The sequence below is a fragment of the Ischnura elegans genome, chromosome 4, assembly GCF_921293095.1.
Source record: "Ischnura elegans chromosome 4, ioIscEleg1.1, whole genome shotgun sequence".
Classification (NCBI taxonomy): domain Eukaryota; kingdom Metazoa; phylum Arthropoda; class Insecta; order Odonata; family Coenagrionidae; genus Ischnura; species Ischnura elegans.
The window spans coordinates 41,529,736-41,741,198 of NC_060249.1; the positions used below are offsets into that span (position 1 = coordinate 41,529,736).

At 36.6% G+C, this 211,463-nt stretch overlaps 3 protein-coding genes across 11 annotated transcripts; 2 read left to right on the top strand and 1 right to left on the bottom strand.

Moving 5' to 3' along the window:
* Window positions 1-24,369: 24,369 nt before the first annotated feature.
* On the top strand, window positions 24,370-59,193 carry LOC124157353 (neprilysin-4-like). Of its 5 annotated transcripts, none has more exons than XM_046532009.1 (16): window positions 24,466-24,886; window positions 25,994-26,068; window positions 26,151-26,332; window positions 30,353-30,605; window positions 30,702-30,877; window positions 33,946-35,232; window positions 36,222-36,421; window positions 36,831-37,010; window positions 37,346-37,578; window positions 38,081-38,303; window positions 39,853-40,044; window positions 40,166-40,328; window positions 44,966-45,175; window positions 48,634-48,740; window positions 58,402-58,592; window positions 59,060-59,193. In XM_046532009.1, the coding sequence occupies exons 2-16, from the start codon at window positions 26,004-26,006 to the stop codon at window positions 59,157-59,159; spliced, it is 3,762 nt and encodes a 1,253-aa protein (XP_046387965.1). In that variant the 5' UTR covers window positions 24,466-24,886; window positions 25,994-26,003; the 3' UTR covers window positions 59,160-59,193. The 5 variants fall into 5 exon arrangements, with proteins under 5 accessions (XP_046387969.1, XP_046387965.1, XP_046387966.1 ...); XM_046532010.1 differs by having other exon boundaries at window positions 24,467-24,886; window positions 30,356-30,605; XM_046532011.1 differs by lacking the exons at window positions 24,466-24,886; window positions 25,994-26,068; window positions 26,151-26,332 and adding an exon at window positions 29,208-30,004 and having other exon boundaries at window positions 30,141-30,605.
* Window positions 59,194-66,156: 6,963 nt separating this feature from the next.
* On the bottom strand, window positions 66,157-101,864 carry LOC124157356 (carotenoid isomerooxygenase-like). 2 transcript variants are annotated; one of them, XM_046532020.1, is made up of 11 exons: window positions 101,717-101,864; window positions 85,209-85,429; window positions 83,189-83,300; window positions 74,834-74,980; window positions 74,591-74,735; window positions 74,346-74,493; window positions 70,818-71,116; window positions 68,988-69,197; window positions 67,946-68,215; window positions 67,761-67,859; window positions 66,157-66,981 (listed from the first exon to the last, which is right to left on the bottom strand). In XM_046532020.1, the coding sequence occupies exons 1-11, from the start codon at window positions 101,740-101,742 to the stop codon at window positions 66,805-66,807; spliced, it is 1,854 nt and encodes a 617-aa protein (XP_046387976.1). In that variant the 5' UTR covers window positions 101,743-101,864; the 3' UTR covers window positions 66,157-66,804. The 2 variants fall into 2 exon arrangements, with proteins under 2 accessions (XP_046387976.1, XP_046387975.1); XM_046532019.1 differs by lacking the exon at window positions 101,717-101,864 and having other exon boundaries at window positions 85,209-86,713.
* LOC124157355 (phospholipid-transporting ATPase ABCA1-like) lies at window positions 79,280-207,068 on the top strand. Of its 4 annotated transcripts, XM_046532015.1 has the most exons (48): window positions 79,280-79,632; window positions 129,974-130,093; window positions 131,226-131,338; window positions 133,700-133,793; window positions 135,270-135,408; window positions 136,409-136,557; window positions 147,412-147,548; window positions 148,001-148,192; window positions 150,158-150,285; window positions 153,303-153,479; window positions 153,980-154,141; window positions 154,285-154,462; window positions 156,677-156,783; window positions 157,803-157,890; window positions 158,397-158,566; window positions 159,138-159,258; window positions 159,667-159,776; window positions 159,938-160,160; window positions 160,375-160,596; window positions 161,005-161,209; window positions 161,934-162,234; window positions 163,920-164,051; window positions 165,017-165,294; window positions 165,744-165,991; window positions 166,801-166,876; window positions 167,221-167,483; window positions 168,326-168,410; window positions 169,550-169,675; window positions 174,408-174,452; window positions 178,899-179,167; window positions 180,559-180,794; window positions 180,905-181,052; window positions 185,378-185,466; window positions 191,697-191,859; window positions 193,034-193,209; window positions 193,531-193,708; window positions 194,772-194,887; window positions 196,257-196,401; window positions 196,549-196,672; window positions 196,777-196,919; window positions 197,024-197,152; window positions 198,119-198,232; window positions 198,396-198,641; window positions 199,237-199,371; window positions 201,624-201,847; window positions 202,220-202,520; window positions 204,989-205,148; window positions 206,230-207,068. In XM_046532015.1, exons 3-48 carry the CDS (start codon window positions 131,273-131,275, stop codon window positions 206,241-206,243), a joined length of 7,332 nt encoding a protein of 2,443 aa, XP_046387971.1. In that variant the 5' UTR covers window positions 79,280-79,632; window positions 129,974-130,093; window positions 131,226-131,272; the 3' UTR covers window positions 206,244-207,068. The 4 variants fall into 4 exon arrangements, with proteins under 4 accessions (XP_046387971.1, XP_046387970.1, XP_046387973.1 ...); XM_046532014.1 differs by lacking the exons at window positions 79,280-79,632; window positions 129,974-130,093 and adding an exon at window positions 130,485-130,643; XM_046532016.1 differs by lacking the exons at window positions 79,280-79,632; window positions 129,974-130,093 and adding an exon at window positions 130,945-131,041.
* Window positions 207,069-211,463: the final 4,395 nt, after the last annotated feature.

A 211,463-nucleotide genomic window follows, 5' to 3' on the forward strand; every position in this document is an offset into this window, starting at 1 on the left:
CTCAATCGATTAGGTCGAAATTAGATATATCGTAACTCGCACGATCGAAAAATGTATCGAACGCAACACAATCGATAGCTACCGACCGTAGCGAGAACCTTGAATTGTAAGTTCTCAATAGGTAAATAACACCATATCATGAATTCTAATTACCATGAAAGACTCACGACCGACAAAGTTTTTGTCGGTTGTGAGTTTTTCATGGTAATTAGAATTCATGATATAGTATTATTTACCCATTGAGAACTTACAAAACTTACTCGGCCACTTAAATAACTCTGCGAAAAATGAGATTCTCATGGCTAATTCACGCACCCCCAGCATCCAGCATTGTTAAGTGGCTCGTACTTACTTGGAAACCTTGAGATGTTAATGAGAGTAAATTCTTATTAATTTTGACACTAAATAAGACATCACATAGCCCACGAGCATTAAAAAGCTTACCCTAAAGCCTGACGAAATAAAATTTTTAAATAAAAATTGCCGATAAAAACAGGATTGCTGACACATCTGCTATTAGTATGATCGAATTCATCAAAATGCAAGCAAAAATTAACGTATAGTTCAGTCTCAGCTACTAAAACTTACCCATATCAGGCGCTAAAGTATTTGAAAAATTATTTGGTATGAGTAAAAGTCCCTAGGTCACTGCAGTAAATGTATCAACCTATTAAAAATATGAAAGTCCTGCCAAATCACCAGCATAAACACTTGTAAAATAAAACGTGGCATCTCTTAGATCACACCTCCGATTTTATACTTACATTGCATGAAGTCACCACCGCAAGAAATTTTAAAGAGGCAGGAAAGAAAAAACCCACAGAAATACAATACATATATTATGTATTTTCTATTGTCAACCACAATAATATTTCCAATTTTCTCTTCTATCCCACATCTAATTTAGCGAAACAATTACTCTTATTCTCTTTCGAATAGAAAATTATTTAAAAGAGGACTGGTCGATACATACAAACTATCGTCAATACTTTCTCCGATGAACGTCCACTATCACTGCACCAACTTGCACAAATCAAATCCACATCCACAAATATGTCACTTCTGCCACAATGTCTGTCTTCTTGGCGACAGGTAACAGTGAAGCAATGGTACCTTCCTCCAATCTGGGCACCTTCAATTCAGCAAGAATTTTCTCCTCGTCTTCTCGTCCAAGGCCACAGATTATTTTCTGATATCACAAGGTGCGATGTGAAGCTCACACACCTAAAATTAATAAATAATAAAATACCATGTAACTTATTAGGTCAAATCATTTCCAATTTTTGGTATTTCTGCATGAGAAATCAAATTACTAGGCTCGTAAATAGAGTAAATATTTTTATGCCTGATATTTTTATTGTTTTAAACTATAGCATAAGATAATTTGAAATGATGAAAGCCGACGTGTAATGCGCCATAGGGCAAGCTAAGAAGCAATACTCGATCCTATAAAATTGGCAGCTTATTCCTAGTTTCACCTTTAACCACACGTTTACCGAATGAATTAATACAAAAATGACAACTAAAATGCAAGAATTTTCAAAAGAATTGCTGCTACAATATTTTGAATCACCATTTTTAGTACTGAATAGTACTATAGTACTTCAGTACTGAATAGTTCGGGATGTTGATGCATCAACATCCCGAAGCCACTTCTAACTTAAAATTACATCCAAATAATTACAGCGAGAAAGAGTACATACCTCACAGTTTTTCGTAGGGGTGAAATGTTTTCTTCTTATCGCCCAAATGCACTTCTTCTTCAACTCAGGATCTTTTGGAAAGCTAAAAACTTGAGCCATGTCCCGGAGTTTCCATTACATCCCGACATTACACACACGGAAGGCATTTTTAACAAAAATATCTCACAAACACGTTTCTGAAGCCCAGAGAATGAAATTAAAGAATAAGGGAAACATCACCATTACCAGACACTCTATTTTTCACAAACTTAACCACAAAAATCCCTGAAATGTGGTGAGACGTGACGTAAACCATGCCATCTCCAACGGCTTCTGCCAGCTTGTGAAGGCATGTGATCATTCTAGGAGGATATGGCACGATGGCACCAGATGGCACCACCCGCGAAAGAAAATAGTCCCAGACCGAATACAGTTTTATCGATGAGATACAATTTTATCGATGCATATGAATTTGCCAGTCCTCTTGCATCTTTTTTCGTCATTAAAGGAAATAAAGAAACAAAACCTTCTAAGTAACTTCCTAAGCGCGATTTTTGTATCTTGATTGTCCACCCTCGTATTTAGGTACGAAAACTTCCTGTGCCGTCTGGGTAATTAAGAATATTTATAAGGAAAAGTGATGGGGAACATGCTTTGTGGGTAGAAACATTGAAAATAATGCTTTTTATGATGCTTTGATTCTTATTAATTAAACATTTGCCATTTAATGCTATTTAAAGAATTTTTAATGTTATCTGACAGTGGTGCCCAACAATTTTGATTAATGTAGTAAGTTAATCACCTCAGCTTGTAAACGTACCTATGTAATTCAGGATGCAGGTTTTCAAATTCTTTCAGTGAAGTCATAAATTTGCACTCCATCATTCATGTCTGGAGCCTGAAACTTTTCATTAACTTCTCCTAAAATTGGGTCCAAATTTTTTTTCGAGTACATATATTATGGACTGCACACAATGGACAGTGCAAACAGACTGACGGTCATTGCCATGAATGTGATTCCACTATGACAGTTACAGTAAATATGGGACAGAGAAATTGAAAGGAACTCATTGGAAGGAACAACCATATCTATTAATAAATCAATATATTGGAATCAACATGAACCCCATCAACTGATGTGGTCTATATTGTGCATAAATTCATCCTCTGATGCTTTGTTTTATGATGGACCAATTGTTGGGCACCACTGATCTGGTGCACACCAGTATGGGGCAACCACTCTGTTAGGGGACCATAGTAAGTGGGGCATGCATTTTTAGGAAAGCACCTCTTTTTTCTGGTGAGGGTTAGGATGTATTTATCAGTAATTGTGCTGAGAATTATAAATTATTTAGGGTTTAAAATTTGATTGCCTCAAATTCTTGGGATTACTGGAATAATTTGTGTAGTTTGCTTAACTTAAATATGCTAAGGAAATACCTTACTGACAAATTGGTTTGATAAAGTGTCTGAATATGACTGAAATTTGTAAATAACAGTCTTGTTCTCTGTCATTTTCTCAGACATTTACCTCTGGTTGTGGTATTTGGAGTGGAAAACTTAATTTTGTAGCTTTTTGAGTATTTATTACCCTGCCCCAAGGGGTATGGATACCATTTCAGGAAAATTGTATTCAAGCATTATGGATTGCTAAAAGACGCAACATTCTTGTTTCTTTTATTGATCCTTGTCTTTCAGTAATCTGGTACTTAGCTGGTAAATAAAGTACAGACATACATATGTATGTATAAAAATCAACCAAATTATAACTTTGCTTCCATCTCTGTATGTGGGCATTGTGCAATTTGCAATGTTCAAGTTACACTAGATATCCAGGGTTTTTCCAAGCAGTGCATTGAAATTTCCTCACCCTTAACTCGAAACCCTTTCATTTTAAATGATGGCTAATCTTCCATCCTCAAAAATGGCTTTTCATACAGCCATTAGCAAAAATGATTTAACATGTCATTTCATTAGTATCCATCCCTCTTAAATATATGCTTTAGAAGACTCTTAATTGGTTAATATCATTTAGATGCTTTCATCATAAAGATATCTGTAGTGGAAGCATATTTAATGGATGTCAGAATTTCTCTGTTTGTTGTCAGTGTAAAAGTTTATTTTTTAAATCATCTCATCTTTCTTCTTTTATTGTTTCAATTACAAATACCTATATTATTGAGATGATGTCTAGTACATGAACCACACTGTTTGGTTTGTGGTGAGTGGTGATATTTATTGCTTCTTCATGGTGTATGTGCCTCTACTGTGGGAAAAAATTGGAAGAAGTTTGAAAGTTTCCTCTGCTACAGCATTATTTTTTTCATACCAAAACTAACAATTTGTTTCATCAGCACTTAGTGTATGAGGAATGGACTTCAAGAAGCTTTAAGTGATTGATAGATCATAAGGCCCCCAACGTGTTGACTAAAAATATTTCTGACAGGGTCTTTTTATGTGGGATCAGAGACAAGTGAATGGGTAGTTTGAGAGTTTATGTTGTGTGTTTAAAATGGTTAAATTCATTTGAAATGCACAAGAAGCTACTTTAATACAAAAGTGACTTTAGAAGCCATGACTTACAAACTTGGTAGCTTGTGCCTAGTCTGTAGAAGTTAAAGATTTCTCTGAACATATCTGAGGAACGTGTTGTATGTTTACCACTAAAGAAAATTATTTTTTTGATGAATTGGTGTTTGGGAAAGATATGGGTTTGCATTTAATGTAAATCCATCAACCAATGAAGCCAAAGTAAATGGTTAAAAAATATGGAATGTATTTTATGTAAATGTATGTGTGTGCCTTTGAAAGTATTTTCTTTTTGTTATTTTTATTTGTATGCCATGAATTAATTTTGCCAAAGAGAAGGCCTAAAAGAAAGCCAAATGAAAATAGAAAAGTATTGTTTTTTAAGTTTGAGATGTACATGTATTTCCTATGTACTATTGCCTGTGATATTTGGGTGACTGTTCTCATGTAGCCTAAATTAAAAAGCTCTATCTGTAGTAAGTTGCCATTTGTTGTGAAATATTTCTAATGCTTACAAAAAATAGAGGACACATGTTAAACTTGATTACCAATGTATTGCTTTAAAAATTCTTATGTTATATAGTGCATATTTACTTGGAATATTATATTATGTGCAAAAGGGGCTGGAGGGTCATATGGACTGCAATGAAAACTAAACTGAAATTTTTTTAATCAGTATCCTCATCTTCATTTGATATTCTACTATCAGCTATTGATTTGTTCATTTCTTAGGCCACTCCTATGATTAAAAAATGGATGCTTTCCAAATTTATGTGCAAAGTGATACTTATCTTTTTTAGGTTAACTCAAACCATATCCTCAATTTTTCATCTAGTGCTAACCTCCTAGTATACACTTTCTGTTTGGCAAAAAAATTTGGCACATGATTTGTTTGTCCATATGGTCTCGTATACTCCTGAGGACATTACTTTTGACCTTCGAACCGTGAACATCTTAGCCTATGCTTCTTTAGCTGTTTTGCTATACTCTTATAACTAATTGGTGATCAAGTATATGATGAGAAATGATTGTGAAAGAATAAAAAGTTTTCTTATTTTTGCAAGTATTTTTGTTCACATTTAACCTTTATTTGTTACTTTGTAGCTGTAAGGCTTTGAATTTTTACACAGCAGAGAGCTGATTGAATTAGGATTCATTATAAGGATATATCATTATATTGATTCATTATAAGGATATATTCATTGTAATGATACTCAAGTGATATTATTTGCAAAGTAACTCATAGTTAATATCAATTTATCAGCAAAAAGTCATAATTCCGAGAGTTAAATGGGTTTTCTGTAGAGTATAATCCTAGTACCATCTCTGATATTATATAGGCACATGTACAAGGGTAAAGGATGGATGAAAAGAATGAAGGTTGCTGTAAGTTCTTGTTACAGTTGACATTATTTCTGTGTGTACCTAGAAAATCTGTTAATTCAGCTGAGAATAGCAGCATGTCATCACATATTTTATAGATGTACTAAATTTGCTCCAATGGTTAAGATAAATAGATTGATACTTTAAATTCTCCTTTTATGCCTAGTTTACATTGTGAAATTGCCTTTGTAATTAAAAATTATTACCGATTATGCATTAATTATGTAAGGCTATGTTAGGAAACATAGAGACACCGAAACATGTGAGAAACCAAAGGCCTTTGAAATACGAGATATGGTCATCTTTGCCAAAATTATGCATTCGGTTCTTATACTTTGATTCTGTATGAATTTAACAATCTAAATCCAAGCATGAGTCATAAAATCTATAGATCTGTTTTACCTGCAAGAAAATCAGGGTGTCAGAATATCGAAATGCCTAGTCATTCTCATTGTGCTAGGTAATACAAATTACCTGCAACCTCAGCCCTTAATCTTAACTTCTAGCTCTACTCTCATCTCAAGAAAAATCTGTAATCGCCCCTGGTATTATAGTTATGCAAGGGCCAATTATGCAGGGAAGAAATTGTGGTTGCCGTACCTTCAGGATAAAATTGACTAGATTTCAGCTATGGTCAAGTGTGCATTTATACGTGGAAAATTAAGTAGTTTGCTTCATGAAATTTTTTTTATTGTTACAGAAGAGATTGGAGATGAATTATACGCATGAGCTCTAAAAATGATTGAATAATGCTTTTGGCGATCACGATTAAAGAAGCATTAGAACCATACGATGTAAAATGAAAATTAGAGAATATGGTCTAGTTAAGGTATTAGTAATTTCTTAAATTAGGGTCTAAAATACGAACTTTCCGTTGGATTTTTTGGCTTTGCTACTGGTTCCTTCTGGATCCTGGTCCAGGTCTATCGATGATTTTTCCACGAAGGAATTTTTGCACCTACAGTGATCTTGCTTGCGAATCGATAAACTTTCCCCGCTGTCTAGCCTGAAGTACGGGTAGTTCATAAAATTAGCATGATGTATCTTAATTTTCCATTTATTCGGCCACAGTTTTCGCGACCGAAGTTATTTTCCTGCACCTTTATCCTTTTTGTGGGCTTCTAAAGCGACCGTTTTATGGCTGCTGTGCCGGAACATTCATATCCTGGAGAGGCGGCCTTTGTATAGTAGCAGTTCCGTACTCCAGTCGTTGTTTTCCAGTTTTCTGATTTTTCCAGTTTAGATGTCTAAAAAGAGAATTTTTTGCATATCTTAATATTTCTCTTCTACAATTAGCAATCAATGATGATTTATTTTTTATCTTAAGTCCAATCTCTGAGAGAGATCCAAAGAAATTGTAAAGTTTCTTAAGGTTTTATTTTCCTGGTCCGCAGGTTTTCGGCCAGAAGAAATTGAATCAGCATGTACAAGATATTAAATAAAATCACTAACCTCTCAGCACTGAAATTCCTGAAATATATTTCGTCTTTATGGTTTTCTCATGTTTTTGGATCATAACCGCTCAGCTCATAAGATAAACCACCAAATGTTGAGAGAGCAAATTGGGTTATACTAAAGCAGTGACTGTGCCTATTCAGAAAGCTTACACTAATGTACACTCTACATTTTCAAATGGCTGGTTCCTTGGTGGTCCCAATTTTTCTATTAAGAAAATGATACATACGCAATAGGGTGGTTTCCTATTTTTGAATTTCCTAAATCGAAAGATTATTACCTTGGAGTACGTATTTCACGCTTTTAGATTTTTAAATGACGATATCTATTTTCCGCGGTTAAATGAGAAATGAAAATTTTCAAGCGCGCGAAAACGCTACGGCTAATTGTAAGTATGAATTCTGGGAGAAGCCCGTTTGACGTCATTCTGGTTCCGGCTGCCGCTGTGTGAACCAATCAATGCCTTTCGTTTTCTTTGATGAAGGAAACTACCCTATTGCGATTGCTACTCTACGCCGCAAATATGGTACTACGGACTTCGGCCGTAGTTATCTGTTCTTTCTTAAAAAACGGTAGTTATCAATAAGACCGCCTAAGTAACATATTCTTGTCCCTGAGAGTTTTTTCCTCTTTTTATCTACTAAATGAAGCTTGTTTTTAATGAATGGCTCAGTGGCGGCTCGTGAGTCAAATGCTGGGGGGGGGGGGGGCGCAGTCCACCGGGGGGTCATAATTTTTTAATATTTTGTGTATTTTAGTGAGTTTTGAAGGCTATCTAGGTATTAAATTTTGTGATACCATATGCTCCGTTTTTTCCAACAAAAATACCTAGTTTTCCTAGTAAAGCTTCATTAATTCATACTAAAGACTCTCGGTCATACGGATCGGCTAAGTCCGGACTCTCGATTGCACTGATCAATGATCTTGAAGAATAAAAATATATTTGCTGCGATATTTTACCAATACAAACTAAAATACGTAAGTTTATGTTTTAGCGCCTACATTTTTCGCGCAGATATGCCCGCAATGCACATCTGTTGTTCGTTTTTGCAATTATAATGCGGCATTTGTCAAATCTATACAATATTTTCATTGATTTAGGTAGCAATGACACTTGTAACTCCTGAGGAGGGAGGGGAGTGTAAATGGCCTCCACTAGGCAAGAAATACTACTAGGATGCGCGCGCTTTGTTATTGCAGATTTAACCTTTGATTGCTGTGCTGTCGTTGCTTCTTGAATACAGTATGATTTCAAATCACTAATTAAACATTTCTCACATATTTTTAACAAAATCTGAAATACTCCACTTACCTGCATTTAGTTATATTGCTTGTCGCAGAAGTCCATCCTTCTTTCCTTTAGTCCAGCAAACTGATTAATTATTACACGTTCGTTGAAATCAGCTCCGGGCAACAATTATTTTCGATTCAACACATGGCAAGGGCACTTAGTCTATCTTTTTTCATCGTGCTTCTAGTAAATGTCTTTATTCGTTTCAATGTTGAAAAACATCTTTCACTTTCTGCTGTTGTCATTTGTATGGGACCGATTATCTGCAGTAGTTTAACTCGTTCTGGGAGAACTTCTTTTAGGTTTTTGTCATAAATAAAATTAAGGAGCCGCAATAAACCGGTTGCCTTTTAAAAATATCTTCTGCTGTATATAACTAGAAGTTCTTGTTTCAGTTCCACTTTGTTTGGTTTAAATAATTTAGCTAAGGTTTCAAGTTCATGCTCTGGAAAACTATAGGTAAATTCTTGAAACAAAATAGGCTGTAATAATTTTGTTACAGACAAATAGTCCAAATTATTAAACCGCTTCTCAATTCCCGTCATTATTACATCGCAAACTTCCTTAGCGACCACATTTCTTCTATCTTCAAATCGAGCACATTTCGAACTCGGCTCGGCCTCTGAAGTCGTATTATGGGTATTTTGGGAGTCCAGTCCTGAAGAGTTTCTAATAGTTTGGATAGCAAACTTAAATTCGTCTACAAAATTCAAGGCCTTTAGGCAATCATTTGTCCTGTGACTAATGACTTTAAAAAAGAAAAGCACTCTCATGACAGCGTGTACTTAATAAACAAGGGGCGACACAAAATAGGCCGACGAAAAATACGACCAAAAAGAACAAGGTGCCTCGACACAAAATTGGGACAATTTTTCCCTATTAAACTACACTTTCAATGAAAACAAAAAGGAGCACTGTTCGAAAATGATGTCTGAACTCATTTCACTCCGTTCTTTCCGAGAGTCTTGCCGTTACTATAAGGACGACTCGAGGGAGATAGAAGCCGTGGTCCACAAAAGCTGATTCAGCTGAGGGACGAATTTAAGGTCAGCAAAGGCATTCAAGCAAACAAAAGATGTCACGGACCATCTCCTCAATTCATATGTGGTAAACATACGAAACACCAACGGGTCGCACTTGGAATAACCGTGTCTCGAAATCATTGCCATGATAAAATAGAAAATAAATTTTATATCGTAAAAGAAGACAACTCTAAGCCACAAATGGGAGCTGTAAGGATCTCCGCACTCATATTAACTCTTCGAAGCCACTTAAATCAGACCCAAGTGGACATTTTCCGTCATACAGCTACCGCTCTGCCGCTGAGGAATTAGGTGAACATGAACTAATAGAACAAGGACGGCTAGAAAAATGATGAACCTGTACACAAAAGGTGCATTGCACGCGGCACTTCTTGACATTCATTGAATGCCTCTATTTAAAGTCACGTTTTACGGGTTAAATCATGTTCAATACTTCACCCTATCACGCACTCACCTATTTCCTAAATTATAAATCAGTGGGGAATGTTACCTGATTTTTTCCAATACTGCAGGTCTTTTGATAAATTTATCTGAAGAATAGGTACCGCATTTCTAATCATCGGGAAGATAAGACTACATTGTAAAGCCCTAAATATTAAAATATTAGTTTCCCCAAGGTTCTTGAAATTCGTAATCATAACAGAACTCTGGCAAATACTCGAGAATAGTTTTCCTGCGTCAATACGGCCTTTAACTGGTTGGATTTTATGTCTTCCGGGATCTGAACACCCACAAACGCAAGTATAATGAGATAATTTATTTTCTGTAGCAATACCTACCAGTAATTAAAAATTAAAATCGTATAACTACACCCAGTACAGTGACCATTCTGATTCCGTACGTCCCTTTTCTGAGGCAGCACCAAGTAGACGCCAGTTTATACGCCCGCCGGCCGGCGCAGCGATGTCAACTCACTCGTCGCTCTGCGCATGTTCGGACGGCGTCCCAAGACTCCCATAAGACACAAGGTTAGACGCGTCATAGCACCAGCAGCCCCCACCACTACCACTCTCCATATAACTGCATGGGGATGGATTGGGACGTTCTGGCCAGCGCCCCACGGCTACAAATACGAACTTTTCGCGCTATTTTTTTCGTGTTTTTCCTGCACTGTCGATGCATGCGATTGAAAAACACTTTGATTAATTAGATGTATAATTATAAATTAATGGTTTCTTTTTCCTTTTTCAAATCTTTGGGAGGGGCGGCGTCCGAGAGTCCTTATGGGCAAGCCGCCACTGGAATGGCCTCAAGCGCGCAGAGATCGGGAGTAGATTGGAGTAACATCATGACAGATACAAGAGGTGAAAGGTTGGGAATCATCCGCTCTCATGCAGTGACCTCTTCAAACGAAGATGCAGTATTTGTTTACATGATACCGTAATTGTTACTACTGTCTTGTACTTTCATTCATACCATAAAAAATTTCCGTCCCCTCATTGATTTTCCCGGCAAATAGCGGAAAGATATCCTTACAATAGAGTAGTTTCTTTCATCAAAGAAAACGAAAGGCATTGATTGCGATTCGTTACCCACCAAATAATTTGTGTATTATAATACACAAATAATTACCAACCAAATAATTTGTGTATTCATAATACACAAATAATTACCAACCAAATAATTTGTGTATTCATAATATACAAATTATTTGGTTTTAGAAATCCCAGTTTAGATGAATGGCAATGGTCAATGTTAACCTCATTTGAAAAAGGCCACATTGGCGCCCATGCGATGCCACTCCACGTGATGATTACTCCTGGAGTACGTATTTCACACTTTTATATTTTTAAATGACGATATCTATTTTTCGCGAATAAATGAAATGTGAAAATTTTCATGCGCGCAACAACGCGACGGCTAAGGATGAATGCTGGAAAAAACCCGTGTGATGTATTTCTGGCTCCCGCTGCCGTCGTGTGAGGTGACCTTGGGGCGTGGCTTTGAGCGCCGCTACGATGCAGGCTGCTAGCAGGTAGCAAAGTACCCAGCTAGCAGGTAGCGTTTGGCTTGAATAAGGATTATTATTACCCTATCAAACGAAGGAAACTTTCCGACCTTAGGCAATTTTAATAGGTGATTATTAAGAGATGTTTTCCTGAGCTCTGTCCCTCATTCATGCATTGGTAATCTCAGACGATGTAAAACTCCTATCTACTCGCATAGAAACTAGGTCCCTGTGACGTCACATGGAGTGGCATCGCATGGGTGCCAATGTGGCCTTTTTCAAATGAGGTTAAAAAATTGACCATTAACATTCGCCTAATCTGGGATTTCTAAAACTAAATAATTTGCATATTATGAATACACTAATGGTGGGTAACGAATCGCAATCAATGTCTTTCGTTTTCTTTGATGAAGGAAACTATCCTATTAACGAAACACGTAGAGATAGTCGAGAAATGCCACATGAAAGTCTTCTCAAATAGTAGGCTTTTTGGTATATGCAAGTTGAATATTTTAGAATAAAATAAATCGTAATGGCAATGGTTTACTATTTAATTAAAACGTAGTTTTTTAACCGAGAAGGAGTTCTAACCAATTTTGTATCTTTTTACGGGAAAAGTGCCGGGATTGCCAAATACTTGACCTATGACCTCTGTATTTTGGCTATTATACCTGTCATGACTCCTACTTATCCAAACTATAGTTTAATTTTTATGTGAAGTCGCAAAAGTCGAATATGAAACCCTGAAACGGAATTATGGAAAAGTTTCAAAGAATTTAATGATTTGGCATTGAAAGAGCCACCCAAAAATTCAATCGAGTGAAGTGACTCCCGAAATCCCGGAACTCAACCCAGTTAAAATAATAACAAAACCGCTCAAAGGTGAAGTGCAGGTGAGTACCTAGTTGTCATTTTTACTCGTTCACTGGTTGTGGTATGTGACTGTCAATTTGTGTAGAGATATTTTCATGTGACTCCAGACCCGTCGCTAGCTGATCTGGCGCCTGGGGAAAACTGGGATCGTGCCCCCCCACCCCATAACAGTGATATATCTGCAATCGGGAGATTTGAAAATAGAATTGAAAACATTTTCATAATAAAGATATTTTATTGATTATGAAGGTAAAGGAGCTCTTTCATTATGTTGAAGAGAGCTGAGAGCGCCACAAAGCGGATAACGTTGTTAGTCAAAATTTCCAAAAATTTTTAGTCGGCGAACACCCCTCATTTGCTGCGCCCAGGGCAAAATGCCCTGGCTGCCCCGCCCTCGCGACGGGCCTGTGTGACTCTATGCCAAAATCGCGAGAAATCTCCATGTTAAATATGTCTGTTAAAGAGGGCTTCTATCGTCAGAATGGTGTGAAGGGATTTTCAACGAACTTACAATTAGTATCTTTTCGTAGGGAAAAATGGGACAGATGTCATTATATTTGTAATTATAAACTCTGTACGGATGATATAATGAATAGCTCATTTCATGCAATTAATAATTTTTAGGATGTTAAATACTTTTATTTTATTTTAATTACCCGAAATCTATCTATCCTGAAAATAAAATTTTGATCTCAGTCACGTACTTAATCATCCATCTGTTTCCATGATTTTACCTCATATGATAGCGAAAATAGTCGAATAAGCCGACAAAAAATCCCAAAATTGTTGGGTAACGCCCAATGTTCGACCTTAACTTACATCACGGAAATAATACTGTTGCACTGCATACATTTTGTCTCATTTATCTTCCATAAGTATGGAAATTTTATCCTCCGAAAAGAATTGTGCTCTCCTAAGACCAATTCCAGACTCAAATCCTTTGGGGGGTCGGGTAATCTATTTCCGAGGGAGACGGAGGATAGTATCCAGTTGTACGCCATTTTCGTTTCGTGGGGTGGGGTTTGTGTGAGAGCAATTACCTCTATAACCTCTCCCTGGATCAACCACTGCTTCCGTAATTTTATATTTCCATTGGCTTCTTCGGAAATATCCAATGGGGAACTTGCATGAATTTTTTTTATTTCACAGGCGGACAGAAAATTATTTTCTGAATACAACAAAGAAAACCGCATGTATATCTGAGTTTTGCTTCGCGAGATATTTAATGATAAATATTACGAATTTTAAAGCGCGGGAAAAACAACCTCACCCCCCAAGCCACTGCCGACGAAGCCTCGATGACGTCAAAGGTGCCTAAACATCACGCGAAGCTATTGTTGTGATTGTTTGTAATAGTTGCCAGCAGTTGTGAGAGCTTCGTTTGTTAGACGTGTTGATTATTTTATATTTAAAGATAAATATCCGACGATAGAGGCTTGGAAGCCCTCATATTTTGCATTATTTATAATATTAATATCTGAGTACGGGCATAAAATATAAAACTGGTGCAGTTAAACCAAAAACTATATAATACCTAAATAACATCGTTGTAGGAGTCTGAGCCACGGCCATTGGAAGGGGGATACGTTAATTGTAAGTTGATGTTATCGACGGTATATCATTCATTTAAGTATGCAATTAGAACGATTTTGATGTTTACTGATGTCAGCTTAGCTTTTATATACAATAACTTCATCCGTTTATTCGTAGGTACTGGAGAATTCGTCGTTTAGGACTGTCTGTGCTTGTATTATGGGGTGAATTCCAGTCAATGCAACTTTTGCTCGCTGATTGGAGACATCTAGGAAGATTTTTGTGCCAAAATAGTGTTATTTTCAACGTGACGTCTCCCGTTAAGCTACTTCTAATAATCACAGTGCCAGTGGTTGTAATGCACAAAGTTTGACAAGGTTGAAAAATATCGGCCAAGAGTTATCAGTGTTCCATCGTGATTGAATTGTAAAAAGTGCTATTACGCTATCGATAAATGTCTAACAGTAGTGTAAAAATTGTCAGTGGCGTGCTAATCTCCGTTGTTCGCCGTAGATATGACATTTCACGATCACGCTATTGAAATAAAAACTGTGTGTGAAGTTTGTTATTCCATTATTTCAACGAATAGTAGTGAGAAATGTCACCTGTGTCACTTGTGTGGGCTAATTTAAGGGTTTAAATCAGTGAATAAATAGTTGTATTCATCATAACGAGTTCTGTTATTGTAAGTTGTATGTGATGAATATAAGAATGCGACAGTGACATCCAGTTTTTGATAAGAGTATTTGCCTATTTCCCTCTATATTTTTATGGTATATGCTAGTATATTGTTTATGGATTTACCTATATTATTGAAATAGGTTGTAGCTTGTGTGTGTGTTGGCAGCGGAACCGACCGCGATCTCACATGTGGATTGTGTGCAGACTGTTTTGCTGTGAATTCGTACCGTAGGACGGATAGGACTACCTTCTCCGCTAATCGGGCGTTGCCAAATTCAACAGCACAGCTTACTCTAATGTCAACAGCACAGCTTACGATCGTTATCCTCCAGTATTACAAGTTTCTTTTACAACTCGATTTGCCGCCAACGTATAGCAATAATTTGTCTTAACAAATTCCATGAGGGTCATGGCATCAATTTTTGGTGTCCTAAAAAAAGGCTGGTGTCCTAACATCCCATGCCACACGCCTTGTAGGCGGCTTGCGGGGTATTATGTAGACGTAGATGAATTTCAGGTGTACTGTTCGAACGAGTGGCAACGTTATCATCCATTTTTCTGATAACTAAAACACACGAAGTGAAACGCTTGTACTTCATCATCCCGATGCCGCGTTATTAATATCCCAAGTAATAATCTAGGCACAATAGCAATAGGAAAACTTGCCCAAGAATAACAGAACAAAATAAAGTGATGATGAGCGGCTAAATACTCCCTCAAAACAAATTTTACACCAAGCGCTCAGCGTATTTCCCTACTCCCTACGGTTGTTTAGGCACCTATGACGTCACGCCTGGCCTCGGCAACGCTCGGGTGTCTTCGCGCAGTGGTCGGCTCAGAGAAATTTTTCTCGATTTTAAATGCAATTTTTTTATTTCTTTTGATGTTGAATGGAGAAACTGAAGGTATTTTTGCGAGCTAATGTATCCATTTGACTTATTCAAAATAGTTTTTAGAGCAATCTACGACCCATGCAAGTTCCTCATTGGCAAAGTTTTGGTAGAGATTTCCGTCTTATTTGTATGTCTTAAATTGCACTATCGTGTTCTTCACTCGTTAAATATTCAAACACCAGCATGCCCTTTGATGTCACTTTGGGAATTCAAATTTTTGACATTATTTCCCTTAAGTACTAATGACAGTTATAAGTTATAAATAAGCCATAAGTTTCCGATTACGAATTTTCACGAATAAGGTATGGATCTTGGAGTACCTCCAGGATACACTCACATATTAGGGAAATTAGATGTGGCTTAATGATAGCTCAGCTTTAGCAGAAGGGGCCTTAAGAGTCCTACATTAGATCAGTCGTCAAACGGATTGATGTGATTGGCCATGTGGGGAGGCTTACGACAGCCGAGGTCTTTTGTGTCCCTAAGGACAGATTGGTTGGCTGGTGAAGGAAGGTTGATAACGGGTTCGAACTGGCGCAGATCCAGACATCAGGTTTGAAGTGGCGGTCACCAACCCTTGTTCTTCTGCTTATTTTATGCGTAAATACTTCTTTAGGGTTTTGGACTTAAAACTTTGCAATTCCACAGAAATATTTCATGTACGAACAAGGTTTCGACCTGGCACGTCATCATCTATATCATACATTAAATATTTTAGTGGAATTACAAATGTTTCTTTACTTTTATTATGCTAAGTAGATTCCATAAAGTCACACCCGAGACAACGACTTATTAACATCATTCGCACTTTATGCTTCCTTTAGATCCTTATATATCTGAGGATTTAACACACTATGCGTAGCATGAAATATTCTTTCTCCAAGGTCGGTCACTTGAGATAGAAAAATCTGGGTTCATCGCTATTTATTATTTAAGGAAGGAACTGTTTACTGTCTCCCAGAGGTCGGCCATTTAAATAAGACAAGCCACCATAACAAGGAGAAGAAAATTCGGTTTCACCACGATCATCTTCAAATACCTTGGAAGCAGAGAGGGGGGCTTCAGACCAGACTATCTTCATACACCCACACTAGTGCGGGTATGTGAAGATAGTCAGTAGCCATTTTAATTTCTCAGAGCCAACCCTACTAAGATGCATTGTGGGGTGACCTATTTTGAAATGCTCTGAGATTTTCCTAAAAGCACCCACCCATACCGATTCAAATTCCGCCTCCCTGCAATAATGATACTTGAAAAAGACTTTTAAGGATTTGCGATGTCTGGCAATGTTACCATAATCTTTAGCTCTCTCCAGCCCTATTCTTTTACATTTCCGTCCCCCAATTAGGAAAATAATGATCGCGGGGTGACGTAGACTATCCCTTTCCCCACCCAAAGACCACTTGGGTGGCATATGGAAGAGTAAGCGAGGGAGCCTTGGCCCCTATCGAAATGTGAAAAATAAAGAAATATTAACGTCCGCCGTCATCATTAGTTTAACTAATCATGTGCGAGTACATGGCTGCGGAATACAAAGACACTTAAGCAGGCATATATTTTATCATTCGTAAATATACATTAACATATAATTCGTCTATAATTCGTAAATGTAAAGCATCTGGGGGCACCTTAGCTTAAAATGAGTTACCTCACCTTACATTCAACTTCGATTTTTTTTACTATTATCGATGCATCATATTAAATTATGGCAAGGGAGCGTGCGCGAGAGAGTTTGAGGAAAACCTAAGGGACGGAATTTTCCATTTGAGTTTGAGTATTATTTATGAAGTGTCCTGACAGGTGCGATCGTCTCTCGTTACTGAAATTACGCTCTAAGTTGGGGACAAACCAATTTGTAGAGTTGCTGACGGTACCCCTCTTGGGGCGAATTTTAAGGAATCCTCCCTCAAAATGGAGATCTATGTAAGCCAGTGGCTCTGACTGAACTGCTTCTAACGCTTTTAAAAACAAATTGCAAGTAGAATGTTTATGCAAGAAATTAAAAAATTCAATTGATAAAATTCTAAATAAATTCCAAAAGAAACTTATTTTCATGTTAAATATTCCGATATATTTTTATTTTAAGGTTGAATCTTTTTGGAAATTATGTGATGCCAATTTTGAATTACCGCAAGTAGGAAAGCGTCTGATTAGTTTTCATAGAAGACACAGAATTTATAGATAAAAGAAAATTAAGGACTATGCTGTTAACTTTTCAGATGTTTTTATTTTATGGAAAAAGCATTGTCTGGCCTCAATGTATTAGCGATACGAAAACCTCCATTAGCCTTCTTGCCAGAAGTGAAACGCCAGCAGCAGCAGAGGACTTCATCGCTTCGCAACTGACTTCTATTATGATCGCTTAGCGTGTCAGTTAAGCGGAAGTAACATTGAACCTGAGCACCCTTTCGAACTTGTTGCTTAAATTTGAGGGAAAATAATCTTCCAGGAAATCCAAGTATTCCTAAAAATCGCTTTGATGGGAGGGAGGAGGACTACATTCGATGTAAATCACGTTAAGAAGGATTTGTGTTACTTGGACTGAGCACACTCGGGGATCTGTTTGCAGTATGAGGTAGCAGAGTGACAAGGGCAAGATTAGGAGAGAGAGAGTCGCAATTTATCAGAGAAGAGAGTAAAAAAGCTCATACGGTCTCGCCGGAGCCCTCTAAGGCTTCTTAGGTAATTGTCTAAGCCGAAGGGTCCTCACGTAATTGCCTACTCTGCCTCCTTGGTAATCTGAAATTGCCGAAACCTGAGATCATCTGCGTCCACGAAATTATCAGCGACGTATCGGGTTACCATCCTCAAATATTCGCCTCTTCCGGGATACGAGCCCCGAACCTCAGACGAAGGAGGGCATTGTATTTACTAGGAGCTCTGTCTGAAACACCGAATTCAGAAACGAGAGGTAATATTTAGGACTAACTTCCCACAAACTAGGATTTCCACCAAGTCCCACGGGATGGGAAGCCACTACAGTTGTCAGCGCACTAATCCAATGCCAAATATAAATGAAAAATCCATTGTGAAATTTTCCTCACTCTGGTGCCCTCGCTTCGTCTGTAATCGGTAGCTCTCAGGCATCGCTTGTTCGTTCGAAACCGTTCAGCGGGAAGGAATCCTTTATTATGAAACAACAGCTCGTTTGAGGGCGCCTTGCCTTTAGGAATCGAGTGGAGGACCCCGAGCGAATGGATAACTCATAGCATCCGCATCGGTGTACGTACTGATCTATGCACGATTTCACGGCGTTTAACTCGGATGACATTCGGAAAAAATAACCTTGGGTAGGCCTCGAATGCTGCGCCAGAGCAAAACAGCTCGTGGGTGCTACTTCCAGCGGGCATGGTATTGTTAAGCAGAATGTGCGAAGGCGGAAGACAGATTTTTATGACTGAGTATGTGCTGCGGAACGATGGCGACATTATTTTTTTTTCCAGAAAAGGCGCTTGAATTACTACTCGGATTACCGTATCGGAGACAAATGTATACACCACGATAGGACTTCTTGTTGTACACTAGCGCGTTGCTAGATTTCCAATAGCCTTGGATCGATAGAAGTAAGTAGCCGTTGCGCTTCTGAACTTTCCACTGGAATTTGAAATATTTGGATCTACTAAAATACCCTTTAGAACCACGCATATTTTAATTAAAATTAGATTAAATTCCATTTCTTTTCTCTGCTATGGTCCAAGTGATGATATATTCTCTCGTTAATAAAGTAGAATATTGAACTTTTTCAAAACGCCGTGAAATCGTTCAGAGATCAGTGCATACACAGATGCGAATGCTATGAGTTATCCAATAATGTTTACCAACACTAATGGCTTCAATTAATACGTTCAAATGTTATAAAATGGGCATGCTTATTTTGGAATTATGGCCTATTTAGTTCGTTTCAAATGCAACTTACATGCACTTTTAACAGATAAAAGATTGTGATAATTTACTAAGTTTGGGTGAATAATCTTCATTAAAATCATCAATTTTCTCTGCGCATTGGCAATTTTTTGCCTCTTGAGTATTCCCTCTCTCTCGAGGGGCTCTGAGGCTGCCGTGTTTGCCCCATTGTGGTTGCGTTCGTAATGGAAGGACTTTGTCTTGGAATAAAAAAATTCGACGAGAATTATTATTTACAAAAAAGGTTACAATACGACTTAATATTGGTCTCAGCTGAATATGTATTTTGGTAATTCAAGGAAATAGCGGCGGAATAGATTGTGGTTCTTCCTTTGCGGAGTGACCTGCTGTGCAAATATTCTTGGGATGAAAAATAATTTGGATTGGCCTGGATCTCCCAAATTGCACCAGGTGCTCTGGAAGTATTTTCTCGTCTTGCGATCAAGCATCATACTTGGGAGACTTAAAAGTCAGTAAATTACGAAGTCACCAGGAACAATCCTCCCCTTGAAAATGAGCAGAAAGTATCCTTTAAAAAGAGAAGCTTCCAATGAGCCATTATAGATTCACACTGCGGTTAGATCAATTTAAATAAGCGAACTAACCGCCGTCCGGTCCATCGGGCTTCAATTCATCATTGCCTGCCTAATCTTCACATTCAATTGAGATGGAGCTATTTATTAGAGGGGAAATTTCTGTGAAAGCATTGCCAAAAATATATGATGCAGTGTCTGGTCTCTGCGGAATGGGAAATAACAAAAAATGACCTGAAAAACATTGAATTTGGGCCTAATTTACTGCTTAGTAAAACAATTATGAAATGATATTGTAATTTTACCCTCTTTATATCACCAGCAACAGATGGTTAAGCTAGTGCCTTAGTAAATATTACACGCAGTCACATTGGTCGCAAACTTTTCGTCACATAACTGTTTCACATTTTTAACTCACAAACCTCGGATTACCTCCTCCCAAAAAATTTTTGATGAAAGGATGGTTTTCCTTTCTTGGATAATATGTAATTATTTAATGATATCTTCTTTCATGGTAAATTTCTGGGTTGATCCCCGAATTAGTGATAAATTCATTGGTTCAAATATTCTAGAAAGTTCTATTTAATAGTTTTAGTCGGAAATTTTTCGCAAAATTTGGATCAATTAGTGTAATTGAAGGAGACAAAAGTTTTCAACTATTGGTTTATTTAAACCTCAGTTTATTTTTAAATATTTCACTTTATTTAATTAAAATAAATTAATCGTCATAAAAGCGGCGTAGTTTATATTAAAGATAAGCAATTTGCATTTTTATTTTGCATTTTCGCATGACGACTGATTTTGTAGTGGGTAAAATGAGAGAGATATATAGACGAAGAAAAATAGCTTTTTCTTCATGAATTAGTTTGAAAATATTTTACAGAAAAATCCATCCCCTTGAGCCTTCGTCAGGAGTCTCATAATGACTCACTCATTCCTTAAGTTTGCAGAAAGGGGACAGTCAGCCATCTGCTAGGCACTGGCGTCTAAATCATTGGGGCAATAGCCTGCCACAAGAGACTCGTCTCGAGTCGTCTTCAATTTAATTCCCTTAATTAAAAAGAATGCATGCTGCTGCTATAACTGAAAAAACGCAACTCTTCTTGCTGTTAAAGCTGATGGCTGTTGCCCTTTAACCCTGACTGGTATCATTGTGGGCAGCGAAATGCGAATTCTCATCCCGCTGTCTTGCCCTCAAAAGCGAGCCCTTCTTCTAGCAAGTAAACATGCATTAGAGTAATAACTAACGGTTGAACTTAGTGATCACACTTGTCTAAATTAACGCGCTGATATACATTTATACATCACTGTATCAAAATACCTCTATGCTTTGATAGAAACCTTTGTTAACACTTATTGAGTATCGATTCAAATAATTGGTAATAAATGAAGCGCAATGGATTAGTCATGTAGGGCAGTACTCCCTTTCACAATACTTCTCATAATTTCTCTGTTAGTGATAACTTTAAATAAAGTAGGATGTCTTTAGCTGTTTTAACTATGGGGTATCAGACATTTTGACTTACGTCCTCGGTGAAGGAAGAAAAGCACCAAAGTCTACATTCACATGTTACTAACATCTCAGATTCCATCATCAACCTTGAGTTACATGCCTTTCTAAAACCTAGTCGCTCACCTTGAAGTATAAATTTCCCAAGAAATGCATGGTATCATCTGATAGATTTATTGAATGCTATTTATTCAAAATTGTGTAGTATGGGGCAACACGAAAATTACCATTTTGTAATCGGAGAAGAGATGAACAACAGTTACGAGTATATCATTGGAATTCATAATTGTTTGGTTTTTTACCGAGGCTGTTTTAATGCGTTGGATTAATAAATTTTATAACCCTTGTTTCTCACATTTTATCCATTTTTCTTTTTGCGAATTACATGGTTAATTATGCGAATTCATACCATAATAGGCTGTGACTAGTCTAAAAAAAATATTACCTACTCTAAGATGAATTGGGCGTTCCTTGAGGATGTAAAATTTTTGTTCAAGTATTTTATATTTTTGTTCGAGTACAATCAGAATTTATCTAGAGTTTGTACTGCCCTGCGCGGCCCTTGAGTTTGGCGCTCCTGGCCCCACAGTACCTCCGTCCAAAGCAGACCCCACTGAACTCTTCAGAGTACGTCCGGGTACCGCACGTTTGCTCCTGCTTAGCTACGCTACTCACAAACAGCATAAGTACGAATTGTTACATTTGATTCCGATGATTCACCCCATGAATTAAAACTGACTCATGTCCCTTTCAAAATCCTGGATATTCATAAGAAAATGAATACTCGCGTAAAAATCAAGCAATCAAGTCATCAATCGAGCTCCTCTATTGCTGGCGTTGTACTCATTAGTGGATAGGGGCGGATTGAGGTTGTAATGTTTGGTGGGGTGAAGTTCATTACTTTCCGCGGCGCCTAGGTGGTATGCAACTACTTTCAGTGATGATACGTCTGTGGTTTAATATACGTAGTCAGGTAGTTTTAGTTATCCATCACTTTTTTATTTTTCGCTAAACTGGAAAAATTAAAACTTACATGAGAGAGTCGCCTTAAAGATTACCATATTTGTAATTTTTCCGAAAATTACGGAGAGGCGATCGTTCCCCTCGCACCCTTTCTTAATCTACATCTGTTAGTGAATGATTATTACCCATTTTAACGACCATTAAATGCCAAAACTGACAATATCTCCGTGAAGGGCTAAACAGGGGCGCAGCCAGGAATTAAGGCTGGGGGGGTTTAGTTGCAACTAATACCGGGGTGTGTGGTGGTAACCCCCAAAATCCCCCCCTCGCTGCGCCACTGGGGCTAAGCATCCACTGAAAAGTTATTTTTTGAAAACATTCATGTTGGTTATACTTATTAAACACAACCGAATGTTAATCCACATTGAACGATTATGTTCCGAAGAACAAGAGCGAGTGCAGTGGCAGATAGCAGCACACCGCGACATCACTTGAGAGTGAGCATTGTCTTCAAACGTGAGATGCCCCGCAGCGGAAGCCAATGGGTCTGGATGATCACGTCGCGTTTTCATCCGGGACTAACGGAGCAATGAGTGCTTTGAATGAGGTTAATCGGAGCCAGAATCTCACCCAATTACTGGCCCTCTCGCGTGAAGAAGATTGGGGACGGGCTCCCCATGTGATCACAAAATAGGGCACATCCCGTAGCGTTCATTATTTGACTCCAAGGTCAATTGACATTATTTTCAGCTATGGGAATTTCAGCGAAGGCATTCCCTTTTCTTCCTTGCAAAAAGAAACCCTCACTTTAGCCGTGTTCCTATAACCTTTAATCTTTCCATTTAGTATCCGTAAAATTCAGCATGAGCGACGAATCAACATAACTTATAGATAATAATTGAACGATCAAGTGGGAAAATATTGTGAAAGAAAGAAACTCAAATGAAAAAAACTATTAAAAAATATTCCTCTTATAAACGATTTCCCTATTTTTTTCCCAATTCATGTATCTATGAAATGAATTATCAGGACTGGCAAATTTAATATTTATGAGTTATAAAAAATATCTTCTTTTCTGTGCAATATTCTATGTTCCCTCTCTATTTTAATAAGGTCTTCTTGTACTAGGAAGACCATAATTTATTTAGTCTACTCTTTATGCTTGTCGTCTCATTTTTCCAAAGTATTTTTTGCCAAATTAGTTACGAACGAAAACAGTAATTTTTCTCACGTGGATTCCTAAAAACGGTATAACTAACATCTTCAGGCTTTATCTCGTGAAATTCTATCTTATGTATAAATTGATACCAACTTTTAAATAATTAACTATCGCATAATACCGTCTGATTCACAGATACATTTACGTCTTACCGGCCATAGTACCAAAATAGATGTGTATTATTACATGCTTGGCTATTCTGTCTCTTCACATCAATTTCTGTACAAATAATGATAACGAACTTTTAACTGTAGCGCGTGGATTCATCTAACGAGAGTCCATTCGTAACAATATTATCAGGGAATCATGGCTTTTAGCACAGCGGGTCATCGCTAATTTCCGAGAACACTAACGAGATTTTGCTGGAGAATGACTTTCAATTTTCCACTCCTATAAAAAAATTCAATTCCGACTATTTCTGATACACCTTATCCTTTTAGAATCTAGTGCATCCAAACTAATCGTCATTATATTGCTGTATAAAAGAGGCAAATTTCAAATCATTCTGTTGAGAATTATGAAATCAATGCAATCAACTTTAGCACCTTATATTTTATTAGTAATGAGATTTGTTTTCGGGAGTGGAAAGCGAGACTAATAATTTATAAGAGTGAAAAGCACGATTCTGAATTGAAATTAGCTTTTCAGTCCTTCGAATAAACAGTTTAATTCTTCATTCACAGATGCCCATGAAACTCAACTCTGCTCGGCACTCGTTTACGCCTCGATGAATCTCGTACGAATCCCGATTTTCACACACGTCGCACTTCCTGTCCCCGAAGTAATTTTCAATGGTCTCCGGTGAGAATCGCGATTCGGATCGCATCTTTTATCTAACTCTTCACAAAATAGAAATGAAATGCCCGACACCTATAATAGCCACCATAAAACTTGTATAGGTATCACTGCCGTCGCAAAAGGGTCGTAGGATTTTTTTTTGCGAGATCGTCGCGTCCGATGACCACTTTGATTGTCGCTCGTTCCGGGGGAGTCGTGCACACGCCGCGCGGGGATACAATGGTGGAAATCACAGGCGATTTTTTTTCCTCCGTGACGCTCGCTGCAGCTCTTGCATCCTTCAGTGTGAGCGATCACCGCAAATGAAGATGAGGCACCGCCGCGCTGACCCGACGCCGCCGCATCCAAGACTCACGCTCCCAGGCCCGCGACCTTTTCGCATTCGGCTGTGAACTGTCGAGGGGAGATCCCGCTCACATCTCCTCGTTAAGATCGTTCCACGGTTGCTATTATTCCTTCGCCCTTCTCCATAGCTGATCCGCGGCGGAGACCGGCGATCCAACCAGTCAAACACACGGTGACGTCACAGGTTCTCTTACGCTCCACTTTCGTGGCTCCTGCTGGGCCCCGCAATGGGAAGTCAAGCACGCTCCTAGAGCCTCTGACTTGGACGCAAAGAGAGTTGCATTCTTCTTCGTGTCCCGGAAAGGTGAGTGTTGTCACGATTTTCGAAATGGAATTGAAAATGTCCGTGTAAGATTGAAATAACAACGAGGTTATCTCACTCGCGGCACCGAGTAAAACAGCGCGGTCACATCAGAATTAACAAACAAGGAAGCCTTTCCTAATCTCATTGGACTACGAACTGTACATATTTAACTCGTTTAAATCTAACGTCTCTAATACACTGGATTCCGGGAGCACCAGGCTCTAGTGGAGGCTAGAATTATTTCAATGGGCATAAAAAACTATCGCAATTATGGGTTCTTGATTCCTCACCTGATCTGTTTTGATTTTGGCGATTGAGTGCTCTTAGCAGCATTGGTCTTCAGTAAATAAAATGATAGATAGATTTTATGGATATTCTTGAGTTCTCTATTCTATACTCAATGTATTTATAAGTTTTTCACCAAAACACTGCTGCCAAACATGGCACACGGTCACCTAATCAGCTAATCGCGCCCCGCTAAAAATTCATGGAAACATTGTTTTTTTTACAAGGATTTGGTCAGAGGTATAAATATAAACGGGTATTAATGACTTCGAGCGTCAATGCATGAAAGAAGAAAAACAATTTCATGCAAAAGAAAAGTTATTAAAATTATTATAATATCTATTTTGACGGCAAAAAGTTAAATTCGGCATACTATCCTGCTATTTCATTATATCCAGATATATAGTGGAGAAACGGTTTGAAATCTTATATGTTGATGTAAATTACTTTATTCAGTTATTTCTCCAATCATTGAAAACTGGTTTACGTGAGTCATCGCGGAGGACTTGGAATTCTTTTGCTAATCTCACATAACAATTACTTCAGATAAATGACATGCCTCAGGACACTATCTGGATTGCAGGCTACATAATTTTGATTATTTTATTCTTAAATTTGAATAATGTTATTATTTTCAACGTTTCAACACTCAATCTTCGTCAAGCCACTGCTCTATTTTTTCTCTTAATGAGATAACGCCAAAGTCATCAAATTTCAAATTTGGAATTACTGTAGAAATATTAATTTCGAATGATTAATTTTAAAAGCATGATTTATTTTAAGGAATTTTATGTTGTATTGCTTTTGTGATCTATATTTCAGAACCAATACAATGATATTGAATAGGCTTGGAGAGCCCGAGAGGTGCCCCTCGTGCAAAGTAACCCTTGAGAATCGGTAATTTTTATTTATTTATTAGCTTTAAATTCATCCGCCCAAGTGCAGTCAAGTGATACCTGTCCATTAAAATTAAATACAGGGAATGCAACATGGCAAACAGGAGGGGAGAAAATGAAAATTGTCTGCCGAAGTCTTTTTGTCAAAGGATCAACCATCATTTAGTTCTTCCATTGCTACTGTTACCTGTGGTGCTGCTCCTTCTTGGTCTTGCCCGTCTCATCGCCAGACCAGAGCATGAAAGTCTTCTTTATAAAAGTTCAGGTGGTTCCATTTTTTTTCATTTTAATTATTTTGCGTAATTTAATCTTGTGAAACTTATATTGTCTGATATTTTGTAAGCATTGGTGTTCTATAGAATTTTAATGGAAGCTCCGAATTTTGGCTCTGTCCGTTTGTATTAGGTATCTAAAACAATCTTCTATCTTATGTGCCCAAAAATCGGTTTATTCTGTCTAAATTTACTCTTGAAATTTTGCAAATTCATATTTTCAATTCGCTATATTATCCTCAAATTAAAAATTGTGTGATATTTAAGAAAAGGATTGCATACATGGAGTTGTAAACACATTTGGAAAACAAATTCCTTAATTATAAAGGTTATATGTAAGCATGTTTAGCATCGGTATTCTCTAACGGCGATTTTGAAATATTTGATGGTGAATTAATAGTAATTCTGTTTTAGTGGAGACATTTTTTAAATATTTGTATGGCTGTAATTTGGGATCAGGAGTATTTTACTCAACGGTTCGTTCTATTTAAGTATTTGATTTAGCGCTAAATTACAGAGCCACTTGTCGCATTTGTTTTCGTGCCAAAGAAGGGCATAACTGTGATTTTTGAGTCACTTCCTAAAACGTGACTGCTAATCGTCATTATCTGTGATTCTGAATTTTAATGCGATCACAGGTATGATTTGCAGTCGGCTAGTGAGTCTCATACGCTGAATCGAAATCTGTGAAATAATTGTCGCGAGCACCCACGTACTACGTCAAAGTATAGTGTGATGTGAGCCGGCGCGAATCGGACCTCTAAACAAAGAAAAAAACAAGCATCAATGGAGAAATCAGTATTAGTTATTAAATTTAATGCTTTTTTTCAATAATCGTCAAATGTTCACACATGTGAATGCCCGTAGTGCTTTAAAAATTTCTGTAAGACTTGAAATAACTGAACTAGGGGAGTTTTCTTGAGCAGCAATTTTGGCGTTAATATAATTGTTATTGTTATTAAGCTGTTCTCATAGGTTGTGGGGAAAATCGGGACTGGATTGAAACGAAAGTTTTGGACAAATATTATTTGAATCCACGAAAAATGATAATAGTGTAAGACAAATAGCTAAACCGGGATCGGGTTGGTGTGGTGGCTGGAGTGTCGGTTTCCCACCCGGCGGGCTTGGGTTCAAATACCGGCAGTGGCTGAGAATTTTCAGAGACTGCCCGATCCCTGCTTGAGTGTTGTGTGGAGGACATTTCAAGCGCAACGCTCCGTCCGTCGGATGGGACGTTAAGCCGTGGTCCCCTTGGCGCCTTTCCTTAAAGGCCGTTTTACACGGTACACGGAATTGCGCAGGTTAGAGCTGCATTAATTTCTAAAATGGCGTGGAATTGCGCGAATGCATGAACGAAATTAGAACAGGGGCTATTTTGTCGTCTCGCATCCACGCATTCTCGCATGTGTTCTAGCAATTCACCGCTTTACACGACGCAATTTTGATTGCGCCTTCAGACGTACGTCAGACTGCGCAATTCTGTGTACCGTGTAAAACGGCCTTTATGGACTGCTGAGCACAGGGCCGCAGCTAGGAATTAAGGCTGGGGGGGTTTAGGTGCAACTAATACCGGGGTGTGTGGGGGTATGGAATATCCACCAGGATAAGCGGTACCGTGTACCGTGTAAAACGGCCTTAAGAGCAGGCTAATGCCGACGCCGGGTTCCTCTCCACCCTTACTTTCATACCTTTCCCTCATGGCGCAAATGACCTCAGCTGTCGGTCGCCTTATCCCAATACCGTACCGTACCGACAAATAACTAAAATATTTTTTTTTCAAGCAAATAATTTTAAAAACCATTGAAGCAATGTTATGATTTTCTTAAAATTTTGGTTTCATTTACCTTTTCTATGCTAAAATTTTGCAACTTGAACGGCCATGATTTGCCCCCTACCCTAGTTTTGATCATATAGTTACGCCCTTTTACTTAATGCGCAATTTCTCCAACAATCCCCTAGAAATTTTGAATTATTTTCTTCATTACTCGTTTTGGAATTGTTTTCATCAACCAAACCGCACGTGTCACTCATTTATCATTTGAACAAGTTCAGTGCACGTTACGTCGAACACACGTCGAACCAAAGAGTGTGATTCGTGTCTTAGGAGTGAGAATCGCGGTATGAGGGAGTAGTAGTTTGAATACAATCATTACTTACTTTCTCACTCCTGTGGCCACTCAATACAAGTGGATATTTAGCCTCGCCAGCAAGTTGTCACCAGACTTCTCTGTCCTCCGCCATGTCAGCCTCTCCCCCAAGTCCTCTACCACTTGATCATTCCATCTTATTGTTAGTCCCGTGGGCGCCTTCTAGTTGACCTCTCCACACTCTTCTTATCATTGCATCTTCCTCCCATCTTATTACATGACTACGCCACCTAATTCCCGTACTCTTATCACAGCCACAATATTTAGTCCGTTTTTCTGTTTTTCAATATTCTTCATACTCCTTCAAATAAATTGGCTCAAATATCCTTCTCAATATTTTATTTTTAAACTTTATTAACTTCTTCTCGGCCTGTTTTTTAGTCTCCACACCTCCGCCCCATAAAAGAGAAATGGCTGTATTACGACTGTGTATAATCTAATTTGGGTGAACCGGAGTTTAAGCCCCTTGTCGCATTGGTGGCGATTTCTAGAACTATTTAGGAAAAATAAAATATATAAATATAATAATATATATATTCAATATAAAATATCTATCCACGTAAGATCGCCCGGGCGGGTTGGGTAGGACGGGTTGCACTAAAAGGAACGGGAAATCGTTTTATCAATGGTTTCGATAATGTTTTTTCGCAATAAATAGTTCCAGAAACCGCCGCCAATGCGACAAGGGGCTTAAACTCCGGTCGCGCCTCTAATTTTTGTATTTCTGAACACAATCATAGTGATTTCAAATTTGCATCACAGGTTGTGATTGCTACTTTTCAGTATTTGTGAACCAATCAAAGTTAGGAATATATCGCTCATCAATTTTTACGTGCGTGCGCCTTGCGTTTTTCATGCTTAATTTCACCGCCATTGGCCAAGTTCAAATGGGAAACTCAATTCCTTCTTGGGTTGTACCCCGATTCTTTGTTCACATTCTGCAAGAATGGAATTTATTTTCTTTACCAGCGATCTATGGGAAGAATTAGTTTTTCATAAATGCTGTGTATTGAGTTTCTGTCTCATTATACATGGTTTTATTGTAACTTCCCATTGCAGTTGAAACTTTTGAAAAAACAGTCAAAGGAATTTACAGTATGTTAATGGTCTTCTTTGGAATGATATTTTTCATGTCACAAATTTTATGTCACATTTGTCATTAAAAAAATTGGCCAGAGTTCTCAGATGCTATGGAGAATCTTGGAAGTTTGAGGAAAGGACATCAATAAACTAACTATATGACAGGACCGAATCAGTATTTTTAGACTTGAATTTATGGAGGAAAATATTCATTATACGGCTGTCCTACATCATCCGCAGAAAAGTGCATGCTTTTGTTGAAAATTTAGACCAATTTAAACCATAAACTTCAAAATAATCTTGTGAAATTTTATTATTCTAGGGAGCACTTTACTAAACCTTTATTATTAGTGAAGCTGTGGGTTTTCCGGATAGAGGACCATTTTCTTCAACTATGCTTCCGGTGCTTTAATGAAAATTCACCCGTCGTCCTGTCAAGTACACAATTTATATTTTCCTCACTCTGTCGCATGTTATTTCCAAACACCATTAATTGATATTTTTGTTTTTCTTTCAACTTATTGCTGAGTCATATCGATGCCTAACTTTATCCTGAAATTTTCCTTAACTTAAGGTCCCTAATAATCGGGAAAAAAGCCTGCTTAGTTAAAAACCGATGAAGTCTGATCTCTTTTTCAATAACTTTTTAGTAGATTGTGATGAAGTAAGTGTGACTTTATAATCTTTGTTGCACAATATGTTTTTTTACCTGTGATAGAATGTGCACATGATTTCCAATGTAAATGTTGCCATTATTGAGTAGAAAAAATTATTTCATTATTTAAGTAGTAGAAGCTCTTAATGGACAGCATAACTTGGAAGAATTTGAAGATAGAGATTTGATCAGTGGCATTAAGACAAGTTTTGTACCACTTCTTGCCAATACTGTGCCTCTAAATGTTTTGCCACTATCTCACCGGAGGAGGAGACGCAGAAGGCAGATAAGGGATGTGATGCATGGATTGCATGACAAGGGAAACATGTCGACATATGATACTATTGAATGGGCTGCTGTGAAACCTCCTTATAAGGATCAAGGGTTTGTTTTCCTGTTTATATTTTCAATTTAATACATTTATTTTGTATGTTATATATATATGTATTTATTTAATTATCCAATATTTATCTTGTTTAGGGAAACAACCACCAATGGACAAGAACAAGGGGATGAAGGAGGTCCTGGAAATTATGAAGATGAGGAAGGAGATACCAGTTTCGAAACATCTTCACAATTATTTAAGGAAGAAAAAAGTGATTGGGAGGACTTCTGGTATGGTAGAAATGATGAAAGAAGCATTAGACAAGCTCAAGGTAATTTTTAAAAATTTCTTTGTCATTACCGACAGATTTCTTTAATTTGTCAATGTTTATCATTCTCAATTTAATTTTCTGTCTTGGAACTTAAATTTTGTTGTTCTTAGTGTATCCATCTACCCATAAATTTGTTCATATATTGAAAGCCATGTTTCAAATAATGGAAGTTATTGTGTGTGGAGACATCATCCATAATTTTACGTCTTAATGGGTTATATTATGAGTAACTCAATTTATACGCTAGGGTCTTGCTGAAGGCTGCATGTCTCATCCGCCATCAATGGTGAACTTGTGGTCCTTTCCCCTCTCCATTTTCTTTAAATTATCATATGTGGAAGTACATATGTATATATAATGTGGGATTGGCATTCCCTTTTAACTCATTTTCTTCACTTGTCCCGATACTGCATATTGCTTTTTCCACTTTTTCTCTTGGATACCTTCTGACATCCTATCGTTCAATCTCACCTCTCACTTTGGTTCTCCTCTTATTTTTTCATCTCATACTGCCTTTCTTTCATATCCACCATCCTTCTTTTCTTCTTTGGATTTTGTATAAATCACATAGATTTTTTCTTTGCGATAATTTTTACTGTCTTTTCTTATGTTGACACACATCCAATATAAGATCAATTTTTCTGATACCATCATCCTCAAGCTTCTGTTCCATATCTTGGCACCATAAACCACTGGCGTTCAAACGTTGTACTTGAAGATTTCACCTTTAATTATGCGGCTCACATGCTAAATTAGCAATCCACTCTATACTTCAATGCTTTCCCACCATAGGTTGTTCTCTGCTATATTTTAGCATCCTATCCTCCTTTACTTTAGAGCCTATGACTTTCTGTCTTTGCCATAAATTGCATACACATACTGTGGCATCCCACCCCCGACTCGCCCGGATACCACAATAGAACCGGGGGGAGACGTCGCACAAAAAATAAAAAAAAATACAAATCCGCGAAGATCCCTCCCGCATGGGACCTACGGGACAAAACTATGCCACTCACTTCTCGTAATTCAAATAAATAAAGAAAATATTCCCCTTCTGTGAAGATGATTGCGGGTGGGGGAGTTCCCGATTCAAACTTATGGGTGACGTTCGGGCGCTGATGCACTCGTCCAACACGCATTTACGGGAAGGAAATCAGACGGGGCGAAAGGAAGGATGAAGGATATTTTCAATGGGGTGACCCGTGGAGGAATCAGAACAAAAACACTCTCTCAAAACACTTTCAATTAAACAAAATATAATTCACACAAATAAGGTTGCATATGACAAAAAAGCAAAAGGAACCCTCTTATACGCTAATGAAATATGAATTGGTGAAAGCCACTTATGAAACATCGATGATAAAAAATAAAAAAAACAATAAAACTTGGTTTCTGGATGAAAATCAATATAGAAAATGATGATAACAAAGTAAAGTTCGGTGGTGAACACGTAAATATGATACAAATTCAATGATTTCTTGACTGGGGAGGTAAATGATAGTCCAATCCCGTCGAATGTAAATTTAGGGTGCGAACGTTAATTGTACTTGTTGACTGATTTCACTTTCACTTATGTAACGGGTGCGTTCCGTGACTGTTTGTCTTAACTTGGCTTGGCAGGAGACACAAGGGGGCTTTGGGGGGGGGATAGCTGCAATCTTACTTTATCGTAGTTCGAGTCTGGACCAGGTTGGATCCAACACTCTCTCGTTCCATTTACTGCACTCCTTTCTCCCTTGTTGGAGGAAGCTGCATCCGGAACGGAGATAATGCGTCCTCTTCAGCTGGTCCTTTGCTCCTTCGGACGGGGGGGGGGATTCTTCTTCCAGATCAGTCTTTCTGAAAATACTTGGGCCCCTTGTCTCCTCCTGCCGTGCGTCGCACTGATTTTGGGCAAAGGCTCCGCCCGACAGTCACTTAGGAATTCTCCTCGTTCTCTTACGCGCACCACCTTTTATCATACCTCAACTAGGGGTGGGGGTAATGCACAATGAAGGGAGGGAGGAGTAATACGCCACTCACTCAGGGAAAACCCGAGCTCCCCTCCTCCCACACACACACACTCACACACAACCATTCAAAAATCGGCGAAAACACATTCATCCCCTCTTACTCATCCACGCCTTCCTCCACGGGCCATGGTTTGGGGGTGGGGTCTTGGGAAAGGTCGTGGAACGAGTGGGTAAACTGGTAGGGAAGAAAATGCGCCGAGTATAAATGCACTGTAATGGGGCTTGAACCATTACAATACATGCATTAGGTCTACAATGGACTAGTGGCACTACTCATTCTTCAGGAGAGACCTGCAGGCAGTCAAAAACTTGGACATCTTCTTCCCTCCTTCATATATCTCCCATAAAAGTAACATGCCAATCTGTGACCAATCGGCAGTCATCTTTCTTCTAGCCAGGCAAGCACTTTATATGCTGACTTAGGGAGGAATAGGATGGAGATTCTTCCGAAAGTGGCCTGATAATTCAAGGAAAGTACCAAGTGACTGGCTAGGAAGCAGTTTGCACTCCAACCTATTAGCTCCCTTTGGATTGGCATTTGTAGCAGGCAACCAAAAACTGAGGTCATTTTCACCATGAGGCAATGAAGGAAGGGTAGAGAGAAATGCAACATTAGAATTAGCCTGCATTTCACGAAAGACACCACAGCAGTTATGGCTTTACTTCTTATCTGACGGATGTGGTGTGGTACTTGAAGTGCCCTCTACTAAGCTCTCATCATAGATCAGGCAGTCTGAAAAATCTCTGCTATCTGCTGGGATTGTAACCTAGACCCAGAGGGTGGGAATCCAAAATACTGACTGAAAAATCTTTCTCTCTCACCCATACCAGGTCAAGTGCAAATTTTGAGCTCAAATGCAGATATCTAGTATTCAGTGCATTACTCTGTTGTGTATGTGAAACATTTGATGAAGTGCTGGCAGTTAGTATATGCTCATTTTAAAGTAATTGCTTCTAAATGAATTAGGTACTCTAATATTTCATTGTATGCACATACATATTTTTTGCCCAGAAATTCACACAACCTTTTATGTATTTTTCATTTAATTTTTCCAGCGCAAATGATGCTTACCCTAATGAATCAAAGTGTGGACCCATGCGAGGACTTCTATGAGTATGCTTGTGGACGGTGGCCTGAAGTGCATCCAATACCTAGGAATCGTGCTGGTAGTGATACATTTGAGATCTTAAGAAGCAACATTGATGCTGTAGTGCGTAGTTTGTTGGAGAACGAAACTGTTGAAGATGAGACTGTTGAAGAGCATGGCAAAGAAGATAATTTGAATGTGAAGAGCAAGTTAAGTGATATAATGTCAGCCCGAGAAGTAACCAGTCATGAGGAATCAGACTCTTCCACTTTCCCTGTAAAGCAACAAAAGAAAACACCACCCTTGCCTCCCTCTGCTCGGCATTTGGAAATGAAACGTAATAATGAGAGAGCCCTTCTTGCAGAGACTACCACGGAGAAGGGCTCAGCAGTTCATAGGACTGAGAAAAATGAAATTATTCTTGATCCTCTGCTAATTTTGTCAGATTTGTACAAAACAGCTACCTCATCTGAAGAAGTCAAAGATATTGTTATTGATGATTTCTTATCAAATGAAGAAGGTGTTGTGAATCTTGAAAAGATAAATCAGACAGTTTTGGAAGAAGAGGATGTCACAATGGTGAATCCCATGAACAAATCAGTGAAAGGAAGGGTCAAGAAATCTACTCACCTGTTAACTGTTGAAGATGTACCTGATCTCCTTGCCCATTCACATGAGAGTCAGCTATCAAATAAAGGTTTTACTCTACCTTCCACCTCAGACCAATCTAGTTCCAGGAAGATGTTGACTCTATCATTAGTGAACTCTTCAGAGAGTGAAATTTCAATGCAGAATGGTGACCTTTCAGAAGTGAAGAACAAGAGTATTGTGAACAGGTCAGTCATGGAGATAAATGACACCTTGAGAGACAAGTTGAAAGTGGGGAATTTGCTTCCGAACAACAGTGGCATGAATAGCATTGAGGTGATATTTCCTCATAAAAATCAGAGTATAGAAGAGCTTAAATTAGAGGCAAAGGATTCTCAGGACTCTGCTTCAGTGTCTTCAATCAAAGGTACTGATAGAATCCGAATAAAATTGAAATCACCTCCATTCACTGTTGTTGATGTTACTCAAAAGATAAATAATTCTAGTAATCATCAAATAACATCTGAAAAATATGAGAAAGAAGAAAAATTTGAAGATGAAAATGTGAGACATGTTGATGAGTCCATTGGTAAAAATAAACAGCCAAGTAGACCAAATGATGCAATAAAGAAAGCACGCCACTTGTATCAATCCTGTATGAATATTGGTGAGTTTTTTGCCTTTTTATGTCTTTAGCATATATTTTCATGAAAATACTTGCCCCTCTTTCAGCCTGATAGTTTTATTAGTGTATGAAATTAGTATTTTTTATACTATGAAGCTTATTTCTTAGGAAAAAGGTAAAGCGAACATGTACTTATCTCAAAAGTGAGCCATTATATTAAGTGTCATCACTGCTGCCTCATTTTAAGGGGAATCCCAACCTTCAGTTGTCCCTTGGCTCTGCATGCCCCTAATGGTTTTCAACTGCTTTTGTTATACACAATTTTTCTTCAAATATTAGTAGGGGTGTAAAATGTTGAAAATGCTTGCACGTGCATCGTTATCTGGATTGTTAAATTAGAATTTCACAGACTTCATGTGAAATTTTCTGGTGTTGATAAGATGTTTTCTGATAGGCCAGTGGCGGATACAGAAAAAACTCAAGGGGGGGGGGGGCAGAGGCACAACATATCTTGAGTTGTCTTAACTTTTATCGTAATAAAATATGATCAAGTCACAGGCTAAGTATATGAAAATTTTATTTAAAGTGATTATAAACATGTAAATGACAATGCCATCTTATGATATAAAAAAGCTACAATTGTGGTTTTGCAATGTTCGGCAATACAGGCGGACCCGCAAGGGGGGGGCGCGCGCCCCCCATCTGTATCCGCCACTGTGATAGGCACACTTGTGTAAAAAAATACCATGAGTGAGTCTTGAGCCCATGTCACTACTCTTAAAGTAAGAGGGAACCTCATCACTTACTGCACTTCTTCTTCAGCTTGAGTGCTCCATGAGATTTGCAGATAAGGAATTTCCATGTAGCAGTCTTGCAGACCCAGACATTTGGTGGGGAGAGCCGTGACACATTTTCTGCATTTCCTCTCCAGTTTCATTTAATATTTGAGTTATTAAAAATCAATTGTGTATATGTATCCCCTTATAGGATTATTGTCTTATAATTTTAATTTCACGTAACATTAATTTCAGATATAATCGAGAAACGATCAGAGAAGCCTTTGGTGAAGCTACTGGAGGAGCTTGGAGGAGGTTGGCCTGAGCAAAATAAAATTTCGAATTCATTTGAGTGGACATCTTTAGCTGCTAAACTTCGCTTGTTCAATAATAACATCCTCATTGCAGAGTGGATTGGACCAGACATTCGGAATTCTTCGGAATATGTGATTCAGGTAAAGTTACCCAATGTTTTTGGTTTGTAGGAATTATTTTTTATCGTGGAGTTATCAATTTCTATTTCATTTACTCATATTTATGATGGGTGCTCATATATTTAAAATATGTATTCTGCTCATTTTACTCTTGAAAAATTGTTGTTGTGATTATTGTATAATTATGTATATTAATTTACTCTAGTTTGAATTTGCTTAAGTCTCCCTCGAGTCTTGTGGAGTTTCAAAAAATTTGATAATTATTAAAGTGTAAATTATCATTGGAATGATTTGCATGAGTAACTCAATTTTTTTATTCAAATATATTTTCTCAATTTCATTTTGTGAGTTTTACCTGCACTTTGAATAACCCCTTCCCCCTTGAATCAAAAATGTGTATGGTCCCAAGAATGACCATGTTGTTGTGTAGTTGGATGAGGCAGGATTGGGGTTACCAACACGTGACTACTTCCTGTCAACATCAAATACAGAAGCTGTGAAAGCCTACCGTCAATTTATTGTTACGTTAGCCCAACTACTTGGATCTACTGCAGAGGATGCTGAGACATTGGCTGAGCAATTAGTCAATTTTGAAATACATCTTGCTTTGGTGAGAAATATTTTTTATATAACATAATTGTTACATCATTAAATATTTTACATGTTCTTATTAATAAGCTTGCAATGAGCTATTATGTCCAAAATAAAACTATAGATATAGATATAAACCACTTTGGAGTGGACTATTCAATCCTTGGGAAAGTTTTTTATGTATTTCGAATTAGCTTTGTTTAAAATAGTTCACTAAGGAGTTTTCTTCATCCTGATACTTAAATGATTCTGTTCTATCAATGGTTTTGCAAATGCAGTCATGGAAGTTATCTAAACTTGATGTGCTATTACCTTAATGTTTCACTTTTTGCATGTCTCTAATATTGGTTGAAGATTACTGCAACGCATGAGGAAAAGAAGAGTTTGAGTGAGCTGTACCATAAGATGACTGTGGATGAACTATGTGAAGCAGTTCCAGGAATCAATTGGAGACAATATTTGGGAACCATATTAGAGTCTACTCATCGAAATTTTGATATGACTACATTAAATTCAACCACTGTGGTGGTGTTTGGCCTGCGTTACTTCAAAGATCTTGTGGGTCTCATTGAAAAGTATCCCCCAAGGTTGGTGAATTATTCTATGAAAGATAATTTGTTCTTTTTTCTGTAAATTTAGGTGATTATTTTATTTTGTTCACTGAAGAGTTTTTTGTTTTGTGCATGCAATGTATTTTATCTACTGACTATTTTTGCCCAACAAAAATACAGTAACTTGTGCATTTTATCCCATGGCTGCTTAGACAGGAAAATATTTCTTGTACATAGATGAAAAAGGTAAAGCTCGCTAACAGCCAACAAGAGTAACATGGGTTTAGGAGTTGGTAGAAAAAGTAGCATTCAGCCTGTAATAGAAGTACCCAAGAAAAAAGTGGAACCAATGCATCCTTAATTATAGTTATTCTAAATTCCTGAATTATGTATTATATATAGCTACACATAAAATGTTTATTTATTCATGAATTTTTTTATTATAGGCTCAATTGTATGCTTTCTCCTCATCAGTTATGCATTTATTGATGTTGGAAAGAGATAGATATTTATCATAAATGATATTTCCTTCAATCAGGACAGTCCAGTCGTACATGTTGTGGAGGTTTGCATCTCATCGAGCGGGAAATCTGGACAAACGGTTTCTGGCTGCCATTGCTCAGTTACGTAGAACATTGACTGGAAGAGAGGAAGAACCACCAAGATGGGAGACTTGTGTTGCACACACGACAGCTGCTCTAGGACATGCAGTTGGGTCCCTATTTGTCAAGCGGTATTTTGATGAGCAGAGTAAGAGTGATGTGAGTGGTTGAGTATCACTCAAAATTCTCTGAGTCCCTAACATGACACTTCCCTAGGCTAATCCCAGAAGTATGGATAATATGGGTTAGAGAATTCACTATAGTTTTGAGGGTAATATTGTATTTTCTGTGAAGAATTCACATTTCTCAAAGTCCTAAAAAGCTATGAGCATGGAAAAAATCCCATGGTTATGAAATTGCCTTGTCTGGTGAACTATTGACTTTAAAATTTGACTTAAAAGTTTTTTAGAGATGTTCATGAAACAAAGGTGACCCATATGCGGAGTTATTTCTGAAGTAATCTTTTGGTTGCTCTTTCACATAGTTTCCCTAGAAGTCATGGGCATAAAAATAATTGCTCCAATACTTCTGTCCATTACTCATTGTAATTCTTAGTGAAGCCTGATTGTATCGCTGGTTTCTAAAAGATGTGATTAGTACAGGTGACAATCACTGATACATTTTGGATTGGACCAGATATTTTGGGTGTGATGATGAGGAAAACATGTCAAACTGGTTAGAATTCCCCAGGAACTGAAAAGGATTAATTGAGAGTTGCATACAATTTTGGAAGATCTTATGTTTGTTGCTTTGAATTTTTCAAAAATCATAGAATTCTCATCTTTGTTGGACTTCAGTGTTCTCTTAATTGTTGCTAGGATTGTGATAGGCTCAATAGTGAAGGAAGAACTAGAAATCGGATTCCCTTGGGCACTCCTTCCTCTTTCATTAGCTAATTTGTGGTGTATATTTCTTGATTGTTCTTTGAATTTGTGATACCATTGAAGTCATTTGGTCAAAGAAGTACTTATAAAAATAGCAACACAATGAAGAAAGAGTCCTTGCAAAATATAAATGTCATAGCAAATGCAATAGTTTTGTCAATGACACTGCTTCAAAGGGCTTGCTTGATATCAAAGACAGTCTTCTAGAGGAATATGATTTTATTAATTATTGAATTCATATTTAAACAGTAGTTATGATGAATATGCAGTACTTCCTATTTGCAGAGTAAAAGGATGCCAATTTGCATTAGAATAGTTTTTAAGTTTGAGATGAATAATGGGAGCAGAAAGTTTGACTAAGCAGTTTTTGACTCATTCAAAATAAAGACACTCAAAATTTGTATTTTTTATACCTATTTTCCTTTGTAAATGCTAAAAGCAGAAGGCCAAATGGGGGAGCAGTTCAGTCAAAAAATACAGTTGTGAGATATGTGACGAAAAGTAAAAACAAATCATTGAAAATGGTAGTGAAACACAAAAAACAACCATTTAAGTTAAGTAATGATATTGCATATCTGAGCAGTTGCCGTATTTCTCGGAATATGGTCCTCCCCCCCTAATTTTGAGGCTTCAGTTTCGGGTAAAGTTAAAAAAGTGTGTTTGAATATTGTCCACCCCTTTACTTTTACCATGGGCATTTTTTTGAAAAAAAGGGGGGACTATATTCAGACATTTACAGTATTTTCAACTTATAAATTTTTTTTAGAATCATGTTTTTTTAGTTGGATTGAAAATTGATATGGTGATTTGATTCTCTATCTTAGACCTTACGGATGACCTCAGAAATTCGATCATCATTTCGTCAGTCTTTGTTGGATCCTGAAGGAGCCACTGCCTCTTGGATGGATGAAGAGACCAGATCATTGGCTGTGGACAAAGCGGATGCAATGTCCCTCCGTGTAGGCTATCCCGATTCAATTCTTGATCCTGATTTGCTTGACCTCAGATATAAAGATGTGAGTTTCACTTAGCAGTTCCATGTCATGCTCTCTAGTAAAAAGTATTTTAGGACATTATTTCTGTGATCTTTGGAAATTAACTTCATTGGAAATCTTTTTCTCTTTATTTCTATTCAAGTTGAAAATAGACCGTGAACAGTACTTTGAAAATACACTGGCCGTTTTGAAATATCTGACATGGAGGGAGCATTCCTTCTTAGGGATGGAAGTAGATAAATCTCAGTGGAGTGCATCTCCAACAGAAGTGAACGCATTCTACAGCCGCAACAAAAATCAAATTCGTAAGTTTATTCATTTTGCTTCAATTCCTTGTCAATAATACTGCTTCTTTGACAGTTCCTTGGAATATAACTCTGAGAAGAAATTTTTCATAAGTAACAGCTGTCAAACACCTGATCAAAATCCCAGCATACAATGACTACTAGTACCTATGCACAATATTATGTAACATCAAGTGGAAGGTCTATTTAACTTGTGCTCATAATCCTGGGAAAATCACTCACTATATCAGGTGCACTTTCCATGTGAAGGTGAAGGATGAAGCCCCTTAATTCCCACATTCGCCTTACCTTATCACTATTCTTTTGCATTAGTGCTATTTTACAGAGGAATAAGATCTGCATACTTTGTATATAATTTTGCAAAGCAAACATCTCAAAACAATTATTGGTGTTCGTTTCAAAAACCACATATCCATGGCTGCATGTTGCTCTAATTTTAGCTACATTTTGACAGATGTGGGATTGTTGGGGATGGTAAGATGTGTCGAATCTCTGTGGGTAAGCAGAAACCTTTCCAGACACCACACAAAAAATTGGCATTATTTGGCTTGTGCTTGAAGCTACATACCCATTATTAATACTAGGGATGGGTCGAATAGTAGATTTCTCGAATTCGAATATCGAATTCGAATATTAAATCATTGCTCGAATATTCGAATACCTCGAATTTCGAATACCTCGAATACTAAACGATGAATGTGAAAATGTTTGACTAGGTCGCCTATGCAGCAGGAAACCCAAGATTTTGGCGAGTAATTGTGATTGCCTTTAAAGGATTCAAACAGGAATTTAGCTGATTAATGGAATATTTTAATTTTATGTAAACAATAGGGTAGTTTCCTTCATTAAAGAAAACGAAAGGTATTGATTGTGATTCGTTACCCACCATTAGTGTATTCATAATATACAAATTATTTCGTTCTAGAAATACCGGTTTAGACTAATGGCAATGTTCAATTTTACCTCATTTGAAAAAGGCCAGATTGGCGCCTATGCGATGCCACTCCACGTGACATCACGGGGACCTAGTTTCTACACGAGAGGATCGGAGTTTTACATCGTCTGAGGTTACCAATGCATGCATGAGGCACAGAGCTCAGGGAAACATGTCTTAATAATCACACAGTCTGTTTGATAAGGTATTAATAATCCTTATTTAAGCCAAGCGCTACCAGCTAGCATGGTACTCGGCTACCTGCTAGCATCCTGCGTCGTAATAGTGCTCAGAGGCCTCGCCCCAAGGTCACCTCACTTGCGGCAGCGGGAACCAGAACGACGTCACGCGGAGTTTTTCCCGGCATTCATACTTACCCGTCGCGTTTTCGCGCGCTTAAAAATTTTCACTTTTAATTTAATCGCGAAAAATAGATATCGTCTTATAAAACTCTAAAATCGTTAAATACGTAGTTCAGGAGTATTAATATTTCGATTTAGGCAATAAAAAATAATAGGAAACCACCCTATTTGAGCATTACGCCTCCGTCGTATTTCTTCTTCTTTCCGGTATTTATTTTCCTGCGCAAAATGCTTAAATAAAGTCAGAAATATGTCGTGTTTGGTCTTATTCTTTTTTAAATTACGCGCACATTACTAATATTTCAATCCAATAAAGGTGTAATAACAATTGCCGAAAGTCATTGTTAGACACCTTTCGGGCTAGTAGATGACTCATGCAGCAGTTGACCTCGAGAAAGGGGGAAATTCGAAGCAGGTAGGTAGAAAAAGGTCAGTGGGTGAGAAAAGGGGGGAGGGCCCCAGATAGCACAAAGTAAGTGAGTTAACCGTTTCTTATGGTTTTCTTACGGAAAAAATTGATAAGCAGCTTATCGTAAGCTAAGGGACTTATATAAGGCAAGGGTAAGACGTTAGGGACGTTTAGGTAAGGATTGCCGTCAAATATCCTCAGGCAATGTAAGTCACTTCTGTTGGAGCGCCAAAGGCGGCTGAACAGCGTACTAAACATGCTACGCGGCTCATCTTGACATGAATTTAAAGGCTATTGGGGAAATTTAGCGAGTTTTTATAAGGGCTGAACAACTGATAACAGATTTTCCCGTAAATAGAAAAAAATTAATAACTGCAAGCAACCGGCTAGTGAAGATATAAAGCATAGTACAAGTACTCTATCGATGCGGCGGAAAGAAAAAAAAAATCACACTAATGTGGATCCGAACGTACGATCTTCGGTACCGAAGCCCTACACGCTAATCACTGCACCACGGCAGTTTTTGAGTGTGGTGTAGTTACTAAGTATATATCCGATTACGTAAAAAAACTTGTTTGGCATGTGCATGAAAAACTGAATTTATTCAAGGTCCATACATTTTAACATTTATGAATTTTAAATTATGGTTTGATAAACCGATGACTACAATACGTATATTAGATGTTCCTTCCGGCATTTTTATATTATTCTACGTTGGTATTCTTGTGAAATTGTGTTTTTCTTACGACCTTCGTTAAGCTATCAGTTCATAAATGTGAATGATTTTCAAATTATGGTGGTATGATGTTATTTCTCCTCATAATATAGAAGCGCCAATAATAAAAACATTGTTTTAATGCATAAAGGCCTTAATTAACACTCTGTAACGATGGGATAATAACAGCATCTACGGAAGTGCTGAAAGTTTGGCATCCATTTTGCCATTACTCTGGATGTTTGTCGCCCTGGCCGTAAGAAACCCATAACAAGCTTACTTGAGAAGCGACTTCCTTATTTCTTCCTTTCACCTTATCTCAATGACTTATAATGTGCTAGCTGGGGCGTGAAACACGTTTTTATTGTTCTCGTAACTCGATATTTTTTGAAGCTAAGGTTTTTGTAATACAATCCCTGCGCGAGCTGGGATCTTTTGTTTGATTTCGGAGAAGAGGAAATCGTCAAGAGTGGGTGAGGCGAATGCTGAATGGAGGGGGATAGCAGATCGTGGGAAATGCGCCAATGTCACTATCCCACGGCACTGAGTTCCTCCCTATGGTAGTTTCATCTCCTGGGGAAGATTCAAAATAAGTGCCTGTCATTATTAGCCACAAAGGACACACGGCAAACACCTCCTCTCATTTTATCAAAAGATGGATGCGGGAAAATGGTCAGTGGGGAGAAAGAGGGAAGGGTGAAACACGATTCTATTATTTTCCGGTAACTTGATATTTTTTTCAAAGCTGAGGTCTTCGTAATACGATCCCTGCACGAGCCGGGACCATTTTTTTGTTTTCGGGGAAGAGGAAATCGTCTGAGGGGGTGGGGCGAACGCTGAATGGATGGGGATAGCGGATCGTGGGAAATGCGCCAATGTTGCTATCCCACGGAACTGAAGTTCTCCTGATAGGGGACACCTGGGATTTTCGGATTTTTTTCATCCGATCAATTTCGGTTCCCCACGTCGAACTTTTCACCGCTCGAACCCGTGAATTTGATGTATTTCGTCAGCTTGCCTAAAACAGCGCTGCATGCACTAGACGACTAGAGTTCTCATTTTTCCGAGTCAACTACCAACGACGTGCGAGCTAGTGATGGGCAAAGTCGATCATTTTAGTGATTCAATCATTTTGACTCGAGTCACATAAGTGATTCAATCAATTGATTCAATCACTATGATCGAAAAGACTCAAATCAAGATTCAATCACTATGATCGAAAAGACTCAAATCAAGATTCAATCACTATGATCGAAAAGACTCAAAGGAGTCATGATTGAAAAGACTCAAAAGGAATCATGATCGAAAAGACTCAAAAGGAATCAAGATCGAAAAGACTCAATCAATGGATGTAATAAATCACTTTGAATAATCGAATAAATACTGCCTCATCTGCGAAGAGCATTGGTAACGCTGATTGCTATCCATATTATCATTTCATATACTATTTTAATTGTGAATTCCTAGATGAGTAAATTAGATTGCAAAAATGAAGGAAGCAGTGTCATGAAAATATTTGGGAAGGCGAAACTGCCACAGTTTCTTAACACTAATAAAATAATTTCTAACTATAGTTGATCAAAATATAACACAAAATACACCACACACTATGCATGAATCTGATCTGCAGGATAATTTTATGAACGGCACAATAAAATATAACCAGCTTTAATTTCTACTTCTTAACGTTCTCCTACAGGAGTCATCTTAATATTTTCCTTTTACGTGTATTGGTGTTATTAATACTGATAACTGCTGGAAAACATTTAAGAAAAAGATTACACAAGTATTCAGTTCTTCATAACATAGTATTTAATTTTATCACAACTATTTCTGCCCTGACGAAAAGAGATTAAGCATCGGTCGTTCCAAATTTTGAATCAAACCGGAAACCGAGATGATTGATATGAAACCGGAAGTCGGAGTGATTGATGATTGATGATCGACTTGTTTAACGAAATGAATCATGAGTCATTTGATTCACCTAGTGATTCAATCTTTTTGATCGAATCGTTCATGATCGACCCATCACTAGTGCGAGCGACAGTGTATGACGCGAAATTCAAAGTATTCGAGGTATTCGAGACGGTACCTTTGGCATAACTATTCGAGATCTCGAATATCGAATACTTTCTATTATTCGAGGTATTCGAGTATTCGCGGATACTATTCGCACATCTCTAATTAATACCCTATATGTATTCTTGTTCCTTCCAGTTTTACCTGCTGGTATTCTCCAGCCCCCTTTCTACCACCGTCATTTCCCTCGGAGTCTTAATTATGGTGGAGTTGGTGTTGTAATTGGACATGAAATGACCCATGGATTTGATATCCGTGGTCGACTCTTTGATAGAAATGGAAATCTCCAAAGATGGTGGCAGCCTCCAGCAATTGATGCTTTTCAGAAGCGAGCAATGTGTTTAGTTGGTGAGTCTGACGAATATAGGGAATAATTCAAAGAAATGATGGGAGGACTAGCGCATGTCATACCTTGTGATAGCCATCTGCAAGTGCACATGATGTACAAAAATTTCACTGGTGAAAAAATGATTTACTGGGAGTTGAACACAGATCCCCCAAATTCATGTCAGGTGCTCTACGACCTATGCTACGAATGTATCTAATTGAGGAGTCTTTTTGGCTTTAGAGGAAATGTTAGTTTATGCTGTCAGACAGTAGGCAGAGTCTGGTAGCAAATACCACCTTTTGCTGTATATCAAATTAACTAAAATTCACAGAAAAAGATGTCTTGGTAGCTTGAATACTATAGCAACACGATTTGCAAATTTGGAGAATCCCTTGTTGATTGTTGTCAAAGAAAATGATGTTTCCTCTGGGAAATTCACAAAAAACTATGCTATGCTATTTAAGGTTTATTGTGAACCTCTATATGATAGGAAATATGTGCAACCTTATTAAATAAAAATGCAATGCCCATGGCTGTTGGCGTGTCTACAGTGACTTAAATGCAGACTTAAAAAATATTTTTTCTTGCAATGGTATAGCTCACAATGCATTTAAGTTCATGCTCATGATTTCTCTTGGCAAATTGAACTACAGAAAATTATCAGGAAAAATGTTTGAATTAAAAAAAATTATATTCATATGTCACTCACTTCATAATCATTAATCTAAGATAATAAATTTCAGTGGGGGCTATCTACATATATCGCTCTCGGAACCCACCCAAAAAATCCTAAACATGCATATGCCCATTTGAAGTGAATTCTATTATTTTATTTAAAATTTAAAAAACCAGATGCAAAATGCAAAATTAAAAAAAAAACCAGAGGAAAATTAATTCTCTCTTTGTGGCCTGACATCCATGACCTGGAGAAAGTGAGGAATGAGGCTGTGAGTGAGTGAGATGTGAGACTGGAAATTGAGAATTGATGTTATTTTCAAGCAGTGGCTTCAAGTTTGTGGTTTGGTTGTTAGTTCTGGTTTTGTGTAGTCACTGTCATCAGGTGAAGTGCTTCATACTGTAGAGGAAATATGACCATGTCATTTTTCACTTAGCTATGAAAATTCTGGAATTATCATCAATTTTTATAGGTTAAATATCGAGATAGGGCGAAGCTGTTAACTCAATGATTCAATGGCACAATAACATGTTAAATACATGTACAAAGAGTTTGATATTGATGAGTCTTAAGGTGAAAGGTGATTGCCCCGTTAAATGATTTTCCTAATTTGAATAATGAGTGTAATGCTATCAACATAAAACCTTTGCTAATATATGACAGTCACTTCATTTTTTTTCTGTCTAGCTTATCTAAATTGACATAAATTGGAAATTGTATGTTTTACATGTTGTAATTAACTGAATATTTGGCAAAAAAAGTCATAACAAAAGAATACTAGCCAAGTTATTAATCTAATGCAACTTTTAAAACCAAGGTTGTAGCTGGTGTAAAGTAATAAATTAAATAATAATGATGACAAAAACACGACCATTGGAGGGTTTTGCCAGCGGCCATTTGGTGGAACTAGGACGACTCATCCACTCAGCGAGAGGAATGGGAGCATGCGAAAGCATGCAGGAGGGTAGGGGCCGTGGTGGGGATGGAGAATTTTCTCTGGGTGTCTTGGAACTCTGCCTTCCTGGCAGTGAGGCACTGGAAAGAATACGAGAGCTTGGGATACCATATATTTTTGTTTGCTGAATCCAAAAACTGTCTTATTTTTACTTGATTGAGTCAGATCTTTTTTAAAATTTGACATATGTCTATTTCTAAACTGTCAAATTATGGGAGAAAATCGAAAGAATAAGGTGCACTATTGAATGAGTACTAATGTGTAAAATACAGCATAATGTGCACGTATCTACTTTTTCATATTATTGCATCTAATCCTTAGTACTTTTATTATTAGATATATCAGTGGAAATTATATTAATGATATTATGCTAATGCAAGGAAAATTATGCTGTTGTAGTAAAACTTCTCATCACTTTTTGGGTGCGGTCTGATATAGGAACTCATGATTTGATGATAAACCAATAAATAAAGGTGATAGAACCATGATTAACAAAGTAAAAAAATACCTGAAATGCGTCATATTTGGACTCATTCTTTTTTATATTTGGTGCACATTCCTATTCTTGAAATCACACGGAGGTAAAACACAGTTTGTGGAAAGTTATTGGTTGTCACTGAAGAACCAAGTACATGTGTGACTCATGTTACCAGCCTGTTTCAAAAATTGGAGACGAGGAAGGCAGGTTGCGTAAAAATAGGATACATAGCTGGCAAGAAGGAGAGGGGCAGAAGCTCTTTGATAGAAACCACTTCCCATTGTTCTCAGGTAACTTGAAACTTTTACTCAACCCGAGTGAAATTTTCTTTAGCTCCCCATTCCACTTCCAGTTTTAATTTTTCACGGGAAAACTACTTCCGTGCTTAAAATGCTAATAAAATATCAAAAATACACTGTGTTTGGTGTCATTTTCTGTTGAGTTTTGTGCATTATACGAATATTTCAATCCAATCAAGATACCCTATCATTTGCCGAAAGTCATGGTTAGACACTTTTGGGCCCAATAGGTGGCTCATGCAGCATGCTGCAGTTGGCCTCGAGAAAGTGGGAGCTTTGAAGAAGGTTGGGTGAAAAAGGTCAGTTGGCGAGAAAGGAGGAGGGGTAAAACGTGTTTCTATTGTTCTTGTGTAACTTGATATTTTATTTCGAATGATTTATGGTCTTCCTAACATGAAACCTGAGTGAGCAATGATCTGGGATGCCAGAGGCTTGTTGGGGGGCTACGGAGGGGAGGGAATCGTTATAAGGGTGGACTGAGGACTGATGGGTGGAGAATAGTGGATTTTGGGTAATGTGGGAGGTAGTTACTATTCTACAGCACTGAACTTTTTCTGGTGGTAGTTCCATCTCTTGGCGAAGATTCACACTATGTGCCCATTGTGTTTAGCCTTAATTATTACCATCAAACTTCATTGGTGAGTGTTCTTGACCAAGAGAAAGTGTATATGATCTCAATTTAACGAGGATGAGGAAAGTTTAGGATAAATGAGGAAAGTTTAGGATAAAGTTAGAAAATTCTATATTGTGCCATTGCATTTTAATAGTTTGTGCCAAGCTGTAATGGTGATGACTTAATTAGTGGAGTAAATACTAAATATGTAACATTTGATTGTTCTCAGCTGAATATAAAAATTATTTAAGGTGCATGATTTAAGCAAACTTTAAATTTCGAATAAGTTAAAGCTGATGCTATGAACTTATATAAAAAAAATAAGAATTATATAAAATTTGGGGTTATGCTCATCCAGACCTCTTTTTATATTAAAACCTGATGTACAACTAAATGGCACTGTTATTCTGCTGAACAAAAATATTTGCAAGGTATTGTTTTTCTTTGTTATTTCCAGATCAATACAGTCGATATTATGTTAATGAAGTGTCCATGCAGATAGATGGAATGAGGACACAGGGTGAAAATATAGCTGATAATGGAGGAATAAAGCAAGCTTTTAAGGTAAGCCTGGTAAAAGTCTCAGGAAACCGTATTTATGTAGTTAGTTTCTCTAATAGTAATAATAGTTTTAGCCTTTTCTTTTTTATTTATTTCTCATATCAAATGATTAATGCTACCTATTTAGTATCAATATGAAAAATTGTTGTTTTTGGACAACTGTCATCTCATAATATGAAGTTGATAATTTTGTATGTCAAGTGATATGATGCAAGTAAATATTTCACTCTTATGCAATCATTTTATTTGATGTAACAAACTAAATGTCATTAATGTGGTGCAGGCAAGTACCCCGATATTATGTGTCTTGCTATGTAGCTCTACAAGGGTTAAGGGGGAGACCACCAGGAAGGGCTTGCCAGCAGTTAGTGGGTTGCCACTTTCGGAGGGACTTAATTCGTGTTAAAGTGTAATATGAAGATGTATGTATTCCTTCAATCTTTAGCATTTGGTATTTATATTTATAAAGCTAATTCCCTCTCTCTGATTTTGTTCTTATCATACCCTGTTAAGATGCTGTTAATGAGTGGCCCTTGAACTAAAGTTCATTACATGTATGTTAATCAGATGGAAAAGAACAATAATGAAATGCACACATGCATCAAATTAGTCATCACATTTAAAAAGACTTATCACATGAATGATTCTTTTGTAATTCAAATGTGTTTTCAATGAATCAAAGACAATCCCTCCATGGGGGATAACTTTTGGGTTGGTAGAGGGTGAGGCCCCTCCCCTGGCTACCTGCTGGAATGGCTTGCTTTAGCTGAAAAGTGTTCAATCCTGTTGGGATGTTTCATTTAATGCCATAATAAGAGAGATAAACTTGGATCCGCATCATGCGTCACAACACGTTTATTAATACGACAGCCATTACACTTGCCTTGAACCGGAAGTACCAAAAAAAAAATTTGACACTCATAAACAAACGATATACAAAAACATACATAAAATAAAACACACCTTGGCGGCAATTTAAATTTACAACACCTCCCCATAAATTGACGCCATGCATAGTCCTTGCATACAGTTTCTATGCTTGACCTTGCCTAATGGCTTAGTCAAAATGTCTGCTGGCATTTCACTAGTGGACAAGTAATGCACATTCACTTCACCTCTTCTGTGACATTGACGTATAAAGTGACCCTTAGCAGATATATGCTTTGTTCTTCCATGAAAAACTGGGTTTTTGCACAACTTCAACGCACTTTGATTATCATTATGCAAATTCACAACCTCGTTTTTCTTGCCTGTGAAGGCTGCAAGTAAACTTTGCAGGCTGAGGGCCTCAGTGCATGACTCTGACAAAGACAGGTATTCTGCCTCAGTCGAACTTAGGGCAACACTCTTCAACTTTCTGCTTTCCCATGAGATCAAACATTTCCCAAGCATGAATGCCTGCCCTCGATACGATAAACCATCACTATCATCAAACACAAAACCAGCATCAACATAGCCATTTAAATTTACATCTGTGGCCTTTTTATACACAAGTCCAATATTCATAGTTCCCTTCAAGTACCTCAGTACCCTTTTTGCTAAACTCCAGTGCACATCCTGATAATTACTATTGTAGCCACTAAGAACACTTACAGCAAATGATATATCAGGCCTGGTGTTACAACTTAAATACAAAAGAGAACCAATTAGCTCTTGGTATGGCACTTTCACTGTTTTGCCTTTAAGTTGGCTAACTTTCAAATTATTATCCATTGGAGTGGTTGAGGGGAAACAATCAGTCATGTGGAAACGCTCCAAAACACTTTCAATGTAACCACTCTGATCTAATACAATTGTCCCCTTACCTAGATCCCTCGTAAGTCTCATTCCCAGGCACTCAGTAGCCTGGCCAAGATCTTTAACTTCAAACTGCTTTTGAAGCTCAAACAAAAGATCATCCTTACATTCATCATTATTGTGAAACACATAGAAGTCATCTACATACAAAGCTATTATTAAATTACAATTGACTGATGATTTAATAAATACACAGCTTTCACCTTCAGTTTGCTCATATCCCAGATTAAGTAACACACCAGTAACTCTCTCATTCCAGCTTCTTGCTGACTGCTTCAAGCCATATATGGCCTTATTTAATTTGCACACTTTCTCAGGGTTATCTGACTCCATTCCCTCTGGCTGGCACATATAAACAGTTTCGTTTAAATTGCCATAAAGGAATGCTGCCTTTACATCAAAGTGACTGATGGTCAAGTCCAGATTAGCAGCTAGGGCAATTAGCATTCTCAGAGTAGACCTGCGGACAACAGGTGCAAAAGTTTCCTGAAAATCCACCCCGTAGGACTGTGAATACCCTTTGGCCACTAACCTGGCACGGAATTGAGTAGAGCCATCTGAGGACTGCTTCCTCTTAAAAACCCACTTGTTCCCCACCACTTTAGCCCCAGCCGGTAAGGTCACCAAGTCCCATACTTTGTTTAACTCAAAGGACTGCATTTCATCATTCATTGCTTTCTTCCAAAATGACCTTTCCGGGCCAGTCAAAGCCTCATCAACTGATATGGGATCCTTACTACTTACAGAACTGCCCAATGCTAAAAGAGAGGTTACAAAGTCAGGGTACTGTTTAGGGGTCCTAATTCTTAATGGGTACCTTCTTTCCCCTTCTACATTTGATTCCCCAACTTCAAAAGATCCATCACCATCTTCTACACTTAGGATATCAGAATGCAATTCCCTACCCAAGACACAATCTTGACCTTCAATCCTTTCATTATTCCCAATTGATTCAACATTATTTTCAGGCAAATTGGGTTCATTACTTGGGAAAAAAGATAAAAAATGGTACACCCCACTTTTCTCAACCTTACTGGGAACACTTTCATCCAACAAATTTTGTCTATCAAAGTTTTCTAAGAAAACAACATTTCTGGCTTTGATCACTTTTGAGGGATTCTTAGCATCAATCAACCTGTAACCCTTTGTTGACTCACAATACCCAACAAAAATTAATCTTTTCCCTTTAGCATCCCACTTACCTCTTTTCTGGTCAGGAACGTGGTCATACGCGGGACACCCAAAAACTCTCAAATGTTTTAGAGATGAAATTTTTCCTCCCCACAACTCTTGTGGTGTCTTACCCTGAATGGCTCTATGTGGTACACGGTTTTTAATGTAGACTGCAGTGTTACAGGCCTCTGCCCAATAACCCTTAGGCAAGCCTGCATCAAACAACATGCATCTAGCCATTTCACATATTGTGCGATTAGCACGTTCTGCTACACCATTCTGTTCAGGGGTATATGGGGTGCTAGTCTGATGCTCTATTCCATGCTGCCTTAAAAAGGATTCAAACTTATGATTTACAAACTCACGACCATTATCAGATCTTATGACCTTTAACTTTCGGTCAGTTCTATTCTCTGCCCAAGTTTTAAACTCACAGAATCTATCAAAAGTTTCAGTTTTGGACTTCAAAAAATAGCAAAACAATTTTCTGGAATGATCATCAACTAGAACAAACATGTACTTAGCCCCACCCACAGATATATCACTCATTGGACCACAGAGATCCATGTGCACTAGATCTAAGACATTATCAGCACGAGTGACTGAACCCTTAGGAAATGGGAATCTGTGGTGCTTACCCAGCAAACAAGGAATACAATCATTACTTAATTTTAAGTCACAACACTCTAATTCCACACCATGCTCCTTCACAATAATATTCAGAGCTGAATCAGAGCTGACATGCCCAAGCCTTCTGTGCCACAAAACCTTTGAAATATCACCAACAGCACATGCAATGTCAACTGGTACAGGCTCTTGGACATCTAACTTAAATATACCCTCTGACAAAGTACCGTAAAAATCAGCTTTACCCTTAATTTTACAGTTTCCTTGGTCATATATTTTGCAGCCATCATGACCAAACACCACTGTAAAACCCTTTTTTGCCAACTGGGAAACAGATATTAAGTTGGTGGCTAATCCAGGCACTAGAGTTACATCTTTGATAGGTTTGATCACTTGGTCAGAGAATTTCACTAGCACATTTCCTTTCCCTGTGCTCACCAGGGTGGAGTCATCAGCACATCGTACACTGTGCCCTTCAACTCCCTGCTTATAATCACGCATTAAAACCTTGTGTGGGGTCATGTGAGCTGATGCACCTGAATCTATAATCCAGTCATCTTTACTGAATGAGGACACACCTAGAGCACATAGTAAGGACGAATCCTTTTTCGCCTCGTTCATGGGACATTCCGACTTGTAATGGCCCATCTGCCAGCACTTAAAACACTTTACCTTCTTTTTATCTGGCCTCTTGTAATTCGACGACTTCGACGTCGATTCCCTTTCCTTCGGCGGCTTACCGGATGAATGCTGGCCCTTCAGGTTCCTGGTGAACAACACGGACTCCTCCTCCGCATTCTCCAACTTTAGATATTCATCCAGGCTGCCATTGAGGAGCTTCTCCTTGATGGTGCTGGTGGTGAAATCCTTATCCGACGTTGTCGCCTCAATCCCCATACGGTATGGCAAACACACTTTCGGTAAACCCCTCAGCATGATTAGTGCAACCAAGCCGTCATCTGCAGGTTTCCCCATACTTGCTAACTTATTTGTTAGCTCCAGGATGGAGGTAACGTACTCCTGAACGTTACCGTTATGCTTCGTTAACCTTGCATCCAGCAAAGCATCCCATAAGTTCATCCACCGCGTCTTTGTCTTTCCCTCGAACAAATCTTCCAAAGACTTCCAAGCTTCATTTGCCGTTGTGGTATTTTGCACGTATGGATAGAGGGATTTATCCACATGAAGGCAAATTAAGGACCAAGCATCAGTGTCCTTTTCCTTCACCGTTGCGTCAGCATCCGTAGTTAGCGGAGTCGTGGCGTAAGTCCACAGCTTCTCTCTCATTAAAATGAGCTGCATGCTGAACTTCCAGTTCATATAATCGTCCTTTTCTTTCAGTTTCTCCACCAAAGTGGCTAAACGTGAACTATTAGTCGCCGCCATAGTCAAACCGAAACACTCGCACCGATTAAAAAAACTGCACCACGAGACAAAACAATATAATTATTTCTAACCGTATCTCTCTACGTTTCAATGTATCCAGGCATTTCGAAACGTTCTGGGCCCATAACCTGTTGGGATGTTTCATTTAATGCCATAATAAGAGAGATAAACTTGGATCCGCATCATGCGTCACAACACGTTTATTAATACGACAGCCATTACACTTGCCTTGAACCGGAAGTACCAAAAAAAAAATTTGACACTCATAAACAAACGATATACAAAAACATACATAAAATAAAACACACCTTGGCGGCAATTTAAATTTACAACAAATCCTTTAAATCTTTTTTAAGCCAAGAAACCAATTTATGCCAGATGGATCCTTCTTTAAGGTATAACATGCCTACAATCATGTTTATACATTTATGTTCTCAATACTTTTGTACTTAATGCTGTTTCTCTTGGAAGAAGTCTGATATGAGTCTCCATGGATGAACTATTTTCATATTGTTTCTTCTCGAATCCTACTCTTGGTTTGCATTAGTTGGATCCCGAGTTAACCTGGATCCGCCCAATGTAACATAAATGTCACACCCTGTATCGCTCCACTGTAATAGCTCTTGCATCGTTCGGGCACGGTATATTGTTGTGTTTTATACCTTATAAGAAAGAGGAAGCTAAGTGCTTCAATTCAAGGTAAGAATTGTCAAGTGAGAGTGAAGACCTATCCTTTGAGTACCCCTGGTACTTATGCGCCTTCCCTAGACACTAAAAATGGATGTTCGCTTTGTGTAAATATTTAATTTTTTCATTAATTATATGCGCTACAGTGACAATTTTTGGTATGTATCAACATAATGATACAAAATTATTAATAATACATGAATATGTTTGGTATTGCTTTCCATTTCTGTAATATACTCTGATAAATGTTACTGTGACATAAATGTCACATTGGGCGGATCCCTATGCAAATCTTCAAAGTTTCGAATTTTATGCTTTAGTTAGAATTTATTCCATTTTCAACGTTTTTTCCTTCGTATTCCCGCCAAAAGATTTATTATTTACCAATAAATCGATAAATTTGCATTTATTAACTTTTATTCCGGTAATTACTTTTGAATTAATTTTTTTAATATTAGGGATATCGATAGCTCAGAGATATTACACTGTGTGAAGCCAAATAGCTTCCGAAAAACGAAGACTTTGACGAAGTACAATATACCTTGAGCCACCAGAAGCAGCAATTGTCACTGATGAGGACATTGCAGATTACCAGGCTGGTGGACTTGTGGAAAATTTAACGGGAAGACAACTTCGGGCAAGAGTGGAGCTTGTTTTGCAGCTTGATAATGATAATACTAATGAATTTCAAGAGAAGTCCGGAAGTATTTCGGTACCAGTTAGATGTAAGGAAAAGGATTCGAAGTCAACGAAGCTTATGTCACTTCTCCAATAGAAAAATGTAAAAAGAGAAGCTGCCAATTTGCGACAAGAAGGTCATTTTGTAAGAAATAGGTTATTCCCCGAAACAAATCTTCCTGAATAGAGGGAAAAATTAGGTGTAGAAATTTTTTAAATAGTTTTTTCGGATGACATTCTTTTTTCTCATGGCAGAATTAGATAATTATACTACTTCTATTGCTTTTTCATCTTCTCGCATCAGTAAAGAGGAGATGAAAATTTTCGCTGGAATTTTACTGTTATGAGGTTGTAACTGGTTTCCATCCAAGCGATGCTCCTGGGAAGATTCTGGGGGTGTTCACAACTCAATAGTTACCGTAGCCTAGCGAAGGAATAGGTTCTTTGTGATGAGTAGATACCTTCACTGTGCAGACAATACGATGCCCGACATAATAGACAAATTGTGGTAGCTTCGCCGTAGATCACTAAATTGAAAGAACGTTTCAGGGGGATTTTTCCCACTGAGAAAACTCTCTTTTGGCAGGGGTATGATTGTGGAGTATTTTGGTATCCATCCTTGCATGTAATTCATTCGGCGGAAGACAATAAGTTTTGGTGGTAATGGTGGAATATTTTCCTTGACTTTTGGATGTAGCTGTTCACAATCTGAAGCTGTTCACAATCTGTTCACGAGCGAAATCTGGTCATTGCATGTCACAATTAGTGATCAGGCGTATAATAGTGCAAACATAACTGACCATACATCGATGCAAAACCAAGTATAGCCGCCGTACTACTTCATTTTCTACAGAGGCAGACAGTGAAATATGTTACGATGCTAATGATCAATTAGTCTCAAAAGATTGCGTCGCCGTGCTGGAGAACATTGCACTTCCGTCAAATGCACTGCATGCGATGCATGTTATATGGACAAATATTGCTTTACTACTTACCACTCAAAATGATACGTATACGCCGGCATTGAACTCTAAAGCAATCTTTAGTTTATATGAAACAAATTGATTCAAATTTAATTCAATTTTATACTGTATTACACCCTTATATGTTGTGAGAATATTTTTCAAACATGTATATTTATTCTATTTATTTTCCAAAACTGGGAAATGCATTTTCAACTGTTTTACTTATTAGCCATGTAAAAATATTATTTAAACGTACTTTCTACAAATCCATTGATTGTGCCAATTCAGGGTTCTGTAATTTCATAACACTACTGCCGAAAACTTTACATAAATTTAAAATAATTTTTCTTGATGTCTATTTGACAAGTTTATAATATAAACATTATAAATTTAAATATACCCCAAACTTGTGAAATAGCATTGAAAAAATCCAAAACACTCCTACACCTTAAAAAATCACAATTTACATCGAAAAATTTATGAATCGCGGGCAATGGAACTCTGAAAACTATTGCTAAATTTTTAAACAATTTACTTTAAATTTAAACAAAAGCTTGAAAATAGTGTACGTAATAATAATATGTTTTTCTAGTGTTTTTTTATCATTTAAATGAACAGTGGAGCTCAAAAGCGAAAAATATTTGCTTTTTCTGGGGAAATATTGCCTTGCACCAAAAGACAACAGATCCGCCCAATGTGACATTTATGTCACAGCCTGTATCTCGGAAACTACACAACCGATCAACGAAATATTTTCAGAATGTAGTAAAAATGAGACCCTTACCATTCCCCTAGAATATGAATTATTAATCTCAAAAAAATTATTTTGGGCGGATCCAGGTTAATGTCATCACATTTATTGTTATTTTTTTGAGGCCCTCAATTATTCCTTATTAAAATAATTTAAAAATTATCAATATTAAGTATCTCTGCATTTTGCACTTTTCCACATGCTTTATGGTAAAAATTTTCCCCTCGCATAATTTTTTCCCCAATGTACTGTTTTTTCATTACAATTCATTCGAATGATTATCAAAATATTTTAACTTCTGCTAATCAACAAGAATATTCACACAAAATTTTAGCTAGAGTCCACTGAGTTGCATTTCTTCTCTACTGGGTAGCATTTCTTCTTCATTATCCTTCTGTGAATGCAGTGCTGGGACATTTGACTCACAAGCTGGGTGATTTTCTTCATGATATGTTTTGCTTCCCCCTTCTGATCCCAATGCTGGACACCTTTTGTATTCAATTCAATGTAATGGTGCTAAGGCATTCCTAAATCACCAGTAACTACCTTATCTTTCACTTCTTGAGTTTGACCTCAATAATTACTGAAGACTGACTCGAGTTATTTCCTAGGTTTTATCATAATGATTTTCTGAGAATGTTTTTTATTGATTACTTTCAACTCTATCTGGGAAGTCCATTGCTAGCTCAATGTTTTTCGTGTAGTTCACCCAAAGAACCTTTCTCCAATCCACTCCAAGGTCAGTTATGTATGAGGAACCATGAAAGGACCCGAGGAATTGCCCTTGTCTTTCGTGGTGAGCAAGAGAATTCCTTCCTTGCGGAACAATATCATATGACATCGTAATGTAGATATTGCAAATCCCATGAAATGAGACTGCCAAATTGTTAAATCTTTAGCTCAGCATAGTTCCATTCATCATTAAAAATATATGAAATGATGTATAATATAAATGGATTTCTACTGTTTAAAATTAGGTGTGACTGCTAAAATTTGTAAACATTTTTATTATTTATAAATATGTTGTCAAATTTGGGAAAATTATTTATTGAATCATCACTTGATTGTAGTGTGTGCCTGAGTGACTGCTTGTATTTTGCAAACAGACCCATCTGCTTAATGGCTTACTTTCATCATGTTATTATTTGTTTAAAATGAATTACTTTCACGTTACTTCATGTTTACTGTTCTTACTGTGACTCTGATCTAGAATTGCCTAAGTGATAGAGAACTAGATTGTTACTTATTCAATATTTGGTTACTCTTTACATTTGATTACTACTGCATAAAATTGTTGTGCAATCATTTGACCGTTGGTAAAAGTTGTGTTGAAGACTTTCTTTGAGAGTTAGTGTTGAACTTGCTGTTCAACATCCGCCAAGGTAAAGGCACGAGGTCCTGCTGAGATAAACATTGTCAATTAAATTATCTATGTACTTTGTTTTACTATTCAGCAAGTGCACTGCTCACAAGTGTGGGAACCTGTTAGGGATTGCTAATTTGGAAACATTCAATATTTTAGATTGAAGTATGCATAACTTTTGATTTGTAATTCGGTATTTAAAATTTGAGAAATTAACTTACCAATACTAATTTTCAGGCTTATGAGGACTGGTTGAAGAGGCATGGTGATGGGCAAACTGATGGAATTGAAGAATCTCTCCCTGGTCTCGATGCTTCACCACGCCAACTCTTTTTTCTTAACTTTGCACAGGTGTGGTGTGGTGCTCTCAGGCCTGAAGCAATGCGCAACAAGCTCAAAACCTCAATACATTCATTAGGAAAATTCAGGTAGTCAAATTTTTTATAGTTTTTCAACAAGTTAATTTATTTTAAGGGATCAATATAGTTTTATTACTATACATTTAATTCAGATACACTCCCAGGAGAAAATACCAAACAATTTGGAAGCTATGTCGCTTAACCTTGCACAAGGGTGTGAATTCTAGCTCGCATATTTTTTAAAATTGAGTAATGGCCTCACTCACCAATTTTAAATTGTCGATTATGATTTTGAAAAATGAAGTACCTATTTGTTTCCATTTCCCGACCTGCTTACTTCTAGCTTGAGATACCTTGTTATGGGTAGAAGTACTTAGTGCAGAAATTTTGCTCTCACCTTGTTCAACATTCCTCATACTTTAGGATGCAATGAATTTCTCTTTTTCTGTTTATTCATCATTTTGTGAAAAAATGATTCTGGTTTATTGTAAACAATGGTTCTAGTCTATCAAGTGAACATCATCTGCTGTTTACAGGGTCATAGGAGCACTATCAAACTCAGAAGACTTTGCATCTGCATTCTCTTGTCCTGAGGGATCACCAATGAATCCCCAAGTAAAATGCTCTGTATGGTGAGCGTTGGATGATTTTAAATAAATGCTAAAATATTCTTTATAATTTTCATGAATTTATGATCCAATCCTTTTTTAGCGAATGCTAATTCGCAAGTTTTCTACAATTTTTACCGAGTGTCTTCTTCATGAAATCAATCTAGTTGTATTGACTGGCTTACTGGAAATATGTTATAGTGGACTTGTGTATAGAAAATATGTTCTGGTATATATAGTTTGTTCAAACCTGGAAGTATGACTACTCATATTAACATGTCATTTCTCTTGGTTTCATCTCAATGGAAATGAGGAAGGGTATTGAAAATTTGGTTGAACATTATCAAAAAATTGTAGGGTTCAATCCTATCAAAAAAATTGTTGAGAATTGGGAGAATCTATGAATAAGAGATTGAATACTAGTTATGTGAGTTGTGTATATAATAGTGGAGAAAATTTTTAAATATAATGTAACATTAAGTAATAACTGGATTTATATTGTAAACCCTCGTGCCGGGGCCATTCGGGGAAAGGGGAATTGGAGGGCAAAAGGGGAGGGCAGAGGTGTAGCGGTGATATCCCATGCACCTCGGGCGAGGGAATGGGGTTTGGGAAAGGGAAGGAGGTGAAAATTTAGTGGTGACGAGACCTGAGATAGGAGCGTTCGGATAAAGAAAGCCGTTCGACTGCGTAGTTCACTCAACATAAATTTAATATGTTTTTAAATATGATCATTTACAAATACAATCAAGTCGATAACAAAAGGAACAATTAACTTCTTTTCCTTGGATTTCAATGAAATATAACGCATAACTCACTAGGCTGCAGCCTCTCAAATACCCACAACAGAAAAATTTAAGTCCTTAACCTAGACCAAAAAAAAATCACGTTACACGTTTTTCACATTCATAACCCATATGAAAACCACAAGAAAAGGGGCCAAAAAAAAAAGAAACAAAAAAGAAAAAGGGGGGGGGGAAATGGAAATATAAAACAACAAAATAAATGTTGCACTGAAGTTCACACTGTAATGGGGGGTAGTACTGTCATCTTCTCTACTTGTGCGAGGGAATTTTATAAACCTTTTTAGTGAATTCTCTTCTTGACTTGGTGGGGTGGGACTTTTCTTCTGTTCTTTGGGGGTGGGGGTCGGGATTTCGTGGCTTTTTCTCTTACAATTTGTTGAATTTTTGGGGCTCTCGATCTGTTGATGGTGGCGATTCCGTTCCGTGGCGTAGGCTGCCCTGCGCCCTCTCTGGCAGGTTCACGGGTGGGAGATGACCTCTTGGCAACAGTAGGGCGATCCTTTCCTTGGTACCAACGAGTCTACCGTACAAACTCCTACTCTTATCTAAAATCCCCTTTCTCTCTCTCAGGATCTGTCCACCAACTTCGTCTCTCATGCCGTCTCCCACACTCCACCTACTCTTAGGAGCGTTTTGCTTACGTGGAAAAGCCAAAAAAAAAGAAGCCCTTTTCTTTAGGTACACCACGTTATATAGTCTTTGAGGGGAGGGATCACCAGGGGGGGGGGGGGGGGTAGGGGAAAAAAAGAAAAAGGAATGATGCACATGGGGATGGACGGTCACTTCACCAAGGACACGGGGGCAGGGGGGGGGGGGGGGGGGAAACCACGTTCTTCTTCTTCTTGACCATCTGTTTGGCGCACTTTAGGAGGGAAGGGGAGAGAATTTCACATTTTTGTGGGGAAGAAAATGGGGAAACATCAAATGGGGACCCAATGATTCATATCACACACTCAAAACCCTCTTACACTCACTCACACATACAGACAAACATATATCTAACCAAAAAAACGGCCTTCCTTTACCGTCGCACTCCCATCTCCCACGTCCAAATGTAATCGGGCAAATGGCACTGGTTACAATATAGATAATTAATGACGATAACTTAGAAAATTTGCTAGCACTTGACAGAAAAATTTTGATTGAATTTGAACAGGGAAAATTAGGATTTGGTACACATTTGAATTTCATGAAAAGATTGACATGGAAACATTTGAGGTTAAATTTCTATCTCCTGTATTAGAGCCAACTGATAAGTTTTATGTTATCCCTATAGGGGATACATGTTGTCCCTATAGGGAAAACATAAACACTATAAATCAGATTATATGTCAATCATTTAATATTCCCTTCTTTGTACTTAATTACATGATGATTTCAGGAAAGTTCATTTTTTATGCTTTCAAAGCCTCAAAATACGTGTCTAGGTGTATGAACTTTGTTCCAAAAGTAATTTCTTTTTTTGTTTTAATGGAAATAATTTATGCATAATCATCACACTTCCATCCTTTCTGTCAAAGGATAATGATGATAGAGGTAATGGCTTTATATATGATTGCTGAGAAAGACCAAGAAACTAGTATCTGGAAAGGCTGAAATCTTAAGCTAATGCGACGGAGGTTCTTGTTTGAAGCACCACTACTAGGGACCGCTAGCTGGCTGAGGTCACTGCCTTAGATCTCCTAGGTCCCCGGCAAGGCTGCTTGGGCATTGGAAGCCTAGTAGCAGAAAGACACCACTTACTTATGAACAGCGGCTGATAGAGAAAGGGCTTCCTTCCACATGAGACAACTGGCAGTGTACATTAGGGCGGATCGCAAAAATCGATTTTTTTCAAATCCACCTGGCCCAATGAAAAAAAGTTGTGGGACCGATCAAAAATAAGGCCTGAAAAATTTGAGACCTGTACGTGAACCCCTGACCCTCGCTCAAATGCAATTTAGGGGGGGAGGGTCGAAATTCAAAAAATATAATATTTTATGGTCATTTCCTATAGATTTTGCCGAGTTACTGCCCTTAAGGGCAAAAATTTCGTGCATTTTGACGTATCTGCCACCGTTTAGCCACAAAATGCCTACTTTGAGTCCGCGTCCGCGAAGAAAATATTCCAACGCCCACGCAGCGTCGCGGATACCAGAGCCGCAGGCCGATCCCTTCCCCTCCACGCTCGCTTCTCCCCCTCCCACGCCTCTAATATAGCTAAATTCATCCCGCGCATGCTGCTAGGAGGTCGTTTATCTTTGATAATATAAATCAGAAGATGGTAGAAGGTAAAGAACGATGCGTAGTGAGACGACTTGTCCCTTATTTGGCGCCTCGTCGGCGTAAAAATAAATCAATGTTACCAACTTTTAGAGAAGTGATGAAATATTTTTAGATCTGCGCACGCAGGAAAGGAGACTACGGTCTATGAAGACGCCTCTCGAGTGGCTATGAAGGTGTGCAAACTATGGTGACGCGCTTCTCTTCCATTATGAATGTGACTAAATGGATTTAGCGGTACCACAGGAAGTAGTAAAACTTACGGAAAATCGTAATTGGCCAAAAGTAGGGTTTTATTGAAGTATAAGACTCAAAAAATTTTAAAGGAACATTTTAAATTATGCGATATTTTTACGTGTAAGTGCATGGAGGAGCATAAGGTTCCCCCAATGAAGAAGTATTTTGAGAGACAAGCTGACGAAAAGAAAGATGATGGCTGCTGGATTGAACCCTGAAGAAACTCGACAAATGAGGAAAAAAGGGAATCGTAGGAGAGTGTTGAGTCATCATCGTCAGTTCTTGTACGGGAAAATAGTATCAAAAAATTTCTTCATCAATTCATCCGAAGAAAATTAAACTGACGAGAAATTAGCCGATTTGTATCTCTACTTTCCTCATGAAATAAACATTAAGGACTATAACCTCAGATTGGAACTTCTTCGGGGAAAATGCGTCGGCCAACTGTGATAGAGGTATATGCAAGAACCAAGCAACCGCAATGATCGTTCCCGCAACTTTAGCTGACGCAAAAGTCATAACTTCGTAAGATACATTCAAGCTAGTGTACCAGAATTACTTACGTCGACAGAAAAATATGCTAATTACTGTGAATAAGAAAAGAGAGGTGTCATCAAAGGGCCTTATTTTATTGGAATGAAAGACTATACTCTTGTCTGACGAAAAAAGGGAAGAGGACTTATCAATACAAGTTTAGAGGGGAATGTGTGGTGTTAGTTGAAGAAACAGGTTCCCACTTTTGGAGGTTTGCCTCCCCCGTCGGAGGATTAGCAAAAGTTACTCTGCGATTATCGATTCCTTTCCGAGTGAAAATTAGATACACAGAATTAAAAAGGATTTGATTATGGTGGTACCAAGCGAATACCGCACAAAAAGGAGGCATCATCCCTTTGCTATAAGCATAATTCCAACATCCCTTGCAGTGTGGGTAGACTCTTCTTGGGATTCCCACCGGGTTAATTTTTCCATAATGGCCAACATTTCAAGCTCCGACTGGGGGCTCATCCTTAGGGATAAATTGTGTTGAACCCCGAAAAGAGTTCACCCTCATCATTCGCCAGGAAAGCATCAAATCGTATTTCATCCCTTACAGTGGTCTATTTGCTATTTGCGCTATGTTGACTTGGATTTGCGACATAAACGTTGGGAGGGTAATCTAGGGACCCAATTTGCGTTTCTACAAGGATGCGTTTGGCGATCAATCCGAGATTTTTTTTAATTGCTGGATTTTAATATCGACGTAAAGTACTACCCACTGATGATATATTGGAGAGAGACTCCGGTTCCTTCGGCTATATCTGAGCTTAGCGCTGTGGAATTTTAAAATCTATTGATGAAAGTTCAAATTTGAATTTAAATATTCCTTTTATTATACATACGGACGAGAGATTCGCGAAAAAATTTACCAAAACTTTGTTGACAGCAGCAAAAGACGAGGAATGACACAGACATAAGAAATACAGACTGGAAAGAAGATAATTGAGTAACTCTTTCGTGATTGTTCCTCACCGGACGATGCTGATACATCAAATAATAGTAAGACTAACGAAGAAAGATGCACTTGGTGTGAATTTTGGTGCATCTGGGGCGTTCGAGGGGGGAGCGGGGAGGGGACGCCGGCGGCCTTCACCCAAAATCCATTTGGTCACAGCTGTCGGACAATACCGGAATAGAAGTGCATAACCTAAGTTCCCAAACCTTCATAGCCACTCGAGAGGCGTCTTCATAGACCGTAGTCTCCTTTCCTGCGTGCGCAGATCTAAAAATATTTCATCACTTCTCTAAAAGTTGGTAACATCGATTTATTTTTACGCCGACGAGGCGCCAAATAAGGGACAAGTCGTCTCACTACGCATCGTTCTTTACCTTCTACCATCTTCTGATTTATATTATCAAAGATAAACGACCTCCTAGCAGCATGCGCGGGATGAATTTAGCTATATTAGAGGCGTGGGAGGGGGAGAAGCGAGCGTGGAGGGGAAGGGATCGGCCTGCGGCTCTGGTATCCGCGACGCTGCGTGGGCGTTGGAATATTTTCTTCGCGGACGCGGACTCAAAGTAGGCATTTTGTGGCTAAACGGTGGCAGATACGTCAAAATGCACGAAATTTTTGCCCTTAAGGGCAGTAACTCGGCAAAATCTATAGGAAATGACCATAAAATATTATATTTTTTGAATTTCGACCCTCCCCCCCTAAATTGCATTTGAGCGAGGGTCAGGGGTTCACGTACAGGTCTCAAATTTTTCAGGCCTTATTTTTGATCGGTCCCACAACTTTTTTTCATTGGGCCAGGTGGATTTGAAAAAAATCGATTTTTGCGATCCGCCCTAGTGTACATTAAGACTCTTCTTAGACTGTGTCACTGTATCGCTCACCATCTAATAAAGGTGGTCCGACTTAACTTGAAATTATTTCGTTGAAGCAAGGTTAGTTACCATCCTCATCCAACCCCTTCAGCTTACTTCTTTTTATATTAGAACAGAAAATGGAAAATAGCTTGGTGATCTCCATGGTGATTTCCTATAAATGGTCTTGGTTTTCACAAGAACAGCAGATTCCTGATTATCCGGCTGCAGTTTATCTGGTTTATGGATTATCTGTGCGTAAGTTCACGCTCCTTTGACCTTTTCCATGATTTTCGATTAAAAATAAAATCCGGTGCTAAAGCACCACTTTATTTGCATTTTAATGCAAGAATACACTGGGCTTAATATATCCATTAGAATCTATAACCGCTGCTGTGCGGTAGCGTGATCACTCACCCTTTGCCTTCACAGAAGTTCCAGGCTCTTTTTTTCCAAGCATCGCAGTGTGTGATAAGATAACAAGCATCCGTTTTTAGCACTCAGTGATCATGGATCAGCGACTCGAAGCAGTTGCATCCGGGGCAACTTGCGCGAGACACGACTACGTGGCGTTGTGCCTGACAGTGTAGTTTCTGGCTTCGCACAGTGGTTTCGAAGCATTTCCACATACCACTTTTCTGAATCCGTGATCTTGCAGCTACGGATACGTGGTTTTGGATGCCAGGTATTACGCAGAGCAGTAGGAATACGAGTACAATCACGTTATCGACGCTAAAAAGATTGAGATCGGGAAAAGAAAGCTTTCATTGATTCCGGAAAGCAATCTAAAATAACGGATAATGTGCGTAAATAATAATCGATTGTTTGATCTACGTAAATTATGAAAATGATGAGAAATTAAAGTGAACATTTGGATTATTCACGTTTCCTGATTAACCGTGTTGCTCCTCCCCATCCTTAGTCGGGATAATCGGGAGTGCGCTGTAGTCATCTTATGGGTTCATAAGCATGAAATGAATATGAATTATCAAAACCATATTATTTCCATTAAAAATTACTCATAGTCCACAGTTATTTATCATTTACTTTTTTCATAATGAATAACTCTACCATGTTGTGCGTGAGGCTATTTCCTTTTCCTTCATATATGTATTTCTATACTTGAATTAAAAAAGGACCTATCAAATTCAACCTACTTGTAGAGAATTGAGTTACACTGAAATATAAGGATAACTATAACATGAAGCACCATTAATCTTGACACAAATTAGGATTGTTTATATTTACTGTATGTAAAAAATTTATTGAAAAATATGCATTTACATAGCACAAAAATAAAAACTTGTCGTGGTATAAACTTAAAAAAATACATGATTAGAGGTAAAAATTCATGCATCAGTGAGAGAAAAAATGAACAGTGAGCAAAAGTGATATTTGTTTGTCTAATGACATAAATTATACATGGAATCAATAATTTAAATTTAGCATCTATTACATAATGATGAAAATGAGCATAGGGTATGACATTCATTGCCCCTGATTAAATTGCAGATATATTATTTCTCTGCTTAACTGAAAAAATGTGCTCAGTTTTGTTGTAACAGAGATTGTTTTTCATTCAAGGTACCCTCATAGAGAATAACAATTTTACATAATGTGGTGGCATTATGATTATTTTTGAAAACAATTGCAATATCAAAATTTGTATATTATGCAGGTATGAGGCAAAATTACCTCACAAAGATTTTCAAGTGATGGCTATTACACATTGTAGCTATCGAGTACATACACGCTGTGATGTAGCTAACTAAGCTTTATGATATTGCCTGTGGAACCACTTATCCATTGGTGTAGCATTTTCATTTTAATTTTCTTTGGTTTCCTGATTTTCTTTTCATTTGTTAATATTTTTTCTTTATAAAATTTTTCATGCAATATGTTATTGAATAACTTTATCGAGCAAACATAGGTCATCATAAACTATAAGTAATGAGTTTTTGATATTTGGTAAAAAAAAATATTTGATTTTTTTATCTTATTGTGGTAGTCAATGATCAGGCTTCATACTAGACCAGGGGCAAACCATCCATGAAGACATTTGGGCACTGGTCCTGGCAGTTCAAATTCTGTTCGACCAAGCTCGGTCATTGTTTTTGCATCCAGCACCAAAAATCCAGCCTTATTTTTTCCTTCTCCTCCCCAAACTAGTGCAGAAAGTAAAACTCCATCATCTTCACTCTGTAAAAGTTTGTAAATGGGAATAGGGATAAAGCATCAGTTCTGAAATTGTTATTTGTTGACTAAGTTTGATTTGAATTCATTATGTAGATTATATTAAATGTGGGAAGGCCATGTTTGATTGGTCTCTATTTAAATTTGTAATAACAGTGAAAATATATCCGGTTATGTTGTATGAGTTGGAATTGGAAAATTTTCCATCATTATTGCATTGGATAGCGTAGCATCTTTTTTTGTGAAAATAGTTTGAAATGGAATGCCATGGGTAGCCATTAATTTTTCATGCTTCATTTGAATTATAGAAAGATCTGGCCAGCCATTGATTATTTTGCTCATCAGAGTGTCAAATTCATCACTTCAAAACTCATTTTGTGGTATTACATCACTACTGAAATGCTGACGGGGAAAAATTGCAGGATGATCACCTAAATGTATAAACCAAAGCCTGATAATCAAGGGACTACTAACTTATTCAGTATTTTAGGATAGTGATAGAAATCAGCATTTTCACAACAATTAGATCAATTTAATTTTAAATTATGCGTTGCTACTGTGGCACTAGTATTGACCACTTTTTAATCGCATCATGACCAGGGTCACTACATTAAATAGGTAGTGTCAATCATCGGTAAGTATTGTAAATTTCTCTACTTATCCTCAACTATATATTATTTATTAGGCTATTATAGAACACTTGTATAATTACAATGATATTTTCTATTATTGATTGAATGAGTTTGTAAATTTAATTTCATGAATTGATAGCCAAATCAACTCACCTGGGCACTTGGATGTGGTATGAATATGGGCTCACTTGGGAAGATATTTTTGATTCCCCATGTTTTTGTCTTGCCACTTTTCACATTAACTTTAATTATCTGAAAATAATTAATTCTCTTATTTCAGGCTGCATATTGATTATTTTCATGTGCAATAAAATGTTGAGTATTCTTGTCAAACTTACAGTTCCAGGGTTGTCAATATTAACATCTGATGAAATAGCATAGAAGTAATTATAATCTTTTCCCAAATTTCTCTCTGTGTTGATCCTCGGTGTTTCACATCCCAAGTCACACAATTGCTCTGGACGAACAGGAATTGGAGAGTCAGCCTTATGAGTTTCACTGAATTCTAATTTGTTGCTTGCATTTTCTTTTACGTTATGTAGGGGTAATTTAAACCTTTGTGGTCTTCCATGGAACATAGAAGCATAATCTGCATTTTGTTGAGCACCCTGAAAGAAACAAAAAATGCTCGTCAGATTTAATATTCAGCCATTCAGTCTTTTTAGTTGAGAATATATATCGGCACCATTATCAAAGAGGATCAATTTTTTATTGCTTCAAAATATCATTTTAATGAATTGCAGCTGCCCTACAGATCTATGGAGGAAAAGAGATGTGCGGAAAAGAAGTAGAAATAGTTTTTTCCTTAAGTTTTACTAACCTGTAGGTCACACATCTATGATATAATTTTTCCTTTTATGGGTCTTTCTGAGGTGGCAGTGATCTTTTTCTAGTTCTCTGCGACTTTAAAATTCATCAGCTTGGGGCCAGTTATTATGTTCTAGGTCAGAAAAAGCAAGGACTATTTTCATCGTACGGCTGATTTCTACTGTAAACCATTAGTCATCATTTGGGAATTTTGGACATGCGATCCTCACTAGAGTATCTTCATGTGTCTGGGAGTTGCAGAAAGGCACTTCTACTGTGGCATTTGCAAAGATATGGCTATAATATACACATAGTTATGGAAAGGTGGAAATGCAAAATTAATCATTATGTATCAGAGCTGATTTGAAAAGTTTCTATCTTCAGGGCATCAAACACCAAACACCCATTGGCATTGCCTAATAAATCACTCTTGCTTGTCACAGCTTTCAGCAAAGAACGCATTTTGTTTTTCTGTGTGACAATAGGTTGAAAAACTTTATCTAGAGTGACCAATAAAATCTAAATGCTGAGGTTGCACATCTGCATGCTTATTGTTCAGAGAATAAAACTCACCTTTAGTGCATCCACATACATGCAGTCCAGCATAGATGGGTCTTGATAGCAGCATATATCAATGATGACATGTGGATATTTTTCTCCATTTTGTTTATTTGTATCTGCATGTGATTCATATGAATTAATTACGTGGAGATAGAAAAAAGAATCTGATGAATAAGTTGCGTACAATTTTCCAGTTTTTCTATCCATGAGGTGAATTAAAGTCTGGAATGAAATTGTAAAGATATTTCAATTGAAACATGACCATACATAAAAGCCAATGGTATCAATATTTTTTGGTGGAGGAATTTGAAAAACCATTATTTATAAGGAGGTAGTTAAATTATTTTTAGTGAGTAATGTGGCATTTTTTCTAGCATATTTTCTGATGTTTTTATACTATAATAAGTTTGAAATGGGTTTATATCTTTGGATTACAACAGTGTACTAGCTTGCCAGAGAGAGAATTTTGACTCTTCCAACCCTGATTGGCAACACTTCTGGGCCATGTTCTTGAAAAGTTAAAATAATATTGATGGGCTGAGAATTTGGAAGTGCGGCTTACTCTGATACTGATCAGCCACTTCTCTGGCAGAATATTATGTTGAACAAGTTATGTTGCCATGACCGCATTGCAGGGTTATAAATTTATCTGTATTCACAATAAGAAAAGCCATTTAATTATTACGGGGGAATTGAATGGTTAAACTTGTGGGGTTGGCATCTGGTAATTAATTGAGTCACAGTTTTTGATTTTATGCTTTATTATTACTTGTGTGGCTAACTTTGGTTTAACCCTTTCACTGCTGTTCAATCTCTGAAAACCTTCTCCTCAGATGCGGTGAAAAGGTTAAAATGAGTTTCGTGGGCCCATGGAGCAGGTACTTCCAGGATGGGCGTGGCACACCCTCCGAAGGGTTGCTAATCCGGGACCCTTTCCTCGATGACCTCACCCTGGTTGGCCCCTCTATTCGACCCTCAGAGTGGGGGGCCTCCCTCCCCAAAAGCGACTGCTCTGACTGCATTTTGAAAATCTATCAATCAATCCGATCATCAAAAAATGATTGTTTGCATCGCACTCCTGCCAATCAAGCAATCAAGTACGTATTTGAACCTTGTTTCTTCGATGAAAAATAACGATTTTGCTAACTTTGCTAAAAACGTGGCTGCGAACCACCGGAAAATGGCCATTTTAGCAAAGTTAACAAAATCGTCATTTTTCATCACAGAAACACGGTTCAATTACGTACTTGATTGCTTGATTGGCAGGAGTGCGATGCAAATAATCATTTTTTGATGATCGGATTGATTGATAGATTTTCAAAATGCAGTTAGAGTGGCCACTTTTGGGGAGGGAGGCCCCTCGCTCGGAGGGGAAAGGGTCCCAGATTAGCGACCCTTCAGAGTGTGCTTCGGCAAAAGTGCTGAGCGCATGACAGATAGGAAGAAAAAGTACGTTCACAACAATGAAAGGGTTAATCATCATATGACTACTGTTTTGGTATGGTTTTTAGAGGAGTCAACTGTCTGCTTACGTCATTGGCACCATAAGAAAGGATAGGGAAATATGGGTGGAGAGAAACCCAGTGTTAGCATTTGCCTGATTTTGACTAAAGGCACCAAAGTGACCTTAATAGGCGTAAAGTCCCATTTGATCCACACAGCACTCAAGTAGCAGTTGGATCAACACTGAAAAACATCTGCCGCAACTGGAACCTGAACCCGGACCCTTTGGGTATGAAGCCAACACAGTAACCACCACACCAACCCGATCCCCAGCTAATGCTTATACATGCTGCTGAGGCTGAGAGAGAAACATCCGTTGAAAAGGGTGGCATTACTCACTGGTTTATCTTGATACCAGCGAAAAGATGATGCCATTGCCTCATTAAGAAGGGTAGTAAGCACTGTCTCTGGAACTGATATTGACAGAGGCTGCTCAACTATTATGAAAAAGTTTTCGGTCACTCCAAATGAGTGCATGTAGCCAGGATGAAGAGGCCATCTGGCTGAAATTCCTCCTACAACCTCAGCTGTGGCAAAGGGATCATACTCCTCAGCCTCATCATCTCCATGGACTTCTGCATTCCCATTTGAAGTGTCACCATGCTTTTCATTTGTTCTGGCGTCCATTGTTTGTGGTTCTGAAATTGCAATAAGGAGAGCATTCAAAATATGTATATATGCGTACTCATAATATATTTAATGTGTTGAACTCCTAGTATAATATAAATGTATAGTTTATAAGAGGGAATATTTAAGAAACTACACCATATTTGAGTTAGGATATGAAAGTACAGGTTTAAATATTTGTGGCAAATGGGATATATACTTGGTGACATATATTTGGGGACAGTCTGTGTTTTTTAAAGTGGCTGTTTGAGGTAAATTTATGCCTGCACATATTTTGTGATTTAAATGCATTACCTACCGCTAAAAATCATAGAAAGGTAGCTGGAGTACCTTGTATGTAGTACATACACTCACACAGTTGAGAGATTCATATCCAAAATTTATCTAATTAATGTCGAGGCTGAAGCAAGGGGTAGGTTCAAACCCTCCCATAATGTTTGGGAGGGAAAGGCTTAGATTTAACCAGTTACAAAATGCATTACCCCTACCTAGCCTGTTCTTCCCTCCCCCAGAAAAGTTTTCCAGCTACAGCCTTTGTTAAGATTTCCATGAAATGTATATTTCGTATATTCGCGGACAATGCCATTTTTTATCAACAGAAAAAAGTATCTATGTACTTTTTTGTAGTCAAGGGTTTGTTGTTTTACTTTGTTGGACTCTTTAAAAATGGTTGAAGAATAAAACTTGAAGTAGATAGTTGATCCTGTTTTTTCTCCGGACTAACTGTCGAAGCTTTCATAGTGGCACGAAGATTTCGTCCACTGGTTACCGAAAATAATATTTTTTATCAGGTTATGGACCCAGCAGGCATAAGTGCGGAGAATTAAACGTGTTGGTTGAAGAATAAAACTTGAAGTAGATAGTTGATCCTGTTTTTTCTCCGGACTAACTGTCGAAGCTTTCATAGTGGCACGAAGATTTCGTCCACTGGTTACCGAAACAAATATTTTTTTTGTCAGTGGTCCCAGATTCAGTTTCAGGGGGAGCAGTGCCTGAGATACCAGAGGAGGCAGCGCCTCGTGTTGCAGTTTTGGAGGATGACGTTGAACAGCCTGTCTTGGTGGTCTACCCCACAGTTACTAATTTAGAGGTACCAGTGACAAACATTGACCCTGGTGAGGTCGCAGGTGAGGTACCAAGCCAGTCCATTCCAAGGAGGTCAAAGCGTGTTAGGAAGCCAACATCTTGTCAAAGCTGCAACTATGCTCATGCAAGTATTGAGTGTACTTCCATTCCAGGGACAGTAACAGAGGCTTTTAATAGTAAAGATTCTGAGTTTTGGAAACAGGCAATGCAAGAAGAAGTAAAAGTTTTGTCAGACCAAGGGACATGGGAAATAGTGCCAAGACCAGAGGGATTAAATATTGTAGGTTCAAAATGGGTGTTTGCTTTGAAACGTAATCATAAAGGGGAAATTATAAAGTTCAAGGCAAGGTTAGTTGCTCAGGGATATGGTCAAATTCATGGAGTTGATTACCATGACACATTTAGTCCTGTTATTCAAAAGAAAAGTCTGAGGCTTCTTATAGCTATTGCTGTTGAGACAGATTTAGAAATGGATCAGTTGGATATTGTAGGGGCATATTTAAACAGTAAATTAGAAGAGGATGTGTACATGGAGATACCAAAATATCTCGGAGAGAATATAACGGTTGATAGAAAGTTTTATGTATGTAAGTTAAACAAGAGTATATAAGGTTTAAAGCAATCAGGTAGAAATTGGTATTTGCATCTAAGCTCAATTTTGTCTGTGTATGGATTAAAACAGTGTTTAAGTGATCCATGTATTTTTAGCATGTCTGACCTTAAAGTAGGGGTTTATGTTGATGATATGTTGCTTGTCGGAACGAAGGACAAGATATCACAGTTTAAGAGTTATCTAGGTAAGCATGTAGGAGTCAAGGATCTTGGTTCAGCCCATAATATTTTGTCCATAAGAATACAGAGACCTGAAAGAAGTGTGGTATATATTGATCAGGAGAATTATATAAAATATATGTTGGAAGAATTCGAGATGCAAGATTGTCATGGGGTGAATACTCCTTTACGAGTAGATTTTCAAGAGAGAGATGTCGAAAACCAAATAAGCAATTATTTGTATCGAAAAGCAATAGGCTGTTTGTTGCATTTGTCTGGAAATACAAGACCAGACATTTCCTATGCAGTGTGTATTTTAAGTCAGTATATGGAGGAGCCATGTCAAACTGATTGGAAAAATGTCAAGCATATGTTTAGATTTTTGTCTAAGACTAGAGGTTATGCTTTATGTTATCAAAAATGTCAAAGTAAAATTAATGCATACTCTGATGCAGACTGGGCAGGCAGTAAAGGTTATTGTAAGTCCATTACAGGATATCATATTTCTTTAGCAGGGGCTCCATTTATCTGGCGAGCAAGGAAGCAAAAATGCATGGCAACCTCATCAACTCATGCAGAGTTTATTGCATTGTATGAGTGTGTAACTGAAATAGTATGGTTATCAGAGTTGTTAATAGAAATTAATCAAGGATGTTTAATGCCTAAACCTTGTGTTCTTTATTGTGATAATGAGAGTTCCATTGCCATTGCCAAAAATGATGTTATAACTGAAGGAAACAAACATTTCTTTGTTAAATACCATTTCATCATGGAACAAGTCAAAGAAAAAATGGTGTATTTTATATATGTACCATCAGACAAGAATACTGCGGATATATTTACTAAAAGACTGCCAGGGACAAGAATCAAAGTGCTATCAAAGATGATAGGACTTAAGGATCTGTACAATAGAATTTAAGATGTTTGAATATTTTATAATTATAATGTCTTGTGTTGTTTGGTACTCATTCAGAGATTGAAGGTGAAATGATTATTGCATTTTCAAAACAGGTATTGTCCGAGGGGGAGTGTTAAGATTTCCATGAAATGTATATTTCGTATATTCGCGGACAATGCCATTTTTTATCAACAGAAAAAAGTATCTATGTACTTTTTTGTAGTCAAGGGTTTGTTGTTTTACTTTGTTGGACTCTTTAAAAATGGTTGAAGAATAAAACTTGAAGTAGATAGTTGATCCTGTTTTTTCTCCGGACTAACTGTCGAAGCTTTCATAGTGGCACGAAGATTTCGTCCACTGGTTACCGAAAATAATATTTTTTATCAGCCTTGACCAATATGTACTATTATAAATTAGTTAACTAGGAAAATAGAAACAAGCAGTAATGCTTATTTGAAGTAAGGTTAAATGGAAATGGTACTTACTCCAGTTTTTTGGTGGAGGAAATTTGAATACTGTATACTTTGGTCCTGTACTTCCAACGACCATTCCAATGTTAAATACTGTGCCATCTTCCATTACATGTGGATGTGATGTATGACTCACTATTCCAACTTTCTGAGCCAAGTTAACCTATTGAAAAATTATTTTGATGAAAATAAAATCGTAAAAAGGAATTTTCATGAGGTCAGCTGTAGTACGCAACTTTAATATTGTGTTATCTACTCACCCTTTCTTTGGTTTCAAGTGTTTTTGGATCTATCTTATGAATCACTGGAGTTTCTGTAAATGTGTAAAAATCGTCCCCAAATGGGTAGATGGAAATCATGGCATTGTCTGATTGGCATTCCCCAGGATTGAACAAAGCTGCTACCCTGAAAGTTAAGCAAAAATTGTTCTGTTAAAGATTGAAATTCTCAACCATATTGCATATTTAGAAATTATTTATCTTAAATATGAATAATATACAGACCGGCTGAAGATGCTCTGACAAGGGTCAGGGACAGCCTTAGTTCCAAATTCTGTGACCACTATTCTTTTGGCTGCCATGTTTTTTCGGAATGTGTTGGACTGAAGAAATCTGCACTGATATGTTACTTTTCCATTATCAATAGCAAACCTGTGGATAAGGGTAATTTTAGTCACAAGCCAGTAAAGATTTAGATTACAGCATCTGACATATATTTCAGATGAATTTAAGATGCAACTGAAGTTGGGAGTTAGAAATTCCTGGATTGTTTTTTTTTCAAATAATTTCATTTTGTCTGCAACTTCATCACTATTAATTACTATACATTCAATTAATTTTTTTCATTATTTTTACTCTTTTGATTATTTGAAATTACCCTTTATGATAAATATGTAGTTTATCGTTTAAATTTAGCACAAGAATCAAGTCGATACTTTAGTTAAATACCTTTAGAAAATAATGTATTTGCATCCAATTTAGCAATATTAGTTTAAATAAGCACAGGAAGGCTGCTGGCATGGTTTTTTTCAAATTTTTGAATCCAGTGTCAAATTTTAATAATCTTCTGTATCAAAATGTGTATTATGCCGTGGTAATTTATTTTTAGTTCAAACTTTTGTTTACCCTCTCATATATTATTGTGATGCTTTTTATGTAAATTCCAGGAAATATGATTTATTACTACTATTTTAGCCTGCTCATGCATAAAATTTTAATGAATTAGTTATTTATTTTATATTTTATTATATTTTAAATTTATTAAATAAGTAATAAAGCTGCAATTTCCAATTTGCTTTGCACAAATACAATCTTTGAAAAATTTTTTTGTTTGATTAAAATCTCTTTTAACTTCATTTATGAATTTAGACTACGTGCTTGAGCCTGGTTATACTGTTGTTGAAACATTTTTTTTTGTGAGGGATTATGTTTCACATATATATCTTTCTATCTAACTAGCATTAACAGACTAACATCACTATTACTATGTGATGAAACATTTGCCTATTGAGCAGTGCTGCAATGGATTGATAATGGATTTTGGTCTCAGTTGATTGGTATGGAGCAGTCGATTGTGGTTGTTGCTTCGTCAGGGAAATCACTATTTTGTGCCTTGGGGATGGGCAATGCCTCACAACGAAACGCACCTACAGTAGAGTATCCCACAGAAAATTGAAAGACAGCGAGCGCATAAGTTTTTTGGCCCATGAGTTGTATCCTTAGCAGTTGGAGAAATAAAAACGTTTTCCATTGCTACATATATTTCAATCTCCTTCTAATTGTTTGTGGGGATGGTGGTTGTCCCCTTCTCTTAATTCACCACTACCCAGAACTGAATTAAATTTTCTTCGCTCTTGCTCAAATTCGAAGAAGTAGATGTTGCATTGCTAGAAAAATAGTGGGTAAGAAAGGATTTAAAAAATCACTATATCTAGTCCCTAAAATATGTTTGTGACTGCATATCGCAGGGAAGAGTATAAAATGCGTAAGTTAGAAGAACATGTGAGACTTCTTTAAACTCTACAGGGTATGATGGTCCAATACTCTACTGTACTTATTATACTGTACAAATTATTTGGTTTTAGAAATCCCAGTTTAGGCGAATGTTAATGGTCAATTTTAACCTCATTTGGAAAAGGCCAGATTGGTGCCTATGCAATGCCACTCCACGTGACATCACAGGGACCTAGGAGTTTTACATCGTCTGAGATTACCAATGCATGTATGAGGCACAGAGCTCAGGGAAAAATCTCTTAATAATCAACTATTAAAACTGGCTAAGGTCGGAAAGTTTCCTTCTTTTGATAAGGTATTAATAATCCTTATTTAAGCCACGCGCTACCTGCTAGCAGCCTGCATCGCAGTGGAGCACATAACCTCACCCTAAAGGTCACCTCACACGGCGACAGTGGGAACCAGAGTGACGTCACACGGGCTTTTCCCAGCATTCATACTTAGCCTTCGCGTGCTTGAAAATTTTCACTTTTCGTTAATAGCGAAAAATAGATATTGTCATTTAAAAATCTAAAAGCACGAAATGCGTACTCTAGGACAGTGGCGCAGTGAGGGGGAGGTTTTGGGGGATAAAACCCCCCCCAGAGCTCAGACAATTTTTTAAGTTTAATCTATTTTATTTATTTAGATTACTATTACTTATAGAATAGTGTAAGGATTAATAAAATATCCCTCAGAATGCCGTAAAACTCAACATTTTTAACCATTTATCTTAATTTTTTTCCGGCGGAGGGCCCTCGCAACTCCAGCTTATCCTGGCAGATATGCCATACCCCCAGACACCCCAGTATTAGTTGCGCCTGAAACCCCCCCTAGTCTTAATTCCTAGCTGCGCCCCTGCCCCAGGAGTAATAATCTTTCGATTTAGGCTATAAAAATAATAGGAAACCACCCTATTGACATCTTGAATCAACATCTTAAAAGAAGCAGTAAGAGCATCGTGAGAATCAACCACTTGAAAGGCTGGATGTCGAAGTATGTAGTTTTGCGGTTATCCATTTTTATTGTGCGATATTCAGCACATATCGAGAGTTTTGAAAACAGCGAAATTCAAACTCACTTTTGAAAAAGGGATTCATTTTTGGCTGAAAAAGTCTCCCAAATCATTCGTAACACCTAAAGTAGTGTACAAATTATCGAAATAAACCATTTTCAGCTGCTGCTGGAAGACATAACATCGATATGGTTGTTTTTTTGCTATCAAAATTGACGTTAAAACAACATTTTCTAAAAAAAATAACGATGTTTTTGATATAAATGTCGACGTTAAAATATTCTTTTTTTGAAGAAGATATGACGAAAGGATTGAATGAGACATACCTATCCATAAAAATGTTAACAACAAAATGAGATCACATAGTATTAGACTATAAAAGAGCCAAACCTAATAGATTATTTTAAAAACTTGAAAAAGTCTTGAGTTTGGCCATCTTATGATATTGTGTTTTTAAAATTATTTGAAATTATTTTAAAATCATTTTTCAATATTACTTTGCTACTTGGGAATCTGTGTCCACAATGCGATATTTCGCGATGTAATCTTTGTTGGGAAATATCTGGTACTTCCCGCCCTGCTTCCCAATGTGTTAAATCCACATAGGTACCTACTCACTGTTCGGAGAATTATTTTCAGTGGAAAATGGTGGATCCGCTGAATTCCAATTTTTGGGTTTAGAAGCCAAAAATCAAACACTAGTCTTTTTTCTATAAATATTTATGGTAGGAGACTGAATCTAAAATCTTGACTGCTAATTAATTCCTTAGAGTGTTAATAAATATTAAGAATCCATTGGACTCATTAAGTACATAACTGAAAATAGGAATTTAAGTACACCGGGACTGGCCACATTGATAACTTTACGGAGTCACCCGCAATGCACAAATTGTACGAAAAATCCACAGAGAAAAAATCTTTCGCCTTGACCGGGATTCGAACTCGTATACCACGATTACGGGTGGCGTGCTTTAGCCAGTTAAGCCACCGTCATTCATCAGTCAAATGTCTCCAGTTAGTCAATTTTCTATAGGGGAGAATGACGTCTCGGTAGCTTTACTGGCTAAAGCACTCGACCGGAAATCGTGGGATCCGGGTTCGAATCCCGGTCAAGGGGAACGATTTTTCTCTGAGGATTTTTCGCACAATTTGAAAATAGGAACATTTATGTAGTACAGCAATTATAATCGAAAGATCACGTCCGTAAGAACTGATTGTGAGTGCCTTACGAAGAAATCCTCGCGTTGAACAAACACCTGAAAGCATGTCTGAATTCACACAAAAAATAATTAGATACAATTTTTTTCTCTGCCGCCGGAAATGAAAACCTTATTTTACTTAAGATCGATAATTTGACCTGCGGACTGATTCATCATTTTGTAAAAACCCTCTATTGTCATTTATGTGTCCAGGGGCGGATCCAGGATTTTTTTCTGGGAGGGGCACAAGCAAGGCCGTATCCAGGATTTTGTTCTGGGTGGGGCACAAGGATACCTCGTAATACAAAACGAATGCAATGATCATGGGACCGTATTAAAAATCTTGCATATTTTTGAGGGTCTGGGGGGGGGCACGTGCCCCTGTGCCCCCCCTCTGGATCCGCCTATGTATGTGTCCAAAATGTGGCTCTTCCCTGACTACCTTTCTTATCAGTAAGAGATAACGTTCAGTGTTAAAATGCCTCTGTATTATTTTGGCGTATCGCGCATAAAAAAGCTACGAATCGAGCTGATTCCAAGTTATTTCCAGTATTTTTAGGGCTAGGTAAGATAAGAGGAGCATTTTGCAATACTTCTCGCGCTCGATTTTTGCGCTGAAGATTGCATTCGTTCTCTGTTGCCACTATCTTGATACAGATAAAAGCGCGAGGGGGGAATAGCGAAGAGTAGGTAGTTCAAGAAAAACTCAAGTGTGCACATCAGATTGCGTGCGGTAGTCAGAGCTGCGATCCGTGTTGACTCGTCATTCTTGAGGACTGGTGAGTGATCGTCATTTCTCGAACGAGTGTGTGTGCTTGCTTCCCATCGTAAGGCTTCCTTTACTCAAAACTCGAGCTTGAGCTGAAGTAAAGAGAGAAATTTACTTGCGGAGTTGGTGAATCGTATGCCCGGAAGATTTTGCGGAGATTTAACCGGCCGTCGATTGGGAGGCCGAAGGACATTATGTGTGTTTCAACCAATTTATGTGGTGGTTATTAGCGATTAAGTGCTTCACTCCAGGAGCTCTGGATATTCACTGGTTGCGGCAGAAATCCTCTTGATCAAGTGGGCGACATACCATTCAGCAAAATTGCTCGGTGAGTACGAAAGCATTTTATTGAGTGATAGAATGGGAGATAATTTCAAGATTTTGAGACAGTATCAAATCTTCGGGGATAATTAGTTATTTCGACTGTGTATAACCGCGTCTCTTACGCTTCACAGTTTACATAACTCATAGAAATTCAATAAAAGCGCATGAATATTGTAGATAACATTTTAAATATCAGTACAGTGATACAGTACGTACAGTGATACAGCATATTTACACAAAATGTGTTGCATCACTGTACAACTATTTGCTAAAGAAATGGAAAAATTGAATCCACTAAAAGGTGGTGACGTAAGAAAAAAGAAAAGACATTAGAAAATTATGACCATTCAATCAAGGACCGGTGGTAATTAAAGATATCCTTCGAAACTTTAGAGAAAATACGTGTGATGGAACACCTTCCGAGAAGTTAACCGTTTACTTAGATAAGAATTCAATTCTTGGAAATCAAAACCCTCAAAAGCTTTACGCTCGTACATTGCCTTACGTACGCCAAGAGTTTTTCAGATATCTTCATCGTCATTCCAAGGGCGTACCCAGGATCAAAACTAGAGGGGGGCAAGCCTTGATCGTTCAAGCTGTAACACAGAAAAGGCTAAGGAAACTAAAATTTCTTGAAAATATGACAGCGCTTTATTAGTTTTCGAAATTGCTTGCTCAAAAATAAAATATTTTTATTTTATTTACATGTTTTATACTCATATAAATTTTCTTGGATTTAAAGAAAATTTGTTCAAAATTGTCGTTTTCAACTACATTTACTTTTGCCTAGAGGAGGGAGGCATCTGCCCCCTTCTGCTGTATATTCTCCATCTGCCCCCCCGCTGGGTACGCCCAAGCGTCATTCAGCAGTTCAGGCCCAACGTAAGTTATCCACCCAATATTGGAAACAATTGGTGCATTCATATTAATTCAGTGAAGTGTAAATTTAAGTTTGTTATTGCTCTCTCAAAATATAATTCTTGGAGGTCAGCTGGCTGTTGAAAATTGAACTTCATCGTTAAAGTTACGATGGTGAATGGTGAAACGATAGCGTCCGCTGTGAAAGTGCCATTCCAAATCAGCTGAAAAAGTAAGCAGTTACATCCTGATGTCTTGGGAATTATTGGTAATCGGCGCAACGCTATCAATCTTTTGAGATCTCAAATGTGTCCAATACGTGAAGAAGAGAAATGCACTAATTTTTATTTGTAGCTAACACCATATTCATTATCCTTGCCCACGACCAAGAAACGGCTAAGAAAGAAAGGGATGACTGATGTCAAGTGACTGCATAAAATTAAGTTCTGTTCCACGCTCGAGAAACATATGTGCTGTAGGTGAATTTCGTTTCCGATATGAGTTATTATAATTTTAATGTGGATTTGATTAAGTCTTTGATCGAAGATGCGTCGGGTAACTCTCGTTAAACGTTAATGCTCCGTAACTCAAGTTGAAAATTATTTTTTTCATTGAAATATACCAGTAGCGGATACGGAAGAAACAAGGGAGGCGGGGGCGCAAGAGATATCTTGAGCTACCTTTACTTTTATCGCAATGAGAAATTATCAAGTCACTTGCAAAATTTAAGAAATTTTTAATTAAGCTGATGATACACATATTAAATACAATGCTATCTCATGGTATAAAGTGGTTACTAATTAATAGTGGTTCTACAATGTTAGACAGTGCGGGCGGCCCTGCAAGGGGGGGGGGCGCACGCCCCCCGTGCCCACCCTAAGTATCCGCGACTTAAAGTAAAGTTATATAAAGATACGCTGTGTTGGGAGTTACAATAGTCTGTTAAAACTGGATGACGATCGATGACAAGTCGTTAACAGGTCGAGGAGAGGACACGGAGGTAACCCGATCAGATGCGCATAAAAAGCTATATGAAGGTGACATTCGATGGAAGAGCAGTCACGGCTCCACTTTTGCCTAAGTATAACACAGACGGAAAGGTATTCAAACCAATAAAATGGATGCCTTTTGTGGATATCGGCTTCGTCTTTCAGCAGAAGAACCTCAATTTCGGTTTAAGGTACTCGATCAATGGTGAATAAAATACAGAGCTGTTTTCTTCGGTTAACGTGAAATATCCTTGGACGTAAGCTATTGTATGAACATCATAGGGTATAATTACGTAACTGGATGAAAAAGAGGACCTCTGGTCCGTAAATATATGGTCGGGAAGTTGACTATCTCTTCTTTTAGTGCAGCACATGGCTGAAGTAGTTGAAGAATTCAAAAGAACACAGAACCTCTGAGTACATGCTCATCAATTATTTTGCTTTTGTAACCCCAATTTAACCTCTTATTACCACAAGGTGACTCTCCTGTGGAAGAAAATTCTCAAATCGACCTTCGCGTCAGCGTATTCACAAACTTAATGTGTCACAAACAACAAAAGGGATTTTTTTCAAACTTCCTGGCGGACATTCCATTGATTTATGACGTGTATCGCCTGCTCGGCACACACGTGGAGACATCCTGCAGGGGCCAGTGCTTTTAAAGTTGTATTTACTTGGATGTTAAGGCTACGTTTGTGAATGAATAAAAATATATCTGTTCCTTGCCTTTTTTTATCGCCACAGCTATCCATGTGGAGTTCCCTCCAGTAAGCTTCCGAGGCCTAAAAATCCTTTATGAATCCGAACTATGGAATTAAAAAAATAAGTATATTGTCGTTAGATTTCAGAATCAGTCGTTTCCTGGTGTTGAATGAGAAACTTTAATGTTGTCACGACGGAAATCCAGCCTCAAAATCAATTGTGCATCAATTTTTAAATACGCGAGCTTTCATCTATTAGAAAGAATTCCGTGATGTGAGTTTATCAGTCTCAATCAATGGCTACAGGTTAACGGTACAAAAATCAATCACATTATTAATTCTGAAATAAAGTTGAAATACATATCCTCAAAAATGGAATTTCGCAGCGTGTATACATTGTTTTCATTCCTGGGAAAGATTAGTTCAAATTACTACATTTGTTCACTATTAATGAAAGCGGCTGAAAAAAATCCTTCAAACCATTCGCTGCTATAAGAAAATATGGCTAATGCCTAACCACTACTATCGACGAATATCAGTATATTATATTGACCTTCTTCTTTTCTCTCAGTTAAGTATCGATATTTTCCCGTAATTTTTCAGGCTTCACTGGATGATTAAAGTAGTTCAATGCTTCTTCGAGTGAACACGCACTCGGGAATGGACTTATCTCGTCGTCCTAAGATCTTTTGCTCCAAAAAGGTTGCAGTAAGAGTAAATCATGAAAATTATGTTAGCATTTTACACCTGTTTATCATTAATGTAGTTGAAAGGGCTTCTTAAATTCAATTATTTTAAGGCTCGTCAATGCTTCAGTCTAGATATGTCTCTGCCGTAAATATTTTAGTAACTTTCAGTAAGTGTTGAATTATTATTCTTGAATGAACGGCCCAAGTATTTATCTGTTGAGGTCCGTTGGCTGGGAGCTGATTAAAGTAATTTGCCGTTGACTCCCTCTAGCTACCAGAATGATTTGCGTTTTTCTTATCAGAGAACTAGGGATGTGACTCACCTGTGAAGCAAGGCAGAGCAGTCGAATAGGTGCTGAAAAGACGTTTCTCCGATATGGTGTAATCCTGGTCCATTCCTCAGTAATGTCCCTTTAATCCAATGAGGTATGACTCCTAAAAAAATACGAACGAAAATTAATTACCTGAAATTTTCCTGACAGGATGTGGTGGGAATTTGAAGTTCTTTTTATTGTTATAACTCCGCTAGTGGTATTGAATTATTGTTCTGAGAGAAAAATATTTCTTTTGCGACTGGAACATACGCGAATAATTAGTTTCAATGTCCGTTTCAGATTTTCCAGGCTACCAAAGCTGAGGATATTTAGTAGAAAGGGAATTTAATATTGCTTGAGAAACATTCATGCTATTAAGTATATTTTTCTGTAAAATTTTATAGATGGGTGATGTGCAAATTTCCGAAGGAATAATGATATTTCAAGTAAGATTTTGCATTGCTCACCTACAGGCAAGGGATTTATCAAATTATTTGCAAATGTTTTTGAGTATGTATGTCTGAAAAAATTCATGATTAGGCTATAATTAAAAATTAAAACAAATCGCATTTTATTGCGAAAGTAATATGAGCATTGAGACTCGTTAGTTATTAATCAGTTAGCTGCCAAAACTTCATAGGACACTGTGATCGCAGAAGAGTTATCCCTGCCGATGGAAACATACGTAATCTTAAAAACCTAATTAAAAAAAACTTCCGAATAGTGTCAATCATTAATTGTACTTGGAGCTATTTAATAAAACATCAATGTAATTCATAAAATAAGTAATGATATAAATATATAATAACTTCGCTGATTATAATTGCATTGGCGCTTCGCGGGCCAAATTTTTAAAAGTATGTATATGCTAAAAACGTTTTACTTTTCTTAGAAAGGGAAAATTAAAATTGTTTTTATATTCTTCTCACAAGCAGGAAAAAATTAAATATATTTCTTTTACAGAGAAAAAGCTATTTTGCATTTATATTTCATACAAGAAATAATCCACCTGCAATTTTAGTATGCCATCATATTCGTTATTGAGACAAAAGTGGCGGCACAAGTCTGTGTGGCCAAAAGTGGTGCCAAGAATGACAAATCGAACGCGAAGTAATGGTGAAGCTTGTACTTCGGAGAAGAAGCTTGAAACATGATGCCACTTTAGAGCTCTAACTGAAGCGTATTATCCTTCCTTCCTCTGCATCATCAGAGAGATCGAAAGCTGGCCAACGAGACCGGACGTCACATTGAGTAAATATATACAAGAGCGTTCGAGGTGGCTGTGTAGTGATCAAAAACTGAGGTTAGCATTGGAACCTCAACATGAATACTATTATGGGGAATCGAAACAGACAGAAATTGAAACACTTATGGATTAATTTCTTTGAAGTCCTTATACTTCTCCGCCTCCTGCAGCGCATAATTCAATGGGAATTAAATCTCCAACCGAAATAAACAACATGAAAAGCAAACCATTGCCCATGAACAAATGATTTGGCTTATCCGGGAGTTGATTTTCTCTTGGAGATTGGAGATTATTGGGGAAAATAAGTTTGCTTTCGTTCACGACTATCCACAAATAAATCTTATTTTACGCATGAACACGAAATTTGCCGACGTAGAGTGCCAGTGAAGGATCACGTAATCTTGTCATTTCAGTATTTATTACATGCTAAGAGGTCGAAAATAGCTCCTTAATATTTTCTCTGAGAGGCTTACTAATCTAGGGTCAAAAAACTTCTTAATGGGGAGGAGGCATCCCAACGTTAAAACGTAGGAACTTAGGGTGAGAATATTTTCCCGGGAGAGAATTTTTTCGCGGAAGTATTTTCACATTGAATTTTAAGCTATCTCAAATTAAATGAGAAGAGAAAAATGATCACCTAATGATACTCTTGTGATAGGAAGCGAGAAAAAAATGTTAATGGATAAAAAAAATAATTAACTTGATCAATGAAAATTGATCGAATTAGATTGACTTGATACAAACTACGGTACTCCAAGGCAAAAGGGTATTGAGCGTGGTCACCTGTGGTTTTGCCCTCCACCGGCTCCGGCACCTCCTGCTCGCACGACCTCAGCCAAATGTCAATGTCACAGTTGGGGTACAGCTCCTCAGCTGCGTCGGCGTTCGCCTTCGGTGGCTTGTATCCTCCCTTGCGCCATCCTGCGTTCTTCGTGGGGTAGTTCGCCTCCTCGGTGGTCCTGGTGAGTGTGACCTCATCTTTACTGGACCTTCCCCGGATGAAACTGTTGAGACGGGAGAGAGATCGGGGCCTCTTTTTACTATGCCCATGCCCCGCTTCGATTGCGGGTCCGCCGGGGTCTCCCTGTGGACTTTCGTCGACTGCGGCGGTGGACAGAGCGCTCCACCCAAACACCTCCGGCGAGGTGGCGCTGTAGCCGCTCTGGACCGCCAAGAGATTGGTCGCCATGGCGGACGAAAAAGCGAATGTTCGTTGCCCAAGAGTGAGTTTCGCACTGCCTGGGGGCGCCTACTCGTCTTACTCGGGAGTCTTCGCCGCTCCCGAGTCTAGTTTTTCTCACAGTTAGCAACCCTACCTTCGTCGACTCCCGTTCCAATCGGCGGAGCGAAGACGTTCGCTTGGTGGATTGCGTGGTGAGGATTTTTTATCTAAGCTACCTTCACTTAAATATAAATGAGATAAGTTGAAAAATTGCCTAATTTTACCCTGGTGACCGGGAGATGTAAACAAAATTTCTATATATTTCATTCAGTTTAATTGACTTGATGAAAATATCACGAAGTATTACGCCTGTGACAACGGAATTGATGCAAATTACAAACTTCTTTAACTGTTGATTAAATTTGGTTGAATAAAATTTCTCATACAAATGCTAGATTAGCCCCGGGTAAGCGATGAGTATACTTTTTAGTTCCAGTGGCTCGTATGAATGCAGAAGTCAATTACTGGGGGGGTATTACACTCTCTTCCAGAATGCCTTCACATTCCACGAAAGGTCTTCTTGGTTGCAAAACCCTTTCTTGACCGCGACCACTAAAACCGTAGCTTTCCGGGAGTGAGCAGGCGACTGCAGGCGAGAATTTCACCTTTTCCCTGGAGAAACGGGAACGCTCCACGCTTATATCTCACTCGATGGCGAGAGATCGTTTTCACCTCTGCGGTCACCGTGAGAACGACCGTGACTTGTTGGTCCACCCACTGCTGGCAGTCCTTGCAGCGAATGCGGGAGAAGGTCCGGGACCGGAGCTGCCTCTTGCCTTGAGAGCCCTCCGGATGTTAGTGACATTGACAGGGTCCCCCCGTCGGCGTTTATATGTGGGAGGAGAGGGGAGAAGGATAGGGAGAGATGAAGAGGACTACGCGTCCACTTTGGCGGGAGCCCTCGTGTCCACCTGTTTGCGTTCGAGACCATGCGCGATTCCTCTCCTCATCCTCCCGCAACATACTCCTCCTCGCCTAGTTTCCTTCCTACCATAATTCCCTCCCTCGTGTTAGGCGATAGAATTTAATCCGATTACACACGTGACCGACCACGGGACGCGACTCATGTGATCCCCTCTGCCCTCGTCCGAAGCGAACTTCCCGCCCGACAGGCACCCCTTCCCTATTCGTCTCAGCCCTCTCTCCAACCACCTCACAGGGCATGCTCACGGTAGAGCAATCGCGCCTAAGCCGCGAGGAAGCCGCACGCGGCATACGGCCCATGCTCCTCTCGCGGACGATAGAATTAGAGCGATTCGTCGCCGACCACGAGGCTCGAGTTCCTCGCAATGCCCGATCGCTTTGATTAAAAGGCAACCATGTCTGTAGCGTGGCCAAGGAATTGACGAGTGAGGGCAGTGCCCCGTACACTCCTTCTGATAGGGTCCCTGAAAACACGGCCACCTTTAATACTTTTACTCTAAATAAGCGTGGAATTAAAATACCGCTATATTTATTTTTCCCTTAATATAAATATTCAAAGGAGGTATTAGGGAAAATCTGCATACATTGATGCATGGAGTAGAGCATCAACTCTTAAATCTCGCGAAAACGATTAGAAATTTCTGTACACAGTGTTATAAATGAATTGCAAGATAAAATGCATTGAAATGCGGGACACAATGATATTAGACAGAATTGAAGGAAAAATTAAAATAAAAATATTTGGCCAAAATATATGCGGCAATCTATGCTTTTAACTATGCCTATTTCGCAGGATAAAAAACATGATCCAAAAATAAGGAATGCATACTAATTTATCTACAACATCAAGCATATTTACACGTTTATCTGATAGTTTGCAACATACCATCCTTGTTGAAAATGTTAGTCATAGAAATCGAGGAAATTCTGGGTTTTAATATTAAAGTGTACTGCAGTGGCGGATATAGATGGGGGGCGCAGGGGGCGCGCCCCCCCCCCCTTGCGGGTCCGCCTGTATTGCCGAACATTGCAAAACCACAATTGTAACTTTTTATATCATAAGATGGCATTGTGTTTTACATGTTTATAATCACTTTAAATAAAATTTTCATATACTTTGCCTGTGACTTGATCATCTTTTATTACGATAAAAGTAAAGACAACTCAAGATATGTTGCGCCCCCCCCTTGAGTTTTTTCTGTATCCGCCCCTGAAGTGTAGTGTAAATGTAATAAAGTGCCTCGTTTTCTTAAATATTTCTGGAAATTCCTTCGAAATGTCCGACATAATTTTAACTGCATGTCATATCCGATATATTAGTCTTCCTATCCGAAAATAAATAACGCATTAGGCTTTCGCGATGTTTGAGACCATACTAAATATGTATTCGTAATTCTACTATCTATTCAATGTTCTAATATTAACTGATCATTCTTGGCTTACGGCTATGATATTAAAATTATTATAATGGTTTGCATTATTATCTCTATATACGTACGTAAACGCTTTATGGTAATAGTTTTAATTTTCAATTTATTTACATGTTTATTACAAGTGGTAACATATTTTAAATTTTTTTATAATTAGTGATATGTTTTTATAGGGCCATTATTTATAGATCAGCCTCCTAGGTTACTGTTGTGCCACTAACTGGTGAGGGAACCGGATTTCCTCACAGAGATTGGAATGCATTAATCATAGATTAAGAATGCAGAAGAAGAGTGGAAAACATACCTCATTCTAACCCCGAAGATGACCAAATCATTAGTCAATCATGCCTGCAATATATATATATATATATATATATATATATATATATATATATATAAATGTTAAAAAACACAGTCACTAAAAATAGACACAAAATAAAAAAAAGGAAACACTCACACGAAAAATAAATATTTTTCGTGTGAGTGTTTCCTTTTTTTTATTTTGTGTCTATTTTTAGTGACTGTGTTTTTTAACATTCGTATTATGTGCTACGTTGCATCGCATTTCTGCAAAACATTGTACATATATATATATATATATATAAATAATTTAAGTTAATGTCAATACACACAGAGACACAAAAAAGAAACACTCACATTGGATAAATAAACTTGAAGCTATCGAAGCACTTCCGGCTTCTTCGTCAGCTGAAGAATGAATGGTGAGGAAAGGAGAGGGTTGGAAAAAGGAAAAAGAGGGGTAAGGGGAGAGGTGTATGGGGAGGGGGGAGTTAGGAATAGGGGTTAGGATGCAACGTTCAAACCCGGGAAACTATTGGCTTGAAAGTGCCAAATGCACGCCAATTCGAGGGTGTGGAGGTTGAGGGCGGAGTCGGTGGGAGGGAGGGAGGCAATAATGGATACTTTGTAGCATTGATTGAAAATGGAATCATGTGAAAGACAATGTGAAAATCGTAATTGTTAATGAACCTCACCAACTACGTGACTACTTTATGCCAATGATATATAAGAGTAGGTACACATTATTACCATTGCTTCTTAGAAAAAATATTGATAAACATCTGGAATATGTAGAGAAAAAAGCTATTGACACAATTATAAAGACTCACAGACACATCTTAAAATGCAAATACATTTTAAGATAAAACGAATCATTACGTCGAAAATTGAGAAAAACAAAATACCTTGTTCAAATTAACATAAAACTCTCTGCAAGATTCGAGTTGCGCGAGGTAACGGATTTAGAATCCAAACGGAAAACAGCCGGGTAGCAAGAGAAAGGAAATAATTTTCTGTTTGACCCCGAATAGGTATATTGCGTGCAGGTATCAAAGTATTGAGACCAAGTAATAACCGTACAAATACTCCACAGCTATTTGGCCATGCCGTTGATTTTTAAAAATTAAAGGCGTTCTTCATATCACTTGCTCTAATCACATATTTTTTTATTTTTAGTTTCTTAAATGATTTTTGAAGCATTCTAATGCCATCCCTTTCCCATCTGGTCGTGGATTATTTTCCCTCTCTTGCAACAATTCCTTTGCAGTTATGATATATTAAAATTTAAATACGTTCGAAAACTTGTCCGAATAAATGTACCGTGAAACCACCTATTTGTGGATCTTGTCCATGTAAATACATAAGAATCTGTTCAGGAAAACATTCAGAAAAATGTACAGAATCTTGTAACATGAACCGTGTTTTTCGCCTTAAAATTAAGGAATAGAACCTTTAGTGAGTATTGTTTCTAACTTTATTCTTTATCCATTAAAATAAAAATATAATTCATTCAAAAATATGGTTCATGTCTAGACAAGAAATTTTTACTTTTTCATTCAGTAGAATTTCTATGAGTTTCTCGAGTACAGTATTTAGTCACAAAGTGATCGTTGAATTGTCACACTATCGGTTTTGTGTATCACGTTTCCATAACTCCCCCGGAACGGTTGCTTACACTGACCGCAGCAGTAAAAATAAGAGAATATTGATGATTCAGGCATATTTCTGTTATCTCTCACTGCGGCTTTTCTCGAGGAAAAAGTAAAAAAAGCATTGGGAAAATGTGGAAATATGGACTCGCAGAGACTCATTGCTCGAAAAACTAAATTCATAGGCCGCGCATTATTGCGGATTTTTATTTTATTGCTTGTAATTTAGGGATCCAAAAACTCATAAGTCCTAGCTAATGATTACGTTTATCATCAATTAATTAAGTATCGAATCTTTTTGATCGCCAAAATAGCTCATGAAACAGGCCTTTACGAAGAGACAGAAGCGGATAGCAACTTTTTAAATTTATTTTTATAATGGTCCTATTTTTCTTCCTGAGTGTAAGTATTATTCACTCAGAGAAGGTGAGCTACCTTTGTTCTCTATTTCACACTCTTAGTCGCACCCTAGCATAGAATGGTAATACTAAAAGTAAAATCAATTAAAACGGTCGCCAAATATCTTTAATGTAATCTAGCGTTTGTGATTTCTTGATTTTACGCAGTTCGAAATTGATTTTTGAAACCTGGTGGGAAACATGGCAGATATTTTTCAGCAATTTTGTATTTCACATGAACTTTAACCAGTATTATGCTGAATAGCATGGGAATTATCTCAACTTTAACCTAGTTGGATGAAATTCGGCGTGTATTTTCCTCTCTTCGGTCCGTTTTATTTCATACCTGCAAAACGAGCTCCTCAAATCTGCTTTCCATCGAAAAGGAAGGCGAAGATACTGTGGGGGAAGACTTTTAGGGCGTAGAATAGGTGAATGAAGCGGAAATTAAGGAATGAGATGACCCTGAAGGCCGAGATGGAGGAGCGGATGTTGGGCAAGCGACGAAGGAGAATTGACTTTAAGGATAGAATCATGAGGTGTTCGACGTAGGCGGATCTAATTATAGTAAGCACGTTTAATATGGAGGGCTGACTGTTGATTTCACATCATATAGATACTTCAGCTTCCATCAAAACTAAATCAAACCCAAAATTAACTTTTAATGTTAATTAATTAATTAAGGAATGATAATTATTTGATTTCATACATAGTATGATAATTGTTGCGATAATAGTAAATTTCATTGCACTAAAAATCTAATGTCCCAGTAAAATCTTTAAAATCTATTTTTTTAGAATCAGCTTTCATCATGTTATCCATTTTCTGTCAATTTAGTCATTGATTTTAAAACGCACAAAATTGAAGTCTGAATGAGTGAGGAGCAGTAGAAAATTACGAACAATTGAAAAGAGGATAAGCAATAGATTCCAGCGAGTAATACATCCTGGCTGCTTATCTCATTGGTCACCCACAACATCCGGTGTACCAAAGGGAAGTGTTCTCGGGCCATATTTATTTAATCTTTTTATTGACGATCTGGCCTCCCTTGTACGTCCCTCTCAAGCCCATACCCTTTTTTTACGCTGACGACTGCAAAATTTTAAGCTATTTAGCAACGTCGCAGACTGCTATGACCTACAGGATGCATTGAACAAGGTATCAGAGTGGTGCAACACATGGAAACTCCGCCTAAACACTAATAAATGAAACATAATTTCCATTTGGCTAAAGAAAAGTCCCCTTATGATTTTAGATACAGTTTAAACTCCATTTTCCTCAGTCGAGTCTTCACCATCAAAGACTTAGGTGTTTTAGTGGATCAAAAATTAAATTACTGTGAGCATATTAACAAAGTTAAAAACAAAGCTATGCCTCTCCCTTAACTCCTCTACCGCTTCTCAGAAATTGCAGACCCGATTGCATTACGCGCATATTTTTCAACTATTGCCGTTCCCGTTATAATGTATTGCTTCCCCATTTGCACCATCTCAGCCCCATCCAATATTTTGGCTCTAAAAAGTTTGACAAAGTTTTTCATTAGTATAGTTAAGTACAGAGTCCCTCATCTTTGTAAAATGCCCGCTGATACTGTTTTGCTTACTCTCTCAATATCTAATGTTTCAAATTGAATTCTCAAATCCTATTTAAAACTAATACATAGCATTCTAAACTCTGCCATAGACTGTCCCGATCTCGTCTCCAATTTAACCTTTAAAGTTCCATGCAGACCTACTCGCACGCATTCGATCCTCCATATGCCCATTCCCAGACTGTCACTGACCAAATGTTCCATCCTCTTCCGCCTCTCTTCCCACATAAATTCTTTTCCAAACCACATTGACCCCTTCAACTAACCACACTTTTACAATCCGCGCTCTTTCCTATCTTAATAGAAACTCTTAAGGTCAATATGATTAGATTCAATGCATTGTTATTTATTTGAATGTATTATGTTTAATTGTGTTTGTACTCTTTATGTTTGTTACATTGTGCCACTGTAAACTGGCAATTATGCTGTATGTGGACAACTCGATAAAATAAAAAAATAATAATAATGCATCATAGGATATTATAACAGGAGAAGAGGGTGATCCCTTGGTGGGAGATAGTGTCTTTATTTTCATAAACCAGAATTAGTAATTAACGAATTATTTGCTATAAAAATAATAATAAAACGAAATGATTTTTACGCAGAAATTCTGCTTCAAAACGTTTTTGTAATTGAGAACTTAATTCATTGAAAATTTTCATTCCATCAATTTTTGTCCTTTCGTTTCTCCAGAGAAGCACAGGAGTTAATCTATTAAGTTTGAGTGGGTTACTTAACTTGTGACGTAAGAAATTATTCCTCAAGTGAAAGATATTATCAGATGCTTCAAAAATTAATTAATCTCTAATTGGGATACACTATTTTGTTCTAAAAGTTTGTCTACATTTTCTTTCTAATTAATTTTCATTTCATATTTGTTTTTACGTCTTATCTTTTCAATATTTATATAGAAGTTCATCAAAAATCACAAGTAGTACGATACACACTGTGAGCAATCATTATTGGTTTCGAAAGTGCTTTTTTGTCCGATGAAAATTACTTGATCTCGTAACTGCCAGATCAGTTAGTTAGCTCAAGATGACTATATCTAGGGTTTCGAATTAAATGGCTGCTGGCGTTATTTTCTCGAGATTTTTGGATGGCTTGCAAAGCTTACTATATGATCTTAAGATATTTGCAACGCATTTTACTACCTTGTTCTTCGCAATATGGTATTGTAAACACGTTCATACATTTCCATCGTAGGCATTCTCAACGATAAACCTTTTTGCTCCTATGATTTACATTGATACGCGATTCATGATCAAGAAATTAAGTTCATTCAGTGTATTTAGCTTTTCGCTTTCCAGTAATTAACCCATTTACGGCCAAATTATTATTTAGATAGAAAAAAATAAGAGAAAATTATTTTGTAATGAAATCAAATAATAGATGTACTTCATGCACTAGATGTACAAATAGTGATCAGAAGAATATGTAATATGAAGGCAGGATGTCAGATTTCAGATTCAGACATTATTGATGTGGATTTATTGAGTAGGCATATTGAAGAGAAAAGATATTTTAAACAGAAATTCACGGAAGGGAATCGTTGATATCAGAATTATTGGGAACTATGTGTTTAAATTCTCAGATCATTCCCTCTACATAGCTTCGTTTTTCTCTTTTTTTCAGAATGTTTATAATGATATGCATATAAAGATGAAATTGATTTTTTGATGATGTTATAGCTATCCTCTGGAATTTTTTCAAATGCATATAATCTGTCGATGCATTAGTGGGGGTTATCAAATGCGACGCAATATTACTTGCACGTATTCAATAACGCTATAATTTCATTTTAAACAACACATAATTTTAAGACTCCGGATCAACCGCATCTTTTTATAAATACCAATAATTGCCATCAATAGCAGAGGTACTCATCCTGCACACCTCTCTCATTTTATTAAAATACTAAGGATAATATTTACGCAACTCGAAAAGGCTGTTTCGTATGCTAGTTCATTTATATAATTCCATCCTTCTACAGACAACGCCCAAAATATGACGTGGCTTCAAACGAAAAGGATTCCAGCATTTATATGGCTTTGGTTATTTTTTCCGCTGGCAATTCAGCCGCAGGATTGCATCATATCGTCAGCTCTTCCAGCTATGGAATTACAAACGGACTGAATTACTGAAGCCGAGAATCTACGCCCATTTCCTGTCCTACGTGACCCGCCCCATGCTGCCCGCCCTGTTGAAGATCTCGTCTTTCGTTCCTATACATTTCACAAAGGTCAGATCACTGTATTTCTCATTGGCCCACCCAACGCTAATCCAATATTTTAAAAAATAACGTGTATGATAGGAAAATAAAGAGCATGTTTGATGAGAGCCGTATAAAATTTTGATGGCACCAATTATCCGTTGATTTATTGTCTGTGTGAGCCCTAAGATCCTGGCAGTGCTTTAGAAATGATGTTATTATATAATTACCATGATTATTTAATGACAATAATAACTCTTTTATCTTATAAATTTTATGCAGCTAGAGACATTATATTTCAAGGATTATAGGAGTCCTGCAAGGTATTTCCACGATTGATTCTCTCTTAGTATATACCGCAGCTGTAGTTGACTTCGTTCCGTTTTGAATATTACAATTCACCTCCATTTTGAAAATAAGTCCATTGTAGTAGCAAAAATAGACTGTAAAGGAAAACTTGAGGCTTTGGTTATAAGACAGATGCTGAAATAATGCCGTAATCTAAATTTCAGGAGCAATTTGCATTCCCTTCCTTAGAGAATCCTACTTGATTCCTTGAGTGAAAATATTAAAATGAAATCGGCCATATAAAGGTAAAACTACGTTTATACTGTGGAATATTTGGCTAGGACGAGGTATTAATCATACTAAAGGATTTAGTTTTTTTATTTTTAAGGTGATTTTTAATTTCCTTCTAGGTGGAAAGGAATCCGGGGATATGTTGAACATCCTATGCTGCAATAATTTTTTCTCAATCATATAAAATTGGACTTGGTCATCATTCCCAGTTTTTAAAGCTGAAAATTTTTACATTTTTTCCCGCTACAAGTTATTAGGGTAATCGTTGGCGGTATTTGGGTAGCTAAGATGGCCCCCAGATGATTTCTGCAATATTTCAACACTATGAACATTTTACCAGGCATGTCACATTTCTTTGTCTCTGCTGATGTCATTTAAAAACACATGGTTTTACTCTCCCGCTTTTAAGAAGTATTTTTCATTCATATTTTCACTAGCATGTATGTCAATTTTCTCAAAATTATTCTCTTATCACAATTTACTCCATATATTTGACATCGAATTTATTTTCTACGTATTTTAAGTTAGTACTCATTCAAAATGAACTAGTATAATTGTGTAGAGAGGAGTGGCAATAATCACATGGCACGCGATAATCGCGCGACGTACTTGAGCTATGAATCAATGAATTAAGCCTCAGGTTCTTGGACAGATAAATAGAACTCGGAGATGTTTTATTTAAGGTCCAGGAAATGGCGTTTCTCTTGGAAATTTACACATTGCAGGTACTTTTTTACCTTGAATATATTAGAATTGTCTGAAATAATGGTTAGAATCGACCAATAATTTTGTGAGCATCTTACGTTAATATATGTTCTACAAAATTAACATAATGAGATTGATGCGATGAGTGTCACGAAAGTTTTCCAATCAGATTCATTCATTTTTTAAGCCAAAAATCTGTGTGGGACTTGAGATTTTGGACTAAATTCTACCCGGAAATTTGAAATTACAGAATTTAGTTAAATTATTTTATAAATCACTTAAGTATGTAACATTCATTTCGTGATAAAATATACCATATAATATTCTAGAAGTAATTATTTTTGGAAAGAGGTGAATTATTTGCTAGCTGCATTCTGTATCTGTATTTGATAACTCTTAGTCACGCATCTATATTCTTGAGTTTTTTGAGCTATCATTTCTTCTATCTGATTATTCAATTGCTGGAGTTTGTGAATTTAGACCGAAAGGCAAGATTAATCGCTCCATACTAGCGCAGCCATTCTGAAAATTTAATGGTAAATACCAGTGAAGATTAGCAACATGAAATCACAATATTTTTGATTCACATTCAAAACCAATTTTTTTAACTCAACTGGAAGGTTGGTTTTGATAGTTTCAGGTAGAGCTCATCCCGTCCAAATTATAGGCGCGTGAATTTTATGACATTCATGTTAGATGGGCCGGTTGCCTTGCCATGACCACTTCGCAGTCCGAATGTTTCCGTTTTGAAATCATCAAAGACTTTTTCGGATTTGAATCCTGGACCAGGAAACCAGTTCCTCAGCGCTATACCCACTAAGCTCCCCCAAAATTTTGAACTTAACAACAAACAGTTTCGTAAGCGGTGGCGTGACTACTCATATACTCAGTGCTGTAGTTGCAAAAAGAAATTTAGGCTGTACTCACCAAAAATTACAACAGCTGAACATGTATTATACATCTGGCCACGAAGGTATTTTAACCGGTACGCTGATTTTAGAAGGTACGCCGTATCGGCCCAACTTCAGCACTGCATATACTCCTCTTTTATCTCGATAACATTTATACCCGTTTCATGTCAATGAGGAAGTAATGAAGCAACCTTTTAATTTCACATGATACTGGAGTCGTATAGTAATGTTAAAACCAGCTATCTGAGACAAAGGCTATTGAACACGAGGTGCAATCAAAACCATAATCATTTCAAGCCTATGACATGATTTATACTCAATGGACCTAAATTTTGCTGACTAAAACAACAGTGGACTGTTCTATCGCGACATTGTTTAGTTAAAGGTGAATAATGGAAGGGGGATTTGATTTTTAAAAACTTCATTATGAGCTTCAGAATGGCGCTGACAGCCTGGAGATATTGCCATGAAAAGTAATCGCCATGAGCATGAATCAGTCTTGCCCTGAAACTATTTTTATGTCGTGTTCACTCCTCACCCAAGCTCCATGAATGCATAACCTTGATTATTGGCAAACGGCAATTGTTATATCCTGTGATCTCATGAGAGAAAATTTACTTTTGTTTTATTTGAGTGACTGGAAACATGCCTTTTTGGGATTTTCACGACAGAAAAGTATTCATTATCCCTTATAAAAAATTGCTCTTATAGCTCTTAAATTGAAATAAAATGCGTTTACAAATCAACCAAAAAACTAGAGTAAAATTATTTTCGTGGAACCGGTAAATTTTTTTAAAAGTTGGTTTGCACTTAAAAAGCAATTTTTTTGTTGAGGTCTTAAAAAAACAAATTTTTATCACTCATTTTTGATGTGTTTACTTCAAAATCTATCCTCTGATGAAAAAGGCCTGACTTCTTAAGTGGAATACCTCGTGAATAATTTGTAGAGTTTCTCCTTTCTGCCGACTTTCAACGAATTACTCGATTTCTATACTCGATAAAAGTATTCATCGCAAAATTCACTTTTATGAGATTCAAATTCTTTTTCAAATTTTTTATTCATTTACTGTACTCCCGGATTTGTAAAAATCCTAAATGACTACAATACCATACCACTACTACCATAAGGAAAAAAATGTTAATATTTTTCCGATATTAACCAACCAAAGTTTGCCATTACACCAACATCGCCAGCGGTGTCCAAATGTCTTTTCCAAAGAAACTTCATGCTCAATCGATTTTTGTAAAGAAAGATTTTACGAAATTTTTAGGAAATTGCATAGAATTGAAATTGAAAAATACTTTGGTTTAAGTAATCCGATTTTTTATTTCATCTTTCATGTACGCTTCACAATACACGCGAGCGTTGCACAGTGGTCCCAATCGCTAATCTAGCGGGACAAAAGTCAGTTTTGCAACTTTTAAAAATAAAGTCGCCGTAGGTGTAGCGATATCCGCAATTAAAAGCTTTATCATGATTGGTAACTTTGACAACGTTTATATAAGTTATAACAATGTTATGCAGCTGCAAAGTCACGCGTTCAAATTGCCTACCATCCGCCTACACCCAGACGGTGGCTGACTCGCTAGCATTAACACGTACCTGCTAGATAGCAATAACGCAAGGAACGACAATTTCTAACGGTATCTTATAGCCATCGGTACAGTTTTTAGAGTAATTTTTCTTCAAATATAATTGCTTTAACATAATAGATTTCAAATGGTTATCTCTCAGTCTTTAAAACCTCGTTTTTTATCGACTTCAATTGTTTAAATTGACTTATAAAAAATATATATCGAGGTAGGATTGCGAAACCTTCAAAGACATGTGGAAACCTCCTTGTAGTTGTAGATATATTTATCACATTTTGCGCCTACTTGCGCTTTTTGACAATAATGCCCTTTTTGTTCTATGAAGTTAACAAACGAGAGCCGTTGAGACGCGGGCCTGGGGGCATTTCCTCGGACGACGCCTGGAATATCGGGATAAATTACGCTAGAGAAGAAATATTTCTAATTTTAACTATAGTAGTTTTGTACGGTATACATTTTTATTAATATTTATGGTATAATTATTACATGGCTTACAATTTTTTACATTTTTATATAGATAGGGAAAATCATGTCGCATTCAGAGCGATTCAAGGTACCGGCGGTAAATCGCATGGAATTGTTATAATTGCTGAGGAAGAAAAGACTATACTTAGATGATTTATTAAATGTGTAGAACGTAAATTAGGATTTGAAAGTTGTAATGAAGATACCTCAAAGGACATGGGGAATATTGTGATGCTATTTTAAAGTAATTTTGATAAAAAGTAAAAACAGTGCTCCAGAAAAAACGACAGATTTTGTTAGATGTGTTCAGTCTCTTTTGAAGGATATATCGAAAGTAGAACCTTGTTTTGCAAGCCAGATTTCATTGCCAAGCTCTGGGAAAAAAGATGCGGCAGCAATTATAAAAGACATAACTGAAAACATACCAAAGAGAGCTACCAACTATAAGAAGGCTTAATTGTCTTCACCTTTGATTCCAATACCATATTCATCATCAGAAGCTTTGTCCTTTTCCATGGAAAAACCCTACTGAGCAAAAGTGCGTAAACATCGGAAGAGAAGCCAACCAGAGACGGTGCAATATTTATCACTCATACAAGATAAATTTGAACTCAAAGTCGTCTTGCTATCCCCCATTAAAAGAACTGACCATTACTGATACTTCGGCCGAGGTCAAATTACTGGCTCTAGTGAATAACACTAATTTGGCTCAGAGAGATGCTGTCGCCGCTTTCCTTCGGTTTGGTAATGAATTCAAACTAATGATGATATAAAAGTGGGGTTAAAATGGGAGTAGTGGGTACAAGCAATATAAGCAAAGATTTGTATCTCGGAAGGAATCAGGTCCAGTGGACGATTCCTATATGTTTTCCATTTCTATGATGCCTCTTCAGCTAAAATCAAATGATAAAAACTACATCTTATGGCAGAATACCAGGACATCTTCGATCAGGTACCCATTAAATTATTTCTGGAAGATGAAAGTTAGGAGATAACTGTGAAAGAAGTGCAAAAGATAGAGGCGCAGATCTCTCCACTGATGCCCTTGGTCATCGAAATAAACGGGAAGAAATTGTTCATAGTATCAGAATTTTGACGTTAAAAGAATCCTGACATTTCATCAGGCATTACTGAAGTAGAGGTGGAATTATTTCAATGGTTTGGAGCAATTCTTAGCGCACTTTCCTGTGGTTTCTCCATAAGTAAAAGTGTATTTGAGAAGTATGCTCAAAAAAAAAGAAAAAATATACATGCGTCATACTCATGGTATTATATGCCTTTCAAGGTATATGAAATCTAATTCATGAGACAAAAGTGAATAATTGCCCCCATTGCATTGCATTAGTTCCCATTGGAATGCTTTCCGAAGAGGCCCAAGAAGCAAGCATATTTATAAATTCAAAGAAAATCACGCGCTAAAATACTCAAGAAAGGACACAATGAGAGATGTTTTTAACCTACTATTAGTCATATCTGATCCTTATGTTTCCAGTATTAGTTCGTTGCACCCAAGGCATTGTTATTCCCTCTCGATGGATGTCAGACAGCTTCTCAGGGAACCAATATTACCTGTACCTAATGAAATGAGTAATGTTAAAGAGATGGAGGTTGTGGAGTCGGTAAATTTCAGAGATGAAGGGAGTTGGGAGAGTAATAATGATGAAGGTGACTAATATTCCGCAGTTCACATTCGGTGAAAAACGATTTTATGTGTATCTCCAGTGTTAAGGAGTATATTTTTAACGTAATTAGTTCATTAAATTAAGAAAATCGCATTACTATAGATTAAAAAAAATGATTTTCTGCATATTTTTCTAAGTGTTGAGTTACACGAAATTATTTTTTAAATAATATTTTAATTTTTTTCATATAAACCACCTTGAAAAGACCTATGATAGTGTTATTTTGTGTTTTTGTCTATAATTTGGCAATTATGAATGTTTTCACGACAAAAGGTTTAAGTTTTTTGGGAAAAATAATTTTGTCCCGCTAGATTCGCAATTGGGACCACTGTGCGTTGTGGGCCCACCCTTGGCTCGGGTCGCTTGGCTATTGCCGACCTGCGGACCTGGGTAGACCGCCCCTGGCTATACACATGGTTTCCACTCAAAATATCACCAATTGATCAAGCAAGCAATTGATCAATACGGAGATAATAATTTGTTGGCAAATCGGGATTTTTTTAATTATTCATGGGGAAAGTTGTCAAATTGAATCTTTGTTTCAACCAATCCCATCTATTTTGTTGCTTTGGCTGCCTACATGAAGATGACAAGAAATTAAGAAATTAAAGGTGGTGATTGAAATGCAACTTTTGAAATGTTCGCTTGATATTGAAGAGGGAAGTCTCATTATTACATATCATCAGATCACACCATCCATTTGCGTATGTAGATAATATCTTGGGGTAGTGAGGACTAGATGAATGTAAGGTTAAATTATTATATGGATCAGGACACAAATTGTATTTTTATTTAAAATGAATGTGAAATTAAAAAAAAATAAGGAGGTACGATAATAGTAGAAGATGGATGGTAAATGAAGATAGCTTCTTCGATAGCTATAAGCGGTGAGCAGGAAACGGCTTAAAGGATAAATATTTTGCTTATTTAGGACGGAGGGGACCCTTGGCTCCCCCATATATTTGTCCCTGGTACTAAAGATACACGACGAATTTAAAGAAAATCTAAGCCGCTAGTTACATGCAGTAGATGCATTATTTTTTACATATTTTATCGCCTCTCGTTGATAGTTCTCAACTGGACGACACGACGACTCGCACGTAAGCCAATGCTGACCTATTGACTTGGGAAAGCGAAAAAACTTCCCTCCGACTTGGCGGGAGACACTTCACCAATTCCCTGACCTCACACCACTCAACGCACTCCGCGTCTTTCCTCTGGGAAGCCGTCAACCCATACGTCTTTGAGAAAAGGAAATGTCCGCCTCACGTGGTTTCTCGCCCTGACGCGAAGCACGTGACATCCTCACGTGGGGTCGGCCGAAAAAATATCCACATATTCATGAATCGAACCCATTTTATTCAGCGACGATTCCATCTATTAAGCCAGGTCCAACCCACCTCGTCATTCTTACGGCTGCGAAACTACCGAAAACTCTCGTGGGACCCCAGGCTATAATTAAACCTCCCTCTTCCTTCCCATGATCCTTCAGAGGAGAGTTCGTCCACGCTCCTCACATTGGGGGAATCGGATTGAACGCGTGTGCTCTCTATATCTGCTCGCGATGTTGAACAAGGAAAGTGTGTAAAGATGGACGACCAGGAAAGACCTTGCTGCTTAAAGTACATACCTTATGATGCTGGTAACAATTCCCATCTGGCAATGCGGAAATGATTTTCAAGCTGCCCACGGGAACTTTTTACAATGGGTTACTCGCGAAGTGCGCACCTACTCCCTACGTTGTTGCCTTACATTCGTCACTTTTTTCTCGCCCCCATCTCGTCATGCCCCTTCCCACCACTTTACCCTGCAGCTCCTGGCGACGGCGGGGTCGGCGGGCCGCGCAGGCGTGAAGGGGAGCCACTCGTGTCGATATACTCGAGTGGAATTGAGGTTCCCACCGTTCCCACCCAAGAGATGACTCCATACGTCGTACCCAGCTTAGCTGGTCACCCACGCTTCGAGTTTCGGAGAGTTTTCCCTGCAATAGCGAGGACGTAACCGTACATAGGAAATACAAAGTCATCCTCGACTCCATATTTCATTGGAATGCTTACGTATTTCACATGTTACTTGGGAGGAGATGTTCTTTTGAATAGAGAATTACAATCGAAATTTTCTTAGTTCAACCATGGTTTCTCCTTTTTTATTAAAACATAAAAAAGAAAATTTATTTTTTTGAAAGTTTTAAGAGATAGGTATGTTTAATGTAGGTTTAAACTAACTAAAATTCGTAATATACATCCGATGCTTATTTAGCTAGCTTTTAATTGCAAGTATTTGTCAAATTTTGATGATAAATTTTCAAAATTATCAATTAATATTTTCAATTTTGCGATTCATCATCAAGCATTTCATAAGCAAAAGCAATAAAATATGAAAAATTTTCAATACCTGAGTGAGTTTAAAAATTCAAACTCGACGTTGAAAAAAGTATAATGTTATTTGCAGGGCTGGGCAAAATACAGGCCGAGGAGTATTTGAAATACAAAATACAAAATACTGCACAAAATGTATTTGAAATGCAAAATACCAAATACCTTGGACTTCGGTATTTGAAATACAAAATACAAAATAGTATTTTACATACTTTTTAGAATACAAAATACACTTGTAAGGAAACTAAGACATCTTTAAAAAAGTTCTAACACATAAATAAACATAAAAATGCTAACATACACATATACATTTGAGATTTTTCAATATAAAAATTATCAAATATTGCTCTCTATGAATGAATTATTCCCCTTGAGGAATACAAGTTTTTCAAAAAGTTTGTCTGACAGAGATCCCCTCACAGGGGAATGGATAAACCCAGCAAGTGAAAATAGTCTTTCCACTGGTGAAGATGAGCATAGGCTTGTATTAAATCTGATGAACATTTTCTTAATATTCGGATAATTTTGTAAACTCGACAGCGATTTGTTCTTGTCATTGAAATAGCTGATCACTTCCAACTCAATGTGGGACTTGCTTTTTCTCACTAGTATTTGATAGCACTAAGAAGTCGTCCTCCTCTCCACCACTTGTTGTGTCTCAGGTATCATCACATATACTAGAAATGTAAGACTCTAAAGAATTTATACATAGATTTTGAATGCACTTTCGTTAACAGTTTGAAATATGGTCAGGAAGCCACCGCAACTTGAAACTAGGATGAAAGCAAGCAGCTAAAATAGCCTCATTCACTAGAGGAGACAAACTGAAAAATAATTCAAATCTATCATGCAAGCTTTTCACCAATGCTGTTACTATTCCAGCTGTATGACGCAAATTATTTTCCATCAAATGTTGCAACCTGATACGCAGATACATCAGTGTGGGTAGTTATTGTCCATAATAACAGGCTTTCTGGCCCTGAAGGTAATCTAAGGCAGTGGCGATTGGCTTCATCATGACGATGAATTCCTCTAAATATTCAATTTCTACTTCTTTGAATGTATTGCTTAAATTGAGTTTCTCAAACAATTTATTCAACCTGTCTTTGTGTTTCATTAATTGACTAATTGAGTCGTACAGTGAATTCCATCTCGTGGGGCAAGGATATAATAACTGATATCCTAATATACCCTGAATGACTTCTGAAGATTTTGGTCGACGTGATGCATTCCATATTGTGGAGCACCTTGCAAGAGCTGGATAATGTATTCTATTGACAGACGAATCCTTTAGAGCATTTTGCAAATCAGTTGTCGCCAGTAAATTTAAGGTGTGACGCGCACACCTCATATGGTGGGGTAGAATTATGCCAGCGTTCCTATAGTCCATTTCTGAACCCTCTCCGTCTTTCTCACAATCTATTGCTCGAGGCTCCATGCAGTGGAAATCTACATTTTCCGCTTCTCCAGCTTCAAAATCATCTGCAGGATATAAATTTTAAAGAGATGAACATTATTACATTTTTGTGCACATATATTATTTATATTTTGATTGGAAACAAATTGAAGACGTAATACATTGTCGTTGTGAGCTAGAGGTACCACATTCCAAGAGTTTAATCTTAAATAACTTTCTAGACAGGATTTTTACATCTGAAGAGCATTTATTCTTCAACACAAAAGAGTCTCAAAATTCAACAGCATCAGGTGGTGATGTCAATTTTTTGATTAACCTTGGTTGAAAATCATATACTTTCCTTGGATTGATTTTTTTCTTGCAGTAGGAGTTTCCGCAATGTCCTAATTAATTTCATTAATTTTGAGAAAATTCATCATTTTGATACTGCATTAGACATTGCGTAGCCCCTAGGCCACGAATAGCTTACCCTAGAGCCTGATGAAATAAAATGTTTTTAATGAAAATTGCTGGTGAAACATACGATCATTAACACATTGCTATTATTACGCTCCAAGTCGTCAAAATGCAAGCAAAATTTTACGTATAGTTCAGCATTAGCCACTAAAACGTACCCATACCAGGCATTAAACAACTTTTGCAAATTATTAGGGATGAGCTAAGTCTCAATGCCACTTCAGTAAATGTTTTAATGCATAGTGTTACAAAGCTACTTCAAAACTATTTTACAAATGTATTTTGTATTTTAGAATAGTAAAATACCAAAAATTTGTATTTGAAATACAAAATACAAGATACATTCAGGCCGTGTATTTGAAAGCACACAAAACACAAACACCAAGCACAAAATACAAATGTATTTCAAATAAGTAGTTTAAAATACTTGTATTTGAAATACTGTTCAGCCCTGGTTATTTGTTACTTCCAATTCGAGTTTCTGGTTGTTAGTGGGTCATTTTAATGTTACAATATCTTTTTCCCCGCCCTTATCTACCATCCAAAATGATGATGTAGGGAAACACATATATCTCACTTATGTATGGTACCATGCACGAAGGGAGGAAGAAGTCTAGCGTGCGTATCCTAAAATATCAGCAATACTCATCTCTTTCGTCTGACGATCAGGGTTGCTAAAATGTTAACACGAGAGCATTTCGATTCAAGCGAGTGTCACTTATTGTTAGCTTCTTCCACTTACGCTACGCATTTTTTTCGCAATACTCTCGTGGCTTTTTCATTACCTTACGGGAAACGGAATTTTATGATTAAGTTTTAGAATAATTAGCCTTGAAGTAAACACAGTCAATGCTTGTGATAAAAATACTAACTCTCTGAATCATTTTTAAGATGATTTCTGTTTTTCCACTACAGTATTATATATATAGCCCCAGAGGAATCGTGCTTATTGAGTGCATCATATCTATCTACTCTTATGCATTCATGATTGTGAATTCAATTTCATTCTACGGAGTAGATTCTCTTTTCCAAACGATATAGTTCTAAGCCAACTTGTCTCATAAAAATTAGTTACCTTGCTGGTTGTAATACAACGTGTTCAAATGAAGAATTCGCGTCAAAAGTATTCATGTAGGTGAAAGTGAACCTTAAGTCACTGCAGACGTTAATTCAAACTTAATGTGACTTGGTGGGAATTAATGGTTTACATTTTTCTCTTAGAATTCATATTATTGTTGTTTGATAATTGTGATGAGAGAGAGTATGCTTCATTGACATTAAAGGGATAATTTGAAATTGTAGCGATAGTTCTTTTCGCCATTTGCATATTTTTTTCCGAAAACACTATTCCAAAAGTCATGCCTACAAGTCAATGATCATCTCATCTCACAGCTCTTTACTTAAATATTTTTCATGCAGAATCAATCAATTACTTTTGAATTGAGAGTGCTAGATTTTGTACTTACAGGAACTTTACATCCATTGTGCCTGCCTACTCTTACTGTTCTAATTATCTCCATCGCGAAACAGGAAGAACCTTTCAATACGCCTTTGAGTAGAGTTTCCGAGGTAATTAGATAATCAAGTGAATTCTCACTTGCCGCCCGGCAGGGCTGTCTACTCCTCCAATTGGACCGATAACAGCAAGTCAGATCGAATTAAAATTCGATTCTTCAGTGCGTACGTGTTTGGGACTGTTTCCTCGATGGCCGCACAGTGCCCCTTTCCCTTTGCTCGAGTTTGACCCTTCAGTAGTCACGTCGGGTCATTCTGCAATTGTCGACTACTGAAATTTCAATTGGCGTTTCAAGGAAGTCATTTTTCATAAATAAACCAATAATATTACCACGGTGGATTCTATGACTCCTTTCCAAATATTTTATGATGATACCATATAAATAATATTTTCTATGATTGAAAGCTTTGTTGGACAACATGTCATTTTTAAACATACTCTGAGGAAGCATTTTTTAACTGAAAAATCCGGCGATAAATTTGGCTATCCAGTTTGAAGCCCACCTGGTTAAAAAATAATTTTACTGCACTGTCGTTTTATTGGCAATTAACCATTGATTATCTTTTGGTGTATTATTACCCAAATACTTCACTCATATCCGGCGGTAAATTTAACTATGCAATTATTAATAACTAACATTGCCCATCCGAAGCTCGGCTTAGTTCAACGATCAGTTAGCTATCTTATGTTTCTTCATTAACTACTGACCTGACTCGTGTCAATGAAAAATATAGACGGCGAATAAAAAATGACGAATTTATGTATAAAATGTAAACGATAATGGCGAAATATTACTGTAGAAGTCATGAAAAACTGCCAATGAAACATATTAATCGTTGACACGTCCTTGACTACCTCTATGTGTAGATTAAATCATCGGGGTTAGTATCATATACCGGGGTATAATCTTAACTTCACACGCTCAAGACTCACATTAGGTTCAAGGGAAGGAGGTCTATCCAGAGCTATTGTGGTCAGTATTCATGTACTTCGACATGTAAGACTACAACCGGATTTAAAGTTCGTTGCCATGCGATCTACAACTGCACGAACATGGCCGTACCCATTGGTTTCATTTATCCCCTTTGTTCCGTGACTCAACTTTCTGCCTTCACACTTAAGGGACTTCCATAATCCTGTTGCCTACCGTGGTTAATCACAGTCATAGAGCTGAAAGTTCCACTAAGTCTACATGACATTGATGCCACTCGAATAAATTTAAAAAAGACATTGAAGAATTCATCGCGCAGGTATTGCAGGTCTAATTGATAGCTCACGTGAATTTAAGGTGTCTGGCGATTTTGAAAATAATCCCTGACGGTAGTGACAGACTATGAGGCATTGGGTCTTGAATTCCTTGTGTTTCTAACCAATACATCCTAGAAATCTTCGGCTGAATCGAAGCAGTTACACGTCGGTAAACGCAATCTTACACCATTAGGCGTTTAATTGATTGTGAAAAATTATGAAAATAAGGCAGAGTGATTCTTCATTTTCGTTGGCCATCCCTCATTGACCGGTGACAATCGGCGAAATGTGAAACCGAGAAAAATCAGGGCAATTATTTCCATGCGAATCAATGTATATTAGGTCCATATAAAAGTTGTGAATATTCTATTTCTAAAATCTCTGACATTCTTACAATAATCGTTTAAAAGGGAAGAAATAGTTTTAGCATTGAAATTTTGGTAATAAATACATTGAAACTATTTCAAAAATAAAAGGCTGTAATACAATGTGTTAACGTACACTATCCATTGAGCAGATGTTGATTTTAAAAAAGAATTCCCGTGTAAAAGGCCTAGGAAAGATATCAATTTCACTGTGATTTCACTGTTGGCACTTTCATTTCACATTCGGAAAATATTAGCAGAAGCCGAAACCAACTCTAACGAAACGTCTAACGAAATCAACACAATTATCTCGTATCTTATTGTCGTATCTCGAAACTGGAAGTAGTCAGTTATTATATTGCAGATAGTAAGTTTCAACTTTGAGCGAGTTAATAATTCCAGAATGTTTGCTCAGGGTGCATTAGGTCTTCGAGTGGGTTGCGTTGTACGCCGCGGTCCAACCAGTAAAATCGTTGCTGTTATGAGTCATCACATGAATGGCGTTTACCCTGCGAGTTCCGTGAATCATAACTTTCAACAGGGAAAATAGCTTTGAGAGAGGTACCTCCGACTCGCGCACATTGCATCAATTTTCCCGCATTCAAATAGATCAAGACGTTGTACCCATCCTCCTCAACTTTTACACGTGACTGCCTTTGACTTCCACGAGTCACGGGTCTTTATCCAGCTCAATACAAAATGCGTTCTGTTTGTAAATACAGTTCAACGTGCACAAGGATGCCTATTTTGATTGACATGACCCTTGAATTACTAAGTGACTCTACTTACATATAAACGACTGTACCCTCTAGCGTAAGCTATTGTGTGTAGATGGTTGCTGGTTGCGTCAATAAGAATGGACGTTGTTATTTTTTACTGCAATGAGATACATTTCACACTGAAAACGGTTGATATATTCGAGTCATGCGGCATGAATTCAGGAAGTCAGTTTATTCTTCTATTCTAATTCTTCCACAGCATGTAAAATTGTGATGGTATGTTAAGAGGTGCTACTTTCATTCATTTTTTTTGTGAAGGAATCCATTGTAAACTAGCGGTGTATGAAAGCAAATGTTATTTACACTTGTGAGGGAAGCATTTCGTGTTAGACGAGGGAAAGTGATGAGGTAGATACCAGGAGAACCCATATCTCATAAATATTTACCCTGTTCACTAGAGTTTTACGCTTGATTCGACGTTATAGTTCTGCCATACAACAAAACTATTGAATAAAGTTCTATTGGGGGTGAGGATTCAGCTGACCCAGCTCTCTTAGCTTTATATCAACCGGATTCATGTTTTTTACTAAATATTTAACCCTCGCAGGAGCGGATTAAGTAGCGGCGGCCGCCTCCGAAATGCGTGGAAAAAATAGAAAAGACAATGCTCATTAAGGTGGCTCTATAGGTAATAAAAGTTTTTATTTTACTAGCTCAACAAGCTCTGTTCAAAGATAATTGGAGAATATCTCAATAGGGTAGTTTCCTTCATCAAATAAACCGAAAGGCATTGATTGCGATGTGTTACCCACAATTACTGTATTCAAAATATACAAATTATTTCGTTATAGAAATACCGGTTTAGACGAATGGCAATGGTCCATTTTTATCCTCATTTGAAAAGGGCCAGACTGGCGCCCATGCGATGCCACTCCACGTGACGTCACAGGGACCTAGTTTCTATAGGAGAAGATAGGAGTTATACATCGTTTGAGATTACCAATGCATGCATGAGGGACAGAGCTCAGGGAAACATCTCTTAATAATCACCTATTAAAATTGCCTAAGGTCGGAAAGTTTCCTTCGTTTGATAGGGTATTAATAATCCTTATTTAAGCCAAGCGCTACCAGCCAGCAAGGTACTCAGCTACCCTCTAGCATCCTGCGTCCTATCAGCGCTCAGAGCCTCGATCAAGGTCACCTCACAAGGCGGGAGGGGGAACCAGAAATGCGTCACACGGAGAGATTTCCTTACCCGTCGCGTTTTCGCGCGCTTGAAAAATTTCACTTTTCATTTAATCGCGAAAAATAGATATGGTCATTTAAAAATCTAAAATCGTGAAATACGTACTCCAGGAGTAATAATCTTCCGATATAGGCAATAAAAAAGTAATAGGAAACCACCCTATTCCACTTGTGGAATCAGACTCATTATCGATAATTGGCATTTCATAGCACCAAGGCTCCGTGAAAATTGGTTAACATCCCCTGCTTCAAAAGTATGACTTTAGTAGTCCCTGTGCACACGTTTGCTGTGGTGGAAGGAATTCTCCATGTTCTGTCCCCTCATATTTTCGACGCATGATTTTGATTTCACCGTTAAAATTTATGATCTCTCTCATCGCTAAGTTTAGAACTGTTGCCCCACAAAATGAATCAACGCGGCAAATACCCGAAGAAAATATGACCATAAAGTAACCGTGGAAGCCAATTTCTACCGATTAACACCACCTCCAGAAACCGTCTGTCGGAGGGGACATACCTATATGTCTGTGCGTGTCTTTCGTCGAGAGTACGCTAATACTGGTGGCGGGCTTTATCCACCTTCCACTTTTAATTTGAATTCGTAGATGGAAATGATTACTTTGGTATTGTGGCCCACGTAATCGACTTAGACCGACAACCTCACCATTTCCGTATTCTAGCATGGAGTTCGGAGCTATCGCGACATTTTAAAACATCTGAAAATTGACAATTGACATTGAATAGGCAAATATCAATCGGAAGATGCTTGTTACATTCCCTTATCTCTTCCATCTTTCAGGTGCTTCCGTCCTGCGATATTGTTCGCGAGATATAGGCTTCTGATATAATTTGATCGATCTGATTTCTATAGTTGACAGTCGATCGAACATATATGAAAACGAGAAATGAGACACATCAAAGTCATTTTCTGTTGAAAAACAAGGGCTAAAAGCCATTCTCTTCCCACTGCAATAGGTTTATGACACCAATTTTGCATATCTACAAACAACATGCCCATTAAGCCATCATGATTTAAAAAATTCAATTCCAGGTATTTTGTGTTGCCTCAAATTGTTTGGTTTGGTATTAATCTCAAAGCAATATTTCAGAAAAATTAAAATCGTAATATCTGTTTTCCAAATCGTTAAGGATTGGTTTCAAGATTAGGTTTCGCTTTGACTGTTAGTCCATTTACTTATTTACAAATTTGTAAAATTATAACCATATTTGCCGAGTAATACTAGTGTTAAACATCAAGCAAGATAAAATATGATAGTTTTCCCATTCCAACGCAAGAATATGGCAGTTTACACGTGACAGCTCTTAATTTAGTGATAATAAGAATCACAAATTTAAAGTAAATATGCGTAACAGACTTAACACGTTTGGTGAAAAAAATATGGAGTATCCCTCCACCATGATGATTCATATCAAGCATGTGTGTTCTGGGAAGAAAATATTGTCAGAGAGGTAATCCCTCAAAGGAACGCACCAATCCCCCACAGCAGGTCGTGTTTATTTTTTGTCGTTTTTTCGTGAATTATTACTTACTTATGCTATCATCATACTAACATTTTTCATATCCATCAGAGTAGGCCATATTTAACATTTTCCTTTGTATGGAATATTAAAATCTTACTTTATTAATTTCTCAGGCGTAACATCTCGTTAACATGGGTCTACTGTACTTGAAAACCTGAAAATTTCATAATGATAACCTACTATTCAAGAGCCCCATCCAAAGTTCCTCGGAAGTTTTATACGCCATGAAACCTCCCGTGAGGGTACCCCTGGTAGGTATAATCCACACATATTGGACCCCACATAAAGTAATTAATAAGTGTACAGTCTTGATATTGATTTATTCGCATTATAGCCTTGAAAGTGTAGGAAGATGATTTATCCTCCCATCTGAAATTATTTCATTTCTTTCTGAGAGGTAACACCCTACTTTCAACTCGTACTTTCTACGCCACCCAAACATCCGTATTCCGTGTACCTTCTTCTCCTATGCCGGGGAGAAATTTAGTGGAGCAGAAAATGATTGCAACGTGACGAGTCGATCGAATGAAGTTGCGACACCGCTCTACAGAGGCACGTACTTGTGGCGACGGTGTTTCATTGAGAGATACCGACGTGGCGGCGGACTCGAAGAAATCGTGAAGATCATCTCATTGATGACCTTAACATGCGTCTGTTTTGTTTGAGGGAGTGCTTCACTTCATAATTATTAGCACTTCAAGCAGGGCCGGCTCAAGGGAAAATACTTACTCGGGCAAACTTCTGTTTATTATCACTCCCTTACCCCCGTTTGATATGGAATACCCCCGAATGAAACAGGGGGTCAGTATGCTTGGTCGCCCCCCTAGCTACGTCGCTTCGGCCGGGGCAGTCGCACGGGTTGCCCGGTCCCTGACTTCAAGGGCCGGGCAACTGGACAAACGGACTGGACAAACGGACTGTACAAACTGGACTGGGCAAACGGACAACGGGCGACTTCATAATTTCCGGTTAGCGTTAATTGTCCTATGATACAGCCGTAAAGTTAACGGAAGGATGTTTTGACGGGTAAGAAATGCATAGTAGTCCAGAATCTAGTCATCCAGTATTTCCAGTAGTATAATCCAGTATATGATCCAGTCTGCCAGGCTAGTGGCCTTAAATGGAAAACATCGCCAACACCTTTTTTAATACTCCGCTAAGTTTTAGGTGGGCACTATAAAACTGGGCCTTAATATTTTGAGACATTAACAATTTTTGTTTAGATTATTGTTTTGTGGATTGGAACCGCAGGGACAATACCGTCGGCGAGAAACATTTGGTATATTTATAATTGAGTTTTTTCAACAATATCAGCTGGTTTAATATGCGATTTGTTGAAATTCGTTGACATTATCTTCTAAGGGAGCTAAATTGTATTCCTCTCACGTGAATTTGTGAAATTTATTTCGAAATTACAATTACCTCCCTTCATGTCACCTTAATCGCAGATACTTGTTCTTCGTGACTCAGGGTTGAATGTGGTCATCTTCATTGAGGAAGAGACTTTATCATTCCACTGTAAGGAATATAGGTCAGGCAAAATAAAAATATTAATAGGTATGCACCAAAAGCAAAGGAATTGAAAACATGGATTCCTAGCATCTTTTCACTCAGAAATCATGTGCTTGTACTCATCGCGACACATTCGGAAGTGAAATCTAAATTCCCATCAGCGCTGCACGATTTTTGGTGCATAGTTGGCGATTTTTGGAGTATTTTCCTCTCATATTCCGATGGACCGGGTCGAGATCGAACCGCTGAGGGGGTTTCGTGGCTGAAATTTGATTCGTGTTTTGGTAATGCATGACGAGGATTAGATGTACAGGTGTAGTTACCGCTTTCTTCTTTTTCAGTAATCAAAAATGTCCTTTTCCTTTACCAGTCTATGTTCTGTGCCCTAGACACTACTCGCTAAGCGCGGCTCACGGACAGTGACAAAGGTGGTAATGATGATATTGATTCAGAGATTCTTTTGTCAAAACTTTATCTAAATTACAGTGTATCCCGTGAGCTTCCTCGATGAAAGTGGAGTGGGGGTGCCAATTCGCACCCAGGAATTGAAATAGAGCTGAGAGTTAAAGGTGAATTAAATTTTTGCTCTTTTATTTTTGGCCCCTCATTTCCGTATAAAGAAATAATTCCTTGTAATCTCTCTTATTTTATCGCTGCTGTTGGGTCCGAAAATATGATGCACTTCCAAAATTATATTTTTCAAACCTTAATTACGCATTCAAACTAAACCTAACTGCAGCCTCCAAGTCAGTAGCTGTACCCAACCTAATCTCTGTAAGAGCTAAAGATTCACCTAGCCTTTGTGTAATTAATTTGCGTTAATTATGCGGTCGATGGCAATCGAACACGGTTGTTTATTATTTTTCAGCATTATCCGCTTTATAATGAAACATTTCGTGTCAGTCACATCGCGTGACGGTTTGGAATATCATGCGATCGCTCGAACCTTGCAGTCGGTATCTATTTTCGGAAATCTTTCCATCCATCTTCAGAGACAACTGCATCAAATGATAATAGGACCTGAATGAGCTACGTAGGTATGAGATGCCTCTCGTCTCTTTTTTGAAAAATATGTCTCTCGGTATCTCGATCGGCAATCAAGCGATTGTTTTCAGTCAAACTTCTAATCAAAACCAATTCTTATGCATTTTGCAGCTGAAACAAAGGTTTCCTGCTAAAATAAATGTAGTATATTCATGTAACTATGTGTAGCAAAGAATCTTAATCCTTGGAAATTATTGAAGCATCCATATGAACCCCATTTTTTGGGATGAAAAAAATTGGGTTGGGAAATAATGAATTGAAATCATTAGTGCGTTAAATAATCCGATCCGGTCGATCGGAGAGCATTCTCAATCTTACGACTCAACGGCATTCTGTACCTACCTCTTCCCCAGATACACTTTATTTCTTTTTCATATACGATAGTTTTATTACTTTCAGATATCATAAATTCCCTTAGCAGATTCATTCTTATTGGTATAAATATTTTCGTTTTTTCCCAAAAAAAAAAAAGGAATATTATGTCGATATTCTTTCACGGGCTATTTTCTCTTCGCCCGCTGTTTCTTACCCTCGTGACACAATCATGTAAAAACCCTTACTCCTATTGCTGTGGAATTCTACACCATTGAATAAGAATAACCTCCCATACTTCATATTTTCATTTCTTGTTGCGCAATGCGAGGATTTTTTTTATTTCCACGGGGAAGATGAGTCAGGGAATCGTGAGTCAACATCATCAAGAGAGAGACTGGGTGGTGTTGGCTAGGCGGTAATGTAAGATGTGTCTAAGCGTTGTTGATTTAGCCTACTCCAGCAAGTTTGTAATAAGATTCATTTAAAAAAATCCATATTTATTGGGATGAAGAAGACAGCAATCAAATGAGGTTTAGAAACACCAACAAGTTGCAACGTTTCGATTAATTCTTCACCGTGAAGAAATTAGGATTCAGACATTGGAATCTTTGGGACTCTTTAGGCAATAAATTTTGCGATTCCTGAAGCCGCAACTTCGTTTCCATTACCTCTATACCCTATCAAGTTCATTTGCAACGCCACAGCAGCCGTGATGACGGAGTTCTCGGAGATTTAAAAAAATAAGAAAACGGAGAACAATGTAGCTGTAACATTGGAAAGAAGGATGTGTTTAGTCAGTGGTGAGGGTGGAGCAGTACATGAATATCACTTACTCAGTGCTTCAACTCGAAGGTGGGTTTGGATAGGTTATGATGCAGCTCGCACATTCTGCGTAGATGGGGCCAGCTCCTTTTCTTAGGTTTCCTTATGGTTTTTTGAGAGAGTTTCAAAGTCTTAACTCAAGATATGAATTCTGAAACTATCCGTCACTAGCCAAGGCTCTATCCTGTAAAACATTATCGGCCGTATTCATAGATTTCCGCTAAAACACGCTAGTAGGGCGACTAAATTAGTCGGCTGCTAAGACCTTTAAGTCGCATGCTAAGAAAAGGTATTCATAGATTCTATTAAGTGAGCTACTATATAGTACCTTACTAACAAAACTATGAATACGGCCGAATGCGTCAGAATTAGAAAATTTGAAAGAGATGGAGATAGATACAGAGGGGCTGGAATGAGTTTGATGGGAAGAGAGCGGAACAATGTTTGTGAATAGGTATATTGCAAGAGGGATGATAGCTTACGTGTGGTTCCTAATGTTTTGAATACAAAAGTTGGAAGGAGATTGTAAAGATAGTAGTGGGAAGCGATGGGGTTCTTGTGAAGACACAATAGCATTTCGACCCAAAAGGCCGAGGAAAGGCGGCACTGGAACAAATGAAATTCATGTGCCCAATCTGGGGTAGGGAGGAGGACGGATCACTCCCGCTCGACCACCTTTTTTCCGTGACATTGGTACTATTTGTTTTAAACTCTCTCTTTGTTCTAAACTAATATATCACCTTGAAAGTCAGAGACACGTATATGACCCTCGTCCAAAATTTACGCATTTGTCAAATTTTCTCTCCTTTGCAACCATTCATAATGATTGATTCAGTTCGCAATTCTGAAATCAGGAGATGCAGCTCGTGGTGTGGGTCACTATCATAACCTACCTAAATTGTCCTCCATTGATTCCCGGCGAATGCTCTAGTTTCTAGTGTGATATCCGCCTGATATTCCCAGTTCCTTTGTACTCCTCCGATGTTGTCTCCCCGACCTGCCGCATTTCTGCCGGCGTAATTTCGAGGAGCGCTCCGAATAGGCAACATTTCACTAGCCGTATTGATTTTATCCATGGGAAGGCCTTCTCTGAAACCCCTCGCGGCTTACGTAAATTTGCGGAATGTCGTGACTCTCGGATTAATCGGAGTTAAGAGCATTTCATCCAACATGGGAATCATCCGCTACCCGTTGGGTATTGTTTCATTTGCTGTGCCTCCAGCTGAAGGTTATGCGCATGAAAAGTCAAGCTGTGAGAATCACGAACTTTGCTTTTTTTTTAATAAAAACACACTAAAAAGACGTGGAAAATTCTGCTGAAGTCATGATTGCACTCAGAGGGGATAGCATGGGTTATTATAAACAGCGCCTCAGAAAATTGCCCTTTCAAATTAAGGCGTCGCTTTTATTTCATGAGAGTTTAGGGGCCTTCTTTGGCGCCCCTCGAAGCGCTCTCCCCTCTTCCTGCTAGAGTCGCCAGGCTGTTGCTTTGGAACACAAACTCATGCTTGGGAGTTGACGTTTGGCTATCACGATCGACATTTCTTTGGGATTTACCGCGCCTCACGCTCGGAGCATAAGTGGACACTAAATGTAAACCGCTTCCTTATGTGTGAGTACATCGTGCATTGCGGTGCAAGTGTGTGCTAGTCTTTTTAGTCGTCTTATTATTATCAGAAAGTGAATTGGAAGTTATCGATGATTCTATCGATTGTCCGGATATTCACAGCAACGTGATCATGGTCAATAACCGACACTTAGCAGTAATTCTTATTTGAGGTAAGTCATGGCGAAAATTTTTAGCAATGCCAGAATAATAATGTTCAGTAATTTCAAGAATTGACGCTTTGAAATGAATTGAAATGCTATCAATAGAGTCTCATGAGTGCGATGTGGTAAGATTATCGTAGCTATGTGGTTTCATCAATAGCGCGAGCGTAAAGTGGTTCTTTAATTGTAAGCATTGTATAGAAAGCTGCAAAGGTAGTTCATATCTTTAAAAAATACCATTAATACCGAGGGGTGGATACATATGGGGGGCGTAGGAGGCGCGCGCCCCATATGTCAGTTTAAATGAAACTTTCTTAAACTTTGCATGCAAGTTGATTATTTTTTATTACGATAAATGCATAGGTAGCTCAAAATATTTTTAAACCCCCCCTTGAGTTTTTTTCTGTATCCGCTACTGCTTATACTACAATAATAGCTATTAAATTTATATTTACAATTGTAGAAAAAGAACTGACGTTTTCGTAGATCGAACTTGTAAAGCGAGTAATAAGACCTCGATTGAAAGCTTATTTTGGCTCTGAGGAGAGGACGCTCCGCACTCATACTCTCACAAATACTGTACTAGTTATATAAGTATTTCAAGTTACATACTCGATCCATTTAAATACCATAGTTCTTAAGTAAAGATATCAAATTTATCAAGTTTTGTTTATCAAGTAATGGGAAGATTGAAAACATCTCCGTATTTCCGATGAAAGAGCTCAATGAACGGAGTGACCGATCATCTCGAACGGAATAATTAGGAAATGTCTCTATGGTAGCTGTTTGAGTTTAAGACACTGGTCTCGCTCATTGCATTTGAAGTAGTCGCGTGCAAGTGATAAGATGTGTTGGTATCATTAAGTATCCTCGTTGATGAGAATGACATTTTGATGACAACGGCGTAATGTTTTTATTTCCAGCGTTATTTTGTAATTTTTTTAGTCTTTGCTGAGATTAAATTTGACATTAATATTATTTGCTACTCGTATTTTATTACATTTTCTCATATAATCTTCTTTACAGAGTCTTTACAGATAATGTCCGTGGCCAAGGAAAAAAATTACTTTTTGGTGCAGTTTTTCTATCCTTGCCTACATGCATTGGAAATCTAGTTTTTGTGTGTTCCAAATATGGACAAAACGGACACCGTCCAAATTCTAAATTAATTGCATAACAAATACAAATATATAATGATGCGCAACACTATTTTCATGCATTCTTTTCTAATGCAGTTTAACTGACTTACTATTGCGTTGAAATAGACCGTATGTAATCATTGAGATTGCTTTTTAAATTGCCTTTGTTTGCATATCAGTGACTTAGGAGATCCCCGAATGAACTGTTATGTTTCAGATAAACCGCCTCTCTCTGCATTCCTCTCGTAGCAGGCCTCTTCATGTCCGCGTTATGTGTTGCATATATACGCTTCTTAGGCGCAATATAATCCCTCGCTTACCCAAAAATAATATATAGCTCGGAAATTTAGAAGCAATTATGTAAGCAATTAAGTGTTTTGGGCGGCAAGTAAACCGCGGGCATCTTAATGGGGTAGTTTCGTTCATCAAAGAAAACGAAAGGCATTGATAGCGATTTTTTACCATCCATCAGTGTATTCATAATATACAAATTATTCGGTTTTAGAAATCCCAGTTTAGACGAATGTTAATAGTCTATCATAACCTCATTTGAAAAAGGCCAGATTTGCGCCAATGCGATGGCATTCCACGTGACGTCATAGGGACCCAGATGCTAGTCGAGTAGTTAGGAGTTTTACATCGTTTGAGATTACCAATGCATGCATGAGGGACAGAGCTCAGGGAAACGTCTCTTAATAATCACCTATTAAAATTGCCTATGGTCGGAAAGTTTCTTTCGTTTGATAGGGTATTAATTATCCTTATTTAAGACAAGCGCTACCTGCTAGCAGGGTACTCTGCTACCTGCTATCAGCCTGCACCGTAGCGGCGCTTATAGCCTCGCACCAAGGTGGTCTCACACGGCGGCAGCCGGAACCAGAATGACGTCACACCGGCTTTTCACAGCATTCATACTTATTTATATTATGCATACATACTTATATAGCGTTTTCGCGTACTTGAAAATGTTCACTTTCCCCTTAATCGTGAAAAATAGATATCGTCATTTAAAAATCTAAAAGCGTAAAATACATACATGCTCCAGGAGTAATAATTTTTCGATTTAGGCAATAAAAAAATAGGAAACCACCCTATTTCAACTTACAATTAGATATTTCGATGCACCTTGCTCGGGATTGTATAGATATTTGATGATGACTGTGACCGCATCCCTTGAATCCTCACTGGGGCAATTTTATAACTTTGAAATTGGCATATACTGGGAGTGCGCAAAATATACTGGATTAGAGGGATTCGAGTACCAAGCGATTGGTGAGGCGATGTATTCAACGAGACGTCCAATGGGTATTTGTCTAGTGATTACGGATGCCTTCAAGTGCGTAACCGCTTCATATCGGGGGCCGTTTGTCCCCTCACCTGTGTATTCAAGCATGCGTCTGGGTACTCGTGTACCTGATTTCCACTATTTTCGGATCACTCCTATCATTCGTCCGTGATTTCGCTGTCCTTGAAAAATATCATTCTCCTTCGCTCCAATCCTAGATTCAACATGGGATGAGAAAACAACCATCTCACGTTTACGTGTGTGGATCTATTTTTCGATTTTTTTATCAGTGGCGGCTTGCCCATAAGGACTCTCGGACGCCGCCCCTCCCAAAGATTTGAAAAAGGAAAAAAAATAAGCAGCCATTCGATTGCAATTATGCATCTTACTAACCAAAGTGTTTTTTTCAATCGGATACATCGAAAATGTAGGAAAACGCTTGTGCCTTATTAGTCTTGGGACGCCGCCCGGGCATGCGCAGAGCGACGTATCTTGTGAGATGACATCGCCGCTACGGCTGGCGGCATTATAATCTGACGTCTACTTGATGCTGCAGTGTTGCAGAATATCATGTTTTGGTTTAAATTTTTTATTATAAATATTTAAATTATATTATTTTAAATTAAACAAATTCAATACCTAGATAGCCTTAAAAACTCACTAAAATACACAAAATATAAAAACATTTTTAACCCCCCCGAGCATTTGACTCACGAGCCGCCACTGTTTTTTATCCCCATAGAGCGGACGCGAAAGATATTTTCCGCAGTACCATTCACTTTATCTATCACCATGACCTTGGATTTGTCGAGGCCGCGAATTGTGCTTACAAAGGACAGGGCGTGCATGAGTATAATCTTATCTAGCTTTATCTTGTGGTCTCATTTACTGACGGCTTCATAATAATCCGTCTATTTCAGGGCCAAGCAAACACGGTCAGATGGCCGTTGGGCAAGCTGTGGCAAGTTGTGGTATGCCCTATTAGAAAACGTGGTGTACAGCGCTTCTATTTTAGTTATTTTGCTATCGATTTGCTATCGAATAAACCAGGTTTTCTTCCTTATCAGGCTTCTAGCCCGATTCTTAGTGCTATTTGAGCCTATTCCGTGGAAGTGATTCATTCGGGCTTGTATTCCTTATTTTTTATTATGCGACCTAATAGTGGTATTATTTCATAGCCCCCGCCGATCACGTTCGTGCCGGTAATGATCCTGTTGCAACGGTACCTTACATCGGCAATTACTGTTCAGTTGGATCACTTCAAGCAGTTTTATTTGTATTTTTCCTTGGATCCTTTCCTACTGCCTGAGACAATGCCAATTAATAAAAAAATTTAATTTTTAGTACGATTGGAGCATCACCGGAAGTGACATAAAAATCAATCGGCTTCCACCGAAACGTTCCATATATTAGGGTTAACTGGCAATCATACCGTTACTTTTTCATCAACTTCCTTTATTTTTCTTGACATTTCGATGGATAGGAGGTAGATAAACATAATCGTCGCATTCAGAGCATCATGTACATTTTCGTTTGCTCACTGACGCAGTCCGAGTTTCAAGTTTGTTTTGGTATGGTGAGGGTAGAGGATACCGCTGATAAAGCCGCTGGCATGTGATTTCACTCACTCAGGTTTGGAAGGCATCTCGCATTTCGAGGATTTTTTTATCTGAGGAGCAGGTGCGGATCCAGGATTTTTTTCTGGGGGGGGGGACAAGGTTCTGACAGGACTTCTCATATTTGAGGTTAAAAATAAAATACAGTAATTACTGAAGAAACTATTCTCTTTTTTATATAAAAGTTATTATTATTAAATTAAATGGCTGAGGTTCCGTAACACACAAATAAAAAGGAACTTAATGATAACCGTATTAAAAATCTTGTCTATTTTTAAAGCGTCTGGGGGGAGGGGCACGTGCCCCCGTGCCTCCTGAATCCGTCTATGCTTAGGAGTGTCTGAAGACTTTTCCCGGGATTTGAACTAAGGACACTTCGGTTCGCAGCCTAGCACCCTACCCACTAGGATACCAAGTTCTTTGCATTTTATTGAAACCCTAATAAATAATTTTGAACGAGATTCTCCCAAAATTTCACCAGCGCACTCTGCGCCATAAAGTCCCCCACGATAAGTTATTAGAGAATAGGTCGAGTATTACATTGGACGATGGGCAGTAATTGCGAACCTGTGGCATGTGTGTCATTTCCCATGTTGCACCGGTGACACGCAAACTCATTTCGAATGGCAAGAATCGACAGAACCCAAAAATTGCGAATTTCAAATTTTTATCTCTCGTAACGGACAATAACTTCAGTAACGTCACGAATTTAATTAAAATGCATATCCACAATGACAGGGGTGCAGCTAGGAATTAAGGCTGGGGGGTTTAGGTGCAACTAATACCAGGGTGTGTGGGGGTTTGGAATACCCACCAGGATAAGCGGTAGGTGCGAGATTAATAAATTGCGGAATTTTAAAGATAAATGGTTCAAAATGGTGAGTTTTATGGCTTTCTGAGGGATATTTTATTGATCCTTGCACTATTCTATTAGTAAAAATCAATCCATTTAAGTAAAATGGGTTAAAGTTAAAAATTTCTATGAGCTCGGGGGGTGGGGGGGGGGGTTTAATCAACACCTTAATCCCCCAAAACCCCCCCTCGCTGCGCCACTGTACAATGACACTTGGTGCTCAAAAACGTTAATACAAACGTACATTTATCCGTCATTTCACCACCACACACGTTTTTGTAGGTAGTACATTTACGTAATGAGTTCTTTCTATGCTTTTCATATTCTATTTGTGTTCGCTCAAATGGTATGAAGTGTGTTTGAGAGTGCATGTTTCATTATATTCATATATCTTCTATATTATTTCTACTGTATAGATACCTTTTTCTTAACTTATACGCAACCAAACTCTACAAATGAGGTACCTAAATGCACAGAATTTATCAGAGAACATGCGACGGCATATCTTACTTCCTAAATATTGCTATAGTTTCCTAATATTGGTTTTTAAATAATAAAAAAAACTGTAAATATTCCTGACGTTAACGGCGCACAAACTGATACATTTGTTTACTTGCAACAATATCTCGCATTCTTTAAATAACTTTTATCAAAATGCGGCTGATTCCACATTCAAGTCTTATGTTGATATGTAAGTATGAGTCATCATGTGCGTTTAATAGAGGATAGTGTAATTACTTCCAATGTTGTGTTTAAAGAGGTCCTCTGACCTCAATTTGTACATGGACATTCCAAAAAAATTTGTAAATAAGACCCTGTTTTTTTTCTACCTTTTAAAATTATAAACACGCCCATCTCTCTGTGGACCTGCATTGAAAAGGGCGGGGGAAGCCCGCTGGGAGCGGGCGCATCACGCTCCTATAAATAAATATCAACATAAAAAAGTTGATTATGCTCTCAAATGTAAAACCTGAAACCATTTCCACATCCGATACACCATCAGAGTTAAGTTAGCGAAGTTTATAAATTTTGGCACGTCGCACAGTGGGCGGAAATCGGAAAAAGCCGGACAAAATTACAAAATGGCTTTTTTTGAGTAATAAACTTGAACCTTCGCAAGTATACTCAAAAATGATTGAAGTTTATTGATATGTACTTCATTTGACATAGATCCTACCCGTTACTGAGATACAGAGGCTCAAACGTGAGCAAATTTCCATAAAAACGCCCGTCTTCAATTTTCTCTGAAAATCTTCCAAAGTAAGTGAATGGTGAAGTTATGGGTGGATTCTTGCCGAATAAAAAACCACATAATCTGTTAGCATGGTGTTTTTTCTTTAATTTTCCGTAATCTTAAAGAATACAGCCCATAAATTCTTACCATGCAGTAACAAAATGGCGGATACTGTTTTTCGACGAATTTTTACATTTAGGTAGAGTTTCAAATAGGTTTTCGGCAAGGTCGCGCAGAGTAACTTATATGAGAGCATTGTTTGAAGATTTATTGAGGTCTTTATGCAGTTTTCTTTGAAATAAATTTGCGTCGCCGGAAATTACATTGATTTTTCGATCGCGCGGCAGGGTTCTTCTCCGCGCGTCGGGAGTTGGATTAGCCGCGCCGCGGTAAGGTTATTGAAGCTGTATGGGTTTTAACGCTCAACATTCACCATTTTTATGTTTTGCTTCAAGACACCGATTCTCAGATGGTCTATGGTGAAGTCAGTGGAGGTTTTTCATGCGATGTACTTGCACGTTTCATCGAAGTTCATTTCGTTATCTTTGGATACGATCGAAGACCATGCTTCTATTAAAAGCGTTCAAACCTCGACAAAGTGAGTTGTTTTCCTGGGACTCATACAAAAAGATCTACCAAAAAGATACCAGCTGAAACCCTAATACCTTCTTCAATCACCGATCCCTGACCCTCAGGATTCTAATTTCGAAAACGGTCGTTTTATGACACCCTGGAGTGGAGCCCTTGGCCGTCTTAACGGAGGTATTTCCATGGGAACGAAAAAATGAACGATTTTTGTGTCGCTTCAAAAATTGGCTCGCTGAATCCATAACATTTCCGGAATATGCTTTGCATTACTTTCTCAATACTTCTACGGGAGTTGGTATTTTTGTAAAAATCTATTTCTTTCAAATTTATTGAATAAATACTATTCCACATTTAGCTTTACGTTACAAAATTCATACTTTATTCATACGTACCGACGGATCAATATTGACATAAATGGCGTGAATAAATTATTCTGCGACAACGTTGCGCTTGATAAAGGAAACTTACCCATGCGGGACTCGAACCCGACACTTCTTTGACAGGCGAGCATTTTACCCCGCCGCCACCCAAGTCGGCAAATTGAACAAATAACGAACTGCAAAAAGCGTCATTAAATCTAATGTTTTACTCTTGAGATGAAGAGAATAATGTTCAAGAAGATGGCTAATAATGCAGTGTTCAGTGACTTAACATTACTAATCATGAACATAGATTACTGATGGCAACTAAATAATAAAAATTTTATGGACGAAAATTATGGATCGCATGACAATCTCATGTTCTGTACCTACAGTAAGCACTAGAAAGTTGTTGAAGCAGATACGATGAAGACAGGGTAGTTTAGGTAGACAATTCCACGGGAACTTCTAAATATTTTAAGACGTGTATCATACCCTCATTTCTACTTTGACTGTGGTGAAGGAAAGTTAAGTTCTCTTGAGTGCGCAGAATTTGTGAAAGTGATTTTAATTTGCTTGTGGAGCGTAGAAATTTCAAACTTCCACTTGCCTGTAAGTACGTTTTTGAACAAATCCCCGAACATCTTTTTCAAAATAGTTATTTTATTTTATTTTAGCTGAAAATTTTCTTAGCATTCCTTTCCTAACTAAAATAAATTAAAATTTAAATTATCAAATGCCACTGTTTAAATTCCAATCGATACGACATATCCAATATGCATTCAGAAAATCATACGTGGCAGTGCAGCGTACACAAACCAACAGAATATTTATCGATATCAGGTGAACGATATTTTTACATCCCCTAAGTTATTCATACCCGTCGCTATTGCACCGCAGATTTAGAACCCCATGATTCAGCTGTCTTTAAGTGTGTTGCAAACTAAAAACTATCGTTTTTCTTAATTTCGAAATGACTATACTTCCCTGTAGGATAATAAATTATACGGGTTTTAAGATTAAGAAAAAATTAGGAAAATAAGGTAAGCAATGTAAGCATTTCTTTTCCGTTGATCATGGTCAGTAGTAAACAGAACTTGATCGTGTAAAATCCAGAGTTGAAATCATTAAGGCCATCCACCTGCCTTTCGATATAGGTAATGTTTTTCTGATTTTTAACTTCTTTTGTCTCTTTTTTTCACCTAAAGCGGATGGGATGACAAAATCGTGTCGACGTCGGCAGTGGATTTTCCCAGATAGTGACATCTGAAATTGTAGAGCCTATATGTGAGAAGTGCCTCCGATGCAATTTAAATTCTTTATCAAAAGTTTAGAGATAAATGTAATTAACCAAGAGAAAGTGGAAACTTCAGTCGTTACCTGTAGCGCCTTTGTTACCTGCTGCTTTTTAATCAAACTAAGAGATACAAGGGAACTCATGACTAGGAATTTATCTGAAGCATCCACTTGTTGCCACATTTGCTTATAATGAGAATGGCCCGAACTTCCATCAAAACCGTACTTTGAGATTAATCTGTAGTTCACCACCCCATTTAAATCTTGAGAGGTGGAAGTGGTGGCTAAGCAGGCTATTGTTCCCAATATGGTGTGGTTCAGTGGTGCTTGAAGGTTTACTTCGCACATGGTCTCAGTTATTTTAATTCCTTCGTTATAAGCTGCCTTTTTTTGCTATCGCTATTCTATCATAACTGGGATACAATTCGTGTCCATGGCTCAGAGCTGTCCTACGAAACGACCGATGTTGACGCTTGGTCAAATCAGAGGCAATCATCAATGACAGTGCCTCTTCCACTGTCATCTCAGGGTGGACCTTTTCACTCGTCCTCCACTTTGAAAGAACTCTCTTAGCCCGAGTAGGGGTCGTAGTTGTTATTTCTACAATTAGGTGAGCTGCTGCAGTGTCTCCCCTCTCTCTCAAACTCACAGATGCCGCGAGAGCAAGCTCAGCAGTAGTAGCAGTAGTTTTTAAAGTTTGAATTTTCTTCTGCGTGATCTAACATTTAGGTGCGACATTTTTTTGGCCGCCCTGGAATGCCTGGCAAATATAATATGAATTTTGTAGCATGAAGCTACAGGGGGAATTTTATTTAGTCAATCAATTTGAGAGGAATAGATTTTTACAAAAATACAATACTCAACCGGCTGTCGTTGAAGTATCGGGAAAGTGATGCATAACAAATTCTGGAAATGTTATAGAGTCAGCGAGCCAACTTTTGTATCGACACAAAAATCATTCATTATATCGCAAACTCTCTACCCATTTCTTAAGGTATGGCCATAGAATGCGTTTTGTCAGGAAGTCATTGAGAAATTTCAGAGCATCAGGGCCTTGTCTTAATTCAGCCTCCGCGATAAATAATGGAGCAAATATTTTTTACCGAGTGAATGATTTTTTTTACCAATTCCAATATTATTTTGTAGATATAAAGTCATGTAATAATGTGAGGTGGCATTTTCTATGGAATGGCGGATGGAGCCTATGTAAAATTTAGAAATAATAAATTTGTCGAACCTATGGTTATCCAATGCCCTAATGCGTACACGGGGAGGAACGCATGGTAAACGAGTAAAGACATGAAAATCTGTATGTCAAAGTAGAACTGAGGGTATGATGCACATTTTAAAAAAGCTAGAAGTTCCAATGGAAATACCTCCGTTAAGACGGCCAAGGGCTCCACTCCAGGGTGTCATAAAACGACCGTTTTCGAAATTAGAATCCTGAGGGTCAGGGATCGGTGATTGAAGAAGGTATTAGGGTTTCAGCTGGTATCTTTTTGGTAGATCTTTTTGTATGAGTCCCAGGAAAACAACTCACTTTGTCGAGGTTTGAACGCTTTTAATAGAAGCATGGTCTTCGATCGTATCCAAAGATAACGAAATGAACTTCGATGAAACGTGCAAGTACATCGCATGAAAAACCTCCACTGACTTCACCATAGACCATCTGAGAATCGGTGTCTTGAAGCAAAACATAAAAATGGTGAATGTTGAGCGTTAAAACCCATACAGCTTCAATAACCTTACCGCGGCGCGGCTAATCCAACTCCCGACGCGCGGAGAAGAACCCTGCCGCGCGATCGAAAAATCAATGTAATTTCCGGCGACGCAAATTTATTTCAAAGAAAACTGCATAAAGACCTCAATAAATCTTCAAACAATGCTCTCATATAAGTTACTCTGCGCGACCTTGCCGAAAACCTATTTGAAACTCTACCTAAATGTAAAAATTCGTCGAAAAACAGTATCCGCCATTTTGTTACTGCATGGTAAGAATTTATGGGCTGTATTCTTTAAGATTACGGAAAATTAAAGAAAAAACACCATGCTAACAGATTATGTGGTTTTTTATTCGGCAAGAATCCACCCATAACTTCACCATTCACTTACTTTGGAAGATTTTCAGAGAAAATTGAAGACGGGCGTTTTTATGGAAATTTGCTCACGTTTGAGCCTCTGTATCTCAGTAACGGGTAGGATCTATGTCAAATGAAGTACATATCAATAAACTTCAATCATTTTTGAGTATACTTGCGAAGGTTCAAGTTTATTACTCAAAAAAAGCCATTTTGTAATTTTGTCCGGCTTTTTCCGAATTCCGCCCACTGTGCGTCGAGCTAAAAACATTCTCTGTCAATGGACCCGGGCTTACTCAGGCTTCCCTTTTGGGTGCAGTCGATGGAGACACTTCGTCACGTTGTTGATGGGTGGGGAGACTATAGCCAACAGGAAGCAAGAGCGAGCGACTCCTAACAATGGGGATCAAGGCCCGATTGATAAATTTCAGCGGGTGGTTCAAGTTGAAGCTCACATTCGGCATGGGTTTCCTCTGCCATAAAGCGAACGTAAACGCCTTGTCATCCTTCCCCTGACGAAAAAAGAGACCTCACCGTCAGTTAACGCCATCGTAATTCGATTGAAAAAATACCATTCCGTGGCAATATCATATGAATAATAGCAAATGGTCTCGTCCATACGATGCATTAAAGCTCTTTTTTTACTAAGATTGTCATGGAAATTTACTCTGAAAAATTACGGGTACCCGTACTGAATTTCATTTTTGAAATTAATCCCGTCGTTTATTGAACTAAGAGGGGAGTTTGTGAGTCCAGTAATATGAATGCAGTTATTTTTACTGGATTTTTTGCTAACGTTTTTTAAATCAGTGATGTAAGAAAAATGACTGACCACAAAAAAAGCGGTAAAACATAACGTAAGCAAAAATACAATCAGCAATGATTGTTGTACCCAACGCCGTATATCCTAACTTTTTTTTTAATACATGACAATCCCAAAGCGTGGGTGAAATTGAAACAAACATTGAATCTGTTTTTCAGTTCTATTATTGAACGGAAGACATGATACCTTAGCAAGAGAAAGATTTAGGAAATAGGGAATTTGGAATGTCATCATTGAATTGAATGTATGAAAATATGACATTTGAAATGTCATAGTGTTATTATCAGGTTCTGAGACTTTGATGTGAACCTACTTTGTCGGCATTTCTGAAATTTCACGAATATTAACCCTTCTGCGCGGAAATATATTTTTTCGAAGACATTCATGGTACGGGGCAAAGAGATTTCAGCCGTTACATACATGGAGAGTTTCATTAGGCCCAAAGTTTGAGGGCCAATCTTTCACAACTCGATAAGTACGCTACGAAAAATAAAATGAAAAAATATGGTGATTTACAAGCTTTGTAAGAATTATTAATAAAAAAATTGGAGTGAGACAAGTTTTCAAGTTCTCTTGGCTAGAGTAACGATAAATTCACTTAGAATTTGATGATTAAAAATATTAATAATTCTAATTCACTCATTGTTATCCAAGTATTGAGGGTTGTGAGCATTCATGCAAAAATGTTTGAAAGTATTATTGTGGTCTTGGTCCTTTCCGTTCAACTCCCTATTTGTGGAAGAGTGACGGCCAACTTCTAAGAATTGAGGCTCGACACGCGGAGTTCCTTCGATTCATCTCATGATCACTAAATTATTCAGAAAACCGTCAAAATTTCATGCCTTCTCCGTACTTTTATTTTGCAGCTGCTCCCTACACATTAGAGTGACCGGAGAATATGCTCGCTAGGGGTGAAATATCGATGAGGCACAAGCTTCTTTCAAATCCCAATAGATATAGATAGACTGCATCCAGCCAATTGGAACTCGAGCGGCTAGATATCCCTACATAAGTGCGTCCCTTCTAGCGTCTCAAGACGCTGTCATGATGAGCATCGTTTCAATATGATCAAAATCATCAACGACTAGTCAGTGAAATTCATTGGTAATTTAATTGATGACCGCCTTTTGTAATCATAATATAAATATATTGTATTAATTGCAATTAAGTGCAATTTTGTAATAATAATATAAAGATATATTATTATGACGGCGTTTGACAGCGCAACTACGGGGATAGTATTCATAGTTTCTACCGTTCTGTCCACCTATGGCTTTATACCACTGGTTTTGAGATAACATCCTGGTGGCGACGTTACACTAGCAAAATTTCCGTTTGTCTGAGTCAGTGGCGCAGCGAGGGAGGGGTTTTGGGGGTTAAACCCCCCCCCCCAGAGCTCAGAGAAATGCTTAAGTTTAATCCGTTTTACTTAATTGGATTGATATTACTTATGAAATAGTGTAATTATGAACAAAATATCCCACAGAAAGCCGTAAAACTCACTATTTTTAACCATTTATCTTAAAATTCCGCAATTATTATTAATCACGCACCTACCGCTTATCCTGGTGAGTATTCCACACCCCAAAACACCCCCGGTATTAGTTGCACCTAAACCCCCCCCCCCCCCCCCCCAGCCTTAATTCCTGGCTGCACCCCTGGTCTGAGTGATTAGAAATTTGTCCCGGCAAACTGAAAGATTGCTTGTCGATTGGTAATCCATGACTTTTTAGAGGAAAGGTGATTTGCTTCTTAGACTGTATCTCTGTCCTATGTGCTATTTAAATTACAAAAGGTATCCTACAGCTTTATCATGTTTGATAAAAAATCGTCTCCACCGGGATACGAACCTCTGGCGTTCTTTATTAAGCGGAGATTTTGGTCTTCCATAGTTTGACCCAAATATATTTAGTTCGGAATCGCTATGAAATCACCAGAAACTGCAGAGGTTTTTCTCGAAATACCACTGCAGGATAACAAATCTCACTTCAGCCATCATATCCTGGTCCCTTTTTGGTTCTGCCCACGTGAGAATGAAAATTTTCATAATCTTAATGTATTTGATGGTAGTGAGTTAACACGGCGTGTAAGTTCTTGGAAGATGTGCGCTGCTTTTTTACCAGTACTGCATATGAACTAAAATATTTAAATTTTTACTGAAACTGTTTGCAGGAAACTGAAGTTTATTTACTTTTCAAGTCTACTTTTTAATTTATTTTTAAACTTTATTATACACGAAATCTATTTTTTGTTTTCTTTCTTTGCAGGTGCTAAGGGGTTCATAAATGAATATTCAAGAGTACTGACTCCAAAGAAACTCTGCTCAGGCCATAATATCCTAGGCGAAAAAATATAATGATTGAAGGCGAGAAATGCAACTACGGATGGTATTGTCATTACATTGGAATTTTTTGTTTAGAGAGATGCGTTTTATATCTTTTATTTTTACGCTTTTGTTCCATATATTTTTTTGGCCCTTTCTGGTGAAGAAATTTAGTTAAATATTTAGTTTCCTCCATTGTATTCACGCCGTCGATGCGTTCGTATGAAAATTTTCACGAGCGCAAAAAATAACAGAGTGCTCTCAATTTCATGCAAAGTACTATTACATTTCTAAAGGTCTGATAAATTTATAAACGCGTTTCTCAAGCTATGAGCCATACTTTAGTCCAATAAAAGATCAATTTCATTCTGCACTTGAAAAAAAGAGCATGACCCCGAAGTTTGAATCGCTTGCCGTGTGTCCATTCGCACCACGACTGTGACGTAATTTGACCTTGGGTAGGTAGATGGAACTACTGTCACATTGCTAAAATGGCAAGTGTCTTCTGCTGTAAGGACAGTAGTCAAGCAGATCGAAATCAGTTTGTGGAGAGGATTTGCGCCTGGGAAGAGTAAATGATTGCATTATTTAACATCGTAAAATGTCGTGTTAGGGTAAGCGTCATCATTCAATGCCCGTGCAATATTAGTTTTAATTAATATATATGTGCCGCGGCGTTCATACTGTGCCTGTCATGTTTACATAAATATTTGCTATTTCATCTGTTGGATATGTAATGTGCGAATTTTCATTTAGTTTAGTTTTTAGTTATAATTTTTTATTTTCACACTCTGAACGGTGCAAAGTCTTTCAAATGTGCAATTTGCGATAGCCACTTCTTTTTGGATCGAGATTCAAATTCAACTTCTCGCACAGATGTTTTCTTAATTTTTGTTGCTCTGTGTTGACATTTGTTTTAGTGACTCGCGCAAGGTTGAGGGAGAAGAAATTATGTGTGGATTACATAACTTGGATGATTACCCATGCTTCCGATGAACCACGAAAATATCATGTTCGTTAAAATAATGTGCTGCTAATTGTGAATGCGTTCGTAACTTCTCAGCAAAGCTATTGATCGTGATTGAAAATGTGTCATGTTTAGTTGTCATTACATCCTCTTCATCATTGGACCCTTGTTTTGTAAACTTTGGCGATAAATCTGACCTTGAATTAATATAGAAATTTGTGCTTCGCAGGTAATGTCACCGGGAAAGAGGAATTCCGGGAAGACTTAAATAGGAAAATGGCATTTCTTTCTCAGCTGCAGCTTCTTTTATGGAAAAATATCATTCTTCGGAAACGGCAAAAGGTAATGATATCGAATGTAGTACTTATGATGACAGTATAATTGTTTACCTGTGACGGCGGTTACATTGAATTTATTCGCATCCCAATCAAGACTTATAAAAGCTGATCCATCATTGATTTGCTGAAGATTTTATTTCTGATCAAAAGCCGCAGTAATATGTACATTATATATTGTCTCCTCCTTTATTTGTATTAGGAGTTATCTCAGTACAATGCAATTATGATGTTTTTAGATTAGTATTCATATTTGCTCAACATTTGAGTTTGAATATTCATGTCAGAACCTCTTGAATGCATGTGTCTTAGTTTTATTTTATGTTAGTGGTTTAACTATTATGTGTGTAATAATTAGGAATGTAATATCATTCCCTGATCTCCTTTCATGGGAGATGCTTTTTAGTATCTGGCCATTTCCATAAACATTTCATTTTGACATAATGAATTCTGTTGCATGGCTAAGATAATGTTAACTTTTTTGAATGGCCTTTTATATGCTGAAAAAGGTTACAATAAGTTTTTAGTTGCACAGAGTTGTCCCATGAGAGGAGATAGGGTTGGAGAACTCTGGAGAATGCTTGTGTCATTCAGGCAATAGCTGTACCCCATTTACAATGAGCACCCTCTCCTACCCCATATAGCATTGTCTCTTGGACATGAATATTCAGGAATACGTCTGAAAAAACACTTTCTTTTGCTGTCTCTGTTGATGTGTTCCAACTCCTTATGTAGAAGTACTCTTTTGTTCATAATACAACTTTGGCTGGCTAGACTGTGGTAGAATTCTGCAAGAGCATCTAAAAGCTATCCCGAAATCACTGCTCTGTCGAGTAGAGTGAGTCTTGACTGATATGGCTTAACTTTGGCAAAATTATCTCTGGTAGCTTGAGCCCGCTTTGCCAAAAGTTTGTTCTGCCTGCATTCTAATTCATGGTCTAATCCTTATAGCTCTTGGATTTTGATTTACTTCTAGGCTTGGGCAAGGGAAAAAATTATACTTTGAAGGTCCTTGCAATCTATGAGACCTGCATTAATTCCTTTTGAAAGACTCCCATGGCCCTCAGCGGATATATGTACACAGTAAGGAAAAAATTGTAGAATGAATTGAGGTTTGAGCTTGCAGAATTCTAGACTACACGGAATGGTAAATTTTTTAGATTGATATTGGATCTCATTGTTGTTTGCTAATTTAAATATGACTTCCACCGTGCAAGAATCCACTGCAAATACATCTCTGAGGCCTCTGGAATATCAAATGTGTGGAATCATACATTTAAATTTTGGAACACAAGAGCTTCCAAACAGAGAGTGTTGCTTTGTTGTCACAGAATAATGTTTTTGTCCAAAATAATTGTCTCGGAGATGTTGATCACTGCTATCACTTACAAATTTCAAGTACCTGGAGAATTAATATATAGTATATAACAAATAATATAGTTAATTTATATAAAAAATGAATTCCTTAGTCTTATTTTAGTAATTTAACATAACTTCCTGGTAGTTATCAGTACTCTCGATTAATTTATTTTTAAATCTAACAAGGCTTAAGCTTCAAAAATAATTTTAGATGATTATGAAGCAGTGGCATATCTTACAGGTACCTCTGCAAGGCATTTTTGAGAAATTAGAGACTATTTTTTAGACCTTTATTGCTTTGTAAGATCAAGTGATGATATTTTTTACTTCAGAGTTGAAGTCTGGGAATAAGATAGGTCGTTGCATAAATATTTCCAAGGTTCACAAGTAATTTGTAATATTTGCTGGTGACTGATGTCATTTAATGCATAACTGCAAAGAGGGATATGGATGGTTAACCATAACATTCCCTAGTGTATATATTATCTCTGTGGCCATAGTGATCTCCTATGTAATTGACAGCTCTGCCTTTGCTTGCAAGAGTCGTTTATGGTGTCAATGAACGTCATGCCTTCTGGAAATATATTGATTTTATGATCATGTTTACTGCCATCGATTGAAAGGTCTTCCAACTCTTCTGCCTTCCCATAGCATGTGTGATTACCATATACTGTATGGGATTAATTAGAATAATATCTGAGGTTAAAAACGGGACTATTTTAAGAATGAAAAATGACAGTAATTGGCTTCCTATAGGGTGGTGTAGCCCCGGTATTGTTTGTCAAATATCAAGATTGTTATCATGGTGCTTAGCAGTCAGCCTTAAAATCTTCTCTTCATCTAAAATCTTTTACAATGTGAGAAAACTCAGGAAAACCATTTTTCAAATTATATAGATATTGGTGTAGCATTTAGGTGAACTGTGGAATATTAATTTTTCTCTCAGTTTTCATATTTTCTTGTGCTTCAGTTTTCATGAGATTGATTTATAATTTTGTTTCATTTTCAGCTGAGATGTTTGGTGGAGATAATATGGCCTCTCTTCTTATTTTCAATATTAATGTGGGTAAGGACTAGGGGACTGAAGCAGTATCGACATGAATGTGAGTAATATAGTGCTCAGAAAATTTCCAGTTAGAAAAACATAAGTTTATTATTCCTCTTAACTCTCTTTAGATTTCACCACCCGATTTCCCCATTTTACTCTCCTGGACAAGGATAATTTCCTAGTATTCAGTCATCCCCCTATATTTCTGTTTTGCACTCAATGGTTTGAATTTTTCTCGACATATTGCTCATTTACCTGATTGGAAAATCACACAGCTTAAAATGGTGTAGACATGAGAGTAACGAATGGCTGCTAATGAATTCTGGCAGTTAAATAATAGAATATGAATGGGCAGACAAGGAATCTTTTATTACTTTGTTTTAATTGTGGAGAAAATAAGTTTTGGACTTTGGAATCATCACCAAAAATGTGATTTGCTGTTCATTTAATGCCAGGTTTATACATGGCAGTTGCGATGCACATCTCAATTTGCTCATTCATAAGTTGAAGTGTTTATCTCTTCCTTGCATTTTAAATGCATTAAATAAAAATGCATTTTATTTACCCCTATCTTTCTCACCATATAAACTGTCCACATCCATCCAGTTGAGGTCACATTTCAACTTCCACTTGTGCTTAAACGATCTGATCTGTGTCAGTGGAACTGTACTGAACCTTTGTGTTTTTTGAGATTAGAATATGAAAGTATCTTTTGACGAGTATTTTTTGTGTGGTTTGGATTTTGACTCCAGTGCCTCTCAGCATTAGGACAGCATCATCTGAAATGGTGATGAGGTGCATCCCACCATGCAATATATTTCTTTGTTTGCTTTGATAATGATGTGTTCTTGGCACGGACTTAGAATAATCTTCTTGGCATCAAAACCAATTATATAGCATAAAATAAAATTTTGTGCAAATTTCCTAGTTATTCCTTCGCTATTATCCTTGAAAATCTATGATAATAACATAAGTATTCTATAAATCAAAACTCATTTATTATTTCAGCAACAGTGTCATAATTTCCTATAATTTGTCCCATTCAGCATGTAGTATGCTCAGCAGTAATTTGGTACATATTTATCACTCATTTTTCACAATATTCCTAGCTTGAATGTCTTTAATCTTTCCATGAGCTGAAAGATTATTTGCTATTCATTATTTGAGAGTTAAAATTTCATAGATGTGGTATTAATGTTGAAATTATTTGGCATTTTGACAATGTGAGTAATTTAATAAAATTTCTTAAATAAAAAATTTTGTAGTGTGTTCAGTTCTAGAATTATACTGGAGCATACATCCCATGTGTTTTTACAATAGCCTTATATTTTTTAGATTAATCTCTGGTGTTTGAAATTTTTTATTTGTAACCAAAATTATGAAGTTAGATTCTGTAAACATTACATATTACCTGTGTACCTAAGTTTTAATTTTTGTGGAAAGCTTAGCTCTCGTCAGTGATGTGTTTTTATATTTTATCCTATTCAAAGTGTCTGCCTATAATAATCAGTGTTAATATTGCATTTTTCAGGTCATTATCAGCAGAAGGCTATGCCTTCTGCAGGAACTTTGCCATTCTTCCAAAGTTTTGTATGTGCTTTTAATAATACTTGTCATCGGTATGAGGTGAATGAGACAACTTCAGGTGTTATCACCTTTGACGATTCCATGTAAGTATATTGATTAAATTTTATTGATAATCGGATGATGATACATTATTTAATAATCTTTTTATTCAGATACATCTGAATTAAAATATTCTGGCAAGTTAGTTACTGGTAGGGAAGGTTGTATGCAGTATTTAAATAATATCTAAGAGGCTGAGTTTTAGTTTTGTGTTGGAGAGAAGAAAACTCTTCAATAACGTAACTTTCTATTTTCACATGCCAGTTATTTTGGGTCCTTTACTATTGGTTTGGTTATAGGTACAATCAATTGAGAATAGTTTTGGGGGCATGGACATCAGATGATTGAGCACCTCAGTGTTTCTTTGACTAATACAAAAACTGTCCCGTGTGAGGCAAATTTTGACTTCTCACACTGGTCATATCTCAACACAATTTTTGCTTTGCTTTCTAGCATTGATTTATTGATTTTGTTTGGAATGAAAAGTGAAGCTAAAGTGAAAGTTCTCATGCTACTAAATTCTTCCTGAAATTTCAGAAATAATTGTTAAAAAGTCTTATTGATCATTAATATCTGAATGGGATTGCTAGATATGTGGGCTAAATTAATCCATCTGTATCATTTACTTTTTTCATTGCCAAGAGGAATTCCTATAAAGTACGGGTTGAAAGTGAAAGACTAATAGTTATTTATGCTTATTGATAATGTGTAGCTGCAACTCAGTGCATCTATCGTATTTTGGTGGTGCGTTTTGGTGGTTGTGTTTTGTATCTGGAAATGTTACTGCTGAATGCTTTGCAATGAAATTCTGAATTCCTATATTTATGATGCTTTCATATAATTTCATTTCTGTATTTTCTACTATTTATGCTATAATCCATTCTATTGGGTAGTTTTGGGGGCAAAAATATAAAAATATTGAGACACTCTGTGGGAAGATAAATGTTTCCATTTAAGAATTGAAAACAATAAATAAGCATTTACTTGGTGAAGTCTTCAGTAATCCAGTTTGATTTGACCTTGGTCATGTTTACTTCTTTTTAGAATTGTGCGCTTGTTGGATGAATTAGAAACTATTGGAAGAGATGAAGTTAAGCAGGAACAGTTGAATGGCATTCAGCATGTTTTTAGTGATGTGAAGGATTTAGCTACTTTAATTAGAAGTACTGTGACTCAGGAGAAGAAAATCAATGGTGAGTATAAATTTTAATTGCTCAATTTTTAATGCGGGTTAGTCCATGCCAACTCAGACTGGAACATATCATTACTCCTCTTAAACTTTTGATGTTTGAGTTCTCATTGTATACTTTCGTGGTCAGTATCAATCTATGAAGAATAAATTCGTAGTAATTAGTATCGATTTTTGTTGTTTGGTTCTGTGAATGATTTCCCAACTTCAAATGTTGATAGTCATTTTTTCCTTATTATTTAAATTATTTATTTTATTCTTTCATTTCCGATTTTGGACTCAATGGAATATTTCTGTTGTTATCTCCTAAAATTCAATTTGATCAGTGATTGAATTGTTTTTTGTTGCTTAAGTTCCAATATTTCCTTTATTTGCATGAAGTTGTTGCTGTGGCTGAAGTAGGTATTGCAGTTCAGGGTTTAAAATCATCGCAGTTGTAAAGATTTTTCAGAGAAATCCAGCTATTCCTGGAGTTCTTTGAGTGCGGCATTTCAAATTTAGCCTCTGTTCAGCACAGAGGATATTAAGCTATGGTCCTCTTGGCATTTTTGTTAGGAGCTGGCAAATATATAATTGTCTTGGGTTTTTCTCTTGGAGCAGTCCTTGAAATACTCATGGTCCTCGAAGGTGAAAATTACTGCAGCTGTTGGTCTCTCCCTCAAAAATTATGTCAGCCAATCCTGTTGATCCACTTTGAGAAGTGACCTAGTATCTATTCTTTCTATCTATGGGTAAATTTTCATCAGAATATAGGGATGCATTTTGAATTATATACATATGTTGAGGAAATACAAGGCTGTAACAAGTTGGGCACTGGTGAGCGTAGGGGTTCAAATCCTCCTGCGAATTATTAGGTAAATTAGATCTCAAGTATATAGGGCCCTCATATTATGTCCTCTGAAGTGTAATATCATTACCATTGGACCTGGGCAAAATATTTTTCTAGCTTTGGCTTTGAATAAGTGAATTTTGAATTTCAAATGGCATGGAATATAAGTAATTTCAATCCTGGAGAACAGCTTTCTTCATGCAATGTATGTGTCTACAATGGAAAATAAGCTTTTCTTTGGAATTTATTTCAGCCAAAATTGAAAATAATTTGGTTTAAGCCCAAAATTTATTATAAAGAAGTGCAGTGAAATCATCATTTAGGTACATACTAATCGAGTCTGTGTTTTTGATCTTGCTAAAAGGATTTGTACAAAGGAGAGGAATGTCCATTTAGCTGTGAGCAGTTCATTACCGTTTGAATTTGTGTTTATTACATATGATGCAAGTAGCCTTCTCAATTCTCTATCATAGCTTAGAGGTGCAAAATAAAAAAAAATATCATTCAGGATAAGGTAAAGCCTTTGCTGCTGAAGCAGGTCTTTTATGTCACAGTGAAAGCACAACTGATAAATAGGTCGTCTGATTGCTGTTCAGCTTAGCTGACTTCTCAGGTTAATTTTTCTCTGGCTGTTGGAATGATGTCAAAGATTGCCTGTTTTTCTGTTCTCATTTATATATATTTCACCTTTTCAAGTAACTAAATAATTGGTATCAATCTATTGCAAAAATGACAGGAGCAGTTGGGACATTCATTGAATGGCAGTGAAAGTAAAATTCATGTAAGATATTGCTTTGAAACTATTTTGATCATATTATATTTACATGTACACTATTAGTCTATTACCGCAGTATTTTCAAGCTAATGGGCCCTGAAAGTTTGAACATTACCAGTAGTAAGCCAGTTTTAGGTAGCCACCAAATGAATTACTGTCGTGAAAAGGAATAGCCTCGAAAAAGTGTTGTAATATTTGAGCAGGTATTATCATTGAAATGATAGAATGAATTTTTGGGAGCCTAGTGCCGTGGCTAAAGATTTATAAAATTGTAGATGAGAAAATTGAAGGCTCTTTTATAAACCCTTGTAAAATTAAATGGCATTAAATTTGAGTCTTTTCCTCATGAGTAAGGAAAGAGAGGCAGTTTGTGGTGTACAGCATAATATTTCTCGCGGAGGACAGTATTTTTAGGCTAAAATTATATTATATACTTTAAGTTTTTTAGGAGAAATTCAGCTTTTAAAGACCAGATTCCTATAAGTTTCCTTGAAAAGTCTTTCTGTGGAAAACATGAAATTTTTGGGAATGAAACTTCTAAAATTGGGTTATCACAATAAAGAAGTAGTAGAAAAAGCTGTTGAGAACATTTGAATGCCTGAGTACCTATTTTGCCGTTTTTAGTTTTATTTTAATAGTTGGTTTGGTGTAGATCTATCGGAAAAGAGCTGTTAATCCTGTTATTTGGGCCCTCTGTAAACACAGTGCTCCACAATAATCCAATGAATGCTGGCCCTTGAGATATTGCCCTCATGTATACCCTTTCTTGTGGTGGGCTTGGCTTCAGGTGTCAGGGTTCGTGTAGTAAAATTCTCTTGCCATCAAAATGTAACTTAAAATAAAGATTTTTTGTATTCATTGTTAGCTCATTTTTTCTCTGGCAATTGGTTGCTCTATTGTGTATCACTGATAAGCTCATTCAAAATTTTTATTTTATTGTTTATCTTGGTAAGAGTTTGAAAAATTAACCTATTCAATCCAGAATATTTTTTTATTTTGCACTTTCAAGAATATGGCTGATAAGGGAAGTTTTTTACCAAAACTTATCTTCCTCTTCCATCTATCGGGTTCTTTCAATGAATTGTTTATCCAGTCTAAGTCAATGATCCCACTCTGATGAACTAGTTATATTCGCATAAACAAGGCTGTATCCAGAAAAAATTATGGAGTTTTATTATTGAGAAGGGACCATTTTTTGGGGGATGAGGGACACTTAATACCCATCCCCCAACATTTTCCGTCAGGTTTGAACCCCCAAACCTGCCTCACTCCCAACTGACTACCCTCCCATGGGCTCATTTTGTGGACGGGCAATTGGCAATATATGCTTTAAAAACTCTCCTGTTCGTATGACTCGCATCTTCCTTACAGTATACATTCAAATTATTACTATTATCGTTAATCTTCTGAAGTAGTATTGGGATGATGAAAAAGAAATTTTACAGGTTAGATTATGTTCTCTTCGTTTATGGATGTAAAGGTCAGGTTACACGATACTTTAACACTTACGAGGTAGTATCTAAATTAATGAACGCGTGAATATAACACGAAAATGCTCCTTGTATCCACCCAACTTATGCGACCGCATGAACAGAAAATAGAAGCAGTTCTAATTTCGTTCATACATTCGCACATGTTCCGTTCCACCAAAATCGTTCTTGCATTCATATATGAACATATACATGAACAATAAGTTTTAATCTACGGAGCAACCTGGCCTAAAGATGCACTTCTCCGTGCTCAATCTTTCGCTTCTGCATTGAAATTGAATGGGAGCTAACAAACGAATGGGACACCTCAAGGTCATCCGAATAGCCGGCACTCGATCGAGTTGATGACCGTGAAATGCTTACAGCTGTGCGGTAATTGATCCGCGGACGTGGGACTGACACGGCCGGTGTATTACGGAAGGCGAAGGACGGGAAACGTTTTATTTTTCATGTTGGTCGGAGAAAACTTGTCGCGACCATCCGTGGAAGCGAAAAAGGGAACAAGGCGCGCGCTCAACCCAGACGTGTTGAAGCCTTCATTGTTCGAATTGAAAGAGGCTCTTTGGAGTCCAAGGCGAAGGACACACGGGCGGGTTTGGCGGTATTTAAGTGGGTTGACTCTGTAAATGCACGCGGTTTACAGATTCAATTTTATCTGAGTCAGATGGACGACTTTTTGTTAATGATTCTTTTTTTAGTAAACTTAGTTATCCTCTACTCTACTTTTATTATTTATTCAACGCTTTTCCCGCCTTCATCAGCTATTTGAATCATGATAATACCGGAAGGCGGACAAATAATAAAAAAATACTATATAGGCAGACAAAGTTTAATCTAAAACGAATGTTACCTTCTTCTACAAAGTGATAGAAGTTAACATTACCGAAGTTGTCAGATGGCTTGTTTACGGTTAATTAATTTGCGATTTCCGACAAAAGGCGTAGGTTTTAAAGTAGGAATAACGATCGCGACTGTTAATCTAAAAAGGGGCGATTTTCAATGTTCGGCGAATTCAGCATTATCAAGTTTATAAGGAATTTCATGATGTTTTGATCGTAAGAATTTCCGAAATATTTGTGAGTTAAACAAAATCAAGTTTTTACGTTGTCGGAATTTACTTTTTAGGTTTGGCCATCAATAATGGGGGTTACTTTGCGATAATTTCTGCAACAACTTCTTAACCACAGTGTAAGTACGTTGGAAAAGCAGTTTTATGTTTTCTTTCACTAAGGGGTAAAATTCTCAATGCAAAAACTCATTTTACGACCATTAGCAGTGGTGTTATTGAAGAAGATTGCAGGATGATTTTGAAAGGATATCTTCTCGGCAATTGGAAAATTCCAGTTCGAATCTTGTTCAAGGGAAATAATTTTTTAAATAGAGAATTTTAGCTTTTTGGGCCATGGGCTGGTTTGGGTGCTGGCAGCATTTGCGCGCGCTTATTGGCCATCACCATGAATAATATCTATAGTTGTAAATTTATGATACTATTTTAAATTTATAAGGCACTCAATCGATGCAGTGGTGGCTGTACGGGTGCCTGAAGACCTGCTTCGTTTCGTTTTCACGTCATGCGACGACGTCACTGTCACTTTTATTTTCAAAGTTGATGCCTTTGAAAGTTTATGGGCGACCACTCCCGAACCACTGATTATGTGGGCGGTATTACATACCACCCAGGGGCGATGACTTCTAGATCACTTAGTGGTTACACTGGGGCTCCGGCGGCGACGTGGTCAAGGGACCCTCAAAGTCACTCATCCTCCTTATAAAAGTGAGAAAGAACATTTGGATGATCATTTTTTGATGACTTATAGAATTAATTTAAATTTATAGTAGCGGTGTTTTAAGTTCTCATTAAGTATGTCTAATCAAGCATAACTGCAATGAATGCTTTCAAATCAGTTTTTCAACAATCATAAAACTTATGGCTCAAAATTTCTTGAGACAAAGATCTATGCAATCTAGACGTTTGTATTTTGAATGCAGAGAACTATCGCCCATAAGACGGTTGGGGGGCATCCATTAATTACTTGAGGTGATTAGAGGGAGGGAGTCAAGCCGATTCTCACCTAATGTCACATGGTGCATTGCGGGTTCCTGGCAAGTATCGCGTGATTCTTTTCCGCAAGAAACTGTGTAAAATTGCGATCTTAGTAATCTTAAATACTAATGTTAACTAGGTAATCTTAAATGAATATAATTAAACAAATTGTTTTTTTTTTCAAAGAAATCCAACGCAATGAAGAATAGATTTACGCTGAAAATACGCATTATGGACAATCTCACGATATCTAACTTATGAAGGACTATAAATCGTCAAAATCGCCTCACACAATTAATGGACGAGACGGTCAGAAAAAAATCAAAATTCGGGAGAGGCCCTGGGACACATTCCCGCCCGCCCGCACTGGCCAGATCACCACCCCATCTCGGAGGGCCCTAACATGTGGTTGAGGGACCTGCTGGTCATAAATCTCGTCCTGAATAGTGTATACATCTGTGCTCCTGTGCGTTTTACCTGCTTAAAAATTCACTTTCAATTTTTAAGGAGAAGCCAATGAAATGCAGAGCCAGAGGAAGTGAAGAACTCAGACGTAACCGTGAAAAATGCTTTGCCGATACCCTCAAAATGATACCAGACCTAACAATCAATTGCCCGGTCAAAATAGACATTGACCCTTGCATAAATTCCCAACAAGCTTTTTTTTTGCATTTTTTGGACAAACGGTCAGTTTTACGATAAAAAGTGTTCATACCAAAATTATATATCAGGAAATTATCTACAAAATGTCATGGTGCTTTGTTCTCAAAGATTTACCATTTCTGAGAAAACGTAATTCGAAAGTTAGCCGGAGCTGTCCTATAATTTTCGGAGAGCGCAACAATGTAGTCATACATATTACGGAGAATACAGCTCCATCTAACTTTCGGATGGCTTTTTCTCAGAAATGGTAAATCTTAGAGAAACAATTAAATGACAATTTTGTAGATAATTTCCTGATTTACAATTTTGGTGGGAACATTTTTATCGTAGAACTAACCGTTTTGCCAAAAAATGCGAAAAACCTATTTTTGTGACCTTTGACCTTGAATAAAAGTTTTTGCACACACGGGATCGATGAGGACTTTTCAGGATTTCATTAGAGTGGCATTCCTAACGTTCCTGTAAATTTTAAGCTTATTGGTTATTTATGCGAGAGTACCCACATTTTTTGGGCTAATTTGACCGGGCAACAATACCGGCCTTACAGTTTTTGGTTCATTTTCAAGATTGTAAAACAATAACCCATCTGCAAAGCAGGTCGAAAAGAGGCGATTTTTGTGTAGTTATACGGATAAATTGTATTTGAATGCAGAAATACATTGGCTAATTCAGTCACCTTTCATCGAGATCATAGAAATTAAAAGGCGTAGAACCCACGCCTCTGCACTCTTTTTTACATCAATTAACTTTAATTTTGCAACTTTCTGAAGAAAATACTTCGAGCAATTTAGAGAATTTTGAGTGACATGTTAAAAAAAATAATTGCGAAAATGTAGGCGTCTTTTTGGGCATTGCTGACTAAGAGGGTGAAAATCCCCCCTCCGGGATTTTTTCCGTGCTTAGGGTATCCGATTTGGGATCAAATGGGGCTAACCTCCCCACAATTACAGCCCGCTAGAGGCCCACCAGGGCCGGCTAGCTCGAAAATACGATTTTCACTTTTTTGAGATATCTCGGTCAAGAAAGTATATTTTTTAAATGCTATTTGCGGCATTTGAAAGCTTATTTGTTGGGGAAAATGTACCATAGTCTTCAAGAATTTTCAGCGGGAAAAGGAGAAATGGCGTCGATTTGAAAATTTCTAACGCTTGTTTTCATAAAATATTTTTGAGAGGGCCACGAAGAATCCAGAATGCGTTTTTTTAATACCTTTCGGCTAGCGTATTTGAAAATTTTTTAGGTGGTGAAACATCGCGAAAAAAAGAATACGAGATTTTGGCCATTTTTTCCTGTTTTTCTCTATGTTCTGACCCTCCAAAGAACCCTTTGCAGACCATTTTACATAAATTTCGTCCTTTTACGAACGCTAACAATCCGGAATCCTTAGGACTCCTCCCTCTCGCTACAGCCTTGGTAGATATATTCCGTGGATCATGATTTGGAATTGGGAGAATGGTAAGGCATGGGCGATTGTTGATCTGAATGTTAACTCAACCAATAAAAAGATGTAAATTCAGGACCAAAATATAAGTATTCACTTTAGGGAAGACGTGGAAAAATCTGCCATTGGGCGAGAGCAGTTTTTATAATCACCTATGCGATTACCCGCAAAATGAATGTATTAAACCTTAGGATTCCGGTAATACCACATACTTTTTTCATTTAAAAAATTTATCGTCTGATTTTGAGACCAAAACATTGGAAGAGCTTATCTTTATCTACCTTTTTTATCTTTGATCGTATTAGTGATCATTCAAGGCCGCATTCCCCCTCTCTTGGAAAAAATAATATTTCAATACAAATTCGTGGAAATTCTATATTTTGGCGGCCGTGTGTAGAATGTTGACCTATCAAGAGTAGGGAAAGGTCTTTTTATTTCATGCTGTGTGGTGGATTACGTCCTCGTTCAATGTTGCCCGCTGCATTTTCCGGCTGTAATGATTGGAATGTCTTTAAGATAGGAGTACGAAGTATGGAAATTTCGAAACTTTCATAGTACTCTTATGGATGTTCTTCCACGATTGACGATATCCTGCTGTCTTTTTTTACGAGCGGCGTTTGCATTGGTTTAATTTAGCATGGGTAAAATGTTTTCTTCATTCTATTTTTTGATGAAATGTGTACCAAGATCTTTTTTGCTGCACAATGGAATACGAAGAGAACTTTAAACGTTCACCTAGTGTTTGTACCTGTCTAAGCGTATGAAGAGGGCATGGTAACCGATACAGAACACTTTTTAGGCATGTAATAAAACGGTGCCAAATGACGATTTTAAGTTTTTACGCATTCAGTAATTTATAAATAATTATTACCAATGAAGTTGACAGAAAATTGACTATTTATTGTCAAGCTAGATTTAATTTATGCGGCTACGCATTTATCAAGTCTCTTTATGTCGGTTCGGTACAATTTCCATAGATGTATAGACCATTTTATCTACGTTTAATGGAGCTGAGAGTTTTCTAACATTTTTGCTAAACGAATCTCGCAAATTAGCCAAGATTATCTATCGACGTGGCAATTTAAGAGTAAGGAAAGGGACGTAGAGTAATCCTTAATGTAAGCGTGATATATCCTTGAAAATATGTGATTCGCGGCATAACTTTGTGTCGGGGAGCATATAAATATAGAAACAAACTAACGGACCTTCAATAAAGGGTAATTCGTCCTCTAAATCGGTACCGATTTAGGTAATGCGCCTCTTTTGATAATGTTGAAAATGATTTTTGAACTTTGAGTCGTTGCGAATTTGTTCCTATACAGTTCTTGGAGAGCTTATAAGCGAATTAGGCATTACAGATTGGTTAAAAGAAGTGATTGGGAAGGGTTATAGTAGAATAGTATTTATTTCAAACGACATATAGTAGATGTGTGACGTTTTTATGATTTTTACAATAATTTTTTCAGCGAGAGATTAAAAAAGCCGCGCCTTGTACGATAACGAATACTACAGATGCATTATGGTGAACTCGCAAAAACACCAAATAAATTTCGTGATGCGTTTCAAATCGTTTTCGAGCCATATATTTAATCATAGCCTATGCCTAGTCAACCGATGATATGGGTGAAACTTTCCCTTGCTCTCGTCTCGTAACGCAGTGAAACCGAGGGATTAAGCTTCAGACGTCGCATAAGGCGTGAAGCGTAAGTTTTCTCTCACCATAGTAGTGCCTTGTGGTTGTGCGTAATTTGACCGATGTCGAATGCCGCCGCGCCTGCAACGCCTGCACGCTACTGTCGGCCACTTACGATGCGAGGCGCTCTGGTGAATAGGGTGGTTTCCTATTATTTTTTATTGCCTAAAACGAAAGATTATTACTTCTGGAGTGCGCATATCACTCTCTTAGATTTTTAAATGTCGATGTCTATTTTTCGCGATTAAATGAAAAGTGAAAATTTTCAAGCGCGCGAAAACGCGACGGCTAATTGTAAATATGAATGCCGGGGAAAGCCCGTGTGACGTAATTCTGGCTCCCGCTGCCGTCATGTGAGGTGATCTTGGGGCGAGGCTTTGAGCGCCGCTACGATGCAGGCTGCTAGCAGGTAGCAAAGTACCCAGCTAGCAGGTAGCATTTGGCTTAAATAAGGATTATTATTACCTTATCAAACGAAGGAAATTTTCCGACCATGGGCAATTTTAATAGGTGATTATTAAGAGATGTTTCCCTGAGCTCTGTCCCTTATGCATGCATTGGTAATCTCAGAAGATGTAAAACTCCTATCTAATTGTATAGAAACTAGGTCCCTGTGGCATCACGTGGAGTGGCATCGCATGGGCGCCAATGTGGCCTTTTTCAAATGAGGTTAACATTGACCATTGCCATTCGTCTAAACTGGGATTTCTAAAACCAAATAATTTGTATATTATGAATACAGTAATGAATGGTAACAAATCGCTATCAATGCCTTTCATTTTCTCTGATGAAGGAAACTACCCCATTAGAGGTTTTAGATTTTTGGCGGTTAGCCTTGTGATCACGAGCGGTGAAAGAGATTTGGGATTCGAAGGAAAGATGGGGACGAAAATTCAATGTAGGCTTTCAAAACCCAATTTATTTGTTTACTTCAGGTGTTGAGTCCTCTTAGAAGGAATTTTTTCTGCTATGAAGAGGTGCCTTCCTTCTCTTCTCTGAAACGTAATATCCATGGCGAATTTGTATCAAAACATTAAATAATGTACAGGTTAATAATAATTATAAAAGGTGCATTTAGTCTAAATGAATTCATCATATTTAATGAAAACTATTATTAATAATTTTACTTGTTAAATAATTTTACCACAATTGATATTTTTTCTGCTGTTAATAATTATTTATTATTCAAAATTAATAAAATATATTACATTTGATTTAGTGCTTAATTCTTTGGAAGCGGGTGCTATGAAAAAATTCTTTCCCAAAATATTTTTTGGGGTTTGAATGCTTTAACTTGTCCAGTTACTGGCTTTGGCCTTGGTCTAAATTGTTTATTCAAGCACATGAGTAGAATTGTGGACTTTTTATAAGTGAATGCTTATGTAGTTTTTCAAATGCATGGCTTAAATTTCCATTTCTTCTTCTAAGTTTCTGATCACTTTTTATGATATACCGTCACCTCAGCTCATCTAATTTTCATCTTTTTGTGTCCATGAGGTATTATTAGGTGGAAGTCTATCTTTCTTGTACTCATTGTTTGTTTTTTGTACTTATCTACTATTCTATTGAGGGGGTACTGTGTATTGGGAGGTATTCTACTTACTGCAGCCTTAACCTATGGGTTTCAGGGTCTCATTATGATTAAAAATTACATTTTAAAAAAAGAAGGCAAAGATAGTTCTGGAGAGTTAACCCTTTTGTGTCAAACGTCAAGAGAAATACACTTAAGTTTTGCGAGGAGAGTGAGTTATCTGTTTAAGGAGGGTAGTTTATATATCAGATTAGGGGAGGTTAGCCATAGGGGATGGGTACTACTGTTGAATTTCACACAAAAAATTATATTTTGCAAGAGTGTGCCTCATTCAATAAAATTTTACTCTTTCTACAACTAATGTATGTATGATTAATTTATTTGCATTGCAGGGAGTCTAAATTTAAGGAATGTTATAAAAGATCCAAAACTACTGAAGATGAAGTTGACGAAGGATCCTCTTAACTTGACTGATAGTGTGGCTGATACTATTATCAATAGTGACGTCTTAATTCAAAACATTTCTTTGGTAAGAACTAGATATTATTTTTATGTTATCTATTTTAAATAATTATTTCCTGGTGAATGTATTTGAACTTAAGTGGCTACTTCTTATATTGTATAAAGATGTGCCTCTATGAAAGAAGTTGGTGATCAGTATATTTTGTTTTTGTTTGCACCACACTGTTTATTTTTGTGTTCAATGCAAATCCTTAATTTTAGTTTTATGATTGGTATGGTGGTGGAAAATCTTATTAGAAACCTGTTATGTTGTCCTTACAATACTGCTAATGACATAATATCACCATTTTTTATTTTTCCATCACCAGTATTGAGTAAATTTGAAAGTGGCACCGTGCACTATAATTTTTTCAATTTGAAAAGAGTGAACATTTTTAAGTTATGAGAATGAATTTTGAAATTAATTAGGTCTTTAAAATTAATTTTTACACCCCAATATATGTTGAATTCTCATTCCAGGAAGATTTGATGTCATCTGAACCAAAAAAATACTTATGTGATCCTAATTATTTAACTTCAGTACTGTCTTCAGTAACTTATAATGATACGGAAAAGGCTTTGATGGAGCTTTGTAATCTAAGTGAAGAGCGACTGAATGGAATTTTAAGAGAAGTTGTGAATGAATTGAACAGTACTACTGTGCTTGATCAGGTAATTTGGGCATATTTATCATATATTATTATAAATGCTTGGTTATGAGCATTAATGCTAGTTAAGGGTAGGGTTGAAGGATAGGTGGTGTTAAGATAGACTATTTGGCATTTGGAGTTTTCATTTTCATGTTTCTGTAATTATTGGAAATAATTTAATATCTCATGCTGCTAGTTTAGTGTGCATTATTTACTAGCTAGTCCCAACTAGCTGGTGCGAGTCATGACCCTTACCGGCCTGTACTCCCAGCATTTATCTTGGCAGTAGATTACCTTTACCTTTGATGAACATATATATGTGTAAAATGTAACATCCATAAAAATGTGAATATTTTGTAATTTGAAAGTAAACATGACAGTGTGGAGTATACTTGTACATATCAATTTCATGGGATGCAAAATGATGTAATTGAAGGACTTCAGTAACTGTAGGCCGATATGGAGACCCTAAAGCAATTAAATGTACCCCACATAACTTACAGATGTTGATTATTTCAAACTTTATATGATGAGAGTTATTTTTGATAGAGCATATTACTTAAAATTAGCTTTTATACCAATTATTTTTTATAAAAATAGCCATTGAAAATAAATATCTTTGAATTCCAAATAGCAATGCTAATTTGAACATTTGGTCTACCGAATTGCAAATGTTACTGATCCCTGATACAGTGTAATGATTCCTTTTTTGTGGTAGCAGTTGAACTGAGACACACAAAAATGATTCTCTTCGATTACTTGTAGTTTATCACAATTTTACTGCAGTGTCCTAATACTCTGTGCTAAGGAACTAAATGTGTTGCAATAATCATCCTATGCAAATCTCTAAAGAATGAGGAGTGATCAAAATTAGCTCTACTTCATGTTTATAGTTAAGGTCTGTGGTGCCTGCATTTAATCATAAAAACAATGTCTAGTGATGTCCTTTTGAGTAAATCCATGGGTATGTGCCTCCAGTTTTGTCCCCTCTGCTGTAGATTTTTCAAGTTTTTGAAACTGTTGGTGCATATATTTGAGCAGTGACACAGGTTTACCCAAAAAACGATGCTAGACATCATGGACTGCAAAATTCTAATCATTTGATGAAAGCATTGGTTTATTAATGTCCTTCTTTCACTGTGGGCTTATTGTCCAACGTGTTAAACCCCCTCCCCCCCAAGACTACATATATTGAACTCACTTCTCTCTTCTCAAAATAATGCATTTAAGAGGTGGTCTGGTGGTAGTTGCTTGGTTGGTTATTGCAGAGGTCCCTGAGCTAGAGAGAACTTTGATGAGCCAGAAAATGACTCTTCCATAATGATAGATTTCCATTTGTCAAGGCATGGGAAATATTAATGGCATGTGCAGCCGATAAAAACTTTCTGGCCTAGGTCTAGGGCTGAGGTAAGGAAGTTATTGAAGGCTGCACCATGGGATAGTTTTTTTGTGATTATTTGGTTAACTGTTTTAATAAATTTTGTTACAGATTGTCGGTTTCATTAATCAATACTGAAGTCATGCATGTGTTTTTTGAATGACGGGCCAGAATACCTTTGTTCAGTGTGAATCAGTTCTGTTAATTTATCAGCATGAAAAAGGTATTTCATCTGTGTTTCTGCTTGAAATTGTCAAATCTATGCATGGATTCTTCTTTGGGTTCATTAATTGGTGAGAAGAGTGCCTATTTAAAGTTACTTACCGAGACAGAAAATAAATTCACTATTTATAGATTATTTATGATCCTGATAGTATTCAATTATCTTGTTTGGGATGACAAGTTATTTTCAATCCATAATTTTATGGAATATAATACAAAATGGGCACCGATTGAAGTTTCTGTCTCAAGGTGCAGGTGGTGCTAATCTGGAGTACTATCCTCAAGAGTGCTTGGGTGTTTTCTTTTGGATTCATCGATTTTCCAATTTAAGATTGGCTCAGGGTTTTAATACCTCTGCATTTCAATTTATTCGTATCCATTGTGTAGATGTCGCAGTTCCTGAAACATAATTTGGGTCGTTCTCTGAACTGGAATGATTGGTATGACATGATAAACTTATCAAGGAGGATAACGCAGCAAATAAATAGTCTTGAAGCCTACCAGGACTATTTAAAGTAAGGCTTTATTTATTGATATTCTAGTATTTAAGAGTAATCATCATAGAATTGTTTACTTTCATTGGTCTAAGAATCAGCTGTATAGTCATGTCCGGTATGTTTTTGATGTTTTGTTGGTCTTGCGCCTTCGTCTTGAAATCACTTATGATGTATACATACTGGGCTGAAACTTTTGGAATGGCTTTGCTTTATTTGTGTATTCCTTGCATGTATCTTGGTGTGGTGGGCTTTTCAATTTTATTTTTTTCTAGATATTATGTTCCAGCCATGAATGATGGGCAAAGAGCAAAACTCTATGACTTATTGTATCTCTGCTGTATTATTAGAAGCCAAAAGAATTTTTTCAATGCTAGCATTTAGAAGTGCAAGTGAGATGTTTTGCCATTAAAGGCTCAGAGAGGAGTAGCCTGTAGTGTATGAATTGTAAGTTTTAATGTAGATTAATCTCAAAATGAATGGATGAATTGTGTATGGCTAATTAAAGGTACAAATAAGGGGTGAATACCTGTCTGCATGCTATGTAATTGAGGAAATCGTTCTATACACAAATAATGGGCTCCCTGATTAATACTAAACACCTGTTTAGTTTCTTTTCACATTTTCATGTATGTATGATTAAATAGTTGTTATCAAGAGCTTTGTTCTCAAAATTTCAATTTTAGATGAATTTTGTGTAATCAATCCATCTTCTTCATTTTCCCCTCGTATTGAATTCATTTATTGATAATTTTTCTTCGTTGTGTTTAAAACGATTTTTGGGGTATAAAGTTAAGGGACAAGCTTCCTTGTGGTTTTCATTCCTTTAAATCATTTTTTGCTTTGAAGGCAATTAGTGGATGCTCTATTGATTTTTTGGATCCTTATCTGCCTGTGAGTGGTCTCGTGGTCTTTGTAGGAAGGTCAAAGTGAAATACTAAGTTTTATGAGGCTGAGGATTGTTGCATTGAATGGGAGGAAATAGAAGAATGAGCACATACCTATTTACATAGAAAAATGAAAGCATAATTGGACATTTTTGAATGGAGCCTCAGGAAAATCTTTGGGCTCAGGCCATTGGTGATAACCTTATTGCTATTATAATCTTAATCCAGTGACTCCTTCATAACTTTCTATTAGAAACTTGACTGCCATGCTATTGGTACTGACTAGGGATTGGCAAATTGATTTCTATTTTAATTATAAATTGATTATGTATCTCACTCCTATTTTCAATTTAAGTAAAGTTGACTTTTTGTTTTGTAAAATTGATTGTAGTAAATGGATTTTCTAATTCAGGCTTACTACAGCATTTGAACTTTGCCGCCTCGCTTTTAATAGCTTGATTTCTCAACGTGAGTTTACATAGGTTGGCTATAGTTTTGATTCTGAAACCTTAGTGTACAGTTGCTGATAATAGTGAGGCTCAAAGACGGATAAAACTTAAAACGCTTCACAGTGAGAGTGAAGAGAAATGTTTGGATTTGAGTGAGAGTTGAATGAGGTGGGCAAAATACTTGTATATAATTTAGACCATGAATGGATGTTCGCAAAAAGTAGGATGAGCATTCTGCCTCTTCAGAATTGTCTACTTATGTGGGATAAATTTAATGTGAGTGGTGTCCTTTGAAGCTGTTGAAAATATCTCAGGAATGAGATATGCAATCTGTTGAAGCATCTTCTTTGACATCTAGGTAATATATGAAATATTACTGTTAATATGGGTTCTTGGGTAAACTTTCTTCCTGATGACCAATTGTGAGATACGAGGGTGGTTTTTTTTCAACCTCTGATGGGTCATGAACAGAAGACAAAGTGATTGATTAAAAATTATGTCATTGCTAAATATTGAGCCCACTTGTGGTGTCCTTTCCTTTCGACATAATCACCTCAGTGATTGAGGAATTGGTCATGCCTGTGGATAAGTTTTACTCCACCTTCTTCAGAAGATGTTGCCGCCAATGACCTTCAGTGAATTCTGCCTTTATCCTGAAGCTCATGGCCCTTTTGAAAACGTTTCCCTTCTAGCCACATCTTCAGTTCAGCATAACGATGGAAGTCACACAGCACTAGGTTGGTATTGCACCGTGGGTGATCGAAAATGTCCCATTGAAATTGCTCAGGGAGCAGTTGGGCTGCATCAGTGCTGAGATGACAGGCATTATCATAGATCAGAACACTTCCAGAAGTCGACATGTCTCTTCTTTTTTTTTTAATGGGAATGGACACAATTTTTCACTCTGAGCAGCTGCTTTAACATTAAAATTCTCTTTATCGACATAAAGGTGAATGCTGAAGCCATTTGGCGAGTTTTCTGGCTGTTGCTACGCAGTGCACACTTGGTGGGAGAATCAATTGAGGCAGTGTAGTTAATGGGATTGCCACTAACCTTAAACTAACAACTTACAGTAAGAAATGACTCGAGCGTTGATTGCTTGCAATTATGTAAGTGCCAAATATTCGGTAGGAATTTGACATGATCTTGTGAGCACCCACGTCAATGCATACGTCTGTGAAGTCTTTGGGCAAAGTCCTCTGGGTTGATAGTCTGTGGAGGGGAGGTATGTCTAAACGGAGGAGTTTAAATAAAAAATAGGAGCTGTTGGTTGTAAAAGTTCACTGAGCCGCTGAAGGTTGATGCTCTCAGTTGGCTTTTAGATGTGACTGAAAATATGGTGCTTAGTGGTGTGTGATATTCTCTCTTTGTATTTGTTTTACTTCATTACTTTTGGAGGAGGAAACCATGCTTAAATGAGACTTCAGTTGCTATAAAATGAATGCTATGTAATTGTCCTTTTGAATTATTTCTGTATTGTGCATCCCTTGCCTGCCCTGAAATCTTGCTTTTTCTCCTTTTACTGTGAATTTTTTGTTTTATCTCTTTCTTCACCTCCAATCTTTTAATAATGTTGTCTTTTAACCAAAAATGTATATTTATAACATTATTTGGCATGCTGTTTTTGTTATTTCTTATGTAACCATATAAACCTTCGGATGGGTTATTCAATTTTTGCAATTATTGGAAAATTGCTTTTCAGTGAGGTGAAGCGTATTGGTGAGGAGTATGACTCCATATTAGCATCAGTACAGGAAAGATCTGACAATAAAACATCTAGTTTTGAAGCAATTTTCCGCTATTTGCAGTTGCATTTGTGTGGAAAAAATTCGACTGATTTTATTGAGCAACTTAAGGCTGGTGGAGGTCAAAGCACTCGGTAAGATTCTAAATTGACTTCTGTTTTTTCTGTATTATGTATTATTAATGACAAGTTATTAGTTATTACAAATTATTATTATTCTTTAACAATTACTCTGTTTTTAATTATATTTATGAATGTGAGGATGAATGAAATTTCATTCAAACTTTTCAGCCTTTTGGTGCACTTGATGCTAATGAAACACTGTGGCTCAAACTCTGGAAATGCAAAGAAATATTGTGTATTTTCCTTTATTTTTTTTTAATTGGAGTGCTTTCAATGTTTGATGTTTATTATATGATTCGGCAGTAAAGACGATATATGTAGAATTTATATCAATTTTAAATTTTTTACTTCTTGTTTTTTATTTCTCTTTTTTAAGCAGCTTTTTTCATTAGTTGCTTATTGTTTTATTTATGTAAATTTTTGAAAAATGGAAAAATTCTCTGGTTCTCTCAAGAAAAACATCATACATATTTAGTCTCCCCTGACTAATCTTTATTTACTGTTCGTTCAAGGTTTGATGAAATTCGTGACCAGTTGAAAGATACTGTTCAACAGGAAGGCTACTTATACATCAATGACTCTACCGCAACTGCTGAGTGCAATGAAATTTTTAAGAAACTGGAATCTGATGTTGTCACTCGGTATCTTTGGAATATTGTGAAACCTTTTGTGAGGTAATAGTATTTGCAAAGTATTTGCATGTAATAGTATTTGCATGACTATTCAAGAGTTCTGATCACTTGATAACTTTTTTAATTTTTGTTTCATTAGTGCTCATGTTTGGATTTTAATCTAATTATTTCATTTATGACTAAAGGGGGAAAATACTTTATGCACCAGCTGTTGAGCCTGTTGACCGTGTTATGAAGATAGTCAATGATACTTTCGCCCCCCTAGCAAATATTATTAGGACTTCAGAAATGTTTCTTGAAAAGTATCTCCCTGCACTTCGCCAAACTGCTGCAGATAATGAGGAATCATTTAGCATCATCAAGGTAAATATCATGTGTGTATTCCGTGTTGAATTTTTTGATAAACACTTCTATTGTTGTGATTGCTGCAATATTCATGGTTTTGAATTTTCATTTCTCATTGAAAAATAATATTTTGCTCACCAAATATTGTCTTCAGCTGATAGATTCCAGTGATTCCCTTTTATATTTTTTCCTTGTTTTCTGAGGTGCCTTACTCTTATACACATATCCTGATTATCATGGTCAGATTATCTAATTTGTAGATTGATCTTAATTGTGTTTTTATTCTTTTTCTATGTATGTTACAATTTTCGTAAAATAGTCTAACCCAAAATAGCTGGGGTTTTTAGTTTTGCAGGAACTTTGTATGATTTTATCAAGCATATCAAATGCATGTCATATGTACACCTATTTTCAATTACTGTGGGGCCACTTGAATTCAGTTTAACAAATTGTCTCATTCCTTCTGTAAAACTATCGTAAATAATTAACTAATGCTGTAATTGTATAATGTGAATGTCATTCTACGGAAAACATAAAAAATTGGAAGCTTGTTTTTTTTCTTGAAAGTCAATTACTGGCTATTATTAGAAGTGACTCTTCTTGATCCATTATTCCGGAATATTAAGTGTTCACCATGAATGAAAACTTGTTACGTATTAACTTCACCAATGTAAGAAATTGTTTAGCATGGTTATCTTGCTTGAATTAAATGATCTGGAATAATTTGAGTTAGTACTGTGTAAATCTTTCAGTCATTCATTTATTACACTTCTGGATGATTTTATGCTCACAGTATTGAGGGTGCTCAAGCAGGGCTAAACTATGTAAAGGAAGACTCATCAAAAGTGCTGTGGCTTGTTCCTTGGTCCTGTGTAATTATGCAAATACCAATTGTTTTTATTGACTGTAATTAATACTCCTGTCTCGGCTATGCAAAATTGTCAACCCCACTCTTTCAATCAGGACTCATCAGTTCATTGCATAATTGTTCTTAATCCATCTTATGAACTTGTACATAATTTCATGAGGACTTACTACATATGTAATTCCATTTTGTACTATGAGTTCTGAGCAACAAGCATGGCATACAAGAGTATTAGGTTGCGTGACTTTCAGGATGTATCATGTATCATAAACACTCAAAGTAAACCATAAATAATCGTGAGTGATTACCGTATTTAACGGCATATAAGACGCACGGGCATATAAGACACTCCCTTATTAAGAAGGCCACACACAAGGAGAAAAAGTTTCAATAGTCTGTGCGACAGTGCGGTACTGCAATTACTTACATTTTTGGTTTCTTTTAATCTCACATTTTGTAAAAACCAAATTAAAAATCGTTGAATGCAATTACCAAACACATTTTTATTGAGGAAAATTAACTAATGGCAAGCTATTTTGAAGATGATATGTAAATTTCAATAATTAATAAAAGAATGAATGGCAAGCAATTTTAGATAATGCAAAATAAAGCAGAAAAAAAAAACTCCGTTTCTTTTAGTTCTCACGTTTCGTAGTTCCAAATAAATAAAGCAGAAACACAGGCGGACAAAGCAAAGCAGAAACAAAAGAGGGCGGAGAGAGAGCGCTACTTGTTTCGTTTACTTGTTAGAAAGCACTACTTGTTTGAAAGGAACGGGTCAGTGTTGGAAGGAAACCATCCCAGTTCTCTCTTTTGAGCTATTTTTGTTGGTAAAAATTTAGTTAAACCTGATAAAATAATTATGGCAGATGTAGAAAAAAGTTACATGTGTCTAGACTTCATTCGGGCTAAAAATAGCATTCAGAATTGAAAGTTAACCTGTGTCCTTCAGGTATAACACACAGGTAAATTTTTTGAGACCAAATTTAGAAAAAAAAGTGCGTCTTATATGCTGTCATACGGTATGTAAATTTTGATACAAAGTTTGTAAGGTCTGTGATGTTTAAACTGTGATGTGAAAGTCGCTTTCATGCTGAATATAATTCACTGTTCAGCTGACCATTTTTCACAAGTATGAAAATTTTGAATCTCATTAAAAAGCTTTCCCTCGGGGTGTTACTTTACCCGGAAACTCTCAAATGCACTCTATCCTTAATCTGCTTGTGTTATACAGATTACATCCTGATAATAGAATTTTACATGTTGAAAAATTTTCATTCTTATATTTATTATATATTCAATGATACAATCTTAGCAAATCTTCTCACTCGCAGCAAGTTTATTCTAAGACCATTTCCCTTTTACAGGAATACCTTGAAAGTAGTGAAGGCAACCTAATGTCGAGTTTGGGCCTAGAGAACTCAACTGCATACGAATATGATCGTTTTGCTAACATTCAAAACTTGGTGAACTGGTAATTATAGATTTTATGTAATGGCATTTTAAAGGACTTGAGTGAATTTTTTATTGCTGTATGTGGTAGGGGTTATATTATAAAAGTGTATACTTTTCTTTCGTAATCATAAATATGCTGAAAAAGTAAGCAGGAGGATTTTCAAGTCAAGTTTCTGGGTTATAGGAATGGTGTAGGGATTTAACATACTTATTTCCAATGTAAAGTTACAAATTTTGTTAACACTTGATACTTGGCTTTACACATCACTTGTATGAAATATAACTCATCTTTTCCTCTCTTCACACTCCACTCCAGTGGGAAATTTTGCTGGGATTAAAAGAAGTTGAAAAGATGAAATGAGTTAAAGAGTATGAATGAGTGAAAAATACCTAGCATAGCTTTATGGACATGCTAAATTTGATCAAATCCAGCTCAACTTACTCTTTCAACCAGTAGATTATTTTGCATAGGCAAGGATAAAACTCACCCCAGGCTACGCCCCAGGTTTGTGAGTAAATGTAAAGTATGAATTTTGTGACTCAGTTTTTAGTTGTATGTATGGTGAACATGATGTAGGCAGAAAAGAGAATATTAACTCTAGTTTTTGGTATGTAGAAAATATTTATTTGCTGTGAGATTATAGAGCAACACATTTCTGTCCAGTCATGGAATTTTTTTAATAGAAAACTACGTGAAACAGTAAAATTTCATGCATCATCAAAGGATAGAAGCTGAGGAAAATACTATGGCTGTCAACTAAGTGGGAAAGTCTGTGAAAAGGGGATTGTTGGCTATGCAGCATCCTTTATTTTGGCTAAGTCAGATTTCTTGGTAAAAAAATTGTGTCCAAGTTGTTGTACAATTATATGGTTAACCTGATTTGACCCCCTATTCATACCTGTGGCCTTATGCATTTGTTTCCTTTTTCTAGTTAAGATATTCAGGATTTATACTTATAGATATTCCACCTAGCAGTCTCTGTAATGTAACTTTTTTGTATTCAATGTATCAAAGATTTCATTAATGCTTATTTTCAGGTACTTAAAAAATAACAATATAACTAACCAGGAGGAAGCATTTGATAATTTAGAGAGTGCTCTTAATGACCTCATCAAATTTTTAGAGGTAAGCTGTTATTGCCATGCATGTTTTTGATGATCTGCGTTTAGAAATGCTTACCCTGTAATATTAAAGTATTATTTTTCAGTTTGCCATTTATAATACATGCCTTGATTTTTATGGAGATCACTTTTTTTATCTTCTTTTATATTTCAATCCACTGCACTTATATAAGAATTGTATAATGTCATTATCAGCATACTTGCTGTGATATTTATCTTTTTCTAATGATTTGAAGTATATTCTTGAATCGGGAGCTCTCCACCAATACATATGTACATGTGTATTTGTATATGTATTTGTGCTCATATTTTTTTCTGGTTTGAATAATATAATCCCCCAAAGAACACATCTAACGTAATTCAATAATTTTACAGTTATGTTTTTGTAATTTTACGCTGGGAAACCCAAAATCTGTTGATGCAAATTTTATTATCCTCTCTATTGTAGTACCTTATAAAAATAGTTGGCTAGGAAAAAATGAACAAACATTTGCCATTTCAATATTTCAGTGCTTTGAATTGGATAAGGTTCAAGGATTTGATACAGAAGGTGAAGCTGTGACTGAAGGCATGAATCTGATTGAATCTAACAGGTTGTGGGCTGTGATAAGTTTCTTAGGAGTTGATGACAAGGACAATACAACCTCAAGTTTACCTCCAAAGGTTACTTACAAAATAAGGTATTAACTTCGTAAATATTAACATATGAAATAATGAAATTAAACTCATTTCAACGTGGAGACAATATTTCATTTTGTTTTTTCTTTAATTTTGGATTTTGTCTGTAATTAGAATAAAATATGCTGTAGCTTTAAAGCATAAGCTCAGAAAGTTTGATCTGTTGTATTTAATTAATTAAATTATTAAGTCATTAAATCTTTTGTACTAACTCATCGCTTTCATGTGAAGGTTGATGTAGGAATAGGTGAGGGTAATGACATCTTACACTATTTTTTACAGTCCTTCCTTTTTTTCTTACACTATTAAGGATTTTTGTTTTATGGCATCAAAAAAATTCACTCTGTTTTGGAATCTGGACTTTTTGATCTATAGCCAAACACATTTCCCACTTGTCTTTTATGCTCCAAATCTGTTCTTTTGTGTAGCAAAAAACCAAGCATGGGAATGATTTTTAGAGCAATTCTACATCGTGGAACTTTTTTTCATAAAAGATGTCAGTGATTTGTGATTGATTTGCCTCAAACTTACTGTTAAATACTTTCTGATCAATGAAGTGTAATTTAATTGCAGGATTGATAGCTCCCGTGTGGATAGTACCAAGCGTGTTGAAGATTCTATCACAAATCCAGGTTCCAGGAGAAGGCCTGCTATTGACTTGAAGTACATTACTTTTGGTTTTGCTTATCTGCAAGTAAGTTTTTCTGCTGATTTTGTGTATGCCTGATCTGTGCTTACTTACCTGTTTCAATTGCAGCTTAGATTTTAATTGTCATATTGCATTGAGATGATTGTTTCTCAGGTCTGTAGAGTCCTCTTATGATACTACTTCTGTTTCCTTCATATCTGGTTTACTGAAAAAAATTTCTAATAGCATTTTTGCTCTCTGCCTTGATCAATGAAATAATGATGGAGTATAGTTCATAATATCTTAAATGGCAGCACTATGATTTGACAAGTGTCAAATTAGTAGTGAAGTCTCCAATTAGTAATACTCCTTTGACAGGGTGCAATAAGTAAGGTTGAGAGGCTGTTTCCTGCCTGGTAATAATTTATTTTGAAGTTTAGCAAACTTTTAAAATTTACATATTTTGTTCACTAGGATATGATTGATGGGGCCATTATATCTGAGCTTGCCGGCAAAGATAGAAAGATTCCTCAACCTGGTATTTTTCTGCAGCAGTTTCCTTATCCCTGTCACATCATCGATCAGTAAGTTTTTTCAGGTTAATTTTTTCTAGCTAGGAGATATGGAATGTGTGTTGTTTAAAGATATTTGATGGTTTATTTATTATATGTATATGTTAAATGTATCTGTGAAATTCAGAGAAGTTTATTTGTATTGTAATTTGATTTTTTATTCATGTCTCCAGATTTGTCCTGGCCATTTCACGAACATTCCCAATGTTCATGACCTTGTCATGGGTGTATACTTGTGCTATGATTGTTAAGTCTATTGTTAGGGAAAAAGAACGGAGATTAAGAGAAACAATGAAAGCGATGGGCCTTCGCTCAAGTGCACTTTGGTTGTCTTGGTTCATTGACAGTTTTGTTTTCATGCTGCTAGTCATTGGATTACTCACTGCCATTTTAACAGTAAGTAAATTAGCCAATTTGGTTTTTTCCTTAATCTTCCCAAAGATCCTGTAAAGTATTGTGATGCTAAGTGTCTATTAAATTATGATAATTTTCTTTTATTATGCGTGATTTTTTTTTGATCTTATAATTTTGAAGTCATATTAGTCTGTTTAGTTTGCATTGAACATTATGGATGCATTCATTAAACTTTACCTTCACTTTTTTATTTCAGAAAGGCAAAGTACTTGAAAACTCAGATCCATCTGTCATATTTGTTTTTATCACCCTGTATGCCATCGCCACCATCACTCAGTGTTTCTTCATGTCAGTATTTTTCTCAAGAGCCAATCTTGCTGCTGCTGCTGGAGGTATCCTATTTTTTGTGACGTACTTACCATATTCTTTCATGGTGCAATGGGAAGAACGCATGCCTACAGAGGCAAAGATTGCGACAGTGAGTATTTATTTGTTTTTTCCAAGATAAAATTTGACCATCTTAAAATTAAATCTTCTTTTTTATTAGTTGAAAAAATCAATTTTTAAATGTTATTGAATTGTAATCTCATGCACAGATCTAGGATTGAACTGGTAAAAATGTTGCAAAAATCTTTTTCATGGAGAAGGGGTTGAAAACTTCGGTGTTAGGTTAAACTTTAAATTATATGTTTTCAAAAACTTAGTTGTTGTTAATTAATTTATAGAATTGTTTCATATATCATTGAGTAAAAAGTAAAATAATGTTCCAGCATTTATACACTCATACACATTTTATGTCAGGTCTTCACGCAAAAAATGTGTATCCATTAGAACTATTTTTGAAAAATTAATTATGTAATAAAATAAATTATTTTTTGCATTTCAGTCACTTTTCTCCAATGTGGCCTTTGGATTTGGATGCTCCTATTTTGCCCATTATGAAGAGATGGGAGTTGGTATCCAATGGAGTAATATATACTCAAGTCCACTTCTTGGAGATCACTATAGTCTAATTGGATGTGCAGGAATGTTTCTTGTGGATACTGTGCTGTATTCTGTGCTCACATGGTATATAGAAACAGTTTTTCCAGGTAAGAGATATGAGTTCCTTCTTTTTAGGCATTTGAGATCACAGTGTGGTCTGCAAAGTTACCAAAAAATCTCAAACTAGAGTTAAAGCTATTCTCTGAAAAATTAATGCCAGTGAAAGAGTGACAGATTAAATTTAGAGATAGAATTGGAGATATTTAAGTTAGATGTAAATATTTAGCTATAATTGGTGCGTTTTCTACAATTACAATGGTTTTGAGTACATAAACCTTAATTCATCCTGGTGCATTACTTTCGACCATTATCATCCATTGCATCATTGGTATAAATAAACTTATCTATTTTAATAGATGAAATGATTTTTAACTTTTTATCCAAAATTTATTCGCACAGAGAGCTTTTTGAACCATTTCTGTTTAGAATCCATGACCTTGTTTATTTAATTCATCGTAAGTTAACTTTTTATTTCCTCCATGGTCTTTTGAGAAATCTGTTCCCAAACTCAGGAAAGTTGATATTTGCCTAAATAAAGGAATGAAAATAATTTTTATTTTAATAATTAATGAATATTTCCATCAAATCATACATATTTAAATGCTAATTTTTCTGAAATTATTATTAGATAAGATGATTGGCTATATGTTTTTACAATTTATGTATTAGTCATATTTTAATGTTATTATTTTAATTTAGAAGTGAGTCCCTGCGTAAAATGTTTAAAGAATGATTCTAGTATTTCATATAATGTTAAAAATTTTCTTATAGGACAATACGGCATTCCAAAGCCTTGGTACTTTCCTTTCATGAGATCATATTGGTGTGGTGGCACTGTGGGACCAATGGAGGATGTTGCTACTGCAACTTTACCTGATAAAATTCAAGAGAGCAAGGACTTCGAGAGGGAGCCTACTCATTTGCAGCTTGGAGTTTCCATTCAAGGCCTAACCAAAATTTATGGACATTCCTCAAATAAGAAAGTTGCTCTCCGTGATCTTAATTTGAATTTTTATCAAGATCAAATAACCTCCTTTTTAGGCCACAATGGAGCTGGAAAGACCACTACTATGTGAGTATTTTTTTAGATCGACCACTTAAAAGTCTGTGTTACACTTAGCTTCAGGGGGCAAAATTTGACATGGCAGTAGCAAATAATAATAATAATAATTTTATTTGTCCAAGAGATACATTGTAGTCCAAGCTGTAAGTATAAAAGGCATGTCAAAATACATAATAAAAAAAAATATATCGATACCAGCAAAAACATATACAATGGTTGGGATGATGGTTTAAATAGTAATTAAAAGTATAAAAACAATGACATAAAAGATAGTCATAAACTAAATTATTGAATATAACCATTCTTTTTTCTTTTTTTTTAATTTGTAATAGGTATTAATACAGCTTTATACACGTATGGCGAGGTCCCTTAAGGCCGTATCACACTAGCGACTGCGGCCGGCGCTGCGGCTGCGACCGCGACTGCGACTGGCCCGTCGACCAATCAGAGCGAGGCAGTCGCAGCCAATCAGAGAGCTCCATTTCAATCTCGCGCGCTGGCGGCAGACGTGTTTGTTTGTTTTGGTTACCGTAGCGAGGGAAGTTCAAGAAGGTTATAAGATAACGCTGAGATAATTTCGGATTTTTAAAGTGAAGATGGAAGCCCAGTATATTGGATATTGCACCCGAGTACACAGGTGAATGAAAATGAAGTACGTTTTAACATATTTTAGGAACATTTTCAACAATTGCTGCTCTCTATCTATTCTTTGGGCTTTCGTAAACAAACAAGCCACAAGCAGAAACGTTCATACGTGCGCATGCGCGATCGTGGCGTCGGCCGCAATGTATGATGGGGTGCAGTAGCAGCCGCAGCCGAAATCGCGGTTGCTGCGGCGGTCGCAAGCGCTAGTGTGATACGGCCTTTAGAAGTTATGGCAAAGCAGGCTCCATAGCTATTCTTTTACTTCCTTTTTCTATGGTTGGAAATTACATTAAGGCATCAGATAAATTCAATTGCATGGAAGGTACTATAACTTCTAACCAATAAGGAGGAACTTAAGAAATACAATTTTATAGCAGGACCCTAATGTAGCTAAGATTTTTTTAGGAAGATAGGTGCTTTTTTATTATATATTTGGCCATGTCTCAAATATGTGGTATGTAGCATAGTAAGATTTAGTTAACAGTCTAAATAATATATTTTAAAAAACTGTGTGAGCGAAGTGTCATGCTATTTGTTGCTTACTATAGTTGTCATGCTACCATTGGTGTCATGGTGCCGGAATGCCGGACATAATAATCAAATAAGACTTTAAATAATTTTGCTGCCTCAAAATTTCGTATGCATACATTTATAAGCAAAACAAAAAAAATTGTAATAGAATGTAAATTATAACTAATACATATTTAAGAAAAAACACAGTAATATTTCACTTCTAAAAAAAGGTAAAGGAAAGTGCATTCCGGCACTGCTAATTTTGCCATGACGTCACTGCATGCTACTTTTTTTTCAAAATTAAATTTTATCCTTATTTGACAGATTCAAGGATCATCTTATAAGGAAAATTGAGATTTGATACAGTGATTGTATTATATTTTGTTATGTTGAAATCACAATTCTTCAAGTGCATACTTATTAGATGATATGTATGTACCAATGATACCTGAATTTCTCAGCATTTGAGCTATAAAGTGAATTTCGACCTCCTTTGATGAATATATTACATATTTTGTTCTCATTTCTCCTTTCAGCTCAATTTTAACAGGCCTTTTTCCTCCTACGTCTGGTACAGCAAAAGTGTATGGACTGGATATTCGCTCCAATATGGACAACATAAGGAAGAGTTTGGGTACCTGCCCACAGCACAATGTCCTATTTGATCAGTAAGTGTTCCTAAATATTATAATTTTTAGCTAATTAAGGGTGGATTGTCATGTAAAATTTTCTTCCCTGACATTACATATTTATGACAAGATGAGAAGTACTGAAGGTACATGTTGCACAGTTGATATGCCATAATAATGCCGAATTAGTTCATAAATTAACTTCTTAAATGGAAATTCATCCACTAGAAATTTTTTTTTCTACAATAGTCTTTCTAAAACCACTCTTTTATCTTTGTCTTTCATCATTGCTCCCTGGCTCTCCGGTATAATTTGCTTCTTCAAAAGTGATGAAAGAAATGACGTGAGAGCATTAACCTATGTTTTTCCTGTTATGAGCTTTTTTTGAAGGGTATGATACTTTGGAGATATGCATTTTTTAGAATTATCTGAATTATGGATTGAGTATTAAAAATGATGAATCTGCCTCATTCTAAAATTCTTTCATCATCTTTGATTGCAGTTCTTATTAATATATACATGTTTATCATTGTCCTACATGACAATATCATTTTTGAAGAAAAACATAAATTTTAATAGCTTTTTCTGTCACTGACCTAAAATTAACGAATGCTTGCTGTAATTTCATTTTTCTCTGCTGAACTGTATTATGCATGAATGCATTATTTTTAGCTTATCATTCATTAGTCTTCTCTCTTTCTGTAGATCCCTTGTACTTGAATTTTTTCTGATGTGTGCTTCTATATTTAATTCCATTAGCCACATTCTAAAGTAGCCTCTGTCAAGAGCTTAATGCCTGATACAGTTGTCATTTATTGAAGAAGATTAGGATGTAATGGAATTGTCCTGTGATAAAAAAATTACATATTTCAAATTCATTATATTACATGACTGTTAATTTGAGCCAAAGGTAATAAAGTGTTTAAGATTTATTTACGTGTTAGAGCTCAACTCTTTTAATGCAAACCTTTAACAATTTTTGTTTTTTATTCATTTGTTTTTAGCCTTACTGTGAAGGAGCATTTATGGTTCTATGCTAGATTGCGGGGTCGCCCTAAGAATGAAATAAATGCCGAGATTGATGAGATGATCCTTGATCTTGGCTTGCCTCAGAAAAGGAATGAATTGGCCAAGAATCTCTCTGGTGGAATGCAACGCAAACTCTCTATTGCAGTAGCCTTTGTGGGAGGTTCAAGGACTGTTGTTTTGGATGAGCCAACTTCTGGTGTCGACCCTTACTCGAGGAGATCAATTTGGGAGTTGCTAATCAAATACAAGAAAGGTAACTCCATGTTTTCATCCAAATTTTTTATTAAGGTAAAATTATTTCATTTTGCATGGTTTAAATGTATATTGCCAATTTCAATAGCATACTTCAATTGAGAGTACATTATTGTTTTTAAACACATCATGTATTTGTGTTTTATTTTGAGAAAAAACCATACCCCTAATATGCAGCATGCAAATTTACTGCATGACTTTCTTCCGATGTATTTCTAACTCCTCCTCTTCAAGAGAATAAAACTAATTATAAGGCTCAATTATTATCTGATTGTGGCTATCTTTCTGAAAGTTTTTAATTACAAGTTTTACAGCAGTGCTAAGAGCAAACCTGCAAATTCTCCAAAAATTCTGATTATAATAGGTAGCAAGAATAATGTGTACGATACATATGTACTATTGCCAACTACGATGAGTGAATTAGCAGTTTTATAATTTTATTTGTTATAGGTCGGACTGTAATCCTCACCACACACTTCATGGATGAAGCTGATTTGTTAGGTGACCGCATTGCTATCATATCTCATGGTAGGCTTAGATGCTGTGGCTCCAGTCTCTTCCTGAAAGCACGGTTTGGCAAGGGATACTACTTAACTGTGGAGAGGAAGGAGTTGGCTCTTCAGACTGCATATCACTGTGATATTGCCAAAGAAGCAACCCCATCACCTGCCCATAAAGATAAGGTTGAGCACAAAGAGGTAATCAAAATATGTTGGAGTCTTGGCTCTTCAGCTTAGTAAATATTTTAGATGTCCAATACTTAGTTGCTACTTTGTTTGGAAATTTGGAATAATAGTCTTAGTTACTCTTTATTTTATGAAATAAGGAGATAAGTCGTTCCTTTGGAAGATAGCAGTACATATGCTAGCCACCTCCAATTGCTATTTAGTGACCTAAAGATGGTGGTTAAAGAGAGTTCAGTTTGGATGAACTTGTTTTTAAAATCTCTTCATGATATTTACACTCTTCAGCCTAAGTAGTATGATAATTATATATGCATGTGTAAGATTTTTTTTACAAAATTTAGAAGAAGAATTTCCAAGTAAATATTTGGCTGCTGCCAATGTATATTTTGGAAATAACTGCTGACTAGCCAATAGCATACCTTTATGAAGTCAATTGCAAGTGTGCAGAATATGTAAAAATTCTACTGAAGAAATATCATTTGCTTTGCCGAAGGTATGGACCCAGTTCCCCCAACGTTTGCACCTTGTGCCCTACTACTCAAGCTACGAGGTGTTCTTCAAATTTTGGGAATGGAAGCTTGAGTCCCAGGCAAGGCAAATGATTCTTCCTCTATAGAATTTCAGCACCTTGATGCCAGTACATATATCGATGGCATTCTTTCCCAATGCCTTTGGAGCATTGATTTGCTGGACATAATGCATATTCTTATGTCTCAGTAGGCATGTGTATTCTTTTCCACTTGGAGTGCTCAAAGCAGTAAATTGGTGGGTCCAAAGAAATAAATGTGAATATATCCATTCATTATTCAATTTTATTGCAGGGGGAAGGTGATGGCCATGAGACTGATGTTGTTTTAGAGGCAGATACCTCACACAATCAACCACCTGTTGTGATAGGTAAAATATTCTTTCACTCTTTGAACTTTGACTGCAGTCTATTTTGAGTTTCTCTACCTTGCTCTTGATGGTGGTGGAACTAGTAAATAACTTCTGGATCCCATATATAGTTACTCATGTACCTCCATTCTGTGACAGCTTAGAATATTTTTATTAAATTACTCATCCTACTGATGAGTTACAGAAGGGCATAGATTTTTTTTGGTTGAGCAGTATCTACCGAGTAATTTTAATTTGGCTTAGTCTACATTTTGGCATGGGATCAAATAATTATTGTTGTGCATTTACAAAGGATTTCCTCCTCTGAATGTGAATTGCAGCATCTTAATTATTGCCTTCCACAGAAACTAAAGGCTGTGAACCTGCAACAACTGAAACAATCACACAATTCATCAGGCAGTCTGTACCAAATGCACAAATATTGGAGGAAGTTGGAAGCGAACTCTTGTATTTACTTCCCTCAAAGCCTCTCGAAGAAATGGAGAATGGGCTCAGTAACAGCAGAATATCTGCAAAAGCCATGGAAAATCTCTTTGATCAGCTGGACTCAGAAATGGCATCTCTAGGAATCAACTCTTATGGTGTATCAGACACAACTTTAGAGGAGGTAGGTTTAGATATGTAGTACATAGAATAGAGATGGCTGATAATTCAAAATTTATCTTCTATTTGTAATTGTAGTCCTGTCCACCAACTTTCAATGTTTCACTGGAGAGTCCCTTTAGCAATAATTATCCTTTGATAGAAATAGGTTATACAGATAAAAAAGAATTAATTAATATAAATACATTTTATGTAGCAGAAGCAAATTGTTTCATCTCATCACCCCTGTATATGTGCAATACATCTTAAATTGTGATGTGCATATGATGGGGTAGAAGAAATTAAGGAGTCAGATTACGGGTGAATTGATGTGAAAGCAAGCTTTCCAGCATTAATTGTATCGGTTTATTTTCTTATGAGAATGAAGACAAACCATGAGCTCAGTAAGGAAGGACAGCTTCATTTCAGTTCACCTTGATTCTGTCTCTGTTTTGCCTCACGTGCCTCGAAAGGCAAACCGAATCATGTAAGGTGTGTTGCTTGTATTCAGGGGCAATAAGGTGAAACAAGTCACTTCTGTATTTTCACAATGTGTAAGATGTCATTTGTTTTGAAAGTATTTAGGGTTATGAGGATTAGTCACTGGGCAACATGCCTCTATATTTTAGTTGAAAATATTTCCAGATTTTCGTGTTTTATTCCTTTTGCCATGGACACCCCTGACCCATTGTTGACTTAAAGATGGGCCTTTTCCCCACTAGACACCATGATGGGATGACAACCAATGTGGCACCCTTCTTTAAATTACTGCATGGTGGACCATTAATCATAGGCTTCAAGGCACCCAGGTGTATGTGGTGTATCTGTGTGAAGGCCTTAATTTTTTTCTGTCCCATTTTATTTTAGATTTTCCTTAAAGTTACTGAGGAAGGTGATAAAGTGGAAGATGGTGGCTTTGAAACCAGTCATGGAATTGATGTGAATCTCTCTGGTGAGTTTACAGTTAAAGTGTAGCTAGGAAAAATGTAATTTTTCATCGCGACTTATATTTATTCAACTCTAGAAATAAAAACAAATGATCGGCTTAAATACAATTATAGAATGCTCATGCAAAATATGCATGCTTCCTCTCTCTTTATTTTATTTCGTGTTAGTAATTATGCTCGTAAATATTTCACTAATGGTGACTCTCAATCAGTGTGAATGGGAATTTGTTTTTTGCAAAATTGGAAATTGTAACCTGATATTCTGTTTTCAGAAAAAAATGCTGGAGGAAGCTCAACTAGGATTAATGAGTAAATCAAGTCTTGCTTGAACGCTAAGTCTCTGTCGTACTTAACCTTAAATGACACATTGTAAATAGTTTGTTTCATTTTTGTTAAATGATGGATGCACAAAAATAATACATAACCATGATCTGCAAATGATCAGTGTGGGAAAACAATACTCTATAAGTTCTATTAATCCAATCATGTAAAATGGATTAAACTTAAAAATTTTTCTGAGTTCTGGGGGGTGCTTTATACCTTCCGAGGAGGGCTCCCCCCTCACTGCGCCACTGCTCTGGGGAATGATAGACATGGGGGAAAAATTACATTGCTTGTATGAAACTTTATTTGGGACAATGAGTTGCGATTGATAAATGCAGGAAAATGATGAATGCGGGAACAATGGATTCAGGTTCCATTTTTACTGATGTATGTGTTTGATTCAAGTAATCATTTGCTCTAGATCCCAGACAATGATGTATATTCCTCAGTACAATTTATACTGCAAGGAATTCTAAGCTCAGAGTCCAGTAGTCCTTGCTCTTGACTGCTTTCCCCTTTTCCTAAATCAGCTCAAGCTAGATATATCAACCAGGATAATGTTTGTGATTTGCTATCATTGACTTGCACATGCTATTCATTTCCAGTTAATCAAAATATCAAGGATTCATTATCTGTGCAACTTATGCATCCCATGATAACAGTTTGAAAAATTGAACAAAATCTTTTTGTGGCAATTGAATAAAATTTTTAAATGTTTAGGATTGTAATTTATTTGTTCTATTCTTCTGGTAATCAATTTTGTTTTTTTTGCGAATGATCTAGTTTTATTATGTATGAAAATATTTCTTTTCCTCCCTAGGTACTGGAATAGCAAAGGATCTCAAGATATCTCGATGGAGAGATCTTTTGGATCTCAGGAAAATGCTGCGTAAATTGTGCACTAAGAACTCTCTGTCATATGAAAATAATTTGATTAGAGAATCAGGTAAGCAGGTATCTGAAAGTGGTTTTTCATTTAAAAAAATTCATTTAGCTGTATTAAATGATTTTGAATGTTAGTGTGTGATAAAAGCACAACAAATTCAAATTGAGCTTTCATAAATCATTCAATATAATTATAGAAAATATGTTTTTAGTAAACTACCGTATTTGCACGAATCTAAGACGAACACGATTCTAAGACCCCCTTTTTTGGAACTCCACTATGGGAAAAAAATTTTCTAGGGGAAAACAATCAATGCGCGAATGTTTGGCTATGTTGCCTATGTCCCAGGAAACGCAGAATTTTTGGCGCGTAATGACAGGAATATTGGTACTTAATCGAGACACTTAGGTCTTATTGTTGATTCGACTAATAGTTTCTTCGGAGGGGCCATGGTCCGAAGACGAATAAAATTAAACTAGTGAAAATGAAACCTGACTTTATTAAACCCACACGGAAAACACTCCGTGGTATGAAGGCAAGCCACCCTGGAAAGTAGGTAACCACTCGTACGAGCTATGCTATCTCGTTCGGCGTACACAGAGCATACTGCAGGGGGTGAAGCATGACCATATGACTGCGCCATGAAATTTTTTGTCCCAAAGATAGGGCAACTTACCCATTCTTCTCTAATTAGCGTAGCGTCAAATGGGCGGATGAATTCGGATTGTTAGTAGGGAGGAACAAAATATCCTGAGAAGATCCCTTCCTCAGTAACTCTGACAAGTGAGACTTACGGTATAACTCGTAAATTGATAACTGATAATAACCTGATATCCTGTTTTCGGAAAAAATGCCGCATTAACTGCCGAGAAGCTCAGCAACGAGGATATCGAGTTTCGCCAAAAACCACCATCGTAGTTTTCCAACTAATTCCTTGCTTAAAAATGCTTAAATAACGTTAGAAATACGTCGTGTTTGGTCTCGTTCTTTTTTGAATTACGAGCACATTGCAAATATTCCAGCCTAATAAAAGAATAATACCAATTACCGAAATTCATTGTTAGACACCTTATGAGCTAATAGGTGATTGGATGCAGCGGTTGACCTCCAGAAACCGGGAACTTTGAAGCAAGTAGGCTGAAAAAGGTCAGTGGGTGAGAAAAGGGGGCGTGAAACGCGTTTCTATTGTTCTCATGTAACTTGATATTTTTTTCGAAGCTAAGGTCTTCGTAATACGATCCCTGCGCTAGCTGGGACCTTTTGTTTGATTTTGGAGAAGAGGAAAGCGTCAGAGGGGGGAGGCGAGAGATGTATGGAGGTGGATAGCGGATCTTGGGAAATGCGCTTATGCTACTACCCCAAGGCTTTTAGCTTCTCCCAATGGTAATTTCATTTCGTGGGGAATATTTAATCTATGTGCCTGTAGTTATTAGCCATAAATGACACATTGTATTTATTTCGTCTCATTTTCGTCAAAAGATTGATGTGGGAAAATTATACGTCGGGACCACGATCTTCAAACAATCAATGCGGAAAAACGACTCTTTTGAGATGCGGGAAAAAATTACATTGTCTATATGGAACCTTATTTGTGACCAGAAACGGCGAACGATGAATGCGGTAAAATGATCAATACGGGTACGATAGATCGGAGTTCCACTGAATAACTTTTCTTTTGAAAGCGGCAGTGTAATAATTTCTTTTCTCTGCCATCGTAATACTCTGAAAGGCACGGAATCACAACTAAATCGATTTCTCTAATCAGAGGCAAATCATGTTGCCATCTTACCGTTGCTCTGAGAAAAATGCGACGACTTTGTAGCAGTTTATCCCACTACGGCATTGAGGCTTTAACGTTACAATTTAGGAAAATTGTAACCAATCACACGAACATTTTGTGAGTTGATCGAGCTTTAACTTGAATGGAGCTGAACCCAGGGTAAAGCAGGCAATCTCGCAGACTCGGCAGAAGTGCACCTGGCGACTGATCGGCACGCGCCGAATCTTTGCCTGCTGCCCAAAAATGGAATTTTTTTTACTTGAACGCAAAATTAAATATGCTAAATTACTGTTAAGCTATTTTTGGCGTTGATTTTTCGTTGTATTACTATCAGGTGGCAACCTCAGGTGTCCATAATTGTTCCGACGTAAATTATGCAACCCGCTTGACAACAAAAATTTTGCATCCGATTCTAAGACGAACCCTCTTTTCCGCAGGAGTTGCGAGGGAAAAAAACCTCGTCTTAGATTCGTGCAAATACGGTATTTTTAATTTCATGACTTCTTATAGATTAAGATAAATACTGAGTAGTTTCTCTTCATGCCATTATTTCACAAAGCCATGAATTTTGCTTCAAAATGATTTAATTTAGAAGCAAGATTAAGCCTGTCTTTTTAAATGGTATATCAGCATTAACTTTATGGAGTAAATGAGGGGCAAGGCAAAATATTGGATTACAAATTCCAAGCTTCATTTCCTCTTTCATTTTGATTAGGCAAGTGTCAGGTCATGTCCTTGTCTGTTTTTCATCTCAGTTCATGTGCTCTTGATCTGGACTAAGCTTCCTTAAGGGGTGGATGTGAGATTTTACTGAGGGAAGCATGCCAGAGACAAACTGGATTGTGTGCTGGAATTTGGATAATCAAGCAGTATAGGGTTGAACGGGGGGAAGAAATTTTGGGGAAGTTTTGATTGCTCAGCTTAGCACATACTCCCCTTCCTCATGGTTGGATCCACCTCTGCCTTTCTTTCTGTATGCCTCTGTTGGTGGAAGGCTGGTGATTGCTGGCAATTTGCTTCTCTGTATGTGTCTAGATAAAACCTGAATAAGCCTCTAATACATGAAAGCATCTAGAGATGCTTAGCATATATCAATTGATAGTCTTTGCTAAGGGTAACTAGGTTGGAGGTTGATTGGGCCAAAGCAATCATATCTTGTCACCTACATTTTCATAAAGTCTGTTGCATAGTTATGCTGTTAAACCTGCACAAAGTGTTAGGGTCTAGGAATTATTTTCCAAGATTTCACTAACTGGATTGTTTGAAAGTGGGTTAGTGGTCTAGAAGTTAAAGAAGAATAAGTTTTGAAGGGGATTTCAATTGAAATGGTGAATTTTTATGAACTTTTACAAATGGGGAAAAATTATGATTTACATTGCTGGATGTCCAACATTGCTAAAATAATAGATTAATTAAAAAATAAGATTCAAATAGTAAAACATACAGATTGATATCCAATTTACTGAACAAGTTTAATGTGTTAATAGTGAAAAGTATGAAAATTTTCCTGCAGAGTGCTTACCATTACCTGTAAGTAGTCATCTTCTTTGTTGATGCTTGGGTCGACTTTACCACAGGGGGGGGGGGGGGGGGGGGAAGAAAATGATCGACCCACAGTTCATGGCATGTTTGGTGTGGGGTAAGGAGGAGCTCCCTTTAGAGGAGTTAGGGGGGAAGTATGGAAAACCCTTAGCAGAAGAATGACCTATAAGGCTGTTCAAAAATTTTTTGGTCCAGATCACCATGTTGAATTCAACTTCAGAATGGCTATGCTGTTTTTTGTCATACAAATTGCTGACTGCTTTCAAGAAATGTACTCAATTGAAATTTTAAACTCACAAATTGTCTCCTAGAAAACAGTCAATTTTTCATTTAAGTCTGCTGAGAAAAGTAAATCTTCAGTGAAAAGTCCATGGCAGTAAATTATGTCGAAATTTTTGGCTCATCATTTGCTCAGACCATACCCAAAAAAGGATTTATGTATTTAATTTTTATGAAGGCAAAGGCAGTATGCTTGGCATTAGACTCTTGGAGAGGAACCCACTATTCAATGTAAATTGAAAAATTTTACAGGGGAATAGTCATATGCTTGTACCAAAATTCAAGTAGGATTCCCCAATTTTAAGAGTTGCTTCAATATGTATTTAAGCTACTGATGGATCTTCCTCTCTTAATTTTGCCCTGAGCAGTAATTTTATTATTTTGGTCATAAACACATTCTCTTTAGGGCATGTACTGCACCTGATGTAATCAGAGCTAGTGTATATCTTAAATCAGGATTAGCCATTAACCATAGTTACAAGACAAGCCTCAGTTTAGGAGTGAATTAACCTATTTTTTCTTATCAGTTGAGATGTAAGATGATTTGAAAATCGTAAAAGAAATTTTCCCCAGCAGAGGAATACATACTCCTGTAGTGGTTTCATAAATACTCTCTCTTTTTATAGTGACACTATAGTTCAGCAGTGTAAACAGATTAGGGTAAAAATATTAATGCTATTTCCATATTTTTTACAATTTTCAAATCACTGTCATTGTGTATCATATTGTACTTGTCATTCACTTCCCTCGACATCTAATGATTTGAGGGTACATGTGACTATCATAATAAACACTACGTATAATTTTTCTATCAGTCAAAAATGAATCAGGTTTCCCTGCTGTTTAACTTGTTTTTTTTTCAAATCAGAAGGAATTTCTAAATTATCTATATTCATAATCTAAAAAGGTGGCTATTTAAATAATTTGATCATATATATGAGTTTATACACACATGAAAACAAATGGCATATGCAAGAGAGGTACTGTTGGTGCTTCCTTTTGATGTGGCCTCAGCAGGGTAACTTCATTCAATTTATTACAGATGTATGTATTATCTATTGACATCTGTTATTAAATTGTATCTAAGTATGGTTTAATGGAAATATGATCTAGGTGATGCCAAATCAGGTATAGCTTTTTAGTAGTTCCAATTTTATTGTAATTTGATTCCCTGTTTTGTTTTGTTTGCAGCTAAAAAGCAAATTGTCATTCAATATAAAGGCAATCATGTAACCTGTGAGTTAAATGGCACAATTTGTGCTTTCTTAAATTATTTTGATTAACCTGCATGATGAAAGCAATCGCAGCTGCTTTAAAATGAGTTTCTGCACCATTCTTTTTTATAGGCTTGTATGTGCTGCACTAATGTTTATTCCTGGCTTCTTCTTTGTTGCATGTGGTGAAGTTATTTAAATGCACCCGAGGTCCTTATTGAGCGTTGAAATGATATTTCCCATGCTTTAAAATGTGTAAATATGTACATTATGAATTAAATCAACCCCATCTATTCAATTGTACAAAAGTAATGTTACAAGGAGCATCTGGCCTAAAAGCTATCTAAACTGAAATAACATAAATGAATTAATTTCCACTTCTCCACTTCTCCTTAGCAAAATATCACAAGAATTTTGGGTGTTCATTGGCTCTGACTGTATCTCCTCTTCCTTGAGTACTATAGGGGAATTTTTTCAATTACCAAATTTTTTATTATAGTGTTGTGAATGTTTGAAATATTAAGTTGAAGGAAAAGTAAATGCTTTAATGGTGAATAATTCAATACTGCTTACAGAAAAAAAGTAAATTGGTGTTGTAATTTCTGAAAATCAATTTTTTTATTGAAATTTATTCTCATCAACCAATTAACCTTTTGTTGTGCATTGCCATCATTTGTCATCATGGTTTGCCTATACATATTTCCATGCACATAATTGGTATTTCTAATCATCATTTATATACTCATTCATTCCATCGCTTGTGGGAAATAATCCTATTCTACCTAGGGTTTAGGAAGTCAATTAATAATAGTTTTTCTGTTTGATTCTGTGCGTATTGCAGCCAAAAAAGGCATTTGTAAAACTTAGGATAGCATTTTGAACCAAAATGAGACTTATTTATTTCTTTTGTTAAGGTTGAATCCTCTCAAATTAAGAGGTTAATCATTGACACTGATTGTTAAATAATTAAAGCTAGATATCACAGAAAATTTTGCTGTAATTGGAAGAAAGGGCCTTTCATTGAATCAATGGTACTTCACATGAATTCAATTGCTCCTCGTGTACGATTAAATATTCTTGAGATTAATATCCCAGCTAAAAGATTAAATACGTTGCATCGTCAACATTTTCTGTTCAGTTGAAAATATTTCATCTCTAATACATTTCTTTCTACTGAATTCTTTTTGGTTTTTTAAGTGTTTTTGTGGTCTCCCAGAATTACAGGACAAAGGAATGAACAAAAAAATTACATGCATATTTTTTTCTAACTGATACTATTATTTGTAAAATAAAATATTGTAGGTATTTTCTTTTAATCCTCCTCTTTGGTGATTCTCATAGGCATATTGATGTAGTCAACTGAGGTCATACTGACAGTTGGTGGAAATGATACAGATGTCAGATAGGTACTTGATAGGCAGTGTGTGGTTTCACAATTTTTGCTCTAGCCTGAAAGGGTTACTGTCCTAATTATCATCCTTGGAATGGCTCACAATTTTAGATTCTCACCTATGAGTAAAAATTGAAAAATTTCTACAATCTCTAGCTTTATTTATTCAATAATCTATGTCAATACTTACCTTCTTATTTTGAGAGTGAGAAAACTTGACGTAAGAAATATAAATAAGTAATTTTGGTGCAAAATACCATCCTAAGTTTTATGAATGGCTGTATTGGCTGCAATACAAAACTCCATGTTTATCTTTGTAATCTCAAATCATATTAATTTAAATCAAATACATGGCAGATTCTGAATTGTGCGAAAGAATAGGTGAAAGTTTTTTGTAGTACATTGCTTTTATTTGACATTATTAGCAGCTATAAAGTTCACTCCATAGTGACAGCCCTGTGTGGAGCTCATTTGCATAAACCACGCTTTATGGCAACTCATTAGAGGGAGTAGTATCTGTCCACCATACTTCATGCATAGTGAGCTATTTCTGTCAGTCCTCTTCATTTTTTAACTGAAAATTTGATATTGTAATTCCCTCCCCAGACTTAATGCTGCCCATCCATTTCTGGGTGGGACTCCTGATCATCAGCCTAGTTATCGCAATTGAACTTTAAATATTAGTTGGAATATATTTTATTTTCATGTTTGCATTTGTGATTTTTTTCTATTTGTATATATATGCTTCTATATTTTCTATAGTGTGACGTTCATTTAGGACCTTTATTTTATTGTAAATACAATCATTTGCATGAGTGTGTATTTATTGGGTGGAAAAATTTATTGATTTTGGGTACATTTACCCATGTGCATAAACGATTGCATTCATGTAATTCATATAAATATGTACAATCAAGGAGGCTGAAATATGAATGGGCACAGCTGAGATCCAGGCCAACTGTTGATGGGACGTACATTACAAGTTGCTCTAGTAAGAAATTTTTTGGCTAACTGGAAAAGTACATAAAAGAAACATGTGGTTAATTTACAGATTTTTACCCATTTACATGGTAAAAGTAAATGCATATCAGAAGGTTTATAATTATGCATATATGAATTGGAAATTATCACATTAAGTGTAGTAAGTACATATATTAAATTTGGCCTTCTGTTATGATATTTTAGTCCTGAAGCAGTAGTGGTAGGCAGGTGTGGGTATCAAGGTATGATTTTAGGGTAACTGTTATCATAGTGGACAGGCATTGGGAAGATTTTAAATTCCTGCTGATTGCTTAATTATGTTTATCTGATGACTTTGGTATCCATGGTAGAAGGCTTATCAACTGAATCTGGTTGTTTCGGGTGAGGTATGATGGAACTTTTCCATCATGAATGAAAGATCCTTTTCCAAGTTCCACCCAAAAAATTTGCTATAAATCTTTTAAGTAATTAATGTGTATGTTGCCATATGGATTATCTGTGATTTGGAGATAGGTAGGTTTAGAAGAATAATGTCAGGATTACTGGCAGAATTCTCAACCTTATTGGTGCAACTTAACAGTTATGGAACAGACGATGTGCAAGTGAATTAAGTTTAATCTTCTGATGTTGTTCCTACTTCAAGAGAATCCTTCTCTAGTTTCTCAAATCATGTCAGTTCATTTTTTCAGCCTTCTTGTATCTCATTGTGTAGGCTCTTTAAATCATCAAAAAATTGATTGTTTCAAATAAATCAAGAGCTGAAGTCCACTAAAAGTCACTTATTCATCATTTTATTTTTTCCTCAACAGTAATTGCGTAGGACTCTGTAGATTCCATATCTATAGTCCATAATCGGAAAACATAAAGTGCTATTTAAAAAATATAAACATGTGCTACTTCATAAAGGTTATAACTAAAACTAATACATATAACATTTAATACCAATATACTTTTAACTCATCAGGGTCATAAACCTGTTCATTAATTTATGAGTGAATCTCATTTACTACCTTACAGTAATTACCTTCCTTCTATAGTTAGCTTCTCTGCCCTCAGCTGATCACGTGTTTGACATTTACATGCTGTGTTTGGTTAGTTGACCAGCTAGTGTGGGCAGTCATCTTTCCATTTGATACAGACATATTTACGTTTTCAAGGTAGCCGTTTAAGAGAATAAAGGCCATGCTCCATGAATGCATGATACACTTCATCATTACTTAAGCAGGGTTTGCATTTTAATTTGTTAGCTTTTTTTATTTAATGTGAGCTAATAATATTAGAGGTGTAGCGTCTAATGTATTTTTGTTATCAAGGTAGGAATTGAGCCATGAGTTTGACTGATCCTATAGGGCATTTACTAATAAAGGATAAGTTAATATGTATAACTTAATAAACTAACATTTGCCTCTTCATCCATTTTAATTAACAAGTACATATACTTTTTTATAAATTATATATTGATTAACTAATGTCATATTATAAATTAGAAATAATAGCTAATATTGTGATGAGTGCATGTTGAACCTTTTTAGGTGAAGATGTCTTAATTATTTGTGGTTTTATAAGGAAAATCTGTAGACTAACATTAGTAACATGAATGTGACTGACTTTAGTGTACTGGTTTTATATATTAATCAAATATTTAATGGTAGGTCCTCAAAATTTGGCTTGGCAATAGGCTGGCAGAAAATGTGAATTACAGTAGTGAGTTAGCAAGTTCATGTCATATTTGCCTTTGTTTTTATTCTTGACTTTTAAAGTTACATTACAAGGAATAAAATCCGAATACTTGTTGAATTTAAATCCTGTGGGCAACTCCTTTCAATAATGTCTTTCTTTGAGCCGAAAAAAGAAGGCTCTTAATTTTTCTCAAAATTATTTGGAGTCGAATACTTTCTTTAACTTTTTCTTGCGGTGAAGCATTGAAAAAATCTGGAATATATGCATTTTTCTCTTGGAATGAAATGGCGGAAAAACTGCACATCCAAGACATTGGTGCAACCTTTGCTAAATATCATCAAATACCAGTTTCACTTTTTGGCCATTATTTTGGCTGATATTGCAATCTTAATAAGAATTAACACTTATAATTTGCAGACCAGGATATACCAACTGCTGAGAATGGTGCTGTGAATTCATTAGCTCTGGATAGTGAAAGTCTGGAGCATAAGGGGAGATTGAGTCTTCATTTGGATGGGAGCAAAGTCCCTGTTGTTTGTTCCAATCTTGGTAATTCAACAAAAACTTTGGAATCAGAAGAATATGAAACATTAAGTTCTAACCGTTTACTCTACCAACAATTTACCGCATTGCTGGCAAAACGTTTTCATCGAACTAAAAGGAATCCAAAAGCACTTTTCTTTGAGGTTAGTTGGCTACTTATTATTCTGTATATTTCCCTTAACTTGCAATAATTATTGTGTGAGACAGTAGAGGAAGATGTGAAATTCATAATCACTTATCTCTGCAATCTGGCTCTTTAATTTAAAGTAGTAGCTGTGCCTAATATCCCCACAGATTAATGATGCACATATGTAATTATGGTGAAAAAATAAGGTTGCCACATTATAGGAGATGTCTTTTTTTTTTGCTATTCAACAATTTATGATTGCCAAGCTGTATGAGGGGTCGGCATATAATTTTCAATGTAGTTACAAAAGTTAGTAGCCTAATTTTATGTTCTACATTACTTTGAGTGTAGCTATCATTTCATAAATTAGTATGATTTGAATGGCAAGAAATGATTGATGATAGTCTCTTTTTTATAACATTTTTTTCTTGGGATTGAAGCCTACTCATTGGCAAAAGCGACATATTTGGTTAGTCTGTTTGTTTTTTTTTTCTTCCAGAATTTATTGGGAGCTGTCTGAATACTTTCTCCAAAACCAGTATTAATAGTATTAATGACAGTGCATTCCCTTGTTTGTCTGTCTTTTGAGTTCAATGTGTGGTGTCAGTTTTTGTCAATTTTAATTTTGGTTTTATTATTGTATTTTGTCATTTGATGAGAAATTGTTTAATTTAGAGTGTATAAGAAACTCTTTCATGGCATATTATTTTTATGGAATTAAAATCTTGCTTGCAATTTATATAAATCTCTACTCATTTACACTTCTATATTATTTTCTATTCTATTCATTTCTATTATTTATATGAACATATATATTTCTATTATTTATATGAACTGTTTTGCATTTTCATATTGTTTCAGAGGAAATGATCATGCTTCCTGGTTAATAAGTTCTTTTTGCCTCTCATGAGGAGTCTATCCAAGTCTTTTAGCCGAGCTTGGAATTTATTGGAATGAGAAAAAAATCCTAATTGGATTCTTCCATTTTCTTATAAAATTTTTGATGGTGAAGCACTCGATTGGTGCTTACAATAACCCATTTAACTGTAATCTATATATTATTTATTACCAGAAAAAGTATTGCAAATTTCTTGTGTTATTCATAATGCTCATTTTATTTTTTTACTCAGAAATTTGACTGAAGAAACTTTGAATACACACTTACTTGCAGTGTAGTTGAAAAATGGATAGAAGTAATAGATGTGTTAAATAGGTATATATGTATTATACATGGACGAACAGTAAATTTTTGTGGTCACAATTCATTCCAATTGAAATCAATGTGAAAATAATTTGTTTATCATATTTGTTTTGTGGTTTTTAGCAAGATAACTCTTAAAATTTTTGGCTGGGAATTTCATTTACAGCACTTATTTCCACTTATAAATTTTTATTCTCTTACAACAGATTGTCCTGCCGGCCATCTTTGTTTGCTTGGCTTTGGTATTTACTGTCCTCCAGCCTGGGCTTCGCCAAGAGCCTCCACTCCCTCTTTCTCCTTGGCTCTATGGTCCACCAAACTACGTATTTTTTTCCAATGTAAATCCATCCATTACAAACTCAACAGCCCAGATATTTGAGGGGGGATTACTTGGAGACACTGGTATGGGCGCCAAGTGTATCATTCATGACAATGGAAAAAGGTAATGAGGCATCTATTGTAAGCATGCACATATGCCTTAGTATTGCCTAAATCCATAATTTTACCTGTTGCTCATTTCACTACATCCCATTGTACTTGCTTTTCCATTAGAGATTCTTCTTGTCGTGGAGGAGCTGATCATTGGTATCCCAAGCCTAAACCAGATCCTGGTAATATAACATCTCCAGATTGTTCCTGTGCAATTGGTAGTCAGCAGTGCCCTGCTGGAGCTGGTGGGCCTCATCCTCCTCAGGCAGAGGTAAAATCAGTTTATTCATCAGAAAGCCTCAAGCGCATCATTCTGCTCCACGAAGCCTGGTGTATAAATGAATATGTATTGCTATTCATGTACCAGAGATTTGAGAGCAAGACCTGCTTGAGACTGGTTAATTTGAGTGCATTTTGTGCTTTCTCACATTTACTATCAATGCATTTCACATAACATTAATTTAATTGATGATACAATTGTCCAATGCTTTTAACTGCTGTGTGTTGCATTCTTGTCACCAGTATTCTATCAGTATCTTTTCTCTATAATTCTGATGCGTTTTATGTCAGCTCCACTATTTTACGAAATGAAAAGGTTTTCAAAGGGTATGATGACAATCTTTTGATGCTGGTTTTATTCATGAAAGTACAGTCTATTTCAACAATATTTGTACCCATAATTGTAATATCATGAGCAAACGCTGATGTGCCTATAGATAAATTTTAACGTTGTCATCAAGTCGATATCTCAACCATGTAAACACATTTTATTATATATATTATTCTAGCTGACCCGGCAAACTTCGTACTGCCTAATAATCAATGAAAAGTTAAGTTACCATTTATAAATTAAGAGCAGCTATTCCCATTTTAATAATTTTTGAATTTTTATAATAAAATAAAATAACTCAATAAACCTACAAAAATAAGTACATATTATAATGGCTCGTTGGAAAGGCATTTTTAAAATTCAGTTTATCTATAAAAGGTAGCCCGGGCACGTGTATGAGGATATTTCGCTATGAAATTACTTATTTTCATATTTTAGCTTAGGAAATTTTAGGCATAGTTTTTTAAAGCCGTTAATAAAGTCAAAATTGATTCATTCATATGTTGGGCTATTTGCGTTTTTAACCGTAAAAAAAGGTTTTTAGGTCCAAATCTGTTGCGTAAACTTTCCCTGTTCTTGGGGCAAGTTCACGCAATGCTAGACCAATACTTGACTGACACTCAAAATCTCGTGAAAATAGCCCCAATGGAGCAGCATTAATAGGTCTTAACTTGTGGCGCACTAGTTATAACTCGGTTCGGAAAAATGCACCGCATTAAGTTGCCCTGGTTTACCCTTCACATTCGGGTTTATTCTCTTGAGCCAAGCGTCTTCTTATATGCAATATCATTTCTTTTGTTATCACGCGCAAGGACAAATAAAGCTGATGGTTTTCAACTCGCCAAAATATCACATATAATTGACCTTGAGAAAAATGTGGGTTTTCTAGATTCAGACCATGAACACTCGCCTTGTGATTAGATAATCGTCATTGTGAATGCATTGCAGATTGGAAATTTAATTTGCATGAACTCAAAGGGCATATATCAGTTGGAATCATGGAAATCCTCGGAATTAACTTCCTCTGCTTTGAATTTTTTTCCTTAGAGAATAGTTGCGTGAATTACATTGATTATCAGTTTTATTTAAGCACTCACATATAATAATAATAATAATAATATTTATTATACGGACAAATGTCCTTTTACAAAAAATTACCATAGAAATTGTTACATTGAAATAAAATACAAATGAAAGTAAAGTTACACATTTTGGCGAACAAATTTTTTGAATGCATTTTGGGATAAATGAAAAATATCTGATGAGTTACAATGTTTGTTAAAATCCCACATTATCTGAAAAACTGGTAGGTGAAACATGTAATTGGTTCTCAAATGCGGAATATGAAAAAGGAAGTGACATCTGGAGTGAACTGATGGAACCCTTAGGTTAATTAATGATAAAAGATAAGAACACTTAATGTGATTATTAAGCAATGAGTGTAAAAATATTAGTCCTATTTGTTTTCTACGTGCAGAAAGGGTGTGGATATTGAGTACTTTCAAAATATTGTCATATTCACCACTTTCCCTTACCATTCCGGCCTTAAAGGCCACAAATCTAAGAAATTTATTTTGAACCTTCTCTAGGCCTAACTCATATTTATGATAGAATGGAAACCAAATCATAGAGCAATATTCCAGAATCGGTCTAACTAGGGTGATGTATAGGAGTCTAACACAAGCCATATTATTAGTCTCTGGAATTGCGAAAAATGAAGCCGAGAGTTTTGTAAGCTTTTGTAATTGTAACTTCAATGTGGCTGTTAAAAGTTAAATCAGGGTCAAATATTACTCCCAGGTCAAGTTTCTGATTCACTCTAACAAGGTCTTGTCCAGACATAGAGTAATCGACAAGAACCGGAATCTTAGATTTACAAAAGGTTAGTACATTACATTTACTAATATTTAAATGCAAGGCATTCATTTTACACCATTCGGAAATATTTGTCAGACATCTTTGAAGTACAAGAGCATCTGCATAAGAGTCTATAGTGTGAAACAACTTTATGTCATCAGCATACATAAGATAATTAACAGGTTTAATTACAATTCCAATATCATTAATAAAAATTAGAAATAGAATTGGTCCTAAATGTGACCCCTGGGGGACACCAGATACAGCTTTGATACACAACACAATACACAATAGTAATTATACTGCAATGAGGATATATCAACAATTTGCTCGATTCGTTGACTGGAACATGATCATAAACGATAGTCAAGCTTGGAGATTTATTTACACACACGGTCATGATGTGTTTGTTGAGAACTCAACTCAAGCTGGCCTTAGCTAAAAATAAATTATTATAATATTACCTATTTTGATATTTTTAATAGGTTTTATAACTACTTATATGTGTTTAATTTTGTTATGAAGCTCAGTCATAAATCAAATGATAAAAACAAATCATCTAGTTCTGACTGACTTGACAGCTTTTGCAGTGTTACCAACTACTAAAAAAATACCATTAAGATTAGTCTATAGTGTGAAGAGTCTATAGTGTGAAACAACTTTATGTCATCAGCATACATAAGATAATTAACAGGTTTAATTACAGTTCCAATATCATTAATAAAAATTAGAAATGGAATTGGTCCTAAATGTGACCCCTGGGGGACACCAGATAGAGCTTTGATACACAACACAATACACAATAGTAATTATACTGCAATGAGGATATATCAACAATTTGCTCGATTCGTTGACTGGAACATGATCATAAACGATAGTCAAGCTTGGAGATTTATTTACACACACGGTCATGATGTGTTTGTTGAGAACTCAACTCAAGCTGGCCTTAGCTAAAAATAAATTATTATAATATTACCTATTTTGATATTTTTAATAGGTTTTATAACTACTTATATGTGTTTAATTTTGTTATGAAGCTCAGTCATAAATCAAATGATAAAAACAAATCATCTAGTTCTGACCGACTTGACAGCTTTTGCAGTGTTACCAACTACTAAAAAAATACCATTAAGATCGAGATTAATTTTTTTGTGAACTTTTCCTATTTTTTAGTGTTTATTCTGTTATCTGGTCCTGAGACGAATCCAAAGAACCTAATATCATTAAAATCGGTGCAGCCGTTCTCGAGGTATAAATGGTGTAACTAACACGACTTTCAATTTCATTTTATACGTATAGATAGCATGTTTATCTGGACTCCGAGATTTTGCTTTTCACAAAAAAAATTGGTGCCTCTACTACCAATCAATGTGATGAAAGCTTCAAAGTCTGTCACATGTTTATTTACTTTAATACTATGTATCATGCTAAGTCCCTTCATAATATAGAATAGGATGGATAGTTAAAAGATCTCTGTAAAAGAAGTAGATAGATATGACATCTATGGCATCAAGTGAAGCACAGCAATGGTTTTTAGCAGGCAATCATTCCTGCCGTGCCTGCTTTTACTAGACTTTCTAAAGACTTTGAATGTCATTTGCTGGTGTTCACCTCATGTAAATTGTATTAATTCTTGCAGTCCTACAGGAAGAGCGTACTGCTTTTAGCAGAGCTGAAAATTTTTATTTTTTCACTGGCTATGAAAAATGTTAAATGTCAATTTATACTCGGACAGTGGCAAATATGCACTCCAGACATGGTAAACTTTTGATAGAGATAAGAAAAAAATTGGAAGCTCTCCAATCATACCCTCATTATTTGTGACACCTCTGCATCAAGTATAGGTGGATTTATTTTGAAAACTGATTTTATTTAGCATGTATATTTAAGCCCCTAAAGAAGGTAATCGGAGGATCAATAGACCACTGCCCATTTTGATTGCTGTAGTTTTGCTGAAAGATATTCTAGTGATATGAAAAGTATAGAGGTGTATTGAGGTTTCCCCTGACTTAATAGATAAATGCAAATTATTTATAAATTACATGATTTTTAATGATTAAAGAAAGAAAGTATTGCTTAAAGGTTGTTTTCCTCTATTTTAAATGTAGTTAATTATTTTCTTTACAAAGGCTTGCACTGGGGATTATATGCTGAATATGACTGGGAGGAATGTATCAGACTGGCTGGTGAAAACAAGTAAAGATTATTTCAAAATGAGGCAAGTATAATTTTATAGCTATTTCTCTCTCTCTCTCTGTAGATAAGTAATTATTCCCTGAGTTTATGAAAGGGTGTCTTTACAGTCAGCATGGCTACCCTGTACAATTATGTAGTTACTGAATGTTCCAAAAACTCATGATGATAATATGCCCCCTTGCATTGGGGAGCAGAAAGAAGGAAGTTAGAGGGCAAAAAGGGGATTTGTGTTCATTTACGTACTGGATGCCAGAATCAGTACTGTTTTTATCAGTCTATCCCTAATGGCCGTATGCTCTGTATAGGGTCAATCCATTTCAAATCACCCAGGCAATGTTGCTCAACATTTTTAATTTTCTTGATTTTTTAATCATGAGTTCCCTATAGGTAGGCAGTCACAAATCACTATTTGAAAAAAATTTAGAAGCCATATTTTTTTTTTGGCAGCCATTTTTAAAAGGGCGGCTGGGCAAATTTTGATGAAAAACGTGGGTTGCATAAAGTTAAATTTCGAAGCTATTTTAAAAGATATCAGAATAATTCAAAAACCAGTGAGTTTAGCATGAAATGAGCTATAGGAATTCATTGTTTTAATTTCTCTATCATGAAAGAGAGTCAGTCAAACTCTTTCTGCAAAAACCCGGGAAAAATTTGTCAATATTAACTTTTTAAGACCTAAAATTTTTATGTTGGGAATGAGACTCACTAATCAAATTTTATTTCTGTGTTAAATACTTAAATAACTATTTGCAGCATAAGTTTTAGTTCTGAGAAGGCACTCCTTTTTTTGATACGGGCTATCAAAAATAGCTGAAAACCTTTTAACGTCAATTTTCGTAGGTCAATATCTAAAAAGGGACTGAGTGAAAACAAGCGAAAATTTTACAAAATGTTATTTAGACACATAAGAACATCTCCAAAAAAAATTATGACTGAGACTCTCCTACATTTAGAGTAGTGGAGCAGTGAATTTCAGAAAAAAACGCTACCGTTCCATGCGCTCATGCAGTGCAAGTTAGCAAACAAGGGCTTGATTAAATAATTAAATTAGCAATAATTTTTATTTAAAACAATTACTTTACACATAAAATTTTATTTATTTATGTAGGTCTGCCTTACATTAATAATAAAAATTGATTTATAACTAGAAATCTTTTGTATCAGCAAAAAAACTATTGAATTATAACATATCAAGAAGTTAATGCACTTATGTTTACAAAAAGTATTTATTTCATCTATTGTACTAAAAAACCATGCATATCAATATGTGTAGAATATAAAAATATGCAAGAATGCATTTGCAAGTGAATAAACTTTCTCAATTGACATATCAAGTATCATGTGTCATTAAGTCAGTGAGAGTTTTGCAACTGTAGTCTTAAATTCTCCCATCTACAACACTTTGTACAACCATTACAAGAAAATAAGAACTAAGTTCTCAAAAAAAGGGCTTGCAATTTTATACAATTGACAATGGTCAAATGTTGTATAAATCGTTACATGCATAAAATAATCTTTTTTTCTAATTTTAAATTACAATGGACATTGATTACAAGATGCAAAAAGTCTAAATCTTCACCTTACTGATACATTTGTAAACACCACTTGAGTGCAGTGTGCACGCAGTTATTTTTCCCCAATGAACTTAGATGCTAGAAAATTCAGTAGTCTGATGATCATGAAATGCTGACCCTTTCGAAGTGACAAAGCATCTTATTTGATTGGAACTTATGGGGACATATCTGTGGTAGGTTCTTGTTCCTTTTACGGGTAAACAGCATGCAAATCTCTGATTTAGTTTTTTTTTAATATTTTCAATTTCAGAAGAAGAAACAAATATATATTTAATTCCACTAATATTCTCTGAACAGTAATTGTACATATCATACGCGGTAAGGATCTGATTGGAGTATGGTCTTTGAAGTGAAACTCGTGTGACTTCTCGTTTTGTTGTTCCCCCTATCCCATCGCAAGAATTCTTTCCATGCGATGAGGCAAAGAAATTCCACTCTGCTGGTACACCAAAATCATTTTCATGTTGACAGAGGTTAATGAAGTTGTTCTTATTTTTGTACTGGCCGCTTGCACCATCACTAAAGTAAATGATCATTTCAGCGTTAGATATGATATTTTTAATTTCCCTAATCAGGTGATGTTGAAAAGTGTACACAGCTGTAGTGTTATGAGCAAGGTGGTCACTAATTACACAAATTGATTTGCAACATAACTTTTCATCTTTTTTAAAGTATATGACAAATGGATGAAGTGTCGCTTGCTTATTAGTCCAGTGAAAACTTTGAATCTCATCCTGAACTGTAAATGTATAGTTTTCGGCAAAGTCACCAACCACCAAACACTGGGTTTCTGTCAGATTTTCTTTTGTTTCCTTGAAATACTGAGCTTGAGCTTTTGAGATAAAGTGATGGGATTTTAAAAGCACAAGCTTATCAACAAGAGAATACAAAAATTCTTCACTGGGCATTATCTGTGTAATGAGCTCTGCTCTATCGGTTTGAACCCACTGTTTGAAAATTACTTCTTCAGGCAACATGTCTAGTTCATTTTTTAAGATATCAAGTGGGATATCTGGCCCAGGACATTCTGCACAGGTATTTAGCATACATTTTTCATTGTCAATGTCACAAACCATGAAAGCTATTAGGTCTTTATAACTTGCATTAAACTTTGCTCCTTCTATCATAAGCTTCACATTTTGATGATGCTTGCAAACACACACACTATGAGTTCCTGATGAACCTGGAAGAACGCACCACTTTGGTCGTTGAGCGCAAAACATTGAGCGCCCAATTTTGTGTTCTGGGTATTTCTGTTTATAGAGGCTGTAGAGCTCATTCAGTGAGAGAAGAATTAACCTTTTCTGCTTCTGCACCTTAACATTTTTAATCACAGTTGAAACACACTCCTTTTTACCTGGACATAAGCGACTATTTTCATCATCCTCATAAAATTCTTTAACACTGTTAATAATAACTTCACTTATTTTGTTGCCTTGTCTTTTTGAAAGATGTGGGAAGATACCTTGATCCTTTACTAGCTGCCTAGTTAATTTCACCATGTATTCAGATGCACCAAATTCCTCTATTATTTTTTTCTTTGACCATGATCTTGGCAAGAGGCTAATTATCTTAATTTTATCGTCTTTACTGGAATCTTTGAATTTTTCTTTCAGTTGGGTAATAAGCATATCATACTCACTTTGTTCGTTTTCTGTACAATTAGGATTTTGAGCCTTTAAGTCATTTTGGAAAGATTCTTCCAATTTTCGCTTGACTGCACTTGTAATTTTATCAGTTTTTCTATGTAAAGCTGACAGTCGCTGTTCAGTGTTGAATTTTGTTATTTTACACAAAGGAGATAATTCCAAAGTTTCGCAAATGGATTCTACTTGTTGCAAAGGATTATACTCAACAAACTCAAAAGGCTCAGGAAGAAATACTGGGTCATTTTCAACACTATTTACCCCTTCTTCTGGTTTATTTACAAATATTTTTGATGCACAGGTTGGACATAAAGCTTGTCCAGGAATTAGGTCAATATCAACATTTTTTTTCTTTGAAAGGTGTTCAATTAGAATTTTACGCAAACCATTTTTAACTGTTTTTTTGTGAGCACCGAATGGGTCACAACATTTTTTTCCAAAAATGTGATAGTATTTTTCTAAATATTTATCCCTGTGGTAATGGCAAATGTTTGTAATTTCCTTCGAAACTCTTAATTTAAGCAACAATTGTTCTTCCGGTGGCATGTCACTCACTCTTATTAATTCTGCAGGCACTTCTTTCTTGTAGTGTTGTTTATGGCACTGTTCACTTAATAGTTCACCCACAAAACAACTCATACTGAATCCTTCACCACAGAACAATGAAAATCCAATTTTAAAACTACCTGGACAGGACACGTTCTTTAGTCAAAGATCAACTGAGATTCACTTCTTCTGCGATAGCATCCTCACTTAACGAAGCCATGGTCAGAACTGAGGGGCATTAGGTTTCTTTTCATTTGAGCTGAGTTTTGCCTCCTCGCCATATGAGATAGGAAAAGTGTGAGAGTGCCTGTGACCACCCACAAACAGAACTGAGGGGGATTAATTTTCTTTTCATTTGAGCTGAGCTTCGCCCCCTTGCCATGTGAGATAGGAAAAGCGTGAGCTTGTGTGTGACCACACAGAAAGAAATATCGCCATTAATGTGACAGTCACTCTAAATAACACAGGACAGGCCTAGGGTTTTCGTATCACACCATTTCAAAACTGGCCCTCCCAAAAATTCCATCGTAATAGCTTAGAAATCTTCTCTCATTATTTCTCAGTTTATGTGCCACGCTGGAACAAAGCACCTTATTGTCTCGGGATTTTAGCTTATGGTGACGACGTTCTGCTTCTTCTTAATGAAACGAGAGATAGGAAGGTAGCTTGGGCTAGCAAAGATAAACACTCTCAAGATAAAACAGATGCCTATGAAGCTCAAAAGGCTGCCCCAAACACACCAGGGCAGGCCGGGCGGATTTGGCCGGTTTATGAAGGAGCGACTTAAATGGCGGCGGCCGGTTTCGGCCGGGTTAGGACGGAGCGGAGAATGAGGCATTTAAACTTCAATAGGGAGAGGATTAAAGCTTTTCATCCTCCTGGATCAGCAGGTAATTACTTTAATTGCTTTTACCCATTCAATCCTTCCCCTACCCTGCTACCCCTTAGTATCCCCCCTCCCTTAACTCTCCCTGGTCCCCTTCCAGCATATTCATGCTTTTGTTCCCAAAGCTGAAGGTGGTAGTGCCACCAAAAATTTAAATTCTGTGGTTTGAGTGTTTCTTTTATCATATGCCTTGAGCCTGACCTGGATGCTGATTGACTCATTTTTAATATTGGATACATTTTACATAAATTATATACAATTTTTAAATCTGTACACAAGGTGTACTATACCATAAAATGTTTGTTTTTTTTTCAAACGATACACATAAGTATATAATCAGTTTACTATTCACTACCAGGGTTGAGATCAATTTATAAATAATTGATTACGTAGTTGTAGGCTGTACAAAGTGTTGTAAATGGGAGAATTTAAGACTACAGTTGCAAAACTCTCACTGACTTAATGACACATGATACTTGATATGTCAATTGAGAAAGTTTATTCACTTGCAAATGCATTCTTGCATATTTTTATATTCTACACATATTGATATGCATGGTTTTTTAGTACAATAGATGAAATAAATACTTTTTGTAAACATAAGTGCATTAACTTCTTGATATGTTATAATTCAATAGTTTTTTTGCTGATACAAAAGATTTCTAGTTATAAATCAATTTTTATTATTAATGTAAGGCAGACCTACATAAATAAATAAAATTTTATGTGTAAAGTAATTGTTTTAAATAAAAATTATTGCTAATTTAATTATTTAATCAAGCCCTTGTTTGCTAACTTGCACTGCATGAGCGCATGGAACGGTAGCGTTTTTTTCTGAAATTCACTGCTCCACTACTCTAAATGTAGGAGAGTCTCAGTCATAATTTTTTTTGGAGATGTTCTTATGTGTCTAAATAACATTTTGTAAAATTTTCGCTTGTTTTCACTCAGTCCCTTTTTAGATATTGACCTACGAAAATTGACGTTAAAAGGTTTTCAGCTATTTTTGATAGCCCGTATCAAAAAAAGGAGTGCCTTCTCAGAACTAAAACTTATGCTGCAAATAGTTATTTAAGTATTTAACACAGAAATAAAATTTGATTAGTGAGTCTCATTCCCAACATAAAAATTTTAGGTCTTAAAAAGTTAATATTGACAAATTTTTCCCGGGTTTTTGCAGAAAGAGTTTGACTGACTCTCTTTCATGATAGAGAAATTAAAACAATGAATTCCTATAGCTCATTTCATGCTAAACTCACTGGTTTTTGAATTATTCTGATATCTTTTAAAATAGCTTCGAAATTTAACTTTATGCAACCCACGTTTTTCATCAAAATTTGCCCAGCCGCCCTTTTAAAAATGGCTGCCAAAAAAAAAATATGGCTTCTAAATTTTTTTCAAATAGTGATTTGTGACTGCCTACCTATAGGGAACTCATGATTAAAAAATCAAGAAAATTAAAAATGTTGAGCAACAAATTTTATTTATATTGGGTGATTTGAAATGGATTGACCCTATATTAATGTCATTAATGATGCTTCTATTGTTGAATATGATACATATTTCTTTTATGTCATTGGTTTCTTTCTTCTATGTACAGATATGGTGGATTTCAATTTGGGATGAAAAACAACCTCACACTAAGGGTGGGGAATCTTGGAAGTTTATTTTCAAATTATTTCAGTAACATAACTCAGTTTACTGATTTTGTGAATGGCACCAGATCTCTGTTTAAAGATAAAGATATATACAACAACATTAAGGTAGGTGAAGCCTCAAGTATCTATAACCCATGTATGACACAAATATAACTAAGCATATACCTTGACTTCATTATTAATAAATATCTTATTATTTTGGAGGTATGTAGTTCATTATTTTTCATATTTGGTGTTATGCTGGAATCTTTTATATTATAAGTGTTAATTTAAAAAAATCCAAAGTAATTGTTTGTATACATGCATGTTTATTTAAAAAATCCTTGCTTCTAAAGTTGTGTGGATTATTGTTAATTTTAATTAAATGGCTTGTGGCTGAGCTTTAAGCCAACAAGTGCATCCGTAGGGTTGCTAATGGTGGGCTAACCTATAGATATAGAGGTTTGCTGTGCTATAAGCGAGTTTACTTGTCAAATAAGCAGTCATGGACAAAAAGCGGCAACATTCGGAGGTGGTATGAGTCTATCTCTGGGTAAGATAGGCCATCTAAATGATACATTGAGCCTGTGAAAATGCCGTGACTTGGCGACAGGAAATTGCCAACAATTATGCCTCCCATCACATGGGGTAGTGGGCAGCAGCTCTTTTTTGTATGGGTGAAGGTGCAGATCACAATGTTCTGTACAGCGACACTCATTTCACTGAAGTCATGTTAACATTTACTTTTATGGCTGTAGTACTGCAATGTGGAAGGCAAGAGGAAACCATTTCACATTATGGATTTCTCTCAGGTAAAACATTCCGAATATCCTCGTCTCCCATTGGGCTCTCCAGGCAGGGACTACCCGAGAGTGTAAATTGGTCAGCTGTGATAAATTTTTCATACTTCGCTATGAAAAGGCTAGTACATAGGATAGAGGAATGGAAAGATGCATCAAACCAATCTTATGATTGTTGACTAATGATGATGACAATGAAATTAATTGGAAAATGGACCAAATACAAAATTTATATTTATGTACTTTCATATTTAACTGAATCCTCAAATATATCATTAAGATGGCAGGAAACTCTTAGAATGAAGAGCTCAAAGAATACCTTCTTCGTGATTAGCTTTTCTGTTACCAGTCTCGTTCCTAATTTGAAAGAATTCAATACTGTTTCAATGAATGGGTTTTTTCTCTTTTTCAGTTGATTATTTATAGATAACTTTACTTTGATTTTGTACATATATGCTGTGGTTTATCAATCCATCAGGCTTCTTTTAATTCTTCCTTAGGTTTGGTTCAATAATAAAGGCTGGGCCTCATCTGTGTCATACATGAGTGCCATTAGCAATGTTGTCCTGCGTGCATCAATGCCTGAGAAACCAGGTGTATATTCTGACCACTATGGAATCCAAGTGATCAATCATCCAATGAACTTCACTGATGTTCAGATGTCTCAGGAACTCTTGTAAGTATAAATCATTTATTTAATGAAAACATATTATTATAATTTCAATATTTTGACACTAAGGCTAATTGACCAAGTGCCAATGTTTCTATAATATCCATCTGATATCCATCAAATGGTGTGAAAGTTTTTAATTTCGTTCAAATCAGCATCCATCGAAGAAGTAGAGAATTGATGATTGCATTCAAAAAAATTTTAAGCCAAGTATTTTTCACCCAGTTAGGATTTTTGCCAGTGATTCTGTGATTTGGTAATATTAAAAATTAATTTTTAAGCCTTTAAAAACTACTGTGTATTCATTTATTATTTTTTTTATTTTAGCAAGCAGTCTGGAATTAGTTTGCTTCATGCAATTTCTGTGATATTTGCCCTAAGTTTTGTTCCTGCCTCCTTTGTGGTGTTCCTCATTGAAGAGAGATCGTCTAAATCCAAGCATTTGCAGATGGTGTCAGGAGTTCATCCAACTATTTACTGGATTGCTTCATATGCATGGGATTCAGTGAGTAAATGATTTTCTGTGAACTACATATTAAGCTTTGAACAGTTCAAAAACTAGCAGTTGTCTCTTCACTATTTGTATTACACTGAAACATACAAAATGTTTCAACACCACCATGGCACAAGGTGATCCAATGATTATTTGATAGTTCTCTAATTTATGGAAATTTCAATGAGTCAAACTATATATGTACTGAATACATTTAAAGGATTTTAAACCTCTTGAAAAGAAACTGGTAAAAAGTTTAATAGGCCATTATTTTCTGCCTAGATAGTGGCTATCAGATTTAGACTAAGTACATTTTAGGAAATAGAATAGAATAGATATTTATTATGCTCTCGGAAAAAACCCTTGGAGCAAAAACACAATTTACAATAAAATGACTCATCAAAGCATGTTCATGTTCCATGAAGCAAAGTTCATGAAAAATGTCAAGTAAAGTTGTTTGATACACACATATAAAAAAGAAATAACACGCAACAAGGATTGAAATTTGACATCATAGGCAGACAGAATATTGGGCAATAGTACATAATACATAATAATAATACGTAATAGGCTGTATTTTTCGTGGGAGTTTTATTTTAGCTCTCCACTGAGTAAATCCATGTATAATTTAATTTTAAAAGCATGGATGGAGCCCTTCTGTCTAAGATCCTCAGGGAGAGAATTCCAAAATTTTGATCCCGTTATCAGAAATTATTTCTGGTAGATATTAGTACGTGGAGTAGGATAGCATAAATAGTCCTTTTTGTGAGATGACATATGGGTACGGTTACTGATCTGTTCATAAAGATTTCCCGGAGATAATTAGGGATTCTCTCTCTGAAAATCTTAAAAAGAAGAGCACCGAGTAGATAATATAGGAAATAGTACAGTACAAATATGATTATTCTGAAGTTAGAGGAACTAAAAGGAAGCAGATGTCTGTTCTGCACATATTTTATTTGTGTGGGATGGGATTTTCAAACATTAAAATGAAAAACAAGGTACTTTCCGTATAAATAAAGACTAAAATATTATTTATACCTGTGACAAAAATATTTTTTCCTTTTTTATTTAGATGAATTACTTGGTATCTGCCACATTGTGCATTTTCATTTTCCTGGCTTTTGATGAGCAAGCATATGTGTCAGAAAAGAACATCAAAGGACTGATTCTTTTGCTGGTCCTCTATGGGTAAGTTCTCAAAAAATACTGTCAATTACATGCATTCATTCTCCAGAATTGTGCATTTCATAGAATTATTTAGATCTAAATATTTATTTAGTTTGCAAATGCCGTAGAACCCTAAAATTGTATTTGTATTTATTTGCCACTCTGCCATCTCAAAAAAGTCTTAGCTTTGCAGCCACACTCTTACTTAAAAATAAATAATATCTACCAATTTTTTTAATTCTGGAAAATAATTTTTTAGGCACTGCATGAAACAAGCATATAGCAGCTAAGCTGATTGATTTTCTAAAGGAAAATTTCATCCTTGATAAAATTAATTGTTTGAGGCGTAACTTGGTGAAAGCGATTCATAATTAAATTAAGAAAGAAGAACTTAGTACTTTCACATTAATATTTATTCACGACCATGGTTTCAACGTTAGACGTCCCCCCATAAGGGAGCCTCCTCCCCCTAACTTCTTCCATACCACATGACCAAGGTTTTTTCCCCCCTCCCTCTTCTCTGTTAACCAATCCGTTCAACCTAATTACCTTCCTCCCTACCCCTCCTTGCCTGGTATAAAAGGATGTGATGGACCTCTGTAGAGTTCACCTGAGGATGACGTCTAACGTTGAAACCATGGTCGTGAATAAATATTAATGTGAAAGTACAAAGTTCTTCATCCTTGATGTAAATAATTTTTTAGAATTCTAATGAAAAGTTAGGTTATTGAGTAAACTGTGTTGGTTTCATGGCTTTGATTTTCAAATAAAGCCTTAAATTTATTTTAAATATATTTTTGCTGAACCTGCTAAAAAGTGGATTTATGAAAGTGTCACCATCTGTTGAATCCATTGCAAAAAAAACACCTGATCTGTTTATCTTGGATGCCCTTTTTTTCAAATTGGTGCATCTTGAATCCAAATTCTGTCAGCTCTGTAATAGCTCACCATTCTTTAAAAAATAGCATATGGTGTGTGACATATTGACTGTACGCAAGGGCAACAAGAGGTACCCATGAATGTCCTTCCAAATATTTCCAATTAAGAATGAAGTGAATTGAGCTTTGTGCTTTTTAGTATTGTGAAGATTCTTGTTTCCTCTCGTTGGTCCTGCACACAGGCAATGGCAACTGGCAAGGTGAGCCGTAGGATTTTAGGAAATTGGATAGGCGAGCCGTTCCCAAACTAATACTAGTTAGATTCTTAGTGAGCCAAAGTGATAATTTTCTTAATGAATATATGCTATTCATTATATGTATTGTTTTTAAATATGTATTTTGCTATGAAAGTTATTTACCATCTAATGTAGAATTCTGTTTATAAATATGAAATACATACATATTTATTGGGCCAATGAGTCGTAGGTAATCTAAACTTTCTGTTGTTCCAGGTGGGCCAGCATTCCTCTTATGTACCCAGCCAGTTTCCTTTTTTCAATACCTAGCTCTGCTTTTGTAGCCCTTGGCTGTGCTAATCTATTCATTGGAATTGTTACTACTGTAGCTACTTTCGTCCTGGAAATATTTGATGATGAGGTTTGTATGATGTTTATGATATTACTAAGTGCATTTCAGTTACATGCAGTCCACCTTATGTTCAAATAAAATAAAATGGAAAATTCTGTTGAAATGGGGTTCATGTGCATTATTATCCTCTGTTACGTTAACATTTAACTTTTACAGGAACTTCAATACATAGCATCTATAATTAGAGAAGTGTTTTTGATATTTCCTCATTTTTGCCTTGGGCAAGGTCTGATGAAAATGGCTACACATCATATGGCCCAACAGTCTTTACATTCCCTCGGTGAGTTAACCTCCTGCTAAAACTTATCAATCTGTTTAACTATAAATAATCTTTAACGATTATTATTCCAATTGTTTAATCTTAATGACTTTTATTCTTTTTAGGGTTGGAAATCAATTTTAACCTGTTTGAATGGGACTTTTTGGGGAAAAACCTTTTCTCTATGTTCATTGCTGGATTCGTCTTTTTTGGCTTAAACTTGGCTGTGGAGTATCAAGTGTTACTCAATGTTTGGAATAAATTTAGGGTAAGTAGATGATTTTCAATGTGATGATTGAAAATACTGTACTATGTATCTGAATTTTTTCAGCATCTTGGATTTCAGCAATAATTATTTTTCCACTTTTTCAGCTTTTTTGTAGGGGACGCCAAGGTATTCCTCTTATTGAAGATGAAGAAGAGGATGTTGCCAAAGAAAGAAGAAGAGTACTTTCTAATGGTGCTGATGATGATATTTTACGTTTAGAAAATTTAACTAAGGTATGCATATTTATTGAGTATGTTCAAATTGATGAATCGATTTAACAGTAAGTTTTAATCTCTAATTTTTATTAGAAATAATTTCCTCTTACAAAGACAGGTTTGAATCAGGGTTTTACATTTTGAAATTTAAAAAAATGGTCTTAAAAAATCTTAAATTTTGTGGGACTTGATAACTATAAGTTGAAAATCTACCTCTATGGTCTACCCTGTCTAAATCTACCCTGAGTCAGCAACTGATATCTTTCTCCAATGTTTTGATGTGTGACTTGTCCATCATCATCAGAGATCCAGATCTCCAAGTGCATTTCTGTCAAGATTTGCTGACTTACCAGGTACCATCTACTGCTCAAAGCAAGTTTTTATTGTGTTATTTCAAGATTATTCATTAATTCCCTCTGCCGTAGCCATTCTGAGTTACATAGTATTTGCTATAGCCATTCTGAAATGATTTAGCCGGGTGAATTGGGCTGCTGATGATGGAATGGCGCTTCGTTTCCTGTATCCCTGATGATAGTGGGTGAGTGGCATGTTGAAACATTGGAGGAAGATATGAAAGGACCTAAAAGTATGAAAACTGAGAGAGATTTTGCTCAAATTATTTGCTGGGAAAGCACAGCATTGTACTTTTGGGATTTTTAAGTTTTCTTTGATTTAAAAGTCCAAACAAGTTGTCCATTTTCATCGTTCTCTTCAGAACTGAAGACTTACACGCATGATGTCACTCATTATTTTCGGATGTTGTGTAGAAAATAGCTATGAGTAACTCTCAGAATCATGAATTTCATAGGAATAATGAAATAATTATTTATCAATGTGTCATTTAATTTTTTGCCCTTTTTGTAACATTTGACGTTAGTTTTTCAAGCTAACTTTGAAGCAGTTTATGAATTATTGCTTAGTATTTTTTTGCAGTGTTGCTTACATATTTTAATAAATCCCTATTTTTCTGTATTATCTCAATAGGTGTATCCCTCTGGGATGAGGCCTGCAGTTGATCAGCTGTGTATGGGTGTTAGATGGGGAGAATGCTTTGGGCTCCTTGGTTTGAATGGAGCAGGAAAAACCACTACTTTTAAGGTACCTCTATACAGCCTTAGTCTCTCTTCTGATAGCCTTCGTTTTCAGCTCTGGAACTGTTCATGCCATATCATTCTCAAGCAAGTTTTTATGATTTGCTATTTCACTTACATTTGAATTAGCTTTTCTTTAATATAGACCCTAACTCCTGTCTGATATTCAGATGCTGACTGGTGACACCCACCCTACCAGTGGAAACGCATATGTTTGTGGACGGAGCATACTGCCATCATCTAAGACTGGTTGCGGGTTGAGCAGTGGTTCACCAGATGGAGAACTTGCAGATGTGCGGAGGCGTCAATTGGGATACTGTCCTCAGTTTGATGCCCTAGATCCGCTCCTTACTGCTCGGGAGCATTTGACTCTGTACTCACGGCTGCGGGGTGTGCCATCAAAACATGTACAAAGAGTATGCATCATTTCAAATCTTTTCTATATTATATCAACATTAAATAGCATGCAATGTATATGTGTATTAAAATCATATTGTATTATTAGCTTTTAGTGCCATGTTTATTTTTGTGTGCTTGTCTTAAACATAAAAGTGCTCATACTTGATCAAAAGCACAACTTTGCTGATAACAGTTTTTACAAACTGTACCCTTTGTACCTACTTTGCTGTATTGTACTGTGCAACAAATTTTCCCATCAATTTGTTGCTCAGTGATTGTAATTTTTGATCACGAGTTAGCTGAGTAATCCCAGATTTATCCATTTTCAAAGGGATTGCATGAAATTAAAATGTATGATTATATTTGAAAACATCTATTCCTGTGGTTTTCACACTCTTTTTTATTTTCCTAATTATGATAATTCAAGTAAATTATTTAATCCTTTTTGATCTGAGATTATATTATTAATTTAAAATATCATATATATTTACACCATTCCTTGTGTATGTATTCATTTCATATACAGAGGCTTTAAATTTATGTTTTTCCTTTATATCCTCTTTTATGTCTTGTTGAGCTGTTAAATCAGTTTACTTTTACTTCACTTTGCAGTTGGTGGATGAAGGTTTAAAGAGGTTGGGCCTTGGACGTTATGCTGATCGACTAGCTGGAACTTACTCAGGAGGGAATAAACGAAAACTCTCCACTGCCATTGCATTGGTTGGGGATCCTCCTCTTGTCTTTTTGGTGAGATGTAATAATTTAGCCAGCTTAAGATAATTATGTATTACAATAATGATGATTTATATGGCAGTGTGCCTGCAAACTGGGGAAATGGCAGGGAAATTTTCTGGAATCTCAGAATCTTTTTTGGAAAGTTAGAATAAACAATTAGTTAGTGCCATTCATCCCGCAGTAGAGTGTACCTTTTGTGCTCTCCTACTACATTCTACTTGCCCAGTACTACAAAGAAGAGATGTAAGTCTGTATATCAATCCACACATTCTCATTGAATGAAGACAAAATTGTAACCATAAGGAATCGTATCCTGAGTGGAGCACTTGTGATTCAATATGCTTCCAATGGGCAAGTAATAGTGTTTTAGGGCCAAGCATTTGCCTGTTATAATGTGACAAAATGTGTGCTCCCTAGTGATGGCATAAACGACTCTTTTTGTTGAGCTGCCTCACCGCTCACAGAACACCCCAGAGAGCTGCTTGCACTGTGCAACTCGGCAAAGTGTTTCTGGGTTGTGGGGAGGGGGAAGAGGGGAATGGAAGAAAGGGAGGGGAAGGTGGTGGGGGGGATTTCTTAACGAACATTTAAAATGCAACATTCCCTATATCATAATTTAAAAAATTTGTTTCAAATCAATCACATAGTTAATAATCACTATGCTTAACAGATGATATAACTTAGGAACCATTTCTGCCAATACATTACATTTTTCATGGAAGACAGACAATATGTTCCGTCGCCTGTGCTTAGAGATGAAGACAATTTTTAAAATTTCTTTGTATCAAAATATTCTCTCTGAAACTACATGATCATGTTAGCATTTCATAATTAATTTCCTCGATTAATCTCAGTTGTTCATGTTAGAACAAATTTTCATTTTTGCTTTGTATTACTTTCATAAATTTGCCATTGATGAAAACTTTTACGTGAGCATCTCCAACCCTTTTTTTGCATGATGCAAGGAAAATAGAGGAGGGAGAATTACAATGAGGGTCATATGATATTCTTTAGAGCAATACCCATGAAATGAATCACAAGAATCTTTTAAGTTACGTTAAAAGGTGAGCAGTGGGCTACTTGCGATAAGTGCCATGTGGTCGCTTTGACCTGCCAAACGTGCGATGAGCCTCACACAGAAAATGTATGTGGAAGGAGTCATGCATGCATGGAGTCTGACTTCCACCTCACATGACTCCAACACACACATTGTGCGCGGAGGGAGTCGTGATGCACCAAATAAGACTCACTCACCTCACAGCTCAGTCTGCTGAGTCTACTCACTCGCACAGAGCCCATCATTAGCGCTTCCGTATGAAAACCTGCAAACCGTGAGGTACAAGGAGTGATAAAATTTCTTTGGGCAGAAAAAAAAACTCCGCACCAGATATCCATCATGAATTGTGTGCCACATTGGAGAGGTTTTGAACAGATTTTTGACAGAACAGGAGAGTTTTTATACAAATTAAAATGGGATATGTGTCAAAATCCTCCCTGCAGCCTGGATTTAGCTACTTCTGATCATCATCTGTTCACTGCAATGAAGAATTGGCATGGGGGTCAGCATTTCGCTGATGATAAGGAACTTAAAAATGCTATGACACATTAATAAAACTTAAAGGCGGCTGCTTTATGCCGAAGGAATTGGTAAAAAGGCATGGCAATTGCTTGAATGATGAGGGAGACTATTTTGAAAAATAGAAGAGAGTTGTACCTTTGATGTGTAAATAAATAAATTTTTTCCCTCTGTGCTGGTTTGTTTTTACAGAGATTCAGAGGTCACTTTTCGAATTGCTCTCAAAGTTTGGTTTGATCTTCCACGTTAGAGAATAGATTGACATGTTTATTTATTTTTCTGTCTCCACTCTTCTCATTTTTTAAATTGATTATTCTGATCACAATACGTATTTATTCACAAAAATGTAAATCTATTGTGATGAGAAGTGTGTTGATTTCTGCTCCCATTTACCCTATTGTATTTAGGTCCACTTAGGGGCGTATTGAAAATCTGTTGTAAGCAAATTATTAGGATATTTTGGAGGACACTCTCCTGGAAAATGAGGGAAATGATACGGAAAAAAGTTTTGTTCACCATGTGTGATGTTTCTATTATTTTTCACAGGTTCTTTTTTGCTATGTTACAAACTAAATAATCATAAGTTTCTCTACTCTGAGAAATATTAGGCTTTAAAATATATAATTTCCAGCTATAAATGTAATTGTAAAATTCAAGGAGTCTGTGCTGAAAGCCATGTTTTTTCCAGGATGAGCCTACCAGTGGAATGGATGTTGGAGCAAGACGGTTCCTTTGGGCTTGCATCTTGTCTGTTGTTAGAGACAAGAGTAAAAGAGATGGAGGCAGTAGGGGCCGTTCTGTTGTTTTGACATCTCACTCCATGGAGGAATGTGAAGCCTTGTGTTCACGTTTGACAATCATGGTCAATGGCCGCTTTAGGTGCCTTGGGAGTGTTCAGCATCTCAAGGATAAGTAAGTCATCAAGTTGTGTTACTTAAATGTGTTATGAAAATAGCCTTCTATTTTTTTAAATGTGTAACATGTAAAATTATCATACATAGGCAAAAGACACTTAACAGCAAAGTCAAACATAAAGTATTTATTTTATAACTTATGTTCATTTTGAATGAACTGAGCCAATTTTTATGCATATGAGTTTTATCCTAAATATTACTTACATACATAAATTATCAAAAATGTCCTCTCTGAATTCATTTTTAATTGTAGAAGGCATGAAAAAATATTTGAAATCAAAAGAATGTTAACCTCATTCAAGTGATTTGGTTTTAACCAAAGATCTGTAAATTATCTACTAATAAAACCAATATATCTTTCTTCAAATAGGTTTGGCAGTGGATACACCCTTATTGTTCATTGTCCTAGTGATATGAGAGCAGAGATGGTTGCAGACAAACTGACAGATAGACTTCCCCCTGGTGCAATTCTGCGCGAAGCTCATCACAATCGGCTTCGCTTTCAGTTACCAAAGGGGACCCCCTTAAATTCTGAAGCTTCCAATGGTGAAGCAATGCCTAGCAATGCCTCAACCCCTATTAAACTATCTGCTGTCTTTCGTGCGATGGAAGAGGCCAGAGAAGGAGGTGTTGTGGAGGATTACTCCATTATGCAAACAACATTGGAGGAGGTAGTGAATACATCTATGTTAATGTAAATAATGATAGTCTCCCAAGCTTTATTCAGCCAGTTTAGGTGACCCTGTGATGCTCCCCTGTTCAGCTGATTCAGTTATTGAAATGGGGACATTTAGCAAAATTGTGGGGAATGTGTTGTGGTATGGAGGTATTTGTGGTAATTTGACAAATTTTGTTTATTGGGATTTTTTCTAGAGATGTGCGAATAGTATCCGCGAATACTCGAATACCTCGAATACTAGAAAGTATTCGATATTCGAGATTTCGAATAGTTATGCGAAAAGTACCGCCTCGAATACCTCGAATACTTTGAATTTCGCGTCATACACTGTCGCACGCACGTCGTTGGTAGTGACTCGGAAAAATGTAGAGAACTGTAGTCATTTAGTGCTCGCAGCGCCGTTTTACGCAAGTTGACGAATTGCATCAAATTCGTGGATTTTAGTGGTGAAAAGTGTTCGACGAGGGGAACCGAAAATAGTCGGGTGAAAAAATCCGAAAAGCCCCGATTCCCCCCACCAGGAGAAACTCAGTGCCGTGGGATAGCAACCTTAGGGCATTTCCCACGATCCTCTATCCCCCTCCATTCAGCACTCGCCTCAACCACTCTGACGCTATCTTCTTCTCCGAAATCAAACAAAAGGTCCCAGCTCGCGCAGGGATCGCATTACGAAGACCCCTGCTTCGAAAAAAATATCGAGTTACGAGAACAATAAAAACGTGTTTCACGCCCTCCCCCCTTTTCTCACCCACTGACCTTTTTCTGGCTACCTGCTTCGAAGTTCCCCATTTCTGGAGGTCAACTGCTGTGTGAGTACCGTGGGATACTAACATTAGCGCATTTCCCAAGGTCCGGTATCCCTCTCCATTCAGCACTAGCCCCCCTTCTGAAGCTTTCCTCTTCTTCAAAATAAAAAAAGGTAACAGCTCGCGTAGGGATCATATTACGAAGACCTTAGCTTCGAAAAAATACCAAGTTACACGAGAACAATAGAAACGTGTTTCGGGCCCTCCCTTTCCTCCCCCACTGACCTTTTTTTTCCTACCAGCTTCGAAGTTCCCCATTTCTGTGGAGGTCAACCGCTGCATGAGTCATCTATTAGCACAAAGGGTGTCTAAGAATGACTTTCGTCAATTGATGTTACACCTTTATTGAATTGAAATATTAGTAATGTGCGCGTAATTTCAAAAAGAATAAGACCAAACACGACGTATTTCTGAGTTTATTTAAGCATTTTACGCAAAGAAATAAATGTCAAAACACGACGGAGACTTAGCATTCTGGCGAAACTCGATATGAGCAGCAGAGCTTCTCGGAAGTTGATGCGGTATTTTTTTCCGAAAACATATATCAAGTTACAATTTATGAGTGGTGCTATAAATCTTTATTGTTACAGTCACAGACAAAAGGATATTTTCTCAGAATATTTGGTTTCTCCCTGATAGCAATTCCAATTCATCTTCTTATCTCGTGAGAACTCCCAAAGATGGACTGAAAATAATTGAAGAAAATCCGGTGGAAAAGAGCTTGTATTATGCAAAATGCCTCAGATTGTCAGCTAGCACTTGGCAGCAGGAGTGGGGGTAAAGCGATGTTAGCTGAATTAATTATATGCCCAATTGTTTCCATAAAATTAAATTATTCATTAATCAGCTAAATTCCTGTTCGAATCATTTTAAGGAAATCAAAATTACTCCCCAAAATCTTGTGTTGCCTGCTGCATAGGCAACCGAGTCAAACATTCCAGCATTCATCATTTAGTATTCGAGGTATTCGAAATTCGAGGTATTCGAAATTCGAGGTATTCGAATATTCGAGGTATGATTTTATATTCGAATTCGATATTCGAATTCGAGAAATCTGCTATTCGACCCATCTCTAATTTTTTCATTATTTTTCAAAAAATGATTTTTCACAGGAAAAGTCTGAATGTGAGCCTCGTATTGTAATTTGTAAACAAAATTCTGGGATATATGTTGTCAGAGAATGCTACATCTTGATAATTTTATACACATCTCATCAATTACTCCAGAGAAAGAAAGTAAAATTAAGCAAAAGTTTCATGGGAGCTTTATTGATTGTTTACCCGTTGTAGTGGTACAAATTTTGCTCAGAAGTTCAGCCTGGCAACTTTTTCTCACAAGCTGGGCTCATCAGTTTCACTACGCATAACTAAGGGACCTCAGATTTGTTCGTGCCTTTAAGTATCCAGCTGGAACTCACCTGAACAAGCTGTGTCACTATTGCTAATTATTTTATTCAAATTAGATACCTTGGTTAGCAAATTATGTGAGAAATTCACTCATTATTAATTGGCCTTAAGTAATTTGGGTAAAGATGTGAATTTTTAGGACATTTCCCCAACATTTCACTGGAGCACACCAAGAGAGTATTTTTATTGGAAGTAATACTTGGGATTTTTTTGCTTACTCAAATTAATTATTGCATTTTCATTTTCAGGTGTTCATTAGGTTTGCCAATGAGCAGAAGGATGCCAATGGGGTTGGAGAGGAGGAAGATGGTCATGGAACTTGCAGAAAACGCTGGATAGGTGGTGGTGCATGCTGTTATCCCCATACAAGTTCCGTCCGATCAAATAGACACAAGGCTTCCATCACAGGTGAGCATGGTATTCTATATTTAGTGTTCTGATAGAAAATGCTGTTTTTAAAAAGTGGTAAAATATGCTTTTAATTATCTGAAATTCCTTTTGAAAAGAATGTGCTGGTACATATCTCATAGTAGTGGCGCAGCGAGGGGGGGTTTTGGGAGGTAAACCCCCCCCCCAAGAGCTCAGAGAAATTTTTAAGTTAAATTCATTGTATGTACTTAATTGCATTTATATTACTTATAGAATAGATTAAGGATTTATAAAATATCCCTTAGAAAGCTGTAAAACTCACCATTTTGAACCATTTATTTTTAAAAAATTTCTGGGTACCTTCCGCTTATCCTGGTGGGTATTCCATACCCCAGTATTAGTTGCGCCTAAAACCCCTCCTAGCCTTAATTCCTTGCTGCACCCCTATCTCATAGAGGAAGAGCAAACTACTAAGCTTTGATAACTTATTCATATGGAGACATGTATGAAATCAGCACAGAATAAAAAGGGAATATTTTCTATTTAGTGTTAATAATCCAACAGATTTCCCCTTGGGCAAGTGACATCACTTTCTTTTATGATTTGTAATTATGTCAGATTTGAACTGCTTTATTTGGACTTTTTACTTTTGATTTTCTGACATCTGATTATCTAGTTGGTGGATTATCTGTATTATTTTCATGTCCACTAATTGAGTGAAAAATATTTTATGTTAATCATAAATACATAATATTTTGGAAAGGATGATGTTTGGGAAAAGAGATATTTAGTGTACAACAAATGCCATGCACATCTTTTTTTAGTCAGTTTTATTCATCACTAGAATGGGGTGGGTCAATTGGACATATTGATCGTGTTCAGAGTGTATATTAAACTAGTTGCTGTAAAATCACTCCTACGAGGTCTAGAAATCATTTGGAAAAATTGAAAATTTTTGCTTGATATCCACTCAAGTTGAAATTTTTTATGGGTTGTAAGGACCTTCTACTACAAGCTTTAACAAACAATAGCATACCCATTAAAAAAAATTTAACCCCTTATTAAGGACAGACATGTAAATGTATGAATCATCTAATGGTATCATATTTTTTGTTTTCAGGTGGAGCTGTTTGAAAGGCTCAAAAATTATTTTAGTGTCAACTTACTGACACATTTACCAGTGACAATTTGGAAAACGGGTGTCAGTGATTTTTTTACTTACTTTCAAAATCTGCTTCATCAGTTTCAGTATTTTTAGTGTACAAAACCAAAAACAATTTACTTTTTTTTAATTTTTAACATGTAATGTTAAAACTTTATAATTCTTATTTCTTCAGATTTTATCTTGGATGTATCATAAGTTGTGCAGAAGTTCTTAACGTACTGGTTTGAGTCTTTAAGCTGGTATATTTTTAGATGAAGTTTATGCTAGGAGTTGAGGGAAGATTAAGAAATCTACAAGCTGATTTCTCTCCACTAAACCAAATTGTGATATTTATTTTTATGACATTAAGAAACATTATTTCCTAGTGGTAATAGATAACTATACCTGTTGTTAAATAATGTTCTGTCAAATTTTTGTGATAGTGATTGTAAATGAGATGTATGACTATGTATTTATTCTTTTATCTGGCTCTACTGCCATGTCTTTTATCTGAAAGTATAATTAATAATACAAATTTTAAAATAGGTGATTAATAACTTAGTTTTTCAGAACAATGGCCATACTTAAGTTTGAGATTAAATATTGAAGGTTATTCATTTTATATAGGCCGAGACCGTGCAATACATACATGTATTATCTTCCTTATAGCAAGATAAGTATAGGAAGTGCTTATGTATTGGTTTCTGTTGATTTTTTTATGAAAAATCTTGTAAATTATTTTAATATTATTACTGCTTTGATGCTGGTCTTCAAAGCAATGTTTTCTCCTAATTAATAATCAATGGAAAGATTAATACTCTTGATTTATTTACTCTTTGAATGCCTTGTGTGCCCTAAATGTCCCTTAAAATGTTTTCACTGAAAGCTGTGAGCATCCAAACCATCCCAGGTGGCATTACTACAACCCAGTACTCCTCACTTACAAGGGGGTGAAATTTTTCTCTGATCGGAAAATATATGATTTTTATGTAGTATAGATTATATATGGGCATTAAAAAAATTGGGCAGAGCGAACGAATGCTGCGTTGCCACGTCTTGTGCACGAAACTTTGCTTCCTGGTAACCCACACTGGCCCGGCGCTTCATTTGGCAATATGACATTCATAGAAGTTATTAACATCCACAAATATCAATATTTTAATAGATTATGGGTCATAGAAAAATTGCAAATGAATTAAGAAGTGTTTCTATTAATTGTATTTTTTCTTTCGGGGTAAAGTGTAGGACTAGATAGTGCTTAAAAAATTTTATTATTTTGCAAACAACATAATATTTGCAAGAAAATATTCATTCTAAAAATATGCAAAAGCCATTTAATTAATCTACATTAATGTTTGCAACTTATTATGGTAGATGAATGTTGTACATCTAGTAGTTTTCCTTAGGTAGAATTACAAAGTTCATGAAGTTGAAAAAACTGCTAATTTTATGGAGTCATTTATTGCATTGGCGTGCGTACATTTTCGAATTTCTCATAAAACATAAAATAAATCAAAATTGAGAATAAAATTTCCTTTAAAATGACGTATTATTCATTATTATGACATACACTGAGGTTCAGATATAAATTTGAAACACACAACGGCACATCATTTTGATACCGACCGTAGTGTAGTCATCATATCTCTGCATTTGAAATAACACTGCTTAAATGCGTAAATGCCTTTATGGTGATAAAAAATTTCTCTTGTGCCTATGGTTGCTGCAATTAAAATTAAGCATAAACTTGTCATATGATTAAAATGAAAACTATAAATATACTTATACCTTGACAGAGCTCCGAACCCTAGCCCCACAGGTGAGAGTTGACGTGCCAACATTACACTGACTGACACATCTATTGAGTGGTGCGCTATTTTTTTTTTAGTATATAAGGCTTGTTAAAAGTACTTCATGAAAATTAATTAATTACAGTCAAACTAAAGGTCATTCAATGGAACCACTATCAGTTCAGAGATATGTTTGCCATTCTGAATGCCATAAAAAAATATAGCATTGAAAAAGGATGAACAAGGTACGTGGTCTCCCCTTGCTAGAGAGGAAAGGGAAAGAAAGTGAGAAAAGATCAAACAATAGGGTGAGGTAAACGGTAAGCAAGATTAGCAAGGGTAAATAATAATTTCACAAAGTGGTTTAAAAAGGGATCAATATTTGTATATCAATTTGATATAGAAGCCAGTTTGTATGGCAGTAAATAAAATCGTTTGATAAAACCTTTTCGGTGAGCAAAATGAAAATTTTGATGATTCAAATGCACTTCCAATGGCAAAGGAGAAGTATATAGAAGCATAAGTAAGATATGTGGGTCATGTCTTGGTGGTGCGGGATTGTAATCAGAGTGGTAGATCTGATTGTAGTGGACGATATCTCTAAAATTTAATGACATAGATCTAAAGAATCAACAATTCTGTCTTTATTTCATGCTTTTCATAAACAATACGAAATCAGTCCGAAAAGACTCAATACATGCATCGTCCTTTCTACTCTGGGCTATTGGGGCTCCCAAACAAAATTTTAGCCAGTGAATGTAAACTTTGCTGTGATCATATGGAGAACAGGAAAAATCACTTACTCAGTGAGTTTACCGTTGGTTTGAATTGATTAGGTTAGAGCTTCCTAGACTGAGCCTTAGGCAAGTAAATATCACAAATTTAAGAGTTAGGGGGCAGTTCGTTTCCTTGAGAAACCATATGCCCTTTGAGGATTTTGATTTGGGATGCCAGAAGGATTTGAAACTGCCATCCCTTGATCAGTAAGCAAGCGCTTCATCCATGTGGCTACCACGATCCCTCTTTTGTTCATAACTTGTCTCAAATTTGAAAAATAATGGCCAACCTTGCAATATTTGAGAAAGCCTCTTATTGCATGGTTTCAAAGAGGAATTGCCTTGACGCTTGGCCTATATGACTTCCCTCTACACAATTAGATTTTTGTAAAGAGTGTAACGAAACCTTTTGTGTGGATGTTCCAGGTCCTTGGGAATCTTTCTTGTTTGAGTTTAGAGCTTTGGCCAGGTGCTTCTGGCAGAAAACAACCACTATGAATTCAGGATCTTATCTTATCATTGCAGAAATTACAACAGCCTTAACCCCAACCTCTTTGTAAATGGAAATCACTAATTACAATAGTAGAAAATTACATGAGGCATGATTAAAAAGTCATAAATAATAAGAATTAATATAAAATGATAATTTATTACAATAGCTAGACTTCATAGTTGCATTTTCTAATGAAATAGAAATTAATAATAAGAATTAGTATAGAATATTAATTTATTACAATAGCTAAACTTCATATTTGCATTTTTAAATGAAATAGAAATTAATTACAATAAGAAGCAAAACTACCTGCTGACAATAAATCTGAGTTCGCCACTAGGCAACCAAAATGGGTAAGTAGGGTGTCCACATAGGAGGGACTACTTGACTCTAGGCTGTGCGAATACTTCGTACTGTTGCCCCACCTCCTAGCATTCTATTGGAGAGCAAACAAGTTGGGAGAAGCTGAGTGACCGATCTTGGGTAGTCCAGTGATAGGCGACACCTTAGCCGCCGGGACTGACATAAAAGAAGTTCACTGCCAATGTTATGCATTAGGAGGGCAACGGTCTTCAAATTTTATCATTAGCTCGAAGTTAAGTGGGGCCTTATATGAGGATACCTCTCGTTGCATTATTTTTGCCGCGCGGAAACTTAAAAATTTCGAAATATACGCGGTCGCTGGAGCGATAACATTGAAGAATTTCAACGATTCGCCACTAAGCAAATATAACGGGTCAGCAGGTATCCTCACAGGAGGGACTACTTGACTCTGGGCCGTGCATTCACTTCGTAGTGTTTCCCCACCTCCCCGCATTCAATTGGATATAGATCAGCAGGGAGAAGCCGAGTGACCGATTTTGGGTGTGGGTAAGTATAGTCTCGAATAATAGGCTACGCCTAAGCGGCCGAGATAGCCGCTCGAAGTCCCATGCCAATGTTATGCATAATGGGGAGTGAGGATCTTCAAGGTTTTTTTATAAGCTCGAAGTTAAGAAGGGCCTTCTACGAGGATACCTCTCATTGCTTTATGTTTGCCGCGCAGAAACTTAAAATTTTCGAAATTTACGCAGTCGCCAGAGCGAAAACATCGAAGGATTTCAACGATTCACCACCAGGCAAAAATAACTGGCAAGGAGGTATCCTCATACAAGGGACAACTTGACTCTGGGCTTGCTTTTACTTGGTACTGTTGCCTCACCTCCCCGCATTCTATTGGATAGCAATCAGCAGGGAGAAGTCGAGTGACAGATCTTGGGTAGTCGAGTGACAGGCGACGCCTGAGCAGCCGAGGCAAGAGCTCACGCAAAGAAGTCCCTTGCCAATGTTATGCATCCAGGGTTTTGTTAGTAGCTCGAGGTTAAGTGGGGCCTTATACGAGGATACCTCTCGTTGCATTATGTTTGCCGCGCGGAAACTTAAAACTTTCGAAATATACGCGAAAACATCGAAGAATTTCAACGATTCACCACCGGACACAAAAAACAGGTCAGAAGGTATCCTCATGCAAGGGCCTACTTGACTCTGGGCTTGCTTTTACTTGGCACTGTTGCCAGTGAGGTAGCCAGGAATTTTGTTTGGGGGCGGGGAGAGGGGAAATTAAGGGGGGGCAACCAGGGGGGGAACTTTTGAAAAACAGGGTACTAAGTAGAGGGTTTTTAACTAATTTTAACAGTTTTCATAATTGATAAACTTCTTTTTTCAAATAAATCTTATGTAAATTTAAGATTTTTCAATATGTTGGTTTCTTTTATGAGGCAATTAAGTGATTGTGTTTTTATATTTCGGGGTTGTCCAAACCCCCCATATCCTCCCCTCTCTAAGCCACTGGCTGTTGCCCAACCTCCCTGCATTCTATTGGATAGCAATCATCAGGGAGAAGCGGAGCGATCAATTTTGGATGTGGGTGAGTAGTCTCGAATGATAGGCTACACCGGATCAGAAGGGCGGTTCGGAAAAATCGATTCTTTTCAAATCCATCTGGCCCAATGAAAAAAAGTAGTGGGACCGATCAAAAATAAGGCCTGAAAAATTTGAGACCTCTAGGTGAACCCCTGACCTTCGCTCAAATGCAAATTAGGGGGGGAGGGTCGAAACTCGAAAAATATAATATTTTATGGTCATTTCCTATAGAATTTGCCGAGTTACTAG

Excerpts from the sequence above, each read along its gene's own strand:
- LOC124157353 (XM_046532009.1), top strand. The coding sequence starts at position 26,004 with ATGATATTGAATAGGCTTGGAGAGCCCGAGAGGTGCCCCTCGTGCAAA. Across the intron at positions 26,069-26,150 it reads AAAGTAACCCTTGAGAATCG|GGAATGCAACATGGCAAACA; the intron begins GTAATTTTTATT and ends AATTAAATACAG. Across the intron at positions 58,593-59,059 it reads CATTCATTAGGAAAATTCAG|GGTCATAGGAGCACTATCAA; the intron begins GTAGTCAAATTT and ends TGCTGTTTACAG.
- LOC124157355 (XM_046532015.1), top strand. The coding sequence starts at position 131,273 with ATGGCATTTCTTTCTCAGCTGCAGCTTCTTTTATGGAAAAATATCATT. Across the intron at positions 165,295-165,743 it reads GCTAATCAAATACAAGAAAG|GTCGGACTGTAATCCTCACC; the intron begins GTAACTCCATGT and ends TATTTGTTATAG. Across the intron at positions 196,920-197,023 it reads ATGTTTGGAATAAATTTAGG|CTTTTTTGTAGGGGACGCCA; the intron begins GTAAGTAGATGA and ends CCACTTTTTCAG.
- LOC124157356 (XM_046532019.1), bottom strand. The coding sequence starts at position 85,614 with ATGGCGACCAATCTCTTGGCGGTCCAGAGCGGCTACAGCGCCACCTCG. Across the intron at positions 74,981-83,188 it reads TGCTCTGCCTTGCTTCACAG|GTTTGCTATTGATAATGGAA; the intron begins GTGAGTCACATC and ends CCTTATCCACAG. Across the intron at positions 74,736-74,833 it reads TGTCAGAGCATCTTCAGCCG|GGTAGCAGCTTTGTTCAATC; the intron begins GTCTGTATATTA and ends CTTAACTTTCAG.